Source organism: Atractosteus spatula, chromosome 11 (genome assembly GCF_055471065.1).
Source record: "Atractosteus spatula isolate fAtrSpa1 chromosome 11, fAtrSpa1.hap1, whole genome shotgun sequence".
In the NCBI taxonomy this organism is placed as follows: Eukaryota; Metazoa; Chordata; class Actinopteri; order Semionotiformes; family Lepisosteidae; genus Atractosteus; species Atractosteus spatula.
The window spans coordinates 33617480-33900207 of NC_142716.1; the positions used below are offsets into that span (position 1 = coordinate 33617480).

Consider the following 282728-nt stretch of genomic DNA (forward strand, 5'->3'; position numbering starts at 1 on the left):
ATTAAAGGCCAGTGTTATTGCACCATTCCGGCTAATTATTTGTCCTTCGTAGGAGCAAATCAAAGACGTTATGTAAAAAAAAAAAGTATCCGCACAGTGAGGATTGTGTCTCAATGACAGGAAATTACTGCATGTTCGTGTTTTTTTTTTGCGGGGGGAGGGCGTTATCACACTGCTCTGTCCAGACTCCCTTAAATACACATTAAAAAACGTCTTTTAAAGGCTTTAAGTAATTTTTTATATTTATTTGACTTCCATTATTACTATTTTGAATGTTAACGTTAATACCATATATAGTACTATTATTATTATAAGGTTTAAATGGATTCTCAGCTCCCTAGTCAATCTTAGGAAGGCTTTGCCTTTCATACTGTGTTGATGTCCTTTTAAGTTTTCACGCCATTAATGGTGTAATTAGCAGTGTAATTATTACGGGTACGTGTACTGATAACGCCTCTGCTAAACTCTTTCGGTCTCTCGCCCACCCTGTCTCTCGCAGTGCAGTTTTTACGCTCAAATCGCGGATATCTGCGAACGTGCTGAAATTATCCAACAATTAAATAACTTAACGAAAACTTTTTTTAAAAAATTCACAGACATTTATTTTTTTTACATCAAAATGACCTAGGGGACATTTTTGTACTTTTTGTTTGTTGTTGTTTTTTTTTATACAGATACCACCATTTTTCACAGATTCGCTCAATAAAATAGATCACAACTGATGCACAACACGGAAACAGAATACGAGGTATCACGCTGTACACCAACAATATTATCTATCAACAAAATAATTACAATTTCACCAAACAGAGATTAAGATAATGGGGCATATTAGTGGAAAAGTAAATTCTATTCTTTACAGCTCCCATTGTCTTCTGTAATGTGCTTTTAAAATAATCAAAAACCTGAGTTTTTCGGCCTAGATATTCAGACAGTGCTAAAAACAAACATAAAAAAACATATCAACCACCAAAATTGATTGCTACACAGCCAGTTGGTTGACATTCACGATTTTTTAAACCAGATACCTTACAAAATGTTATTTGTACTTTGTATGCTGAAGGTGTGACGAACAGACTTTCCTGCGTTAAAATGTAAATTCGGCTTTCTGACCCTAAAAATTACGTTCTAACGCGATTGATTTTCTGTACAAATCTGACATAGAATTACGTTTCTCCCTCAGAGTATGATACATATTTACAAGTCATAAATATATTTTGTTTGTTTTTTTTTACTTTTTTTTTAAAAAAGGGGGGAAAAGAAAAATATTTAAGTGATCTGAAGAGCCGCAAAAAGTGTTTAAATCCTACCTTCACATAGGATACAGGACGAAAGACAAGTTTTTGATTGTGTGATATATATTTTTTTTTTTGCTTTTAAAAATGACAGCTGTTAAGGTTTGTGATTTTACTGGAGAAAGCCTGTCCGCCGGCAGACTGGAGAAGGTTTTCGTGAGGCAGGTTTAAGTGGCTTGAGGCGGACGTAAGTGCCGGGGTCAGTACTGCCAGGATCTGCGCCTGGCTGCCCGTCTGAGATGGGTACGGAGAGGCCGGAGTACTCGCCGCGCTGCTGACCCCGATAATGTTGTCTATGGAAAAGGACGGCCTCGCCTGACCGCTGCTGTCCGCCTTCAAGGGCTGCAGACTGGGGACCGTCGGGCTAAGCTGGGGGTAGAAGGGCTTCCTCGTCAACTCGCTACCCAGCAGGGACGGGATGTGCGGTGCCTGGAAAATGGAGGCCGGAGACGGCAGGGCGCACTGCGGGGGCTGGAAGGGGAATGCGCCGCCGTGGTGGTGGTGATAATTCTGCAGCTGGATGCTGTAATTGTACCCGTATGGTCCGTACCCGAATCCGGGCAGGAAGCTATTGGGGTCCCGCAGGATTTCGGTAGACTGGTGCCTCTTGAAGCGCTTTCGCCTCCTCAGGAAGCTGCCGTTGTCGAACATGTCAGCGGACTCCGGGTCCAGGGTCCAGTAGTTGCCCTTCCCTGGGTTGCCCGGCTCCCTGGGGATCTTGACGAAGCAGTCGTTGAGGGAGAGATTGTGCCGGATGGAGTTCTGCCAGGCGGGGAATTTCTCCCGGTAGTAGGGAAACCTGTTGCTGATGAACTCGCAGATCTCGCTGAGCGTCAGCCTCTTTTTGGGGCTCTGCAAGATTGCCATAGTGATGAGGGCGATGTAGGAGTACGGGGGCTTCACCAGGGTGTTCTTGCCCGCTTTCTCACCCCCTCCTCCGCCCCCTCTCGCCGAAGTGCATTCGGAGCCGCTCAGGGCCGGCGAAGGGGCGCCCTCCCCCGCGTTCCGGGACGAGTTGTCGTCCGAGTCGTTGTCCGAGTGGAAATCATCGTGGTACTTTCCGTCTTTGACGACGCTCATGTCCCCAACGACGTCTATATCCACATCCTCAGACAGAACGGAATTGTCGGACATCTCCGTCCCTAAAGTCATCGTTGGAATGTCTCCTCTTCCGAGCGTCCCCCCAGTTCCCTATGTCGACCCCCCCCCCTCCCCTGCCAACGCTGACACCAACACCTCCTCCACCGAAGCTGCGGCACCAGCGAATCCCCGGTCCGCCTTCACGCGCAGCCTCTTTTGCAAAACATCAAATGCGCAAAATGAGTTCAGTTACAATGCGCGCTGCACGACGGGGCCGTGAGAAACTGTGCAGTGGGTGCACACAGCTGCATTCCCCGGCAAGATTCTGGCCAGCCGTTGGAGAAAAAAAAACGCAGACAAAAAGAGAGGAATCCGTCGATGTTGTTATCGGTTAGTTGAACTCTTCTGCTTGGTTTTCTTCCTGTTTTAATTCGGGAGACCTCTTTGCGCACGGTCCAGACCGCGTCCAAGTCCCGTGCGAGCCTCTAACTCTTTCCCCTCCAAGCTCTCAAAAGACATTTATCCGGCTCCCGCAGTCACGTGCCCAGCGCGTCACAGCTGCCAGGCGCGCGGCCTCAGCCAGCCGGAGCACAAGCCAGGACACACAGAGAGACACCCCGCGCATAGACTCGATGCGCATAGACTTATTTATTATTTTCCATTCCATTCATTTTTTCCCGTTTGTCGTTTCTTCAAAAAAAAAACAAAAAAAAACAACGAAATTGATCTAAAACCAATCTGGAAAACAAGTGACGTTTTTTTGCCTGTACTCCAATACGCAAACTGTTTTTGCGCCGGAGTGTTTTGGTTCTTGCACACCGTTTGCGTGACAGTCCAAGTCGCAGCTGTCGCCAGATCAAAAACCAAGATCGGCGGTTATCAATAATCAAACAAAACACACAGGACTGATCCACGTTTTCAGTCCGCTTCACACATACCCGCGCAAAGCGCGTTCAATCACTATAGCGATATTGACGGGTTTCTTTTCGAAAAATAAAGTAACCTTCTAGGTTTGTATGTTTTTGTTGGTCCGACTACACATTTCATTGAAATTGATAACAGTGAACCCGTGGTTTCAATTGAGCGATTGGAGTATCTACAATTCGACATTAAATGTCATACGTATTGTGCTGTAGACAAGCATTTTTTCATTAACTTTTAAATATGTTGGAAACAGTACCCAGCTGGTGAAAACAATCATATTACAGCTTGATGAGCCAAGATTCCTAAACTCCGCGGTGGATTAAATCGACATTCATTCTATATTGTCAGATAAAACTGCTGCTGTAAGGATAGTACGTTTCTGAACTAGATAAGGAGTTCATTAAACATTGAATGTGCTTAGGCGTTTCTGGATTAACTGCAACTAAAATGTAGTTTTTTTCAGACTCTGTTCCCCAACTCTGATTCAATAAATAAAGGACTGTTCTTGGTATTCCGAGACAGTCTAAACTGTTGTTATAACGCCATTGAAATATTTTGGGCAAGGTTATTCTAATTTGATTTCCTATGCTGTTCTATATTCTGTTACGTTCCTCTTGCTATCCTCTCACACAAATTTCAAAAGAATGAATATCAATGCAGTTACTTTCCCTCATAGCGCTTCTGGAGCCCGGTTTGATAATAAAAAATTACGCTTTCTAATTTGCATTCCACTTGGACATTCATCCGAATATGTTAATAAACCCTCAGTGAATCAAAACATCTTTTCAAAGACTTCTGGAAACACGGCTAATCACATGAACTGTAGAGCGCGCAATTTGTATTTTTCTCTCGTTCGCTATTCGGAAAATAATGAATAAAATATTTTCGTTTTTCAGTGACCTGTAGGAGCAAATATAGACGTGCTTGTCGTCATTCTTCCTCAGGTTTAACGACATTTCACATACAGTAAAGAGTCTCTTATACAGTCTTTCTTGCTCCTAATTAGAATCTTCTCAAACACACAATACCAGTTAAAAGCTGTCTTTAAATATGCAGATGTTTATTATATTGTTGTTTTTGCTCTCTGGAGTGGCATTTAGATTCTTCGGGATAAAAGAAAATATTTGAACACTTGACAAGATTCGTGCGCAGTATTTCTGACAGACCTCCCTGAACCTCACACGCGGAAAGCGCCCCTTATTTAAATCGATTACCCTCTTTGCTCGAGTATAAATCAAGGCAACCAAATACTGAACTAAAAACGCTTTAGATTTTCTCTAAAGAACTTTCTCTGCTTAAATGCCGAGATTTCCTGTCACTCGCAGGAGCCGGTTCTCAGGAGCCGCTGTGGGCGCCTGCTGCTTAGAGTTGCGGTGCGGTTCCGTGTATCAAAACCTTCAGGTAACAGAATTAAACCTGTCGTTTACCAGACTCAAAAAAATGCCAGGAACAGAAAAAAAAACAATACACGTATTTTGATTTATGCGTGATATATACACACACGAACATACATAAGACTCATGTCAAAAGTACATTGGAAACGGATTTCAGCATTCATATTAGATGATGTTTGAATAGCACCTTTCCGCAACTTCGTGTTTTTAGTGTGAATTCATAAGCCATCATTATAACAATTTGTTTCTTGTTTAATGGTATGTGCTTATTTTTCGTCTACTATATCCGAGCGATCTAAGGTAGGGCCTTCTGTATCTGCCACTACCTGATTACGCATCCGTTGTTTCTCCTTATCATTCTACTTAGTGTACTGAGTAACTGAGTTAACTCTGAAATTGACACTCTCCTCATTAAAACCTTTCACCAACGTAACGTAAGCCGTTCGGGCAAAAGGGGGTCTGCTAAATGCATCTTATGGAGTAGTACACATACAATAAACACGTAGTTCTTATTGTAAAATAAAATTATTGTGAAATAGACCTGGTGTGTAAACACCCTAACGTGTGCGATGACCTGTGTACCTGTCCTATCTGAAACACAGACCAGAGCACCCTGCTCAGATAGAGCTAGGTCACAGAATGATGGTAACTGCTCCTTCCGTTCAATATCAGCCGATACCAGGCATGACCTCTCCGTCTGTGAACAACACTTATAGCAACATTCTACGTATAAATCCTGATATAAATCTGTACAAAAATATACTGTTTTTGGAATAAGACAATGACTGGTTACTCTTAACATAATTCGTTTTACGTGTGATCTCGCCAGTTAGGAAAGTAAAATCCGTCTTCCTTTTGTAATGTACACCTTCAAAGCTTGTAATACGAGTTTTCAGAATCTATTATCGCCACTGTGAATTATTCCTGAGGCTCAGATAAAGCGATTTGAGTTGAGGAGCCTGTAGAGGCCGCTCCATAAATCGGACGTTGTGCCGGAGCCGTCAGTGCCGGGGGTGGGAGAGGGCGTTATCACTCCCTCTTTGAGGTTGAGAGCCAAGCAATGTGGAAGTGTGGCGTCTTAACAGGTGAGCGTCGCGTCTGGCATATAACACCCAGTGCCCCAATCCAATTTTACTGGGGGCACCCGACTTTCTCCCCCCCCCCCGGCCGGCACTGAAAATCCCGCTTCCCAATCATTACACATCACCTCCCGTCACAGCCATGAAAAAAGTCATTCTCTGGTACTGTACGCGCCATGCGCTTGATCCATATAGACTGTAGTCAAATACACGGAGCTTCCGGGATTTCTATTAATCCCAGAATTCTTTCTCACGGTCTTCGCGTCAAGTAGCCATAATGTCGTTTATCCACATTGCTCTCGCTTTCCACGCTACGCTGCTTCAATAATCTTCATTCCAGAGCCCAAAGGGTTTAAAATATATGTAGCCTAAGGCTTGCATACTTCATAAGCGCCCGTCATTACCTCCTTTTTGTTAAACAGATGCCCTTATAGAAGCCCGAATTCTCCTGATTTCAATAAGATCAATTTTACAGCACCATATACGCGACAAGTGGCCAGTGATCAATGTTTTTTTGGGGGGGTGACGATAAATATCATATTTAATATCAATCTAACAATTTGCGTTAATCCTAGAAGATAATAGTTTTAAAAAAAAGACAGGACTGGCCGAATTTGTGTTTTCAGATCTGGAGTTTATCGGTCCTTTCATCAAGATGATTCCTGATCTGTTTTTAACCTTGTATGACGGCTTCCTTCGAATTTAATTAAAACTATTGACAGTAACAGTGCAGCGGTGTCATGTTTTTCAGTATAAACTGTTAGGGTACCCGCGAGAAAAAAATTGACGTTTTCCACACGAAAATGTTTTAGTATAGCAGAAAGTATGACGATCAGCGGGGTGGTAGGCCTGTACGTACTTTAGAAACAGCGAAATGTAAAACGTAATTTGATAAATATAGGTCATACAAATATAAATAATATGTAAACGCGTTCAAAATATTACAATCTAAACAATAATATTAATAATAATCCTTTGCAAACCCAATCACGCTGTATATAGTCATAAGGAAAAGACAAAACAAATAAAAAGTATATAAAATGAAAGAAGAGCATACAAGATAAACTGGAAGCCAAGCTTAGGAGGACTAAGTAAAAAGGGAAGTTTTAATTTTGGATTTGAAAAGAGTTAAAGAATTTGTCTCTCGAAGAGTGGGAGAAAGGACATTCCGTAACACAGGAGCAGCGAGAGAAAAACACGGCCGCCGGTATTGGGAGATTCAGTCCTGGGTAAGAGCCTGAACTGGACAGAGCCAGCCGGGGAGGGCGAACACGAACGAGCTCAGAGATAAATGAAGGAGCCGGATATCAGGCTGCATTTTGAAGACTACAACACGAGCACTAGATCCAAACGATACTCGGCAAGTTAACAATGATTAGCGCGCACTCTAATGTGTACTACGGTACATTGTAGGAGTCGACAATGTAGTTAAAACTGAGAACCCAAAAGTCAAAACTATGTCTTCATTACAGTCCTCGCGTGAAAATATTTGCTCACTCGGTTAAACCCAGTCAGCTCTGTAAACTAATCATCTAAGCCCTTAAAGCGCTTTCATAATTTATACAAACAAGCCGGTAAACCTCATCTGATTCCTCCAGTCTGCGTAGTCAGTGACAGGGAATCGCTGTTCTGAGTGAGGGACAGCAGCGGCGAGTCCCGACTGAAACCCCCGGACAGCCGTGCGCTTTCTCCGGTCTGCTGTGACCGGTGCTCCGCTACACCCACCATGCGCCCAGAGATGAGGGAAAACCTCACACCCCGCTACACGCCAAGCCCCCCATAACGATAAACAACGATATCCATCACTTCACAGTTCCCGGCATAGCAAACAGACGTCTTCGGTTGTTTTGCGTGATTTTTTAAACGGGTTGCAACGGCGCGACAGAGACGATTTCACGACCTCGTTTCCAGTAAGCTTTACACGGAATAGTCCGCGGGCTGAAATATAGAGTAAGGACATATTATTAAAGTACAGGCTATTACAGGTTAGCATATAGCCTATTAAAAGAGAAAACAAAACACGAATTAACCTTTAAGTAAAACAGAAACGAGAAGGAAGGGGGAGATGTCAGCAGACCGCCCCTGTTGCGGTGACGGCTCAGGCGGTGAAGAGCCCTATTCCAGTTCACAGGAGGTAATAGCGCACCGGGTCGCGGCCAAACCGAATTCACCTGGTAAACAGACCGCGCTCTGGTTTATTTTCGCATTTCTGCCTACGATTTGTGTAAGAAAAAAAAACTTTACATTTTGTTTCACCTATTTTACTTCGTTTTTATTTCAAGATTTAATTTTCAGGAGGTTTAGATCACTATACATTTAGACTGAGTTCTTGAAGAATAACCTGGCGACAGTACTTTAGTCTACTTGAACTTTCCTTTCTTTAAGCTCCTTCTTTAAGTTTCTACTATTCCGGCGAAAAGTCTTTCTGCATTATGTTTTAATAGAAAGTAGTGTTTGTTAAGCGTAATTAACGAAAGGAAAGCGTTATTGTCTCAGAGCTTTTCGGAAATGAACGAAAAGCCCTGTTTGTTGATTGTTGTGTTACTGGGGACTCTGGAATATACTGAGGCGATTTCTGAAGAAAATGAGCTTGTAGCAAATACTCTTCAACTAATTAGAATATAATAAACATTTAAGTTACGTGCCATGTATCGACATAAAATCTTCTCAGCGTAGGCCTTAGAGATATTTAATTTACAATTCGATGTCTTCGATAAAACCAAACACCAGAAACGATATTATCGATGAGCCATTGCTTACCAATTGATTTTTGATTGACGTTACAGAACTCCATTTTAGAATTCCGATTTTATTCTGTATCTATTATAATAAGAAATGTCCTCAACGAGAAGAGGTTATTCGGTCCATTTTATTGTAGACATTATTTTCAGCAACGATGATTCTCTGCTATTCTCAATGAAAGGCAGTAGGAAATACATTCAGTTCATATCGATATCAGAGAGGGGATCATTTGATTATGATATTCTCTTTGTAGAAACACAACATTTCACTGCTAATGTGACAGTACAAATAACCACATTAACTTCTGATCTAAACTGGCCTCATGATCGAGGAATTCGTGTCAATCATCTATGGCATCATAAACATATAATCAGGAAGGAATTTGTTACAAAATGGAGTTAAAAACGAATTATCGAACAAAATCACTACAGCACCTCAACCTTTATGTTGATATGAAAATTCTTATATCTTTTGCAATATAATTTTACCGTTCAAAGAAAGTAAATGTTTTCCTCAAAACCTTGCGAAAAAAAGAGACAGGTGTCAAGAGAGTTAATCCGAGCAAAAATATCCCAGAAAGCAGCATTGCGATGAGTGGTCCAACAGTTCCATCTAGCGTTGGACGACAGAATCACACCCTACTCCTTCCCACTCGGTCCCGTGTTAAGGACTCAACGGATCCCTGGAAGGCACTGAATGTTGGTCACAGATATGCAACTTCCGCCACTGTTTCTGCACAGAGTTACAATTTCCTTATCTACTAAGAAAATCGGGCCTTTTGAATTCTCATCTGTCATATTTTGTGTACAGATATGGGTACAGAGCACCAAAACGTTCTGCTACACACGGAGGTATGATGCCTCCTTCGTGGAAAACCCCTGTCTCGAGTAAAAAAGCCTGAAAGAGATTCACCTTCAAAGGAATTGCCCAACAACGACCTGATCTCTAATGGCTCTAAGGTGAACCAGCGTGGTCTATCTGGCCGATATATTTACACATCTCAATGAGGTGAATTAATAAGGATCAAAGAAGTAATATCTCGACTGCTACAGAAAAACTAGAAGGATTTAAATCAAAATTAATGCATGTGCAGGAAACTGCTGCAAGCTACTATTAGCATCAATGAGCTGGCCACTGCTTGTTAGATCTAATCTCTGCACATCTGGAGACGTTTCAGGGGCTAAGACCCATTCAAATGCTTCTTTCGGTCAGCCAGTATGGAACACGTTGAATGCCATCTCTTTCACCTTTCATTTTTCTTCTTTGGAACCTTCCACTGCCACTAATGGCGCAAGCGGAATTTGCAAAGCTAAGGGTGGACTGTACATCAATAAGAGGTTTGCAGAGATGTTTGTGGACAAAATGTAGTACTGTAGCTTGCAATATCCATTTCTTTCACACCATGCTGTCGGAATCACAATACCTTCCCCCACAATCGTCTTGGGTCACTTGGGCTGTTCAACACTGACTTGTATAAATAATAAAAGAAAAGAGCTCCTGTCCGCATCTGTGGAGAACATCTATTCACTTTCACCCAGCTCAAGTGACTCTGTTCACCATGACAGCCCCAGGTTTGACACCAGTGATAAGATGTTGCTCACTATCATTCTTTGGCATTTTGCTCTGCGTTTTCAGTTTTTCTAGTAGCTCTCACTTTGCCTTTTGCTCATATTGAACTTCCTGGCTTTGTCATTAAATTCTGTTTTTATTAGGACTAGCAAACGTTTTAACTTGTTCAGTTTAATAATACCGAGGTTGATAACGAGAAGCGCAAGATCGACTCTTTGTGGTCATCAATTCCTGAGACAAAACTATGAAACACAGAGACACTTTGGAAAACATTCCAAATGTAGCGTGCAATGCATTTGAAAATGTTTTTACACACTATGTATAAATACTTAAATACTTTATGTATGCTGCATTTGAGAAGTATTAAATAAATAAACACAACAACTGAAGAACAGGATCCTCACCTAAATGTGAAGTATTGTGGGATTCTTTGTCTTTGTCACATGCAATTATTATTATTGTTGTAGTTGTTGTTGTTTTGAGGGTTTGATTTTAGATGGAAATGAACAGGGTAGTGTGCCTCAGAATAAATGTTTAATGATTGCTGGGTGAATATTACAATAAACAACTGCTATGACATCCCAGAATCCACCAATCCAAGGTGCCTGGTTTGTCATCGGTGAGTCGTGTCATCTTGCAGGTGATTGGTGCAACTCGCTCACTCACACCTCCTTTACACAGGGCTGAGGAGCGCACAACACACGAGCATCAGGACATCCTCACACCCAGTGGCATTCCACACCAAACTTGGACTGTCAGGTTTGTTTGCAGCCCACTAGTGATCCTTTTTGTAGGCATTCAAACATTCCCTTAGAATATGGTAAAACTGACCACACAACCTGAGATTAATGGTTTGGTTGCCCATAGAAAGATAAGATTCTTCATTGCACAGCAGGACATAAAGATCGCCTTGTAGACAAAGATCTTAGCCTATCATCTACCAGTCAGAGAGGGATCGGCAGTGAAGCAGAATACTGTTGCCCCACAGGTAGGTATCATAGATTAATGTTGCTTCCAAAGAGGAAGTCCTGTTAAGATCTCCACCACAACATCAGTTAAGAATATAAAAAAGTTACAAATAAGAGGAGGTCATTTGGCCCTTTTAGCTCATTTGGTAGTTAGTAGTTCATTGATCCAAGGATCTCATCCAGCCATTTCTTGACTCCAATACTGCAGCTGAGTAGCTTGTTCCATACACCCACAACCCTTTGGGTAAAGCAGTGTCTCCTGATCTTGGGTTGAAATGCACCTCCACAGAAGGGAGTGCCACTGGGATTTGAACCCATGGCCTCTTGTTAACTTGACAGGTGCTTTAAATGAACTAAGCCACACTACTGCTTCTGCCAGTGCTGCTATTGTTCTCATCAGAAGGTCATATTTCCCACTAAATTCTCAAAGTAACATAACTCGGGGAAGTTCTTTTGTCCCCAACGATTCAGGTATTGTAACGACCACGGACTGGAATCCGTGTCAGATCTTGTAGAAGACCCTATGTGATGCGGTAAGAGCTGGAGAAAACAGGAGGCGTGGTAGAAGGAACACACAGGGGTTTAATAGTGCACAAAATAATAGTGACAATCCGTGAGACAGTGTACGGGGAAGACAAAACGGCATCCAAATCCAAACGGGTCCAAGGGCAGGTCAAAACACAGTCCGAGAGTCCATCAGCAAGGAATCCATCCTGGGACGCGACAAAGTTAAAATCCCCGGGAGGGGGGAACACACGGACAAACGAAACATGGAGGTCCAAGGGTGACGGGGCGAGATCCTCCAGACCCCGGGCTCAGGAAGCGGGAGGTGTCGGGGATGAGGCCTATGCCCTCAGGAGACGGACGTAGGGTTTCCTGGTGCTAGGCGGGCCTCGCAACATCTTACCCTAATGATGAGCCCCGAGGACTGGAGGAGCTGGTCTTAAATAATAACACTAAAAGGGTACACCTGGAGAACTAAATCACACGAACAATAATGGGAGCAGTGGAGCGCCCTCTAGGGAGGGATGTCGGGCGTGACAGGTATCATTAGAGGTAATGTTTGTGCCATGCTACAATTTAGTCCACAAAATACTCCCAGCAATAAAAATCAGGCACATTTCATTTTCTTGGGATTTAACATAAAAGATCCGTAACTTTCCACCACAAAAGGTAAAAGGTCTTTTATTAAACATGAAGGTTTATGCCAAAAAACTAGGATTTTGTCCATAATGCAAAATGCACTTTGTAATACTTTTGTCCACCAAAAACCATTTTAAGGATAAAATGCATTGTGATACAAACACCACACAGATTCATCAAGATCATCAACAGTGACACCAGAGGAAGTGAAGTTAAAGAACAAGGAATCTAAAACCAGATTCTCAGTCACCTGTGATGGCCTGTGGCTCCGAAAGGCTACAGCCAGCCAGGGGAAGATTCATGAGGGGTATGCAAAGATTGAGACCAACGTTATTCAATTGCACCAATGATACACATATTGAGATTGGAGTAATCCTGCACAAATTACCAGTTTAATATCATTGCTTTCCCTCTTACTTTAATTATGCAAATCACAATGGAAAAAAATGCATTCTCCTAGGCCAGGAGGCTGCTTGGGGACAACCATGTCTGCAGGGGTCCTAGGGCTCTCTAATGCACCAGCACATGAGGAACCCGGAGAATCTGTTAGATTGGTTTAATTTAGCCAAGCAATAATGGGGTGGTTAAGATCGTTAAGAAATGATCTGGAATGATAACCTGCAGACACACTGCCCTTCCAGGTCCAGGACTGGACTGGATATCCTTGTCCTTGACAGTCAGAAGCTGCCCATACTAAAAACTATTTTTTCAACAACACCTCATAGATAAGGATGACCAAAAACAGACAGAACTACCTTTCTCTCATAACACTCCTTCTTTAGCCTGAATGCGGAGAAGTGTTTTCTAATCTATAAGGCAGTGGTACCCAGCTCTGGTCCTGGAGCCACAGTCCGGCAAGTTTTAAGTTTAGCCTTAAATCCGTGTATTTCCTTAAATCCTTATATTTTAAACACCTGTGAACATTTTGTTCTATTCATTGACTTGTTGGATCAGTAGTTTAGAGATCATTTGAAATGAAGACATCTACATCGTGTAGCTCTCCGTGCAGACATCGTCATGAGCACATTAACCAAGATGATCCAAACACGTGTGAGAAACACCTGCAATGATAACGACAATACTTTACGTTTCATTAAAAGTATCGTGACTAAAGGGTAGATTAAGCTTACCTCACAGTTCAACTTTTACCGCAAGACACGCGTTTAAAGCTGCTATATTCAAGTTATCTGTTAAAACCTTTACCTGTAGACCAGTCATGTGTAAATGGCAAGGTCGTGTTAGCAGGGATTCTGCAGGGTCCCGCAATGCCATGCTTAAGCAATAAATCTCTCGGGTCTTTTTAGGCACTTTGTATGTTAGCAAAAACTTGCGATACTTAGACTGTTACGTCCGAAAACGTTCATTTCTGTGTCAAGTGAATAGCTTTGTCAAGGCCGTTGTCTTTATAATATCATAAAAAACGTAATTCAGTAACACTAAAACAACTGAGCAATCTCGTTTCCGACATCCCTCATAAAAAAAGAATGAGCTGGGAATGCCAAAACAAGTGTCTTATTTATTGCGTAAAAACGAAAGTATTACGCTTTATTTGCGATTTCCTCGAGTACAGAAAACTCGACGGGAAGCGATGGAAGAACTGTGGATTAGTTTGGAAAATCGAGTCAATACGGTGGTCTGTTTGAGATTGTTCATTCACTAGGAAGTCGGCCTACGTAGCTCCTTATAATTCCCCTAAAGGACTAGTTTTTTCGTCTGTCAAAGAAACTCCGATGATCTACGTACAAAGTCCGTATTTACCAAACGTTTTAAAGCGGAAACATTTCTCTGCGTTTTGGTCTATTCATTTGACTGTCGTCTCTAGTTGAGACTAGGCCCACGCGTTTTTCAGGACTTGTGTTTTCTTACACATGTATTGACATGTTGAAGAACAGGGCCTTGAAGCCAGCTCATTTGCGGAAAGCCTTACGATTTTATTTTTTTAAGACAATTTCATTTGCAGACATATTTATATGCGTCTTGCAGCAAACATTTATTTTCCTGCATCTTCTATTTTGGAGTAAAGAACAATTCCTGCTGGAACTGCGTACACTCCAGCTACGTGTGCATTTTGGTATCGGGTTGATATTATTGGCTTCTTAAGGGTCTTAATAATCGGCTACGGGTCAAATAGCACAAAGGGCTAAAAGCTCAATTGGAAAGAAAAGCATAAGACGCAGGGATACCCAGTACCTAGGATAACCTGAGGACCAGTGTGCAGCTTGTCCAAAACAGGATATAATTATGGCGTTAGGATTCCCTGTTAGAAACCCATGAACACAAGCCAGCAGTGACATTTAATACACTTCATCACACTGAAAAGATGGAGCCACCAGATGGCGCTAACACCTTCCTCATAACGGTTTCGAGCAGCGTGGTCTGAGGTCAGGGCGAAAAGTAGGGCTGGCGTTGAGAGGCAGCCTCGCTCCGAGAACAGCGGGCAGATTCACAATACAACACATCTTACACACCCCCTTGAAATAATCGATTTGTAGAGATGTAAAAGAATCAGGTTAGCACTTCAGTAGACAACAGACAATATTCGAATGACCCAGTCGGGGTTGTGGTGGATTCTTACGGCTGTTTTGTTCCCGCTAAACTCTTACTTCCGGTCATCATGACTGAGATGTGCTGAAACGACCCATCTATAGGGCCACTGCATCAAAGACACAAGCACAAGGAAAAGAAACATTCGTATCCTGACTGTATTACCTTCTTATTAACCGCAACACACACATCGACGGTCTCATAGATACTCGATTCAAATAAACAAGGTCTGACGAACTGGAGCCACAAGTACCAGCTGGGGCCTGAGTTCCAGAAGCACAGTACACGTCTAAACCTGGAGAACATGCCGAGACGTAGTGCGATCTGCACAGTGGATGAGGTACTCACGCAAACAAGCAGTATCTGGCTCATACTGTTCGACAGAACTGTTCACAGTCTTCAGAATGTCCAGAAATGTCCATGTGCTGCCTTGAGTTTCCCCAGCAGAAAACTTGTACTCCTTCCTGATGTCCATCAAGCTCGTTGTATGTGCTGGATGACATATGAGGTTTCTACTTGCGGCGAAACCTCTGCAAACCGCCTAGTTCTTCCATTCCAATTCTCCGGCTCATTAATTCCGGTCCCCCTATTGGCAGTTATTGATCAATTAAGCATGTAGTTTGTTCAATTAAGGGAACTTTGGTCCTTACGGGGACAGTGGGCCTCTATTTTGTTTTTAATAGTAAATTACTTTAAACAATTACTTGCTTGACGGCTGTCAAATCATTCAGGGTCAATGGCAATTCACCTTTTAAATGCTGCCTATAAAATCAGCTGATGACGGTTACAATTGTCCCTGGAGTATAGACCATTTAAAGGCTATAAAACCAGAGGAACAGGGGTTTCTCCATAACTAGGGAGGTGAAGATCGAGACCGGCAGACAGCTTGCTTTTCACTGTAAGACCAGGCAGCAGACTCAAGCAGTCCGCAGCAGCAGAGACGCGGTTGAGGTCTGGGAACCCCTTCCCCACGCGGTGCTGAGAACGGTTACATTCCCGGCCAGACGAGAGCCTGCTGCGCCTCAAATTAACACCAGGATTTCCAAGTTACGTTAAAGCTGGGACCGACTTGGAAATAGAACCGGATACCACGGTGCTTTCGAAAGCTCCGGTGTGATCCGTTCAAAAGGCTGGAAGACGCAAATTAAGCTTTTAAATCAATTTGTAACCTGTTTTTTTTTCTTCCTTTTAGTATTTTCTAATCGTGGGTGCTTTCAGCAAGCGGATCCGAATGAAAATTAAAGTTTTTAAACAAAACATTTTAAACACTCAGAAATCTGTTCGCTCGTTCTGATTTTTCTTAAAAATTGTGCCGGTTCATTTACAGTACGTACACCTGCACCCGCTAGGACTATTTAAATACCCATGGAAAATACCCTGCCCAGCAATGAAAAAGTTATGTTAAAAGCCCAGTCATGTTGTTAAAGCCGATACACTGGTTTCGTTCAAGAATTGTCTGGATGAGATCCGTGGATCAAGTAAATACTTCTAAACTGGCTAGACTCGCCGTGCAGAGCTGTTCTTACGTTCTTTAATCTCTTTCTTTACGGAAATAAAGCAAATTGAATAGCTTTAAGAAATGTCAGTTCCATTGTTTCTGTTATTATTTACAGTCAATTTAATATCAGGTTTGCTTGGATTTTCGTTAACAGGCAACATCAATAAATTCTAAAAATGTTTCATTCCAAAATTCAAAAGTGGACTTCGCAGTGTCGCCTGCGTCAAAAAAAAAAACACAACGCGAGTGTCCGTTAACGTTAATTAACAACGTCCTGTTAAACGGGATTGTATGAATTATTTGAAAGGCTTGTGTTTTGTCACGCTGTCTCCATCGCAGTTAGGACTGGACAGCCCAGTACAGCTCCATAGTGTTGACGCGCTGGGCCACACGGAAACGCCGCCCTCGGATGTTTAGTGACCGGGTCGGACTGTCCAGTCATTGGGGCTTTCAGCGCCCTCGCCGAAACTCTCTCAGACACCCTATATGCCTCAGTCTCAGAATTTCTCGTTTTGTCTCCTTAAAAAATATTTTCAGTCGACTTGCAGTTGACACGATTCTTTTTCGGGGGACGGGGGGGAATCGAAATCGGTAAAAAAAATCATCACTTTTTCTCAAGTGTAAACTATAGTGTAAAATATTTCTACTGGTGGGGATGTTATCGTTAATTGGTATGTCAGACGGCACGGAATGCTTGTCAAAAGGGTAGCAATGGAAATTATGATTAACATGATAACATAATTAATTAACATAAGTATATATAGAAAACATCTTGAAAACGTTTTGGGGAATTCTTCCCCAGATTTAAAGTTTAGAGATGATCGAAAACGTTGCTCCGCATTTTAAAATAACCTTTAAGTCGAAACGTTTTTAATACCCCCACCGGAACGCAATAGAAATTAACAAGAACCACAATGTGAAATGCAAACCGCTCGGAATCACTGACATGAAATGTATTTTTTAGTGTTAGTAAAGGTATAATCAATTATGTCGTTTTTCAATGTCATCTAATGTATTGATAATTGAACAATTTTATTCGAAAAGATCTGGATTAGGACTATAATAAAATGTAAGAACTCTAAACTGAGAAAATAAACAATTGAAGGACGCGAGATATTCGTAACCTATAAAGCCTGATAAATTTACAGGTTTCATTAATGTGTTTGAAGTGTGAAATATGGGAACTTTGTAATTTTATTTTATGAAACACACATTTGCGCACGTAAATTTGCACAGATCTGGTTTATTACCGTAAAGGTCCCTAGCACTGACGGAGAATATAAATAAAACTAGACTTAATTGAATATCTAGTTACAAGAAGTCTTAATTGGCCAATCTGACGCTAGACAGGTAACAAACCACATATATAGTTATATCTTGGCCTTCCAGTGTGTGGACTGTGCGCGAAAGCACCAGGCCTCAATGAAACATACATATTCCAGGAAAAAACCGTTACTGTATGAATACAACAGACGAATTGGCCCAGGAAAAGGAGCCGAGTGGCACAGAAGGTAATGAGGCTATTGTTTAACAGATAAGACAAAACTCCAGATCCTCTGAAAAAAATTAAAAACGGTTAAGCGCCGCTTGATTCCTTCTCTGAAGTGTCACAGGGGTTAGAAAAGAAGGGGGGGGGAAAGCAGAGTGACAAATTGAAGCTCGTTTTCTTGTCATTAGTTTTTCTTGCGTCATAATAAAACTGCAAATGTATATTTTGGCGTTAAAGACAGTCTTAAAAGAATAATGACAACAACTGTTGAAACGATTTTTTTGTTCACATTAACAAGATTACGAAACTCCGATTTGAGACATGTTAACGACATTGCATACCACTGTATTTCCACTTTTGTGAAATTCACCCGAAAATAAACACTTTTCCTCTCGGCTCTCAGAAGTCCAACTTTGCGGAAACAGCAGTCAAAGACCACACGGTTTTAGGGGTACAAAAGAGGTTTGGTCAGCTGGAATATAAACAATAATATTCTTGTACTAGTTAATATAAATATATTAAAAAGAGATGACTCTCTTGGAATGTTTTTGAGTTTGTCCTTTTCTTACGAGCCGCACCAAAGCAGTGTTTGGCTGCGGTTTCGACTGTTACTAGACTGTCTCTTTCACATATACCTCTCCAGACCGGATGCAAAGTTCGCTTGTCTCACGTACGAGTTATTGGCACCGAACTGGCCGAGACTGTTCATGGGGGACCCCGACACGCCGAGCAGCTGCTCCGTGTGCTCGGCGCAGGAGCCGGACCTCACAGGCTGCAGGGAGAGGCGGTTTCCCGGGCCGTACATCTGCGAGGCGCCCGGGGAGAAGCTGGCCTGGCTCATCGCGGGCAGGTGGGGTGGCGACGAAGGCGGGTAGGGGTAAGCGGCCAGGCTCGATGAGATGGCGCCGCTGGCTCTGCTCAGCACACCGCCAGACGGGTTGACGGGCTGGGACTGGAAACAGGAGGAGGCGTCGGGGACGCTCACCGAGCAGCTGGGAGGCATGCCCCCCAGGTCCGCGTTCAGGCCGAGCGCCGGAGCGTTGAGCTCCACGGCCGCGGCGGGCTGCATGAGCGACTGCTGGCTGATGAGGTTGTCAATGCTGAACATCCTGTGCTGGCCCTGCCCAACCCCCGCTGAGCCCTGGTAGTGGTGCAGCACTGCGGGGTGTGGGGAGCCCATCTGCGGGCCGTACCCGGAGCCCATGCCCGGGTACAAGGTGTTGGGGTACGACGGTCTGCCCACGGGGGTGGGGGTGAAGGCGCTGGAGGTCTGCATGTAACCCGGGTAGGTGCTCACATCCGTGCGCTTGAAGCGCTTTCGCCGGCGCAGGAAGCTGCCGTTGTCGAACATGTCCTCAGCCGCCGGGTCCAGGGTCCAGTAGTTGCCCTTCCCGGGTCGCCCCGGCTCCCTGGGGATCTTGACGAAGCAGTCGTTGAGGGTGAGGTTGTGCCGGATGGAGTTCTGCCACTTCTTCGAGTTCTCCCTGTAAAAGGGGAATCGCTCCATGATGAACTTGTAGATGCCCCCCAGGGTGAGCTTCCTCTCCGGGGAGTTGGCGATGGCCATGGCGATCAGGGCGATGTAGCTGTACGGGGGCTTTCCTCGCTGCACCGGCCGCTTCCGGCGCCGGCTGCCCGAGCTGGGCAGCTGCTCGTCAGCGTGGCCCGGAGCGCTGTCCTCCCGGTCCGGTGCCGGGCTGCTCCCCCTGGGCTCGGACTTGATCAGCACGCCGTCCTTGCCCTGGCCGGGCACCGGAGAGTCCAGGTTGATGTTTGGAGAGACGCCCAGGGGACTGGCGGCCTCGGTCGGGGAATGCTGCGACTCGGCCGTCATGTTGCACATTCCCGAAAAGTAAGTAAAGTTTGCAAGATTCATAAACGTCTGTTAGAGCTCCTGCCCTGGCAGTGACTGCACCTGAACTCAGAGGGGATCGAGGATGTACCTGACTGTGCGTGCGGCTCCGCGGGGATTGACTGCTCCTTGTCCAGGTGCGGGCAGTCTTATATGGCACCGCGGGCTGGAGTGACGCCACCCAGCGCTCAGCCCGCACAGACGCGCTCTGCAGGGGGGCCTGCGCTCGCTGCTCACGGCTCTGTAGGGGGCGTCCCCGCAAAACCCGGTCCGGTCGTCCACATTCGGCATTGATTTATTTATTACCCTCTCTCAGCGCCTTTCGAAGATTTCAGCATCTTTACTTTCCAATGTCTTTACTGGGACTGTTTAATCTCAGCCTACAGTGGAAGTCGATCTTTTCTGTCGAACTCCAGCCTCGTCTTAGGCAGGTGCATTTTTTAAACGAGAAATTAAAAAAGGCTCACTCACATTATGAACCTCGGGCTTCGTTCATTTTTACACATAATTACACATCATTTTAACGATTACTATATTGAAATAAGGACGATAGGCAGCAGTCTCATGAAAAAAATCAATTTTTATCCCTGATCAAATAATTACAATTTCTGAAAGCTGTCTATGTGTAGAAATTTATACAAGAACGTTATAAAATATTTTTATATTATTTTTCTAAAGGTGCGGATCCTTAAAATAAAAGTTTAAAGTTTACAGGTAATAATAAAGTCGGTGTTTCAAAAAAAGCTATGCATGAAATACACATAGTTTACTAAAAATATAAATCAAGTTTGTAAGTCATCAGTAGTTTTCTACTTCTCTAGTAGTCATACCTACTCTATAACATTTTTTAATGCAACTATTTATCAAGCAAGCTAAACGGGTAAAATAAACATTTTTATCATCTCTTTCGGCAGTCATATCTGCTGAAATATATTTTTATAGCTGTTATTGAGCAGATATTTGCTGTCAAAGATAATAATCCTGTTTGTGTTATTATAAATATTTTGTTTACACTGGAATCAGCACCAAGAAGATGTCTACCAGGGCACCAAATTCAAGTATTCAAAATCCTCAAAGACGTCCATAAAGCCCAGACAGCAGACTTTCTCTGACTCAGCAGTGAATTACAAACCAAGACACAAGTGGAAACTGAGAACGGGAGGCACCTCTGTACACAAAGGGTTGTAGGAGTGTGGAACAAGGACGATCGACAACTATCTGACGCCGATACCCTGGTTTCTTTCAAGACACAGCTGGGTGAGCTTCTCGGATCACTTCCGAAAACCAAACAAGCTAGATAGGAGGGGACGCCCTCCTCTAGTTAATAAAGCATCATCTGTTATTATCGTTTTATTTCGGATACATAGAACAGTGACTATTCTACTATGATCTGCTATCGACTACTATCTACTATTCAGTGACGCCTCATTTATTAACCTTGAACCTTCTTTAAAACAGGAACTGTAACGCACAAGCGAGCAGAACTTTTTTTCTATTAAGTATTATTCATAACACGAGTGTTTTGTGGGAGGAGCGCTCACTGATCTCTTGTCTAAGTCCAATTCTTGTGGTGCATTTGAGCCTCCTTATTTATATACAGTAATCTATTGTATTGATTTCTGGCGTTGATTCTCGTTCAGCAATCGCCGAAGAGCGTAGTGAAAAAAGCATTTTTTTGACGAGTTAGTCCTTTTTAAATCAGTTCAGGTGGGGAGCTGCGTCAGCATGCGTAGGTTGCAAAGGAACAAGTAAAGGTTTATTCCAGGCTGAAAAGAGAAGAAGGGAAACACAACGTTTCGGCTGTGGAGCCTTCTTCGGGTGTGGACACAGCCGAAACGTTTCGTTTCCTTTCTTTTTATGCTGAAAAGAGCCCGAAGAAGAGCCAGACACACCCGAAGTTTTCTTTCTTCTCTTTTCAGCAAGGAATACACCTTTACTCCTTTTTTAAACGAGTCTGTTAGTGTTTCCCTCTTCGAGCTGACCTCCTAGACCGTATAGCGACAGCTGCTCAAGGATATTTTTGGTATAAAACGGATCGCACGAGTGCTTTCTTCGTTATGGAATATGCTCAGAAAAGCAGAATTGGGAGGTGGTCTGTTACGGCAAGATCACGCCACAGGTGGACAAGTGGGGACAAGGGCTGGGGGTGACAGAGAAATACTTTAAGCACACAGGTCACTGAGCGACAGGATACCAGCTGCCAAATCACGGACAAACCTCTCAAGCAATCAGCCAGAGAGATATTATCTGCCCAGTCGCTGTCCCCATTCTGAATGTCTCCCAAGAGCCCCTCACATATTCACAGTAATTTGAATTAACCGCATTCTAACACACTCTAAAATATTCTGCTCAAATGAAATCAGTTTTATTATCACCAACATTAGCGGTAAGAAAAGTGAATGCTTGTTTTGTAGCCTTCTGACCTCGAACCATTTCCGTTTTCCCAAATAAAAAGACCACTCTCCAAGGTCAAAGATATGAACGGCAAAAAATGCCTCTGTTCTCTTCTGTTTCCCATCTTGTTCCGAGTTTACCAGCTGTTAGTGTGCTCTAGATGTCAAGACCCAAATGTCCAAGCTTCGTCAAGGTTACAACAGCCTATTACAATTCTGCACCGGTACAGGTGAAACCGCGTGATAATTAATTTAGCAAATTCGCGCGCAATCTTGGCTGATCAACACCTCTGGTCCGGACGTTTCATTATAGCATGGTAGAATCTAAATGGGAAATTATTTTTATATCTTTTTCATTCCTTTTCACCTATAAAATGCTTTTTTTTTCTCCGAAGTCAGCAATAAATGTGTATTGCAGATTAACAGCAGTAAAGTTGGTATCTGAGAGTTAACCAAGTAGTGGATCCTGCTGGTCGTCGTCATTTCTTTAAATATTACAGTATTTTATAAAACAAAGTTCAGTCAGATCTGTCTAAACTGTGTACAGCTCTTAAGATTCAAGTACTCAGTTTATTTCCAACGAACCTTCTACCTCTGCTTTTTAATTTAAAAAACGGGTTCTGTAATATATAGACGGGAAATTTGACGGAATTCTTCAGTGTTTTCCACCACATAACCAAACCCCTGTGAATTTCATTGGGACGGTAAGAGTGTTATCCGCAGAGCTCAGCCGCCCTTGTGTGCCCTCAGTCGCTGGAGGACACGGGTCGCCTAGAGAATCCTGTAACCAGTGTGAAAACACCCCTATAATCTGTGAAGACCTTAACCACTGCAACAAGACTGACCTCTAAAACCCTTCCGATGAAGCCAGACTCTCACAATCTTCCCAAGACAGGAAGCTGATCCCCCGAGATAAAAAGAAAAGCGATGTTGCCTTAGGTGACCCCCCCCCCCAAATCTACTTATTTTGTTAGTTAAGTCATTCTGTGCAGCACAGCGGAGCGGGCTGTGTGTGGACATCAACATCATGACCGTCACAGCTCTCTCGGTCCAGCGCAGCGCCCGTTCCACCCCCTTTTTAAAAAAAGCCTCTTCCGCCTCTATTGATCCTCTTGGTGTGTGACGAAAGCGGAAGCTCCTTCCCACAAATGTCCGAACCGGTTCTGTACCGGTTTCACACCTACCGCCTCCTGACAGAAGGTCTTCTCCTCCTGGGATTAATTCAGGGTTTCCTTGGACTCCTGGGGTCGGTTCTGGAAATCCCCGCTCTAGTCTTCATCTGTTCTGTTGTTTTTTTGCTACATGTCCACTTCATTTTCATTTCATCATCTTTTCCTGATACCTCAATCGCACACGCTTCCACAGATGAGACACCTGTTGCTCCTTTTCTGGTTTTTATCTTTGTGTTAATACCAGCAGCACACGATGCTAAAAGACCTTCTTTTTTAAGGCACTGAGCTATTTGCAACTTTAGAATCATATTGGCTTTTTGTTGGCCTGTCCCCTAGTGCCATGTACTTTGATTTTCTCAAATAGGGTGTATTTGTTAAAAATGACATCTTGTAGAATTATTTTAGGACCGGCTTTCACGTTACCTTCTTGAACGTCTTGCACTTGCGGCTCTTGTGGTTTGGTGCAAACGTAATATAATGTCCTCAAAAAGTACAGATGCATTATTTCTGAAATATTTTTCTTACAGCCCTCCACTGTGTCATGCTAAACGTACTCCTGCGACTGTCTGGCGCTCACTCGGCAGCAGGGTTTTGCTGAAGAGGAGGAAGTGTTCCATCAGCTGGGGCGATGGTGCCGAAGATGAGGAAGATGCCCAGCGCGTGCAGGGCCAGCCTCATTCCTCGGATGCCTGTGCCGACAGCCAGGGGAGTTTGCTGTGCAAATCCGCCCTAGAAACAACACGTTTGACTTCAGCTGGAGCGCTGTCACGCCGCCTAAATCAACCAATTGAAAAATAAAAACAAATCATTAAAACAAACGATTTAGCTGTGAAAACTCCTGGGGGACGTGTGTCAAAAAGTAATGTCTTTGCTTTCAAACACTCCCTGAGCTCTGCAACGAAGGGAGGAGGCCTCTCTGAAATTTCTTGTCTCATACTGTGTATTGATCAGTTTCCAAGGGGACACGTCTGCAGGTGGAACATAGTCATCACTGCTCAGTACAGAGAGGGCTGGGGAGGCTGTGTCTCCACCTAATCCGTGTGCTCTACCCTCCTCGCCTCTCCCCTGCACTTCTGCATGAAGTGGACAATTCATTTAAAAACTGCACCGGCCTGGACAACTGCTGCCCGCTCCTCACAGATTTACACAAAATAGCCGGTGTGCAAAATACACTGCGAAGCTCTTCTGACTGTTGTCACCTGTTTCTTCAGAGGTGCACACTACTTTTATTCTCCCAGTTGTGCCTTGTATGTTGCCCGGTTATGGGTTTTTTCTCATGGACAAATGTATTTGTACATCTCACACACACGTGCTACGAGAGCATGCTTACATTAAGATAGCATATGTTGGCATGTTTGAGGGGTCCCGGCTTCTTACATGCAGAACTGTAAAGAGATCTTTTCTTGAACATTATTCTGTGCTGTAGATTCAAACACCAGGACTCCCTCTGAGTCCTACTCAATCCCATCGCATCATCACAATTTCAGATGCCTGCCGACTAATGAGATAACCTCCAACTATTGACAAGTACACACACGCACAATCAGAATGTCATGTAAAACTGCTGCATTTATGCGGAGCAGTTACAGACTGTGGTTTGATTAACATTTTTCTGCAACGTGACTGTGTTGTGTCTTTGGTCATTAAGAAGAGGCTTTTTTTCACACTTTGGCACAGAGACATTTTTAGCATACTGCCCCATGAGGCTTAGGGCGATTCTGAAAGGGACAAAAGATCTTTAAACTATGGTCACCTCTTATAGAGTATTTGCCAGTGGAGTTAACAGAATTGCTGTGTAAGGGTCAATGTGTTAAACTGGAATCTCCTTAGGGGTTCTGCAGACTAGGGAAGGCAGGGAGTTATGCGGATGGGAAGGACGAATGGATCTGGAGAGGAGACAGGATGGATGTAACTAGAGAGCTAGAAGAGACTGGAGAATTGTTTTTGTATCTGCATCTTTCTGATATTGTATACTATTTTCATAATGGTGTTTTCTTGGTCTCTTAATCTTACTGCTCTTAAATGATTGTATGTAAATGTTGTTGAAAATTAATAAAAAAGGGGAAAAAGCAACAATGTGTACAGATTCAAACCACACGATTTTAATATTGTTACTTTTTTTAAAGAGTGTCACATTTATCTGCAATGGACTGGCGTCCTGTCCAGGGTGTATCCTGCCTTGTGTCCTTTGCTTTCTGGGATAGGCTCCGGCTCCCCTGCTACACCGTACTGGATAAAGTGGGTTAGGAAATGGATGCATGGACGGTGTCATGTTTAGTCACATTTATCAAACTGGAAAGTTATTTTTAAATTGTATAAGCGACAGCAGCAGCCCGAAAGAAAAATATTTAGTTTTTCATTTACCCATGGTTGGGGAAAAAACTGGTTGGAATTCTCTCAGAGCTGAAGTCGGACGCGCAGCTCACTGGGCATCAGAGCAGAAGGCTTTGAAAATGGTCACAGTTTTCTAGTCACTAAACTAAACAGAGCGCAGATGGTCTCCCCTCACTGGACAACACGAGTGCTGACATCTGCGGGCTTTCTTAACACTACCCTGACCAAGATGGGCGTTGGAAAGGCTCCTCCACCTTCTCCATGACTTGTATCAATGTTAACATCGATTATGAATGTATCGCTCTTTTTTGCCTGAAGGAAAGAAGACTCCTAATGTTAATACACTAAAAAGGAAATGTTCAACAACTGCCGCGACTAGAAAGATTCCTCTAAAAGGATGTCTTGATACAGATTCAAGAGCTTTTTTTCCCCCTGAGGTAAATCGCTGAGGTAGACGCAGCGAGGCAAGGTAGTGGCTTATGAATATGACACCGCTTGCTCCAGGGAAATTTTCGGGAAACATTTCCTCAGACACAACATAAAAGAAGAATCGGAAATGGGCCTTTCACGGGCTGGCAGGAAAAGACTGGGCAATGATTCAGTGCAGAGTCATACCGCCCCTCCCCACTCGCCCCCCCATACACAAAGCCAGTGGAAGGGGGCTCACAGACGGCTGCCTAACAGCTTCGGACAGCCGTGGGATCCTGCCTGGCTCTATCTGAGGGGAAATCTGCCCCTGGGAGCGATCAGGTCAGGCTTGACAAACAGGCATGGAGGCCAGGAAACAGCGCCTGGGGCAGCAGTGGCCTCGCGCTAATCCCCCTGCCACTCCGCGTACACAGGGCCTCGTCACAGTGCTGCAGCACTCACCCTCCCTCTCACACCCCCCCACAGGACACTCTCCTGTGTCTGCTGGCTTCTCCCTCACCTCACACTGCCGCGTCCCTCTGTCTCACACTGCCCCTGCCTGAGTCTCACTCTCACACTGACACTCCTGTCTCACACTGCCCCTGCCTGAGTCTCACTCTCACTCTGACACTCCTCTGTCTCACACTGCCCCTGCCTGAGTCTCGCTCTCACACTGACACTCCTCTGTCTCACACTGCCCCTTCCTGTGTCTCACTCTCACTCTGACACTCCTCTGTCTCACACTGCCCCTGCCTGAGTCTCACTCTCACACTGACACTCCTCTGTCTCACACTGCCCCTGCCTGAGTCTCACTCTCACTCTGACACTCCTGTCTCACACTGCCCCTGCCAGAGTCTCGCTCTCACACTGACACTCCTCTCACACTGCCCATTCCTGTGTCTCAGTCTCACACTGACACTCCTCTGTCTCACACTGCCCCTGCCAGAGTCTCACTCTCACACTGACACTCCTCTGTCTCACTCTCACACTGACACTCCTCTGTCTCACACTGCCCCTTCCTGTGTCTCACTCTCACACTGACACTCCTCTGTCTCACACTGCCCCTGCCTGAGTCTCACTCTCACACTGACACTCCTCTGTCTCACACTGTCCCTTCCTGAGTCTCACTCTCACTCTGACACTCTCACTCTGACACTCCTGTCTCACTCTCACACTGACCCTTCCTGTGTCTCACTCTCACTCTGACACTCCTCTGTCTCACATTGCCCTTCCCTGAGTCTCACTCTCACTCTGACACTCCTCTGTCTCACACTGCCCCTTCCTGTGTCTCATTCTCACAACACTCCTCTGTCTCACTCTCACACTGACATTCCTCTGTCTAACACTGCCCTTTCCTGAGTCTCACTCTCACTCTGACACTCCTCTGTCTCACACTACCCTTCCCCGTGTCTCACTCTCACACTGACACTCCTCTGTCTCACACTACCCTTCCCTGTGTCTCACTCTCACACTGACACTCCTCTGTCTCACACTGCCCTTCCCTGTGTCTCACTCTCACACTGACACTCCTCTGTCTCACACTGCCCTTCCCTGTGTCTCACTCTCACTCTGATACTCCTCTCTCTCACACTGCACTTCCCTGTGTCTCACTCTGCAGTGTTTCACCCCTCTCTCTCTCTCTCATTCTGACACTCCTCTCTCTCACACTGCTTGTCCCCTGTGTCTCTTTCACTGTTCACCCCTCTGTCTCACTCTGACACTCCTCCCTCTGTGCCTTTCTGTAACACACAGCCTCCTTCTCTTCTCTCTGTACCCTCAGGCTGCTCCCTGAGTCCTGATGGACGACATGAGTCCTTGTTCACATAAAATTACATTTTCATTCAGAGAAACACAGAGGGCACTGTGCAGCCAACCTGGACACGATGTTAAAAGAAATAAGTTCTGGCAAAAAAGCAGTCTTTCCATTTTCTACAGATCTGATGTTTGATCTCCTTCAGAGCTGTAATAATCCTCTTCTGTTGAGAAGTGACACCAACAAAGATGTTACTCACTGAGGCATCACAGGGCGAGAGTCTCAACCTAAAGGAAAGTCTACAAATAGCGGCACAGCCCCTTCTGTATAAAATCCCATGAGATACTTGTTTCCCTTCATCTTGTGGTTGTACAACCGTGTGCAGTGCACAGGGCCCGAGCGTGGACGCGAGGTGAGACCCCCTCTCCCTCCCAAGCCCTCCTGGTCACCCAGGTCAGAGCTGCTGAGTAAACACTCACAAGCCAGTCATTCAGGGCAGTTCCCAGGCCCATGAGAAAGAGAGCAGTGCGCTTTCTTGCAGGGCCTGGGGCGGCTCAAGCTCATCAAGCACGGCCCAGGGCCCGTGAAAGCACAGGGATTAGCTCCTGGCCTCTCTCCTTGCCTTGCACAGAGAGGGGCGCGCAGGGCTGGCACGCCACTCCGCACGGATGAAGGCTGAGGCCGGCCCACACCGCCGCCAGCGGGCAGACAGTTCTCACGCTCACTGCACCAGGTGGGAATCTGGGGGCGAGGAGGGGAGGCCCAGGCAGGAAGAGAGCTTGTGACACAGCCCGCAGACCAGATAACCTTTCCACAGCGCCACAACTGTCACTAACAAGAGCTCAAATGACGAGGCAAGGAAGGCAGAGCAATTTATTAACTTCATGGAGACAGGTATGGGGACACCCCTAAGGGTCTGGGATCTTTGAACAAAACAGTCTGGGAGGATAACTGTCATAACAAAAGGAACCTGTGCTGCTCCAGAGCCTTTCCTTGCTCATGTACAGGGAAACTGTACAGTCCATCCATCCATTTTCTAATCTCTGGATCCAATTCAGGGTCCCGGAGAAGCCAGAGCCTCGCACAAAGCAGGATACACCCACACCAACCTAGAGAGAACATGCAAACTCCACACAGACATCACGCCAGGTCCGGAACTGAAGCCAGGACCCCACCAATGGGAGGAAGCAATGCTAACCACTGCAACACTGTGCTGCTTCAGTGGTAAAGTCTTGTTTCCTAAAATATCTGTGAAACCACAGGCTCTGTCTGACACTGACACATCTGGGAGGGTTGAGGTAATTGTCTGTTTTAAGTGGGAACAAAGGGCTTTAGGCATACAGTCTCCAGGTGGCTTCCCAGCTCTTGCTGGTAGAGCTGTATAAGAAGCTACTGCGAGGCTATTAGGCTCTAATCTCAGGATAGTGCAAATCTCCATGAAGCTCTCTGGCTTTCTGGTCGAGTTACAAAAGAGCAGAGTAAACAGAGCAGGGGGACAACAATGACAGGTCTAATGTCTTAATACTACGATGTCAACACCCTGCTCACTGCCCACTCCCGGCCTGCATTGCTGTAGTAGATGGCTCCCACATTACAGGGAGACCACTGGCACAATTAATCGTAACCGATTATTCAACACTCCCTGCAAGGATTTAAGAACATCAGAAGGTTTTCAAATCAGGGGAGGCCATGTGGCTCAACCAGGTAACTAGTAGCCAATGGAACCCAGGATCTCATCCAGCACTGAATAACACTAACACTGAATATGTGGAAATAATTTGCAAACACACAACATAGTAGCAGGTGTCTGAAATTATACACTATTCTGACTCCATTTTGTGCTTTTAAGTGTAAAGGCAAAAACTACAATCTGAGCAGGTACTACAGCAGCCAGGAAGATGATATCTGTGCACTGGGCCCTTTCCTTTCTGGGTCTTCTGGGTCTTTCTTTTGTGGAGTTTTACAGGACGTGGATGCTTGGGTTTGGAGACCAGGCTGCCCAAATTACTGCAATGTATATCTCCCTTTCAGATGAAATGCAATCATTACCTTTCAGGAAAACTTCATCACTGAAGACTGCATCCACTAGATGCATAGATATGCACATATACATATAGAAGCTATCCATGCCTCCAGTGAGAAAGTGTAAGACAGTTGTCCTGTCAGACCCCACCACATCACCTGGCTCTACCCAACCTGCTCTCTCTAGAGAGTCTGCTCTAGTTCTGTTGTTTGATCCTTGAGAATCAGTCTCTTTTCTGTAGAGCACTTGACTAAATTAGCTTAATCAACAGGCCCCTGGGAATCATCACTCTGGCACACGGTTGGCTGCGAGGACTGTGGCTCCCCCTTCTCCAGAGCCTAGGGCTGCTGGAGGACGCCAGGCCCTGTGCTCTCTCCGGGTCCGTCTGGCTGCCGCGTCAGGACGGAGTGGACAGAGAAGTGCATTGGCACTGCCTGGCCTCCCTCAAACTGCTGCTGCCACCTGGGCCCCATGAAACTCTGCCCCTCGTGCCAGAAGCTGGCATCTCAGCTGGATTCTCCCCATAGAAGGAAATGAAGCAAGAGCCCGCACGGGTGTTTTAACATTCACTGGCTCCTGTCCTCACCAGCGCAGTCTCTCTGCTGTGGAGAGGCAGGGCAGGCTGATCACTAAATCCTTCAGCACCCACCTCTTCTCTGACCTTTCAGTAACACTGCATTTGCTTCTTTCCACTCAAAGAAGCTCCCTTGTCTGCACACAGCCAGGATCCTTACTAAGCTGCACAGACTCCAGATAAGGAAGGCTGTGTCTGACACAGGGACAGTGAAGGTGTGTTGCTACCTGATAGCGAGAGGGAGTTGAAATCACACAGTTCACAATAAGGATCAATGACAGCTGTGTAGAAATCTACCTATTGTGCAGTACATGTGCTGCAGGATCTGTACAGGAAGTGAACAGCCAGTTTTCCAAGGAATGGAAAATGGAAAAGTTCCCAGGAAAATGGTTAGAAGTGCCAAATAATAATAGGTGGTCCCAGAAGGTCATTAAAAAAATCTTACATATTATTATTGAAAGGATCTGTCTGTTTTGGTGAAATGTGACATCATTCCTGCAGCCCGGCCTGAGCAAGGCTGGAAGGGGTGTTTGGAGAAGCAGATTCCTCGGCTCTTACCAGCCGCAGACGAGGCAGTGGGACCTGATCCAGCTGGTGGTGACGGGAATCCACCAGGAACCCCAGACTGCAGTCAGACCAGAGCTCGCTCTGCCTGCATGGCCAGGGATTAGCAGTGTCTCTCGCAGACTCCACACCTCAGACAAAGCAGCACAACTGGTCTACACACAGAGCTGGGTGAGCAAGCAGCTGTCAGAATGCCATTCCACACCACTGCAACCAAACCTCCCCCCAACTACAGCCCCCCCATTACTTGAAAAGGGCTTGAAAACTTCAGTCCAAGATTGCCTAAGAAAAAATCCAGAATTGCGTGGCAACACCATGAAAAGTCTGCTCCAGAGGACAGTAGGCTCCATACCTGTCTATTAACATTGCTTACAGAAGCAACCTGGTTTTCCTTAGAGGTCTCTCGTCCTACTATTGACCAGGCGCAGCCTTGCTGTCCTTCTGAGATCTGAAGAGTGGAGAATTTTACATATGCTCAAGAACCAAACAGCACACATATTCAGATTAGATGGATCTTAATTGTGCTGTCACAAGAAATTATTAGTCCGCCAACAAAATTGCCCACTAAGAATTTTTGCTTTAATAATGTTAGTCAACTAGTCTGCGTATGTGCAAATCTGTAAGAGAAGAGGCGGTTTTTATCACTCAGATGCAGACACTAGGAGCACTTGTGTGCAGTATATCCCTCTTTCTCTCCCACTATCCCTATCGGTCTCTTTCCTTTTAAGTTGTTGGAGCAGTTTTGTCCATTTGTTTTCTGCTTAACACCTGACTTAATTAGCTTCTTCAATATTTCCTGGTGGTTTGCAGAAACAGAGGAAAATAAAGCATGATTTGCTCTAAAACAAATGCCTCTCTTCTATTCCTATTTCTTCTTTTCTCTTCCCTGGGTTATAGTCTGGAGACCACCCAATTATACTAATCAGAAGAGGTACAAAGCAAGGCTGGGCACCAGAACCGGTCAGACTCAGGAAGTTAAAGAGGTGAGTTAAACATGGGTGGAACAATTTACTGAAGCCACACTTTTTAAGGAAGATCTGGGATTTAAGGTATAAGCCAGGTGCTGAATAGCCTCTATTCAGTGTCTCAACACCTCTTCTCATCAACATCGAAACCAGACTCCCATCTTGCACACATGTTAAAATGCACAGATTAACCAGCAAATCCAATCTACAGATCTCTAAACTATCATATTGAAGTTATAAGAGGTTCCAAGGTTAAAATAGCAGAAAACACCACACACTGTGCTTAATGTGCTTCACAGTTTCAAAGAATTAACTATTTTTGACTGTTCAGCTCAGTGGTTCTCAATCCTGGTCCCGAGTAACACCTCTTGAAAAGCTTAATGAAATATCTAATTGTTATGAAGCATCTGCTAATTAAGCAGTTCACTGTTCAACACTGCCCTCATTCAGGTGTGTGAGCTGAAAAACACTGTGAGAGGGGTCTGATCCAAAGACATTCCCCGTTCCCTGTGTCTGTTCATCATGAATTCATCACCTATTAAGACATGTTTACTTGGAAATCAAGGTGAACATTCTGATTGTTCTGTGTGCTGAAGCTGTTGGAAATAAGCACTTTAACTTAAAGGTGTTCTTGTAAGCAAGGACTGAGAGCAGAAAAAAAGCCTAAACCAGCAACAGATCAGCTACTGGCAGAATCCACTAGCTCAGGTTTGTCACCAACAGACTCAGCAATGATCTCAGTCTTGGTGCTTCTCTATTGAATCCCTAATCAACTGGTTTTCCAATAACCCTTAAAGTCTCCCACACCTCCTCCCCTTGCATTTAGCATTCACAAACCACCAGTCATTATTTTGCATTAGAAATGCAGAACCTTTATAAAACGTGCAGCAGAAACTATGGCAGGCGAGTGAAAAGAAAGCTTTCCCAAAACTTAAACAATGCCGTGAACAACGACAGGAAGCTCAAAATGCATTTATGCTCGGCGGCCTGGGCTCTCCGTCATTGCCTTGAGGAGTGTAGATCCTGAAACTCAGCTGCCTGCACAGCAGAAGAGACAGGGCTGGGCACGTGTTGCGCGCTGGACGCCGGACACAAAGACAGCGTCTGACAAGGCCTTTCCAGAGAGACGAGATAAGGCAAGGCCGTAATTAAAGGATCCTGAGAGACACAGAGACAGCCGGAGCTCCTCCTCGTAATTAAACTGGAGGAGCGCATCACTGCCGGCTTCTCCAAGAGATAAGGCTTAGCCTTTAACAGCCTCTGCAGGCGTTCGGAGCTGCAGACTACAACACACACTCACGGCCTCCGCCGCGCTGCGCCGCCTAACCTTTCCCTCCACGAGACCTCATTAAGACGGAAAGGTCATTATGAAAGTCATCCAGCACGCGGTTTCGCTTCATTCGGTGGAACGGTTGTCAGCAGAAAACCCACTGCCCGGTTCGTGCGTCATCTCTGATTTACATGTTTTTCAAATGGGAAAAAAAAAACCCAAAACAAAAATGAGTTGAAATGATGAGCAGGGAAGAGGGATAGGAATTGGTGCTGCATCTGAAAGCTGTTTGCTCAAGTTCTTCTCAATGTGAAAATGGGAATGAGAATGGCGAGGTTTTCTGTGTATTCTATTAAAGACTGGAATGAGACGGTGGTCCGATTTTCTTTATTAAAACAAAGTCAGACAAAACCTATTTAATAATAATCCTCAGACTTACATACTGCTTTTCTGGACACTCCACGGGCAATGGAGACTTGCCTCCACCACCACCACCGAGTAGCCTGGATGATACACGATAATCATGTGTATCTCAGGACTGACGTTTTATGGAAGCAGGTTTTATTTGGTGGGTCAAAAGCAATTCACTTTCACAGTTTTTAAACTAATATACTTAATGTACATCACTCATCAAATAAACACACAGATGTAACCATGCATTTCCCTGTAAATCAGTCATATAACACTCCGTGATGCGTATTCTTACTACCTGGATCCTTTAATTATGTTATTCAAATTTGTTAGTGGGTCCTGTGCATTCATGGCCCCAGAGTGATCCTGAGTGGACGCAACCTACAGGGTCCTGCGTGGATACTGTGGGACCTTCGTTCACATACTGAACTAGACGCAATGGCATGTTTAATAAACAGGACTCTTCAGTAGAAAGATTAGACAGGCCTTGTGATGAAGCAAAGAATACTGACCCGTGCACACCTCACAGACAGTTCCAAAGAATCTAAAGAATGCATTCAAACCGAACCCAACTCAGGAAGGGAGCAGTGGAGAAAGCAGGAAGGATGTTTGCCGAGTTCTCTGCAGGGATTAGCAGGTGGTTTAAGGAGTCGATTATCCCCTGCGCAGTACCCTGTGCGATACTGTGCTGCTCAGTGCAGACTGGCCCCACACACAGCTGTAGGTGCGCCACACCCTCTGCTCTGCTCTGCTCTGCTCTGCTCTCTCTGGCCCTCCTGCGCTGACGTGTGAAAGAGGCTGGACAATAGCCACCAGATCCTAATCCCCTCCCTGAGCCCAGCACCATTGTCCGGGGAAGCAGCCAGATTTCGGAGTCCACTGCCTAGGAAAGCCTGCGCCGAGCAGGTGGGCCTGGCACCTATTGTCTCGGTACAGGTTCCAAATACAAAAACACACAAATAAAAACTTAGAGGGCATTACTGCCGACGTACACTCCCTTTAACCTGCATGTTGACGGTGTACAGCCCGGGTTCCACTTCACACAGGTGCTCAGACAGAAAACGGTGATGGCTAAGAGGATTCCGAGACTTGCTTTATTAACAGGGATGCACTGCAGCTTTATTTCATTTTGGTGGAAACAATTGCTAGGAAAACAACCGGGCGCGCGGGTCAGAGCACAGACTGAAGGCTCACAACAACACAACAGGGCGGCAGAATAAAACTCGGCAACACAATGCTGTGTACTGTACTGAACACCCAAGAAAGGTCTCATTTAAAACCATCAGTCAAGACTGTGTCTCTCCCGATGGTGTTGGTCCATCAGTGTCTCAGAGTCAGGAAACCTTGTGTCTTCTGGTTTCTTTTCAGCTGAAAATCACCATCATTGTCATCATCGTGCACAGCAGCTGAAGTAAGTATCAATGAGAGCTGGGGGTGGTCAAATCCAGCTCTTCCATTCGATTTTTCCTTTCCATGGAACTGGAATTTGAAATTGGTCTAAAAAGAGGAATTGGAATGAAAAAAATTGGAATTTAACCCTAACCCTGTCATTGATGATTTCTAACACCAACAGTGTGATAGCTAGTGAACTTATACATTTAAGACACCAGAAATGTTGCTGAATAAGTATTCATGCTGTTTCTTGAGCTCATAAATTTTCTAATAATATGATTTAAGGACTCCTACTGTAGCCCCTGAAACACATTGGCTTTGCAGCACATACAGTATGAAATGTTCAGTGCTGACCAGACTCATTATTTTATAACAAACTAAGAAAGGTTACAAATGAGAGGTGACCATATGTATGTCTGACAATAATTAATCCAGCTGCTTCTTTAAACTAGGGTACTGACTTTAAAAACATGGCTGGGCAGCCTGTTCCACTCTCCCACAACCCTTTGGGTAAAGAAGCAGCTCCTGTTCTCTGCTTTAAATGCGCCTCTTCATTGTTTTCACTTCTGTCCTCTGGTTTGTGTGTCATGGTTTGCTCCGAAGAAGTCTGCTGGGTTGATTTGGTCAATATCTTTGAGGATTTTGAAAACTTTTAGCGTTTTCTCTCATAGTCTGTTCACACTACAGAAACCCAGTTCCTGCAGCCTGTCAATGCAGCACGTTCCTTTAAAACCTGGGATTATCTGGTTGCTATTCTCTGAGCTGATTTCAATGCAGCTATATCTTTTCAATAACATGAAGACCAATATTATACATAATATTTTAAATGAGGCCTTACTAGCACATCATACAATTGTTCGGGTGGGGAGCTGCGTCAGCATGCGTAGGCTGCAAAGGAACAAGTAATAGGTTTATTCCATGCTGGAAAAAAAGAAGAAAGGAAACACAACGTTTCGGCTGTGGAGCCTTCTTCAGGCGTGAGCACCTTCTTCAGCTCACACCTGAAGAAGGCTCCACGGCCAAAACGTTGTGTTTTCTTTCTTCTTTTTTTCAGCATGGAATAAACCTATTACTTGCTCCATGATACAATTGTAATAGATCTAAATAGTGTCTTGTGTGTCGATTTGACCAATGTCATTTCTTGTTGACGTCTTCCTTAGTGAATACTAATCAGTATTCAATTTACACTTTTTCATTTCCGCCCACTGTTCTGTCGGTTTACTTCGTCTTGTACTGTTCTGCTGTTCTTTTGTTGGCTAGAGCCGTGGTGAATGAAAGGAGCCCCACCTGGTCATATCGCGGTGACGCAAACTTTCAACGGCCCCTACACCGAACAGTGCTGAAATAATGTACATACTTTTTAAATGCCACTCCTGTGTCATCCACGATTTCAGAAACGACCCTCCAAAGCAGAAAATAGATCTTTCTCTCTGGATTAACAACACAATCGGTAGTGGAGTAACGGAAAGCAAGCAACCGGTACAAGCCACAAACTTCAATTTAAAGACCTCGTGTGAAAACTAACTTCCGGTAAAAGTTACTGTTCGGTAGCACTTTCCTCTGCACCGCTCCACACAAAAAAAACCAAAGTACCCAGCTTTATTTATAACTACAAGATAGCTCTGGTACTTATATATTACCACCGACCCTGAACATGCTAACTAACCTGAGCGAAACTTCATTCAGCAGACTCGTCCGCGGAGTCGGAAGCAGTCCTCTCTGGCGAAGACGACCTGACCGCAGTCCAATCCGACTCCATTGGAGGCACCGACTTGAGAGCTTCTTACCGGCGCCTGGGCCGAAGTGTCTGCGCTCGTTTCAGCTCCTGTCCCCCACAGATCGACAGTCGGCTGACAAGTGCTGACTTGGTGTGAACTCAGAATGATTAATTGGTACACAAAGTTAACACCAAACAAAACAATTTTGTTCTGCGCTTTGAGAAGCCACCTTTAAAGGCGCTATATAAAATAAAGTTTATTATTATTATTTTTTTAAATGAACCTAATTTAAACGACTGTTTCTGGATTGATTGTTCATAACAATGATCGTTTCTTGCTCTTTTTCCTTTTAAATATTTTCTGACTTGCACTCATAATTCAGATCATTCTACAGGAAGTAGACCGGGATTAGTTATAATCAGTCTGTGAGACCACAAACCAGTAGTGAGATACAAGAAGTTAATTGCTGCATTTCTTTTGGGCTGTTGTCCTATTTCTACACCCCATTATCTTCCATTACCTCCCTTCTCATTCAAATGGAGTCAATCCAACCCCTATAAACAACCCCCTGTGCAGAACAGATTGCAATGGCCAGGCACAAGGACTCCTTCGTGGGAGCCCCATGATCTCATCCATACACGTTGAGCTCAGATCTTTATTCTGTATGTATGGTCAGCTGCAGGGTCTAGGCACAATCTCAAGAATGCCACTGATTTGGCCCTGGTGTTCAGCCTGTTCAGCAGATCTCCAAGTTCCATCTGCATTAAAAGAGGACTTCCTCTCCCACTGTCACCTTATCATGGCTCCTGGCAGGCAGCTGTGATAGAGTCGAGGTCTGCTGCTCATTCTTCTCTGTGTGTTTCTCAGAACTGTTCTCAGTCACGCCAGTCACCTCTTTCAGGTTTTCAAGATAAGATCCAGAAGTCACAGCACACTTCAACAAAGGTTTGACATAAGTTTTAATTTGTTCCGAACAATGCTATTTTCCAGAGAACACCCAAGATGAGAGACAGTGTGGAAGTGTGCGTCTTCCTGGAATACTCTTTCCATGGATGGGTTATAATCTGAATACATTCATTTACCACGAAGTCTGGAAGCAATCACTGCATATGCATTACAAGCTATACAAAGATGATTCCACACATGGCACAATGGCTTTTTTTCACAATGGTTATTTTCTGAAATGTCACATACAACAGATGTCTGTGCCCCAAAATTCAGAACGAACCCCATATTAGATTGTAGAACCTAATCAGGTTCTACTGTCTGATTAGGCTCCCAGACGTTGCTGTTCTTCCCTTGCATTTGGTAGCTTCCTGCTTCCAACACTGTATCTTGGAACTCAAATAAATCAAATATCTTTTTACTCTCCTTACTTTAAGAAATATCCTGGTTAAGGAGTTGTATTGTCAAGAGATTCATTCAGCCTATTAAAATCTTGCTGCTGTCCACACCTTTAGCGCATTTTTAATAGGTCGTGTGCAAACACAGGAGGGAACTGCACATACGAAACACTTTCTTAAAAAGCATTTTCTACTTGAATTTAGCACCAGCAGCATGCTTAAGGTGAATTCACAGTTCAAGTGTCTAGAAGTTAAAAAGTTTAAAAATGTCTACTAAAAGTGAAGGGGTTTGAACCAGAGGCTAGCTGGATGTCAACTCTGTGCCACAAGTGAATCAAGTGCGTGAAACAGAGACTGAGGCTGACACCTGCTGGTTACTTCTCTAAGGCCCATATTTCAAATGCAACTCGAACACGAACTAAGTCAGTGCCACTCGAATTTCAACTAATTTTTGCTCAAAATCCATTCCCTTTCAGGAGCTCCAGTTGAATACCCGCAGTGCTGTGTAACTTAATGAGCAGAACGAGATGTGGAGATGCAGCCCGGCAGTGACCTTACTGACTGAAGGACTAGCAGCCTGGCTGTGAGGTGGAACCAGCCCACTCCTGCGGCAAGAGGTGAAGCAATGCATCCTGGAAAAGAAGAGCTCATGGTCCAGACGTACACTTACACAGGGGTCCGCCTTCTCGCCCAAACCCCAACTGCGGCCCCTCTCTCTGCAGGCTGTCCTGCAGGTCCGTACAGCCAAGAGCAGGCTGGCTGGGTCTGAACCAAGCCCAGCTGACACATGCACTGTGAGGGAGGCCCGTCGGCCCAGCCCTCTTGTGATTGGCTGTCCCAACAGGAAGTGGCAGGACGGCCCCCCACCAGACACAGCAGCAAGCCTGACACAGAAGGCAGCACAAACTACTGTTTCAGATCACTTAGGTCATTATTTCTCTCTTTTGCAAGTAGATCATAACCAATGTCAAAAATCCCAGAATTACAATCATCAATCTCCCACTGCGGTTCTAAAAGAATGCTTTCAGCGCACTCTCAGATTCCTTTTGAGCTCAGCGATACCTCGTATGCACAGCAATGAGGAACAGTGCTTTCTCAACCAACGGCCTACATGACAAGTATAAAAAACACAAACACGGGGGAGTTAAGAGGGATATACAAGTGTATATTTCAGTTGTCTGCGATTATTTAAAAACATAAAACAGTTCAAGTTAAAAAGAAACTGGTCCTTATCTTTCACGGTTACACAGACACGCTCACAACGGTTTTACTCCTCCAGAACCGCCGGGGTCTCCACAGGACGGGAGGCGGCGGGGTGCCCCGGAGAGACGGGCAGCCGTGTCCGGGGCGGAGAGGGAGCGCTCGGGCGTTGCCATGGCGAGGACGGGGGAGCTGCGCCAGGAGAGGGGCCGGCGGTGCGGTATCACCGGGCTGAGAGGGAGGCACGTGGCCGCCAGCCGGAAGGGCCCGGGGCTGGAGCGAGGCAGTGACCCGAAGGGCAAGCGTGGCTGCTCACACAGCCTGCAGAGATTCCAACGCCAGCACCCTGTGTGCTTCACCTGCGCGTCTAAGGACCGGAGGACCGACGGTTCTCCAGCAGACAGGCTCCATTCAGAAGTTCTCACCTGTGTCCGGCTGGACCTGGACAGGCAGCCAGCCTAAACAGGCTGCAGACGACACGTTTTCACCGTCACGTCACGGAGAGGCTGCAACGACCCCTTCTGCCTGCTAGCACACAGCCTTTTCCTGTGCAATCACCAGCATTCCTAAAGCTCTGCCACGCCATTCCTATTGAAAAGAATCGCACCTGTTGTCCCCATTATTTCTGCTCCTCGGAACTCGGAAAGCCTCTGCTGTGGAGGCAGACACGCTATACTTCTGCTGAAGTGGAAACTCTTCTGAAAGGGGGGGGGGAGCTTGTAATCTGGCCAGCAGTGTGCTGTGTGTTACCCTATCCTCTACACTATATCACACGCGCACTGGTGTTACTTGTAGTGCGAATGCTACAGTACATCACGCCACTCTTACACGCTTATCCTCAGGGCATCGATTTCTCCTGCACCATCTAAGAAAAACCAGAGTGCCGAAGCTTTACACTATCCCTCCCGTATCAAACACTGCGAATTCGCTGGCTCTAGGGCTGGCGTAGCAGGAAGGATACTCCGAGATCAGTAGGGTCCTAGGTTGTGGCGACCTGTCTTTGTGTCTAGAGTGTCCATTCAGCTACCAGACCCCCTCCCGTTTCCAAGAGCTGTCAAGGACTGGAGCAACAATACAGAAATATAACACCAGCAGAGACAGGAACAGCCGGACGGAGGATGCTCACTCGTCGGGCCAAAGCGAACGGTCTCCTTAAACCTGAGAATGCAAAGAACCTGTCTTTCCCCATCAATGCGGATGCAGTGTCCCTGATAAAGGACCACTCCGCGGTCAGGGGCCAGGGAGCTGGCAAGGACAGACCTCTGCCCGCAGTCAGCAGAGTCCTGCCCGGGCACTGCTTTCTCACGCGCCCCCGAGAAGGAGTGTCGGCTCGGTGTTAAGAAACAGCCTGCTGTGGAGGCCGGGGGCGGGTTCAAAAGCGACCCCAGGTCCTGAGCAACATTTCACAGGCGCCTGGGTTACAGGGCAAATGTTTTGGCCAACGAGCCCAGACTGCAACTGGTGTGCATGGTCATCGCTGTTCAAAGTTTTAATCTGACGGTGCGCGTCACCAATGCATAAAGGTTTGCACACACCGCACGATAAATAAGTTAAAGCAGAAAAAGGAAAAAAAATAAATGTCACTGAGCTTCAGGCGTGGCGGCTGTGCCTTCCCTTCAATTCGGACGTCCCTTCGTTTCGCCCGCTGCCGTCACACGCAGCGGGACAGAAGACGAAAATCGGGCGGCGCGACCCGACGGCGCGCGCCTGCTCTGCGACGGGTTTAAAAGCGAAGGGCAGAGGTTTCCTCTCTTCGCCACACCGGCGCTGGCGCCGCCTCTGCTGCGGGCGCAGATCCCCTGCCTGTGGGCCCGACCAGGCAGGACGAGCCCGGCTCCGGCCCTCTGCGCCCCCTCTCCCGCTCGCACACGGCCCGGAGGAGGTCCGCCGTCGAAACATTTAAAAACGGATTTATCCCACGAGGTAAAAAAAAATAGAGACAGTTATATATTTTTAAAAGAAAAAAAAACCAAGAGCGCGTTCCTCTGCCGCCTGCAGGGTGGGGAGCTGCTGGCTCTAGCCCTCCTTGTCCAGGATCTTCTGCACATCAACGAAGACCTGCGCAGAGAAACAGGCAGGCACAGCCGAGGTCACAATCTTTACAAATGCACAATGTGCGGTCAGGGCTGGGGAAAGTTACTCTTACAGAGTAATCTATTACAGCTACAAGCTCCTGGAGTGTGGGATTACTTGATCAAATAAAGGTAACGAGGGAAAGTTCATGCACAAGATAATAACTGACTTCATTTAGCGAGTATACACACACAGATCAATTCGATGGCTCTTCAGAATGATTTTCCCCACACATCTTGCAAATTTTACAAAGTGATCCTGTACACAAATAACTAGTAACTGTAACACAGTTGAAAAGTAACCACCCCCCTAACACTGTACACAATGTATAAACACACATTGCAAAGCCCTAAGCATAGTTCTAAGTGACTGGGCACTGCAGTGTAGGAGCTTACTCACTGAGAGCTAAAAAGCCCAGTCAAGGGAATAGGGATTTGCATTGAGCCATAAAGAACAGTATATTTGTGAATGTAGTTCAAGTAGGGAGCTGCGTCGGCATGCGTAGGCTGCAAAGGAACAAGTAAAGGTTTTTTCCAGGCTGAAAAGAGAAGAAAGGAAACACAACGTTTCGGCTGTGGAGCCTTCTTCGGGAGTGAGAAAGACAGGGAAATCAGCAGAGATTATAGAGCACAGGAGAACAAAAGCCGGGAGAGTGGAGGAGGTGGGAGCAGGGGGGAGGCAGAGAGGCCACTCAGGTGGTGTGAAGTGGAGAGAGATGAAGAGAGGTGTGAAGTTGAAACCCGCATGTGAACAGAGAAGATGACAGGAAAACAAGTCTGATAGAAGGGGGAAGGTGTGAACCACGTTTCAGGATAATTTTGGTTCCGGATGCCTTTCTGCCATAGGAGTTAAGAAACCCTTCTTTAAGAAGTGTGATCATGGCCGTCAGAGGTGAAATGAGAAACTATGGGCTTGGGCTAACGTGTTCTCTGGAGCGGTCTCCGAGCCTCCTTCCTGTTTCCCAGATCTAGATAGCGGGGCATTTTCTGCAAGAGATGCAGTAAATAAGGTTGCTGGAGGTACAAGAGGTCACCTGAGTGATCCAGAGTTCTCCTGAGGGGCCTTGAATGAGTGTGGTGTTAGATATCTATTTGCAGGTGATGCGTGTGTATGTAAATTAATACAACAGCCCGTTCTTAATTCCGCACCCTACTCTATTGAAGGGGTACCGGATATTCCCATGTCAATACACGCTACCTGACTTCAGTCAGGCTGCGAAATAACACAGCGAGTCTGTGGTAGAGCTGGATCTTGAACTATGAGCCTCGTGGCACCTTAATCAGTGGATTGACCGTTCCCTTGTTCTTTAACGGACACCACACAGTGAGAAGAAATGCATCTTCAGAGACTGTAACAGGAGCAGCCCCGCCTGGAGTGTTGCCCCTCCCCCCCCAGCCCCTCTCACCTCCTCCACGGACCCCGAGGCGTCCACTCTGCGCACCTTGCCCAGCGTCTCGTACTGGTCGATGATGGGCTTGGTGGACTGCAGGTAGGTCTGGATCCTGGAACACAGCGACACACGGCATCACCTCGACTGTCCCACATCTCCCACTCACCTCCCTTCCCAGATGTTTCAGCTCCCTGCTCTCCTCCGCTGCAGTTCCACAGTGGCTAACTCTGGGCCGGACCTTCCCACACGATTTGTCATTCTGCCTCAGGTACCCGACTGTGCTCTTACCGGAACTAATTAATAAATTAATACCCGATACAGTCAGATCTTTTAAGGGCACCACGGTGGTACAGTGGTCAGCACTGCTGCCTCGCAGCGCTGGGGCCCTGGCGTCCATTCCTGGAGTGCTGTCTGTGTGGAGTTTGCATGTTCTCCCTGGGTCCATGTGGGGTTCCTCCAGGTGCTCCAGTTAGAGACACTGGTAGGTGAACTGGCTTCTGGGAAAACTGGCCCTGGTGTGACTGCGAGTGCGAGTGGGAGAGTGTGTGTATCACTATGTGTGAGAGTGTGAGTGTGCCCTGTGTGTGACTGGAGTCCAGTCCAGGGATTATCCTGTCTTGTGCCCAGTTCTTCCTGGAACAGGCTCCCGGCCTCCGTGACCCTCTGTTGCGGTTCCAGAAAGTGATGGGAAGTGAATCCCGCTCACAGGAAAACTGGCGTTCTGAAGCGACTGTGCTGCAGTCGCTCCCAACACGCTGGGAAACTTTCAGGATTCGGTGTCTGGGTAGTAATCTCTTCAAGGGAAACCTGGGTGTTGAAAACCCATGAAGCTGCCTCTGAAATAACCTGCAATACAAAACCTGAACATTTTCTGTATTCCTGGGAGCTCTCGTCCCCCGCTACGCCACTCGAGGTACAGGTGCCCTGGTGCCACGGCCCTCGATGGGCAGGGGCTGGGGTTACCTCTTCTCCAGGCTCTCCCGGTTGTCGTCCGTGCGGCCGCTGCTCTTGCCCCGCTCCAGACAGCGCTCGATGCACACCTGCGGAACAGCGCGGGCCCACGCCCACATCGCATCAGCCACTCGCCCGCCGCCGCCCAGCGAGCTCGTGGGGCCTCGACTGAGGCAGTTATAGCTCCTGCTCGGCCGGAGGCACTACCAGTGGTCAGGAAGTTAAAAAGTACGCCACAAAACTGTCCCGGAAAAAATGACTTGTAAAATAATGCTTACGTTGGCCTTTTAAAATAATTCTTTTCATATAATTGGGGTGGTATTGATTCAAAGAAATATACTTAATGAAAACATCACTGGCTTTTAAGGTCTTAAATGTAGTTTCAGATATCCAGTTTCCCATCAAGTGTTGAGAGTTTTAAAACCGCTGCAAATGGTTGATTTAATAGTGGTTCAGCTCCAATCCAGAAAGGACAAGGCCAATCTCCTGAGGCCTGAGTTTGGGAAACAGTGGTTTTAGTGACATTAGTACCGGGATAGCCACGGGTGATACAGTAGCTCGGGCAAGGGGAAAAAAAACAACTGGACCACATTTATACACTGATCCACAGGGAAAAAGCAGTTAAGTGGGGCCCGTTAGTTCAGTGTGAGCGGAGTCAGGGTAAAAGCAGGGAATCCTGGAGTCCTCAGGGCCCAGAGACGGGCTCCTGCCGGCAGCAGGATGAGATCGGGCCTGGTCTCCGCGCGGCGCGGCGGCGGCGCGGTACCTCGTTGCTGCAGTCGAAGAAGAGGACGAACTTGACGTTGGCCTTGCCGTCCATGGCGGCCCTCCAGCCCTGCAGGTTGTCCTCGTTGCGTGGGAACCCGTCGATCAGGAAGCGGAACTTCTCCTTGTCCTTCAGCATGGTCTCCTCCATGGCCTGCGGGGAGCCAGGGCGTCACACGCGACGCCCACGCGAACACGGCTGTGCGCGCGGACACGCTCCCTAGCCCGAACACGCGTTCACACAAGGTTACTCGCACACGCTTGCCGAAATCTTTGGGACCCCGAGTCAGATGAAAAGACTCTCAATGCCAAGTGACGTATGGCTGCCTCGTTAGACTCCCCTCTCCTTTCCTGGCAAAACCAAACTGCCGATTTTAGTCCTGTCCGAAACTAGTGGGACCTGATGCTCAGTCCCACTGACCGTGACCCTCCGCCGTGGGCGATGTCTGCTGGCGGATGGAAACAGGACCGCGCATTTCCCAGCCCTTCTCCACTTCCTGCCACATCTGCTCCAGCTGTTCCTACGGAATGTTGTTCAGTTGTTTTTCCAATACGGAAAATCCCGTCAATACTACATCCCGTCATACGTACATCTGCAGACGAGCTCTTAATTACTCAGCCCATCTGTATCTTGTGGCTGAGCTATTTTCTCGAACAGACCGTCTACAGCTTCTCGTGGCTACCAACCAGGACCGTATTACAAATGGAGATTAAACCTGAAGCAGAAGATGCGTAATGTAATTAGTCAGAGACATAAGATCATAAGAAAGATTACAAGTGAGAGGAGTCCATTTGGTCTATCTAGGCCTCTTGATTATTGATCCAGGGACCTTATCCAATGATAATGATACGAAAGAAAGGTCCAGGTGAATTCCTAGGTCTGGGATCAGAAAAGAGAGATCCCAGTGAATCCCCAGGGTAGGGATCAGGAATGACAGATCCCAGTGAATCCCCAGGAGTGGGAACAGAAAAGAGCAATCCAAGGGAATAGCCAGGATAGGGATCAGGAATGATAGATCCCAGTGAATCCCCAGGAGTGGGATCAGGGATGATAGATCCCAGTAAATCCCCAGGAGTGGGATCAGGGATGATAGATCCAAGGGAATCGCCAGGATAGGGATCAGAAATGATAGATTCCAGTGAATTCCAAGAGTGGGATCAGGAATGATAGATCCCCGTGAATCCCAGAACTTGGTTTAGGAGCCCTACCAACCCGTCGCTTGGAACCTACCTTCCTGAGCAGGTTAATGGTGATCTCCACAGGGACGATCTTGCCCTCCTTGATGTAACTCTCGATCAGCTGTCCGAACTCCGACCCCGGCCTGCCACGCTCTGCCCTCAGCAAGTCCCCGGCTGACAGGTGGGTGTAGCCATACTTCTGCCAAAGAGACACAGGAGGACACCACTGTGACGGCACTGCAGATGGGGGGGACAACCAGGATCAGAGGCAGGTTTCACGGCTGGGGCAATTTGTGAAAAGGGAGCTTTAGGGGTAGTGAGGACGCTTCAGGTTGTCAGAAGAGGGACACCAGAAAATAAAAAGCAAATTTCAGCATTAGAACTGGCTGACAACAATACAGCACAGGCCCAAAGCTTTAAAGGGGAACCGCAACATTACTTATATATTTAGGGGATGGAAAGAATTGATGAGTGCATTTCAAACAACAGTACACGGTAACATATAAAACCTCCGATTTACATCCAAAACAGATGAAGCTCCAGGTGTGTGCAGAGCCATATTGCCATCATTGTCTGCGAATCAGAACAAGGCAAGAAAACATCCAGTGACATGTTGCGGACCTATTAGATTGTGAACAAGCAGGCTTGTGAATACAGCTCTTTCAATCCAATAGGAATATTGCTCTCAACATTGAGACAGTTTTGCCACCAAATACTACTTACTTGATAACTGCATGCAGATCACATTGGAACATTTCTGTGGTGAAATGTCTGCTGCACAACCTGTACTCATTTGCTCGTACTTCACATTACATTAGTCATTACAGTGACTAGTGAACACTATACCGTATTTCATGATTCTGAGTTTTACGCGGAAATTGTAAAATTTTACGATACCGTCAATTAATTTATTTTGTTACTGAGATTTAATAAGCGGTTTGAGAAATTGGGACTGCAGTTCCCCTTTAACAACGCGTTTTAAATGGACAAACCCAACAGGAGAATAGTTAAACGTGTCATATCACATATCACAAGGAGAAACGCGGTGTCTTTCACAAACACTCCACCCTTCCAGCCCCGATATTCCTCCCCTGTTGAACTCCAGCAGGATGAGCTCACTAGAACAGCGCTGGGGTTGTGAGCAGGGATGAAAAGCAGTTATTACCAGGCCCTGGCATGCCAGAAACCTGATTCACACGGAACAGCCCAACGCCACATGCTTGGAGAAACCACAGCAGTCACCAAAGCACACAAAATGGCACTTTTTAGGACTATTTAGAAAAACAGATTTGTCATTTAGGATAGATGTTGAATGAATAAAATCTACAAACTGGTCTTTTTCCGTCTTCAAACTCTGACCTGTGGCATACACCCTGCCCACATTTTAATATTTTTCACGACAGTGTGTGTGGATCTCATTGCTGAAATCTTTTTGCAATGAAAAAGCAAAAGACAGCCAATGGCCACAGAGCTCTGATTAAAAAAAAACTCAACTAAGCCATTACTGTATGGCCAGATAGTTATATACACTCACATCAGATGGATGTGTGTTGCATCAGTGTGTTTTCTCTGGTATGTATGAACATGGGGACAAAATGTTTCTACATTACAAGTAACTCCCAACAAAACACAACGGTGACGATAACCCCATAATGTCAATTATGTTTATATATCAAATGGCATCTTCCTTTGAATCTGAAATTTCAAATATATTTTTGGGGAATAAAATAGTTTTAATTTCTATTCCTGTCCCCACGTCATTCCATTTGAGCTGAGTTTGGAAGAGGAATTAAAAAACAGCAGGAGGGCTGATGGGAAGACCACACAAACACAGGAGCACAAATGTGTGTGTGTGCACGCGCGCGAGACCATATCCGTGCAGCTCCCAGAGAAGACACACCCCAGCCCGCTAATGTGGTCGCGTCCCAATCCCACAAAGTAAACAGGCTCTAAAAATAGCCCGTCCCATCAAAGCCCGCATCTCAGACACTGGTTGTCAGAGACAGGGCCCCAGTGACACACCCTATAACTAGTCCCACACAGCACTGGGATGGGCACAGAGTCTCCAAGTGCGCTGAGCCTGGTGTGCACAAAGACTACACAACCTACGCCTTGTTCTTCATCCCTGGACCTTGCACTGTGCACAGGACTGGAGCATGCGCTTCACTGTAAATAACTGGCATTTATTATTTTTCTCCTATATAGACCAATACATTTCGTCTCCTCCATTTGGATATAGCCAAGTATTTTGTTTTAGGTTTAGTAATTTAGAATGGACCCATAATCTGGCCTCTCTTTCCAGTTTCTACCTGCGGGCCTGTACCATACACCCACCTTGCTCCAAGCTAAACCCCCCATTAACGGGGAGCTGTCCTACGATGTCAGGGGTAGCCGGAGAAGAGGAGACAACACATTTCAGAGTCCATATCATATGCGATCCATGCTCTCCTGACCCCAGAGCCCAATCCCTCTCCCGCGATCGCCATCACCTCATCGCTGTCAGTCGAACAGCAGCAAGGAGTCCCCCTACAGTCCAGCCAGAACTCGGAATTGAACTCAATTCAGAACAACACAGACCTCAACTGGTAAAGGTGTATTTCTACACCTTTTTCTAATTGTTTGTCTGACTGTACCTGGCGAAACCGGTGTCGTGACTGATGGAATTTTCCCAGAACCCCTTTGGGCCCTTGTCTGTTCAGTGTTAGCAGCTAGTGGAGCTGGGATCTTGCCTTTCCTGAGCAGTGCGCGTCCAGGCTCAGGTCCGTCCTCAGTCCACCTGCCCAGCCCCCTGATGCCTGATGGCACGCTCTCACCCACGCCTTCAGGTCTGCACTTTCCCCCTTCGCCCACCGCCTCGGCTCCTCAGGGGGGGGGCTTCTCTCCTTCTCCTGGCCCTCTCTCTCTGGGACGCCCCCCCCCCCCCTCCTCCGGACACTGCCGTCGCACCCACATCCCCAGAACTGCCTCCTGGCTTCCCTCTTCCCACCGCTGCTGTTGTGCGGGGTTGCCCCCTGTCCCAGGAACGCCACTCTGGCTCCGCGCGACCGAAACTTTCAGGACTTCACACAGTCAGGAAGATTTTTCTATCCTATTATTTCAACATGCCACTCTGGCAAACTCTTAATAATTTTGTCAGCACTTCTGTGTACCGATTTCCATCACACCATCTGCTAGTTGAAGTTTCTCTCATTAACTGCATTCATATCGTGAGCTATTCCTTTAATTGGTGTTTACTGTGTTGAGGAGGATTCTGCTGAGTAATTACAGTGTAGGTGCAATCTTGGTATGTTCTGTGCTTCACACACTGGTCTGGAGCACTAATCTCCCCAGACCCACAGACCTGGAAAGACAGGCCGGCTGCTCCACCGCACAGAAACCTGTTAGCATTGTGTGCCAGGCAGGAGCAAGACAATACTGTCCCGCTGGTATCCCTGCACTCACAACAACTTGAGCCTGCTTTTCTTCAAAATGACCTGAAAATGTCAAACGGCGTGTTCCTATCCACGCTCTCCCGGTGATTAAGTGATATATGACGATCGCAGGGAATTTCCTGGTTTATGTGTAGTACGAGGACGTGGCCATCAACACGACACTCGCACAACCTTCACACTTGGCTCAGGGCAATTTCCAGCGGCAGGAAAAGTCAGCTCTCCTTCGGTGAGCTTCCTCACTACTCCGTACGTACTAAAACGGCCCTACAGTAACAACAACGGCCTCGATGAAACGACACCGCTGTAATTAATGTTCTTATCGCAATTAGCAGTGTGCGCGATGTTTCCGTTCTCACAGTGAAAGGCTTGTGCCGCTGTTTTGCGCAGTAACCCTGGCTTCATTCATTCTGGAGACCGGAAGTGCCTGATCGATCCAGTCAGTGGAGGGAACCGAGGTGAGGAAGTCTCGCCCCCCACAAATGCCCACTGCTTAGGATGTCTGCCCGTGTCGCCCCGCGCCTCTTACCTCCACGATCCTGGCGCACTGGGTACCTTTCCCAGCGCCGGGGCCGCCGAGCACGAACACAACCTGCGGTTTCATGACAAGAGGTAGCCGGTACAGAACACTGGGAGCCTTCCGGGAAAAGGAGCTCAGCAGTCGGTACAGCATAAACCGAAAACAACCGGCGAACCCGGGAGGGGCAGCTATTGGCGAAGAAGGAGTGAGATCCCGGGTATGTCCGACTGCTGCGTGACACGGAGGCAAGGCAAAGATGCCACTTCCGCTTTCCACCACGGCGAAGCGCACTGGGGACGACGTGAGGGGAATCCACGCCCCTCTTTGTACATATAAGGTCAAAAGGCGGAGACTCCACAATTCCAGTGGGGGGGCCACCGCTAGGCCACGCCCATACCGCGAGCTGTGAGCTCTGATTGGGTGGTGTGCTCATGTTAGCGAAGGGAGGCGGGACTGGTACAGGGTCTGTCAGAAATAAGGAATGTCAGATGCATGAAACAACCGCGCAGCGCTTTTTAAAAGATACTGGAGCCGTCTAGCTCTTAAATTACTACTTTTCATACAGCCACAGTGGATTCTTGTTTAGAGATTCTTCTTTGTTGTCAGTACAAACATATATTAAATAAACTGTCGTTCTGCTTTTTATAGCTAACTTCTGTAAAATGCCTTGAATTCCGCGTCTTCCGTCTGACGTCATTGTTATGTACAGTACTTGTATTGTTCAGGCGCTTACTAACTGTATCCTAGTGTACTGAGTCTTTTACAATGTCTAGAGTTAAAACGCATTCAGGTTTTTGTTTTTTGTTTGGTGTTGTCTGTCTTGATGTCCTAATGGTACTAATTCTCGACATGGCCTTTATTTTTAAATGAATCGAACACACGAGACTGCCGCGTAACCCTTCAGTCTATTTCGTACAACTAATTTCGACTCAAGTTCAAAATGTCATTGACGCAGCACTGATACAAGCTGGAGGGCGGAGGAAGCCCTAACAGAGCAGTGCGCAAAGATGAGTTATAGGATGTCGGATATAGCCTTATTATCACGCGCCTCTGGAGTGACCCGCCCTGCCAGCTCACCCGATCTCACCCCACGCACACGGGCGCGCGTTTCCCTTACCAATAGTGTGTGTAAGCTGTCTGCGCTGAGAGAAAAGATTATACTTTCCTATCACCCTTCCGGGACGCTCTTGAAAAGTAGGATGTTTATAGCACTGCTTTAAAACCAATAATACTTCGCAGTTTGGAAGTGGAAGACCCCTGATAAAAAACACTTCCACTGGTAAACAGACCCGATGCATTTACGTCTTTAGATAATCAAATAGAAACAAAGCCGGCTATTAAACAATAATTAGGTTGCCCTTTATTATTTCAAGAACACCACTGTTTTCTCTGAGCCTGATAAAATAATTCACGCATCTGTATCTTCTAGTTTTCTTGAGGGTGCCCCAAAAAACACAACATTTTGCGCATCGTCCTGTCAGTGGTTGGATGTTCGCCTCAGATCTGAGAGCTGAGTCAGCCTGGAGTCCGCAGAGGAGCAGGCAGAATTACATTTCCTCGCTGACAAATAAACGTGACTTTGCCAATATCGCCGCCAGCACAGAACTTCACCTGTTTAAAGTGCGGGTGCAGACAGACCTTCTCTCTCGGAGCCTTTTTCCTGCTCTACAAATCCACATCTTCTGTCCTCCTCCTTTAAATCGCCGTCTCTGTTCTTAACTCTCAGTTCTTCAGTTATGATCTCAACACTAGACTGACAAAAATAAACAGCGCTCAACTGTCCTGTTTATAGAAACCTGTTGTTCACTCGTGGGGTCGAAAGTATACCAATGAGGTATCTGTCAACTGCGACTCATCAACCGCGACCAATTTACAGCCAGATCGACCTCTGACAAAGGCACTAGCTCAGGTTTCCGATGCTTTATATTTGTGTACAATTCTGGTTTTATTTTACATTACTTATTATTATGCAGTTATAATTTTACCTGTGACACATCCATCACTAACCGGGTAATACCAGATAACACCAATTCGGACTTCGTACAGACGCAGGAAGCAAAATCCCTAACCCAATTAACACTGTATTTTTAATTCCACGTTCAACACACACTTGCAAAGTGCTTCCATTTTACACTGCTTTAACTATACTTTTTCAGCTTCACTTTTTACCATTTGTACAGTTGTTAAATACGCTTTGTGATGCTCTTCCGTGAAGCTACACTTTCACTTAATATTGTCTTTATTCTTACTCATATCAAGTTTATTCCCGTTTGTGAAATGTCCAAAGGAGAAAGTTAACCTTAGTTTATGAGAAACCAAATGATTTCTGCCTTTAAAAAGGTGTCTTGCAGTGACGCTCAGTAAATACAGGGTGAACCTGGCGGAGACGCAGTAACTGACTCGAGTTACTGTCACCACCGCTGAACGTCCACAAGAGGGCGAAGGGTAACACGATTTTGTGTTTCTTCCAGTAGTTGTAGTCCGTTTGTTAAAAAAACTGTTATCTATTCAAAAGTAGGGATTCCGCTTTATTTAAAAAAACACTTCATTATGCAGTTCAAATAAAATGAGAAACTAACGTGTGAGAACGAGTGGCTTATTTCGAGAAACGTATTTGGACATCCAACTTGCTGTGCATGTTAACGCCTCCTTTAAAGTAAAATACTGCAAAATAACAGACAGTTGGACTGAATGCAGTACCATTCCCGTGCAGAGTGACTTGCAGTTTGCACAACACCATTTTCACCTTGTGTTCGCGCTAATGATGCACAAACAGCGCTTAACACGTCGATTACTTGAGCGTGGGCACCGCTCGCCACGTGAACCGCTGCTCACGTGAACTCCGAGCTCGCTCTTGCCAGACAGGGGCTGCAGCTGCATTTATAATCGCCTACCTATAACATAGAGAGATAATGTTAATACAGTTTCAGCGGCCCCGTAGAGTGTGAGCTCTCCTAATGACTGATTGCATGGCTGTTAGTCGTCATTTACAAATCATTTCTTCATGCCTGCCTCGCTGTTAAACTGTTGTGCACGTATACACTGGAATCCTCTACTGTAACATGAATTGTTAAGGAAACGTCTACCAACGATTGAATAGCATTTGGGTATTTTTTTTTGTTTTAAAGGAGATTTAGTCGGTGTATCTCCCGTAACGGCGATAATAATGAGTTACGTCGTTCCTGTACAGGCACACAACGTAGAAACAATCGTTTCTAACGAAGGTAATTTGTTGGAAATATTGGATCCCGAGATTCTGAAATATGATAGTGAGATCCACATTTGCTTCATTTCTGTAGACTGCTGAACGCTTTTATACTCCAAAATACATACTGCAGTACGGAGAAATCAGAATCAATTCTTACTTAATTTTAAGGCTATTAATTCTGGTTTATTATCATAGGTTCAAGGCGTTGCATCGTGAGAAAATGTATTAAATTAACTGCCACAGTTAACCTGATTAGCGGTTGTCCACTCCGTGTACTGTAGCGTGTATCTTCGTAAAGGGCTTTTGGTAATGTGCTCTCCACGAAGTCTCGCTCTAAGAACCAATCCTGATAGGTTTGAAATATGAAAATCATTACACAAATGGAAATAATGAGTAATATGTCTTTAAATCTGATTCGGTTGATTGATTTATAATTACAGCGTTGGAAAACATCGGGGTGCAAATCGTCAATCAAGGCGGTTGTAGGTGTAGCATTATTTCTAAGTGATGGGCTGAGAGAGTATGGCAGCTCGCTGTGGACACACCGTGCCGTGTACCTCGCTTTCGATTTTTGCGAACCTGCTCCATTCAGCATCATCACCACTGAGACGACACCAGAGAAACACCACCAGTGACCTGAGATTCCGACAGAAAAGCGACCAAGAGAGGGAGAGAGAGCCGACCGTGGTCTTTAAAAACCAGCCCACACGACAACAGCAAAGCGCGCGGGACTGTGTCGTTATTTTATTCCCATGAGCTGCTTTCATTCTCTCCTTCTTTCGGGGAAAAACGTAGCGCAGGGAAGACCCGCAATGCAAGATGCGGGGGATGACATCCCCACTCGCCCGTGCTATTGTTTCTTCCCGACGGCTCTCTAAATTTAGCCCGGCGCGCACCTCAGCATCAGCAGCAGCAGCAGCAGCTCCACTCGCCGGGCCGGCTTTGGCAGGGATGCCCCACGGTCTCTCGCCTCTCTGCTGCGCAACACGGAGCCTCCCCATCCACCCAGGGACCAGCACAGCCCCGCCGACTCCCAGCGCCGTCCGCCATCCGAGCACAGACGTGCTGCCCCGGCTGCCTCCGCCTCCCGGCCGCCCGCACTGGTGACATGACAACGAGGGCAAGAAAGAAAAGGATCAAAGGGCACAGACCTGGGGCCGGACGCGTGGAATTCAAGAGAAGAAAGGCCGTGAGAGACACGCCGCTGTGGATCGAGTCGAGGGCGCTGGTGTACCGGGATAGGCGTTCAAGAGCGCGCTAGAGCGGAGATCACCGGAGAAGGAAACAGACAGGGACTGCCTCAGACACGCTCTTTTGTACTGCACCTCATCCTCAACCACTCTTGTCTTAAAAAAAAACAACAACTTTATTTATTAATTAATTTATTCTCTCATTTATTTATTTATGCCATTGCTCGTGTACCTTTTGCTTCCGTGGCTGACCATGGGTTGTATACAAAGCATCACCTGCAAATCGCGGATTAAGCGGGAGAATATCGTGGTGTACGACGTGTCGGCGACCATAGACCAGTGCCCTACTGTGATCGAGGAGAACTCTCCCATCGTCCTGCGGTACAAGACCCCGTACTTCAAGGCGTCTGCCCGCGTGGTGATGCCCCCGGTCCCCCGCAACGAGACGTGGGTGGTGGGCTGGATTCAGGCTTGCACCCAGATGGAGTTCTACAACACCTACAGCGACATCGGCATGTAAGATTCCCGATCTCTGCCGCGTTTTATTTACACTCGTACTGTTCAAACGCACAAACCATCACGCACGCTCACGAACACCCAGATGATGTGGTAGCACTAGAATCCGAATGGATCGATACATGTGGCACAGTCCCGGAGCGAGTACTTACTAGCCCCTTGTAAATTGATCGGCTTTATTACACCGAGAGCCGTGCGTGGTTCCCCCCTATAATAGCTCTGTAAGATAATCGTTTGTGGCAGTGTCTTCTTGGTCGAGTCAATTCGGGTTCGTGGTACATCTTGTTAGTAAGAGAAGCTCACGGTTAAGTTCAGATGAATTCCTCTAGCAGCAGCAATGAGGAAGCCGAGGATGATGGAGGTTCCTGGTTCCCCTGGTGTCTCCTGCAGCGATGTCGTTCCTTTCCTCTATGCACTTCAGCCTTTGTCTTTATCCGGCAGATTTACAGCAGCCTGATCTCTTCCCTGTGGTCACCACAGGCCAGCACAGCTAACCAGTGTGTGTGTTGGGGGGGGGGGCAGCAGAGTACTCCGGATTTAACTGAACAAATGCTGTGCTCAGGAAAGTGGCAGTAGGGCATGTATCAGAGCTTTTACTCTACAAAGACTTTTGCGAAAGGTTCAAGGTATAACAGTAAAGGGAGAAAACAGAAGGAAGGAAATGAGTCTGGAGAATTAGCTTCCGTGGGGAGGGGGGAGTTTTGGAGTTTCCAGAGTGTGTCCGCTGGTGTCTCAGATCAGCGGGGCACAGCAGGTCACTCAGAAGATACCAGAGGTGCGATCTTGTGTTCGTACTCCATTGAGCACAGATTGGGAACCTCAGCTTCTCCTGATCTTGCTGTGAGGAGGGAATCACACAAGTCCCACACACTCCTCGTGGCACAGGAAGTGTGTGAGCGCAGAAGTGACATGTCTGAAAAAATGGGGCGTAAATCTCTGTGTCACACTGAAAAGATGAAAAAATCGACCACAAATTGTCAGTTTCGGGCTACAACTGTCAAATCTGTACTATAGGTTACAGACCTAACCAGGAAAAATACCTTTACAGAAATAAAGGCTTTATCAGTCGGCTATAACCAAGACGAAAGCTTGTTCCTCCTCAGACTACCTACTGTATATGCTGGTTTTGTCCAGCTATAGGTAGAAGATGGTCTCAATATTAGAAACTCCAAAGAAAACCTTTTTAGCTGCAAGAACAGCTTGAAAAAAATGTTGCACGTACTCCACAAAGATACCATCCCATGATTCTAGTAGAATTGCCTCAAAGAGGATTGTGGGATTGAACTGCATATCCCACTGGCTTCCTACAGGTCTGAGATACTGGCCAGGGAAGGCGATGGAAACCAGTCGCACATCTCCAGCCACTACGAGAGGCCAGTACAATATAGCTGATGTGCCGGTAAACAACAGGGCAGTAGAGGTTCAATGCACTCAGCTTGTTTAAAAAGCACACTATCTACTGCAGAAGTTCAGACATCTATATATCCCATTATTGGAACAAAATCTTATCAGAAATATTAACGTCACTGCGGTGATCCTGAATGGTCTTAGCACTGTTGTCACCAACAACAGCCAACTGAATTAAAAACATACAACAATAATTGTAGGGTACAATGAAGACACTACATGGTCAAATGGGTTACTTTGCAGTATATTTATCAATTTTGAGTCCCTCCCTGTCTTTCTTCAAACATACTGTACTGGTGGTTGTGCCTATTGTACATGTACATAAATGAATCCAATGTACAATGGCATTTGCTCACTGCACGTTTGAATTTCGTACCTTGCTACTTACAGTATGTGGTCCATGATACTGTACCCATGGACTTACATGACTGCAGTTAAATTCTCCTTGTCCGTGTGCCTTGGTGTTGGAGTGACAAGTGTTGGAGATGACAGGCAGTAAACTAACAGGTCTGTAATTCCTGAGGTCTTTATTATCTCCTATCCTGGGCAGACGTGTTCTTTGGAGTTTATCTCCAGGAAGTGTGCCCATTCTTCAAGCGATCGATGGCAGGTTCCACCTCCTGCAGACAAGCACTGGGCAGTTTATTCCTGAGAAGGGCTCGATCTGAATCTTCTCCATCTGTCTCATCCATCCTGACACTGTTCCACTGTCTCCTTTTCCCCGCTTGACTGCTCCATATTCACAGTGGAATGAACTTTGCTTATTTCACTTAATCTTGTGTCCTGATTGGGACACTAGGTGTCCTCTAGTAAGACACCTCTTACTGTCCTGCGTGAGGAATTCAGGATTCAGCCTGGGATTGTTAGAACTTGCTCATTTCTCTTATTTCCTTGGTAGAATTTAGCTGGACTTATTTCCCTAATGTTAAAAAGCAGTCAGCACAGCTCTTGTCCGACAGTGACCAGTTCCTATTTAGCTGAGCATAAGATTGTGTGATATTCTTGGATGGCTACACATTGGAATTTTCATTCTTTGTGTTGGTGTTTAAATATATTCTTACACCACATCCTGTGCTATGTGTGCTCTTGTCCTAGATGCAACATTGACTGTAACACGAAAGATTGTTCAGCCCTCAAAGACGTTTTTGTGTTTCAAAGCAGAGTAGGCAAACATACGTTAATATCTCAGCTCTGTGGATAGCCGTCCCTGATAAACTTATTTCCTGAACTGTTTCTTGCATCCCTACATCTTCGTGAGACTTTTTTCGTAAGCGGTTCTTAATCTGATAGTGGGGGTCAGTGTGCTGTCCAGGTCAGGTGTCCTGCAGCATATTTCTGAGTTGGAGCTGGGGAGCTCTGCAAACATCGACTTTGAACCGGGCGTCATCAGCTGTGCCGCCTCACATGCTGGGCCCTCAGTCCTTCTGTCTTTCTGTGACAGCAGCGTCCATCCCAGGGAGGAGACACATTAAGAGCTGAAGGACCGGGAAAGAGCCAAGCCGGATTCCGTGAGGTTACAGCAAGAAAGGCAGGAAGCAGAAGGACGACAGGACAGGCAAACAGTTGTTGATCCATTGATCAAAGGATACCATTAACAGGGCAGAGGCGGAGCACATCAGGCATGTGGGGGAAATGTGCAAGAGCATATGTGAAGAAGTCTGAGCTCTGTCAAGAAGCAGGTCTGGTGCAGCAGTAAGAGATTTCCATGGCAATATGTCGCATCTGTGTGAACAGCAATGTTCCTCTCTAAACATTCGAAATGGTTCACAAAATGAGTGCCAAAACCGGACTGCGCAGCAAATGCTCATGGTATTAGACGGCAGACTAACCGCATTCCCGTGAAAGAGAAACCTGCCTTCCGTCTGCGGCCTGTTTCTGGAGCCGTCCTGACGGAGCCGAGTGGGAGATGGGTACTTGCTCCGCTGTGGGCTGCCCTCTCACATGGCACGGCCTCTAATTAGGTCCTCTTTCAACTGAGCCTGAGGTCATTTATTCTTCTATTTCATTTCCGAACCACTTAATAGGATTTAGATCTCCAGAGAACTCCTGAGAAACTGATTAAAGTGAGTTAAATCTGGAAAGTAAATTAAAACAGCGCATATTCCTTTTGTGCATATGTCATACTAAACGTACATAATGTGTCCATTATATACGCCACCACCGGCGCCCTCCTTATCCAGCGCTATTCTTCACGTATTTCTTAAGTCTAATGAACCTTATACTTAACGAGGAAATGTCATTTGGGTTATAAACCATTGCATTTTCTGAGCAAGTGGTACAAAATGTTGTTTTCAAGTGAATTAAGTGCTTCAAGAAACCAAGTGTGAAAACCAGTTTCTACAGCTACCTGGATGGCTGTAGAATATCTGTTCTATGTTCTGCCCAGTGTGCGTCAGTGTAAATATTGAAAATATTACTAGAGGTCCTGGGAGAAGTCGTACTCATGCGGCACAGAGCCTGGATGCTACACACTCTTTCAGTGCTGGCAGCCGATGACATGGAGGCGCGGAGAGGGAGAGAGAGGGGGAGGGGTACAGAGAGAGGGAAAGAGAGAGGGAGAGGTCTTCTGCAGCTGCAGCCAGCACATCTCCTTCAGTGACGTTCAGTTAAACCCGACCTGCAGCTGCATTTAAATTTTATTTGCTCAGTGTGGGAAAAAACTGTAAGGCTGCACCAGGAGGAGACAACACTACTTTAAGCACCACAGTAGTATCAATGCAATATCAACAAATGTTACTGTTAGTCCACCAGCTTTGCAGGTGACCTGGCGTTGAATTTCTGGCAACAATGATGACCCTTAATCGCAGGATGAATATCTTTGACATAAACAGCCTGTTAACTTCATTACCCTCAGTCTGCAGCAGGCAGTGTGGCCAGACATCTGCTTGTCTAATGATCAATAGAACAGTGTGCTTATGTCTTTGTCCCTGCCTCTGTTTGCAAGCTATAGTGTCGGCTGCCTTAACCACCACACTGTGGTTCAGATAAATGGTGTTTACAAAATCTTTTTACTGTCAACTGGCTCCAGTGCTCTGACTCTACATCTACAGAGCGAGTCCCTGTGACGACACTTTCTAAGTGACTACTCCCTTGCCAGCAAGAATAGAAGCTCAATGGTAAAAACTAGGTAAGTGGTCTCATATCATCTTTCTGATCAGACAGGCAATTCCAAGGCCAGAGGCACTGCTGCAGCTGCTGTTGTGGTGGGGGAGGGGTGCCTCTGAGATACAGTGATACACACCGGGGGGGGGGGTAACCGGGCACATTTCAGAACATCCATGCGTCGCAGTCCCCATCATGCCTATTTTAGTGTCTTGTCTTGAATCCGAGGAAGCTTTTTTTTATTATTTGCATGCCCACAATTCTGCTAGAAAAACCCTAGTTTGAAATAGGTCAACTTGGAGAAGCAACTGGAGTCGCCTCCCCGTGGAATTAGCCTTCTCTGACTCTCCATGGCAACGTGGTTTGTTAATCAAGGGCATCTGCACCGGACTCCGGACTGCGCACTGCGCTCGCACACGACGGGATGTGACAGCGACAGCACTAATTGGAGACCCGGGAAGTGCTCTTTGGTTGCAATGAGCAATATGTTTAGAATCAATCAAGTCCATTATGCTGAGACATGCAGCAGCAGTTGGGCAGAGGCTGTGTACAGAGGTCGCCAAAGCAGCTCCATGCAGAGGTAGACAGAATAGCCAGAGTGCTGCCATCCCTCACCCCCCCCCGTACTGATACAGTATGTGACCTGACTAGATTGCTGCTTTTCAGGCACGATGTCTTTCTGTTCAGGTATTCTTCTGGGAAGGCAGGTCCCAGCACAATACACTACAGCTGCTGAATATAAATAACCCCTTGTATTTATTTTATTCATTCCGAACAATCAACAGTAATGAATGTATTTTAATAAGCTGCCATTATTGCTTCACTTTGTTTGAATACTCAGCCATTATTATTTTATTCTTGCTCAGGGAGATTACACAGACAGACACAGGTGTGGATGCTGTTCGGCTGATTGACAGGAAGATAAAGACGCACATGTTGTACACCAACGCTCCCTTCCATTAACATGCTCAGCATGGCAGTAGTTAAAGAGTGCTTTTTGTTGAAAATTCATGTTCTTCTGACAGCCTGCTGTTTGCCTCCACAGCTATTTAATCTAAGGATAAATGTGTTGTTCTCGGTGTGTTTCAGTTCTACGGAATAGTCAGAGACTGTATCTCATCCAGTGTCCCCTCACAGACACCCCCTGTGCTTTCAGGTATACTCACACGGAAGGACGCAGTTACAGTATGTGCACAAGAATAACAAAACACACCAAGACACAGATGCTCAGTCTCACACACACACACACACGTGGGGGCACATGCAGTTGAATGTGCACACCCACAGAGGTGCACACATACACAGAACAAACTCTTGCACACCCACACAAACATAAAAACAGTTACAAACGAGAGGGAGCCATTTAGTACATCTATCCTGTTTGGTAGTCAGTATATTACCAAAACATGGCTGGGTAGCTTGTTTCAGACACCCACAGCTCTATGGGTAAAGCAGTGCCACCTGTTATTGGTTTTAAATAGACCTCCACATCGTTTCCACTATGGCTCATGTTTCACTGTTCATTCGAATGAAAAGGCACAAACATACAGTGACACACATGAAAAAAGACAACTATGGAATCAGAACTGCAGATACACATCTGTGTCCCCAAACTGCAGACAATCTGGAAGAGGGATTATTAACAGGAGTAATCTGGGGTGCTGTGCATTTTAGTGCACATTTACTGTGTCAAGTCTGCCGCTGTATGGATTCCCAATACAAGGAAACAGGTGGTGATTAAAAGAAGCTTAAAAAGACACTAGCTGAGAAAAACGGATTGGTGGGTTTGACAAACAGCATGGGTCTGCACCAAACCTGGGAGGTGTGGAGAAGAGACAGAGAAAGTTTGAGGTTGATGTCAAACACATTCAGAAAATGCAAATACAAAGAAAGGACCTGAAAGGAAGGAGATTTAACTAGCATGAGCCGTTGCCCTAAATGAGCTCTGTTTGTGTTTATGTGCCCTCTTTGTTCAGCGCATTGTGAAACAGATTTACATGGTTTTGGGGTTTATTTGTGCCTGAATGCTTATGAAACAATGTTTCACAATACAAAACCCAGAGTCTGGAGGAAGAGACTGTCAATAGCATTGTGGCTTTGCTACACCTTGGTTTTGAAACACTTTTAATAGCAGCTCTTTTTTTTCCTTTACCACTTACAAGACAAACTAAATAACAAGGCAATAAGATCTCACATTGTTCCCTTATTTTTTGGGGGGATAAGACTGCATCCCTATAGCATGCCTAGAATAGGATGGAATTTGTATTAACAGTACTCTAGGTGCATAAATCTTACTCTCTACGCAGGGGACGGACAAACCTATCACAAGCATGAGCTTCTGCAGCTGGGGCCCATCCTCTGCAGTCCTGGGAGAGAGGGCTCTCCCCTGCTGCAGGAGTGGAGTCTCTGTCTTTACACACCTGGCGGGAGCAGCTCATCCGGTCGTACACAGCTCCTGCCCTGTAGGCTTCTAGCCACTTGGAACAGTGTTATTGTGACCCATTAAGCTTTTGCCTTGGGGAAGGAAGTAATAGAGACACAATTCTGATTGCAGACTAGAGGGCTCTTGCTGGCGTTCTCCAGGCCAGATATGGGGTACCTCCTACGGGGTACCTCTAGGGTTGGCCATCCAGACGTCCACCTCCCGGCGCAGCACTCATGTGCCGGGAAGATCTCTCGCGGAGCAGTACGGATGCCCATATCCCCCTGTCTCTCTCTGTCCCCCCACTGCAGGTCAAGCTGGGAGCTGCCCGACCTGCGAGAGGGGCGGGTTAAGGCCATCAGCGACTCGGACGGCGTGAGCTACCCCTGGTACGGCAACACCACGGAGACCGTCACCCTGATCGGGCCTACGAGCAAGGTGTCGCGCTTCACCGTCAGCATGAACGACAACTTCTACCCCAGCGTGACGTGGGCCGTGCCCGTCAGCGACAGCAACCTGCCCCTGCTCACCCGCATCAAGAGGGACCAGAGCTTCACCACCTGGCTGGTGGCCCTGAACACGGGCACCAAGGAGAAGATCCTGCTGCAGACCATCAAGTGGCGCATGCGGGTGGACATTGAGGTGGACCCCAGCCAGCCACTGGGCTCCCGGGCCCGACTGGTGGGCCGGATTCAGCAAGACCAGCCCCGGATTCTGACCCGCATGGAACCCATCCCCTCCAACGCCCTGGTCAAGCCCAATGCCAATGATGCACAGGTTCTGATGTGGCGGCCCAAGAGAGGGCTCCCCCTAGTGGTCATCCCCCCCAAATAACACCGCGAGCAGCGCACAGCGTCACATAGGGGGGGCATCTGCCTTAAACGGGCACGGGACAGGACACAGACAGCAGGCCTGCCTGCAAAGTAAAAAAGATACAGACAGCAACAGGCCCTACCAAGGAGGGGGCAACTTCTGCTTTGGCTGCCCCTGAAACCACACACTAATCCGCGATGATGTGCCTACTCTTCGCCTCGGCTCAGGCAGTCTCGCTGCCAGCTGGGAGGGGAGAAGGAGGGCAGAAAGATTCTCTCGGAGGTGATCGCCGAGGTGCAAACCACATTGGCCTTTTAGCCATGGAGCGCCTCTCTCTAACTGTACACAGGACTGGGAAAAAGCCAAATTGAACACCACTGCATTCAGAAAACAAAAACCGTCACCTGGCTTTTGTCGGCAGATTTGACACTAAACGTGAACTCGTGACAAAGCCAGGACACGTCCACACTCAGTTCCACATATGCAACTTCAGACACGCGCACTGCAGCAGATGTTGATGCTCAGATGTAAGATATTTTATCTTTTAAAGAGTACTGAAAAGAATCAAGCCACCGTCATGTGATTATTCCTGTCTCCCTGCAACAATTTCAGGCCATGATCGAAGCTGTCTCCTGTGCTGGTCTGCTGCAGAGCCCACCGGAGAGAGAGGGTCTTTGCGAGAGGCCGTGCAGTAGATCTGACCAAGAGACACCAAGATACCCTCACTATGGTCTGTATGCAAACCACACTGCAACACTAGGGGTGTCCTATGGCAATTGGAATTAGCCAGTCGGCCAGTATTACACAGGACTGGTTCCTCGTGACTGAATTTTTGAAAATTCCGTTTTGACCAACCAGTATAGGCTGACATGGCGTAGCTGTGGGCTCATGATGAGGTGAATAAATTGTTCTTATTCCGATTCTTGCTTCCACATTAAGCTACCGCAAATGTGAACCTCAGACAACAAAGTAGATGTTTTATGTCATAGAAAAACAAACAATCCAATTCCAGCTGTCAGGAGACTTGTTGTCGACTGCAGACGGCTGTGACACCTGTCACCTTAAAATGCGTTAGAAGGGCATTATTAAGAATACCCAAATCTACACTCCAGTGTATCTCTTCACAAAGGTGCCTATTCCACAGTGATTTTATAAACCAGATGTGTTTTCTAATCAGAGAGGACTCCTGTTACAGGAGGAGAAACTCCAGTGGGGAGCCGTGTCAGTGTGCACTGGCTGCAAAGAGAAACATGACAGTCAATTCCACAAGGAAAAGTAGAAAGAAGGTAACGACATTTCGACAGCTAAGCCGTCTTCAGGTGGCGAGAGAGAGGGAGAACAAATAACAAAGCAGGTGAGGGAGTGCCTCTCTCGCCACTCTCCTTCACACCTGAAGAAGGCTCGCCCGCCGAAACCTTGTTTCTTCTTCCTGCTCCTCGGCACGGTATTAACCTCCGATTGCTCCTGTTCAGAAGAAGACACCCTTGGAAAGGGCCTACTTCTCTTTAAAAACAAGCGTTCGCTGCTGTTAGCTTGCCTTCACAAACATCTGCACACCCTGCTACACAGAACAGGTTTTGAGGAGTTATCAGGAGTGTCGGGCTCAGTTCACACACCAGGGGGAGCAGGCCTTGATGGGAAACGAACAGGGAGCTGCAGGTCCCGAAGGCCCTGTGTGTCTGTTCATTCCTGCCCTCATCTGGGCCAGCCTCACACCGGTTCACTGTCCACCCGCGCCCTCCCTGAGCCTCCCATGCACTGGGATGGTCTGGTCCCGCTTGAGAGAGCCTGGGACAACAGACACGGATCTCCTGGAAAGAACGGCAGTGAGGGTGGTGAGGGTGGCTTGCTACTCAGACCGGGGTTCGGACATGTTCTGCCCTTCCTTTTTCTGTGTGCTCACTGTTTTGGCTAATAGGACGGGTGGGTGGCACTGTGGTCAGCAGTGCTGCCTTGCAGCACTGAGGTCCTGGGTTCAATTCCAGACCCGGGGTACTATCTGTGTGGAGTTTGTATGTTCCCTCCCCCCCAACCACAGTATAAAGACATACTGGTAGGTTAACTGCCTTCTGGAAAACTGGCCCTGGTGTGAGTGCGTGTGTGCCCTGTGATGGGCTGGCATCCCACCCAGGGTGTACCCTGCCTTATGCCCATTGCTAGCTGGCACGGGCTCCCTTGCAACCCTGTACTGGAGGAAGTGGTTAGAAAATGGATGGGTTTTGAGATTGGAGTAATATTTACACTATGCATTCTTCTGAACAGACAAGCTATGGGATCTGAAACCGGTGGCATAGAACACATCTTTATTGAGTATTAAACATAGTACTACTTGAAATCATTTCCCATATACTGGTGTTGTTTTAAATGTGTTAAGCTGCTCTGTGACCTGCCTGTTCACTCAATTCACATGCAAAGGGAAAGGGAAAGTGTTTTATGGAACTCGAACTCCTCGAGTCTGTTTCCAGCCGAGTTCAGTCATAGTCTGGGCTGGCTGTGCAGGGGAGCTGTCCGAGGTGCTGAAGACGCCACAGCCTTTCAACAGAGCCGGACTGGAAATGAGAGAAGAGACTTAACAACGTTTTCGCACTGTGGCACTGGAAGGAAAGAACAGGAAAAAAAGAATGGATGCTTTTTGTTTGTTTTGCATGCCAACACAGTGTTTTTAAAATAAGAGTAAAAAAAAAACATGCTGTCATGGTGTGTTTTTTTCCCCCCCACAAGAACAAGCTGAAAGCTAACAGGAGGCTAAATTTGTAATAGAGGGAAGAGATGCAGCTCAAAACGTACAACACATAATTACCCACAGCATCCTGGAAGCCTAGTGGTAGGTGTGTGTTGTAGGGCCTTGCACTGATCTAAGAGAGTGGAGAAGGGGGAATGTTAGCACACTGTAACCTGGCGTCACTCAGGAGTGAGAACTACATGCTGAAATAACCCTCCAGCCCAACAAACAGGCCACACGGTCTTCACTCAAAACGAACGCAGAGAGCAGATCATCAAACAGACCCTTCTGACACGGACAGGCGGAATTTGATTTGTCTGCTGCATCAGATTCTCAGCCCGTGTGTGCAGCAGACTGACAGCGTCTCTGTGCGCGCGTGGGCGCTGTGCGTCTGTACATTTCAGCTGCACGGAATGAGTGATTATCGACATTATGTTTTCCACAAGACAACTGAAAAAGGCACTCTTGTACAGTGACTAACACTGCGAATGGCCAAACAGCAGCAGGAGTTTGTTTGTATTCATCTGTGGTGTAGAAAGAAACTCTTCGACAAGGCAGGAAAGAGTCGCTCTCCCCAGGAACACTTGCAGGGGATTTTTGAAGTCCTGGGCGGTGACAGCAGTGGCCTCTCCCCCACTCCCAGGATTTTGGCTTCTCTGGGGTGGGATTCTACCCAGCCTGTGCAGCGCCTGACATTCTAGAACTCTGCTCCCAAGTTAATAACTCCAACTCTCTTAAAATTAACTTCCTATCCTGTCACCTGAGGGCACAATAAGAATGGCCTGAATTTCTCCAGCTCTTCCCCCAAAATTCAATAATTCAATTCAGCAGTCTGACCACTTGCTTGTATTGTGTAACTGTCTGATGGGACCCTATGAGTCCAGGTTTAGCACTTGCCTTCCTCCCTGTAGGAATCAGCAGACTCCCCCCGGACACCCTAGCCCTGTTTTTAACTATTATAGCCGGGGGGGAAGGGGAGTCAGCACAGGCGGGGGATAACAGTGATCCTTTAGGGCATAAAAGTAAATGATTAGCTTCTCAGAGGGGACCGTAATGATTGGGAAATACAGGAGCACCAAACACACAGAAAGAAAAACCCGATGCAGGTTTGGTGTAGAAGACGTGTGCAGATTTCTCTAATCTGTTTTTTTCAAGGCAAAATCTGTGATAACACTTTCAGGATCAGGATATTCTTAGGTGGCAGGGTGAGAAGGCTGTGAAACAGACTAGAGGCAGTAATGTCACAGTAAGAGCCTGTCTGTGTGTGGAAGTGTGGAGGTATACTGTATACAGGAGAGTGTATGCTCCCAGATTCCTCTTCCCCTCTCGCACCATGGGAAGATCCTTTCTGCCCAGTGGTCTACTGGCCAGGACTGCAGGAATTCAGCCTCCTGCACATGCAAGTCTGCTACACTACATTTCCAGTGACCCCAATAACCTTTAAAGAGTGCCACTGGAGACTGCTGGAAGCATGACTGCTGAACTGTGTTCTGCTCTGCCCTGCACGCTTTAGTGGTGAGCTGACAGTGAGTACTCCCCCCGAAGGGCCAGGCTTGTCTTGCGATGAACTTCCTAATGAGATTAAACGCCTATTGACAGAAAAGGGGCCTGCCTTGCCCACCCTGAGTTTTTGCTCTGTATTTCCGTTTTTCCCCACTGATCAAACTTCAGGGAGGAGCAGCGTGGGCAGGGGCCGCTGATCAAGTCCCATCCGACTCCACTGCCGAGCGACCAGGGGAGAAAAACAGCAGGGAGACTGTTTGGCACGCTAATGATCCATTTACATCTCTTTCATAAACTTACTCCCCAGTGTCACACCCCCTGCGTGCACCGAGATGGAATTTGAACTAATTCTCTGCTTTCGTGATGTGGGGAATGGCATCGCTCAATGCCCTCAGCAATCCAAGCGCTTGCGTGGGAAGAGCAGGGAGAGACACGCCCTCTGCCCCGCTGCCCGCTCCCCCGGCCTGTGTCTTCAGCCATGGGAAGAAGAGAAAGGGTTAACACCTTCACTTCCTGTGGCATTCACATCACACAGACAGGCAGATGGCACGTGCCGTGCATTTTAACGTAACATCACACAAAACACAGACTAACCCACAAGAAAAAATCCGTTGGCTTATTTTACACCTGGTGGCGTTTGGCAAGAAAAGAACTGTGAGGGGTCTCCTGTACTGTGTTGCAGCCTTGGGGTGGACAGACTGCGCAGCCATACAATACATGTACAGTAAATGCATAAACATCCATCTCTATTCCTGGAATCGCCCTCCCCCCCCAGAGGGAGGAAGACAAAGACACACAAGCTCCACACCAGGCTGCAGACTCACACTCACGCACACCCGCGCAGAGGACACTCGCCCACACACCCCCCGCCGTGCAGTGCGCTCAGCTAATGACAGCCCCCTCTGCAGAGCCACAGCACAGCAGCGCTGCCATCGCCACTGCTTCTAACGAGCTGCTCGTTAACAGATACTAGCAAAGACCCGGCCAGCCCACCTGCGGTCTGCGGGGGGGGGGGGCGTGCGGGGGATTAATCCGTTAATTGATTCAGGCCCCAGGGCTGCCGTGCGAGGTGGCGACTGCCTGTGCACATCTTGTGCGTGTGTGTGGCTGTAGAGCCTACAAATCGCTGTGTGCACAGTAATGCGATGTAAGCTGTCCAGGTCAGCCGTCTGGTTTAAGCCGAGTGTGTGTGCCTGTGGACCATATCTGTCTAGGAACGTGTGTGGGGGGGGTACGGGACAGAATGTGAGCAGTTGGCCTTCTGAATCTGCGCAAGGCAACATTAGCATCCTTGTTTGTGACTTTTGTTTGTGCATAAGTACGCCATAGACAGACACAGCTAGTGCCTATATCAATGTGTACGAGAGCACACAGAATAACTCTTGTCTGCTCCACTCTGTGCCAACCTCAGTTTCTTGAAGGGATACCATAAGACCCCACCCTGCTGAAAATCTTACCTCTTTTATTCTGATGTGCTGGAGAAGGTCCTCTATTTGCCAGGTTCACTTAGAAACACTGACATCAGAAGCTATTAATGTGTAGAAGCTCAGCTGCATAAGCGGGCTTGAAAGTTTTTTTTTGGTTGCATGTCAAATGACACTTTCACACTCTCGTTCAACACCTCAAGAAAATAACATTCTGCATCTCACTTTCCATTTTCTCTCTCTCCCTGTCTCAGTGTGCAGCACAGCTGCAGTACTCAGCGCTGCGAGAGGGGGCGCTGTAAGACCTCTCTAGCAGTTTTAATGCCCCAGCTGCTGTCAAAATGATTGCAGACAGCAAGACACCTCTACACAGACTGGCTGAGAGCCTCCCAGCTATCTTTCTATTCAGCTCAGATTTGCACCAAAATGTGTGATGTAGTTAGACACCTCACAGCTCTTTTTAAGTCAGAAACAGGAGAGTCACACAGTGTTAAACTACTGGCTTAAAGCAGAGTGGGGCAATGTACAGAGTATGCAAGACGACACTGCAGCAGAACTGAGGACTAGCTAATGGCAAGAGATCATGTACATGACATACTGTATGGACACCGATTTCCTGCAAGGGTGATGAGAAATTTGCAATAAATTCTAGGCTAATCCATCAGCAAATTGTCCAAGTGTTTTTCCAAAAGAAAATAACCAAGCAAGATTTGACAGTGTCTGCACCCAGCTCAATATTTTAAGGCTGCCGTTTAGACCCATCGATAAAAGACGTCATTCCTGAAGTTTAACAGCAAGCTGGGAGTGATTCGTTGTTAATTGTACAGAAATCTTTAAGGTTAACTTCCAGCCCTTGGAACACAGTAATCCCCGGCTATACAAGTCTTCATTTATACCAGATGTAGTCATTCTTACCTGCCTTTTCATTCAACAAGCTGATTTTCTCTAACAGACTGGGCTCTCTTAAAGCATCCCTGAAATTCTTTTTTCATCCTTTCAAAAGAAAATTGCTCATCTCATTTTTTATTACAAGCCTTTATTATGAAAAAGTTAAAAGTGCCTATAGTACAGGATAATATCTATTTTTTATGCATTTTCTATAGACTGTAATGATGTAACGGCTGTACTGTACAGTAAATGAGCAGCAGTGTTATTTTATTGTAATTCTACCTGTTGTTTATGCATTGGCCAATGATTTTATCCATGTTACATGAATAACTAACCAGGAATGCTGTTGTTTTACAGGAAGAATTGTTCTGTATTAAGCTTGTGTTTGGGTGCCTAAGGGAACCTTAAGAGTCCTGGAACCAATCCGAGTTTATAACACAGGAATTCAATTTCTGTGATACAAGTTTTCACTTTAGCGGCAGTTTTCAAGGAACGAAGTAAGATCATATAACGTGAGATGACTGTACTGGAATCAGATCGCTTTTTGGTCCTCTGGTCAAGCTAAAAAAGACTAGGTCTTTTGTTCTCTCGGAGAAGGCCATTCCTTTGAAACGGGGAATGCACATTGTTGCTGTTCTCTGAGCTGGGCAGTAATAATTTGATATGGTTTTATAATCTGTAACCTGTGCTACAATCCTCAGTCAAGATGCTGATACAATCTTCCCATTAAGCTATCATTTGAGAAATCCTTAATCATCCGGCTGGGATAATTTTCTCAATTAATCACAGTTAATACAAATGACATGTTAACAGAGCCATGTACACAGCTTTTAAGAATTCATTATGCTCCTGTAGTATTAATACAATTGCCGCAATATTCCAGGGAATGTAAATTACTGAAATGCTTGGATTCACCAACACAATCAGCAGAAGAGCACTGGTCCCTGAGCAATTCGCGTATAAAATCATACAGAATCTGTAATGTATAGGAGGCGTATTGACATTGCTCTGTCATTGGGCCAGATGAAGAAACATTTAATTCAGCATCCATAGAGGGGGAAAAATACGTTTTAGCCTCTCACCCTAAAATACGAAAGTGTCGTGTTTTAATTCAAAAGCCAAAGACTTTTCCTTTTGTATAGGCTGTTATTTTTCAACCTTCTGATTTACACTGGAACAGAACCTATCTGAATGACTTTTTGATATGCATGCTTCTTGTGGACTGAGCATCCTTGACTCTTTCAAACATGGCTTCTCTTTCCACTGCTCTATCATGAGCTGTTTTCCAAAAAACGTGAGCTATATCATTGCAAGGAGCACTAGAGGGGAAAACACTGTAATCAGGCCCAGAAGGTGCTGGCAATGAACTTGATAGGATGTTCCTAATTTAAAAAACTACTACTACTACTACTAGCATTTTACAGGTAATGGACACTCCCCTCCAACACCACCAATGTGTAGCCCCACCTGGATGATGCAACGGCAGCTATAGTGCGCCAGAACGCTCACCACACACCAGCTATCAGTGGGGAGGAGAGCAGAGTGATGAAGCCAGTTCATAGATGGGGTTTACTAGGAGGGAAATTTGGCCAGGACACTGGGGTAGCACCCCTACTCTTATTGAGAAAGGCCCTGGGATTTTTCATGACCACAGAGAGTCAGGACCTGTTTTACATCTCATCTGCCTTTTTACAGTAGTGTCCCCATCACTACACAGGGGCATTAGGACCTACACAGACCGTGGGGTGAGCACCCCCTACTGGCCCCACTAACACCTCTTCCAGCAGCAACCTTCGTTTGTCCCAGGAGGTTGCCCATCCAGTTTCTGACCAGGCTCACATTGCTGAGCTTCAGTGGGCTGCCAGTTGTGCGTTTCAGGATGATATGGCTGCTGCCATGGAGGCACATTGTGAGATACAGTTAGCTCATATGTTGGCTTTGGTGGAACTCAGGAGCACTACAAATTGGGACTGGGGTGCATCTGCTCTTCTGGGAGGTGACCATCAGAGGCGGAAGGTGCTGTATGAAGAGGGTTCACCACTGGGGAGGCCAAGGTAGAGCTGGCTTTAACAGGTGAAGTATTTAGCCTTAATTGTCCTGCAGGACCAGGGCTGGAGACCTGTGCTCTCGAGCACAAATGAAACACAGAGTAAGTTATGCACATGACCACAAGAGAGAATCTGAATTTGACAATATTGAAGAGTGGCAGAGAGACCAGCCTCATGCAGAAGAGCCAAAATGGGCACAACCAAAAAATAAAAACCATCCCCGTTTTTAGCATTGAGCTAACGGGCTTGGAGAAACTGCAGAGGAAACATGTCATCTGTCCGTCAGTGCGTGTTGCAAAGCAACTGATGGAGAATCCGAGCATGTCAAGCTGGAGGTTTATAAGGTCTTTGGTACAAGGTGATCCAGAACATAAGGATTTATAGAGGCAAATCCCATTTTCATAATGGCAGAAACTCAAACCTGAAATAGACCCAGATTGTTAAATTTCTGGGAATGTTATTTCAATGACAGCACAGCAGGTTTTTAAAGAATCTTCACTGGAAGAGGTTGGCTGCTAGACTGCTATACATGACAGAGCAGAAGGGGCTCTCAGGTAACTGGACTAGAGCCAGGTCAGCAGACAGATGGTGCACCCATCAGGGCTGGAGTCTTGGGACTGGTGCCCTGTTATATATATATCCGATCTTGGCTCCTGCAGCCTTGAAATCAACCTGACAGGGGGACACCAGCCTCCTTACTAACCACCGAGAATGCGCAGGACACAGCACATGTTAGCATTTCTGTTGTCATGTTCTGAATTTTGTTCATCGACCTGCCTCGGTCACATTTGTGAGCTCACTCACTTTCTAAGCTAGTGGAACAATAGCCTGGAACAGGCTATTGTTCCACAGCCTGTGAAGGTGACCACACACGGAAAAGTAAAGGATTACTATTAAGGTTTTCCCAAACCGACCTTGTATAAACACCTGTTAAGATCAGCAAGCCATTACTACTTGAAGACTGAAAAACATAACAGTATGCCAATGGAATAAAAACTTCAGCTAGTGTTGCCAAGGAGAAAATATAGCTACATTTAACACTTTTGATTAAATTAGGTTGCTAAATGTTGAAGGGCATTTTCCTTCCTGTAGGAAATGTACTGACCTTAGGTTCAGTACTCCCTACAGAGTCCTTTTGTTGAAGCCGACACCACCACATCTTTGATGAAACCTCTGGAGCAGATCCTCAGATCAAATGGGCAAGATGCACTGTGTGGCCTCCTCTCGTTCGTCTTCCCCCCCATAAGAACAGATACAAAGAGTGGAACAACCACTTCCTGTGAGCAAACCTGGTTTCATTCCCTTTCTGGCCTTGGAGATAGAGGTTCAAAGATCTGAAGGAACGGACTTCGGGAATTAATCCGATCACATTAATAAGAAGGATCTACCTCACAGGCTCTTGCATGAGAAGTCCATTTATGTTTTTTGTCACTATGATTTTAAGAAATCAATGATTCTGTGGCAATCACTGTTTTGGGAAAAGGTTATAGGATGTTTTCAGCAGTTTCCCTCAACACTGTGCATTACACACAATTAATTCCTCTGGCACACCGTCAAGTCCACCGTGATCAGAACTGCTCTCCATCATGCCCTGCGCAGCGATCATTACTCTTGAAGAACAGCAGCACACTGTCGGCTGAAGTGACAAAACGGAGACCCACCTGGCGCAGGGGAAGCCACTGCTTGGGCAGGCTTCAGCACGAGCAGCTGGTGGAGGGAAGCAGCCCTGCTGCTCGGGGTTTAATGGCCCACTGCTGCCCTCTAGTGGCAGATGACTGAACACCATCGAGCAGACCGCCCGTGTTGCTCCGTCCAGACAGCACATGACCGTGCCTTTTCACCTCCTCATCACTGCTCTAAAAGACTCTCGCCCCTTCGAAAACTGAGCTAATGGCAGGAAACAGCAATTGTGCCTCACAGAGACGGGGACAGATTAGCCACAGCAAAACCCCAGCCAGTGAACAGACGGGAAAGAGTTTAACGGGTTTTCAATATTCTGTATTCTTTATAAACAATATTTCTCTCAAATACATTAACAAAATGACAATTACATAAAAGCACGGCCCACATCTCCCAAAATCTCCACTTAAAAGGACATGGCTGTAGTTAATTCCCCGTCTGGCTGACGTTTTACAGACTATTTTCCAGGGTCGAGCCCCTCGTCCTTTGTGCAGTGCAGCCTTTGTAAAGGAATAACAGATATCTGAACCAGCTGTAACTAGGTTTTGTCCCTGTGCTTATGATCACTTTCTCCTGCCAACCAAGCTACATTCCCCAGCCATTTGACACAGGTGGAGATCAGTGCACTATGCTTTCATGTGTCTGATGCACTTTGAAAAGTTTTTATTTTTACTTCATGCAGACTAGAGGTGCCTCCCATCTCACAGAGTGACTGTACTGTATCATTAACTTCACTGGATGAGAGCACCAGGTACACAATTGGGTATTAAGAATACCAACCGCTTGATGCCCAGGTAGAATGAGGGTAGGGGTTTGATCCGTGGCAGGAACTTCTCAACCGTGTTAAAAAAAGTTGCCTAAAAATATAACAATCCATCCGACTGCAGCATTCTTTGCAAGTCCTCTTGTAAGAATCGATTGCTCACAAGAATTACAGCACCTCGGACAGCTGCACCTCTTATAAATGGGATGCACTGCACAGCCGACTTCTGAAAGGCTCTTCAATCCTCGGCCTTAAGCAGCTGTTCACGGAGAACGCCAGCCTGGGCCGCACAGGGAAGAGCCACAGTCCGGCACTCAACCTCACCTGCACCCCTGTGCAACCAGTCACCCCACACCATCCCCCACCTCCAGCGAAACTACAACCGTCGCGACAAAATAAAAGAAATTTGGCCTTTTAAAAAAAAATGTAACATTATTATATCGTTTAAAAAAATCCCCCTCCCCAAAACTAACAAAAAACGCCGTCTTGATTTTGAAATGTAAAAAAAGCTGGCGGACACATCCAGCTGCTCGATGCGCAGCTACAGTGATTCCCGGCGCTGGGACAAGTGGGACGGGCTCGCCAGCAGCTCGGATATCCGGGGGCTCCCCATCCGTGTCCCCATGCGAGTGGCGACATTCCTGTAAAAATCCAGCGTTTCCGCACTCCCAGGTGTCCAGTGAACCTGCAGACCCCAGCAGCCCAGCGAGAGCCGAATGGCGCAGCCTCTTGTAGGATTGACCGGGTGCAGCGGGCAGCGGTTTTCGTGCCGCTGTGCACAGAGGTCCGTGTGCCCTCTGTGAGCGTGCCTTGCCCCCCAGCCTGGGGGGGCACCCCGGGGACCTGCCTCACCTGCGCTATGCCCGGCTAGGGTTGGGGGCTGGCTTCCCCTCGTAGCCGTACAGGAAGGTGGCGGAGATGACCAGGACCGCACCCAGGAAAAACACGCTGGAAGGCAGAGAGAGACACGGAGGGCATGAGCAAAAAAAACCCTTCTGACAATTCCTCTCTCTCCTGCAAAATTGGTGAAATATCCAAGAAAAATGCAATTTACAACCGAAAGAGCTACCTATTAGTAACACCATTTCTGCCAAATTCCACGCCACGGTTTATTTTTTCTTTACTTGTTGTGCTTTAACTGAGGCCAGAGATCTGCTCCAGGTGCAAACGTAGCAGGAAATGTACCTTTACATCCCATTTGACACACAGTGCGCGCAAAGTGGGCTGGCAGGCATACCTTGAGCTTAAGCATCAATAAGACACTAAAACGCCCCCAAATACATGAACAAGATGGGTCATTTCTCCAGGAAACTTTAAACACTATTACAAATTAAGATTATCTGCTCAGTTTTGGATAATATAGAATATACAAACACGCCACTCACCTAGAAAACACTTCAGATGTTCTTGAACCAATCACATTACATTAGACTTTTACATACAATTTACACAACTCGACTAGTTGCTGATATCACTGCTCATATAGCGTTACAAGTGCTGTTAATAATGGATTTTTGGGGGCTGTGTGTGCAGATTTCAAGACTTTGCATGATCCTGTTCTCCTGTCCTCTATCACACCTGCAGGTTAGTTGTGACCTTGAGATCAATACAGGTAAATATATAGTCTCAATAAGTAACAATGCACAACCACACAAACTGCAATGATCATTAACAAATGCATTAAGCATTTTATGTGAGATCTTAATCCAAAGCAAGATTTAGAATACAACAGTGTTCAGTGAACGTGGAATGTGAAGCTGCTGGAGACAGGCAACTGACAAGCACGTTTACAATTCGACGTTGAAGTATCCGTGGTCAAATGACCCAAATTAAAATCACTTCCAGGTTAGTGTCATCAGCTGCTTCCACTAGCACGGGTACAGCTACTGCCTGCAGGGGGCGGTGTAACAGTGCAAGTAGGTTGCTCTAGGAGGGAGGTACCTGGTGGGGTCGAAGTCCTGCAGCCAGAAGTAGGAGATGAGGGTGGAGAGGATGATGGACAGGGAGGTAGCAAAGCCCTTCAGGATGTTGTCCGCGTACTTAATCACAGCAGCGACCACCAGCCCTCCCAGAGCCTGGACACACACAGACCCAATGAGACCAACGGGATTTTTATTACTGAACCTAAATTCGACTGAAATATATCCAGTGTATAACATAACAAGACCACATTGATAACAATTAAGGTTAACACTTAATGTGAATATTCCCACTGTGTTGGATTCTCATATTTAAAAGTCTCATATTCATGTGCACCAAAAAAAAAAGTTCAATGGAAACTGGTATGAACCCTGTGACAAATATCAGCATATTAATTGCATACTGTGAGAAATGCAAATTAAGACCCCTTCATGCACTTATTACTAAAGCCTACATATGTAAAAGATGATTCTATAATACATCACTAATTTACTTGGTTGACAGATTTAAAACATTTTTACACAATTATACATTAAGCATTTTGCTGGATTACTTGTGAAGTGAAGCTGCTTGCTCTTTGTTTATGGAATAGCCATTTAACGAGAGCCACCACTAACCTATAATCTCCTACTAAGATCTGGAGAAATGTATTGGTGTGTAAGTGTTCGTGTGAAGGGCAGCGTGCCTTTGCTCACCTGCAGGGAGACAACGACACAGGTGAGCCTGCTGTAGCCCTGGAACACCCCGGACTGCCTCACGCGCTGCCCATCGAACACCATCATGCCCATCAGCCCGAACATCGTGCCGAACAGGCCTGGAGGAGAAAGTACAGCACAGGGATGAGTCCTCTACACACACACACACATACGAGGAAGCACAGCACAGGGATGAGTCCTCTACACACACACACACACACACACGAGGAAGCACAGCACAGGGATGAGTCCTCCACACACACACACACACACACGAGGAAGCACAGCACAGGGATGAGTCCTCCACACACACACACACACACACACACACACACACACACACGAGGAAGCACAGCACAGGGATGAGTCCTCTACACACGCACACGCACACGCACACGCACACGCACACGCACACGCACACGCACACGCACACGCACACGCACACGCACACGCACACGCACAGCACAGCACAGCACAGCACAGCACAGCACAGCACAGCACAGCACAGCACAGCACAGCACAGCACAGCACAGCACAGGGATGAGTCTTCTACACACAAGGGCTGCAGAATTTCACAGGCTCCTGATCATATCCACTAAAGCAGGACACCACCACAAAGCTCTGGCAAAGCCCTGTTCAATCAACAGACTGATCCCTCTGACACCCCCCCTACAACCCCGCTGCTCAGATCATGTACCAGAAATCACAGAGCTCTACAAAACAAGACAGCTTAAATATAACATAGAGAAGAGCGGAAGCTCCACTCTAGATCAGCAATAAAGCCATTCTGTGAAATCGTACATATTTAAAAAGACAGAGCTCTCCCTTCAGAGCAAAAACTGCAGAAAACCAAGAGCTAGTTGGGCCGGCCCCCTCTCGTTCACAAGCAAACTCCTCCTCCATCCCACTTCAGGCTACAGCAATCATGTGCAACAGGGCAGGATGATCTGAGGAAAAACACTGAACAGACACAGGCTGGGTTTTGGAGGACGAAAGAATAATCTGGAGAAAAATAATTAATATAATATATAAAGCTACTTAACAATGTGCTGTAACATATTAAAGCATATGTTTGAAGTGAGGTCTAACTTTAACCTCATTTGCAGTTCATAAAAACTACATATACTGACCTAAGAGTTAATTCCTTTGAAGGAAGATTTTATTTACACTCAAGTGTACCTGAGGATGTTTATATGTAAAGCTACATTCTGACGACTCTTTTTCGATTTTTTAGTGTACATATCTTGTTTTAAATCACCACTGTATCTATGGTCCTGCTCATGTTTAATATTAAGGAGAACTCTATTCCACTTTAATCAGGTACTGAAGTACATCCTCTCACTAAATCAAGCATCCGGTCCACTTACATGAACCTGAGCATAATCCTAGGAAATCATGCTTACATAAGTCATATACTTCCATAGAAAGATGAAATGATAGCTAAATAATTCCAATGTCTATTAAGGTCCACCTGAATACATAATTCTCACACAGGACATCTGACGAGAATGACGAAGGCAGGACCAGAAGTATCTAAGTTCTTATAAAACTACTGCTTCTTTAGTTTGTGATGCGTCTGGTACATCTACTGTTGTTCCATATTAAAAACATTCACAATGGGTCATGAAACGGCCTGTTTGATTACTGCTGTCTGGGTCAATGGGTGGGGCCAGGTCTACAACAGGCAGGTGGGACAGCAGGCTTGTTACTGGGTCATGAACCGGCCTGTTTGATTACTGCTGTCTGGGTCAATGGGTGGGGCCAGTTCTACAACAGGCAGGTGGGACAGCAGGCTTGTTACTGGGTCATGAACCGGCCTGTTTTGTTACTGCTCTCTGGGTCAATGGGTGGGGCCAGGTCTACAACAGGCAGGTGGGACAGCAGGCTTGTTACTGGGTCATGAACCGGCCTGTTTTGTTACTGCTCTCTGGGTCAATGGGTGGGGCCAGGTCTACAACAGGCAGGTGGGACAGCAGGCTTGTTACTGGGTCATGAACCGGCCTGTTTTGTTACTGCTCTCTGGGTCAATGGGTGGGGCCAGGTCTACAACAGGCAGGTGGGACAGCAGGCTTGTTACTGGGTCATGAACCGGCCTGTTTTGTTACTGCTCTCTGGGTCAATGGGTGGGGCCAGGTCTACAACAGGCAGGTGGGACAGCAGGCTTGTTACTGGGTCATGAACCGGCCTGTTTTGTTACTGCTCTCTGGGTCAATGGGTGGGGCCAACTGTCTCTATAACAGGCAGGTGGGACAGTGGGCAGAACAGAACCCGGCCGTTTCCTTATTTCACAGGGCACCTTGCAGAGGGAACTACGTGCAAGTGTGACACGTTTAACCCAAGGGGAGCAAGTGAGGATCTGAAATTATTTGGAAGGCTAATAAGACTGGTATTCCCTGTCACCTGTGAAATGTCTAACGAACATTGTAAAGTCCTATATTTCACAAAACAAAATTCTGGCTGGCAAATAAAGCTGTGCTCCCTACAAAGTGTTAACGCCACAGCACACAAGCTTTTCTTTACCCCAAAAACACACACACAGACCAAAGCACAGCACTGTATGGTCTCCTCCCTGCCAGAGTAGAAAAGGAGCGAGCAGGCAACAGTGTTTCAGTGTGTTACACAGACGACGCGTGTGCGTTGCACAGACAGAGCGGCTCTGTGCCCGTCTGTGTCAGAGCGAGCTGAACAGCGCCAGTGTGTTCAGGAGCCCTTGCTGTCCCAGGACACCCGACACTGGCTACGCCCCTCGGCCTGTGGTGAAAAGGGTTTTTGTCAGGGCTCTCTGCTGGGAGCTCAGCACAAAGGCTGCACTTGTGCGCCCTTCCCCACAAGACAGCCCTCACCCTCCTGCCCCGAGAGGGGGGAAGGAGCAGAGCTGGGGTGCGGACAGGAAAAGAACAGGAGCCGGGGCAACAAGCAACGGACAAGAGAGAGAGGAAAGAAGGAAGAGAAAAAGGGCAAGGGAGAAAGAGAGAGAGAGCCCAGCAGGAGCAGAGCAGAGAAACTGGGGGACAGGGACGGATACTCCAGGAGACACGCTGGGGGACAGAGCCAGAGAGGTTGAGGCAGATCTGAGGCTGAGAGAGGAGAAGGACAAAAATGGGGGGGGGGGAGAGAGAGAGATGCAGGCAGACAGGGCTCACCCAGCTGGATGTTCCTGATCCAGACGCTCTGCTTAGTCTCCTTTAAGATCTTTTCAAAGTAGACGCCTGCGAACCCGCTGGAGAAGCAGGCGACGAACACCGCCAACACGCCGACCAGCTGGGATCCCGCCGACAGCTCCTTCTGCCCCCCTGCTGCGCTGTCGTCTGAGGGCCACTGCAGGCAGAAGACACAACTCCAGACACTGAGCGAGCACTCCCCTGCGGGTGGAGCAATACATGCCCTCCATAACACACACGACAACACTGCTGCAGAGAAAACCTGTCAGGTAGGACAGTTTTTAACAGGGGCTCACATAAAGGTCTGGACCCTTCCCACAACACCAACTAGCTGAAAACCCGGATACGGGGACTGGGAATAATAGTTACAATTTGAAATGAGTTATCAGCCACCATCAACATTTCCTTGTTTGAAGAAACCCATGGTAACCTCCAGACTAGTAAATACTGCCAGACAGGAGCAAACCTGCCGTAAATCTTAACATTCCAGCACAAAGCAACAATTACACCCGTGACTACCCCAAGGTAAACAGGGAACGACAGAGCACAAGGAGAAAATGGGAAGGATCACTTTCGCCCGCAGGGTGAGGAAATGAATTCCCATCAGCTGCGTGAATCTTCAGCTGTATTTGGGTCCCCTGGCCCTAGGTCGACCTGGATCAGTCTTCCCAGAGCCTCCACGCAGAGCCCTACCTGGACGAGCACGACTCCGGCCATGAGGATGAGGAGCGACAGCCACTGGTACACGCCGAGCCGCTTCCCCAGCATGGAGACGGAGAACAGCGCCGTGGTCAGGATCTTCAGCTGGTACGTCACCTGGCGATGTACAGAGCGTCAGCCCGACACAAGAGCATGGGCAGACGGGCAGACAAAGACCAACACACGCAGACGGCATACAGTGTCCGTGTAAAAGGCTGGAAAACCACGAAGCAATCTGCCACAACCCAGCTCATACCACACTGCCCTGCGCCAAACTGTATTATATACCCCCCCCATCTTTTTCCCCAGCTGTCCACCCCTGTAGGCACTGTTCCCACGCCCCCCCACGGTGCTCACTAGCCAGTGGTTACCTGGTAAGTGGCTGCATCCAGGTTGGAAAGGGCCACGTACAGCAGGTTGTTCTGCAGGGTGTAGATGCCCGAGGGGATGGCCAGCTTCAGCGTCTCCATGGGCTTGTGCACGATCTCGTCTCTCAGCAGCCGGTTCAGGGCGCGCACGCTGTAGCCTGCGGGACACACGCGCGCACACACGCACACACAGGGGCTTGGTGACACTGGCCCGGCCGCGGCGGTGGCGGCGGCGAGGCGGAGAGGCGGCGGCGGGTTCTCTTACTGGTGTCCTTGAAGACCAGCAGCACGCAGGCGGCGATCTTGAGGACCTCGGCGGAGACGACGGCGGAGGAGGCCAGGTAGCGCGGGCCCTCCTCCTGCAGCGTGCGGGAGTACCTCATCGTCAGCACCAGGCTGGTGGTCTGGAAGACCAGCACCCCCAGGGACATGTACTTGAGCCGCGACGACATGGACTCCTCCGGATCAGCCTGCAGGGGCGCAGAGGGGAAAGAGAGGAGGGGTTTGACATGGTGAAGTGCCCCCCGGGGCTGCGTCCAGAGCTCCCCGTCTCGCTCATGGCAGCGGGCCAGTGTCCCTGTCGGCGGTGTGCAGGGCTCAGGCTGGTGACCCCGAACAGCATTCCTCCTGAGGTCACTTAACACGCACAGGCAGACTCCCCTTCTTACATAGAAACACAGAACTGACTACCCCAAAAATGTTAGACGTTTAGGATGTTAGCTATCGCAAATGCGTGCAATTGCTTATCGGCGACAGCCACGAAGGGGTTAAATCAACCGTTCAAATTTTAAAAAAAGGCAAGATATTTACAGAACACAAACGACGCCACACACGCAGGTCTCCAGCTGATTTAAGAAGCGCCGCTCTACTCAGACTGAGATGAAAAACGCAGGCAGTGTGTCACGAAATGCCAAAGCCAGTCAGAAGGAACACGCGTTTGAAGGTGTCAGTACATGACCTGTGCTGCAAACGGAACAAAACGGCAGTCGGGCGGCATCTAAGTTTGCACAGAAACCCCATTTCACTGTTGTAGCTGTAAAGCCAAACGAAACCTCAACCGTGAAGTGGCCAAAGCACTTTCCTTTAAAGGGACTATTTTACCTCATACCTATGTTTCTTCACAAACATATTGATCTGGAATGGGCGCAAAGAGCATCGCTCCTGCGTGTGAGGCGCAAGTCTGAATGTTAATGAAACCTGCCACGTTTTTTTAATTCCATCTGACACAGGAAGACACAGGAAACTGAATATTCAGAAATGACACGGCGATCAGACAGCCGTCTCCGTTCACGCAGGAATCCCTCTTCAATGCACTTTAAATTCACTCTGTGCAGGAGCTGACACAGACGATCAAGCGGCCGTTACCCCTAAACAGACAGCAGTCTGGGGCGGGGAGGAGCGTGTCTGCACTGGTTCATTCCAGCTCTGCTCTTGAGCTCAGCTCATTCAGCTTCATGGAATTAGTTGTTAAACAGCTTCCTCCAGCTCTGCTGGTGCTGCTAGTTTGAAGAGACCCAGAAGACCCGCAGAGCCAGGCTCTTAATTCAGGGCGGCTTAACGTGCCTGTTTCTCACCTGCCAGCTGCTCCATCACACCCTGTGCAACTGGAGACTATCCCTGTGCTGGGGCCACGTGTAACACTTTACTGAACTCATACGGCACGTCCTCTCTGTTTGCACTAATAAAAACTGACACAGGGCTACCTTTCAGATGGCGTCTTCTTTCCCTTGCTTATATATGACCTGCTGGACTCCACTAACAAAACAGAGCACTGGGACCCCCGACTGACCCCACACAGTAACGCTCCCCGATCCCTCTCAGCCAATCAGGCACCGCAGAGAGGAGACTGTCGGATAAAACACAGCACCGCAACCTGATGCCCCCAGGGGGTGAAAAATGCTCATCGAGACCCTGCAAGAGTCTCAAGCACAGGGCATTGTGGAAAATGAATTTTGGAACACTGGCAAATAAAAGTTTGCACAGAACCCCCATTTCACCCTGCTTAATTAAAGGCCAGCTGAGACCGACGATCAAGCTGCAATTACTTCTGAGCAGACGGCACTCTGGGGCACTCTACGCTTAACTAAAAGCCAGCCTCGAATTCATTTTGAATATTAATTCACAACACTAAAACTTACCGGCTATGAAACCAGCACTGTAAAAAAAAACAAAAACGGCTGCAATCTGATACTTCCACGCAGGCCACTGAGGGAACTCTGCAAATCACACAGCAAATGCCACCAAAGAAGCACAGCCTCATACGTCACGGCTCGTATTACCGTACAGTCAACACAGAGACAGCCGGATGGGGTGTGACCACAGAACAATCATTCCTGATATTACTGGGAGAGCTCAGCGTCTCCATGCTGCCCTGCGAGGGAGACGAGTCGGGTGTAAGGGAAAAGAAGATCCGTCGGGTGGCGAGGAACTCCCTGCGCTTAAGAGCTTAAGAGCTCCCCGAGGTTAAGGGGACAACCAGCAACTGCTCGTTTCACCCCGGCGATGAGCTCAATACCCCCCCACTGCTCAGCACTCGTGTGTATGACAGCACAGCCGCCTCCACAGGACAAGCAGGTCCAACGAGTTGAGGGAAAACTGTTTTCGGCCATGTGGAAGCTTTGCCGTTTCCATCTAGTAACCAAAGAACAAGCGCCGGCCAACTCCACGCGTAAAGGAGACAGAAGAAAACTGGTTCAGCCACGGAGAACACTTCAGGGGAGCTGGTCTGTGAAGCACAGGGGCGGCAGAAGCAGGGCAGGAGTCTGCGAGAAGGGGCACAGGAAAACAGAGATCCAAACCCGGGAGACTGAAATGCCTGGGCCTGAAATCTCCACGTGAAGGGAGAGATTTAGACAGGAGTCGGTCATCACTGAGAGCTGAGGGGAGGCGTGACCCCAGTGTGAGGCTAATTGTGTCCTGGAACCCCTGGGGACCTCTGAGGAAGGCCCCCAAGCCGACAGAAGGGGCTAGCGTGAGGCGAGATGGAGAACGATCAGTCAGGAGGGGCCTTCGCAGGCGAAAAGGGTCAGCTCGTCCCCTTCCTGGTTCACCAACAGACGCGGAAAAAGAAACTTTCCACAGGGACCCCAGAACACCACCCGGAAGACCCCCGAAGCCTGTCCAGTGTCACACCCTAATAAACCCACTCCAGCAAATGCAATAATAATAAAGACAGAACTCATTAGAGCAGGACAGCACGGCGTCCTGTGAAAAAAGCCATTATTGGATATATACAGGTCACCTATTTTTGCGTATCGGTACCAGCAAACAACATGACCAACCTCTGTCTCTACGCACCACCTCCCCGACTTGAGCTTGAAGCGAATTCAAAGCGAAAAAGACGTTTCTCCTCTCAATCAGCGAGCGCAGACTGAAAAGCTTCCCGAGGGTAGTTTTTCAGTAGCATTGTCTCTGAACAGTTGCTACTTCCTCGCTCACCATAATAAGCACCTCTTCAGATTCTAGCTCCTTGGACTCCATGGCTACAAGCAGGAAGAAACAGGAGGACAGCGTCTCATCTGCTGCTCCTCTGTCAACTGTGTGCAGGAGGGAGGGAACCAGCCAGCGGAGTGGACAGAAAGAGAGAGGGTGGGGCAGAAAAAGTAGAAACCAGAAATCTGCACGTGAATGAGGAAGTTCAAATGGGATTCGCCAGGGAGAGCAGTAGGGGGAAGAGGAGGAGGAGAGCTGCGTGATTCTGGCTTCGGTTGTCTGTGTAACACGGGTGGATTTCAAGCCTAGCTGAAAGACTCGGAGGACACTGCAACCGTGATCAGCAGAGGAACAATGAGGGGATTATCATTTTCAGGAAGTCTTTGATCCTCACTTCACTTCCTGAAACACCTGGACCATATTAATCCTACTACCACACTGTAGCATATTCCTTCAAATATAGCAACCCTCCAATTTGAAGTGCATCTGTAAATGTGCAAAAAAAAAAAAGTGCAAGATACTTTTTGAAACATACTGCCTTTATAGTGTGTACCTGGTATGTTGCACACTGTACAGAAAGAACAGGAGACTCCTCATTGCACACAAGCAGAAAATGTACTTTTAAATGGAAACTCACAATATCGCAATTTTAAAAAGTGTGCACGATACACACAGGAGTACGGTAAATGGCAGGGCAGATTCTACCTGAAATGCCATTAATGAGGTAAGTGTACAAACATGATCCTGTGCTCAGCTGGAAATGCACTGGCAGGTAATAATTAATAATAATTGAATAGCGCTTTTCTGGACACTCCACTCAAAGCGCTTTACAGGTAATGGGGACTCCCCTCCACCACCACTAGTGTGCAGCCCCACCTGGATGATGCAACGGCAGCCATAGTGTACCAGAACGCTCATCACACATCAGCTATCAGGGATGAGGAGTACAGAGTGATGAAGCCAATTCATAGAGGGGGATTATTAGGAGACCATGGTTGGTAAAGGCCAATGGGAAATTTGGCCAGGATGCTGGGGTTACACCCCTACTCTTTTGGAGAAATGACCACATGCGAAGGACCTTGTGTGAAGGACGGCACCTTTTTACAGTATAGTGTCCCCGTCACTATACTGGGGCATTAGGACCCACAGAGACTGCAGGGAGAGCGCCCCCTGCTGGCCCCACTAACACCTCTTCCAGCAGCAACCTTAGTTTGTCCCAGGAGGTCTCCCATCCAGGTACTGACCAGGCTCACACTGCTGAGCTTCAGTGGGTTGCCAGTTGTGAGTTGCAGGGTGATCCCTTTAACTTCCCTTCAAAGCACAAACCTCTAGGCCCTAGTGATCTTCCACCTATATTGTCACGAGTGTTGATCACCACAAAACAAAACAAAATTACATTACTGCTCTGGACTCAGCACAGGGAAGAGTGAATTGTGTTTTCCTGGTTAGATGTTAATCTCTAATTATAGTCAAAACTGCTCTTGATGTTGCTATTCTGCATATAAACAAGCGCTGAGCAATGGAGTGGGTTTGTGTGGCAGAGAAGCAGAGATGAAGAGACAAGGGGAATTAGCATAGGGCTCGCAGATGCACTGGGGCTAAAATACCACAGAACTGGAAGATTATGAGGACATTACATTTGCATTTTTCTTTTGCTTAATTTACAATTGCCCGCACATTCACGGTAGCCAGTGATGACTGGGACCTGCAGTCCAGAGGATCTGAGCTCCACAGCTCTGTCCTCAGATTCAACAGGGTCAGTCCGTGTTTGTGAAAACGAGCCCAGGCTCGGACGCACCCATATTTATTCCTAGGCTGTCAGGACGTTTCATCACACGGGTAACCCCTGTCTCCAGCCAGTGCGACTTCAAACTGCAGACCCCCGGCTTACTCGTCTCCGCCCGAAACCTCAATCACACTTCAGGATCTAATCCTACAGGCAGCGCGGATCGCGCAGCTCCGACCGCCCTGTACACCGGCGAGCGCTGCAGGACCCCCAAGCGTATCTCGATCGCCGAAACTCAGTCACTTAAAACACCAATGAGAACAGGAATGTGACCCTCGGTAACGACCCTAGGAGCACAGAAACCCGAGCGGCACGGTTAGAAAGCACTCGGCTGTCTGCCTGCCTGCCTGCCCGGTAATTCCGCTAACAGTGTACGGAGCCGCGACGTCCCACCACAGTTGGAGTTAGACCCGGGCAGGGCAAGACAAGGTTTTCTGTCTCGTATGGGCTAGTACACACAGATTATGGGTGAACAGCCGTGTTCTGACTTAACCAATTCTTTACGTCACAACTTCTGAATAAACTCGAATCTCCGAAACTCAATTGGTGACGCGCTCGTACCCACCTAACTCGAGGTGGTCACTTGAGTTCATTTTTCATTTCTCCTCCGAGTTGTCAAGTATTTACTCATTACGTTTTAAAGCAATGGCTGTGGAAAGCAAAGAAAATAAAGTTTTTCTTTCATTACTAAAGCCCTTACGCAGCTACTCTCAGGAAAAACAAAAACTACTTAAAGGCAAGTTGCTGCCAGCGCTCCGCGCCGGTGTGGACGCAATCTCAGTTGTTGAACACAAACACAACACGCCGTTTAGACGCAGCGGGGTCCTGCTTTGTCGTTTTGCAGGTGACAAATGTGAGAAACCGAGCGAATAAGAAGCTCCAGCTTCTTACTCGCAGCGCTCATGACAAGGAGAGCCTCGCTGGCAGTCTGGCCGTCAGTGTGATCGCACTCGCCGGTCGGCATTTAATTCCTTGCGTTTCATAGAGCGCCTTTTTATCCCTGCACGCTACATACCGCAGGGGACCCACCACACAGATCAGGGGGCGAAGCGAGCACTGCCTAGTTAAACGACGGGGGCAGTCGGGAGGGCAGGTCGTTCAAGCACAGGGCGGAATTCAGCCAGGACACTGGGGTTCATAACCCCCATTACTCTTACAAGCGATTGCCCTGAGGGAGCAGCAGGATGGGGTGTCCAATCCCGTAATGACAGCAGTTTCTTCACGGGTCTGGATCTACAGTAACCGAAGCGGCCAAGAGTTGGGGACTACCTCACCATTTAGCGGAAGGCGGTGCACCCCGAAGAAGCAGGCAAAAGGACGATCATGGGGGGTGAACGAGGTGTGGAGAAACCCAAGCAACGCGAGCGAAGCCCAGTCCAGAGACCTCCACAGACGGGACAGCAAAGTTACTCGAATCCGCGCTTTTTACTCCAGGATCCACGTGGGCATCGCTGTACCTTTCCAGAAGATCCCGAAACGTGCATCTCGGGTAGTTTAAACGCTATTGCATTTGATGCACATTATATTATACTCAGATCTATCCCCGTTAACCTTCCTGCTAAGAGTGTAGTTTCCTCCACGCCCCAAGTGGGAGGCTTCTCCCAGAAAGGTCTCTCTTCCAACAGCAGCTCCGATGCAGCTAACGAGCACCTGTGGGCCCCCCTGTCTTTTCAACTGTACAGGGTGTGGAAAGCCGATCACTCCTCCTCCCCGGTATCTGGAAGGAGGACTGACACACATTTCGCTCCCCAAAGTCAAACACGTAACCAGGAACCGGCCTCACGCCGCCCCGCTCCCTGCAGCCGCGGTCTGACGTGCGCAGGGCGGAGGCGTGGCAGCAACGTGTAAAATCCACACAGTCACCCACTGCCCCCCGTGTCCCTCTCCCCCCTCCCGCAGCAGGTTACTACTCAGAAATTAGTCTCTTTTTTTTTAAAGAAATTAACAGCCCTGCGGAGCAGTCTACTTATTCACCTATACGAAGTTTAACGCATCGCCTCCCCGTTTCCTCGTCCCTAAACCGTGAGCACGACCTAGTCGCTACTTAAAAGGGCGGATCGTCCGTGCAATATGGCTCGTTTAGCACCGTTAATGCCGATACAGTGGGGACTGGTTTAAATTAAAGCGCTTAGGAAATGCAACATCCGCAAATAACATTAAAACGGAAGTTGAGCATCTGCATGCAGTGCTGTAACTTCATCGCTGCTCGCAGTCTCAGGGTCTCTCCGCTTAGGTGCGCAAAATGAACAGGCGATCCCCGGACCCGTGGCTGTCGACCTCCCGTCTCGACCGTCATACCTGTGTAAGTCGGCTCCCGGACACCGGCTCTCTCCGCCGGGCTTGCGGTCAGCGCAGCCGACTGCAGTCGCTCTCCTCGCCGACGACTCCCACTCCGAAAGCGGGTCAGGCTGCAAAACGATAACCGGGGGGTCAGGGTCAGGCGCGGCGTTCTGAAAAGTAACTACAGTCCCCTAAAAAGCACCACTGGGCCTCCGTCATAATCTGTTCACTGTTTGTTTAACTGCTGTACTTTAGTCGTACTCACTTCCTTCCCATCTCTTTCCACATCTCGCCTCCTGGTCCTCCTATGTTTTTTTTCTAAACAGTGCAATAGAGAAGCCACGACTGCCATCTAGCGGAGCGGCGGACTACCTCACAGAGGCCATTATTGAGCTTTCTCGTCATCAATGCTAAATACATTTGAAATCGCTTTGTTTTCGAACAATTCGAGCTTTATTGTCCCCTAGGGGAAACTTGTTTTACGGCACAGTCAAACACAACACAATGACAAATAAACATCATCAAAAGGGAAGAGAATACAGTAGTGTTGCAGGAGAAAAAGAAACAAGAGACAAGGTAGTTACTCTGCGTTGTTTAAGAGTGTGATTGCAGTGGGAATTAAAGATTTCCCGAGTCTGTTGGTTTTACACCTGGGGGCACAGAAGCGTCTCCCAGATGGGAGAAGTGTGAATTCGCAATGGAGGGGGTGAGACAAACACTCCATGATGCTTTTGGGTTCCTTGGTCACCCTCTGTTTGTAAAGGATACTTAAGTGATTATTCCTGATAATTTTGCCACTTATATTCCTTCCCATCTCCTGCTTATGCAATCATTTGTGTACAAAATGTACAGCAGAGGGGACAAGACATAGTCCCGTGGTGATCCAATTGAGGTGCGCGAATGTGAGATAAGCACTTCCTCAACTTGATAAGAATGGGTGGGGGAAGGTTTGCCCTCCTCTTTCGCGGCAGGAAAGAGACGCTGCTGTCCTCTCTTGGCTAGGGAGGTGGTATTGAGGGACCAAGTGAGGTCATCTGTAATGTGTACACCAAGAAACTTGATGCTTCTGTCTCCCCAGGGGAGCTGTTGATGTACAGTGGGGTGATCAGCGTGGGCCCTCCTGAAGTCAGTGATTATCTCATTTGTTTTGTTTACATGAAAAGATGGCCTGTTGTTTGTGCACCAGTCCACTAGTTGCTCCACCTCCTCTCTGTGTGGTGCCTCATCGCTGTTGCTAATGGAGCCCACCACTGTCGTGTCATCAGCAAACTGGATGATGCAGTTTGAACTGTGCTGGGCAGTTAGTGCTTGGCCCTTTGTTAGTAAACAGCGGACAAGTCCGGTTCGTCCTTAATGTTTTGCCAGGTGACAAAAAGTGACGGACCTAGTCCGCTGGCATGTTCTCTAGTAAGTTGGGAAAACTGGTTCCTGTGTTTACTTTCCTTGGATATTCTGTCTGTGTGGAGGAGCACTCTTATCTGGCACAAGACAGAGTGGGGAGCGAGGGAGCTGGAGGAGAGGATACTTGCGGACCACAGAAGGAGGATGAAGCGCGACGTTGCCAAATGGGGCTTCTCCACGGTGAGGGAGCGCTGGAGAGGACTGTGGGCCCTGTACAGGGACTAATGGGCAAAAGCAAGCGGTAGGGCCTGGAGGGACTCTTTAATTGCACAAATCTGGCCCCATCATCCACTTGCATGAATTGATAATGGACACTCACCCCTGTTTGGAAAGTTTTATTGCATGTAAAGTTCATACCTGGTTAGAATGTCTACTGATTTTGTGAGAATGTGTTATTTGTGAGATGCTGTTTTTGGAAATGAAGTACATTTTGATAGAAAGAACAAAAAAAAGCTGCGTGGAGTTTGTATGTTCTCCTCACGTTCACATTGGTTTCCTCCCACAGTCCAAAGACCTGCTGGCTTCTGGGAGAACTGGCCCTGGCATGAGTGTGTGCATCTCTGTGTTTGTGCCTGTCTGCCATGTGATAGACTGGCGTCCCGTCCATGGTGCCTTGCGCCCAATGCTTGCCGGGGGATAAGTTCCAGCTCCCCCAAGACTCTGAATTGGATAAAATGGATGGATGAATATTCAACAGTTTAAATCACTTCATCGCCTGGGCCCAATCGACCATCGCACTAATCAGCTGATTTATAGGCTATGCAAGAGAGTCACTCAAGTGGATCAAGGACAATTACAATTGATTGGTTATTCAAACCGATGGCAAATTTAATCAATGTCCAAAATCTGTATACCTTACTTTTCTAAAGGCACCTGTGTATACGGAGATCGGTTTCTTTTGATGCTCAGTGTAAGAAATTAAGAGTTTTCTCATGCTCCCAGTCGAGATTTATTCTCAACTGTCCGGAGCGGAAATATACATTTCTGAAACCATAAAGGCTCAGATATACAGTACACACAAATATGATATCTGCACTTCTTGTTCCACTCCACTGTTGTATATTATTTTGTTGTGTTGTGGTGGTCCATTTGGGTAATCTGTTATATGTATTTTTTACGGAGTTGTACTGTTGTAGACTAACAACCTCAACACACATACAGTATCTGAAGTGTTTCCCACTGAATAATATTCGGGGTTGCACTACAAACTGCCCCTTTGTAAGGAGATTTTGTAAATGTTCTCCTTTTGTAAAGGAGATTTGTGATGAGAGATTACAAAGCTGAACTGTTATCTACACCCCATCCTTAACATTCTGTCGGGTTTGGTGCCAATTTGAGGCACAAACCAGACAGTTCCTGTTTTTAAAAGTAATTTTAGCTCACAGAACTAGCCTGTCAGAAATGACATAAAAAGCATCACATTGGCAACATCAAACTCTCCACCAGTCTGGTATGAAAAAAAAAGGTTTTATTTAGGCATCTGTTTTTTTAAAAAAAGTAAACTTTCTTATAAAGGGTTCCTTCTATTTGAAAGAAAAACTTCATATAACATGAACAAGAATTTAGTAAACAGACAAAGAAGGATATACATAAAAATATCATTTATATACAGTATAAAAAAAGGTTTACTATCAACTTAACTATGAGCTTTTTTTCTGTAACTCAGACTATTATACTGCCTGTAATATTCTTCAAATCTGGGTTATCCCATCTGTTTTTCAGGGAGTAAGGCTACACAACACTGTTGGACAAAACAGGTCAGAGGACAAGGAGATACAGTATGTGGTCAGGCTGTTTGCACTCATATCAAGGACTGAAAATAAAACTGCAGTATCTATTCGGCTCTGCCCTTACTTGACTACCACTGAATCCATTCCTGTCACATTGCACGTGGAGTGTAGGGCTACTGACAGATTAAACCTGCTCTATTAAGCCATTCCTGCTTGGCAGGTTTCTCTTAACCCTGATGTCGCGGAACCATAACAAGACTTTCGTTGATCAGTAATTCACAGTCCAGTGGAGTTCAATGCATTCCTGTATGTGGGAAGTCTGAATTCCATTTTCCTTCAAGACTTAAACAGATGTTTCCTGAAACTGTAACTTCACCGCCCTTGACAAACAAAGCTACCGACTGCGTATTTGACCAGGAACTGATTACTTGGGTAAGCAAGATACAGTTGTAGCTCACTAGCTAAAACAACCGCAGCAGTGGGCACACCCAAACGTGTGCAAGAGAGAGTTAAACCCGAGATTCGCGAAGGTCTGCCCAACGCAGCCAACATCCTCCCCAACCCCACTCTCGCGGTTTTTTACTCAGCTTAGAGAACACCTGGAGGTACGAGCAGAGGAAAACTAACACTTAAAACACCTAAAAAGAAGGGGTAGGAGGGAAAGCAAGTGGAAAAAAAAGAGTGAAGGAAATCAGAAAGGTTGAGAAAGCACAAGATGGGCGACACAAACTTTGCGCCTTTGCCTTCATGCTGAAAGCACACTGGTTCCACACTGGTTAAAGGCCACTTAAGAGAAAACTGAAACCTAGTCATAGAAGCGTGGATCCTAACTGTCCAGGCAGACTTGTTTTACTCTGCTGGTGGCCAGCCTGAGAGCTGTGAGATTAATAAGCCACTAGCCCCTGGATGTGCAGAAGAATCCTCAGACCCATCCTTCTCTCTGTTCAGTGCAACATGTAGCCCTGCCCCCTGAGCGTAGAGATGGCGTATCCTCGTAGCTGTCTCATCACCAGCATCAGGCTGACGACTGTTTCCAGTATTAGCTAACAATATGCTGTACATGCAAGAGGTGGATTTTAATGATTGTCCAAATCACCGTACTAGTCTGTTAAGACGCAGTACCAATTCTAACTCTCCACTCCGGCAACACCGTAGTTTAATCTCATTGAGGCAGTCATCGATTAAGACACAATTATGCAATTTTCTATGCATGTTGAACAATTTGTGTGGTAAAAATGGAAAATCCATTTCCAGTTCTGTTAGAAACAGGGACTAGCCATAAACTTCAAAACACTTTTGACGTTATTTTATAAAATTAGAGAAAAAAAAAATCACAGGGTAATTACAACAAAAGAAAAAGACTGATTGTAAGTGATTTAAACTTTTTTCAAAACCTTGCATTAAAATGGCACCTTATAATAAAACTTTAGAACCATTTACATTTAAAAAAAAAAACAATATACATTAGAATTTGTAGAAAATATAATAATAGCAACAACGGCGCAGGTTTTTCAAACTTTCTCTAGCACCAGACTGCAGGAGTCGAGCTCTTCCACGTGTCGATAGCTAGGTTACCTGCCCGCCTGCGAGACTGACACTCAGATTCTGCTGTCAGAACAGGGTTCTTCACAGTCTTAGTCTCCACAGTGCAATTCCCACCAGCTGCTCTGAACTTCAAACCCGCCAGTGCAGAACTTGTATTGATCTCGATATTTCATGTTTCCGTATTTCTTCACAGGGATCACAGGGCGAAGACAGCTCCCAAAACGTCTGGTACAAACTAGTTTGTTTTTTTTACACTCTTCTACATCACAGTAATATTTCTTAAAAAAAACAAGTAAAAAGCAGTGTCCTGCCTTACGCTTTATACGGATAGAACAATTAGTCTTCTCTTTAGCTCTTTGCTGGACTTGAATTAGAGCCTCTCGGCCTTATTTGCAAAAAGTTTTATAATGATGAGGTGCGATCCACTGACGTACTTATGGATAAGATGATAAGACCCTTAGCATGTTAAATATTTTTCTGCCCGAGGCCTCTTCTCCTCTTTAAAAAACAGAGACATTATGGGTTAACAAGATATCAATACAGAGAAGCTATCTTATTAAGAAGGCAGAGTAACAGCTATATGTTGCTAACATAACATGAGCTATAGAGCAGTAAAAAAGCCTGGGGTGTATAGTCCTTTAAGAGCAAGAACGTATTTTTCTTCTGCGGTTTCGTACAGATGCAAACATCTGGCACATTAAGCAGAACATCCCTATCCATATAATCACACCTAGCTAAAAACTGATACACTGAAAGACATTTCATGAGTCTTGTAACCAGTAGAATGGCATTAAATGTGTACGCCGCAGTATATGTGAATATATGTACATGGATATCTACCGCACAGGCCATAGATATAACATCATTTCAAAGTAGAGCTCAGGGGTTACGTCCGTACATGGTACATTATCAGGTAATAAAAGATTTAAAGAAAAATTTATTTAAAGACACTTTAAAGACACACTGCTGAGCAGAACCTCTAAAAACACAGCATTTTGCTTCTCCGCACATCGTTATGGCCAAGGATCAAGTCTGAAAGTGTCCACCCATATAGAACAGTCCTCCATTGAGAAGTGTAAAGCTGTATTTTTCAGCTCTTGGCTACTTCAGTCATTTTGAAGATGAGTTACTTTCCAGTCATTGCAAACGCTGGTTCTGCTCCAGCTTGGTGCTGTGAGCTCTGAGGTGACTACTGCCATTCATCCGTTCGTAACAGACAAGGGCATCAGAGATGCCTTTTAACACTCTGGTTCATCAGCCTGATGGCAGAAGACACACCCAGCTTCTCTCTTCACTGCTGAACTTACGATCCACAGGTTCGTTGTCGATATCAACAGAATACAGACGTTGTTCATAAAGTACAGACCGTATTACTTCTGTTCTGAAGGTGTTTTAGATGGCTATACAGAGTACCCTTATTATTCAGGCGTCTTGTCTACAAACACTTCCTAAAAGCATAACATTTTATAAATACAAGATAGAGATGGAAGGAAAAAAAATGACATCCTTCAAAAAAAAACACAAACTAAAAATGTGACCCAGCGGGTCCTATCTAAAGAGATGGCTCCTCAGGTCAGTCTAGGATCTATGTTAGGATTCTGACTCTCACACAGAAGGAGGGAACACACACTGTAGAGGAAAGCCTTTAAGGCAAAGAGGGTACTTTTCGAGGCAAATCTTCTTCTTCTTACCTTCAAATTGCTTTTTAAAGCTTAATGGCTAATGTTGTCACTGAATACTGAATACCAATGGATCTGTGTCAGCAGTCTTCTTATAGCCCCTCACCAATCCTAGTTTTCATCCAAAGTAAAAGCCTTGATTTTAAAAACTGATGTTGTTACAGACAAGGTAATGGCACGTATTTCTGCTTTTGCGGAAAAGAAAAATAAATACGCAGCTATATGACCAGAAGGAAGAACTGGACTGAGAGAAAGTGTTGGTTTCAGAAGCAGTGCGTCAGCTGTGATTGACTCCGCTGCCAGCAGGGGGCGCTCTATGCATACACCTGCATGTTGCCACGCTGGGAAGGGGGTGGCGGATGTTGCTGCTGCTGCTGCTGCTGCTGCTGCTGTTGCTGTTCAGGAATGTGCGTGAGGCCAGGCTGGTGCTGCCCCAGGGGCGTGGGGCTGGTGGTGACGTCGGACCAGTCGGAGTTAGAATGAGGAGAGGAGGAGGACCAGGGATCGGGGGACTCGGGCGAGGGGGTGAGGTAGGGGTGCTCGCTGTGTGGGTGGGCGCCGTGGCTGGGCGTGCCATCGGAGGTGGCCGTGGTGTAGCTGTGTTGAGAGGGAGGGGTGGGATATTTATCCACTGGGCTCTGCAGGGTCTGATAAGGTGGCAGAGGCCTCTGGGCATCAGGTGGTGACTGGGTGAGCACAGCAGCTGGGTGAGCCATGTCGGGCAGCTGGTACATCATGTTCTGGACGCAATGCAGGTGCTGCTGCTGCTGCTGGGGCGCCTGGGTCTGCTGCTTGAGAAGCGGCTGCTGGCTGCCCGGGATCATCTGGAAGGTGACGATGGGTGGCAGCTGCTCTCGGCTCATGGTGACGTTCATGGGCGTCATCATGCCGGTGGGCATCATGGATCCGGCGCCCAGGTGGGCCTGGTGCTGGTGCATGCTGGGGTGCGAGCCACTCACCTGGTGGGGGTGCATGAGGCCGAACATCTGGCCGTATCCGGACTTAGAGAGCCCCATCCACTCGTGCTGCTGCCCCTGCCTGCCAATGGCCAGCCCGGCCTGCTGGGATAGCATCTGGCTGACAGGGGGCAGTACAGGCCCGCGGGGTGGATGCATGGTGGCTGCAGAGGAGGGGTGCATGGTGCCGGGGGAGGTCAGGAGGGGAGGGGAGGTCGTGTCGGACACGTAGGCGTGGGGCGACTCCAGGGATTCGACGGGGGACAGCGTGACCGAGCTCTCCGACAGCGGCCCCTTGCCCTCGCCGGGAGACTTCTTCCGCCGCCTGGCCTTGACGTCCTTCATCTCCTTCGCCAGCCCCGCGGCGGAGCCGGCTTTGGCCGCGGGGTTGGCGCGGCGCGTCTTCTTGCCCTGGCCGGCCTGGCGCAGGCCGAGGAAGGAGCCGTTGGAGCTGCAGACCAGGGGGGAGAGCGTGGCCCCGCCCAGGTGCCCCCCCGGGCCCGCGTGCGGGCTGTGGACCAGGTTGTACTCGTCCAGGAGCCGCACGATGTCGTGGTGCATCCGCTCCTGCGCCGTGTCGCGCGGCAGCCGGTCCAGGTGGTCGGTGATGTCGCGGTTGGAGAAGTGGTCCAGCAGCACCTGCGCGGCCTCGAAGCTGCCCTCCCGGGCGGCCAGGAACAGAGGTGTCTCTTCCTGCAGGAGGCCCATGAAATAAATGAGATCACTCTAACCCCCCAGGGGAAGGCAGCTTGAGCCTGGTCTAGTCCTGTACGCAGTCAACAGGAAAGTTCAGACCAGAGCACATCATGGTCTCTGTAGTGTTTTATGCAGACTAGAAACCGTGCGAATCCCTTCCCAGATTAGACACAGTCCCATCACAGGGATCACCCCTCAAGAACACATGTCCCCACTTTTACAGCTGGGTGGACTGGAGCAACTGGGGTAATGCACCTCACTCAATGTCTGTAGCAGGGACTTGAACCCACAGCCCAGCAGTACGAGACCAGAGACTTAATCATTATAACACAGTACAGCCCGATATACAGTACAGTGCATAGTCCTGGTCTTAAAATAGAGCCGTTTCCCATTTAGTGAATCATACTGATTCATTGGGAAGGTTTTTGCTGTCCTTCCTACAGGAGGCAGTGCTCCCAGGACCTGCAGCATTATACAGTAGATACAATGTGCGTATTTTTTAAAGTTTCGGAGTATTTTAACTGCCTTGGCCGCGGGCATAAAAAGGAATGAAAGCGCCTACGCTGGCGCATGCCCTCGGGGAGCATGTTCGGACAAACCCGCACGCAGAAGGAGCTGGACCACGGGCGGCAGGCCGGAGCGGAGCTCACCTTGTTGTCCTGCATGTCTCTGTTGGCGCCGTTCTTCAGCAGCACCAGCGTAGCCTCCACGTTGTTGACCGCCGCGGCCCAGTGCAGCGCCGACTTGCCTGAGGGGACAGAGTGGTTAACCGGGCCAGGCCACGCCCCGCGGGCCCCCTGCCGCCCTCGCGGCCCCGCGCTCTTACCGTGGTCGTCCACGGCGTTGACGTCGGCGTGGCAGTTGATGAGCTCCTCCACCATGCCCTCCACCGCCAGCCGCGCTGCCAGGATCAGCGGCGTCGTGCCGTCGTTCATGCGCGCGTCCAGGTCCGTGGCCCGGTTCCGGATCAGAATCTTTGGGGGGGAGAAGGGAACCATGAGCTCCTGCGGTAAGGGATACGGTCAGTCCAAGTGTGGCTGACAGTAAGGACCTCCTCTCAGCAGAGCTTCCAAACTTGTAAACAGGCAAGATGGGCTGAACAGCCTCTTCGCATTAGTAAGCATTCTTATGTTCTTATGGGAATTCGTGTCCGACGAACAGCGTTTCATCTGACTCGAGACTCTTCTAGAGCCCTTCTCTCCCTGCTAGTTGGGGATTAGTGTGCTTTCGCCCTTGTGTCAGAATGGATATCTAAATCGGTGTGTCTCACTGTGACGTGCTGTGTGACTCTGGCTGTGAGCTTAATGTGTGTGCTGGCACCTCTGTACCTGTGCTGGCACCTCTCTGTGTGTGTGTGTATATATATATGCTGGCACCTCTGTGTGTGCGTGCATGCGTGCGTGTGTGTGCAGGTACTTCTGTGTGTGTGTGCGGGTACTTCTGTGTGTGTGTGCTGGCACCTCTGTGTGTCGGGCAGTCAGCGTGGGGTCACTCGCCATACCTGGAAGACCCCTTGTGCGTCAGCAGCCACAGCGGAGTGCAGAGGCGTGCGGCCCATGTTATCCTGCGCGTTGGCGTCTGCGCTGGCATCCAGCAGCCTCTTTGCTGCATCGGCGCGGGCGTAGCGGGCAGCCAGGTGCAGAGCAGTCTCGCCGGTGCGGTCCGTTTGGGCCAGCAGCGTGGCACCCTGGGCGATGAGGTCGGTGATGACATTGGCCGAGGGGTCGCTGTTGTCCTCATCTTCATCCAGGCTGGCCTCCGTGCCACCCACACGCAGAGACGCCAACATGAGTGGAGTAAAGCCATCTGGGAGGGAGGACAGGGGGAACAGTCACTTCTCAGGCTCACACAGAGTTTCAAGAACGCCAAGACAAACTCTGACAGATCCAAGGATATTATCATTAGACTGGTGAATGGTATATGGTTTAAATGGAACAAATATGCCTACATGTTAGAAATCATGGCTGATTGTTTCTAGATTAAATAGGTTAAACATTCCTAGATGTCCAAGATCGCACAGAAGAACGACAAACACAGGCAATCTCAGTAGCTCTGCTGTAGTGACTGTGTGTGAGCCTCATGTCCAACAGCAGATGAGACCAGACAGTACAGCGTGTAAGTGCAGCTTGATACCTGGCCCGCGCACGTTGACGTCCAAGCAGTCCACCTCCTGCTCAGCCTGTGGTGGGGTCAGCGCTAGTGGTGGGGTCACGCGGATGTCAGCAGCCTCCAGGTGCTGCTGCGTCCACTGTCGGCGATCGACTGGCCCCTCACCGCCCGACAGCAGTGCCTGGTCCTCTGTCTGGATGTGGCAACATGGACAAACAGACAGCTGTTAAGTTTGTGCAAGACAGCATCAGGCATTCAAAGACACAAAGTGTCTGTGAGCTGTACGGACCATCTCTCGCCCCCAGTCTGTGAGCTGTACGGACTGTCTCTCGCCCCCAGTCTGTGAGCTGTACGGACCGTCTCTCGCCCCCAGTCTGTGAGCTGTACGGACCGTCTCTCGCCCCCAGTCTGTGAGCTGTACGAACTATCTCTCGCCCCCAGTCTATGAGCTGTACGGACCATCTCTCGCCCCCAGTCTGTGAGCTGTACGGACTGTCTCTCTCTCCCCCAGTCTGTGAGCTGTACGGACCGTCTCTTGCCCCCAGTCTGTGAGCTGTACGGACTGTCTCTCGCCCCCAGTCTGTGAGCTGTACGGGCCGTCTCTCGCCCCCAGTCTGTGAGCTGTACGGACCATCTCTCACCCCCAGTCTGTGAGCTGTACGGACTGTCTCTCTCTCTCTCCCCCAGTCTGTGAGCTGTACGGACTGTCTCTCGCCCCCAGTCTGTGAGCTGTACGGACCGTCTCTTGCCCCCAGTCTGTGAGCTGTACGGACTGTCTCTGGCCCCCAGTCTCTGAGCTGTACGGACCGTCTCTCGCCCCCAGTCTGTGAGCTGTACAGACCGTCTCTCGCCCCCAGTCTGTGAGCTGTACGGACCGTCTCTCGCCCCCAGTCTGTGAGCTGTACGGACCGTCTCTCGCCCCCAGTCTGTGAGCTGTACGGACCGTCTCTCGCCCCCAGTCTGTGAGCTGTACGGACCGTCTCTCTCTCTCCCCCAGTCTGTGAGCTGTACGGACCGTCTCTCTCTCCCCCAGTCTGTGAGCTGTATGGACCGTCTCTCTCTCTCCCCCAGTCTGTGAGCTGTACGGGCTGTCTCTCTCTCTCCCCCAGTCTGTGAGCTGTACGGACTGTCTCTCTGCACCAGTTTCCATATCTCCTACCCTCTGTTTCTTGGCCTGGGAGCCCTCTTCCAGCCAGTACTCCTTCTGATTGGGACCAATCATGCCACTGCCATCCTGTGGCTTCACCAGGTTCCTGACAGGAGAGAGCAGGCAAATGTAAGTGTCAGGTCCCTTCTACCTCCACATCTCTGTGGGACAATTTACTCACTGGGAATGAGATCTGACAAGAATTCGTTCAGGCTTCAGTGCGAGACGGTGAGGACTTCAGTGTGAGGGCTGCAGTGTGTGAGAGGGTGAGGGCTTCAGTGTGACAGGGGCTGCAGTGTGTGAGAGGGTGAGGGTCGCAGTGTGACAGGGGCAGCAGTGTGTGAGAGGGTGAGGGCTTCAGTGTGACAGGGGCTGCAGTGTGTGAGAGGGTGAGTGCGCAGTGTGTGAGAGGGTGAGGGTCGCAGTGTGACAGGGGCAGCAGTGTGTGAGAGGGTGAGGGCCGCAGTGTGTGAGAGGGTGAGGGCTTCAGTGTGACAGGGGCTGCAGTGTGTGAGAGGGTGAGGGTCACAGTGTGAGAGGGGCTGCAGTGTGTGAGAGGGTGAGGGCTTCAGTGTGACAGGGGCTGCAGTGTGTGAGAGGGTGAGGGTCGCAGTGTGTATGAGGGTGAGGGCTTCAGTGTGACAGGGGCTGCAGTGTGTGAGAGGGTGAGGGCCGCAGTGTGACAGGGGCTGCAGTGTGTGAGAGGGTGAGGGTCGCAGTGTGACAGGGGCTGCAGTGTGTGAGAGGGTGAGGGCTGCAGTGTGTGAGACGGTGAGGACTTCAGTGTGAGGGCTGCAGTGTGTGAGAGGGTGAGGGCTTCAGTGTGACAGGGGCTGCAGTGTGTGAGAGGGTGAGGGCTGCAGTGTGTGAGAGGGTGAGGGTCGCAGTGTGACAGGGGCTGCAGTGTGTGAGAGGGTGAGGGTCGCAGTGTGACAGGGGCTGCAGTGTGTGAGAGGGTGAGGGCTGCAGTGTGTGAGAGGGGCTGCAGTGTGTGAGAGGGGCTGCAGTGTGTGAGAGGGTGAGGGCCGCAGTGTGACAGGGGCTGCAGTGTGTGAGAGGGTGAGGGTCGCAGTGTGACAGGGGCCGCAGTGTGTGAGAGGGTGAGGGCTGCAGTGTGTGAGAGGGTGAGGGTCGCAGTGTGACAGGGGCTGCAGTGTGTGAGAGGGTGAGGGCTGCAGTGTGTGAGAGGGTGAGGGTCGCAGTGTGAAGGGGGCAGCAGTGTGTGAGAGGGTGAGGGCTGCAGTGTGTGAGAGGGTGAGGGTCGCAGTGTGACAGGGGCAGCAGTGTGTGAGAGGGTGAGGGCTGCAGTGTGTGAGAGGGTGAGGGTCGCAGTGTGACAGGGGCTGCAGTGTGTGAGAGGGTGAGGGTCGCAGTGTGACAGGGGCAGCAGTGTGTGAGAGGGTGAGGGCTGCAGTGTGTGAGAGGGTGAGGGTCGCAGCGTGACAGGGGCTGCAGTGTGTGAGAGGGTGAGGGTCGCAGTGTGACAGGGGCAGCAGTGTGTGAGAGGGTGAGGGCCGCAGTGTGTGAGACGGTGAGGGTCGCAGTGTGACAGGGGCTGCAGTGTGTGAGAGGGTGAGGGTCGCAGTGTGACAGGGGCAGCAGTGTGTGAGAGGGTGAGGGCCGCAGTGTGTGAGACGGTGAGGGTCGCAGTGTGACAGGGGCAGCAGTGTGTGAGAGGGTGAGGGTCGCAGTGTGACAGGGGCAGCAGTGTGTGAGAGGGTGAGGGCTGCGGTGTATGAGAGGGTGAGGGTCGCAGTGTGACAGGGGCAGCAGTGTGTGAGAGGGTGAGGGCCGCAGTGTGTGAGACGGTGAGGGTCGCAGTGTGACAGGGGCAGCAGTGTGTGAGAGGGTGAGGGCCGCAGTGTGTGAGAGGGTGACAGTGACTCAGTGCCAGAGACAGCAGGTGTGGTCTGCAGTGCCCGAGCTGCACTGCACCAGCGTGTGACAGAAAGAGAGCAGCAGTACTGTCAGCAGGGCGTCACAATATCCAAGACTCCTACTTCATGTCGAAGTCGTCCTGCCCCACAGGCTCACGCCTCTTGCGGTCCTTCTTGGGCAAGAAGCCGTCGGGAAACCAGAGCGCGCCGTGTTTCCGCTTCCTCTTTGCCACCAGGACACCCAGCACCAGGATCAGCAGGATGATGGCCGCTGCTACACCCAGCAGGTACAGCAGGTGCGACTGCTCCATTTTGCCAGGCTCACCTGGTAAACCAACACACTGGTATGAGCCCTGACCAGCGCAGGGCACACTCACACTTGACCCTGTGGTTACATTTTCTGACGCCCAGATTTCAATACAGATCGTGCTGCGGTGACGGTGAACATCAAGGGTTGTAAAAAACGTTCTGTATGGGGGAACAGTTTTAGATGGTTCTGCCATTGAAAATGGAACAGCTGCAGAGCCAGCAGCACTCCCCTGCATGTAGTCACCCCTACGCTGAGGCAGTGAGAGAAGGCTTTGGAAGAACACCACCTGCTCCTAAGAAAAACCTGCAAAAATGAGGCACTCCTGAGCCGACTGAATAACTGGCACTCAAAGGGAGTGAGATCCCACAGGAGAGGAAACAGCTGATAGAACAGGCTCTGTGGGGAACTGGCCACTCCGCTGGATGCCAATTATACAGTCAAACCTCGTTGTTACGGGTTTTTCTTACTAACAGACATTCTTCTTCCAAAGCCCCCTCTCTCTACCTTACACCAAGCGATCATACAGTTTAGACAATAAACCTCTGCAGCCCATTCAAGTATATAAGATGCCAAGCAATACATATAGGGCTAGCCTCACTCCCAGTACTGAAACAAGCACAGGAGGCCACAAGAGGAAACTAGACGTGGATTAAATAAGACGAAGCATAGGGAACCCTGTTATTTGTTATTTCAAATTCTTCAGCTAGTAAACTAACAATGAGGGCTGTCCTAGTGCCCCCTGCAGGCTGGGTGAGGCAGTGCGTGTGCCCCTGGGGAATGCGGGTACTTACTTCTGACGCTGACCACAGGGTAGGACAGCGGGGCCTTGAGAGACTGCGCAGCGATGTAAGAGGCGGCCAGGCTGGTGTTGGTAAAGCAGTCATCAGAGCTCTGCACACACTGGCGGTTATCGATCTCCATGTGCACTTCCGAGCTGCAAAGAGGCACACCGTTTCCCACGGTCCACTAGGTGGCGGCACCCTCAACCCACTGCCAGCAGAGCCCGAGGCGGCAGCAGGCCTTTTACCGAACGTTATCTTCGAGCGGTCGCTCCAGGGCTTGTTCCACAGCTGAATTTCAAGTGCGCTGAACAAGTACTTCTATAAACAGACCTGAGCTGATTCCTCCAATATATCGGGTCACCCTCTCGCATATACGTGCTATGTTACCATATTAACTCTTCAGCACTGGTTTGGTCGTGGTTACTCAAAACAGCAACACATGAGGACGACAATCTGCATTTTTCGGTGCTTTCTCCCATTACTCCGAGCTCATACGCATCAACACGCAATAATTATTTAAAATGAGCCAAATCTGGACTTGAGGGCCTATTTGAAACATTCCGTCGACGCCGGCGGAACAGGGGCATCGGTGTGGGCCTTACCCAATGATCTCCTTTCCCAGCTCCCGCCGCGCCAGCGAGCGCCTGCCCCTGCGCTGCCCGCTGACCGCCCCCTCCTTGCCGAAGTAGGGGAAGACCATGAGCTGCCCCTTCTCGTCCTTCTTGACGCGCACGTTGGTGCGCAGCAGCGTGCCCAGGGAGCGCAGGAAGCCGCGCAGGTCCCCCAGCAGCTCGCTGGGCTGCAGCAGCACCACGAGCACCAGCGTGCCGTCGGCGATGCGCTCGGGGGTGTCGGCGGCGCAGTCCAGCCCGTCCCAGCCGCACTCCTCCGTGTTGCAGCCCTGGTTGCAGTGCCCGTTGGCGTAGTGGTCCGCGCAGTACTTGTCGTACCTGCGGGGGAGGGAGAGGTGCCCATGAGCAAACGGTGGCAGGGGGTGCCCTGCGGGAATTTCGGGGACGCGGGCGCGGCGCCACTCACTTGCACGTGTTGCCCGCGTTCTGGCACTCGAAGCCGTCGAACAGGCACGTGGCGGTGTTGCAGGCCTCGTCGCAGCGCCCGTTCTGGAAGAGCTCCCAGCAGGGCAGCGCGGCCGTGCAGTTCTCCCAGGGCCGGGGCCAGCGCAGGGAGCAGTCGCCCCCGTCCCACTCGCACTCGTGGGTGTTGCACTGCGGGTCGCAGATCTCGTCCCCGGCCCTGCCCGGGCACTCGGCGAAGGGGCAGGAGGGCGGGGGGCGGGTGGGCGCGGGCGCGGGCACGGGCACCTCGCAGTGGCGCCCCGTGAGGCGCGGAGGGCACTGGCACTGGTAGTAGGGCGGCAGGGGGTCCCCGAGACAGACGCCCCCGTTCTGGCAGGGCCAGCGGGAGCAGCCCAGGGGCGTCTCGCAGTGCGGCCCTGTGAACTCCGGGGGGCACTGGCAGCGCGGGCCGGCCGCCGTCTGGACGCACTCCTTGCGGTTCTGGCAGCGCAGCCGAGAGCAGGGGTTCCTCTCCACGTGGGTGCAGTTGCTCCCCGAAAACCCCTTGCAGTAAGACAGGCAGACAATCAGTACAAGAAACGGGGGTGAGCAGGCAGTCATAGCCCCCGAACACTGAACGGGCACAGAATGTTGGCAGCCAGCCACGGCCCTGCATGTCGCAGCAGGGAAACAGCATGACAGCAGCGACAATGACAGAGGGGAAGAGAGCAGGATAACATGAAATACATGCATGCTGTCAAAAGTGTGGTTGCTGCATGAAAGGCCACTGAGGCTTAGTACTACTTAACCCCCTGACCCCCTAATAGTTTAACCCCCTATCCTAATAGTGCAAAACAGCAAATCTGACTTCAGCAGGCTCAAATACGATGTGAAAGTGAGCATGACCAGAATGGCTGTAACAGACAGCGGTGTGCAAGGCTGAAGCTCTCAGACCGAATGCCTGCGTGATGTGCAGCTGTGATTGCGAACGAGACGAGTGAAACCTGCATGACCTGTAGTCTGTTACACACACACACACACATCTGTCAGTAGGTTAGGCTGATATCTTGGCGTCTCTAACCCCAGTGCCTCCCCAATTGTAACCACCTGCGTACTTGCACTTTGCCATCATGAAGCTGGTCCAAAGAGGGGCAGCGATGCCCCGTACAGTATGTGCATGAAATGAACCTGATCACAACACAAAATCTGATTTCCAGGATGCACCTTGAAAAGTACTGGATTTACCTGAGCAGCATCCTTCGAGCCTCTTTCCATTCGGCAGCATGAGAACGATACAACGTCACGTTAGAGCAGTGCCACTAATCTCAGCACCCACACCCAATGCCAACCCGGCGGCTGTTTCCTGGTGCAAATACCCAAGCAACAGCTGCTCAGGAAGGTCAGACAATGCAAACGTGGCTGTGTGTCAGGAGAGGCGCGGGGGAGAGTGCTCACCGGGCGGCAGTGGCAGCTGTATCCATGTGGGGTCCCGATGGCCATCCTGCAGGTCCCGCCATTCTGGCACGGCTCCAGCTGGCACAGGTCCAGCATGGCTTCACAGCGCCGCCCTGGCGTCGCGCACGAGAGGGGGAGAGGGTCAAAGACAGGCGGGCAGAGAGGAGACCAGCTCACACCTGCTGCCAGGTGTTGTGTAGCGGTGTGTGTTATAACAGTGGAGGTGTACAGCAGTGTGTATTGAGAAGTGAAGTTACACAGCAGTGTGTGTTGAACGGCGGAGTTGTGCAGCAGTGTGTGTTGAACAGCGGAGTTGTGCAGCAGTGTGTTGCACGGTGGATAGTGCAGCAGTGTGTGTTGGCGGAGATGTGCAGCAGTGTGTGTTAAACAGCAGACTGTGCAGCAGTGTGTGTTGAAGAGCAGACTGTGCAGCAGTGTGTGTTGAACAGCGGAGTTGTGCAGCAGTGTGTGGTGAACGGCAGATTGTGCAGCAGTGTGTGTTGGCGGAGATGTGCAGCAGTGTGTGTTGAACAGCGGATTGTGCAGCAGTGTGTGTTGAACAGCGGAGTTGTGCAGCAGTGTGTGTTGAACAGCGGCTTGTGCAGCAGTGTGTGTTGAACAGCAGAGTTGTGCAGCAGTGTGTGCTGAACGGCAGATTGTGCAGCAGTGTGTGTTGGTGGAGTTGTGCAGCAGTGTGTGTTGGCGGAGATGTGCAGCAGTGTGTGTTGAACAGCAGACTGTGCAGCAGTGTGTGTTGAACAGCGGAGTTGTGCAGCAGTGTGTGCTGAACGGCAGATTGTGCAGCAGTGTGTGTTGGTGGAGTTGTGCAGCAGTGTGTGTTGGTGGAGTTGTGCAGCAGTGTGTGTTGGTGGAGATGTGCAGCAGTGTGTGTTGGTGGAGTTGTGCAGCAGTGTGTTGTTCGGCAGATTGTGCAGCAGTGTGTGTTGGTGGAGTTGTGCAGCAGTGTGTGTTGGTGGAGTTGTGCAGCAGTGTGTGTTGGTGAAGGTGTGCAGCAGTGTGTGTTGAACAGCAGTGTCCTCTTGTCCACTCTGTCCCCCAGGAGAGCTCACCAGTGTATCCCAGGCGGCAGCGGCACTGGTAGTCATTGGCGAGCTGCACGCAATCCAGGCTGCCAGTGGGGTCACAGGGGTTGGACAGGCACTCGTTCACATCGCCTTCACAGTGCTCCCCCTCAAAGCCTTTCGGGCATGAGCAGGTGTACCCCCCAATGCCGTCATTACACTGACCCCCGTTTAGGCAGCGAGGCATCCGTGAGCTGGGATCAGGGGCGCAGTCGTCAAAGTTGATCTCGCACTGCAGGCCTGAGAGCACACACACATTAAGCCACAAAGACTTTAACCTGCGACGTGAAGGTGAGCACATGGTCATGTGGTCAAACCGTCCTTCGTAAGATCCTCCTGAAAACAAAATCCAAAACGTGACGTGCATCCTGCGCCTCTTCCCCATCTCCCCCTGACTCCCCCCCCCCCTTCTGTGTGCACCTCCCCCTTGCCCTTGCTCACCGCTGGTGCCCGGTGGGCAGGAGCAGGTGTAGCGGTTCACCAGGTTGATGCAGGTGCCCCCGTTCAGACAGGGCTGAGACTGGCACTCGTCCACGTCGTACTGGCAGTTCACCCCCTGGAAGCCCGGCTGGCACTGCGGGTTCGGGCACAGAGAGAGAGAGAGAGAGAGAGACTCATTCACAGAGCAGAACAGCAGAGGAGCTGAACTCTGTATCTCTGCTGTCACACCAGCCACTGTGCTATAATCTTCGCACTTCACACATGCAGCACTTGATTGCTTAACCAGGTCACGGCAAACCCGAGAGTTTAGAGCAATTTTGGCAACCCACTGGCAACCCACTGAAGCTCAGCAGGTGTGAGCCTGGTCAGTACCTGGATGGGAGACCTCCTGGGAAAAACGAAGGTTGCTGCTGGAAGAGGTGTTAGTGGGGCCAGCAGGGGGCGCTCACCCTGCGGTCTGTGTGGGTCCTAATGCCCAGGTATAGTGACGGGGACACTATACTGTAAACAGATGCCGTCCTTCGCATGAGACGTAAAACCGAGGTCCTGACTCTCTGTGGTCATTAAAAATCCCAGGGCGTTTCTCGAAAAGAGTAGGGGTTTAACCCCGGCGTCCTGGCCAAATTTCCCATTGGCCCTTAGCATGGCCTCCTAATAATCCCCATCTATGAATTGGCTTCATTACTCTGCTCTCCTCCCCACTGATAGCTGATGTGGGGTGAGTGTTCTGGCGCACTATGGCTGCCGTCGCATCATCCAGGTGGGGCTGCACACTGGTGGTGGTGGAGGGGAGTCCCCATTACCTGTAAAGCGCTTTGAGTGGAATGTCCAGAAAAGCACTATATAAGTGTAAGCAATTATTACAATTATTATTATAATTTTGAAAAATTCCTAAGATAACCACGTATTTTCAGAGCCACAATGAGCGTAGGCGCCTGGTTAAGAAACCGAATGAGCAGAATCCAGAGACGGATATTGATTGTATTGATTTTTAGTCCAAAAAATAGTTTACTGTGGTCAACGAATAGCATGTAAACATTTCAACAATGCTGCATTATGCTTCCTCCCCCCCTCTCATCCCACCCCTCCCTCTCACTCACACGTCTTCCTAGGACGCCAGCAGTCACACAAATATCCCCCAGAATAATCATGTATCAGTTCCAAAAACACTGCCAGTTTTGACCGCGGGTAAGCTCCCCTGCAGACGCGTGAAACGGCTCTGCCTGCAGCCGGACACGGCGCAGCGAGCGGAATTTCTCCCCGAGGGGCTACCCCTTCGTCCTCGCTCTGTGACTTCGGAGTGTGTGGCTCACCTGGCAGGAATAGCCCTTGGGGTTGTGGATCTCCACGCAGGTGGCGCCGTTCTGGCAGGGGTTCGAGGTGCACTCCTGCACGTCCACCTCGCAGTAGCTGCCCGTGTAGCCGGCCTGGCACTGGCAGTGGTGGGTGTTGCCCGTGTTCATGCACTTCCCCTGGTTCTTGCACACGCTGCTGACCGCCACACCTACGGACAGGGGGGGCGAGGACGAGGAGGATGAGCGATCCGGGTTTCCCCCGGCCCCATCTGGAACGTCATTCTGCTTCAACAAGACGATCTGTACAGGAGGGCTACTTAAACCCTGGACGGGAGAGATCTAGTTTATTCACTCATCACTTTCCTCAGCGAGACCACGGAGAAGAAATGTAAAGACCAGCAAAGGTACCGGGATACGGTTTATCAATCATAGATGGAGAACTCAAATCACGAGAAGTCACTGTAACATGGCGCAATGCGTGAGTGTGACCTCACGGGGAATATTGCATTAAGTTGCGTCACCCCTACCAAACAACGATACTGCCTCTATAGAGGCAGTACAAAGGAGAGCATCCAGACCTTTTCTTGACCCGAAGGGGATGTCATACTGCGACACACTTATGTGGAGACTCGACTGACATACTTAAAATTCTCCAAGATCAAACCAGCTCAGGGGGACCCTCCCAAGATCAGCAGCAATACAAGGTCCCCGAGATAGAAGCCACCATTAAACTGAGGGGACACTCAAAACATCATGCGGGACAGACGCTCCTTCACGCAGAGGAATATAAAAGATCTGGAACCGACGCCTTCATCCTGCGTCTGAAATTGAATCTGTGGGAACCTCTGTGAAACAACTTGATGCAAAAGAGCAAGATGGGCCACAGGGTGTCTCTCAGCTGTGACCTTTCCTACACTCTTATGTGCAAACTGTTCTGCAGTGGGAGGTCTCCCTTCCACCTCCTGTAACAAGCGGTTCTGACGGGCAGGGACCTCACCTCTGCTCTCGGCCACGTCTTCGCAGGACATCATGGGCACGTCGCAGTAGGACCCAGTCCAGCCCACGGGACACCTGCAGCTCCAGTCGGTGCCCTTCTGCACACAGGTGCCCCCGTGATTGCACTTGGGGTCTTTACACAGGTCCATCAGAGTCTGCGGAAAAGGAGAGGCGATATTAACAGACAATAAAGCACAGGAGCAGCCGGCCCTCTTCAAAACCACAGCCAGAAATAAAAATGACACGTTTGCTGTTCACTCAGCAGTTCCAACAGACATTAGATGCAAATGCTATTTGACTGAATCCCACTGCAGGAGCTTGTTCCAAGATGCCCAAGAGGAGAAGTGCTGGCCTTAATTCCAAAGTGGGCGTGAGGCGTTCAGATCAAAGGCACTGTTGCCATAGTACCTGGAACAGTGTGCTGTACACACACAGGAGGCACGGAAGACCCACAGAGCTCCTTCAACACAGCGTTCTGTTGCTGAACGAGCCGCCTTTCATCAACAAGCTGACGATCAGTCCTTTTCCATTTCACAGAATTAAACATATCACATGTTTAGCTTGCGTGATGACGTGAATGGCTTAAGCTACAACTTTCAAAAAAGCTTAAAAAGACTTTAAATGATTTAAAGAACAATTGAACTGAAAAACACAAAAAGTAATAAATAAACAGTGCACGTTTATTAGAATTTTAGGAAAGGGGCCAACAATTTTAATTATGTGGCTTTCAGAGCACCTTCAACTGCAAACAAGCACTTCAGAAGAAATACAGAGCAACATTAATTCTCAACCTACGCAGCTCCAGTTAACTGTGCTGTTGTCACCCTGCAGTATCCCACCTCAGGCATTCTTTTCCTGCGCATCCAGCTGTCCAGACTAACTCTCAGTAGGCCCCTGTCTGAGCGTTCAGACTGACAAATTCTGAACTCACCCAGAGAATACAAGAGCCCACATGCTGTGCATAAAAGTTATTCTGCTTTCCTGGAAGCAGAGTCAGTATTAAATATTAGGACAAATGCAATACAAGAGTGAATAAACAAGAGGGTTAAGCATGATAGCATATGTCATCGACACAAAAGTCCAGGATAGCCCTTTCCTTTCATTAAAATTTAGAAATGAGGAGATAATGTGACCCTCTAACAGAAACTGGAGTTGGGGTGCCTGTTCGGCCGAGTCCAGTAACTACACGGGCACACAGACTCTGACAGGAGGGGGGTGTGGGAGTGGGCGGCAGGTGTTCACCCCTGACCTGGCAGTTCTTGCCGGTATAGCCCACCGGACAGGAGCATCGATAGGACCCCAGGCCGTCCGTGCAGGTGCCTCCATTCTGACAGGGGTGCGAGTCGCACTCGTTGATCTTGTACTGGCAGAAGGTTCCGGAGAAACCGGGCCGGCATCTGCAGGTGAAGCTGTTGATGCCGTCAATGCAGGTGCCATTGTTGAGACAGGAGCTGCCAGAGAGAGAGGCAGACCAGGTCACACAACACAGAAAGATACAGGAATCTGAAGAGTCACACAGAGACACAGACTGGGTCACAGAGCACTGACAGACACAGGGATCTGAAGAGTCACACAGAGACACAGACTGGGTCACAGAGCACTGACAGACACAGGGATCTGAAGAGTCACACAGAGACACAGACTGGGTCACAGAGCACTGACAGACACAGGGATCTGAAGAGTCACACAGAGACACAGACTGGGTCACAGAGCACTGACAGACACAGGGATCTGAAGAGTCACACAGAGACACAGACTGGGTCACAGAGCACTGACAGACACAGGGATCTGAAGAGTCACAGACACACAGACTGGGTCACAGAGCACTGACAGACACAGGGATCTGAAGAGTCACACACACACAGAGACCTGTTCACACTGCACTGACAGAAACACAGATGTGAAGAGTCACACACACACAGAGAAACCTGGTCACAGAGCACTGACAGAAATGCAAGACATTTAAATATGACCTGGTTCAGGCACGGCTTCAAAGGAAACGCATTTGCACTACAGACGCCAGTCCCCTACCTCAGAGTGCACTCGGGGATGTTGTTGTCGCAGTGGATGCCATTGAACCCGGGCACACACTTGCACACGTAGCTGTTGACGTAGTCTTTGCACGTGGCGCCGTTCCGGCAGGGGTTGCTGGCACACTCGTCCACTTCCGCCTGGCAGCGGTCGCCGTGGAAACCCGGCAGGCAGCTGCAGGAGAAGCTGTTGACCTTGTCGACGCAGGAGCCCCCGTTCTGACAGGGGCCTGGGAAGAAAGGACACACGCATCAGCGCACGGGATCGAGCCAGGAAGCTGGGGGAGCGTGGCTCTCACTCTGGTGTCCGGTGTAGGTGCACCACGACAGCTAAAGCAGTCAAGCAAGGCAGGATGGGAGTGGGCGCTCTGGTCACCTCAGTCACAGAAAAGATAGCCAGGAGGTGCGGGGGCTCTGTGGCTAAGACTCTGCGCCTGTGGCTGGAAGGTTGCTGGTTCAGCCGGCAGAGGAATCCTACTCCGTTGGGCCCCTGAGCAAGGCCCTTAACCCCAACTGCTCCTGGGGTGCCGTATAAATGGCTGACCCTGCGCTCTGACCCCCTGCTTCTCTCCCTGTCTGTGTGTCTCATGGAGAGCAAGCTGGGGTATGCGAAAAGACAAATTCCCAATCCAAGAAATTGTATATGGCCAATAAAGTCATCTTATTTTATCTATCTTATCTCTTAGCCAGGTTCTCTGAAATAGCGGCACGGCCATCACCTGTTAGGCAAGCTGCCCGTCTCATGAGCTGAGGGCGACAGTGACCTTGACCGCACCACCAGAGGCAGCCTTGGACAGAACTGGTTATGCCTCAGCCAGAGAACGCCAAGGAGCTGACTGTGTCTCACTGCACGAGTGCGAGAAGCGCCTCAGAGCGAGGGCTTGACACAGTGCAGAAACTGGGACATGTTTCAGAAGCAGCACATGGAGCCAAGGACCTGCAATGGCAGGGCTCTGTGGGAGGGGGCACTGATTGAGTTTACCCAACAGGAGATTTTGTGTTGTTTGAAGTGTGCTTAAAGAGGAACTTTTACTCTTCTTACAGAGTTTATAGAGTTTCCAGTTTACCAGCGCACTCCTCCGTGACTGGGCTCCTATAAGAATTTGTAAGTCAGGAGCGTACATACTGCCTGTAGGGTACAATCTTTTCATCTGATTGCCTCTTTGTTTTATTCTCGGGCTCTAATGTAATCACACCATAATCAGAACTGCTCATATGTGGTGTTGACCATGAAAGGGCAAAGAGCTGGATACAGACGGGTTTGACCGGCTGTGTGTGGATGGGCACTCACTGGGCGTGCAGTCGTCAATGTTGGTCTCGCAGTTGGGCCCGCTGTAGCCCTGCCGGCACTGGCACTGGTAGCTGCCCAGAGTGTTCTTGCACTGGGCGCCGTTCTGGCAGGGCCTTGAGACGCACTCGTTGACATCCTGCGTGCACTGCTGACCTGCAAACAGCCACAGACGCGCAACAGCACGTGAGCAGACCCCTCGCCGCCATTTCCTGCGTCCACACACACACCTCGTCACAGTTCTTACAGGCCCCTCACAGGCGCAAAGACGTGTCTGTCGGACCACGCCCTCTTCCGTCTCGTCCACACACACACACACCTCGTCACAGTTCTTACAGGCCCCTCACAGGCGCGAAAGACACGTCTGCAGGACCACGCCCTCTTCTGTCTCGTCCACACACACACACGCTTCGTCACAGTTCTTACAGGCCCCTCACAGGCGCAAAGACGTGTCTGTCGGACCACGCCCTCTTCCGTCTCGTCCACACACACACACGCTTCGTCACAGTTCTTACAGGCCCCTCACAGGCGCAAAGACGTGTCTGCAGGACCACGCCCTCTTCCGTCTCGTCCACACACACACACGCTTCGTCACAGTTCTTACAGGCCCCTCACAGGCGCAAAGACGTGTCTGCAGGACCACGCCCTCTTCCGTCTCGTCCACACACACACACACCTCGTCACAGTTCTTACAGGCCCCTCACAGGCGCAAAGACGTGTCTGCAGGACCACGCCCTCTTCCGTCTCGTCCACACACACACACGCTTCGTCACAGTTCTTACAGGCCCCTCACAGGCGCAAAGACGTGTCTGCAGGACCACGCCCTCTTCCGTCTCGTCCACACACACACACGCTTCGTCACAGTTCTTACAGGCCCCTCACAGGCGCAAAGACGTGTCTGTCGGACCACGCCCTCTTCCGTCTCGTCCACACACACACACGCTTCGTCACAGTTCTTACAGGCCCCTCACAGGCGCAAAGACGTGTCTGCAGGACCACGCCCTCTTCCGTCTCGTCCACACACACACACGCTTCGTCACAGTTCTTACAGGCCCCTCACAGGCGCAAAGACGTGTCTGTCGGACCACGCCCTCTTCCGTCTCGTCCACACACACACACGCTTCGTCACAGTTCTTACAGGCCCCTCACAGGCGCAAAGACGTGTCTGCAGGACCACGCCCTCTTCCGTCTCGTCCACACACACACACACACACACACACACACACGCTTCGTCACAGTTCTTACAGGCCCCTCACAGGCGCGAAAGACACATCTGCAGGACCACGCCCTCTTCCGTCTCGTCCACACACACACACACACACACACACACACACACGCTTCGTCACAGTTCTCACAGGCCCCTCACAGGCGTGAAAGACATGTCTGCAGGAGCACGCCCTCTTCCGTCTCGTCCACACACACACAGGCTAAGATGTTCATCATACCCACCTTGCCAGCCGCTGGCACACAGGCAGGTGTAGCTGGTATAGTCGGCAGACTCCTGGCAGATCCCTGCATTTGCGCAGGGCTGCGACGCACAAGGCGCCAAGATCACCTCGCAGTTCCCACCTGGGCAAAGAACAACAACAAGGGTTACACTGCTGCACTCACACCACCTAAGATTCCGAGACGACTACAACTACACAACCGTTAGCTCAGCGCAGTTACAGGATCCGTTTTCAGGGGAGCATAAAGGAATGCAATTGAGACACTTTGAAAAGTGAAGGGTACTGCTGTAGGTCCCGAAGAAAAAGATCACACATCAAGAAAAAGAACCACAATCAGGTTGTAAACTCGACCAGGAATCTCGCAGCACGGCAGTTCCTGACAGTCTAAACTCTGATTTGCTTTTCCCTGCGCGAGCCGAGCCCGGGTAGGACACACAAGGTGCAGAACGGGCCCGGAGCGTGGCGTTACTCTACCTGTGTAGGGCAGGGCGCAGAGGCAGGTGTAGCTGCTCACTCCGTCCACGCAGGTGCCCTGGTTCAGACAGGGGTTGGACGCGCACTCGTTGATGTTGACCTCACAGTTTGACCCTGGGGGGGAGGGGGGGGGGGGGGAGAGGTCAGAGAGTGCTCTGGAGGGTGGGCGGAATGGGGGAGAGAGAAAAGCGACGATACAGAACAGGGAGAGACGAGGGGGGTCTTTCCCGGCCTATCTCTTTTCTCACGACCCGGTTCGGAGCGCGCAAGCTTGATCTCTCACTGCTCGAGTAGGGGGAACACCCTTCCAATGCGGGGTGTGCCCCCATCCGAAACAAGATGTTTTTCAGGCTTTGCGTTTGTCAGAATGAACCAAAATCTGGAGATCAACCGACCTCTGACCCGGACCAACCGCTCCAGACAAACTCAAGAACGGGAATGAATGTAGCTGTAGTGAGTGGTATTGCTAAAGAAGACAGAGAAGAAGGGAGGTGGTCTATTTAAAACAGACTGGGGATGAGGGCTCTACATAGTAAAGGTGGCTCTGTTCTTTTAAGTACAAAAGGAAAGATACGTATGGGGATTTGTGGTAAAGAAGAATTATATATGTCAGCTGTTAACATTCCACACTTGCGCGATTGTCCTGTGTCCCTCGTGCGTTTTGGAAATACTGAATTTTTCCGGTGGTGGCAATAAAGACAATTTGAATTTCAGGGAGGGGAAAAAAAAAAGAGATCAAGGAAGGGGGTAAAGAAACAGGAAGAATCACAGAAAAGGAGTCTTACAGACCTTTGAAGCCACGTCTGCAGGTGCAGGTGTAGCCATTAGTGAGGTCTGTGCAGGTCCCCCCATTCTGACACGGGTTTGACTCGCACTCATCCTGATCCAGCTCACAATTCTTCCCTGTCCAGCCCGGATCACAATGACAACTGTACCTGAGAGACAGAGAGAGAGGGCATCTGCAGCACTGGACAATGATACAGAGGTCATCTGCACCACTGGACAATGACAGAGGGCATCTAAAGCACTGGACTATGAAAGAGAGGACATCTGAAGCACTGGAGAATGAAAGAGAGGTCATCTACAGCACTGGACTATGAGAGAGAGGTCATCTGCAGCACTGGACAATGACAGAGGACATCTACTGTAGAGCACTGGACTATGACAGAGGGCATCTAGAGCACTGGACAATGACAGAGGGCATCTAGAGCACTGGACTATGACAGAGGGCATCTAGAGCACTGGACTATGACAGAGGGCATCTAGAGCACTGGACTATGTAAGAGAGGTCATCTACAGCACTGGACTATGAAAGAGAGGTCATCTACAGCACTGGACAATGACAGACCTAAGGACAGCACAACACAACACACATTAAAGTTAAATCACTGCACAAGCCAGACAACACTACTTTACCCACTGGGACGCACAGACACAAATGCAACACAAACTGGAAAGCCCTGAAAGCCAATACACACTAGCTGAGTGTCTGACCAGGGTAAGAGACAGCAAGGAGAAAACCTGTACCGCATCTGCTTTGCCAACACTGTAATTCACTGCTCATGAATTTGAATATGTTCCGCAGAGAAGCTGTGTGAAACGAGTTTGAAAAGGAGGGAGAGAGAAGCTGCGTGCTAGGTGAAAGGCACTGACCCCTCCAAGTCGTCCCGACACTCTCCGTGCACGCAGGGGGCGCTCAGACACTCGTCCTGCCCGGCGTGGCACAGCAAGCCGTGCGTGCCCTCGGGACATTCGCAGTGGAAGCTGTTATTGCCGTTCACACACGTGCCCCCATTCTGGCACGGGTTCGAGAGGCACTCGTCTATATCAGTTTTGCACTCGGGGCCTGTGGACAGAGGAGGGGCACACATCAGTACTGAGTGTCCAGCACTTTAAGCCAGACTGGATACAGGAGCTACCTGCTTTCAGACACAAGGCGGTTAACGGGGCAAGAGTACTCGGACACACGAGGCAGAACTGCGACCCTTGGTGCTGTGAGATCACCAGGCCCATGCAGCTCTGTTAAATCACTGCATGTCCCCTCCTACAACTACATGAGAATGGGGCTCGGCCAATAACCCTCACGTTCAAGCGGCTTCAGTAAAAATAATACTGCGAGATGTTTTTCAGTACCGCGGAAATCTCATCCTGGCTTTGAAAATCAGTCCTGTAAGAAAAGAATTAAGTTCAAGATAAAAGAGCTCGCCGAAAACAAAGATCTCAAGAGGACTGTTATTTTTAACAGCAGACCGATATTGACCTCAACAGATGAACTTGTGTCAATAATAAAACTGAATGTGCTTGTTCACCTGCATTATTCTTGTTCCAGAACTGCTCTGTCTCTCCTCTTAGGCTCCTAAAAGAGCTTGCATGCCAGAGTGTTGAAATTGATATGGAAGGGCTACGATCACCTGTTAGATTCTCCATTCTACAGCGTGAAAGGGTGCAAAAGGCTGGGCTTTGCCACACTTTCCGTTTTATGGGGACTGCTTTTTTACCCATTGTGGTCTAATCCGGTCTGATCCTGAGCCTCCAGTCCTGCTGCTTTCTACTGCTATGATCCAAGGCGCCAGCAAGGGGGGCAGTGGAGGCCTGGAGGCCAAGGCTGGAAGCAGGGGTGTTTATTGCAACTGTCTGGCTGTATTTTAGGGGGTCCTTCAGTAGAAACGTGGAGGGGGAGAAACACTCTTGGGTGACGGGACGGAAAATGTAATTTTATTTGCAAGAAAAAGCAAGATGTATTTACAGATAAAAATGAAAACTTGCTGAGGGCCCCACAGAGGTACACAGGGGTGAGACAAGTACTGTCTGCTATACCGGAAAGGAGAGACATACCAGTGAACCCAGGAGCGCAGACGCAGTCGTAGGAGTTGATCCCGTCCTGACACACTCCGAACTGGCAGGGGTTACTCGCGCAGTCGTCAATGTTGATCTCACAGTTGATCCCTGAGCAAACACCAGAACAGGTTTTCTTTATTTCTGACGCAGAACGCAAACTCTCTGGGATTCTGGGATTCAGGATCCTCCATGGGACTTGGGAACTGGGAACAGGATGAAAGCCAGGCACTGCAGCCCAGGTAAATATACTGCGCCCCTCGAGACGGTGAAACTCAGAAGCCCCTTCCAGCGGGGGTAAATAACTACTTTGGCACCAGTCTCCACACCTCCAAGTATCGGGGCGATGTCCCCAGAAGGCCTGCTCTTTTCATTTTCTCTGACATCGAATCAAAATGTCGCATCACGGCCTTGATGATGAAAAACACCGACAACTCCACAGCTGAATGTCCCCAGGGTTCAACATGGGATTGTACTTAAAAACACAACCAAATTCTTCTGAATTTATTCATGAAAAAGCGCACTGTTTTGCCAGGCTTAGCTGAAGATGAAGTAGAAAGTTTCGCTGCCTTTTAGAACTAAATAATAAAAATATTTTTAATAAAGTTATGCAGCACAACAGAAAATTTAAGTTTAAGAAAGTTTAAGAGTCACTGAAGGCATTTAGATTTCCTTTTATCTGATCTCTTGTCGCAACACAACTGTCTTTTTTTGCAAAGATGGCTCTGCTGTCAGCCTTGACACTTCCTGCTTCGAGATCTGCGTTCTGATTAGCTGAGTGAATACCCAGGCCTTCGCCTCAGCGAGCCCTGCAGCGGCAGGAAATGCTCGGAAGGCCCCCCTTATCCATCCTGACAGCCCTGAGTGGAGTCCCTGCTCTCCTGGATCAAGAGGAGGCAGCCGAGGTGGCTCGGGCATCTGGTGAGGATGCCTCCCCCCAGGCGCCTCGTGCTGGAGATGTACCGGGCACAGACCGCTGGGCAGAGACTCCAGGACAGACCCGGGACAAGCTTGGCTGTCCTGGGAATACCTGGGAATCCCCCAGGAGGAGCTGGAGACTGTTGAAGACTGGTCTACTCTGTTAACTCAGCAGTAGCAAGCAATTAGAAATTGAGGACGATGATGACGAGTCGAAGTAATTTGGTGAGGCAACTCCTGCAAAAGCCAGAGCTGTCGAGGGCGGGAACGGCAAAGCTGTTCAACCCTAGAGATTTCCACAATTAAGAGAGAAAGAAAGAGGACAGGGGCACAACGGGGCAAATGCGATACGCTGCACTGCACAGAAAGGCCACTGGGTGGCAGCATTCGCATACAGCAAAGTGTGGAGAGCCACCTGGAAGCACTTCCCAGTGGGCTGGAGCACTTCGTATTTGTATTTTACCACCTCAAAAAACGACAGAGAGCGGGGAGGAGGGGGCAGGCGTGAAGAGCCGCGCGACGGCGGAGGACCCCAGAGGCAGCTCACCATCTGTGCCCTGCTGACAGATGCACAGGTACATGTTGACCCGGTCCACGCAGCGGCCGCTGTTCTGGCAGGGGTTGCTCTGGCACTCGTTGATCTGCTCGCTGCAGATGGGCCCGGTGTAGCCCGGGTTGCACACGCAGGTGTAGGTGGCGATGCCGTCCACGCAGTGGCCGTGGTGGCAGGGGTCGGGCTTGCACTCGTCCACGTTCTGCTCGCACAGCAGTCCGGTGAACCCTGCGGAGAGACCGACGGGAGGGTGAGAGAGGGGGCGCGGCTGGGAGGAGGGGAGGACGGGGGGGCAGGTCAGAGCCGGACAGCGGGGCTGAGTGAGGGCCACACCCGGAGGAGCGGAGCAGAGCCAGGGGCCACAGCAAGAGCGAGACGTGGCTCTTCCTGCAGGCCCAGGGGTTTCTTTCCACTCGACGAGCAGCGGTTAACTGCTGTCCTTGTCACCATCACGCGGCTGCTGTGTCGCACAAGGGACAACAGGCTAAGCCCCTAAGAGGTTTAGCACGCTGGTGGATACGTGAACAGTTCAAAAGATCAGACCACCTGTACCACTGTCCTTTAGCAGACGGAGAGATCATAGAGATCCGCAGAGCACAACACGAAGAGTGAGCCGAGGAGAGGAGAAACCCACGCTAAGAAGGAAGAAGAAAGCTCACCTCCAGGGCTGTGGAGACTTGTACAGGTGAGCATGAGTACAGTTCCCTAACAAACTGAAGCAGGAGGCCACCCAGGAGGTTGTACACCATCAGTCAAGCCCTAGCCACCGCTGTACTGACGATACACTGTGCCTGGTGACCACCACAACTACGAAGCCGAGCAGCAGGCAGCCATTCGCGGGGCCAGCACAGCCTTCTCCTCAGACCAAAGCAGAACTGCTAACAGCCGCGGGCACTCCTCTGTGGCACAGTTACGTCCCTCCGAATTCCATCCAGCGACCAACAGGATTCAGGAAAAGAGAACCCAGCCGAGTGCTGAGTGGGTGGCTGTTCTGTGCACCAGCACCTCAATATTGCTACTGCTGCGCTTGCCTTTGCTGTTAACCAAAGGTCCCCTGTCTGCAAGCATGTATACGTACTGTAGTGAGGAGAGGAAACAGAAAAGGTCTGTTTTCTACTGCAGGGGTCTCCAGCCCTGCTCCTGAAGAGATTCAGTCCAGCAGGCTTAGTGGATCACCATTAAATCACCAGGTGTCATTAAGACGTATAGCATCTAAAAAACACTGTCAACCAGACCGGACGGGCCGAATGGCCTCTTCTTATGTGTGGATTTGTCCGTATGCTCTTTGTGAAAAGCACAAAACCTCTAACAAAGAGCTCACATACGAAAGTCGGACCACTGATGTTGTCGCAGCCACTTCCTCATACCCAAAGATCCGAGTTCCAAATATCCGAACGAGGAAGTCTGCAGCCATGAAAAGCCGTTACCTACACTGCCGCAAACTGACATCACAGTCACAAGTGACTTGTGAAAGGGATTGCTTCTCGCCCGGCTGATGGTTTGCGAAACAAGTCTGCGATGGACCAGCGCCCCCTCCAGGGAGGACCCTGCCTCACGCCTGCTGCTGGCTGGGATAGGCTCCGGCAACTTGGGCTGGCTGAAGTGGTTGGAAAATGGATGGATCTGAAGCTTTGCAGTGATCTACGCTGTGTGTGCACAGTTGCTATGTAAAGTCATACATTACCTCTTAAGGGAATTTCCCCCAAATCATCAATGTTAATAATCCCTTACACAAGAAACGTGTCACTGCTGTAGATTGCTGTAGGAGCAGAAAATGCCGGAGTTTAGTCATAAGCTTTGTGAAAAGCTAGATGTTTTTGGCACCTTAACACTATTTTAAGGCTTCCAGTAAAACACCTGGGCAGCTTGTTTTGCTCTGGGCCAGCAGTTCCAATATTCAGCTCAGCCTTTCAACTCAACCAGCAGTCCGCAGGAAAACAGCATCCTTCCAAGAAACCCAGATCATGCTTTTGCAGCGGAACATTTTTTTTAAAAGCCTTTTCCATTAAAATATTTTAAAACTGTCAATATCTTCAAATAGAGGAGTTATTCAAAAGTCGTCCTAATCCTACACATGCTCTCCTTGTTGTATACAGCTATAGGTTTCATACATTGTATCATTAAGAATGATGAATGGTTTTGTACCAAAAAACAATTGCTGCATTAATCAGTTCCACCTCTTTCACTCTGCTGCCTGTAATAGATGCGGCTTGTGATGGCATTCAAATATTGTTCCCTTGGACTAAGCCTAAGTCTTGCATGAAAACGTTGTTCCTTGTGTGCATTACCCGCAAATTCAATCCATATAAAAAGAACATACAGCTCAGTCACAAGAAACATGCCAAAGTCATCCGCATAATAATAATAATGGAGCTAGATCGACTGCACACTCTTTAAAAACTGAACTGGGGTAAAGATAATCACAGTGTGAATATCCCCCCCGAGAGTGAGGGATTACCTGCTGCTGTTATTTTCACCCGTTTTTTCCATGTTTTTAAAAACTGAGCAGATTAAGGTATTTCAACTCAATCGCAGGCAGAATGTTTTACAAAGGAGGAAACTGTAAACAGCCTGAATGGAAAATCTTAATCTTAACTGAAAGTGAGCTCAATGCTCTGCTGCCTGGAAGCTCCATCTAAGCAGCAGATAACACAAAGGTCTCTTTTTTTAAACAATGAGCCAAAAAAATCTGTCTATGTTGCCTTTGTGATACCTTCATGGAGCCAAGTACCTGCTTTATCTACTTTGTTAAGACCTTCATTTTTGTTTGTTTTTAAATAGGCGAAATCTCTCACTTGACCTCAGATCTGTGACTATCCAGTTGGGTTCTAGAAATCACGGTACATACAAGCCTATTCTGATGCTCCTTTGGAGGAATTCAGCCACTATCTACTTCATTGTGCCCACCCAAACCGGAATGGCCAATTCCCCCTGCCCACACACACTGGAATGGCCAATTCCCCCTGCCCACACAAACTGGAATGGTCAATTCCATGTACCTTCACAAACTGGAATGGCCAATTCCCCCTGCCCACACAAACTGGAATGGCCAATTCCGCATGCACACCCAAACTGGAATGGCCAATTCCCCCTGCCCACCCAAACTGGAATGGCCAATTTCATGTACCTTCATAAACTGGAATTCCCAATTCCACATGCACACCCAAACTGGAATGGCCAATTTCATGTACCTTTACAAACTGGAATTGCCAATTCTGCTTGAGGCAGCACCACCTGTAAAAGCACAGGGCTCCTCGGGATCCATTAAGAATCAATTTACTACAAGCTGGGGTTATGTAGAGTTGCAATAAATGATCCATAAATGCACAGGAGTGATCATACTAACTGTAACTTTAAGATGACTGAGTATCTCAAGGTCCTTTAGTTATGAGTTTGTGATCAATCTCAATTAAAAGCAAACTCACAGTTAAAGGGACATCCATGAAACCTTCGACTGCATAATTAAATCTAAAGCCTGACCCCAAGAACGCCCGCCATAGTATCACCAAAAAGCCAAAAGGACAGAGTCAGATTCGCCAGCTGAAACTAAGGCCTGTAATTGTTATGATTTGGAAAACACACCACCAGATTCATTTTGTTACGGTACCCACATCTGTTTTCTTAATTTCCCACAAATTTAAATAGGACACACTGTACTTTTCTTATGAAGTACTTCTTTTTTGGTCTAAATGTGCAATATTATATCCGATTTGGAATCTTCATTGGGGTTGTGTTGTTGTTGGGGTCCCTGTATACTCTATATATGCCTTTAAAAAGGAATATAGAAGACCATGAGCAGCGGTTAAGTAGCGTAAACCTGCCAGGGAGACACGCCATGTACTGAGCTTGAGTTAATAACTGTGAGTGGGTGAGCGTTTGCATGCTGAATGGGTGTCTGTGTTCTGTTAATACACTGTGTGTGTGTGTGTGGTTCGCACGCGCGCGTGTGTGGAAGTGCTGTTGCGTGCGGGTAGTGGCGCCTTTGAATAATCTGTGCCACAGGGGATACTTGGATTATGTTTGAGAAGCTGATGAACGTCAGCATCAGCCGCAGTTGTAGAAATATCTATCCGCTGAAGGGGCAGAGCCATGAGAGGATGCTGTCCGGGAACACAGCAGCCAGTCGGCACAAGGCAGGCACGACAGTGTGACTAACCAGCCCCGCCACAGTCACAGCCCCACACAGACCGGGGAGCACGAGTCCTGTTACAGGCACCAGGCACTCTGCTCCTCTGTGTTATCAAGATCTCTGACGGGGAGCTCGACGGCTACATCTCTTCCTCAAGTCTCTCGCACGGGTCTGTGCACGTGTGACTCTTCCTGTGCGAGAGCGTGTGCCTTGTGTCTCTGTACACCAGCACGTGTCTTAAACGCTAAATCACGTGGGACACCTCTGCCCACATTTCTGCACCAGTATCCAGAAACCTTTACTACTATGACCGTGTAGATTCCAAAGCCTTCAATGGGATAGAGTCTTCATCTCTTAAGGATTCCATATGCATTCTAATGCTTGTATAAAAATAGCCAATTCGTTGACTTCATTTATCCGAGCCAAGAATATTCAGAAGTTGCGCTCCTCACCTGCCATGCCCACTCCCACTCAGGACCAGGGGTCTGCTGTACTAACAGGATCTCATCCTGGATCCAGGCTACTGTCCTGATCTTAACTTGAGTTTGTTGGATCAGGCTCAGAATCTGACCCTGCTCTCAGGCAGGATCACAGCTTGATCAGCGTGGCTTTAAGAAGCACTGAACACTGCGGTGCTACTGACAAATTAGGGTGCTGGCAAAGATTTTGAAGACCATAAACAGGGCAGAAAGGCCCTATCTTTCAGTGTTTCAATATTTATGACAGTGCATGTTTCACTGCACATGTACACAATGACATTAATAATTCTATAACTGGATTATAATGAGGGGGGCAAAATGGTGCACTGGTTAGCAATGCCTGTTCTTGCTGTTGAATCCCACTGACCTTGCTCAGAAAGTACCACCCCCACCCCCCATGCCTTCGGCGTGCCTGATCACTCTTGTTGTTTTAGACCAGCAGCTAGAGGAATGTGAGGCTGGAATAGGAGCTAGGAGACTTTACCATCTAGCTCTGCCCAGTGTCAGTGATTATAGCACCACCTACACAAAGCAGCCATTGAGAATGGGGAACACAAGCATTCAATGCAAGTACTAGAAACTGAATATAAGCATTCAGAATCATCAAAAGTCATCAAACTTACTAAGTCAACCCAGTGCACTTCATCAGAACAGACCAGGGCACACAAACCAGAGGGCACTGGTAGAAGCTACGTTGAAGCTGAAGCTGAGAACAAGATACACTTCTTTACCCAAAGAGTTGTGAGGACATGGACCAACTACCCAACATGGTGTTGAAGCCGATAGCCTGGTTTCTTACAAGAAATGGCTGGATAAGACTCTCAGGCCACAAGACCACACAGGCTAGATGGACTGACTTTCCATCTGAAATCTGTCTTGTGTTCTTGGGAAGACACTGTGTCTGTGCTGCCCAAATAGGAGCTATTGGCCCCTCCTTAGTCCACCCTAAGTAATATACACATGCCAAGGTCTCAGTCTTCCTGTGCATACATCTTATTACACACGTGTGCCAGCACACACAGGCGGTCGTGTGCGTGTGATGGCGAGCGTCATACCTTCAGCACAGTTGCATTCGTAGCCATTGGGCCGGTCGATACACTTGGCTCCGTTATGGCAAGGAGTGCTGGCACATTCATCATTGTCCACCTGGCACATCTCCCCACTGAACCCTGAGAGAGAGAGAGGGGGAAGAAGTGGGTGAGCAGTCTGTTGTGCTGGGGCTGGAGTCTCGGTAAGTCGGGAGATGGTGGAACAGAGAGAGAGGTGGAGGAAGAAGACGACAGGGGCGGACCTGCCGGGCAGTGGCAGATGAAGTGGTTGATCCGGTCCTGGCAGCGCCCGTTGTTCAGGCAGGGGCTGCTGGCGCACTCGTTAATGTCCGTCTCGCAGTGAAGACCCGTATAGCCTGGGGAGACAGACAGACATGGTGATCTCACAGTGAAAGTTTAAAAAAAAACATCATACACCAATGAATTGAAAACTACCTATTAGCATCCATGCCGAGAACTAGGAGACCACACGACAAGAGGCTTCTGCAGCTTTTTTCAAGGTCTATACCACTAAAACCAGGAGAACATTGTGTCACCTCGGTGCTGCTCCCTCACAGCGGACATGTTACTATAGGACCTCAGTACAACTAGCAATCGAGTTTTCCTGCTTCATAAATGATTAGCCAGTGGCTATAAAAGTCCCTGCATTGAATTATCATTGATGCTTATTTGCGGCATGGCTAAATCCAGGATGCACTGGGACAAGGCCTCGGGGTGGAGTGGACACGACGAGCCTGTCCTCCGGACCGCAGGGACCCCCCGCCCTCTCGTCGTACCCGGCATGCAGATGCAGGTGTAGGCCCCGATCTGGTCCAGGCAGGTGGCGTCGTTCTGGCAGGGCGAGGAGTGGCACTCGTTGACGTCGCTCTCGCAGCGTGGGCCCTCGTAGCCGCTGGCGCACTCGCAGGCGAAGGAGCCGTCCGTGTTCACGCAGCGGCCGCCGTGCTCGCAAGGGTTCGGGCCTGGCACGGGGGGGGGGGGGGGGGTAGAGAAAGAGAAAGAGCACAGTCAGCACGGGCGGTTTCGACAACGGGGGCGGGCGCGGCATCACAGGGGGCGGGCGCGAGGGCGCATCCTCACCGATGGAGCACTCGTCGATGTCTTCGTTGCAGGAGTTGCCCTTATAGCCTGGGGGGCACGTGCAGGCAAACTTGCCGTTCAGGGGGTTGGTGTCGCACACGGAGCCCTGGCGGCAGGGGTTGCTGATGCACGCGTCATCCAGGTGGCACAGCAGACCTGCCGACGCAGCGACAGCAACATGAGTCACCTGACAGCCGCCCCTTAGAGGCGAATCTGAACTTGCTCCTTCAGGGTTCCGAGTAAAACAGTTTTACAATTGCCATTAAAACCCGTTGATGGCCATTTGGAATCCTGTGCCTTTTTAAAGACGTTTTCTTTTCATTTTAACCACTACCTTAAATATTAATTCTACCTTGCATACAAACAAATCCACATACTGCTTTTAAAGCAGCACAATGTGGTTTTTACAGCTGTTGTGTATTGTCAAGGCCTTTATCACTCTGTGTATGAATATCTCAAATGCATCTAATTTACTGAAATCTTGAGGTGAACAAAAGCACCCCTTGTGGCCGGAGGAGCACAGGTACACTAGTGTAGCACTCCTGCACAAAGAAGAAACTTATGAGCCTTAGTTCCACTGACTGTACATCCCCTAATGGAAGGACATATACCTCACTTCTCTAGCTTCTGGGTGTTCCACTGCCCAGATCTCGATCTTGGGGGGGGGGCAAGAAGCACAGGCCAGATGTACCCAAATCCATTCTTGAGAAATCACTATCAAGTATGAGCTAATGGCTCGTTCATTTTTTAAAAATCACCGCATTTAAAACGTGACGTCTTCCGAGACCAAGCCCAGGTAGTGAGGATTATTTATGCTTTGTGCTCTGCATCTTCAACATCATGTGAAGTTGGTGCATAACTGTCAGTGGCCCGATGCCGATCGCCAAAAATCTGTGGAACGGGCCAAGCAGTTTCGCAGTTGATCTTGCAGGACATCCCGGCAGATTATTTCCAGTGCAGATGTGCATGCAGCCTATGCCGTAATCCCAGGGATATCTTCGAAACGGTTCGAAATGTTAGAAAAACATGACATACCCCATTCTGGCACCGAATATGTTTTGTCACATCAGGCACTAGTGAAGACTGTGAATTGGGTCTTCAAGGCTGGTGTGCCGCTGTCAAATAAACGCTGATGATGCGCAACACTGCGCTACACCAGGACATTCGGCCCACGATTCCCCTCAGAAACAGGCAAGCACGGGAGTCGCTACTGGAACCCCGCAACGGGAAACGGGAAACGGGAAACGGGAAACGGGAAATGGGAAACGGGACTGGCACCTGTTTTTCCGGGGGGACATTTGCAGTAGAAGGAGGCCACGCGGTCGATGCAGGTGGAGCCCGTGGTGCAGGGGGCGGCGGCGCAGTCGTCGATGTTCTCGCTGCAGTCCTGCCCGCTCCAGCCGTTGACGCACACGCAGTTGTACGAGCCCGGCACGTTGCTGCACGTGCCCCCGTTCTGGCAGGCGTTGGGCTGCAGCCGGCACTCGTCCACGTCCTCCGTGCAGAACTGGCCTGGGGGAGGAGGGGCAGGGAGACCGTGAGGCGGAGAGGCAGGGATAAAAAGACACGACTAGGAGAGAGACGGGGAGAAACGCAAGACCAGCAGGGGCGGAGACAGACGTGGGAGAGAGAGAACCGACTTCGGAAGGGGGAAGAGAACGAGACTCTGGTTACATTTTGTAAGAGGTGGGGAAGGTATGTGCCCCTGGCCTCCGAGAAACTAGCTCTCATGATGGGGTCACAAACAGTCCTGTGGCTCCACCCCAAAAGCCTGAAACTTCAAACCCTTGAAAACAACTGCAGGACGATGCAAATTTGCATGTAGTTAACCATTTTCATTAAAGGATCTGCCTTATCAAAACTGGTGGAACTGTTCTGCCCTTACCTGGTTTAAATAATTGAGTACGTCGTTATATAGATTTAAATGAGCTTTTTATGCTGGTTTGAATAAGGGTTCCTGCTGAAGGCAATGATTTAAAACAGGAGTTTCTTTACCAAAATGATCCCCTCTTTCCCATCCCCCACCTTGTCTGGAGACTTGCGTATGTGCCAGTGATACAGAAAGATTTGGTCAGGCTAGAGGGCACACTGCCAGCACTCCTGAGAGATCCACTGACACAGCACTTTGAATGCAGTCCCAGTCACGTTGCGTATAGCACGCTGTCTGCTTACTACAGCCAACTCTCCCTATCTCCTATTTCTCCTCTTCCTTCTCTGTCCAACTCTCCTTCATTATCTCTCTTCCCCTCTCTGCTTCTTATCTCTCTATCCCCAACAGGTACATGAGCAAGCCTGGCTGTCTACCCCCACCAGACGCACGTTCACCTGGCTGTCTACCCCTCTACCTCCACCAGACAAACGCTCGCCTGGCTATCTACCCCCACCAGACACATGCTTACCTGGCTGTCTACCCCTCTACCTCCACCAGACAAACGCTCGCCTGGCTATCTACCCCCACCAGACACATGCTCACCTGGCTATCTACCCCTCTACCTCCACCAGGCACAAGCTCACCTGGCTGTCTACCCCTCTACCTCCACCAGGCACACACTCACCTGGCTGTCTACCTACACAAGGCACACACACACCTGCCTCTCTACCCTCACCATACACACTTACCTGTCCACTCTGGCGGACACTGGCAGTTGTAGGTGTTGACTCCATCCATGCAAGTGCCTCCATTCTGGCACTGGTGATTGGGACAGTCATCGATGTTGTTCTCACAATTCGTCCCATTGAAGCCTGCAAGCATGGAAACAGAGATAGGGAAAAGGAGAAAGAGGGGGAGATAAAGAATACAAAAAAGAGAGCAAGAGGTGACTATGAAATGCCTGTTCTCAGTCCAACAGTAACAGAAGGCTTCAGTGTTGAAAGGGACATTATGTTTGTTTTCAAATACAACAGCAGACGTGAGGTAGGTGGAAAGGCATTCTCCTTCCCTGTGTTTACGCGTATCACAATGAAAATAAAAATCTGTGTTACCACTGCTCTGTCCTATCCCTTCCATCCAGTATCTGCACCTGCACCCATCAACCACCAGAGACACCCCTTCCTCTGTCACTTAATCCTTCCCACAGAATGTCAGGAACTGGAGAACACTGATTTTTGATCAGGGCATAGGTTGTTCACTCTGTGAAACTGGGACCTAAATTCTGTAAGGGTTACAGGTTGATGAATATCAAATACAGCCTCCTTTCTCTGAACTTAACATAAGAACAGTTACAAACAAGAGGAGACATCTACTAAACCCCTAACCTGTGTTGTAGTTAGTAGCTAATTCATTCGCATCAAGCTGTTTCTTGAAAAAAGCCAGGGTAAAGGCTTCAACAGCCTGGCTGTGTGGCTTGTTCCAGACACCCTCAAGCTCTTGAAGTTTCACTGGGAGGAAATCCCACCGCCTTAACTCAATCAGTTCTTCACCAGAGCCTGAACTGCAGCCAAACAAACTGACCCAACCAGTCTGGATTCCTCTGCACTGACACACACCAGGCCAGGAAGTGGCTTGGGATTCTGCAACTTCTCTATCACACAGTCTGTCTGTTTCTCTCACGACTTCTGCTCCCACCACCTCTTCTGTGCAGCACGCCTCTCTTTTTCTCAATCGCCCTTCTTCCTTTGGCTTTCTGTGCTGTATCTGCACTCGTCCTCACTCTCTCGTTCACCGCCCTGCTACATCCCTCTCGCCTTTGACGGCTCCTTTGTGCATTTTTATTTTTCATTCCGCTGACGTCTCTCTTTAACTTTTCAGAACCATCACACAGCCAAACGACAACGTGCAGAAGAAGCTAACGTTTAAAACCCTTTAAGGCGAGCTACATAATAGCTTGTTACGTGGAGCGGTGGTTCTGTGGCTAAGGATCCGAGCCTGTGGCTGGAAGGCTGCCGGTTCGTATCCCGCGGCCGGCAGAGGAATCCTACTCCGTTGGGCCCCTGAGCAAGACCCTTACCCCCCACTGCTCCAGGGGCGCCGTATAAATGGCTGACCCTGCGCTCTGACTCCAAGCTTCTCTCCCTGTCTGTGTGTCTCATGGAGCGTGAGTTGGGGTATGCGAAAAGACAAATTCCTAATACAAGAAATTGTATACGGCCAATAAAGTGATCTTGTATCTTATCTTAATAAGCAATAGATTTCTCTCACTGCCTTTCCCCCTCAGCATGGCTTTCAATCCCATCTCCTTCTTCCCTGTTCGGCTGGGTCTTGCCAGGGAAAGGCGTCGCCACACAGCAGGAGCTGACTGCCCGACTGACCGATGGGCCGATGACAGCCCCTCACCTGGAAGGCAGTGGCACTCATAGGAGCGGTCCGAGGTCTGCCGGCAGGTTCCCCCGTTGAGGCACGGCGAGGGGTTGCAGGGCTGGTACACGCTCTCGCAGTGGTGGCCGGTGTGGCCCGCCTGGCACTGGCAGCGGTACGACCCGGGCGTGTTGAGGCAGACGCCCTTGTTGCGGCAGGGCATCGAGGCGGCGCACTCGTCGATGTCGTTCCGGCAGGTGGCGCCCGCGTAGCCGGGCGGGCAGGCGCAAGAGAAACGAGACCCGGGGAGCGTGGAGCACGCGCCGCCGTTCTCGCAGGGGCTGGAGGCGCAGGTGTCTACCTGCTCACAGTCCTGACCTGGGGGGTTCGGGGAGAGGGCAGAGAGGTGCAGGCTTGTAATCCCGTACCCTGGACCATGCCTGCTCGTGTGCACCGCGAACAGACACGATCATACATGACGCAAAACGCAACAATGAACTCGGTGCTCAGCTGTGCGGTAGAAACTGATGTCTTACCAGTCCAGCCCACGGGACACAGGCACTGGTATTTGTCCAGTGTCAGCAGGCGGCACTCGCCGTTGTTCTGGCAGGTGTTGTTGGGGTGACATGGTGTCCGGAGGGCCGTCTCGCACTGGCTGCCCGTGTATCCCAGGGGGCAAAGGCAGCTGGTCTCCACCAGCACCCCCTTCAGCGTGGCGCTGCAGTTTCCCCCGTTCTGACAGGAGTCCTGGCGGCAGGGGTTTCTGTGCTGGCAGTACTCCCCCAGGAAGCCGGAGACACAACTGCGGGTACAGGAACGCACAGGCACGCGTCAGACATCGTGGCGGAGGAAGAGCTTCGTTTCCCTGCCCCTGCTGACAGCGGCCGCCACCCCTAGGAAGGGGTGCACAGCCAGATGGAGACGTGAACATTGCGTTACTGTGCGTGTTCTGCTTTTCACTGCCTGTCACGTGCACAGGCCCACCACACTGATAACTGATCCCCCATCGCAGACAAACGAGCAGGCCCCGAAAGCAAAGGACTGCTATGGACTCGCTGCCTGCAGCTTTTCAAATATGCTAACTTGCACTGCAGACTTGAGGAAGTCATTTTTCAGATGTGTTAAAACTGCTGGCTACAGAAGTGTCAATCTAATAAGTTAACTCGTGAAACTGCACACTGCCGTATGAACAGTGCAATAACATGAGTCGAGTTATCTAAAAGATGTCAACATAATGCACTGTGGATCTGAAGTAAGCAGTGCAGTGCAAGCACACAGGTACCTCACGCTGCGAAATGAGCAATATTTCATACAGTACTCATATTATACGAAGGAAAGAAGACAAGAAGTAAGAAATATGACACCTAAAGTTTAGAAAGGTCACCTAACGAGCAAAAAACACCACTGAACTTGCCAGGCTGCTCAACGTTATAATCTACAAGTGTGACAGGAACTACAGGGAAGCTAATCTCTTTCATTCAGATTGCGAAACTAAACTAACTCTTTGGCATGCATCAAACTAGTCAATTATGGACTACAACTGTTTACTTGATCCCAAAACAGAAAAAAACACATTCTCAACACACGCAAGAGCTGGTAATACTTACAAAAGTGTCGACCTTTTGGGGTTTTGTGGGGGGTGATATGTGACATCTCTAGAAACAGCACGAGTAAATGTTTGTTTACTGCAAAGCCTGAGTTACTATTATTCATTTCATATATTCTATGCTACAACAACTTCTAATCAAGTACAATTCTCAATTGAATGTACTGACCATTCTAGAACGGTTGATTTGATGACTGATTCATCAGAGAACATCAAAGGCATTTGTCCTAAGTTCCAGAAGCGCTTGCCTACACAAAGGGTTGCGTGGGTATGGAACAAGCTGCCCAGCCTTGTTCCTGAAGCCGATACCTTGGTTTCTTTCAAAACAGAGCTGTTTCAGATGCCTGGATCGATTAATGACTGATTATCCATAGGGCTAGGTGGGTCAAAGGGCCTCCTTTTGTTCTTGTTGTCAAGCATTCTAACTTATTTTACGGTCTTAAACGTGTCTGTTAGCCCGCCCGCAGGATTGATGGTTTTTAAATCCAGATCACACTTTCACAGCGGCGCGCGCGGGTGCTCACTGTGTCAGCAAAGCACAGCACTGCTCTGGCCGTAGCCAGGATATGACTATGGTGCAGGCTTTCAGATGCCGGTCTTCTAATCTCGAAAGACAGACGACACCAAAAATAAACCGAGCTGAAGCCCGCAGGCAGACAGAGCAGTCAGCTGAGGGAGAATCACCTGCACCTTCAGGAAACACTGAGCCGGACAAGCACTAAAATAAACGCCGGGACCTCGAAAAAGACATCTTTACTGTAGCGTATGAAAGCCTTTTCTTTGGCAACCAGAATATTGTGTGACTTGAGATTTCAGGGCTGCCTTAGTTCTGGGCCTGGGAGACAACAGCAGTTCAGACAACAGACAACAGCAGATCAGCAGCACCAGGAGTAGTGTTCCCTGTATGTACAGTGTATAAGTTTTTCTAAAGAGGAGCATAAGGAGTCAGGAATCTTCTGGCTGGGAGCTCTAAGGAACTGAACTGGAGAGATAGGGAAGATCCTATTGCTAGGTGAGACACCGGACACCTTGCATTCTGAGTTTACGGAATATTGTGGAAAAACGAGGCGAATATTCAATTGTTCCAACCCGACCGATTGCTACTGTACATTCAACTCATATGAATCGTAGGACAAGACTGTCAGGACAGCCAAAGAAAACGTTGGCTATCCATTGGCTATCGCGTCGGACATTTCTGTGAACTTTTCGACCACTGTAAGGTTTTTTGTGTATCGCAAAACTGCATTGGACTTCTCATGGTGGACTACTGTGCAAGAAGGGCAAATAAAGTCCCACAGCCCTGTTTGTAGGACATTACCCTTGCCTCAGCTCTCCCAGCCTGTCTTTTATTAGCCAGTCTAGAGCGCGGGCCGCAGTCTGGAGACCACACGCCCAGGACTGCAGGTGTGGGCGCCGCAGGGGGAGCCTGGGCCGACATCTGACTGGGAAGGGCCTGGAACTCTTGGTGTCAAGGGATCAGAGCTTTTATTGGGTGAAAACCAGCAAGGCCAGAGTTCCCCTCGAACCCTGGCTCACCCTGCATGGCACAGACATCAGGCTGATCTCACTTCCTTCCCTGCCCTTTCACAAACAACAGGAAATGCGACACTGAAGGCAGCCGCATGCCCCTGTCTCTGTTGTCTTCTTTAAAGTGGGGTTGAGCCGGGTGACTCAAAAGTACATTTAACAGTCTGACTGGGGAATGGCACGGTTGAAACAGAGAGAGAGAGAGGGGCCTGTGCAAAGCAGAACTGGCTGTGCCCTCGTGCTCCTCTGTGACCTGGCAAGAGCCTAACCACATCCTGTTCATAGTGAATAGCAGAAACGCACTTTGACTTCGAACAGCTCAACACACACTGCCTTGGTCAAGCGGAGCACACACACGGTCTCAATATAGCTCCATTGTGGGCGTCAGTACAATCAAACATACACACTGCTTCAGCTTGGTCAACTCGTGCACATTGCTTCAATGCACCTCGATACAGTCACACACCAGTTTAACACCTTTAATCACAGACACAATACAGCTCAGCACACACACTACTCCTCAGCACACTCTACCTGTTAATACAGATCGTCACAGACACGCTGCCTTAATCCTCCTCGGCACACTCTATCTTTTAATATAGTTCACCACAGACATGCTGCCTTATTCCTCCTCAGCACACACTAGCTGTTAATACAGCTCGCCACAGACATGCTGCCTTAGTCCTCCTCAGCACACTATATCTGTTAATACAGATCGTCAAAAACACGCTGCCTTAGTCCTCCTCAGCACACTCTACCTGTTAATACAGCTCGCCACAGACACGCTGCCTTAGTCCTCCTCAGCACACTCTACCTGTTAATACATCTCGCCACAGACACGCTGCCTTAGTCCTCCTCAGCACACTCTACCTGTTAATACAGCTCGCCACAGACACGCTGCCTTAGTCCTCCTCAGCACACTCTACCTGTTAATACATCTCGCCACAGACATGCTGCCTTAGTCCTCCTCAGCACACTCTACCTGTAAATACAGCTCGCCACAGACACGCTGCCTTAGTCCTCCTCAGCACACTCTACTTGTTAATACAGCTCGCCACAGACACGCTGCCTTTGTCCTCCTCAGCACAGACACACCACCCTAGTCCAGTTCAGCTCAATCTACCAGTTAAAACAGAACTGCAATCTCAACTTCTCAGACCGCTTATTAAATCTCGGTTACAAAATAAAATAATTGATGTCATCGCAAAATTTGACAAATTCTGAATTGAGCACAAAATTGTGAACTTTGTGAAAGTACTGTAGAGTCGCCATATTGTTGCAAACTCCTGGTCTCATCACGGGCGAGAGAAAGAGTTCACGTGAATTGGAATGTGAAGCAGCCCTTCCTGCTAACTAGTCATTGAAATGACTAATGTAATGTGATGTACGAGCAAATAAATACAGGTTTAGCAGCAGACATTTTACTGCAGAAATGTTCCAACGTGAACTATATGCAGAGTTATCTAGCAAGTTGGCAAAACTGTCTCAAAGACGAGAGCAATATTCCTACTGGATTAAAAATCAATGTGTTCCCAAGTGTGCTTGCTTACACATCTAATAGGGCTGCTTCACATCACCGGACGTTTTGTTGCCTCGTTCTGATTCTCAGAACATGGTGCTGCCCATTCTGGAAATTGAATCTATTTTGTGATGTAAATTGGAGGTTTAAGACGTTACTGTGTGCATTTTACTCTCATTGCGGTTTGACATTCACTCATCAATGCCGATTCTTTCTAACCCCGAAGTACAAAGATAGCATTGCAGCTCCCCTTTAGTACAGCTCTCCACTGACATGCTGGCTTAGTCCAGCTCCACACAGACACACTGCCTAATTCCAGCTCAGCTCACTCTACCTGTTAATACAGATCGTCACAGACACGCTGCCTTAATCCTCCTCAGCACACTCTACCTGTTAATACAGATCATCACAGACACGCTGCCTTAGTCCTCCTCAGGAGATTCTACCTGTTAATACAGATCGTCACAGACACGCTGCCTTAATCCTCCTCAGCACACTCTACCTGTTAATACAGATCATCACAGACACGCTGCCTTAGTCCTCCTCAGGAGATTCTACCTGTTAATACAGATCGTCACAGACACGCTGCCTTAATCCTCCTCAGCACACTCTACCTGTTAATACAGATCATCACAGACACGCTGCCTTAGTCTTCCTCAGGAGATTCTACCTGTTGATACAGATCTTCACAGACACGCTGCCTCAATCCTCCTCAGGAGATTCTACCTGTTGATACAGATCGTCACAGACACGCTGCCTCAATCCTCCTCAGCACACAGACACTACTCTTGTCCAGCTTGACGCACACTGCATCACTGCACCACTCAACATACACTAACTTAAAACAGATTAAAACACACTGCGCTTTAATCCAGGTCAACAATTACACACACACTGCCTCCACATGTCTCCACACATGTACACCACCTCAACACATCTTCACACACAAATGGTCAGGTAACCCTTAGCATCCTAGAAGAACTATTCAGTTTACCCTTTATACTCAGATTCTGTTCCCATTCTAGGGCAGTAAGGCACTGTTCCCATCTCTCTTCCGGCACTTCAGTGAAAGTGAAAAGTCTCTCACCTTTCTACAGAACTGGAAAAGCAGAGCTGCTGCAGTTTCCCTGGGGCTTGTGCATGAGATGGAGAAATAACACCCCTCTCTCTCCCCTGCAGCCAGCAGGCCTGGTGTGTCATGGCTCTGTGCTGGGCCTGCTGTCAGGTGTGCTAAGGCACGCTGTCTGGGGACACGCCGACACGCCCGCCGTTCGCCAGCCACCTGCCGCCCTCCATACCTGTCCCCTGCCCCTCGCCCCAGTCAGCGCCTATTGTCCCGGGATCACAGTATGCCACAGCCCCCTGGGACGTCCAGGTAACCAAAACCGGTCGGGGCTGGAAGAGATGCACATCTCCACACAATGGCTCATTGAGGAGCCTCCCAGGATCAAAGAAGCACACCCGTCACTGCTCCGGTTACACTGTGCTGATCAACACAGAGGGCTCCTGATGCACACTGTCCAACACAGCGGGCTCCTGATGCACACTGTCCAACACAGCGGGCTCCTGATGCACACTGTCCAACACAGCGGGCTCCTGATGTACACTGTCCAACACAGCGGGCTCCTGATGCACACTGTCCAACACAGCGGGCTCCTGATGCACACTGACCAACACAGCGGGCTCCTGATGCACAATGACACACACAGCGGGCTCCTGATGGACACTGTCCAACACAGCGGGCTCCTGATGTACACTGTCCAACACAGCGGGCTCCTGATGCACACTGTCCAACTCAGCGGGCTCCTGATGGACACTGTCCAACTCAGCGGGCTCCTGATGGACACTGTCCAACACAGCAGGCTCCTGATGCACACTGTCCAACTCAGAGGGCTCCTGATGGACACTGTCCAACACAGCGGGCTCCTGATGTACACTGTCCAACACAGCAGGCTCCTGATGCACACTGTCCAACTCAGAGGGCTCCTGATGTACACTGTCCAACACAGCGGGCTCCTGATGCACACTGTCCAACTCAGCGGGCTCCTGATGGACACTGTCCAACTCAGCAGGCTCCTGATGCACACTGTCCAACACAGCAGGCTCCTGATGCACACTGTCCAACTCAGAGGGCTCCTGATGTACACTGTCCAACACAGCGGGCTCCTGATGCACACTGTCCAACTCAGCGGGCTCCTGATGGACACTGTCCAACTCAGCAGGCTCCTGATGCACACTGTCCAACACAGCAGGCTCCTGATGCACACTGTCCAACACAGCGGGCTCCTGATGGACACTGTCCAACACAGCGGGCTCCTGATGCACACTGTCCAACTCAGCGGGCTCCTGATGCACACTGTCCAACACAGCGGGCTCCTGATGAACACTGACACACACAGCGGGCTCCTGATGGACACTGTCCAACACAGCGGGCTCCTGACGCACACTGACACACACAGCGGGCTCCTGATGCACACTGTCCAACACAGCGGGCTCCTGATGCACACTGACACACACAGCGGGCTCCTGATGGACACTGTCCAACACAGCAAGCTCCTGATGCACACTGACACACACAGTGGGCCCCTGATGCACACTGACCAACACAGCGGGCTCCTGATGCACACTGACCAACACAGCGGGCTCCTGATGCACACTGTCCAACACAGCGGGCCCCTGATGCACACTGTCCAACACAGCGAGCTCCTGATGCACACTGACCAACACAGCGAGCTCCTGATGCACAATGACACACACAGCGGGCTCCTGATGCACACTGTCCAACACAGCGGGCCCCTGATGCACACTGACACACACAGCGAGCTCCTGATGCACACTGACACACACAGCGGGCCCCTGATGCACACTGTCCAACACAGCGGGCTCCTGATGGACACTGTCCAACACAGTGGGCTCCTGATGGACACTGTCCAACACAGCGGGCTCCTGATGCACACTGACACACACAGCGGGCTCCTGATGGACACTGTCCAACACAGCGGGCTCCTGATGCACACTGACACACACAGCGGGCTCCTGATGCACACTGTCCAACACAGCGGGCTCCTGATGCACACTGACACACACAGCGGGCTCCTGATGGACACTGTCCAACACAGCGAGCTCCTGATGCACACTGACCAACACAGCGGGCTCCTGATGCACACTGTCCAACACAGCGGGCCCCTGATGCACACTGTCCAACACAGCGAGCTCCTGATGCACACTGACCAACACAGCGAGCTCCTGATGCACAATGACACACACAGCGGGCTCCTGATGCACACTGTCCAACACAGCGGGCCCCTGATGCACACTGACACACACAGCGAGCTCCTGATGCACACTGACACACACAGCGGGCTCCTGATGCACACTGACACACACAGCGGGCCCCTGATGCACACTGTCCAACACAGCGGGCTCCTGATGCACAATGACCCACACAGCGGGCTCCTGATGCACACTGTCCAACACAGCAGGCTCCTGATGCACAATGACACACACAGCGGGCTCCTGATGCACACTGTCCAACACAGCGGGCCCCTGATGCACACTGTCCAACACAGCGGGCTCCTGATGCACAATGACCCACACAGCGGGCTCCTGATGCACACTGACCAACACAGCAGGCTCCTGATGCACACTGACACACACAGCGGGCTCCTGATGCACACTTCTATCTACAGATTTTTACTAGACATGTTATGTTTTGGTTAAATACTGCATGATTATTACGACAGTCTGCCTAAAACTAAGAATGAAACAAAATGTGGAATATAAGCATCCCAGCACACTCTTGATATTCTAGTGAATAGCAAGTCTTTTTTGGATGTAGTGCTTCTCTGCAATATTGCAGTGGATTCTGCCCATGCAGGCTTGCAGGCAGCACTAGGCTGTGATGAAGGGCTGGCTATCCCCCGTTTTTAGCACAGCTGTAGAAAGTGTTTTTGGGCGCCCGTTTTATGACGCAGCGTTTGAAGCCCCAGTGTCGCGCTACGCTGCACCACAGCTCCGATGAGCAACAAGCCGTGCCAGTACAGCCATGACCACGCATCCCAGTGCCCGGCAAACAAAAACCACATGTGGAGCAGTCCAGGCTGTGTCCGATTATCCACGCCTCCAGCGCGGCACTGACAGGGAGGTGTCACCGCTGCTGGACTGTGCTGGGAACCGTACCTCTGCTTTGAAGGCTCCTATATATCATCCGCACTCTTTACTGCAGCTCTTTGAAGCTGCAGACCCTGTGACGACCTGCGTTGCTGTTGTTTTGGTGAGAATGACTGGGGCGTATCCAAAGACCGAAATCTAGAGGGTGTCCCAGAGCTGTGTTGCATTCTCCCAGGCCTTGTGTAACTCCCAACAGGGGGTACTAGGGATAGGGGGCTTTTTAAAGGGGTTTAAAAAGCCTATAGGGATAGGGATAGGATAGGGATAGGGGTTTCGTGTTTTAAACAGTCCTTGAGAACAAGGTCTCTGCATACCGGTGGACCAAACCTGCTCAGGCGACTTTCAATAAACAAACAAGCCCCCCGCTCTCCTCCACAGCAGGACTACACTATAACAACCCCTTCACTGTCAACAAGCTGCCGAAGCTGGCGAGAGGCACAGCCAGACACACAGGGCACTAGGCCAAATCTCACTGCTCTGTGCCCCAGACAGGAGCTGGGACACGGGGCAATGCAGAACAGCCAATCAAGCCAGCAAGACTTAGGGGGGTGAGAGGAAACTAAGGCACTCGACAAACACCCAGCAGATCTGGGGAAACGTGCAGACTCCGCACAGACCGACGTTTGAGACCAAAATCAAACCCTGGGTCTCATCTCTAACCCCCTCACCGCCATGTTAATCACGCAATATGAATCATCCCTTGAACCGAATAATTCATCCTTTAACCCATTTAGAAAGCTGCTGTGAATTCCAGCAGGGGTCGTAGAGACAGTTCAGTTTTTACGGCACTATTGCGCATCAACAACAAACCGGCCAGCGAGCACGCCTTCAGACTGTGCCCTCCGAGACACAGGGCACTGTGGAAAGGCGCTATATAATCACTGCCGGATCCGGTTTTGCAGCTTGCCACCGACACGAATCGCCGAGTGTGCTGAGGCTGTGGGGGGGGGAGTGGCGAGTGGCGGCAGCTGGATCATATTAACCCCCCAGTTCCCTCCCCCAGTTCACCACAGAGTCAGCGCCCACTCCTCCCGACCCGAGCGGGAAGGGGAGGGGTTTCCTTCTCGCGGTTTCTCCCGTCACACCCTCCCCGGGGCTCTCCTGTCCTGCCCGGCTCTCCCACCCCAGCGCTCTCTCAGGGAGGGGGGCTGCTGAGAGAATTATTTTTAGAAACACATCCACTCCACTCCCATCGCCCTCCTGCCGTGAAGGGTCTTTTCTTCGTTATTGTCAGGAAAAGGGGGAGACGAGAGGGGAGGGGCTGACGATTCTCGGAGCACGTTACGACATCGCCTTTTAATCTCCTGCGCAACCCGAGCGCGCAGACGACGACCAGCAGAGACGTTCTCACATCCTGGGTCTTATGGTCACCCGCCAGCGATGGCCCTTCTGTTTATTAATGCTCTTCCAAGTTTATTTCCAGTAACGAACGCGGCGCTCTTACTATTTATTTTGTATTTCCACAGCATGTAAACAAACCGGGCCCACAGAGCTCGTCTCCAGCAGCCTCTCCCTTGACGTCTGCGCCGCGGAAAGCTGAAGGGAACTCACGCCTGGGGCACCCCCGCGCGCACCCCAGCTCTCACGACACCCCCACAGGCACAGGCTCAGCAGGAGGGACAGACAAGGGGCTGGACAAAGCCGACGGTCTGACTTTCCCAGCTTTTAGAGGTCAGGATTTTCCAGGCAGGCAGTCAGGGGCCTTGTGTCAGAAAGGGTTTTGAAACCGAGAAGAAACAGCCAGTGTAAAGAGCAAGCGAGGGGGTGTCTGCAGCCAGCGGTCTTGCCAGATCACTCCGGTTTCTCTCGGCGAGGTGTGGTTCCTTAAATTCCTGCCGCATGTTTTTTTCTCCTTCTTTTAGACGACAGTCACGTCAGGCGGCGCGGGGAGCCCCGCGGCCCTGCGCCTGACCTTCCGCAGGCCCCCGCCGTGCCGGCGCAGGTCTGGCACAGATGCCCACTTCTCAGCGGCGTGCCAGAGGTTTAGCAGCTGATCGGCACATTCCTCGGGCCTGCGCCACGCACCGGCACTTCCCTTGGGCCCTGCGAGTGTGTCCGAGCCGCCCGCGCGCGCTCCTGCCCGGCACACCGGCGCTCCAAAACCTCACAGACCTCCGGCAGACACACGCCGGGGGGGGGCGCCCCGATCCCTGCACAGTCTGGACCTCTCCCCGCAAGCCAGCGGCCCCTTATTTCAGCCTTGGGGTCACAACCACGGGGACAAGAAGACCTACTTCATTTCAGCTCCCGCAAATCAGGCATCTTCCAAACTCTCCAAAACCTGCTTTCGTCCTGAGCCTCTAAACTCTCTGCTTGGAGCAGGAACGAGCAGTAAACAAGCAAACCGTCCACAGCTGGGCTTTCCATTCTCCAGCACCTCTGTGTCACAGTGTAAAAGGCAAACTTGCATTAACAGGCCATTTGTCAACAAACAGCAATGAGCTGCTCTCCTGCCTACACCCCATGGAAGGCCAGCACTTTCTTCAAAGGAGCGAACCAGCTGTTCTTTATTAACCTGATCCTGATTAGATACCCTTCTAAAAGCGCCCATTCACTGCGACTTATCAGACTGGCATTATTAAAGGCCAAATCCATCAGGTGCAAAATGAGGGAATGTCTGACACTCTAGTTTTCATTTTGCTAATCTTTACCAGGCTTTTTATACACAATAGCAAAACAATGTCTTCAGTCTTGTGGTTCACATTTCATAGTACATTGTGCAGCAGTGAAAGATTTTCTCCAAATAGCTCTTCGGCTGTCATTGTGGACCATTTGTGCGACACCCTTTTCTAAAGTTTAAATGCCACATGGCTGCTTTTTAATTGAAAAACCACATGCAGCAGCAAACTGTGGCTGCTGCATCTTGGAAACAACAGCTGAGACGTGACGAGATGACCAGGCCGTAGACCTGCTTCGAACACCTTTGATCTTCTGGCTCCTGCTTCACAAGTGGACCTGAAAAGGGGCCTTCTGTGCAGATCTGCAAAGGCACGCTAAAGATGTTCAAGTCCACATTTAGTTTAAAATGAAAACATTAAAAAAAAAATGCTGCCTATAATAACATCAATGCAAGCCATACAGTTCTAATTATACTCAGGGTGGGTGTTTTTAACACCTTGCTCTTAAAAAGCCACCCGTTTCGCAGCAGTCAGTCCCCTGATTTTCAAACCGTGCCATCAAAGATCATATCCGGAAATGCAGCTTTGCAAAACGGACTGAAACAGGTATTGGAAGGCTGTGCTTAAAGATGCAGTTTGCAAAACATGTCTCCATACCACTGCATCAACAGCGCAATTAAATACAACCAACTTGCACACGGATTGAGAATTCAGCTTCCCCCCCACCCCCCGATTAGGAGATTGCTGCAATCGTGACACCATCCAGCACGTTTCAGTGAGGAGCCAGTCTGGTAATATCCACAGGAGTCGTTCGATTACGAGACTTTACCTCTGACTGATTACCTGTCTTTGTTGTACTGCATTCAATGCCCCTGACAGGATACTCGCCCCCTTTGTAAAGGAGAAGGGTCGGATATTTTTCTCCTTAAGAAGCTGAATGAAAGGAAGGCCCAGTTGTGCGTCAATTTCTTTCGGACTCCTACAGTGGCTGCTTAGCAACCCTGCTCAGGGCTCCATGCATGTCAGTTAAAACCCCAGTAAGCGGTCAAGTAATGAAAAATACGTATTAAAAGCCAGTTCGGTAGTAGACATTATTTAATTAAATTACATTATCAGAAGCCCTACTGGTAACATCGGGAAACCACTACAGGGCTAGGTGTAATGTGTTAGCAGCTTTGAACATCACCTTATGTTTGCAGCTGACTAGAAGTTGACAGCATGGATGGGGCAGTCAGTGCCTGTTGAAATCATGTCCAGGGCTATAAGCACTGAACTAAGTGTACCCCACCATTCCCTTACCCATGACGTTACCATAGGGTGGGACACCCCTTATACCATGAAACCAGGATTCCTGCTGCACCCCCAGACTATGTGTGCTGATTGGGGTACCTGGCTCTCAGTGTCTAGGCTGACACACCTCTCCAGCTTGGAATGGTTTTTTATTCCTTGGCTGCACAGACCACCACTGCCACCTCAGTCCTGAAGCCTGTCCTCCATCACTTCCAGGGGTCTCTTACCAAGGCCCAGAGTCTTGTACAAAACACGTGTTGCTTTCTGCTTGTCCTGAGCTAACCTTCTCTCGAGAAAAACCACAAAAGGCACGGAAAACACTCCAGGAAAGATTGGATGCCCTGTCTGCTGGTTACTGGGATGCTGATGAAATCTCATCCTGCCTGTGTGCTGGACCCTGCGTGTCTGTGGCCCTGGGTGACCTTGAAATGAAAATGTAAACGGGAAGGAGGCTTTCTTCAGATATGACTGCTGTACAAGAACCCCTGGCGGATCAGAATGGTTCCAACACATAAGCCTATTCACGGCGAGCTTAGCAATAGCTGGCGTGTTTGCTTTATGAGTAAATGTTGCTAATCTGGCCTTGAAAATAAGCAGTATCCCTGCTACAAGAGCACTTTCTAAAGGGAACTGGAGTGGCCTTCAAGCCATTCTTCCGACACCTCTCTGATCCGACCTTAAGCACGAAAGTACAAAAGCAAGCGTTAGCCCGGCATCGGCTGCACATAATATGACCTCTGGCTCAGATACTGCAAAACGTCAAGACATCCTGTGTATCATGTACTGTGGAAAAGAAAAACTTGCTTTGCAACCCTGACAAACCTTTTTTCTGTGTTCCTCACTCGGAATTGTTTTAGAAACTAATATCAGAATTTCTGAGGGAAACTATCTCTGTGGTCAATCCACAAACCTCGACTCTACTGTGCCAGTTTTCTGTTTATTTGTCTACTGCTTGTACTGAGCTAATCTAAAAAAATAGGTTAATACTGTGATATTATAATAATCGCGATATTATTTTGGCATGGTTACCATGCATTGCAAATGAAGCGTGTAGTGTGTTAGGTGATGGGCTGGGTTCAGGTTTGGTAGCTGGATGTTTGTGGGCTCGTAGCCCAGGTGAGATACTACTGTTGTGCCCTTGAGCAAGGGACTTCACCAGCACTGCTCCAGTGAAATATTCACCTGCGTGTGTGAAAATGTAAGTGGCGGCAGATAAAAGCAGCAGCCCAGTGAGTCACGAACCTTGAAACGCAAAGCTGAAGGAGTACGCCACCCCCCCCAGGCTGCGATCCGACTCCCACCCGCGGGCCCCGAGAACCAAACGTGCGGCACAAAGGTCAGCCAGCAGGAGCGAGGGCGTGGCAGGGCGGACAGGAGCAGACCATCACGCTGGCTTCTGAATTTCGGCAGTCTGGCCCGCGCGGCCCCTCTTTGCCTGGCACATTCCTCAGCAGCAGGTTTTTGAACACAGTCCAGGGCGAGACATGTGGCTTTGATTACAGTCCCTCTCAAACCCATGAATAATTCCAATAACAGTAATATGAACTAATAGAAGGCAGAGCTCCTGCCTTTACTTGCTGGCCAGCTGTGGGGGAGGAACGAGAGCACAGCCTAACTGGGAAGAATAAAGCCCCTCAGTCACGGCACTGAGACAACACTCTGACAGCAGGGCCCTGCACGGCTCTTCAGTCAACAGCTGACCTCAAGGTTGCTTGAAGCCAATTCAAACACTATCTAACGAACCGGAATGCTGAACACCTCCCCCAGATGCGGTAATGCCCAAAAGGAGAGCATTACAGTCCATTACAGGCCCTATCCACCAACAGGCTGATCTTCAGGGCTTCGTTCTTTTCCCATTATTTCAATGAGACTCCCACACAGAAGTACACTAGACGGTCCAGTTAACCTGTCCTGTCCTTAAGCAGTGCTGTCTGTCATTCCCAAAGCTGTGTTTATTCTTGAGGAGATGAAGGATATCTTGAAACCCACTGACAGTGACAGCGACGAGCGCATCCAGGGGTGAATAGGACCGAGACTTCCCCGGCGGTGTTTAATCCCGCCGGCTGCAGAACGGATCTCGAGAGGGAGAAGAAGAGATGTTTGTCAAAGGTGGGGAGGCAGTCTGCAGACAGACACGGGCCGCCCAGTGGTCTCCCTGCCTGGAGCGCAGTCACGCCAGACGTGGGCTTACGCTCGGTCACCACGGCAACGCGAGGAGGGGTGTCCACGCCTCTGGCAGGCCAGGCCTCACGCACATACACAGGCCAGGGACACGGCTCAACAGACGTGCCCACAAGGGACCACCTCTTGTTGCCGAAATGTCAGGATGAGGAATGGTAAGCCAGTGTGAACAAAGGCCCTGCTTCATTTCCACAGCTTAATGCGGTTCAGACAGAGCAGTTCAGAAAAAAAGCAGTGTTGCATACCGGCTAGAACCGACCACGTGCAAATACCGTTTCTATTACGGGCTCGCTATTGCACGTAAGAACCCCAGCAGCAAAACTGGAACCGAATCCCTGTGATCTTCCCTGACGCTACAAATATCGCACTAACTAGCAAGAATGCCGAGCACCCGTATCGATATCTCCAAAAACCTACGTGTGCTAAAACTGAATCTTTGCCATTTTACCAGATAACCTATTTTCTTACCAAAACTGACATTTCTTAATGGTGATTTTGTTTTGCTCCACAGCCACCTGGCGCCATGACAGTTAAGCAGGGGTCGTGGTTGAGAAAGAGGGGTCAGCGCCGGGCGCAAAAGACGCCCCGAGCGGCCCGGGCCCCCGTCCTTCTGACAGCCCCCACCGAGGCAGGCGCTTCCTTCCATCGGTCACAGCGCCGACCCCGCCCCGCGGAACAAGGCCTGTGATCTCCGAAGAGACGAAGACGACGGCTCAGCGCGGCTCCGAGTGTGAGCTGCTGGCCTCCCTCCCGCCAGGGGGGGCCTCGAGCGGGTGACCCGTGCACGGGTGTCGGGGGACACTGCCGCCGCCGCCCCCCCCCCCACCCCCCATCTCAATCTGGCTTGTGGGTGAGGGCGCCAAGACGAGCTCATGAAGAACGGATGAATCCAAACTAGGTGGCAGAGAAAGAAATGTCATCATCGGGGATTCCGTGTTTAGAAGCAAAAACCCAGAATTGCACAGAGTGGTTTCAGATGAGGGCTGACCTTGCCGATCGGGCCCGGAACGGGAGATCCGCTACAGTTCAGCTCAGTCTGCACAGCAGCTAACTCCCCGACACACAGGAAAGAGGCCTCCGTCTTCAAAATGCCAGATGAACGGCTCTTGATGTGCCCCCACTAAGCTGTCATTTCTAAGCTTTCTCTGTTGTCGGTGCTGCAGAGCTAATAACGCTAATGACAGGGATGAGAGGGCAGGACGGGGCAGGACTGGGGGGGCAGGGGAGGGGATGATGACAAATAAGACCCGACAAGCTAATTCCTCTGCTCCCCTGCTCTGCCGCCTCTGCGGCGATGAGCGAGCGATTTTTCCGAACGAGACGCGGGTCGGGTTACAGACTTGTGACTTCTGCAGGAACGTCCTTTTTCGTTACCTGCCCCAGGAAAAAAAAAACAATCTGCCAATTCAAACAAAAGGCAGATTCTCTCCTCCCCCCCCCGCTCCGTCAGCAGCGCAGCCGAGGGCGGCCCTTTACAAGCATAAGCAACAGTTTTGCTGGCGACGGGCTTTCCTGTGTGGCCGGGGATCGTGCAAGGTAGACTCCAGAGGAGCACACAGCTATTGCACAACAGCCCCCTCGGTTTCGCTTCTTCTCCCCGGTCAGGGGCACTTGCCTTCTGTGGCTCTGGCACGCTCCAAACACACAGTGTCACATCTAGAGAGACGTGCCATAATCTGCCAGGACCTTCCCGCAGGACTCTCACAGGACACTGCTTTCCCAATCTCCCCTTCACCGCCCCGCTGGCACGACAGGGCTGGCTCCAGCAGACCCGGAGCAAACGAACGTCAGGCTGGCATGCTTTAATCTTTCCGCGAACACAAATCAGCAGGAGAGAGGCGAGGCGAGGCAGGGCGTGAGTGCCCTTGTTTTAAAAGCACTCGGACTCGCTCGGTGCTCTGCAGCGTGACAGCCGCTGCCACACACCTTGCCCGCCGTGCGCTGGCTCCCCGCCGCACCCCGGCAGCGCTGAGCGCAGCCAGGCGGCCACACCGGTCCGACAGCCTTCCCTACACACCTCCTGCTGCGCCTGTCTCCTCCATATCGCACCCTGTCACTCCGGCAGCTCTGCTGAGTTTCCTCCCCCCTCCCCCAGTATGACTGACAGCTGGGAAGAGTGGGAGGTCCCCATGACTACCTCATTCCCTCTCACCCTACCCCTCACTGAGAGGGAGTGAGAGGGAGTGAGGGGGCAGGGTGAGAGGGAGTGAGGGGGCAGGGTGAGAGGGGACAGGGTGAGAGGGAGTGAAAGGGAGAGAGGGGACAGGGTGAGAGGGAGTGAGAGGGAGTGAGGGGGCAGGGTGAGAGGGGACAGGGTGAGAGGGAGTGAGAGGGAGTGAAAGGGAGTGAGGGGACAGGGTGAGAGGGAGAGAGGGGACAGGGTGAGAGGGAGAGAGGGGACAGGGTGAGAGGGAGTGAGGGGGCAGGGTGAGAGGGAGTGAGGTGGTAGAGGGGCAGAATGAGAAGGAGTGAGAGGGGCAGGGTGAGAAGGAGTGAGGTGGTAGAGGGGGCAGGGTGAGAAGGAGTGAGAGGGGCAGGGTGAGAAGGAGTGAGGTGGTAGAGGGGGCAGGGTGAGAGGGAGTGAGGTGGCAGAGGGGACAGGGTGAGAGGGAGTGAGAGGGGCAGGATGAGAAGGAGTGAGGTGGTAGAGGGGGGCAGTCTGTCTACGGGGTCTCTCCCAGTGCCAGCGAAAGAAGAAGGAAATGCTGACGCAGTGCAATGAAATCACCTCAACAGCTGATCTTTAATGCAGCCCCACCTTGTTTTGCAATAGACTTTCCCTTCACTGCTGTTTCCCGATTCTCATCACATAAACAAGCTGCCAGCTTTCAAACACACAGCCCCCATCCTCTGTGTCTTTCTGTGCATACTATGCTCAAAAACATATGTATTGGCTGCTTTACAGAAATATGGAGACCTGCTGTTTCCATACTGTGGTACTCTAATCGTGCACTGCATGACTTTTGCAAAGCACCTTGCACACCCTTTAACAAGACCAGAAGAGATCCTCACAGGCACCCACCTGACATGCAAACATGTATTCTGTGCACTTATGTCTCTTTATATCACAATTCAAAAAGCATTTGGCTTTTTGCCCAGACAGACTTACCTGCAGTAACCGGTGCCATTTCTGAATGTGATGCAGGTCCCATTATTGACACAGGGCTCCTTCGTGTCCCGACACTGCAGGGCTGAAACAACAGGGCAATGTCAGACTACAGAAATGAAGCCACATGTATGAAGCACATATATATATACACCGTATATCTGAATAAACGCATAACATGCACAGTCATTTACACACATGCCCGAATGTTTTAAGGCGTAGCGCTTATGAGTGTTACTTCTAAGAACACACGAGAGACGGCGCTAGGCCAGTGTGTGCGCAGTTTGGCTTTGTGCATCATAGTGCGGAACACAAACATCACAACAGCACGAGCAGAGAGGAGCATCACAGGAACCAAGAGGGCCAAACCTTGAAGGAAGAGTTTAAGGAGTTGCAGAAAGGGCTACATACAGGGTGTTGAATGAGCTCGAGCTCAGGGAGCTGGAATTACTCACGCAAAACACGCCCTGCAGTGGCATCACGCTCAGGGTAGCAGCAGGCTCACTCCCCGCTAGAAATACAACCCTCTCACTCGCAATGCACAGAACTGTATATAAACCGCGATCCACTTCTTCAAGTCAAATAAAAAAAAAAACAATTATCTCTACAGCTGCCACCATCTACACCCTATGTGTACCCCCTGTACACCCTACGTGTACTGTGATTGGGGTGGGATCTGATGTCACAACATCTAGGACTCAAACCTTCAGACACCTTCACATTTACGGATGATGAACAATTAGGCTCCAGAATACGCTACAGCAAACGAACAGCACAGGATCTCAACGCTCATGAGGTGGTTAGCTTCTAAGCAAGAATGAACTAAAGCTTGACGTGTTTTAAGCGGCTAAGAGGGGGATATGACGGCTCTCTTCTGGCGACCTGAGGCAGCTGGGAGATTTCAGGCCCGTCCGGTGAGCAAGACAGCGCAGTACAGTCAACCGAGCGTCTCGCTGCAGCGCGCAGAGCACAGCGCTCGCTGAGCTCGGCGCAGCAAGAAGAGGAAGAAGAAAGGAGAAAAAAAGACCAGAAAAAAAAAGAAGAAGAAGAAACGGAAAGACCAGGACTGAAAGAAAAAACACCGCCACCAGAAGTGAAAAACGAGTCCACTGCGGCGCGAATGTCACGCGCCTCGAGGCGCTTCAGGACAGGGAAAGAGTGTCGAGTGTGTGTGGGGGGCGCGGGTCAGGATCCGCGGGGGACCCCGGTCACGAAAAGCTGGAAACCGAGTGGAGCACAAAGGGGAATTATCCCGCAGCCGAGATGTTTTTGACGCCCTCGTTGGCGTCTGTCCTGAATCACTGCGCCGATTTCCGTTACTACAACACCATCCCAGCAGGCAGCCTGTGCTGCGTCCGGCCGTCGGAGCCAGGGAAATCACGAGGAGGAAAACGGAGCCATTCCCTCACTTTCTAAATGCATACAAAATTACATTTCACTTTGGGTCCTTTTTTCTGTGTCTATAGAAACCAGCGCCCCCCCCCAGAAAAACCACAGGACCCCTCAAATCGCATTCTGGCACGAAGACAGGAGGGCACCTCAGCATTGCCAATCAGAACACGCGGCGCCGTCGGCAACGACAGACGTCTACAGATGAAAATCTGTTGTTTTTTTTTTTCTTTGAAAGGACGAGCATGTTTCTGCCTCACAAAAATTAAAAATTAAAAAAAAAAACAACATCCCACCCATTTGCTCATCCTATTCATTGGCTTTGAACTAATGCTTTGCACTTTCATATTCACTGGTATACCTGCACCTGTCGGTCCATCCATTTTCTGCAAGCACCGTATCCTTAGCTGGGAGTGGTGAGCATCGAGCCAATATAGCAGCCATGCCCTCCGCCCGCAGAAACCTCAATACACACAAGAAGCAAGAAAGGGATCCAATGCAGCCAAAAGTGGACATGATCCATCCATCCATCTTCTAACTACTTTATCCAGTACAGGGTCACAGGGGAGCCGGAGCCTATCCCAGCAAGCAATGGGCGTAAGGACAGGGCCCAGTGATGGGAGAATAGGAGCTACTGAAGCCAGGACAGGAGCCAGTGATGGGAGAATAGGAGCTACTGAAGCCAGGACAGGAGCCAGTGATGGGAGAATAGGAGCTACTGAAGCCAGGACAGGAGCCAGTGATGGGAGAATAGGAGCTACTGAAGCCAGGACAGGAGCCAGTGATGGGAGAATAGGAGCTAGTGGAGCCAGGAGGGGACAGGAGCCAGTGATGGCAGAATAGGAGCTACTGAAGCCAGGACAGGAGCCAGTGATGGCAGAATAGGAGCTACTGAAGCCAGGACAGGAGCCAGTGATGGCAGAATAGGAGCTACTGAAGCCAGGACAGGAGCCAGTGATGGGAGAATAGGAGCTACTGAAGCCAGGAGGGGACAGGAGCCAGTGATGGCAGAATAGGAGCTACTGAAGTCAGGAGGGGACAGGAGCCAGTGATGGCAGAATAGGAGCTACTGAAGCCAGGACAGGAGCCAGTGATGGCAGAATAGAAGCTACTGAAGCCAGGACAGGAGCCAGTGATGGCAGAATAGGAGCTACTGAAGCCAGGAGAGGACAGGAGCCAGTGATGGGAGAATAGGAGCTACTGAAGCCAGGAGGGGACAGGAGCCAGTGATGGCAGAATAGGAGCTACTGAAGTCAGGAGAAGACAGGAGCCAGTGATGGCATGAAAGGGAATGAGGAGGTTCATAACAAAGTACCAAAATCTCTTCAGCTACACTAAGGCCAGCCAATCAGATCCCTTTAGTCACCCCAGATGCCAGTGGGCAGGGGAATTACCCACTGCCCTGAGCTCCAGTCTGACGCTGACCTGCGCAGGGTGCCAGAAACAGTTTCTGTTCACTCCAACGTGTCACGCTCAGCATCCGAAAACTCCCTTTCATGATCTGCTCTCTGCTTCTTACAGGAATCGCACAAAAAGAGCAAGAGGGCAGCTCACACAACACCTGATGTCAGTGAATAAAATATCCGATGCGTCATCCACCACCGAGGTGAGAAGACACGGATGAGACTGACTTTTTGACAGCATGGGTTTTGGATTTGAGTGGGTGGAAACATGGCAGCATAACAGTGGCTGTATTACAGCTTCACTGTATCATCCATTACAGTACTACAGCATCGCATGTCACAGGGGACAAAGAGCTGTGCACACTCTGCCTGCCTGCGCCCTGACGCTCATTCCTGTGGACGTCTGAAGGAAAAACTGCGCAGGGCGGGGGGAGAGAAATTAACAGTCCTCGCAGATCTGGGAAGCCGCACAATAAAGCGAAAAACCACTCTTTTTTGTTTTCACTTCCCCCCGAAACGCACGCATCTGTCGGGATCGGCTCCGGGCGCGTGTAGCCAGTGCGGGGTGGGGGAAGGAGGAGGATTTCCGGGAAGAGCGAACGGGGCTGAGGAGAAGCCGGCAGGCCACGTGCCTGCCCGCCAGCGCCGTCACTGCAGCCGTGATGCTCGCGTGACACGCGGGACCGGCGCAGGAAGAGAGCGGCCCGGCTTCCTGCCTCGCTCGCCCGCCAGTCCCATCCCCAGTGAGAGAGGCAGGGAGACGGGGCCAGAGCCCAGGGCAGAGCCCCAGAGAGAGGAGTCAAGACTAGAGGACATGCCCAGAAAAACAGAAAAGCTGGAAAGCCTAAGACACCAGGGCTGTGCGTTTGAAGCCGGCTGCTCCCCTCTCACCTCCCCTTCCCCTGCACAGTCTCCCCCTCTCCTGGAATTAAGGGAGAGGCTCAACGCTTCTCCTTTTCTGCCCTGTCAAGGCCAGGGTGCGAACTGGCGCACCCCGATCACCAGCTCCAGCTCATGCTCCAGGTCCGTCCACGCCCCCCAGGGGCAGAGAGCCCGGGGCCCTCTGGGTCCCTTTGTGCCCTACAGAGTGCAGGACACCTGCAGCCTGGCCCTGCGGAGCACTGCTCTGCTAACACCAGCAGTCAGGCAGCAGGAGAGCAAGAGGACGTCTGACCCGGTGAGTCTCGGTCTCAGAATCACATGCTGTTTGGGGCAGCAGATTGAAATGAACAGAAAAGACTCAGCTGCGGTTCACCCTCCTGCATCACTTCCTGCCTGGTGACCGAATCTGGGTGCAATGGTTGTGTGGGTTTAACCCCTCACATCCTGACAAAGAACCTGCAGGGTTTCTAATTGCTAAACCCTCTGCTAAACCCTGGCACTCCCACTTTCAGCAGGGCTGCAGTTGCCAGACCAGTTGCTAATTAAACATAGCAAATGCCCAAAAGGCAGAATTAGCAAATAAATAAGTCAGGGGGGATTAATAATGCATGGATCTCAAACAACATTGTTTCAACAGGTATTGGTGCAACAGAGCAGCACTGAGCCTTTTAAACCAGTTAGTCGAAGCTTTTCACATCGCCCATTGAAGAGAAAAGGCCCAGTCAAACCAGCTTTGCACTTAGTCAATTTTCTGTCTGCTTGGTTATTAAAGAGCAGACGCTGCCACACAGAAATAGGAGGCACCAGCTCCCAAGACTAGATTCTCTTGCTTTGCAGCACTAAATACAATCCAGCATGTGCAGATATGGGCCCCTGCCCTCCCCACACTTCAGATCTGGTGTCGAGTGTGATCCCGTTCTGAATTACAGATGCAACAAAATCCGTTTCAACGAACAGACAACTGCCACTGTACACTACAAATTACCCCGAAAGTCCACCACGTGCGTCGCTAACAGGGGCTCCTTTTTAAATCAGCTGTTGAGCACTTTAAAGATTTTGGTCACAAAATGAGGAGAAACATGAGTATATGGCTAGTTCTTTGTATATCAGAGGACGTCGGGGTGGCTGGAGACGTAGGGACACTTCAGCCCAGAGGAATACTTCTGACTGAACAGTGAAGCACGAACCAGAGAGCACAAGGGGAAACCAGGGAAGTGCAAGAGCAGGGAGCACTTTTTTTTTACCCAAAGGGCTGTAGGAGCATGGAACAAGCGACACCTGCTATGTTGTTCAAACCGATACCCGGGATTCTTTCAAGAAACAGCCGGATGAGAACAATGAACTAGTGACTGCCGAACGGGCCCAATGGCTTCCTCTCCTTTAGAAACTTGCTTGAGTGGCGACTACACTAGGAGGCACGCGAAAATGACTGACGCTCCTCTCAGGCAGCGGGCTTCCCAGCACCCTCCGCCCTGACCCAGGGGGGGAAAGGCCACGACGGTGTGTCACTCGACACTCGCTTCGGTATCAAGTGCATTCACCTCAGCCATTGTCTTGAGCGCAGAGCTGTTGACACTGGTGTCGAGGCAATTACCTGCACCGGGTTCGCAGAACAGGTCCAACTGGCTCCTTACCTCACTGCACCGCACTGCCAGATCTCTACAGATAAAACCAAGATACTTCGTAGCTTTTATTGTCCCCACAACGATGGCAGAAGGGATTCTGAGTTATTTAAGAAGCTACTGTACCTGCGGGTTTTCTGGTCTTTCTGAGTTTGCTCTACCCCTCCCCCGACCCTGGGCAGTGGGTCTGGGGGTGAGAGCGTGTTTCTGCGGCCACCAGGCCCCTCCAGCAGAAGGGCAGCTCTGCCAAGGAGCACCTCCGCCTACTTTCAGTCACTGCACAGTCCAACAGAAGCTAGCAGTGAGCTGTAGAGAACCCCTACAGAAAAGGGGCACAAGGCAGGACGGATATATGCTGGATCGCAGGGGGCACACCCAGGTTCACACACAAACCAAAACCACGAGCACAGGAGCCCCGAGCACCTGCGGACAACCCACACGGCCGTCGTAAGAACATGCAAACTCCCCACAGACAGCGGAACCCAAGAGCTGTGAAGAGCTGCCCCGCTGTGCTTGTCCCGTAGAGCCCCCGTCCTGCAGGTCCTATGGATTACCCTTAAATCACTCTCTAAGACGCAACTTTGTTTTGACCATTTGCTCCAAGCGGTTTGGAGATCATTTGCAACGAAAACACCAGCATGCCATCCCGCTCTGTGAACGACAGTGAACTGTTACTGAAACGCACCCAACCCACGGCAGTACCACATGGCAAGCAGATGTGTTTGTGTTTAATTACCACCAGCCACTACAGACTCTCAGAAATAAAACACACATTGTTTTCCTATTTTCAGACTGAAGGCTGCTATTAAGAGACTCCAGAGCGAGGGAAGAGTGCTCAGGCAAGGCACAGCAGGGGGTGGACACTACCCACCCCCCACAGCCCCTCTCTGGGGGCGGGCAGGGTCAACCTGACCAAAAGGCTGCACTTCAGAACAGACCCAGACAGGCCTTCTGAAAGGCAAATAAAACACAGCAGTCTTCTGAGCTCCATAAAACCCCCCTCTAAGCCACTAATGTGTAACAGGCCCCAGAAGAGAGTAATCTGAGCCCCAGCGCAGAACCTTGAAGATCTCATCCAGTGACTCACACCCGCCCTCCCCCGAGCTCCCAGGTGGGTGGGAGAGGCAGGGGTCCTGCAGCCAGAGCATGACGGCACAGTCCAGATGTGTTCTGCGGGGAGCAGGAATACAGCACCACAGCCCTGGCCCTGCCTGGCCGCCACTGACGGGCCAGCATCGCACGGCGGGATCACCGGGGCGATACGCAGCACGGCTGCTTCTACGCCAGCGTGACCGACCCGATTTAGATCTGCCAGACTCCACCAGCTCATACAGACAATTGGTTTCTTCTTCACTCGGGCAAGAGGGGGTGAGGAGTGAGGCAGGGGATTCCACACCCAGGCTCGGGCGCTCACACAGCGGGCCGGTTCGGTTCCATCCAAGTGCCCAGTCAATGAACTGAATTCTTCACAGACCTAATAACGGGATGGAACTCTTTGTTTTGACTTCCTAAACATGCTGGAAGTTGCCTTTTAATGACTGTGTTTCAGAAGTAACCGAAAATCTCCAACCTTTAAGCAGGAAAACAAAACCTGCAAAGGTTCCAACCAATCTTGTCAGGTTTCGATTAACGGAAGAGCTCTGTGAAATGAAAACCAGGAGGTGTGTGAATCCCCAGGTGCAGGAGTGGGGATCCCTGGAGTGAGAGAAGAAGAAGTGAAACTCCTCACGAACACATTCATGAACTCGCAAGCCTCGTGCTTTTACAACCGAGAACAGGGGGCCGGTCTTTACGCAGAGGGTTGTGGGAGAGTGGAACAAGCTACTAAGCCAGGCTGTTGAAGCCAATAACCTGGCTCACAAGAAACAGCTGGATGAGATCCCTGGAATGGCTGACCACACACATGGGCTGGATGGAACGAATTGCTGCTTCTCATTAATTATCTTTCTTACGCTCTTATGACTCTTACACCCTGGGAAGCGAGTCACACTACACAGCTGATCTGACGAGCGCACACACAAGCTTTCTCTCAGAACTCCCCAAAATATTTATCTGGACGACAACATTTCTCTTCTTGGACGGTGCTGCTCTGTCCTGGTCCTGGGAGACCTCATTTTCTTCCGATTTCTGCCCCAGCCAAGTTAACTGCAGGCACACCGGGTTCAGTTTTCTATATTAAGTGAGTTTTTAAAAAAGTTTCATGAGGTCTAGAAGTGGCATCGACACTGCCATTTCCCAGGTTTTAGTCAGAAATAAGGGACAAAAAATCACAGCAAGCTGAGGAGAAACTGCATAAAGGTCAATATGTTGATCTTACTATATACTGTATAGACATTTTAGGACATTTTTGAACCCGAAGACTGAGAAACCATCCTGAACAAACAAGCAGATTGATTACATTCAGCAATTAGCACCAGTGATTAAGGCCCAGTTTGAATGGAAACCAGCAGAAAACCATTACTGAGAGCCACTGTTCAGGGAGGTATTAGAAAATACTTGATTTTCTTCACTGATGTAGAATCAGAGAAGATTATACCATTATCTTCTCAGATCACCTACAGAATCACTGACTGCTCTATCACTCTCTGCACCTCAAAGCAGCTGTATACCGGATCGGGCCTGACTGCACTGCTTCTACAATACTTAACTCCTGCAATCAAAATAAACGTGTAACTAGTCCACAGGAGGCTGGAGCACTCTGGGACCCCTTCCCTTAGTCTGGACTCTTCGCTGGTGTGAAAAAGCTATAAAGCACGTGCCCAGGAGACCTCATTCCTGAGGCCACCCTGCACCTGGATAAAAGTTACAGCCCCATCTCTGCTCCCAGTGTCCCGGGACGAGGACCCCCTCGGGGCTGCTGTCCAGCGACAGAGGGGCTGGTTTTTTTGCGGCTGCAGTCGGAGGAGAGCGCACTCATGCCTCGTCCAGGAATGCAGCCATCGGAGAAAGCCTCAGTCAAAAGAGCTCCCCCAGGGCATCCAGAGAGGGCTGCAGTAATTCCTGCCCCCGTCCTGACACGCGCTGCCGGACAGCGCTCTCGGCGGCAGGCCCGCCTGCTTCCTCTGCCCTGATTAGCACTGGCTCCCAGATCCAGCCAGGAAGCACTTCACACCCTCGACGGGAAACAATCCGACTGCAGGGACGTGCTGCCCTGAAGGAAATTGTTTCCTGTCCAGAAATCCAGATAAGAGTGATCCTCATCGGGAACCATCAGTGCTTTTCAGGAACCGGGGAGAGGGTTACACTACAGCACTGGAGTACTCTAGATCAGTAACTGAAGGGGGGTGGGGTGTACTCTAGATCAGTAACTGAAGGGGGGTGGGGTGTACTCAAGATCAGTGACTGAAGGGGGGTGGGGGTGTACTCTAGATCAGTAACTGAAGGGGAGGTGGGGTGTACTCTAGATCAGTAACTGAAGGGGGGTGGGGTGTACTCTAGATCAGTAACTGAAGGGGAGGTGGGGTGTACTCTAGATCAGTAACTGAAGGGGGGTGGGGTGTACTCTAGATCAGTGACTGAAGGGGGTGGGGGTGTACTGTAGATCAGTGACTGAAGGGGGTGGGGGTGTACTCTAGATCAGTAACTGCAGGGGGGTAGGGGTGTACTCTAGATCAGTGACTGAAGGGGAGGGGTGTATTCTAGATCAGTGACTGAAGGGGGTGGGGGTGTACTCTAGATCAGTAACTGAAGGGAAGGGGGGGTGTACTCTAGATCAGTAACTGAAGGGAAGGGGGGTGTACTCTAGATCAGTAACTGAAGGGGGTGGGGGTGTACTCTAGATCAGTAACTGAAGGGGAGGTGGGGTGTACTCTAGATCAGTAACTGAAGGGAAGGGGGGGTGTACTCTAGATCAGTAACTGCAGGGGGGTAGGGGTGTACTCTAGATCAGTGACTGAAGGGGAGGGGTGTATTCTAGATCAGTGACTGGAGGGGAGGGTGTACTCTAGATCAGTAACTGAAGGGGAGGGGGTGTACTCTAGATCAGTAACTGAAGGGGGGTGTGGGTGTACTCTAGATCAGTAACTGAAGGGGGTGGGGGTGTACTCTAGATCAGTAACTGAAGGGGGTGGGGGTGTACTCTAGATCAGTAACTGAAGGGGAGGGGTGTATTCTAGATCAGTAACTGAAGGGGAGGTGGGGTGTACTCTAGATCGGTAACTGAAGGGAAGGGGGGTGTACTCTAGATCAGTAACTGAAGGGAAGGGGGGTGTACTCTAGATCAGTAACTGAAGGGAAGGGGGGGTGTACTCTAGATCAGTAACTAAAGGGAAGGGGGGTGTACTCTAGATCAGTAACTGAAGGGGAGGGGGTGTATTCTAGATCAGTGACTGAAGGGGAGGAGGGTGTACTCTAGATCAGTAACTCGGGGGGTGGGGGGTGCACATGGTAGTCCACAGTAACTCAAAGGGAGGGTATGTACAGGAGCCCTTCATAACCATGAGGGCGCACTACAGTCATCCTTTATTTCAAACAACAGAGCACTCTGTCACTCCACGAACAGATGTGTCTCTATGAGCTACTGAGAGCCACATTAGGACCCTGCACAAGAAAAATGTGTTCAAGATTTTCAGCATGTTGTGCAGAAATCACTGCAGCTGTGAACAAAAACAACTTCATATGGATGTACAAACAGATTGCAGAGGACTGCTTTGGCAAAGACATTACGTCCACATTCATAATATTCAAAATGAGAAAAAAAGGCATGGTCAATGAACATTAGGGGCTATCTGGGATAGAAGTGGCAGCCATTTGTTATATCTACAGCCCTGTCTCTGTAAATCACATCAGCCAAGGAGCATTCCTATAACCCTTTTCACATACATAGATAAACACACATTTAGGTAAATACTTCTGTATTATCCCCATTCTCTATACAGCTACAGGGGGGGTCTCTTGGGCCTCTGTAAGTAATGTAAGAGGGAGGCAACACCTGTTTCAGAAGCTAACGCTTATCTGCAAGGCAAGCCTATGGGCAGAGCAATAATGGCACCTCCACACCGCTGCCTCCGAGAGGCATTTCTCATCATCCAACACCAGTTACTTCTAGCAGTCACACCATGGATAACCTCCCCCGTATCACAACATTTTCAAAACGTCCGTTTGATTTTCAAGACTTATTTGGCATTTTTAAGCAACAGAATCCCAGAGCGGAACCCAGGAATGAGGGCCAAGGCGCCCGCTACCCAGCGCCACTCTGAAACACAAGGGGCAGCAGAAACCGCTCGCGCGCCGACGCTCTCAGTCATGGCTCTGGAATGTCCACCGAGAACCCACTGACACGGCCCGCCGCGTCTGCAGGCGTGATGAAACACTCTCGCCAGCCGAATTCTTCAAGGGGAAAAACAAAAACGGCCCTTTGCTCGCCGGCACGCTGTTTATTGCACATCACCAGATGAGGAAACTGCCCCGCAGGGGCTCTGTGGCTGAGGATCTGCGCCTCTGGCTGGGAGGTTGCCGGTTCAAATCCCGCGGCTGGCAGAGGAATCCTACTCCGTATAGATGGCTGACCCTGCGCTCTGACCCCAAGCTTCTCTCCCTGTCTGTGTGTCTCATGGAGAGCAAGCTGGGGTCTGTGCAAAGACAAATTCCTAATGCAAGAAATTGTATACGGCCAATAAAGTGATCTGATCTCTTATCTCTCTGGCCATACACAAGACGTGCTGCCCCCAGTGGCCAGGGCAGGTACAGCGTGCTTTTTCAACCAGAGACAGCCCCACTCCACCACAGAACCGGACAAATCAGCCAGGCCACCTGCACTTTTATCTACTTGCATGTGGGTAAAAGGTAAGTACGCCCCGTTTAAAAACCGACTTTCCGTGTCAGATTGTTTAAACTTCATTTCTCTAAGCCGAGTCAATGGCTTTCCAGGTGTCTTTCTGTGGCATGGCATGGTGTTGGTGCCCTGAGGGTCGCCTCGGAGAGCCAGCGGCTGTCTCGCTGCCGCCTAGGGGGAAGACTAACACTCTTCGGCAGTCACGCTCACAGCCTGAGAATGACCTTCACGCCGTGTTTTCCCTGTCTGTTATCACAGCCATGGGCCCTACGGCAAACTGTGCCTCAGACTGCAGTCTGCCATGCCTCTCTGCCCACGATAACCTGGAGGTCAGCAGCCTTGTTCGGCGCAAAGAAAAACCTTTCCTCTGTTGAGTAACTTTCTCTTTTCCCCTACTTGGCTTCAGACGGAGCCAGTTTCCACTGCTAAACTCCCCGTCCAGCGGGAAGCGGGAGCTGCTGCCGCAGAGCTCCGCGCTCCGGGCTTTCCTGCGTCGACACGGGGCTCCGACGGTCCCGGCCGCGCTCGTGGGCCCCACGGACCCTTTCCCGGGCTTCGGGCGCCCTGCCAGGAATTCGGAAAATCTTAATTCTCTGTTAATCGGTCTGTCGGAGAGCGAGGGTCGGTGCCTGCCGTAACCCCCCCCCCCCTCCCTCTCTCCCCGACTGCTGACTCTCCGTTAAACTTTCCCAGATGTCTGCAGACCGAGCCGCAGAGCAGGAGGAGGGAGGGGGGCATCGGACTGCAGTTCTGCACCTTTCCTTCTCGGAACCCGGGGACGTGATCTCTCCCGGTCGGGCCCACCTGGCGCACAAATCGCTCACCGTCAGGCTACCTCTCTGCCCTGTGGAGATCTACACCCAGCTTCTGTCTCCCAGCGCAGAAAAGCGCAACGGAGAGGTGGCGAACTCTCCAGGTTGCCAACTTTAAAGAGACCCTACATCCTGCGTCCTGAACACCTTGCAATGCAAATGCTGCACAGGAGTATTCGAACATGGGCCCCGTGCGTCAGCCGAAACCCAGCTTCTGAAGGTGTCTCTCACTGCTGCCTGACAGGAAATAGCAGGAAGGAAGCATATAAGCGTCGCACACACCTGAACACACAAAAAGCTTCCCCAGGGGCCTGCACAGCCGGGGACGACCCAAGCTTGCGTCCCCCCAAACGTTTCCTTAACACTCCGCTTCGAGAGATCTTTTCTGTTTCCTTATTATGGAAGGAAGCCGTGCAGACGACCCGAAAAAAAAAGGCAAGGCTACATATTGGAGGGGGGGGGAGACAGTGGCCTTGAGCAGTACAGATACTGTACAAATTACTCCCGCCATAAAGGTGCAAATGTCTGGTGTCCTTCCCTCTCATCAGTGCAAGCCACACACGAGCCTGAACCTCAGGAACCGTGAACGGCAGCACACCGTTACGCACAAGGGAGTCTGATTCCCTTCGGATCCGACTCCTCGAGTTTCCCACGCAGTCCACTGCCCTGTCACTAACAGGAATGGCTGTGACACGGTGCTAAGTACAGCATTAATAAAAGGCCAAAGCACTGGGATTACTGCCTCTCTGGAGGACAATCCTGCTCTGTAACAGCAGTTCAGCGGTGCATGTGTGCTCGGGTTACACACACTCCAAACCTCCCTGCAGCTGACACACGATGTTAAGGCTCAGAAATGTCTGGCATTCTCCGGAGGTATTTTAATTTATCGCCATCAATGCCGCTATAAAGGCCAGCTTCACTTCACTAATATCATTGTCTGACGGGTGGCTGGCTTGTAAGGGGTAAGAAAACTGCATCTGTGTTCAAGCCTCGCTCTTTCAGGCCCAATCTAGCCAAATCCATCAGAGCGCTGCGGACTTCGCGGGTTTCTCCAGCGCACGGAGACGCGACGCCAGACTCCAGCGCTACCGCCGTGCGCAGCAGCCCGCACTGGGAAGAGCTGTTAGAGAGACGCAGGATGAAAGGAAACCAGCCTCGTGTTGCAAAGCAGGTTGAAAAATTTCAGGTTTTACAAGCCACCCATTCTAGCATGAAAAAAAAAACCGTAGTACTAGAAAAAGCAAATTTATTTTAATATTATTAACACCGAATGTCGGCGCATGCAAATTTACTCAAAATAAGGTTACAAACATAAAATATCCGGCACCACATTCACAAGCCCGGAGCTGATTAAACCAGAACGAGCTCAAACGGCAATTTCCAGCCCTTTCTACCTGCGCGCCTGTCTCCGCCCCCCGCCCCGGCTCCTGCCCGGGCAGCGCCCCCCGGGCCGCTGGAGAGAACTCGACGGGCCTTGGCATCACCTGAACTGAAAACCGGCCCTTGTAGCCCCTTCTCCCAGGCGGCACCCAGCTGTGCGCCGACGACGCGGACCCTGAGGTGCCACTGCGGAATTCTCGGTATCCGCTCAGAAAGCGCCCTCAGGCACCTACAGATCCACGCAATCGGGGGATAAACAAAGCAAAGAGCACACAGACAAATCACGGAGTCGCGGTACCCGCTGAAAGACAGGTCTCGGCGCAGGACCAGAACTGACAAGGTGCAGGCGCCCTTATCCAGAGTCTAGAAAGTCAGCCACGGCGAAGTGCGCGGCACCGCAGTGGGCACACGGACAGGCAGGGCGACAGGGCAGCCCGCCGAGCCGCTGGCGGCGGGGCTGCGTCCCTTGAGCAGGGAATTAGTTTCGAGGGTCAGGCTGGTTTACCCAAGAGCCGGCTTCTCACGGCTTCTCCTCGGCCCGAGGGTCGCCTGCGGTAGGGAACAGATTTCAAGAACCGCTGCTAGAGATGTTTTTGTTTTCTTCTTCTTAAAAAGCCCTACATAGAAGAACTAAGCAGGGTTTTGAAACGGCGTTAGTTCAGTGGCGGGGGTGTGATTTGGGCTGGCCAGCTTTGTCTAGGAGACGGCAAGCCGGACCGATGACAGAAACTCCCGAAGGAGGCAGGAATGGGGTCCAGACTCGGCGCGGGACTGCCCGCCGGAAAAGCAACTTCAAACGCCAAGCCACACATCACACGACAGCAAAAGCAAGCGAACGAAATAAGTGCCGAGGGGCGAAAGTGTCCTTCCTGCAGCCGGACACTACAGCCCTCTTCCCACCAATGATGTTCTGCGCGGACGCTGTGGTCGACGACTGCGCCGAAAATGAAAAATTGCAATCTGTTCACACTATCTAATAATAATACAAACACACAGCCCCGAGTCCGGGGGAGGTAGCCACACCAGACAGGCGCAAACCACGGCACAGTACAGCACGCCAAGGCGGCGTCTGCGCTCCTCCTCCGGTCCCTAGCCGTCTGTAGCCCGGCGGTCATCTCACGGAGAGCAAGCTTTTGAGCTGAGCTTCGTCGTCGGGGAACACCAGGCAGGGGTCAATGGCTCTCCGGCCGCTCACACACCCGAGCAAACTAAACTCCCCCACCACCACCCCCCGGCCCGGCCCGGCCCCGCCCCGCGCTTGGAGAGCGGCTCCACATGTCCGAGGCACCGGGGATGTCCAGGTACCGCACGCTTAACGCAGCGCCGAGTCATCCCCCCCAACAATATACTCCGGAAAATGCATGACCGTGTGTGCGTGTGTGAGGGTGTTTTTCTGCAGCTGCCTCGTCTCTAGTGAAACCCGAGGCTTCAGACTTTGTCTCCTCTCAGTCCGCGGGGGGCAGGTGGAAACTGACGCTTTCGGAGCGGTGAAGCTGTCACGGCTCCGCCAGTCCAGCAAAACAAACAAACAAACAAACAAACAAACAAACAACAGGGCATCGGCCCCTACCAGCAGCAGCACAATCTGAGCGCTCACACCGTTTTTAGCGCTGAGCTGTGCTCGACTCTTGTGATGCCAAACTTGGGGAATGCGGCCGCTGTCGTGCCCGACGGCCTCTAACAGAGAGGTCTCAGCCGTGTTTGTGACTTGTGCCCTTAATTAAGAGCTCCTCTGCGGGCTAAATCAGTTACGGTTCTCGGATCTGGTATATGCGATTTACCAGTGTGTTGAAAACCAGTCTAATCGCTGTGTGCTCCTGTACCGAACACATTTCATACACCTGACGACGGATAGATGGACCAGCGAAAACCTTGTAAAATGATACCAAACTACTAACTCTGCGGGTATTCAAAAGTTGCATGCGTTCATTAAAATAATCTGGGTTAAAAAGCCCCTTCTGGAGACCAAAAAAAAGGTGCGTGGATGTGATCTGTACACTTCTACTCAAAATGAAGCGCTTCTCGCATTCTTTAAATATCCGCAGAAATTCGTCCAGCCGCCTCATTTTCAAAGACTCCGGGGTTCCTGCCTTTAAAATTACAGCTTTAAGCTGTGGTTTCCAATAATAACTCGTACCATCGCTGGGCCCCGGCAAGGTTTCGTGAAATTGCACAGCATCCATTTTAGATTCAGACACAAAATCGCCAAACATCTGCACAGCGGTTGGAGCGCAGCCCTTCCAAAAATAAGTTACCATCGCGATGGCAAACTCATGCGTTTTAGTTTCGCCGTGGAAAGCCCGTCACACCACGGGTTACCAACCGTGCTAACTCGTGGAGGAGAAAGCTTCGCCCAATCCAGGGCGATTTACTACATTTTTCTGTTTGCTTTTGTACAATTATTCTTTTTTTTTTTTAATCAAGACGGGAGCGTGCGAAACCATGCTTCCTTCGGGCAGTGACACATTACACTAACTGGTCTCACTACACTGTCAAATTTGCTTTCAGTTCAGACGCCCCCCCCCCAAAAAAAAGGAACCGAGATCAAAAAGTTTTCTGCCAAGATCACAAGTATTTTTGTTTTTTGGGGAGATCGAGCCCGCTACAGCCGCGAAGCGGGTCCGAGAGCCCAGCGCCGTGCCCCGATGCCCGTCCCCGCACAGAGAGCGGCGCGGTCCTGTACTCACCGCCCGACAGGCTCAGCCAGCCCAGAATCAGCACGATCTCCCCCAAGATGAGCCCGGGTTTCCCCATCGCCTCTGTAACATCCACATAGAGATACCCGCACCGGGGAGAAACACTCCTGGCGAACGGCGTTTCTGGGACGCGCCAAGTCGGAAGGCTGGCGTGATCGAATGGGGTTTTTTTTTTGTTTTAAAAAAATCAGGTTTCTCTCTCTCTATTTCTTTTTTTTTCCGGCCGCTGTAAAAAGAAACTGTTTACTGAAGTGTTTCAAAACTCCTCTCTCTCTCTCTCTCTCCCTCCCCTCTCTGCCTCTCTCAGACGCAGAGATCGTGTCCTTCCGCCGGAATCGCGTTGATGTACTTGAAGGACACCCGTCTTCACACGCCCAGCCTCTAAATATATATTTTAAATCATCTATGTGCTCTGTTGACTGTTGAGAAACGGGAGAGTGACAAGTCCAAAGTGATTTAATGAGCTTCTTTTAAACCAACTTCACCCTCGCCCTAACCCTTTGCTACCTCTCTCTCTCTCTCTCCGGCGGAGGAATTTCCATTCTCTAACTTTTCAGTGCTGTATGACTCAGATTAACCCGTTCACTGATTTCGCTTATTTTTTTGGGTCGTTTTTGCGTCGTTTTTCGCAGTTGTGTTTGCGCCGAGCAGGGGAGAAGCGGCGAAAATTGAAAAGTTTCGCCGTCGTGGGTGCTCGCGGCGTGTTCGGCGCCTGGAGCCGGGGCTGTCTGCGGAGCGCGCGGCGGCCGGGGCAGCGGCGAACGCGGTTCTGCAGAATTTGTGTCTTTTGGGATAAAACCGAAGAGTGTCTTATTATAATCTGCGTGTTACATAGAGAAATATATAGATCACCCTCCTCCACGTGTTCGTGACAGCGTTAATAATAAGCAGATTGATGCGATGGCACCGGTGAAGTGTGCCGTCTCTGCAGGGAGAGCATATCCAGGGAGCATGCAGTTGACAGTTCGCAGGAGATCAGACGGGCGATGGTGTATGAATAGCAGACTTGTATGAATAGCGCTGCAGAAAATAAGAAAAAAAGGAAAAATGTCCTTAACACGTCACAGCCCGAAGAACTCTTTCTAAACATAAAGTGCAGTTTAAAAAAATCACACGCACACCAGTTCAATCCATAATTAATAGTTTTGCAAATTGATCATATTTGAAAAACATTTAGTCTTCACCTTTCTATACATTTTCCGCCCCTTTTTTTTGGGGGGGGGGGGTGGATTTTCTGTCTCTGTTCCGCATTGTTTCTCAGAGATAATTTTAGGTTCGGTTAATATTTAACCATCCTGTCAGTGTTAACTGTGATATACTGTTAATGTGTTCAATATTTCACGAAAAAAACGTTATCATGTCATATAAATTATATTCGTGGTAGTTCTGTCTTGATTTATTTTACATTAAATTAAAGTGCAAATTTTTCTTTTAGGCTGTAAAGTAATAAAAAGGAGTTCAACTTCATGCTCCTATAATCGATGCTGTCAGTCTTTCTTACTCCCTCGACTGGTATCTTTACTGGTATAAAGATATATTTATATTTAGGAGAAAACAAGGGAAAATTCTCGAGTATATATAATTATTATGATGAAATGAATACCGGTAATGTCTTTTTCCAGAAATAACCACGGCATTTTCGGCTCGCACGTGCGGGGTCGTGCCAGCGCCCCCTGTGGCCCAGGGACAGCACTGTCACCACTGGAAGAAAAGACTGCTGATTTAACTACTGTACCAGGCAAAAACCCATTTCAAACAAACAAGGAAAGCTACGTTTTTTTTGTCGAGGAAAAATGAAATAAATGCTCTTGAAACGTAGTCAAGAAATCTATCAGGATCTGTCTGGGACATCAGGATGCACGAACGTTTTCAATTCAACAGTGAAGAAATGCCCAGTTCATTCCCGGCTGCTGTCCAAGCGGAGAAGGCGCGTGTGTATTCCCGCGCTGGCATCTCTGGAACGCTAGCCCGGCGGTGACATTCCAGGCGTTTGCGAAAACGAGAAGAAATGATGTGAAAAATGTCTGATTACACACGTCAACACGTGATGCATTTGAAAATTAAACGAGTAGTTCATTCCCTGTAAGCCAGCACAGTCGGCATGATCTATTCCTTGTACTATTAAGAGAGGAGTCACATTCCTATTAAAAAAAAAAACAGATGATAATAATTCTGATTGGTACTACCACCTCTGTGCAAAGGAAACAGAAGTATCCCCATAGCAGCCTACCGTAATCCAACTCTTCAAACTGTGGTGGTGGTGGTGGTTGAGGGCCGTCGAGTCGGTGTCGACTCATGGCGACCCTATGGATAGCTCCCCCGTCACTATCCATAGAGTTTTCATGGCAAGACATGGAAGTAGTTTGCCAGGCCTTTCTTCTGCGCTGATAGTGTGAGTGTTCTTGCCATTGTCACGGAAACACGATCCTCCGCCGCCAACACCACCCCATACTGCTGCTGCCCAGTATGGGTTTCAAACTGTGGTCAACCTTGGTATATTCAGTGGACCAGTAGGTGGATCTTGGAATCCTGGAAAGTAGGTGGAATGTCAAAACTTCCAAAGTTCGGGCCTTTTTGCCTGACACTTTTAGAAAGAGTCAAGGGGTTACCCCCAGTGTGTATATTTCTCCATACAACCTGATCGGTACTCAGCTCCACATTATCACCACTGCAGAGGATATAAAGTCGATAAAGCTGTGCATAATCCCTCTTCTAACCTGTATTTCGGTCTCAACCTCTGCCATAACGTCAGCCTGATCATTCTTACCTATCCCTTCCTATTTATCACCCCCCATCCTCAGATCTGTAGAATACAGAACCAGGAATCTCAGTCCATCTTAAACATACAACACGCCCTCATCACATCCGTACAGCACTGAATGGAAAAATGACAGACGCCCGTCACTTTCCGATCAATACGTCAGGAGTCAGATCCGTCGCAGCAGACAGCAAAAACAGGACCAAGCTAGTGTTTGAGCAACTGTGAGTGGAAGTTGTAGGGGGTGCTGGGAAGTGTGTTTAAGCTTGAGAACAGGAAATGTTTCTTTACACAAAGGGTGGTGGGTGTCTGGAACAAACAACCCAGCCATGTTGTTGTTGTAGCAGATGACCCTGGTTCCTTTCACGTAACTGGATGAGACCCTGGGATCAGCTCACTATTAAGTCCCTGCCGGGCCAGTTGGGCTGAATGGCCTCCTCTTTGTTTGTAGCCGTTCTTCTGCTCTTGGTATGTCGTTGCCAGGCTGAAGCACAGAGCCCGGTGGAAGGAAGAGGTGAGGTCAGCCGCCATCTTGGCTTGTCCTCACTGTAACGTGCGCTGGCCGCTGCCAGGAATTTCCCAGAGACGAAGGGAAGAAAATGTGCTTCATGTGTTGGAAAAGTGCAGCTAGAGAGAATGACTAAAAGGAGCTGTGCGCCTGCACAGATCACACCTGGAAGGCTTCAGGACAGAGCAAAGTCTGCTGCTCCAGTGTTTCTGGAGAGGAAATGAAAAGCTGCTGAGTTGCCAGGGCACACTGCAGACAGCCAAGGGTTAATCTCCAACACTAAACCTGGCTAATTCTGTTTAAATACTTTATGAAAGGAAAATTACAGAATGGTTGCAAAACCAACTCACTCAAGATTGCACTCAGATCATGCCTCAGCTGTATTGTACAGAGTTTTTTTTTTAATCTGAGAGTGTACTTCTGCTTATGACCCTGAATCTGGTATTACTAAATCCTCATGAATCAGGGTGGCAGTGACATTGCCCAAGAGTGTACTTTTTCATTTTGCAGCACTTAAGAGTGGGATTATTGTGCCAGACAGACCATGGTAGGCATAGAACAGTTTGTAAAGACTGTGGTTGATTCTTTAAACCGACATTAAAATATTTTGGGCAGCATGGTGGTGCCGTGGTCAGCATGGCTGCCTTGCAGCACTGGGGCCCTGGGTTTGAATCTGGAGCTGGGCTGCTATCTGTGTGGAGTTTGTATGTTCTCCCCATGTTTGTGTGGGTGTCCTCTGAGTTCTCCATTTTCCTCCTACAGCCCAAAGACATACTGGTAGGTCATTTGACTTCTGAGAAAATCGACCCATGCTTGAGTGTGTGTGTTTCTGTGTGTGCCCTGCGATGGACTGGCGTCCCCCCCAAGCAGGACCCTGCCTGGTACCCGTTGCTTGCTGGTATAGTCTCCAGCTGTCTCGCAAACCCTGAACTGGTGAAGCAGTTAGAGAATTAGATGGATGAAAAGGTTTGCAGAATGAATCAGCTTCCATCACTAACATCACACACCACCGGCAGATACACAAAATACAACAGGTTGAGCAAAGCAGTCCTGTTTGCCAAAGGAAAGCATCACTGCAGAAGACAAACTGGTTGCTCAGCTAAAGGAAAGAAGAAGGATGTTGTGGTAGAGCCTCACTGAAAATGTGAGAATGTGGGTGGGGCACACAACATCCTGAAGGCATGGACACCAGCCCCCAAGAAACACCCTTGCTTTGCCCTGACTCCACTGACATGCGCACTTGTTGAAAACAATAGGGCATCACACAGGCAAAGCAAGGTTTGAATCAAGCGAACAATGGGAGAACAAGATGAGGGGATTCAGCTCTTTCGGGGTGTATTTCACTACATCTGAATTATCAAAAGAAGCAAGAACTCTTAAAGAGGAGGTATGATCAATCTGTAACACATTCAAGGTACTTAACATAATCTTCAACATACATCATGCACACTGCAGCACTTCTCAGGCAGGGGGCCCAAACCCCAATTAGGTAGTGACGCTCAGCTGGATTTAAGACCAGCAGGTGTGTTTGTGGCCCTCCAGGACCAGGGTCAGAACCCCCCTGCTCTAAATTTTACTGACACCTTCACCAACAAGTCACAAGGGCTTCTGTTCTTCCTGACTCCAGAGGAGCAGCATCAAGCATGGCAGTTGACTCTGCCTGTTAAACAGGGTTTGTTCTTCAGTGGAAAGATGTGTATTGGCCACACAGCGCATTTCAGCTCAGGCAAGTCGCCCGGGGACACTCTACATAGTTTATCAGGTGTATTCCTCATTGAAAACAGACCTACAGAATGCCATCTAATTACAAACATACTACAAATGGTGCTATCAAAACCAGCGGGTATTCTGATCAGCAGACAAGAATTTTTTTTAGGTGGGTAGCTGCGTCAGCATGCGTAGGCTGCAAAGGAACAAGTAATAGGTTAATTCCATGATGATAAGAGAAGAGAGAAAACACAACATTTCGGCTGTGAAGCCTTCTTCAGGTGTGGCCGGGGGGTTTAGAATTGTTTTATACTCGCATGGTTTATGTGACCCTTTTAATCAGGGAAGCCCAGCTCTGCAGCGGCTGCTGTCCAGCGGGGTTTATAGGCTTCTTTAAATCTCCAGCTACTTAAGAACAAGGAAAGGCTTCAATGTGTCCAATTAAGCAAATAACAAGTTCACTAACAATGTAATTAAGGGCTTTGTGTGGAAGGAACACCAGAAACCTTTTGCCCCCTCCCTCTTTCTGAAGGAATGTTGTACAAAGACCTCAGTCGATACAATCTCCACTAGAAAAGATGACCTGGGATCTGATGCAGATATTCAAAGTCCTGAAAAGTATCAACAAGGGCCCTGCCTATCATTTTACTTCCTCTTTCACCAGTGGCATCTAGGCTACAGACAATTGCATACCGTACTGTGACAGAATACCTTAAATTGAATCAGGTAGTATAATGAGGTTAGTAAGAGGTTAGAACGATGTAACACTGCTCTGTTTTGGTCAGTGGCCTCCAGTATCCCATGATGCCTGGTTAAGTGAGGCACAGAGGTTCTGTCTTCAATGTTAAATTGGAAATGGGATTATTGACCTCTGAGTGTTGCCTCGCTCTTCTGAAGACATTCACGGCATAGATGTGTCTGTAGAGAATCTCTGCCTCCTTCACCGTCTTCATAAACACACATGCATTGTCAGATTCTCTCCCACTGTCCACAGGGCGGCTGCGCACACGGGAATGGAGACAGGAAACACTTCTTTACTCAGAGGATTGTGGGAGGCTGGAACAACCACGCAGGCGTGTTGTTAGAGCTGATAATGCACAGAAGAACTTCAGAGTTTCCACAAAATCGTGGACGTTCTGAAAGAAGAAACAGCGTATCGGATGCTGAGCTTGCTCTCACGCCTCACACCTGACTCACACCTAAAGAAGGCTCAAACCTCGTGTTATTTCTTTCCACTCTTCCTCATGGAATTAACCCCTACTTGTTCCCTAATCCCAGGGCATTTCTCGAAAGGAGTAGCGGTGTTACCCCAGTGTCCTGGCCTTTACCAATCATGGCTCCCCAATAATCCCCATCTATCAACTGGTTTTACCACTCTGTTTTCCTCCCTAGTGAGAGCTGATGTGTGGTGGAGGGGGTTCCCATTGTCCCCATTACCTGTACAGCACTTTGAGTGGAGTGTCAAGAAAATTGCTGTAAAAGTGTGAGGATTATTATTATGTCCTGGACTGCACTGGATCCTACAGGTGGAGCAGTGGCACTGTGGCTAAGGATCTGCGCCTGTGGCTGGAAGGTTTGCAAGTTCAAATCCCACGGCTGGCAGAGGAATCCTACTGCCTGGGCCCCCTGAGCAAGGCCCTTAACCCCAACTGCTCCAGAGGTGTTGTATAAATGGCTGACCCTGCGCTCTGACCCCAAGCTTCTCTCCCTGTCCGTGTATCTCATGGAGAGCAAGTTAGGGTATGCGAAAAGACAAATTCCTAATGCAAGAAATTGTATATGTCCAATAAAGTGATCTTATACGGTATCTTCCTGTTCTGCGAAAGGCTTCTGCAGTGCAGCTCCCTCATCTCTTTCACACATCAGATTTCTGGGCAGGACATTGCTGAGTGTCACATTCCCACCAAAACACAAATTCCTTCCATAACTTAATGAAATTTGACCCTAAAAACCTTTATCGGCCCCTAGCACATAAAAAACAGATTCACAAGGCCATTTTTATCTAGGATCATCTTTATGTGACTCTTTAAATGAGCTCAAAAGATTATGAATGTGTAGACAAAAGGTCCAGCTTGTACAGGTCCTGCTTAAACGCTGACATGATTTAAAATTGTATCTGTATGAGAATGTTAGTGTTACAGGCTGAATTGCCACCAAACAAAAAGAGATGCCATTGTGATGACTCCTGCTCCATATTTCAAGGGTGATCTGACGTTTCTGTCATTTTGCAGGGCACTGTAAAAATACACCGTGAGAACATGTGTGTACGTTCTGACATGTATTTGTTTCTTCCATTAGGTAGCCAATCCACCTTTAATTAGCACCTTCCTTAAACATGCTTTATTTCTTTGTGGTGATATTTTTGTCTTTCCAGCCTTGTTGGCCTCCCCGGAGTTTCACAGTGCCGTGATTGTATAGTTACTGTTTGTGTGGTTTCTGTCTCAGCCCTGCCTGTCCTGGGGGTGTGATCATACTGTAACACAGGCATAGCTCTGCCTCCTGGCCAGCTCATCAGTAGGGAAAGAGGCTCAGTGTCTTTTCACACCATTGTGCATGGCTTCCTCTAGAACTGATAGCTGGTGTCACTTTCCACCACTGATGAAACACTGCCTTCCCAGGCACGGCTATTTTGTCATTATCACACACAGCTGTTACAAAACAAACACTACCAAGCCAGACTCCACTGCTGCAGTGATATTGTATTATTGCTGTTAGGTCTTTTGTTGTTCTTTTTTTAAGAATGGATTGTTATTGGAATGTGAGGCAGTAAGGTTACAGAAAACAAGGCAGTGTTGCACTGCAGTAACAGTAGGATAAGATCACTTTATTGGCCATATACAATTTCTTGTATTGGGAATTTGTCTTTTCACATACCCCAGCTTGCTCTCCATGAGACACACAGACAGGGAGAGAAGCTTGGGGTCAGAGCGCCCCTGGAGCCGTTGGGGTTAAGGGCCTTGCTCAGGGGCCCAACGGAGTAGGATTTCTCTGCCGGCCGTGGGATACGAACCTTCCAGCCACAGGCGCAGATCCTTAGCCACAGAACGACCGCACCAGATGCAGTATTTTCAATCAGATACTGCTGATCTCAATTTACATGTCACCTTTCAATGAGCCTAAACATACACATTAAAACAATTTCTCTACAACAGAGAACACTTCAGAATGTATAAAAAAGAACAACAATGGAGATGAAAGAACATTTAGAAAAATTACATCACATAGGTACACAAATGGTAAAGTTCAAGGTCAAGTTCACATTTATTTGTCATTCCAGTCACATCCAAGTATACAGTGGAACGAAATATCGTTCCTCCTGGTCCACAGTGCAAATACAGGCAGGACAGACAGGATACACATAGTGCAAAGTGCAGATAGTGCAAATTACACAATATACACAACACACTGGGGGGATTTAAACCCTGTTTCTGGAACTGGGGTGGGTGCAAGTAGATTCCAGGGTGTTGATGAGCCTGACAGCCTGTGGGAAGAAGCTGTTACAGAGCCTGGTTAAAATTGTCTATAGCTCAACTCTATAGAGTACCAGCTCTGAACTCAGCCTAGTCCGTTATCTCATCACTACCCCTGACATTTAGGAGAAAGCCCATGAAACAAGGTGGCTTTTGCAGAGAAAGGGTCGGAGCATTACACATGCAAGTAGGAAGGGAATTCCAGAGAGTAGGAGCAATGGAACTAAAAGAATGAGGTCCATTGTTACGATCATTACAATGCAATGCAGTATAGAAGAGCATAGTGCAATATAAGTGCAGAACTACTTCGGTGTGGTGTGGCACAATGAAAGAGTAATGCAGTATTATCTCAGTGGGGTTCAGTGTTATTGAACTGTGATATTATTGGAGTTCAGTATTATTGAACTGGCCTACTGCGATAATTCCAGTGTACTACTTGAACTTATAATGGTGAACCAAATTAGCTGCCATGTTTCATCATTAGGCATTAGGCACCATGCATACCGAGTCTCCGTCTCTTCCACAGTATGTAGTAAAGCCCTTGCATGTACCTCTGGGGTGTCAGAGCTCACAGCGTGGCCTTCCTGTCCCTCATTCTGAAGCCCAGGTTTGGCGTGACAAGCTGAACCCGCTCTTCCACATTCCTAGAGGGTACAGTCTACAGAGTTTGTAATGAGCACCCCAGAGCATTTTCCTTCTGTTCTGTTTGGACAGGACAGGGCTGGAGCAGTTAGCGGTTTCTGCCTCACCCTCTGCCTAACAGTTTGCTTTGCCTTTCATGCCCTTTTGTCTTTGAGAAAGAGTAGACTTTTCACTTTGCTCAAGGAAGTCAGAAACCTCCACTGCCCTAATTACAGACCCCAATCTGAGAATCTGCCCCTTACAGTATCAGTATCATACAGACTGGAGCTGAGGAGTCCACTGTTGGTGTGGCTCTGAACTGTGTGACTCTGGTAAGGACATCCCCAGAGCTAGCAGACCCTGGCCTCCTGGGCATGAATAGAGCTATGATAAGGCTGGTGTGGCTGCATGACTTCCAGGTCTGAAGATCTGGAAGTAATTGGGTTGTTAAGCCAATAACAAGCTGACTGACAGTGCCGGATTTCCCATTAGGCACTTTAGACACAGTGCCTAGGGCCTAAAAATTTTTTTAAGGGTCACGGGGGAGGAAAACACTAGTGACTTACGAAAAATTAGCTGAAACAACGTTTGCGATCGGCTCTAGGTGCTCCAAATCAATAATCATACGCTTTTTAGTGGCTGTTCTAGACACTAGAAGTATGGAAGTGATGGTCGCTCAACTCGCTCCATCAATCACATGGTTTAGCATGAGAATAGTTTAAAGTGCATCATGTCAATCGACGTAATTCAACTGGCGTTTACCCCTCTTTTTGCACAGTTTGGAGTGCAATAACCTAGGGCTTTCGAACATCAAAATCCATCCCTGCTGACTGACTTGGAATGAAAACCGCAGGCACACTGGCCCTCCGGGACTAGGACTGTCCTCCCCTGGCAGAACCCTTTGTTTTTTGGACTCTTTACTCTTTCAGAGGTCTCAAACAGTTCCTGGAAGGCCAAGTGTCTTCTAGTTTGTGTTCCAACCATGTTCTCACAGAGCTGGTCTGATTATTTAAGTAGCTGTATACTTGTAATATCTCTAACCAGGCTCTGAGGCGATTTATAGGAAACTGTAACTGAAAGTGAAAGTCTTGTTTATTCAACTCTAAAAGGCCTCAAGAAACATGCTATACATGTCTGATTCTGAAAATAATTAGGTCAATTACTTAATTGACTTCCCAGGTTGGAACAGAAACCAGAAGACACCAGGCCCACTGAAAATGAGTGTGAGACACCTTTGCTCTTCTAAAGACGTTTTCACTTAGACTTCCATTCTTGTGATCTCAGATGGTTTGGTGGTATTGAAGTGGAATTTCCTGTTTGCATTCAGGGTCTATTTCTAAGTTAATACTGGAAGACCTTATTGATCCAACGCTGTTTCTGAGGCACAAAAACAATTTCTTCTTCTGAAATGCGGTTAAACCTCCTAAAAGCACTTCTGCACATTTATACTGAGCTCTTTAGCGGTGCGGAAGCTACATTGCAGACGTTCACGTGTCGCTGCTGGGGGTGGGTGACGTCAAAGCCCAGCGATTTCTGCTTGTGACGGAGAGCGCCGGAAAGAGGAACTCGGAGAGTTTGTTTAAATTCTTGTGTCGTTTTGCAGTAATATAGAAAGATGGTGAGGAAGTTGAAGTTTCACGAGCAAAAGCTCTTGAAGAAAGTCGATTTTATCAATTGGGAAGTGGACAACAACTTACACGAGGTGAAGGTGTTGCGTAGATTCCACATCGAGAGGAGAGAAGACTATACCATGTAAGGTTTCTCTGCTGATTCAAGTTAAACACGCTGGGCTGTGGGCTTTACTGCACACCAGAACAGACATAAATCGCGCTAGCTCTTAGTCGCTTCTGCGGTTTCGAGAAATAGAAAAACATCTGCCCTTTTTTTAGCCACAGATAACTTCTAGCATAAGTTGTTTCTGTATGCATGTTTTTTGAAACGGTATTACTTGCTAATGGAACCCTTTATGCGTTTTACATGTTTGTTGTGAGACTCATGCTTAAGAGGCTCGTAGAAACGCTGAAACTACTGAGGCTTCCCATGAAATACATTTTAAATTGCAAGTCTCATGTTCAGAGGTGGGCGCCGCCATGACACTTTTCTCTTGCTGCGGGGTGCTACGTCAGTTGTCTTTTTCTTCGTCACGCGCGCACTTTTACATTTAATCAAGTTTGAGAACCAAATAAAGTAGATGAAAGTGAAGTTGACACCGGCATGGCCGTGCGCGTTTAGGATTCGTAGCCTTTTCTCCTGCTGTTTGTGTCGATGGGTAGGGGACTTCGAATCCCAGCATGCTCCGCGGTCCGTTGCGCTGCAGGCTGGCTGTATCCGAGCGCGTGCGTGGTTTTCCTCACTGCGGTGCGTATCGTGGATCAGTACCAGAAAGAGCTCTGAAATAATGTATACCTCTTTAACCGAAACTAAAATTAAAAATTAAAAGTTCAACAGCCTAGGGTTTACGGCTGGAATTGTCAGTGTTTCACCTCTTCATTCCTGTTCAAAAGAATTAAATTGGGCTTCATTGCTTTTCAGTCGCATCAGGTCTGATTTTAACCAGTACACGGACTCTGGCCAGCAGGGTGGAAAGGAGCGGAGGGCTGTAGGTTTAAATCCCAGGCTGCTGTTATACCCTTGAGTCGGGTACCTCACTCAGAATACTGCCCCGCTGTGTGCCTGGGTCTCTCCAGGTCATCGTTATCAATGAGAAGCATTTCTCATTAGAGCCATTTGCTTAAATAAAGCATTAAACAAACCGCTGCTGTGATCGCTCATAATCTCCATACTGTTATACTTCATTTCTCTGTGCCCCCCTTCACTACCCACTACCTCTCTCGCTGTCATTATTTTCCTGCCGGTATCAAATCAAATCCAAGTTTATTTATCAAATGCACAACAATACAGCGTGCAGCAGTAGTTGCTAGCAATGAAATGTCTCTTCTGCGAGCTCACAAAAACACAAAAATCACAAAATTGAGGTTATGAAAATAAGGTTACATAATAGATGTAGTAGAAATTAAATAAAACTCAATATGAGTAGAGCTGCTATGTGTCCATGGTGTATGCAATATATACAAGTAGTGCGGTTATGCTGAATACAGTGAAAACTGTGTGTCCATGCAGCCATTACAGGTGATTTGCTGAAGGAGCTGCAGGTTGGCTGTTTAGCAGTCTTATACGGTACCCCTGTTCCTCTCTCCCGTTTGCTGTTGGTCTCTCCGTTCACCCCTTCTCCCCCCTCTCTGCCCGCCTCTCCCGACAGGTACAACAAGCTCAGCCGTGAGATCCGGCAGCTGGCCCAGAAGATCCGGGACTTGAACGAGAAGGACGGCTTCCGCGCACAGAACACCGCGCGGCTGCTGGAGAAGCTGTGAGTCGCGGGGCAGGGCTGTGTGCGCGTGTCGGACACGGAGGGAGGGAGAGGCGTTCGGCAGCGTGGGCTGACCCGGTCGGCCAGGCAGTCGGTCCGTCGGTACAGTGTTGGGAAAGGAACGGACGGGAACAAAGTCATGGATTTATCTCATAAAGATGGCAACTGTGGTTTACGGAAATGCATTGTGGGATGCACAGAGGATTAAAACCACTGTTTCTCATATAGTGTAATCTGTGTGATGTTACAGGACTTTCAGGACTTTTAATACAGCTGAAGGGCTGATATGCAGTCCCATTTTTACATTAATAAAGCAGGTCCAGCTTCTTATGACATCTATTCTATTTCAAAACTTCAGCATTTGTCTGAGCGTTTAGCGATGATTAGTGATTTAGTTTTCATAGGCAAAAGACTTCGTGCCACTCATTCGTTCACACTGTTTAAATTAGAAACTGTGCTGTTTTTTGGGGGAATGCACATCCACAACACACCGTTCAGTTTCACGAATTAAATGGAAATGAGTTCCATAAGTGTAGCATCCTTATATATTGTGGTATCTCAATTTCTCTGCTCTAGCTACAGTACAAAAGTATGTACTGATCTTGAAACACCTCGGTCTTTTTTGGATTGTGCTCAAGCTTTGTTCTTAATCACAGGCTTCATTATTTCAACTTTCTTTTTTAGGCTTTTTTTTAATTTCTTGTTGAACTTAAAACATTTAATAGGTGTAAAGCCTGTGCTAATCAGTGAGGTCCAGGACTGCCCTCATTCAGGTGTGTAAGGTGAATTATATGAAATATAGCCAATTGGACTGAAGTAAAAGGAAGATCACTGACTCACTGTGGGAGGTGTCTGATACAGGGTCATTCTCTCCTGTCTCTGTTCGTCGCTTTGATCACTTACTAATAGTCGTTTAGTCAGAAATAGGGGAGCAAGTGAGTCTGCGAGTCGAGGAGAGACTTGATTAAATTCTGTGTGCTGATGTTTTTGGAAATAATGTGCTTGAACTGAGGCCTCTCTGAAACCGAGAGGCGAGTGCCGAAACAAGCAGATCAGTTACAGGCATCAGTTAGCGCTGCTGATTAAGGGCCCAGTTGGAATGAAAACCAGCAGACTCAGGGGTACTTCAGGAGCAGGACTGAGAGCCCCTGCCCTGAGCCCTCAGCAGTGTGCGCTTCTGCTGGTGTCTTTCCTCGTGCTTCTTCGGTGCAGCCCTGCTGCTCTCCGAACACTTTTTAATGTGCACAGTGGTGATTTTAAAGCAGTGGTGCTGGTCACGGCCTCCCTCCCCTCACAGTGGCCAAGGCAGTGCAGGTGTGATGATTCACAATTACCCAGGTAGGGATCTGCATGCTATAATATACTCTCTCCTGCATATTTGACACTTTCTGTCAGTTTGTCATTGTATGATACAGTGTGCAGAGAGTGGAAGGTATTCAGTGATATGAATGAACTGTGGACTTTGTGCACTAAGTAAGAAGTTAATACCATTACAACTACATTTACTTTTTATAATTGGCAAGAATTGCTGCTTTGGCATTACAGAGCCTGTGTTGCCAGTTGCTCATTGCAGCAGTGCAGACACAATGTCGCAAACATGGGGCGATATTTTTTTTTGCATTGCTCAGTTTGGAGGGTGCTCTGGGGGAAGTTAACTTTCTCTCCTAACGGTATGAGGCTGGGTATTAATACAGGTGTAAATCTAGTGGCACTTGCAAAAATGTGGAGTTAAAAACACTTAGACCGCAGTTAAAGTAAAGGAAGATTCTGTGATTGTTGTCTGTGTAAACATTGAAGCTACCTTCCTGCCTCATTATCTCCCTGAAGTCCAGGGCATGCTGGCTGGACTCGCCACACTGAAGAGAGCTGCATTGAGAGTGAGTGCAGACCTGCCTGCCTGAGTGCCTTCAGAGGGAATAGTATTGTTTACGTGCTGATAAGAGCGGTGTAGAGTAACATGTTTCAGAGGTGGAGGGGGGTGTGGGAGATAAGCCATTGGTTCTCACCCAACCTGCTTTACCGCAGTAAGATAGATAAATGCAGCTAGCAGCTGCTGGATTTACAATCACAGGTTAACAGTGGGAACGGGGACGGGAGTTGTCAGTTCTGCGATAATGCTGTGATTTACAGATGTGATTTTTTTGGGGGGGGAGAGAGAGCACATTGTCTATTCTTTCTCACCATTGACTGAGACTCTCTGCCTCTGGCTGAGAGTGCAGCCTCAGGTGGCCACTCCAGGGGAGTGATTATGGAGAGGGTGATTGCAGTGTTGTAAAGCCATCAGTGTTCTGGTGAGAAACTGCTAATGTACCAAAATAAAAGGAAGATCCTAATCTTGGAGAACAAACCAGGAAATGTGAATGATCTGTACACAGTCCTTAAAATCCCGTTAGACGCTGGTCGAGTGGATCCTCAACCTGGGCCTCGAGGGGGTGATGCTGTTGTGATGGAGGGCGACTCTGGTCGCTGCGTCACCCGCTCGAGGTGTCCTGTGCTCCTCTTCAGGGCTGCGCAGGGCTGCGAGCTCCTGGGCTGGCTGGCCGGCTGACCGTGTCGGTGCAATCTCTTTGCTCTGCTGATCAAAAGCTCTCTGCAGAAACACTGGCAGAAGCCTGAATTCACGCGTGAACTGGAGCGTTTTGATGGCTTTCCCTCTCGCTTTCTCTGCTTGTTTTTGTTCTGCCTCTGTGCTTTGACCCTTCGAAGTAAGGAGTATCGCGGGGTATTGGCAAAGCCTCTGGGATTGTGGGACAATGCAGTGGAGCTGTGGATTGCAAGAACTGAGCTCTGCGGTGTTAATGGTAGACGGTCTCGCTGCAGGGCCCTTACAGCAGCTCTTCCTTGGGCTGGGCCTTGTGTTCTCAGCGTGGGGAGGCTGAAACACGGGCCGAGATGGACAGATGGTTTTCCGTTTGCTCTGGGAGAGGGACGGAAGGATGCAGTATTTTTCAGAGAGGCAGACGCAGACCCTTGCCTTACCAGCCTGTTTGCGGCTCAGTGCGTATCATATGGCCCTTTAAGGAGAAACGGGATAGGGGTCTTCTTTTCCACAGGAAGTGGGTATATATTTAGGGCAGATTTTCCTGCATTGCTGACCTATTTACACTTCCTGTTGCCATTAAATCGGGCTAATGCACGTGGCACAGCAGAGCTTGAGCAGGGGCAGCTCTAGTACAGGGGGTGTGGGATGTGTGGTGTGCGTGGGAGTTGTGTGTCCAAAGAGTTTCTAAAGGTTGGCCACACCTGTAAATTATTGATGACTTAAGCGTGTCATCTGTTTGAGTATCCAGTAGGTTAAACACTACTTAAATTTTGGACCCAAGGGATCTGAGAATTAGCAAATGACATGCTTAACTGATCCTATCTTTAGAAATTGATTTAATGGTCACCTGTAAGGAGATAACCTGACCAACTCTGATGCTCCGTCCTGGACATGTTTATACTGTAGAAGAAGCCTAGTGTTCTTACTTTGTTTAGAAAGAGAACACGTTCTTCTATAAACAAGTAGACAGTTACTGATTTCATGAAGTCATTAAGAGTGCAGCCAAACTCTATAGTCCTCCAGGGCAGTGTGCTGTGCACCATAGACACCAGCTCTGTGGTTGCTGTGTGAGCTCAAGCACCCTCAGTATTTATGATCCTATTAATGTTAAAGCAGGGTGAATGTGTTTTTGCTTTGCTCTTGTGTGGGAGATTGCCATAGGATTGTGCATTCATAGTGCTAAATAACTCATGTCTTGGACTGCACTGTCCGCTTATCTGACTGTTACAATTCAGTTGATTGGCCATTTAACTACCAGTGATAATGACATCATAATCACACATAACTGGCATTTGATCTGACAGTGTCATCCGCTGTCAGCGGACATGAGCAGTATGTTTCGGAAATAGCTTCATAATTCTAAAAACCAGCCTTATAAAAAAAATACCGACAAACCCCAATATTTGCACTTAATTTGACTTTTGGTTTTGAAACCCTGAACAGTCTGACCATCACCACAAAGCTTCTAGGAAAATAACAAACACGCAAAATGTGTGGGTAATTACTAAGTTCTGCTAAGAAAAACAGTGCATTGGGGTGCTCCCATCTTCATGGAGGTGTGTTTTACAGGATGTGGAGAGCACTAACTTCTTTGGCATTGGCAGGAGCCCAATGAGAAAGAATGTTCCCAGGAGGAAGTATGAAACCTTCATTGATGATAAGAAGTTCTTTATGGTTTTATACCATTAGTGAAGGTAGTGGAAATGGAAGAGGGGCAGAGAAACACTTTGTTAGTGAATTACGGTAAAGACAAGTGCCACCAGTAATTTCAATGTGTACTATAGTTATCTGACATTTGTCAGATTGTTCCTTAGTGGTCCAGAACCTTCATGTGCTTGTATCCCAGTGTGTATTTTACAACAGCAACAGTAGTCCTTTGAGTCCAGAGTTGCCTTCCTGTTTCTTGATCTGTCTGTGTGGTGGAAGGACGGAGTACAGAATATAAGTTAGTTAGAAGCCGAGTGCGGGTCAGAAATGGAGCTCTTGGGAGTGATGATGTCAACTCCCTTTCACCACCACCCATATGCATCATCTGGATGATGTGATGGCAGCTAAAGTATGCCAGTACTCTCACCACACATCAGCTATCAGTGGGGAGGACAGCAAAGTGATGAAGCCAATTCATAGCCAGGGATTATTAGGAGGCCATGGTTGGTAAAGGCTGGGGTTTGACTTGGCCAGGACACCAGGATAACACCCCTAATCATTTTGATGTTTGACATCCTGGGATTTTGACGACCACACAGAGTCAGGAGCTCGGTTTTACGTCTCATCCGAAGGACAGCACCTTTTTACAGCATAGTGTCCCCCGTAACTACAGTGGAGCATTAGGGCCCACACAAACTGCAGCCCTCCTGCAAGGGGTAGGGTTACCAGGGGTTTGGCAGGTCCAGGTTGGGGTGGAATGTGCTGTCCTGAGCTGGTGAAGGGATGGAGTGTGACCACAGCAGGGCTATTTATACAGCCCTGTGGGAATCGTATACAGCCTTGACCCACTCTGGCGTAGCAGTGAATCGCTGGCACCCAGCCTGCTGGCCAGTGTGGCACACCCCCAGCTCTCCCACAGACACGCCACAGACCTCATTCTCCGGCACGTAGCATCTGCTGTGCCCCATGCGGTTCAGATGGAAGTTCCTAGAAATTGCCACTTCTGTCCGAAACAGCTGCCTGGAGCCCCGAGAGGCTTAACCCCCAAAGTCTACTTTAATCCAGCAGCTTGTCCATTTGAGTTCTGGCATACAGATGTTTAAAGGTATTGTGAGTGTGCATCGCCGGGGTTGATGTGAAAGTCTACAGCGCTTTGTCCCTCAGGCCTGCAATGCCATGTGGCTTCGTGCAGCAGTGGATACCAGTAACTGTCCCCCCTCCCCGGCTACTTTGCCCCAGAGGGGTATCTTGTCTTGAGTTGCTGGCGGCATGCCAGGGAGATGGTATCACCTTGTGCGTGACCGCTCTGGGTGTGCTCCCTGGTGCCCAGACACTGGGCTCTTTGTTTGGTTTGAGAGAAGGGGGGAAGTGGGTGACCCCATCCTTCTCCAGCCCAGGACCTGACCCCATCCCCCCTTCCATCCGGGCGCACAATGGCGCTCTGTGCTCCCCTCCCCGAGAGCGGGGCAGAGGGAAGGCTGTAATGTGAGAGGGGGAGAGGACGGTGGTGATACCCGCTTGTGCTGCTGGGAGGCAGATACTGTCCCCTAACCTCCCTCCCGCTGATGCTAGCCTGTCATCCTGTTCAGGTGTGTGACTAGAAACTGCCTTCTCTCATTGTGCCTGGACTGCTGTCCTGGTCTGGGCTGGACTCTTTCCTGAGCCCCTGTCCCGCTTTAAACCTGACATCCTCCACTTCCGCCCTGAAGCGTGTCCAGTAATCGTCTCAGTGTGGAATAAACGCTGTCATGGCCCAGTGAGGTGCACCCGGTTCTCTGCCGGTGTCTGTGTTTAAAGATAATCCTGGTGGGGTAACCATGTAACCTCAGTGGAATGACCGCCATATTGTCTGGTGGAGGTTGTGTGTTTGTGTTTGTATCCGTGTGTACCGGCATGGCAGTGTGTGACGGTGAGGTCACTGTGTTCCCACAGTGCGCTGTGCAGCCGGAGGGTAACATGAGCCCTGCTGGCTTGTTGCCAGGGAAACCCACACCACAGTGCGTTGCCCATGCCGGATGGCAGAGGTTAATTGTGTCATAAATTCTCGACCTGCTAGAGGCCGGGCATGCGGGATATTCACACCTTGCAGCATGATACCCAGTCAGCAGCACAGCGAGATATACATAGATATGAGGATACACAGCCTTCTGGCTAAATACGTCTCCATCTCTTTCTGATATGTGTGCCTGCGTTTGTATATACACGCAGCCTACTGGGGATGCACAACCTCTGAGGCACTCAGAGCAGATAGTGGTGCAAATGCAAATTCAGCAGTCCAGTGCATTCAAACATACAAAGTCAGAAGCCCTTACAAACGCCCAGAAAAGCGTTTCTCATATTGGTTCACATAGTTCTGCCCATGGATGTGCACATGCTCTTGCGCCCTCCCACTGGAAGGGATTCTGTGGGAATGAGTGGGAGTTTCAAGGACCCCGGGCTTGGGGGCCTCACACTCAGACACAAGGACACTGGAGACGCGGAGCAGAGCCTGACGACCAGTCCTGACTTTTGGGGAAAGGCAGTTCCCATGTACCTATGTTTACACTTCTGGGGCTATAATTCATGCCGGTTTCAGCAGCTTCCTCTTACTGGAGGTTTTTTACTGAGTGTTTTTACTGCACTCCATCTGCTCCCTCTCTCAGGCTGTCAGCTGGACTGCTCTGCAGGCTGTTGCTCTTCCTGGCTGAGGTGGGGGGAGAGGTAGCTCGGGGGAAGAGAGAGGAATCCTGAGCTGGGCTGGGCCGGGCCGGGCCAGGCCAAGTCCTTTACCGTCTGGCTCGTCTTCACGCTGGCTTTTTCGACAAGCCCAGCCAGAATCAAGCTGCCCAGTACTGGCCTGGGCCGAGCAGGGCCAGGGATGGGGGTTAAATCATCTGTGGGCCGGAGAAAACTTGGAAGGAGGAGCAGGATTCTGGTTCTTTTCTCGAGTTGATGAAAGCAGGACGTGGGGTTGTTGTAAGTGGAAATCGGAAAACATAAGTAGAAAATGACGTACATTTTTTTTTATTTTTAAACTGACACGCAAAACACTGCTTCATTGAACAGGAAGAACACCTGCGGGTAATTATTTACTGCAGGCGTCCGAAGAAGACCTGTTGATCTGTGTGGCCCAGACACTCCTGGTAATCAGCTCTTACAAGTGCAAGATGGTGGAAATTTGAATTTGCTTGCGTTGATATTGAACTCTTTCTGCTGGATGCTCTAACCTTTTTTTTTTTTCCCTGTTTCACTTAAGCTATGCTGTGCTAGTAATTCTTCTCCCTCACTTTCATTTCAGTAGTTATTGTGTGACAACCTGTGATGTGACAGTAGCTTTCTCTCCCTCTCTCTGTCCTCAGGTACAGCTTGGGTCTGATCCACACCAAGCAGAGCCTCGCAGTCACTGAGAAAGTCACAGCATCTTCCTTCTGCAGGTAACCTCCTCCTCGGTCACTCACAGTGTGCAAAGGCATGCTTCCAGATGCACCCGAGCCCTACAACACACACACACGTCACACGCTGCCCGTCCTCATAAACAGCACACTTGAATTGCCCACACCAGTGCAACACAATCATACAAATGCAGCACACTCAAGTAGTACACGCACAGCCTGAGTTGTGAGTGAGTTGACATAGCACTCACTTATACGTCAGACCTATGCACTTTGCTTTTGAATTGCACGTGCACTGATACAGCACGCTGAGGCAGCATGCATGCTTGCACTGCGCACGCACAGATTCTCTCAGAAATAAAGCACTCAACCATTCACGCCACATGCATGCTCACAGTGACACTCTACGGACACTCTTCCAGAAACAACACTTGGGCACAGAGCGTACACACAACAGGTGTGCTCTCCCCTCAGTGTCCACTCACACAACATGCGTGCTGGCACTGCTTGCACACTCCGACTACCGCACAGATGCAGCACACTCTTGCGCTGCGCATGAGCACGTGTACAGCGTGCAGACAGAGGCATCGCTCATGCCCACAGCTCATACTGCATCCAGACAGGATCATGAAAGAACTGCATACTCTCCGCAGCATCTCCTCATGACAAATATCGTGGTGTTTGACTCCCAGCATCTGTACAGGATTGGAGAGTCTCTCATAAAACTGGGTGACGTTTTCGGATGGTAAAGGATCTTGAAAAGTCTTTTTGTGCAGTGCAGGTTTTAATTGCAGATTTAGGGTAATGTCTATTCAAGCCTTACAAATGAGCTTAAAAGTTTTTTTTCCCCAAGTTAAGTCGCATCCCGTTAAACTATAGTTACTGCTTGGTCAGCAATCTCATGTTTTAATTAGGAAATGGAGTATTTACTGCTGCTGATATTCATCTGTGGAAATGTTGTGCAACGTGTAGCAAAAAAATAACCGAAGCACAAAACCACACTGCAGACTGATTCCAGGGTTACAGGAGGAATGAAACACGAGTCAAACCGGTTTGGGGACGAGCGATCAGTGTCGGTGAAACTTCAGTACTCTTGTAAAATCGTCAGAGGGAAACAGCCTTGTTTTGTAATTTATGGATTTTTGTGGCTTTTATGATCAAAAGAAGCTGGTTTACAATATGTTTAAAGGCATGAACATCACAAATTTAAAACCCTACGTATATGGCATTGTGTAATGGTGGGTTGCATTGTGTGCCAGTCCGTTGCGCCTGCCTGCTGTTGTGTTGTTAGTGTGGTTTAAACTCTGCAGCTGTGTGGAGAGCTGCTGCTGTACCGGTTAGGCCCACACTGGGAGTGTCTGAGCTCCCCCTGGCCACAAGCTGGGGAATTGCACTCAGGTTGGTGTTCATTTCCCAGTCTTTGTCTAATTACAACTCCAGAGTTTTACTTTTCACAAGGTAATAAAAACATTTGAAAAAAAACCGTACAAGTGTGGGGCACCATAAACGATTCCCATAGTGGCCGTATGTTCCGGAGCAGATGTTTTAAATAGAACTGGAGATATTTTAAAATAGAGGATGGATAATAAGTTTTACAGTTGCTTCCAAAACGACCTCTGTAACTGCTCTGTGTTTTTGCCCCTGATCCCCTTGGTGCGAAGCCTGTGAATTCCAGCCGCATGAGGTGAATGGTAAAGAAGGCATCGCAAGACTTTATGAGCGCCCTGTGAATAAAGAGCTGCGTGGTGAAAGTATAGCACTGCAGAGGTCTTATGCTTCTTGGCCAAAATGTCAGGAACCCCCCTTCAGTAATATTGGGCTCTGTGAACAGAAGGCTTTGGCATGTTCCACAGGAGTTGAGGAATATTTGCAGTCCAGTCGTATTCTTGTCACCCCTGCTTTCAGTAGGCTTGAGTCTGCAGGGAGTCTGACTGCTGCTACTGAGAGATGCTTTTTTTGCCTGGGTTCCTTTGGGGTTCTGTGCAAGCGCAACCCTACTGGATTTGGTGTTCTAACTGAGTTTTTTTTCTCTCTTACCTTTCCTCCCTTTCACCCCTGAACTCTTTCCCACGTTCCTCTCTGTCTGCGCTGGTCCCTGCAGGAGGCGGCTGCCCAGTATCCTCGTCAAGCTGAGAATGGCGCAGAACCTGAAGACGGCCATCACTTTCATCGAGCAGGGGCGTATCCTTAACTGCGGTCACGGGCGACGGAGAATGCTTATATAGTTTCCTCCTGGAAAACTGTTGCATCACAGTGCATGCTAAACACAGCCCCAGCTGACCTGCTGCTCACTCTCGTTAACCCTAATTAAGTCAAGGGAACTCAAGTCAGATTTTATGGCTTTTTTTGTAGCTGTAGCTATCACCTGTGCTGGTGCTCTAATATCCTACTGCTAGTGCCACTCTGTCTTCTGATCACTCTGCTGTGTGTGCACAGTGCCCAGGTCTGCTGGTAGTGAGGGCTTGTGTTGGCTGAGCAGTGTGTTTTCCGTGATCAGAAAGCACGGGGTAGAGTAGGAAGATGCTAGGATGATGGAAGCACCGCCTGCTCCATCTCGGTGCCCCCATGAAACTTCTGCCCCCCCTCCTTGAACATCCTGGCAATGATGCTTTGAAAACCCCAGGATCGTTAATCGCCTGTGCCCTGTCAAGAGTGCACTGCGGTGGATACAAGCAGTGGACTTTCTGGGTGTGAATCTGTCTGGCCCAGGGCTTGAAACCATGCTCTGTGGCAGGGGTTCCCATCCCTGGTCCTGGAGGAACACGGCCTCATCTGGGCTTTCCTCCAACCAAGGCCTTAGTCGCAGGTGCGTGGATTTCAGTTTTCAGTCTGGCGCATGTTCGTAAGTTTGCTTGATCTGCTTGCTTGCTTGTTTAGACTTGGTTCATTGGCGAGTCCAGATTGTCAGACATGCTTGAATGCTTGAACATGCTTGAATTGAAGAGTCCATTTCACAGACCTGTATGCCGGCTCTCTTCCACTTGCTTGTCATGATTTCCGACGGGTCGCTCAGCTGACAATGTAATGTATGACCCAGTACGAGACACGTGGGAAGGAAAGAGAGGATGTTGGGTACCGTTGCTGGGGTTGACTGGATAGGAAAAACAGCCCTGCTGTGTTATCTGGAGCTCTACACTCTCTTCTATCTCTCCAGGCCAAGCCCGCGTCAGCTGGTGCTGTAAAGTCCGCCTGATTCCTGATCGGGGAAAATATTTTAATCCAATCAGCGTTGTTTTCACATGACTGTCACGCAGGGCCCGGTTGCCATGGTTATGGTCAGTGGAGCTGCGTGGGGGGCTCTTTCTTTCACTTTGTCTTCTCTCTGACTCTCAAGTTCAGAAGGAGCTTTACTGGCATTGCAATGACTGCCAAAAGCACTTACAGTAAGAGGGTGGTACATTGGCCAGCACAGTTAAACATTCACTCGGGACCTTCTAGAGAATGGTTTAACAGAAGTGAGCATTTCTTGTTTACTTTTGGAGATTTGTCTAGTGCTAAAAATTAAATTTACACCGTAGAAGGTAGTGCAAATCTACTCATGTCTTAGTTTGTCTTTCTCATATAGCTTATCTCTGTCTGCCTCACTCCTTCCAGCCCAATCTCATCTTCGAGATTTCTTTCTCTGGTTCGGTTTCTCACTCCCTCTCACAAACTTTCTCTCCGTGTCTCTCTCACGGTCACCAAACAACTCACTGTTTCACCGATGGATCTCAGAGCAGCTGCGTTAACTCATCCTCCTTCCTGAGGTGCCCCACTTCCTCTCTCTCCTCCCTGCCTCTCTGTCAGCGATATTTATAGAGATAATAAAAACAATCTTCACGCTGGAAAAAGAACTGTTGGTCCAGTTCTGCACTCACACTTAAAGTGCATTAAGAGCCCAAGAGAAGTTACAAATGAGAGGCTATTTGGCTATCTATCCCATTGTGTAGTTAGTAACTTTTTTTTTCAAAAAAGCAGCTGTTTCTTGAAGAAAAGTCACAGTTTTGGCTTCAACAACATGGCGGGTAGCTTGTTTCACACTCCCACGACCCTTTGGGTGAAGAAAGGGCTCCAGTTCTTGTTTTTTTTGTTAATGAACTTCCTTGTAGTTTCCATTTGTCCTCTGGTGCACTGTTGATTGTGAATAGGTCTGCTAGGATGACTTTCTCAGTGCCTGTGAGGATGTTGAATATAGAAGGGTCTTGACATTTGCAAGGAATCAGTACCAAGAACCATTGCCAATAGCCTAATTCGTATAAAATCAAGTCCACCCCTATAATGTTGTGTAATCTACAGTGTTTATAGTATGTAAGGTTAAAAGGCATAAGTAACCCTATCTTATATGATGCATTAGCATAAACTACTAATGCATTGACTTTAGGTTAATTTAAATAACATTGATGAACTAAAAGAAACAACACTCACAAACATAGTCATTAGGTAAAATAAACATTAATTCCTCCACTGTGTCCAACAGGTGCCTGCACTTTCTCATTCTGTCTCTGTGATTAGCACGTACCACTGTAATGAAAAAACCCCGTGGTACAGAACAGGAAGTGTTCATTACAATATAAAAACAAGACCAAGTTGAGGTGCAGATGCTGGGTAGTGGGTACTTGGCCAGGCGGAGAGGAGAGGCTTGCTCTGAGCTAGTTTTGTCTCGTGGTTATAGTCTGTTGCGCTTAACAATGTTTAGCCCAGTTTCGTCCCACTCTGCTCTACTTCTATGCACGTCAGGCCAGACCGAATCCCAAATGAGTAAATTTGCAAATGTTTAAATTCACAGACGTTGAGACTCATTGGACTCTACTTTGCGTGGAACTAAAGAGATTCAGTTCCTTCAGCCTCGGTGGAGGACATTCCTTTAAACCTGCGGTTGTATTTTAAAATGAACCTTGTCTTCAAAAGCATCTTGCAATGCTTCAACAAAGTAGTATAGGGTTTAAAAAAACCCCACAACTACAAAAACCACCCACAACTACTTAATCGTGCCCCATGTAAATACTGTGCACTGTTTACAGGGAGTTTCACTTTTCACTCTGCGTTTACGTAGCTGATTATTTGTGTAAAAATTCCTTGAAAGTTTGACGCATTTATGCTGTTTCCATTTCAAGATGGGTAAGGAAAAAAATGTGTGAAATGCTACATTAATCAAAAATGTTTCCAGTTTGGTTACGCTCGACTGCTGTTTATAATTCTGTCTCGTTCACTGAGATGGGTTTGTGTAGTATGCTTACCACTGTTCTAAAACAAGGATTAGAAATCAGTGATGGCAAAATAGTTTTTTAACATTGTAAAACAAAACCTTTTCTGTACGATATGTAATGAAAATGATTTTCAGTAAGCGATAAGTAAAATCAGCAGGTGTTCTGAACTCTGTCTAATACAGAGTGGTGCAGGCTATCTTCCAGTCCCTATCCCTACAATAATCCATTGTTTCTACTGGGAAACTTTCCCAGCATTGAGTTGCATTCTTACTGTTCTCCCCCCTTATCCCTGTTTTTATGGGTATTCCCCACTGTAAGTGGTTTCACTATGTGTTGTTCTTTTGTGGTCCCTTACTCCAGTGAGTACTGTAAAGCACCCCTTAAAACCCAGCGTACTGTAACGCTTGGAAGGTTGATCCAGTGTGGGCTTCATGCCCCTCAGGATGGTGCACAGTGGGAAAGGTGAGCAGGCTCATCTCCGGAATTGGGAAGGAAAAACCTAGGGAGCCTCTGTCTCTTCAGTTCTAGTCGGTGAAGGCTGAGCAGAGACGGTTGGCTGTTCTTTTAAAGGAAGTGCTGCTTGGTGCCGTCCCTTTTGAGAGGGGCACAGTGCAGGCACACCGATAGAAATCCAAGTGTAGGTTTTGGACCAGGGCTGGAAAACGCTTCCACAGGGGGAAGTCGTCCTGTGTGGAATACGCTGGCAGGAGAGGCTAATGGCTTTCCAGCGTCCGCCCCTCTCTCTCTGGGGGAAGGGGGGGGGCATGTGTGGGCGTGAGGGCTGCGGAGAGGAGTAGAGGGGGTCTGTGACTGTGAGAAACAGGAAGTGTCCTGCGGAGAACTGTGGGAACAGCACAGGGAGGGAGAGGGGGAGAGAGAGAGCGCCAGCAAAAGAGAAGAGCAACTTGGGCCCTCACATACTGCGCGGCTTTTTGGGAATTTCTAAATGCTAATTGCGGGACCTGTATCTTGAATTTCAGCAGTAGGTCAAGTCAGGGTTTATGCAGCACCTTTTCCTGCAGTGCGCTATTACAAGCATTCATTTATTTCTCCTAGCAGTGTCGTAGGTGCGCAGCTGAAGCGCAGAGGTACCAGCATAATTACCTTTCAGATCAGTGGCTGAAGGTGAAGACGTCATGGGTAACAGACTGAATCCAAGGTGTTTTCAGTTTGCATTTCAAGCGTTATCGCAAAGTTTCTGTGAAATGACATGGTTTCAGTAGATTAAAGAATTGAGCATTGCTGACAAGAAAAGCTGCAGTGATCAGAGATAAGCATGTACAGAAACTGTTGGTGAATAATCTGCTGCATTAACCTCTCCAGTGTGCCGAAAGGTCACGGGGATTTGCGATACAGCACTGTGGGCCTGCCGAGCTGAGGTCTCTCTAGTTGCCGTGAAATTTGTCACCCTCATCACCTCAGCAGTTCTGACTTTCCTGCCTTCTGTTGACACTGTGGCCAATCTTGCTTTTAGTACCCTAAACCACACCCTGCCTGTGCGTGTCGGGCTCCAGATGGGTTTGAGCAGCGCTACCACTGGTGCATGCGACAGTACAGATGCAGACAGTACAAGGCGGTGCGGTGGCTCTGTGGCTGGGAGGTTGCCGGTTTGAATCCCGCGGCCGGCAGAGGAATCCTACTCCATGGGGCCCCTGAACAAGGCTCTTAACCCACACTGCTCCAGGGGTGCCGTGTAAATGGCTGACCCTCTGCTCTGACCCCAAGCTTCTCTCCCTGTCTGTGTGTCTCATGGAGAGCGAGCTGGGGTCTGTGCAAAGACAAATTCCTAATGCAAGAAATTGTATACGGCCAATAGAGTTATCTTATCTTATAATAGTGATGGCTGTGATCACCGTGTGGCGTGCCGTGGTGTCGCAGTCTTGTGTATGTGTGCTGTCTCTCCTGTAGTCCTTGACAGACCGATCCAGATGTGCGCGTGGGGCCTGAGATTGTGACTGACCCTGCTTTCCTCGTCACCAGGTAAGCCTGCTGTTGGCACACCAGATTGCGCCCTTTCTTCTTTCCTCTCTCTGCTCAGAGGGCCTCAGGGGCGCCGGCTGAGCCCCTGTGCTTCGGATGGCCCGGCCATCTGGGGTTGCAGAGAATCGAGCACGGTGTTTGCTACAGGAAAAGAAAGCAGCAAAACCACAGTCGAGGAATGTTTTTGTGCCGGTCTTGAGCTGGCTTGTGGGAGGACAGGGGCAGAGCCACGGACAGTGGGAAGGTTGTGTCGCACACAGACACACCGGACTGAAGCTGTGGGCTGGAAGCAGCGCTCTGCGCCCGCACACTCTCTCGCACACTAACATCCAGCAAAGCTCTGCAGCCATTTGAGCACCAGCCAGTGGGAAACACTCTGCACTGTTCTTAATTATTGAACAGCTGTAATAACAGCATTAAACCCCAAATCATTTTAACAGTTAAGTCTCTGACTTACTGTTCTAGCTAAATAGTGTAATGCCTGTCCTTGTTTTTTATGACCTGTATATGTTTTGGCAATATGGTCCAGTTGATGTTCATACCCGTGTGTAAACAGTAGAACCGTAGTCCCAGACCGTTAGAGATGTGAGGATTGTTTTCAGGTTTTAGCTCGGGTCTCGTATACATCTATAGACAAAGGCCAAGTGAAATAATTATTCAGTACAGCTCCTCTGTTAACTCGGAGGTTCCCTGATGAGGTCTGAGGACCCCTGGGGTGTTGTGGATAAATGGGTTCTGGTTACTTTCTTGGCAGGACACGTGACACTGTTGCTGAAGGGGCTACTTTAAAAGTGAAGGAAAGAAGAAGCGAAAAGAGATCTCACTGATAAGTGATGTGAAATTGTCTTAATTGCAGTCCTTTATGCAAAGTGAAAGAGAGGAGTTAGGAGTGAGCCCGGATGGCTCTGGGTGTTCCAGCAGTGCCCTTCTCTCGCACCTGGGCTGTGGAAGGCCTCCCCGTGGCTCCGCACAGTCTCTCCTTTCAGAGCACGATCCCCCATATTTATACTTTCCCCCAGTGTTTTTATACCCATCCTTATAGCGGACAGAGCAGCTCTCTCTACCTCCCCCTGCTGGCGGAGACGGCGCACAGCTGATCTCTACTGGCAGGCTGCGGTCACAGTCTGTAGACCATCACTCTTTTGCCCCAAGATTGAGGCCCTCTCCCTTTCCTGAAAGTGTAATGGTCCCTTGAGTATTTATGATCCTGACATTACTGCAGTCCCAAAGAAAACCAGAATAACTTACAATAATTAAAGGGTTTATATTGTCAATGTCAATGTGATCAGGTAGGACTGGCTCTCCGCTAAGCTTGATCTGAGGAAGAGCCTCCAGGAGGAAATCTTACAGGAACCTATACCTGCAGTGCACCAGAAGAAGTTTCCAATGTCAGCATTAATTATATAATAATACTTTGATTTTAAACGGGAGGAATCCTTGTGCTGTCAGGCGTTGATGTTTTTTAAAAAAAGCTTTTTCACAGTTAATCCTAACTTCTGATTTCTGCATTGGTTTTCATAAGATTTGAATAGCAAAACAGCAGGCCGTTTTAGTCAATTTCTGTGGTTTTCATATATTAACACTTTCCAAGAAAGAAATGTGGTTTTGTTCAACATAATGAAATCTGTCAACACAATTTTGGCTGTTAAATGAGTAATATGGCACAGTATCTGTGAGAGAAGCGTGTGTTCTGGTGACCTAAAAACAGCCACAGTGCTTTCAGTTGAAGCCAGAAGACCGATGAGATGGCTTATTGAAATTAGGATGTTGTCTGTCTTTGCTTTATATTCCTTTGGTCTTCTGGTCTTTGAGAAGATCCTGTGGTACAGTCAACTGAAAGAAGGGTTTACAATTCTGACCTTGTCTTAACGTTGAGCGACCAACGCAAGTCATAAACCACAGAGATTCTTCTGCTCAGATAAAGTGCTTGACCGCTGTTAGCCAGTGCGAGAGTCGGACCATTTTCTTTCATGTGGCTACCCAGGTAGAAGAGGAAGTGGGGCTCGCTGGCATGGGGGAATTGCGTAAGAACGGGTTACTCGGTTGTATTGCAGTCTTACAGGAAACAAATTGCACAGTTTTCCGGCCAATTTCAGATCCGTTTGCATGAGGACTTGGCAGGAAGATTGAGAGGTTTTTGACAGTGCGTTAAAATGTTCCTGTGCGTTTTCTGCCCCCGGTGCAACAAAACAACTTTGTATAGACGGGCAATCTTTTATCGGTACTGCAGCCGAGAACATCCAGCTGTTTTGTACTTTAATGGCGTTCGTGATCAGATGTAAGAAAATCAGATTCATAAATCCTTAGTAATGAAACGTTGGATAACTTTTTGAATTGGCTTCAGATAGTTCTTGCTAAAAATCAAGATTTCCCAGATCGCAGCCATGATGTAAAGCCCAGTGTTCAGGGACTGTATTGACACACTGGGGATGGGAAATGTGCCAAGAATAACACTCAGGTGACCTATTCCCCTCCTCAGCAAGTCAGCACGGTGTCCTCCATAACCCGCCTGTTGTCCGAGCCAAGAGGCGGCTGCAACCAAAAGAGAACTGGAAAGAGTCGGGTGCTTTTGTGAAGCAAAAAAAAAGCACATAACAAAGGCTGTGTGGCAAATTAACATTTCATTTATGTTTCCCTTAGAGCACAGAAGTCTTGTGTTGGAGGAGTATATTAGAATTACAGGCCACTGTATCTACAGCGCCTTCCTGGGTTTATACTGTATTACCCCATTTGATGATGATAGTGTTTGTTTGTCATCTCTAATCAATAGCTCCTCTACAAGAAATGTCCTTCAGCTGGGTATTTACTTCCTTACCTTATGTGTATGAAATAGCTTTTAAAATTGCTTTGGATCCAAGTTGGTCTAAAATGGGGAACTCCAGACCTGGTGCTGGAGAGCCCCAGTCCAGCAGGGATTGTGGGTCACCATTGACTCACCAGTCTCTAATTTAATGGAACACTTCCGTTGTGCTCAGTTAAACAGGGTATTCTTCAAGCGATTTAGAGACTGAATTACTTGACAATTGAGTACTGAAATCTAAGTGATCTTCAGTCCTTGAGGACCTTAGGTCTCTTATTTGAACAGCTTTTAAAGATTTGCCAACCTTTAAAAACGTGCGCCCTGTAAGAGTAACCGGATTGGGCCTTCACGAGCGATGATGGAGGCCTCTGGTATATCGGAGGGTGAATGAGATGTGCAGACGGCTAGCCATTATGTGTCCAACAGGTGGCACAGCCTTTTGTGGTGGGCCTTCTTGGATGGGCTCGGCTGGCCCAGGTTTGACATGATGAGTAGAACTGGGCTTTCAGTGAAGTTCTGTGCCAGCGCGGGGACACCACTGAGTAAACCTGCTCTGCACTGAACTGCACTCTCGCAGTGTTGTTCCCTGTCTCAGTGGTTTTGTCTGTCTCTCCCCCTTGAGCGTGTAGCTGCATCTGTGTCTGCGTCTCTTCCTCGGAGTGTGTGTGTGACTGAGTTCGTAGGTGTGACTCGGTGCCTGTGTTCCTGTACAGAGAGGTGAAGAGGTCAGCCTGAGCCCTGCGGTCTGAGCCCCCCCACCTCCCACACTTCCTGTGTCGTCTGCCCACAGGGCACAGGCTGTCACGCACTTCAGAAACCAGCCCGGCGCTTCTCTCCCGGGCTGGGCAGTGCACCTTGAGTTCGTGTAACTTTCCGATAACCGACGGCCAAGTCTTGCCACGTGCAGAAAATTTTATTTTCGGAGCCTTTTGTTCTCTTGCTCTTTGGTATAATTCTGTGCTGCATGATAATTTCATTTTCAGCCGTCATTTCCACAAAATAAAAAAAAGTGAGACTTGGGTTGCTTTCAAGTGGGTGGTTTGTTACATGTGTTCGTCTTTTTACACGAAAAGTGCCATGTAGATGCAGAACTTTTTCTCAGATTCCTTTGCAATGTTTTCTCCTAAAGCTGTGTGTGATTATAAACAGCACTGTCCGTTTATCCTTGGAGGTTAGTACGGTGTTCTAAAACGTCTAAAACTGTGCCAATGTGAGTGTATGTCCAGACAGAGTAATTTTCACAGCTGTTTTTCCAGCTTGAATCTTGTTTTGTGTAAGTCCTGGAGGTCCTTGGAGCAGTTTATTTTAGCAAGCTGCGTGAACGTCAGTTGTTGTAAATAGCACCGTCATGTACCCCTCTTCAGAGTCCTGGTAACGTGGAGCTGTGCTGTTTTCTTTAACTGTGGTTTCTTCTCAGTAGAACAATAAAGCCACAAAGAAGAAAACAAAGGAATTGCACTGGCCTTTCAATTTGTCATTATAGGACTCAGTTCAAAGAGTTCTTAAATTACTAGCATTTATGCGAAGGGAGCAGTATTTTTAGAAGAAGCTAAACATTTCTTAGCCAACTGACGTGTTCCATGCTGGCCGGAGTGAGGGCTCCACCTGCTGGCTGACATGTGCAGTGCCAGATGAGACATGGCAGGACGAACAGCTCAGCATTACTGTCAGATCAGGACTTCCCACGTGTCTTCTGTTTTATCTTTCAGCCACATTCCTGCTAAATCCTTCATTAAGGTTTTTATTTCCTTAGACCCATTATCGGGGTGTGAGAAGTTGAAGATTTAAATTTCAAATTTATTGTCATGACCCAGAGCCACATCGACAGTAGTTACTTAAATGTTGTAATGAGAAATAAGCTGAAGCTTTTTCTGAAGTCTTTGTGTCTGAGCAGTGGAGTGGAGCTGGATTTATCTGGGGAAACTGTGACCCCCAGCCTGCCAGGTGCCAGCTCCTGTGCAGTGATGTCAGTGAGGGACAAGCTAAGCTCATAAAACACATCGGTGCTGGACTGATCATCAGATGCATGATCACGTGCAAAAGTAGTTCGTTAACAGATTTCCGTTTTAAAGGTTTCTTATCTTAAAGTAAAAACTGAGACCAAAATTTAGTTGTCTGAGCTCGTCAAGAGCTAAAAAGGTAGAGCTGAGATCCAGGTGACTGCAGCAAGAGTCACAAGTCCTTCTGGTCTGGGCGGTTCTGTGGCTTTGCCTTACACATGCATGCAGATGAGGAGAGAGCAGGGCTCAGAGTCTGTGATGTGCTTATGACCAGAGCCTCACAGCTCCGTTCGCAGCAGGAAGCGGCCAAAAACGATATTGGAGACTACTGCCGGAGGATGAAATGCAAAATTCATGATCTGCTGTGTGAGGCGTGTAACTTGTCGGTGTCGGTGTCCAGATAAAGTCAAATGGACTAGGCTGTTAGGCGAGCCTCATGAAAGCTTTGATACGGTGTGGGTACATCGTCCCAATGCCTGGCTTTGAAGAATGAAAGGTCAGACTCCTAAACCAAATACTGTCCTATCATCAGAAATATGTCAATAAATGTGGATGTCTGGAGGTTATGCTGCACCAATACCGTGGCCGCTGGCCGGAGTGTCACTTGTACAGAACGCAGAGGCGAAGAGCTGTGCGAACTTGTGAAAATCAGCCAGTGTATACTGGGCAGATACACTGGCATTGTTGAGAATTGGGAATACTGGAGATCTGTGACCGGAAGCATATGGATTACCTGTATTCTGCTAGCGGGCATGGAAAATTGTACTCCCCGTATACTTTAGTGTTGCCATGTTGTGTTTGGATCTTGTATCCAAGTGTGTTCACTTAGTTTTTGGGGGTCATTCATATCAAGCTGTACAAGGGCATGAATTGTTAAATCTCATTGTCATTAGTTCTTTGGCAGTTCCACATGCAAGGTGGTCGTATTAATGCACAATAAGCCTTTAGAAAGCTCACCTGAGGTAAGGTTTTGTGCACATTCAGTTTTTTACATTGAAATTGAATTTCCGTGTACATATAGATACCAATGTTAAGTTAAGGTGGAAAAAATTAAAAAAAAAATGCCTGACACATTGTGGCGTGATGGGTTTCTCACAGTCTCTGGGGCAAAGGCGTGTTGTTTAAAGTACTGCATACGTGTTCACTAACATGACTGGCCCGTGTACTTTAGGAGCGTGGAGGACTTTGTGACGTGGGTGGACTCCTCCAAGATCAGACAGCACGTCATGAACTACAATGAAGAGGTGGGTCTGACACAGACACTGGCAGGGTTCAACAGACACTGGAAGGCTGAAGAGGCAGAACAGGGCGTCTGCTTTCATCTTGAATGTCAAGAGCCTATTGATTTGTCAGGCATTTGTTAAAGAATCCCAGTGAATCACATGAAATACCACATGACTGTCTGTTTTGTTCCAGACATTGACAACCTTTGTGTAGAGAAATGCTTCCCAGTACTAGTACTAAATGCTTTGGGTTGGTGATGTCAGTACCAGCTTGTATGAAGCCCACTGTAACAGCCTCTACTGAAAATAAGGACATTCACTTCCTTTATCGTATGTATGACATTCCTTAGAGACTGGGACTTATCCTGGTTGCTCTCTTTTGACCTCTTCCCAGGATAGCATGTGGTGTGCTAATCAAATCTGAATGCAGTATACTATTCATTACACTAAACGAAGTGAATACATTTTATTTCTCTTCTGCTAATTGAGGAAGTTTATGAGCTGTGATAGTCTGATCGCTCATGCAGATTAGGATAAGCGGCAGCGATCCCGAGCACACCTACCTTTCCCTTTACACTGCACTGACACATTGACCTCTGGATGAACCACCTGCTACCTCACTGCAGTTTGTAGTGCGTCTCTGTTTCAGTAATCAGTGTTTTCTGTGCGTTAGTGAGTTCTCAATGCATGTGTCCTTTCCCTTGGGTTCAGCAAGAGGAACATGTTTGATCTTAATGTCTTGAGATTTCCAAAGACCGAAAGATGCCGAGAGATTGTCCAGGATATACAGGTGTTAAATCAAGGGATTGCCACTAGATGTCCTCAGTCTCCTTACCACTGCAGTGTTAACAATGTACTTCTCTCTTCCTGTTCGTCTCTTTCTTTCAGAGAGATGATTTTGACCTGGTGGTGTAGTGGAGACAAGCAGGTCCTGACCACTCCCAAGATCTACATTGCATTGCCCTGGGATGAGTAGGACTGAAAGGCAAGAGTCCAACCTAGTGGTGCTTCACCAACACCAACCAGCAGAGGGCGGGAGAGATCTGCTCGCTTTATGTTGTGATGCCAGGATTTCTTGGCGATGACGGAGACCCACTGTCTTTCCTGGTTTTCATTCTAGCTCAGAGCTCATAGTTAGTCAGACCATTTATTAAATGAAGTTGCTGAATTAGACCTCAGTGATGTGTTAGTCCTGACACACACGGGGTTCACTCACTTAGGGGTTTAATTCTAGAGCTCATCAGGAATGAACATCAGAAGACTGTGGGACTCCAGGACCAAGGTGAAGTTCCCCTGGTATGTACATACTGAACATAACTTAGTTCCAAAGACACCATCAAAGCTTTCCAAGCTTTTCCCCCAACGCGATGGCTGTTGACTGTAATGCAGTATGTCATATACTTGTTAAGCAATGGTACTGTTGCATTGCAGGAGGTGCTGTTCTGTGACACTGAATTTGGTCCTTTTCTTTTTGTGCATGTTGTGGTTTTATGCAGCAGACTGTTCCCTTGTAAAGTACCTGGCTTGGTGGCAGTTTTATTAAGTTTGCATCTGCATTTGAGTTGAGGAATTCCTGTACTAATTCTAACCCAGAAGTAACTTCATTCATAGATTCTCTGGCTGAAAAACTTGCAGCCCCAATGCCTTTTTTTAAAAAACTTGTTACAACATGAAACATCATGGTCACCAAGAGAAATGCACACCTGTATTTCTGTAGTACACATTCCTGCCCTGACTCTTTCCCTGGACCTCTGTACGGCTTGCTGACCTGGCCATGATCATGATCAGTGAACTCAGTAAGGAGCTTCTGACAAAGTGTATATTGCAAGTAATTAAGTAGATCAGCATCCCAATAATATAAATGTTCATTAACTGTCCTTTTCAATAAACTTATATGAGCTTTTTAATTGTAATTCACTATGCATTTCACATTCTACCATGTGAGAGCAGGAGTAAGAGAGGATTGCACCACTATCCAACAGCCAGTAGTTTGCTCTGGGGAGAGGGGCGATTTTTCTCCCAGCCAGGAGAGGTGCTTGCTCAGGGCCTGGTCCTGCCCTGGCGCCCCCTGGTTCCGGCCCGGCGCCTGGGAGCTTGACAAGCAGCTGGCAGCCCTGAGCTGGAGGGGGAGTGAAAGAACGCCGCGGGTCTGATCACCCGCCGGAGCAAGAGAAGCACTTCGATCGGCCGCCTCAAGGGGATTGCTGCTGGCGGCAGGCTCGGGCCTGCGGAGGGACGAGCTGTTGAGGGGGCTTGGCCAGTGATCCGGGAGAGAGGAGCTACAGCCACCCGACCTCTTCATTACTGTACCTCTTCTTCTGCAAGTGTCTGGCCCAGTACCGTTCTTTACTCCATCCATTCTGTGAGTGCTTTATCCAGTGCAGGGTCATGGGGGACAAGCCACAGGCACGAGGCAGGGTATATCCTGGATGGTGTGCCAGTCCAGTGCCAGGGCAGCCACCCGGACAAGCGCACACACTCCTGGAAGCTAGTTAACCCACCTGTATGTCTTTGGACTGTGGGAGGAAACTCGTGTGAACATGGTGAGAATGTACGAACTCCACCCATATAGCAACCCATTCTGGAATTGAACCCGACTCCAGCACTGCACCACTGGGCAACCTGCAGGGTTCACACATCTGTACTTTAGCAAGTATGGAAGTACTCACGTAGCCTATGTGGCAGGAAACCCAGGAGTCCCCCGGTCAGCTCTGAATAAAAGAGGGATGCTGACAGGTGTTGGGGTAACATTGCACCTGTGGTGCCCCGCTCCCTGCCTGGAAATGGTTTGTTCAGTGATTTAACAATGACATTAATCAATAAAATGGAAACGTTTTCATCCGATGAAATAGTTTGAGTCAGACTTGCCAGCTTTCGTGCTGTGTGTGGATACGCGGGTGATGAGGTTTTTAACTTGGTAGGAAAGACATCCATCGTAGTACAACACCACTGGACCCCCAACGGTATGGTCTCCATTGAAATGTATCAGCGGACAGGGCACGCAGACACCTGGTGTGATGGCAACGGCAAACTAAATACAATAGGTCAAAGCACATCCATCCAGGGGTCGGATGAGACTAGACTCTGCATGATAACGATCACACGCTCTTCAAGAGAACTTTGAGAGCCAGTTTGCTTCCTGGAGCCTGGTTTCAATGTCACTTCATCTACATCTGTAGCCGGTTGTCAGTCTAACAAACCTGGAAAAAGAGGGGCTGAGAAAAGCCGATGGAGAGAGGAGAGTTCTTACTTCGTGTGGGTTTGTGCAACATCCAAACAAAGAGGTATAAAAAAAAGGTTGAAAAAAGGCAATCTGCATGTCTGTCACATACTCATTTTGACTGCTCTGAATGTTTTTTTGTAGCTTTCAGTGAAAGGAAAAGTTAGACTCCCATTTGCAAGCTAAGATTTTTGGTTGTTTTTTTAGCATTTTTCTGTCCAGCAGCGGAATTATTGCCTAGCATTTTGTGTTTTTTTATTCCAAGTCATTTAGACTTAGTCCAATTATTTAACAGTATAATTGGGTCCAAGCTAATTTATCGGCAGCAGTATCTTTAATATTGTGAGTAACCAGGTATAAAAAGACCTTAGGAAAACTCCTACATTGTTCAGAAAAGAATTGGGCACTTTGGTCGCTTTGGAGTGGTGCAGGGGTTAGCATTGTTGCCTCACATCACAGAGACCCTCGGTTGAATTCCTAGGGTGCTATCTGTGTGGAGTTTCTATGTTCTTGTGTTTGTGTGTGTTTTTGCCAGGTCCTCTGATTTCCACCGACAGTCCAAAGACATATTGTTATGTTAACTGGCTTCTGGGAAAATTGGCCTTAAGTGCGAATGCGTATGTCTGTCTGCCCTGCAAGGGATTGGCATCCCATCCAGAGCGTATCCCACCTTGTGCCCACTGCTTGCTGGGATAGGCTCTGGCTCCCATGTGAGCCTGAATTAGCTGAAGTGGTTAGAAAATGGAGAGCCTTGCTGACAGTGAAAAGAGAAGACTACAGGGTTTGAAGCAGCAATTCAGGAGCAAATGTCTAGTGTCCCACGATCCTTCACCAGCAGGTGGCAGTGCCTGTGTGCATGGCTGAGCTGCTGAAAGACACAGCAAGACATCACCAGGTGAAAATCTCTTTATTCCCCCTCAGCAACTCAGCACAGTGTAGGTCTGGCCCTGGTGAGGGAGACCCCTTTTACAAAGAAGGACACCGATTCAGCCTGGCATTGCAGGAGGCTTCATTCAAACTGAGCACAGCATAGGCTGCAGTTCTCACAGGCAACACTGGTCATCAATCATTATTAATTCCAGTTTATGATTTTGTTAGCAATTTCATGTCTTTTCAAAATGCTTTTTTCAAAAAAATAAGGTTGGTGCATGCTGTGATTCAACTGGCAACAGATGATGACCTTAAATAGTTAATGAATACCATGTAAATTCCCAGCCTTGTGAGAATTACGGTACCTGCGTGGTCTACTAGGTAATTCTTATATAATTGTATTTCCCCTACCCAGACACTGAAGAAGGACGGATTTATCCCAGTCTGCCTGGGCAGCTGAATAGACCTATAAAGTCACACAGCCAAGTTGTATTTTCTATGAAGCAGGTTTTTTTCCTGGTTTAAAAACCAGATTCAATGTAAAAAAGACCAGAGAAAAGGGTGAAGCCACTGCTGTCAGACTGCAGCCCCTGTGTGAAGGGAAACAAGGACAGACTCTTGCTCCATAACGGCCTCACGCTGAGTGCCCATCGTCTGTGCTGTTTATGGTCATCTGCAGGAGGAACAGGCAGCGGAAAAAGAATTAAGACAGATTGAGAACAACCCCATCCTCCAATCCTCATGCGATGGGGGGATTAGGTACAGAGAAACACAGGACAGCCCGACAGTTACCCGGAGATGGGGTGCACTGCTTCCGGTTCTATGGATTAAAGGTGTTCTGCTCCATGACCGTCGGTGAGCTACTGCATGAACGCTGTACAGTTACGTTCCGACGAGCATGGGCATCTGGGACATGAGGCGCAGGTCTGCACGGGCATTAGGAACCTCCTCCCCCCCAGACACATACGCCCAACCAAGACACACTCGACACACAACCAGACAGAGGAACGGACGTTTGACGGTTAATAAAAATCGAACAGGAACCGCAATAATAATTACATACAGATTTCTACATAGAGAGCGCGTTCAGAGTCTCTTGTGAACGGGGGGGGTCTGCCGCTTGCGATGTGTTCTGCGGTGGTGAGTGCAGCGCCCTCCTCCCGCGGGCTCACAGCCACCAGAAGCGCACGTAGACGATCAGCATGATGAAGAAGACGGCGCCGGCGGCCAGCTTGGCGTAGGTAGAGCGCGTATTCAGGTACTTGGCGTCGCTGCGGTACTTCTTGGACAGGCTGGAGAGGTTGCTGGCCTTGGAGTCCAGGGCTGGAGGGGAGAAGGGGTCCGATTAAGACGCAAACCTGCTTGTGCCTGGATTGCACAGAGCAATGGTGTTCCCCAGGAGCAGGCGTGGCCAGTGGAACAGTGTCTGCATACCAAATGAACTCGAAAACATTGTCGTTGTGGCCAAAGCAAGCCTCTGTGATGCGACTGCTTTGCTTGCACACAGCAGAGGCCTTGTTTCCAAAGAGTCGCAGCACAGGACGGACGTTCACTGAGATTTTAACTTCTGCTTCTAAATTCTACATCGGAATCGTCATGCAAACGAAGGAATAGCGGTGATGTGCCGATGTTTTTTGTCCCTGGAAACAGTCTGGGCACTGTTGTAATTCACCCCAAGTCATTGAGCACCTCCCACTGCTTCTCAAGCAGGCCAGGTGGCGAGGCCGAACTGGGTTCACGCTCGCGGTACTGAGCAGACTTCTGTTCTACTGAGCAGTCAGTGTCAGATGAACCCAAACTATTTGTGTGTTTGGATATATTCTACAGAATATATGTTTAGATATGTAAATATTCCCTAGCTTTAGAAAATATGTATAACCACTGATCTGATGAAACCCACCCTTGCTACATTCTCACAGCTGTAATTCTCACAAGTATCCGTGTGGTAGTGTGTGTGTGGTAGTGTGTGCATCAGTGTGGATCACTGTGTGTATATCAGTGGAAGTGTGCATCATTGTGGATCACTGTGTGTATATCAGTGGAAGTGTGCGTGTGGTAGTGTGTGTGTATCAGTGGAAGTGTCCGTGTGGCAGTCTGTGCGTATCAGTGTGGATCACTGTGTGTGTATCAGTGGAAGCGTGCATCAGTGTGGATCACTGTGTGTGTATCAGTGGAAGCGTGCATCAGTGTGGATCACTGTGTGTGTATCAGTGGAAGCGTGCATCAGTGTGGATCACTGTGTGTATATCAGTGGAAGCGTGCATCAGTGTGGATCACTGTGTGTGTATCAGTGGAAGCGTGCATCAGTGTGGATCACTGTGTGTATATCAGTGGAAGCGTGCATCAGTGTGGATCACTGTGTGTGTATCAGTGGAAGCGTGCATCACTGTGTGTGTATCAGTGGAAGCGTGCATCAGTGTGGATCACTGTGTGTGTATCAGTGGAAGCGTGCATCAGTGTGGATCACTGTGTGTGTATCAGTGGAAGCGTGCATCAGTGTGGATCACTGTGTGTGTATCAGTGGAAGCGTGCATCAGTGTGGATCACTGTGTGTGTATCAGTGGAAGCGTGCATCAGTGTGGATCACTGTGTGTGTATCAGTGGAAGTGTCCGTGTGGCAGTGTGTGCATCAGTGTGGATCAGTGTGTGTGGCAGTGTGTGCATCAGTGTGGATCAGTGTGTGTGGCAGTGTGTGCATCAGTGTGGATCACTGTGGATCAGTGTGGATCAGTGTGTGTGGCAGTGTGTGCATCAGTGTGGATCAGTGTGTGTGGCAGTGTGTGCATCAGTGTGTCTCAGTGTGGATCAGTGTGTGTGGCAGTGTGTGTGGCAGTGTGTGTCTCAGTGTGGATCAGTGTGTGTGGCAGTGTGTGTCTCAGTGTGGATCAGTGTGTGCATCAGTGTGGATCAGTGTGTGTGGCAGTGTGTGCGCATCAGTGTGGATCAGTGTGTGTGGCAGTGTGTGCCTCAGTGTGGATCAGTGTGGATCAGTGTGTGTGGCAGTGTGTGCGCATCAGTGTGGATCAGTGTGTGTGGCAGTGTGTGCCTCAGTGTGGATCAGTGTGTGTGGCAGTGTGTGTCTGTGTGGATCAGTGTGTGTGGCAGTGTGTGTCTCAGTGTGGATCAGTGTGTGTGGCAGTGTGTGTCTCAGTGTGGATCAGTGTGTGTGGCAGTGTGTGCATCAGTGTGGATCAGTGTGTGTGGCAGTGTGTGTCTCAGTGTGGATCAGTGTGTGTGGCAGTGTGTGCATCAGTGTGGATCAGTGTGTGTGGGGCAGTGTGTGTCTCAGTGTGGATCAGTGTGTGTGGCAGTGTGGATCAGTGTGTGTGGCAGTGTGTGCATCAGTGTGGATCAGTGTGTGTGGCAGTGTGTGCGCATCAGTGTGGATCAGTGTGTGTGGCAGTGTGTGCCTCAGTGTGGATCAGTGTGTGTGGCAGTGTGTGCATCAGTGTGGATCAGTGTGTGTGGCAGTGTGTGTCTCAGTGTGGATCTGTGTGTGGCAGTGTGTGCATCAGTGTGGATCAGTGTGTGTGGCAGTGTGTGCATCAGTGTGGATCAGTGTGTGTGGCAGTGTGTGTCTCAGTGTGGATCAGTGTGTGTGGCAGTGTGTGTCTCAGTGTGGATCAGTGTGTGTGGCAGTGTGTGCATCAGTGTGGATCAGTGTGTGTGGCAGTGTGTGCGCATCAGTGTGGATCAGTGTGTGTGGCAGTGTGTGCATCAGTGTGGATCAGTGTGTGTGGCAGTGTGTGCATCAGTGTGGATCAGTGTGTGTGGCAGTGTGTGCATCAGTGTGGATCAGTGTGTGTGGCAGTGTGTGTCTCAGTGTGGATCAGTGTGTGTGGCAGTGTGTGTCTCAGTGTGGATCAGTGTGTGTGGCAGTGTGTGCATCAGTGTGGATCAGTGTGTGTGGCAGTGTGTGCATCAGTGTGGATCAGTGTGTGTGGCAGTGTGTGCGCATCAGTGTGGATCAGTGTGTGTGGCAGTGTGTGTCTCAGTGTGGATCAGTGTGTGTGGCAGTGTGTGTCTCAGTGTGGATCAGTGTTTGTGGCAGTGTGTGCATCAGTGTGGATCAGTGTGTGTGGCAGTGTGTGCATCAGTGTGGATCAGTGTGTGTGGCAGTGTGTGTCTCAGTGTGGATCAGTGTGTGTGGCAGTGTGTGCATCAGTGTGGATCAGTGTGTGTGGCAGTGTGTGCATCAGTGTGGATCAGTGTGTGTGGCAGTGTGTGCATCAGTGTGGATCAGTGTGTGTGGCAGTGTGTGCATCAGTGTGGATCACTGTGTGTGGCAGTGTGTGCATCAGTGTGGATCAGTGTGTGCGTCTCAGTGTGGACTGTACCTGAGAGAGCCTCGCCCCTCTGCAGCACCTCCTCAATATTGGCCACCATGATCCTCTGCACATCCTGTAGCTCCGTGTTGATGTTGCCCAGGTTCCTGCGTGCACGGCTGTCAATGTACGACTTCTTCGTCTTCTGGATATATGTGTCTGGGGGTGAGACACACACATCTCTTTTGCTGTCTGTATACAACACGCCAGTCTTTCTAACACCACACACTCAGTTCTCACAATATGCAAGGACCACATGAGTCTCCTAGTGCAAAACAGCCTGGTCTTTTCAGGGTCCACGGACTGCAGACTCCTATATACAAGTTGGGCATCGATTAGAAATATTCAGTTTCAGGTGAGGTGTTTCTTTTATCTTTTATTATCAGTCCCCACATATAAGCCAGTTCATGCCTGTTCCTTGTTTTGAATAAATACACTGACACAAACATGCATCTCTCATGAAATTTGCTTTGTTCTTCATCAGTGGAAGTTATACGGCAAGATTGTCACCGGAAGAAGGCTCCACAGCTTTTCCTTTCAGCATGGAATAAACCTTTACCTGTTCCTAAGAAGCATGCAGCCCCTTCACCTGGTGTCAGGACACGTACAATGGATTTCAGCTGTAGGAGCTAGAAGCTGTCGGGAGTATCTCCATTCCTGCAGTACAGCATACAGCCTGCCTCAAGCTCTGCTGCTGCCAGTGTTAAGAAAGTAAGAACCAGCCCATCAGGGCTTTCTGAAGCGCACCTGCGGCTGTGTCCTTATCATACTCCCTCATCATAGACAGTGGGGCTTTTTTCAGAAGTTTGATCACGAAGTTTTAAAGCTGAAAACCCACACACTAGTTGTAAAGCGAACTGTCACATACGCTATTTCTATTCAGGATGCTCCTTTAGAAATGAAATCAAAGATGGTTTAAGTGATTCTGATTCACCTCTTTTCCAAAAGCCTGCCGTGAACACGGTGTGGCCAGACCTGTTTATGAACACCTCCCCATGACAGCGGCGGTCTCTCTGTGCCCCTGCCCAGCTGTGTGCCCTGGTTAGAGCCAGAACGTCCACCCGTCTCCCTGACTTACCGAACTCGATGAAGAAGTACGGCCGGGACACGGTGGGCACCTTCTTGCCATGCTGCTCATCAAACTCAGCCTGCAGGTCCTCCAGATAGGCGAACGCCAGCTTCTTGGGGAACCCAGCCTCACACAGCACCAGGTAACACACGCCCTTCTCAATCACATAGCTGCCAAACACAGATACACAGACAATTCAATTACTCCATAGTACACCTTTCTGTTGTTCTCACTGGAAGCCCATGGACCCAGTCTCTAGTGTGCAGAGGGTACTGTGTTGCACAGTGCTGTACAGTGTAGCACAGTGCTGTACTGTTTTACACAGTATTATTGTATTGCACAGTGCTGTACTGTTTTACACAGTATTACAGTGTTGCACAGTGCTGTACAGTTTTACACAGTATTATTGTGTTGCACAGTGCAGTACAGGTTTACGCAGTATTATAGTGTTGTACAGTGCTGTACAGGTTTACACAGTCTTACGGTGTTGCACAGTGTGATATACTCACTGGAAGGCCATGGACCCAGCCTCCAGTGTGCATCGAGTGGGGCTCTGTTCATTCAGTTTGCGGAACAGCTGCTTGGCCTGGCTTTGGTACTGCTGGAGGTCACGGCCTGACTGTAGACACAATGTAGACATTATTGTACTGGATTACAACAGACAAGTACGATACAGCACACATATGATAAATCATCCTTCATTACACTGGACTACAACTCACAAAGTGTATTATACAACACACTCTGGCACATTATATTCTGTAATATATGCATTATTATACTAGATTGTAACATGCTTAATATGCAATATTACAGTAGCATAGCAGAGCCATTGACAAGGTGTGGAACAGGAATTTCCAGATATCATTATTTTAAAAATATTTAAATTGACACCTGTCATTTGTCAGATGTAGACTTATGAATTTACATGCACCTGCCTGTCAAGTTGGCTGCCCAGTACTGCAAGAAACAGGACAAATTCATGCGGTTAGACAATGAATGGGATTCAGTCCTTTACTAAATCCTCATATCTTGATCCATACAATTGCACTGTGCAAATAAATGGAAGCCTTGGGTTGTGTACTGGAGTTTTTAAGAAGATGATTTTCCTCCTTTTGAGTTCTTGTGAAATTAAAAATTGAAAGAAAGTCAAAGCCAGATAATTGTTTTGTGCAGTTGGCATATTATTAACAAGTGTCACTTTCTTTTAATTGATGCCTGTGAAACTGCACAGTTTTCAAAAGGGAATATTTTAATGAACACCTTGTCAATGGCCACACGCCTGGCATTATTATCGTGCACATATACAATTCACACCATACTACAACACACAATCTCTACACATTATACCAGACTAGACTACAACACACAATTTCTACACGTTATAATAGAATACAACACAATTTACTGTGGAATATGAGTATGTCACTGGTCTGCAGCTACGACACTAGGAGGCAAGGTTAATGTGACTAGGACACCATGTGTGTCCGATATTTCTAACACCTCATCTGTCATTGAAAAGGGAAACCATGACACAAACCTTTTCACTTCCCTTCACGAGAGCAGGAGAGAGAAGCAAGAACAAGCAGTAAGAGCACAGTACTAACAGACACAGAGACAGGACCAGGGAGGGAGAGAGTGACCAGGGGTAGAAGTGACTGAAGGGAGAGAGAGTGACCAGGGGTAGAAGGAGAGGGGTAACTGTAGTGAGAGGACAGAGTGGCCAGGGGCAGAAGGAGAGGGGTGACTGGGGGAGAGGACAGAGTGACCAGGGGTAGAAGGAGAGGGGTGACTGGGGGAGAGGACAGAGTGACCAGGGGTAGAAGGAGAGGGGTGACTGGGGGAGAGGACAGAGTGACCAGGGGTGAAAGGGGAGGGGTGACTGTAGTGAGAGGACAGAGTGACTAGGGGCAGAAGGAGAGGGGTGACTGGGGGAGAGGACAGAGTGACCAGGGGTAGAAGGGGAGGGGTGACTGCAGTGAGAGGACAGAGTGACCAGGGGCAGAAGGAGAGGGGTGACTGGGGGAGAGGACAGAGTGGCCAGGGGCAGAAGGAGAGGGGTGACTGGGGGAGAGGACAGAGTGACCAGGGGCAGAAGGAGAGGGGTGACTGGGGGAGAGGACAGAGTGACCAGGGGCAGAAGGAGAGGGGTGACTGGGGGAGAGGACAGAGTGACCAGGGGCAGAAGGAGAGGGGTGACTGGGGGAGAGGACAGAGTGGCCAGGGGCAGAAGGAGAGGGGTGACTGGGGGAGAGGACAGAGTGGCCAGGGGCAGAAGGAGAGGGGTGACTGTAGTGAGAGGACAGAGTGACCAGGGGCAGAAGGAGAGGGGTGACTGGGGGAGAGGACAGAGTGGCCAGGGGCAGAAGGAGAGGGGTGACTGGGGGAGAGGACAGAGTGGCCAGGGGCAGAAGGAGAGGGGTGACTGGGGGAGAGGACAGAGTGGCCAGGGGCAGAAGGAGAGGGGTGACTGTAGTGAGAGGACAGAGTGACCAGGGGCAGAAGGAGAGGGGTGACTGGGGGAGAGGACAGAGTGGCCAGGGGCAGAAGGAGAGGGGTGACTGGGGGAGAGGACAGAGTGGCCAGGGGCAGAAGGAGAGGGGTGACTGTAGTGAGAGGACAGAGTGACCAGGGGCAGAAGGAGAGGGGTGACTGGGGGAGAGGACAGAGTGACCAGGGGTAGATGGGGAGGGGTGACTGGGGGAGAGGACAGAGTGACCAGGGGCAGAAGGAGAGGGGTGACTGGGAGAGAGGACAGAGTGACCAGGGGTAGAAGGAGAGGGGTGACTGGGGGAGAGGACAGAGTGACCAGGGGTAGAAGGAGAGGGGTGACTGGGGGAGAGGACAGAGTGACCAGGGGTAGAAGGAGAGGGGTGATTGTAGTGAGAGGACAGAGTGACCAGGGGTAGAAGGAGAGGGGTGATTGTAGTGAGAGGACAGAGTGACCAGGGGCAGAAGGAGAGGGGTGACTGTAGTGAGAGGACAGAGTGACCAGGGGTAGAAGGAGAGGGGTGACTGGGGGAGAGGACAGAGTGACCAGGGGTAGAAGGAGAGGGGTGACTGGGTAAGAGGTTTTCAGGGTAGAGGAATGATGCAGTGCAGAGAGAAAGGGGAGAGAGAGCAAAGGCATGAGAAAGGACATTAATCACGTTGGGGGAGGGGAGTATATTCAGGGCAGCTGGTCACTGTAGCTGTTCTCCTGGCATCAGAGGCTGCTGGCATTACCTTGTCATTGATTTAAAACCACCCTTTTATCCCTCTGTACTCCTGAAACCATACAGCGCTTGGCTGCTCCCGTGAGCCTGCAGCACTAACCACAGCGTGCACACCTGGTCACACATGCCCTACTTTTGCTGTGCTCTGAAAGCTATCTTTACACTGAGCAAAAACACATCAGGGGAAATGAAAACCAAAAAGGAAAAAAAAAATCAAAGATCAGAGAAATTTACGGGGCTCTGATTCCTCGGGATTCAAGGCGGGAGGGTGGTGTGTGCACGACTGACAGACTGGCACAGGACCTCAGTCCCAGCGCCTCTGCCCTACAGGCCCTGCCTGAGCACAGCCCTGTGCTCGCTCTCCGATGCCTCGCCCTCCACTGTCACACGGAGGAACGCTGGTCAGACTCTGCCCACTGCACCGAGTAAGGCAGAGGAGGCCGAGGAAGCGACTGCTATGCAGAGCTCCCTAGGATGGGCATCTGAAGGGCACAGAGGGCACAGGGCTCTGGGGTGAGGGTCAGTGAGGTTTTCTAAATAACCCGAATCACCAGTACCAGTGCCGGGGGCTGTCACTCTTATTTGCCAAGGCACAGACTACCTAGGGTACCCCCAATTCAAGACACAGCCAGCGAGCCCTTAAGCGCAAGTGAAGACCAAGACCTGTCTTCGAGGAAGACAGGTTGGGCATATTCCCAGACAGCTCAATTTCCTCTTCAAATGACGGCTGCCAACCCGTGCCCGGGCAAGACAAGAGCCCTCGAGCAGCGCTGCCCTGTACAGCACAGACACCAGCACCGTCCCATTATCACCATTATCACGCTGACGTTTCCGAACTGACGATATGTCACAATTAACTCCGTTAACATTTTAAACACAGAGATAACTCCGAATGGCCCGATAAAAAAAGAAACAGAGCATTGGCGAGTTAAAGGCAACCATCGGTATTTAAAGGTGCCACACCAACTGGCAGTACGGAATCTTTCAGATATTGCTGTGGTGGCGTACTAGTATGTAATTATGACAGAATAAATTACAAGTTTTCTCCACCTGCTCGTCTTCTTGCATGGACGCGGCCAGCGGAAGGCCGTCCGCCACTCGGGCAATCATCGTCAGCAGAACCATCTTCGACTAAGCTGGTTTCGCGCGAGCGGCAGCAATCCGAACCGAGCCGGCCGAGGCTGTGGGCTGAGATCACTCCTACTGACAACACTGACGAGCTGAGCTGGCCGGAAGCCGCGGCGGCGCGTCGCTCAGTGCCGTCCTCCCCGTTCCAACACTGCAGGACCTGAAACAAAGCGTTCCGCGTGTGAGAGGGTTCCGCTCCGATTCGGCGGTGAGGGGAAACAGAGGTACACACCGTGAACTCAGGCGACTACCAGAGGTGAGTTTTCAAATAAAAGTTAATTTACTGTCCGTTAATCATGGAATTAATATCACGTCTTGTCTTGCTAGAACGTCATCATTTGTGCGTGAAAAACGCGGAAAGACTATATATTTAACTTAATCAAGGTGGAAGCATATTTGCAACGATACTAATTATATCTAAAACTTTTTTCAAACTGACATTTTTGCACAGAGGAAGCTGTAATCTAAACTTCTGACAAGAATTACAGTGAAGTATAATAATAACGTTTGTGAAATAACACTAACAAAATTAATCTATTTTCAGTTATTTGGCGTTTACCCATGTTTTTGGTTTGCTTCTGGTATTTAACAGCGTTAACTATTACTCTAATCAGCACGCTCTCTCGTTTTCAATAATACAGTCCTCTATTATTATACAGTATGTCTCTCTGTTAGCAGTCAGACCCAGTGAAGAGCCGAGTGCTATGTATGTATAATGTCAAAATGAACTGCAAAAGTGCAGAAGAAATAATACAAACTACAAGTACAAATAATAGCATCTTTAAAAAATCATAATACATTTTCTTTGTATGTCTTTCAAAAATCATGCTTCCTAACTATTGACAACATTATTGCTTTAAGGGGAGTTAACCTATGAAGTATTTTTAATTACTTTCAGTTTAGAGGCAACTTAAAAAATCGGTCTGTCCCAAAGTGGCCTGTCATTACATGATGGAAGGTGATCGCTATCACAGGTATCTTTACAGGATGAGGCATGGTGCTGTTGTCATCTGCTGTCTTTGTAGCCATTACACAGTATCTCAACTGCTCATTTTTATTGTTTAATTTTCTGTGTAACGGTGAATAGGAGATCGGTTTCGGTTATTGCCACCAAGTGCTTAATATGTGGAAGACTGGAAAATTTCTGTATGCAAAGAGTGCTGTTCTGAACTACTATGATGTATCTGGCAGGTATTTTCTGATATCTAATTCACTTGCCCTGGGCAGAGATCACAACCCTATTGATTAAGAGCATGGGGATTCCACCACGTCAGTCTTATGATCCATTCAGACCACATAGTGAAGATTAAAGGGACATACAAAGTTTTGTTCATGAGCTAAACTGAAGAAGACAAGTGAATGTGAACAGTATGCTGTCTTGGGTTATCAGTCGAGCCTTATAGAGCAGCCCAAGGCTTATTATAACATGTTCCATTTCTTTTGCACCAAAGAAAGCGAGAGACCAAACAGGTCTAGAATTAAAAGTGAACAGTTTTATTCAATGATCTGCACTTTGTCCTTAGAAGGGGAAACAGTCTTACACTGTTAAAATCAAGACAGCAATCAGAACAGAAAAATAAAGATATTTTTAAAAAAAGATTAACATAGAAAACATGAAACACTGCCTTTAAAAGACCCATTAATGACATTTGCACCAGGGACTGATTCCATCTGAAGAGATCCACAACCAGCCTAACCGCACATGAAGTGTCTGGTTACACATTTGTCTGTGAATGTACAGAGTCTTTATAAAAATAGTTAATATTGCTTCAGTGGATTGAAACACAAGTCTCTGTAAAATCTGCAATAAAACCTAAGATATATACAGTAACAAGTGCTGAAGGACAACTACATGTGAAACCTTGCCACAGAAACTTTTCTGTGACAGAAGTGTAGGTCAGGTACTTTTCAGTCTCAGTCTTCTCCTCAGGATTCTTTCCTGGCAAAGCTGTTTTTTCCATATTCAGGTGAAACCCAGAAGGAATGGGTAGGTTTATTTAAGTCTGTGGTGACATGTTGTTACCATAACTCATACAAATGAAGGTTTGCAAGTTACATGATCTTCCACATGCCCTAATTGTGGAAAAACAGATCAGGGGAGCCTGAAAAGAGCCTAGGCAAACCCTGGCTGGTGAAGACTCGCCCAGCCTCGAAAACAAGTGGCCGGTCCTGGCCTTCGCTTAGGAAAGCCAATTCAGTCGCCTGATGCCGTAGTCCAGACTCGAACCTGCGACTTCTGGACTGACGGGAAAACCAGAGGTGGATTATATGTAAACCTTCTCTGACCATGCAATTGGCCAGTGAGACGTTTGTACTACCTACAGTACTGCACATGTGCTTGACAAGTTGATAAGCACCTCTCTGTACACAAGCCCTGTGTTCCAGTGCTCTCACTGGTGAACTATAACCTTCATCCAGAGCGGCAAATCTGACAAGCGATGTAGAAATGGTCTTTGGAACAAACTGCTAGCGTACAGGTATCAATCTAACCCAGCCCTGATCTAGTCCCTAACCTAATACAATATAGCTGCTGTGTGCAGCGTGTGGAAGGCATGGAAAGATTGTGAAGGATTATCAACCTGCGACTCAGTGCATTGACAGACTGAGAGTTTATAAACCTTACAGAGAAGAGAGGTCAGTTACACCTTCAGAGTATAAATGCATTACTAAATTACCATGTATCCAAACATACAGACAGATAATCAGACAGGTCTACACCTGCTAATTGGCTCCATTTTGAAATATAGTGTAAATAGTAACTGCAGCAGACTGCAGCAGTATCAAGGTTGTGTTTCCAGAGAACGTGTGTAAGGGATGGCAGGTGGGCCCCCTCCTCAGTTCTCCCCCAGGACCTCCTGCAGTCGGCGGGCGATGGCCAGGGCGCGCTCGCGGGGGCACTCCTGCAGGGGCAGCCGGGGGGGCCCCAGGGGCAGCCCGGACACCACGCACATCAGCTGCTTGTTCATCGCCGTGTCGAACCCTGGAGAAGGCACACACTCGCCGGGTCAACCCGCGAGTGAAACTCAGGAACACACACACGGCGCGCTCACTGCACACACACTGCACACACACTGCACACACACTGCACACTCAGTGTCCTCACTGCACACACACTGTGCACTCACATTGTGCTCACTGCACACACACTGTGCACTCACATTGTGCTCACTGCACAGACTGCACTCACATTGTGCTCACTGCACAGACTGCACTCACATTGTGCTCACTGCACACTCACTGCACACTCTCTGCACGCTCACAGTGCTCACTGCACGCTCACTGCACACTCACCCTGCTTCACCGCATAGGAGATGACTTCCTGGGTCTGGAACTGAAGGAAGAGAAAGAGAGAGGTCAGAGCTCCCTGCTGTGGCCATTTTACTGTTTCCACGCCAGTCTAGCCCTCTTTCACAGACACACGGGCAAGAGTAGAGATGTCAGAGATGCCAAACTATTGGGGGCAGAAACAGCAGCATAAACAGGGGAGAGCAAAGTGGCATCATCATCACTGCATTGTTGATATTGGAACCAGACTCTTCCACCCTGCCTAGCACAGTCCTGAGGGCGAATCTTCAATACAGCAGCGGCTACAGACACCCTGAGGCCTCAGCGCCTCCGACCGCAGTGGAAGCAGGTGCAAGACCTAGAAGGAAGGTGGGAGAGGTACCTGGATACTTCTGGCCAGGACGTAGTCGCCCTTCTCAAAGGCTTCCAGCAGCTTGTTCACTACGCAGCCCATGTAGTTATAAGTGCTGCTCAGAGAGAGAAAGAAGTCAGGCAGACTGACAGCAGGCACCAGTTTAGACGCAAATCCTACTCAGAGCACAGGGGGCTGACTGTTCAGGAGGTGCAGAAGTAAATGACATCAGTGGTGCAACAGGACCAGCAGTGTGAAAGTCTGGGTACATGAGCACAGTGTGTTACGACTGAGTGGTACTGTCCTGCCAGTCTCAGTCACACTGCTCCTACACAAACAGGCATTCCAGACGGACGCTGCCACAGCATCTGCTGAGCAAAGCAGCAGAGCATTTTTATAGCAGTATATTTTGGAATCACCATGGCACTCAGCATCACAACCCCCATCCTTTAAGTCTGAAAAAAGTGAAAAGTCATGTTGTTTTAAACAAGAGTAAAGCACTGGAGGGCACACAGAGGCTGGGAGAGGAGAGCAAACTTCAAGCAGGAACAACTAAATAAACACACACAAGTACAGGCTCTGCCTTGTGATCACCTGAGGGTCGGCAGTCGCTCTGCCACCGTAGAGCAACTGAGTCTCCTAAGAGAAAGCAGAGGCTTTCAGGGCAGCAGATAGCTGTATGCTGGGCTCTCTAACCCAGTCAGAGACTGGTCCTGACAAACTGGTTCTGCAAGTGAAAATGGGGGGGATTGGGATGAAGACAGGGCTTCTGTTATACAGCATTTAACTTCCCTTCACACCTATATCAAAATACAATTACTGTATTATGAATGAGAGGTGTTCTGTGTTCCATAATAAGGCTGCAGGTGTTCACTGAGTTCAGTACTTTAAGATACTGGTGCAGCTCCACAGTATTGCCCTTGCTGACTGCAGTTTCCACAACGACTCAAGATCACAGGCACACCTTTCCTGGGACTCTGATTGACTGCGGCTGTGGCACTTTTTCTTTCACAACTACAGGGTATGTGTTTTAAAGCTCAGGCAAGCTTGCGCAAAAACAGGCAGGAGGGGTGATTATATCAGTTAAAGCAGGAAAATGGAAGCCACCGTATACAGAGGCAGAGGGGACGGGGCATCCAGACGGGCACCAGGGGCTGATCTGTACCACACAGACTCACCTGCCCACAGCGCCATGCGCTCCCATCACCAATCCGGCCAGCAGTTGCTGCAGAACAGAAGCAGCTCTGTTAGTCCCTGCCCGCACGTACTGACACAGCTGCTGGTGCAATAACCAGCTTGCCGCCTGCCTGCACGGTCATATTAACCGAGCCCTGCGTGCATCTGCTGAGTGCAAGTTTGCTCTGCTGCTGTTTGTGCAGAGTGATGGACAGAGAGAGTGCAGCGTGTTCCATGCGAGGGGAGAGATCTGGGGAAAAGGATGAGAGGCGTGAGAGAGGAGTCGGTGAGCAGCGCGAGGGACACACCCCACCTCATCCATCCCATACAGCATGGGCCAGTGGGGAGGGCTGTGGTGGACGCACTGCCCGAAATCCATGAGGTCACTGCCGCTGAATTTTAAGCCCTGGAAGGACGGAATGATGTCCTCAATCCCCTGCAGGATGTCCATCGCCTTGACTAAAGCCAAGAGAGAGCGGAGAAGGAGAGAGGGAGGCAGAGGTGGGCTGTTTAATCACCTGCAGCACTACAGAAAGCGACAGTGCATCAGTATGTGGTCAGTGCTGTAATTGCTGCCTTGCTGATTGGCGCCGTACTCACGGCTCACCCCGGTCAGGCCGGGGAGGTGGTAGTAGTAGAACGGTAGGCAGGGGGCTGCTTTTGCCACATGCTGGAGGAACTTCCTCAGCGCATCTGAGAGGGATACAGAAAGATCGGACGGCGATCAGCCACACGAGCTCTTAACAACACGGGCTGAAACACTCATGCGTGTCGTGAGAGACAGAAGGGGTGAAGGAGTGACAGAATGATACCTTTATCTGCAGGCTTGAAGAAGCAGGGTGAGATCACTGCAATCCCATCAGCCCCCACATCAGCCGCATGTCGGGCCTGTACAGAGAACACAGCCTGATTACTGCTCTACGGTACACTGTAACGCGCTGTACCACTATCCTCAACTGCATTTTACTGGACCACAGTGTATTCAGCAATACTCTTTACCATACTTTACTAAAATGCACTATAGCTCATGACTGAAAACTGAAGTGCGCGCTATGGTCATATACTTTGCTGTCGTACAGCTTATGGAAGAAAAGGGCATCACAGTCTTGAGTTCTAACAATTACAGACATGGGTATAACCAAACACAGAGATATGAATCTAGAACAGGACAGCTTCTGGCTGATTTTCAAACAGCAGTTTTATCTACATATCTTGTAATTGAAGCAGTCCACACATCAGAGCTACTGGAGGGTGCTCCACTGAGGTGTGCGCCAGTGAGCTGGCCTGGGTGTGCTGTGCTGTTCTGCTCTGCTGCCCAGTGTTGTGCACAGCAGGGATCAGAGGACTCACCAGCTCCTGCGACTCCTTCAGACTCAGACACCCCACGTGGACAATCACCTGGTCCAGCCTGCAGGCGGAGCAGACGGATCAGTACGCAGACATGTGCTTGCTCACGCACACACTACCAGAATCAGAATGAGAATCGCTTTTATTCGCCAGGACATGTCAGGTACAGGAATTTGCCAGTGCAGCACGACAGTGTCTCAGAGTGTGTGCCGAGGGCTTTCTGCTGGATCACAAACAAAGCGGGCTTATCTTCCCCGTGGGAAGACTAAATAATATTCTCAATGTTCTGCGTCTTTCTTGAAGACAACAGGGGGATGACACTGCAGACCAGAGCGGGAAAAACAGTTTGCTGCTGTCTCACAGTAAAGCTGATGACTGTTAAAACACTCGCATTTACACATCTAGAAGGAAGTGAATCGCTAAAAGCAGAACCCTTGAGACCCAGTGTTTTGCAAAAGTGGCGTGGGCTTTGACAGTGGGTGGACTGTCTCCAGCAGGGCTGCCACAAGACCCCAGTAAAAACTACACTCGGCATTCGCTGGGGTGCCTGTGTCCTTCTTCCTGTGTGGTCAAAAAACACAGAGCGGACCATTACAAACTGGGCCAGTTTATAACCCAAATAACTGGACTTAAATGCCAAAAAAAGACCTCTGCCTTCAAAACCAAGTTCAGCAAAGAACAAAAATGCAGGAGTGTAGATCCTTAGTATCCAGGCTTTCTGCACACTGCAAAATGATAACATTTACCAGTGCTTTGCTGTTTTCAAACTCAGTTTTAACTTTCTAAAGAATGTCTTGGATTTCTATAGGAAACTCTGCACTCCAGTGATTTAGTTACTAATTGGCAGCTCTGCAGCAGGCAGGACTCTGGAAAGGACACCTGCAGAGGGAGAGCCCAGTTCTAGGACACACGGGGGTATCGGACGAGCCAGGCTGCACTGTTCAGTTACTGCCGGGTGACTCTCTTACAACACACCAGGTGGCACTGCTGTCTGCGTCTCGGGCGCAGGTCCTGGCCTATCCCCCTGGGGCAGTACTCACTTGCCCTTGCCCTGCTGGCACCACTCCTCTGCCAGCCTCTTCCTCTCCTCCACACTGAGGGACATGCTCTCCCCGGTTGTGCCATTCACTGCAGATTCACAAAGACAGGGAAAGACACAGACCAGTCACGGCTCGTCAGAGCGTAGTGTTGTTAGTTTAGAGCACCGATTTCCAGCCGAGCTAATTGGTGACTTTACTGAGCTCCTTGCTCATTCAGACTTTTTTCCTATTTAAGTTGTTTCTTCGATCTGTCCGAGTGTCAGACATACCCAACTTAAAGAGTCCCGTTTTCCAACAGCCTCAGCACACAGAACTTTACACCGCCTCTCCTCAAATTTCTGCCCCTTATTTCTGACTAAACAGCTCTAACTAGACTAGCTGACCAGTGGATGAGCAGAGACAGGGGAGATCGACTGTATCAGACACGCCCACACTGCATCACAGTGAGTGTTTCTGCCTTCTCCAGAGGTCCACTCAGTTACATTTCAGGCAGCACTACTGAAAGAGGGCAGTTCTGAAACTTGAGCCTGTAAATAAGAGCCCAGTTGAGCAAAAATATGAAGAGACTGTGTTCCTCTGGGACCAGGACTGGAAAGCTCTGGTTAAGAAGCTCCAGGGGAAAGTTTGTGCTTTAGGTAACAGAAACCAAACCTGTGGCAGTAATGTTTTGTTTGAATTTAAACTGCGGGGAAGAGATCCAGACACATTAGACAAGAAAGGGAAGTAGAATAGGACGGAAGCAGAGAGCGCAAAGGAGCTCAGGCCACTCTCCTGCACACGTTCCTCCTGCTCTGTGTTTCCCTGTGTGCCCGTCTGACAAACAGGAAGGAAACGGGCAGGACGCGATGGGCCGCGGCACAGACGCCCAGAGCAGTGAAGAGCTCTTACCGAACACGGCCCTGACCCCCTGCTTCTTCACCAGGTAGTCAACGTACTGCTCGATCACAGACGGGTTGATCTCCCTGGGGGGACACAGAAGGGCTCTGGTCAGTCCCGAGAGAGCAGGCAGACGAGACCGTCTGGAAGCCAGCTTGAGCAGCGCGGGGGAGACTGGGGCCGGACGTGGACGAGAGGAGCTCAGAGGGAGGGGGTGTGACCCCGAGATCGGAGCGAAAGAGGGTCCTGCTGTGGGGAGGTGTGTCGGGTGTGTAGCGTGAGAGGACCTGCCCAGGTGTGTGATGGTGTCAATGTGGGGCTTTCAGAGACTGGAGGTATGGGGGGAGGTTGGTGATGGTGGGGTGGGGGGGCCGGCAGACCTTACCCCTGGTCGTTCAGGGGGGTAAAAGTGGCAGCTATGAGGCCGCTGATCATCTTGCGCTGGGGGGCAGCCATCTCTTAGGTCAGGAAGGCAGTGGGGCAGAAGGCACCTGTAGGGAGAGAGACTGAGAAATGAGAGGTGGAAAACGACACAGACCCCTCATAGGGCAGCTCGCCAAGAGTGACCTAGCCATCCCAGTTTGTCCCTCTGAAGCTCCTCCTTGTTGCAATTCAGGCTGGGCGTTAACACATGACCTAGGGGAAGTCCACAGTGTGCTTTTTGGAAGTTTATTGTGTAAATGGTAATTCTTTAAAAATATGATGAGCATGTACAGTATTTTGTAATTCAGTACTCGGAAAACCTCCCCCCCAGCGAGACCTGGGTTGGTAGGCAGCCGATCTGGTGGAGGTGGAACAGAAGGAGACAATCCTGTTTTTGGGGAGGGTATTGGAATTCAGCACTAGACACCTAATGCAACGGGAAGTCATTCTTTTCCGTTCTCTAAAGAGCACGTCCCTAATCACTCTCAAAACACCTGTGTGTGTTTTAGTCCACCTGGATTAATCAACACATCTCTGAAAGTTATCATAATTAACAGGACAGTATACCTAATTTCCAATAAACCCATTAATCGTATGAGCAGTGTACCTACTTCATCCACGAAGCTGTGGCTAAGCTCACAACAACATGAAACCTGCAGGAAAGACCAGCTCTGCCTATCTCTTGGTAACTAAAGGGTACGACAAATCGAATCCCGCGCAAAATTCAAGACATCCATCCAACTTAAGTTTGCTTTGCAGAAACTTTCATGGAATTAAAATACAGCCCCATTCCAAAGCTACAGAAGGACAGCCATACCATCAGAACATAAGGGACTACTGTACGTTAAGGTCAGGTGCGGTCAAGATGGGTTGTGTGGCTCACAAACAGGGAGGTCACTCATTATAGCCAGTTCTCCCAATGGCAGACGCAGCTTTGACATTTAAGCAAGCAGAAAAATACAAAAACTATCCTTCTATGACGTCTTTCCCTCTAGAAAGAGCCGTTATCAGCAGTAACACACTGGGAAAATCATTCAACACTGAATGACGAACAATGAGTGGAAATAAAAATATCACGCCAACAATTTTAAAGCGTCTTATTTTGTAATACACTGGTATTTAGTTCGCTCAAGCGTTTTTTAAAATATCATGATACCAGATATAATGAGGTATTTCTATTAATATAACGAAATAATTTACATAGCGGAACTCTTCATTACAAATGCGAACATTTACTGTAAGTCATGCCAGTGAGGTGTTTTTGAAATACTAGAACCCGCCACCAGGGGACAGAAAGAGGTCAGGCGAATAACGTCACCTCCACGCACCGCACCGACACTGAATTTCTGAACATTTTTTTTTTTATCCTCACGCACAACGTCTCACCACAAGGCCGGTCCAAAGTCCTGAACGGTGGATCCAGTAAAAGCCAGTGGTAGCAACAGAGTTTTGTCTTTTCCAGACGTTCTTCCCGCCATCAGCGTGATTCCGATTGGTGTTTCAGATTGTCCGAGTACTGCATCCCGTGCAAACCGCTGTCACTGTCTCCCCGACCCTCTTCCGTCCTTCTCGTAGAATTCCGCAACTGCCTCAGTCCGACTGCAACCGGAACACAATTGCTGTCTCCCCCCAGCTGTATGTCTCGGGCAGTGTGCTCGGCTCTTTCCGTCAGTCACTCGTACTATTCCGTAAATGCCTGTGGCGTATGTGTCGCGGCTCATGTGATGTCACTTATTGTTTTCCCCAAATGCTTTGTGACAGTGACAAGAGTAAGAACAAAAGAAAGAAGTACACCACAAAGACAGTTCAAGGAAAATAGAAACAATGAAACAGACAGGCAGAAAGAAAACAGGAGAGTACCAGGGTATTATATACAGGATTATAACAAGTTAAATTTGATCATTTTTAAATTTTATACTGTAACACGAACATTTGAGCTAATGTGATAGTGAATTATATTATCTGCAGGCTTTTCTGGTATTTAACATTAGATAGATACTTTATTGATCCCGTGAGGGAAATTGCAGTGCAACAGCAGCTTAACACAGACAACACAGCCACAGTGTAACGAATGAAACCCTTCAACATTATTGAAGGGTTCATAATGGTCATGTTACGTGTGGCTGATACTTTCATATTCTTACTTCGGCATTTAAATCTGTGGATAAAACATTTCACCAGTAACCAATTAACAAACAAAGTGTTCCATAGCCAATTAACAAAGTATATCGCCATATTTGTGGTTGTTTAAAGGACATACTCCAAACCAGCAGAGCACAATGGCGGGGTAGCTTGTTCCAAGCACCCACGACGCACAGCCTCCTGCTCTCAGCTTCCCATGCCCTTCCCGTCAGTGTCCACGCGTGTGCACCGGTTCCTGTTTCACTGCTGGTGTTGTCGACGTGCACCACGCTGACGGCTGTCGGTGCCTTTGAGGACTGTGAGTAACCAGCGCCAGGGCTCTGACTCAGAGCCTCTTGTGGTCTTCTCCTCTCAAGACGAAGAAGATTCAGTTCTTCATACCCAGAGGCCCCCGGTCCAGCAGGTCTCATCCATGACATCACCAATTTCTAAAGGCCGTTTGATCAGTTTACCAGGTGATGTGTTAAGGCGCATCGCTCAGACCTGGAATTTTAATGTGGGAGTCCGTCACATTTCTCACACAATCACAGGGACAATTCACACACCAGTTACCCCCCATCAGTCTCGTCTTGGGAAGGTGGGAGCAAACCCCAGGGGACACAGAAAAACACCCCACGCAGAAGAGCATGCAAACTCCCCACAGAAGTCACCATGGTTCTGGTTCTGATCCGAAACCAGGGCCCAAGAGCTTAGGCCTTTTTACTCTCCTCCTCCTCTGGAAAACCTCTCAGCAATCACGAGTACACTGCGGGGCCTGGCATGTAATTCACACCTCGGGATCATAATGAGACACGGATTACTAGGGTTGGGTACCGCCTGGAAAACGCACCGCGATATACCGCAAACTGTTCTGCGTGTTTATATATGGAGACTGTCTGATAATTTCATTTCATGATCAGTAAAGCATACCGAGTTGAACACAAAATAAAGTAATGAAAATCATGTTGTTTTGTTGTTTTATTGGAACCAAAGAACTAGAAATAACACTGAACAGTGTAACAGAACAATTTAACAACCTGCAGATTGTTGTCAATCGTTAAATGATTACATCTTTTTTCACAAGGTATTGGAGGTTAATTTTGCTTAGCAAGATAATGTCAAATTCAAAATATGACAGGTGCTTGTAAGTTGTAACATTATTTCTTTACAATGAGTAGAGTTGACATTCACAACCTTGTGAAACATGTTTAGCATGTCCGATCGCCCTTGGCTATTTCATCTCAAACTTCAAAGAATCCTCAATACTTGCTTAAAATATTGTTGAGACAAGACATTCTATATTGACTTGAACAGCTTAAGACAATCTAAAAAAAAAATCAAAGCACGTCTAATGGCAGTAATGGAATTAAAAACATGATCAAGACTAGTCTTCCTTCCAGACTAGAGTTACAGTAGAATCAGAAAAACTAGAAACAACAGCACATGTTCAATTGGGAATGCCCGTATCGATTAAAGTCAAGGTCGTTCTGAAACAGATAATCAGCTGTGATTATTTCCGCGTGATTTCCGAAATCACCTCATATTTCTAAACTTCCTAGCTAATGATATGTGGGAAATACCATTAGGATGACTGTTTTTTGACTCGCCCTTTTAAAGTTAACGCCATTTTTAACGCAGTCTTTCGGTTCTCTGAATCAAATTTGATTCTGTGAATTAAAACCGGAAAAATAAAACCGCTGACGGAAACTGCCGGAAATTACCGAGCGTACCGGTACGGTCTCCAAGACGTACCACGGTACAGTACCGCGTGATTAAAGAACCGCTGTAGGTCTTGTGGCGGTGATCAAACAGGTTGATCGATTAGCCGTGCATAATTAATCATCCACCCATCCAGCCGCTTATTCCCACTGAAAGAGCTGTTCAAGAACGTTTATTAGATTCTGCACCATCCCACACTCTGTACTGGTCTACCTAGATCTTACGCTATTTCCCAGCTCTGCTGCCTCTGGCTCCTTACCGTGCAGTGGCACTCCAGATAGCGTGAACCCTGCCCCAGACTGTGGATAGCCTTGACCGGGAGACAAGCACTCTTAATCGAGCAAGCAGCGCACAGATACGGTATCTGTCTGGCTGGAGAGCTATGGAAAAAACAGCTTCTGCCCCTTGTCGAAGAAAACTCTTCGCTCAGGTTAGGTGTGTGGTCAAGCAGAGTCCTTTATTCATGCGCGTGGGGAGGATACCATCATGCAGATCTGAGAGCAGTCTCTCCAACGAGATGGTAAATGCAATGAGTTCGATACAGCAAATTCACGCAGGAAAGCTCATTCTAAGTTTCCATATCGGGAGTTGTTATTTCTCTCTACAAAACATTTCTTTGTAATTGACCACGTTCTTCCTAAGAAGCAATTTTACCTTGTCTTTAGAAGTAAGTAAACAGAAGGTGTGAAATGTGTGGTTGGAGCATTAATGTCAGAAGGTCAAATAATATGCTTGAATTATCCTTTTATACTGTTGCTAAGAAAAAGACATATGAGCAAAGGCAGATAGTCACTATATTATATACTTAACGAAAGATAAATGCTAAAATTCTTCCTCACCCTAGGCCAGTGCAAGAGCGACAAGGTGCCCCCAGTCTTGAGGTCCCGTGTCCTGGTCTGGTAATGCCAAGGGGAGACGGGATGAGGACGGGATGCCCTGAATCGACTGGCATGATTACATCGGAAGCACTGCACTGAGCTGCTGAAGCCACTACAGAGGGGCATTCCCCCATCTCTTGCCAGGAGTGACCGGATTGAAACCTGGGAGGAACCTTTAGAGAGCAACCTTGGAAAACCCGCATGCTCGTGGGTGAAACATGCAAACTCCACGCAGACAGCACTTGCCATCACACCACCGAGCAACCCCGGGGGTATTTCAGACTCCAGACCCAATCACCGTGAGCCTCGAGCTCTCCTGCCCGATTTCATCCCACTGACTACTGTGAAGAGCTCCGCCTGCTCTGTGACTAAGCCAGACATCTGGACAGGGGGGTGTCCGACCAGCTCAAGCTTTCAGGTCGCCTACGCTGACTGGAGACCGCGGGCGCTGGGCCCTTTGTGCACGTGCTGTGACAAGAGAGGCTCAGCCCCCCCCCCCCCTCCTCGCGCGAGCAAACCGGAGAGAGTGGGGATCTGGTCCCGCCTGCGAAAGCGCGGACAGGAACGACAAGCAGACCGTCAGGCAGAGAAACAGCAGCCTCCTCGGTTACACTGTGGGCTGTCTTTACCCCTCTGTTCTTTACCCCTCTGCTCCTACTGTATTCAGTATCCCCATCTACTGCCTCCTCGCAATATGTATTTTCATTGTGTTTGTCTTGTGTATTTTTTTATTGTTGGTGTAGTTCATAAAGCACTTTGAGACGCCACCTTTAAAGTCTCTATATAAAGTTTTATTATTATTATTATAGTCAGTATATTACACACATCCTCACAAACACTTCAAAGTGTTGACAACAAACTAAAAAAAGATTTTAGAGATTAGATTACATACGAATTCTAAAGAGCACTTATATTCATTTTCTCACATAAAAAATAAAAATAAAATAAATATCAACGAATAACTGACAAGAAGCATAATCGTCATAAGCCATAATATCAGAAGGACAGTAATTGCAAATCGGTGTTTTTAGAAGTAGCAGTATTTCAAACTCCTGCGTTCCTGCGTATAACGTAGTGTGATCTGACCTGACAGTACCTTTCGATGAGCGCAGCTCCAAGTCGCCAGCGGGGGTTCGGGAGTGTCTGTCCTGGCTCTGTGAGACGAGTGGGTCCAGTCTATCCCTAGGGGTGCCAGTTGTATTCTGCTGATACTGCGAGTAGTTGATCGTGACTCTCCCCGCAGTCATGTGCGGGAGCGCTCAGCTCACATGACCCAGGCGCCTGCCGGGAAGTGTAGTTCTCAGCCGGTACTTCGTACTACTAGGGCTTTGAGCGCTTGTGCGTGTTTGTGAGGTTTTTCTTTTTTGTTATAATGTGGCAGAGAGCATTGAAATGACCGGTTACGATACTCATGTTGTTGTGTTTAGTGATGGGAAGACATGCGATCTTAAATCAGTATGTGGATAGATTGGTACTCTAATTCTGGGAAGGTTGTACTTCTCAAATGTAGCACGTAGAATTGCGTTTAGTATGTAGCAGTCATGTTCTTAGTGTTGATATATAGCTAAGCTATCCGCCCATGAATTAATCAATCAATTAAGGATGACAGCAGTAATTAACGGATGGGAAGAGTCGAGGTTCTGTAATGACAGCGGTGGATCCATCGTCAGGAGCGTGCTGGCTAAAGACGAGACGCCCATTCTCACCTTACAAGCCTTCTGCTTCCCCGACCCGTCTCTCCCTTCTCCATCGGATGCTCTTGGCGAGCAATGGCGATGGGGACGTCTGCAGGAAAGCACAGAGCTGCACAGGCAGAGCTTGAAAATCCTGATGCAAGTCTTGAAAATCCTGAAAGACATTAAGAGAGACAGCCCTGCAGGCCAGCAGGCACAGGTAAAGAGGATGCACTTTACACAGAGAGCATCACAGCGATGGTGATGCAGATTTGCTGGGATTCTTCAAAGAACAGCCCTGTCTTCTCAGAGACGGAGAGAGATCTTCCCCCGACATTCGCTATCAAATGAACAAATTAAATGGCTGAATGGTTCCCTCTCATTTATGACCCTCCTCACGTTCTTGTGAAACATATTCTTATGTAAATACACGCCCAAGGTAGAACCGAGCACCTCTGCTTACAACTCCACACTAAACGCCTTTCGTATTCTCTCTTGCCAGATCAACAAAGGCGCACCAGTAGAGTGAGAGATCACAAGCCTGACGGACGGCAGCGGGAGCCAATAACAGCCAAAGGCGCTCAATGACGTCAACCCAGCGTGTTGAACTGTAGCCAATGAGACGGCGAGGGGGGCAGCACCCGGATGCGGATGTTATTGACGTTGCTGTCGGAAAATTGACTCCTGCAGCATCAGCGGCGAAGATGGCTGTTGGTCGGAGAAGGGGCTGAGCCGAGCTGGGGTCGTCGCGCTGAAACCGGGTCATAGGGTCACAGCGCTGGGACAACAGTCGACCGAAGCTAGGTCGGAGGGATTTGTACACCTCACAGGACCGGTCAGCCTCACGACCCGGGTCCACTTCCAGCCGAGAGAGTGGAGCTGTGGCGCTGGGAGGGCACCCTAACAGCTGCTGAGAGGGACAGCGCACCTACACTGCCATTCCGGAGGGGAATATGGTATCGAAAGCCGCAACGGGGACAGAGCAACGGGGTCGTCTAAGAAAAAGACACTGAAATCGACCTCAGAGGAAACTCGGAGCTCGGAGGCTGTATATTCCGTCAGTCCGAAACGAGAGCGTAGATCCGGGACAGAAGGTGTTTTGTCCCGGATACGGAGAGAAGGAGGGAGGGGGAGTGTGTGTGTGTGTTTGCGTGGTTTATTGTCATTAACATCGTTCTCTTCGTTCTTGCTGGATGGTTTCATTGTAGCCGCGGAGTGTATTGCGAGAGGAATCCTAACGGTTTTCAGCAGGTGTGGAGAATTAGGCGGTTATCGGGGTTATCGTCATACTGTTACTTGGCCGGGGGGTAAATGACACAGAGCGTGTTCTGTTCCAGGTGTGCCAGACCCACACAGGGGTTGATGTCGGTCAGTCCCTTTTAACACAGGTGCTTTGGGCCTGGACTCCACGTCGCCTCCGTGGTTTTGATAAACGCCTCTCATCGTTTTTACAAGATCAGGGAAAGCAAACATTATTTGAAAATAGAACAAAATGGAGTGATTAGTGGCTTCTGCAGGGACTAGTCGCAGCCTAGTGTGCGTGTGAATTCCAGCTGGGACCCCCGCTTACGCCGTACAGACACATTCCACTCAGGGGCGGGGGCTGTAGAGACCCACACTGCTGAAAGTTAAGGGAGATCAAATAAGCAGTCCGATTAAGGAAAAAAAAATCTTAACAGGCGCGCCAGAAGTCTGGTTGTATGTGTTTAAGGTCTTGGTGGAAGGGAGCAGGGACAGGGGAACAGTGTGTCCGTCAGTGTGATCGGCAGTGCGCGTGCGTCGTGGTGTTGAGTGTGTCAGCTTGTTCGTGTGGGATGGTTCGTCCTTCGAGCGGGCTCTGACAGAAACAGGCAGACAGGCGTGTTACCATGGAGACCACGCCGGGAACCTGCCCAGTGAGGATCACCCTGGTGCTGCTGCTGCTGCTCCTGGGTGCCACCTGCAGGCTGGGGGGTGCCATGACCAGAGAGGAGAGGCAAAGACTGAGGTGAGGGTTCGGGAGGCAGGACCCCAGGCACCAGAGAATGAACGAAAGCGCGTGGAGTCGCCAGCCGGGGTGGGTAGAGGGTTGGTCCAGCAGGGGGGTGGCTGACAGTGACGAGTTAGGCAGTGGGATACTGTGTTCCTGGGGGGGGGGGTGAGTTGGTGTTGGGACTGCATGGTTGTGTTGGTTGTGGACTGTGTTGTTAGTTTTTGAGTAAGTCTCAGATTTGGTGAGTAAGGGGACAGCGGGGAGTGGGCCTCTGTGGTGTAGACTTTGTCTTGTAGCCGCCTGGTGTTCTGAATTTCTTTTGTTTCTCAACAAAACATCCATACAAGCGGATATCCTGCTGTCGGTCCCAGATCAGCCACAACTGTGATTCTCAGCATGTATCTGGAAAAAGGCCGATGTGGTGCTTGTGGGACCGAAGGTGGCAGTGTTTTTTGTCTCCTTAAAGGGGAACTGCAATGCTCTTTTCATATTTTGGGGTTAGAAATGATTAGCACTGATGAGTGCATGTCAAACCACAGTAAAGGTACAATATACACAGTAACTTTTAAAACCCCCAATTTATATCACAAAATAGATTACATTTCCAGGCGTGCACAGCTCCATGTTCGGCGATTTCAAATGAGGCAACAGCACTTCAAGTGGCGTGAGGCAGCCTTATTTGTTGTGAACAAGCAGGCTTGTGAATACAGCTCTTTAAATCCAATAGGAATATTGCCCTCAACCTTGAGACAGGTTTGCCGATAAATGGAACTTACTTGATAACTCTGCATGCAGATCATCTCGGAAACGTTCTGCGGTAAAATATCTGCTGCACAACCTGTACTTTTTGCTCATACATCATGCATACATTGTTTCTGTAACGTCAATGAATTTATTTTGTTACCAAGATTTACTAATCGGTCTGAGAAATTGGCACTGCAATTCTCCTTTAAGAAGCCAATGGCCGGCTAAAGTCTCTTGATTTTCACACATCTCAAAATGTTCTTGTCGTGTGTTGTCCCAGCAAGGGCTTTAATGACGGTGGGTATGGATGTAAATACGAATGGTCATGCAAAGTGCCGAATTTAGGGTGGTAAAAGAACATGGAAAAGGCCATATTAAAATACATGTCTATTCATCCCCTGTCTGGTCTCGCTCTCTCTCCTCCTCAGGAACCAGGTGATTGAGATGTTTGACCACGCCTACCAGAACTACATGGTGAGTGACACACACACACACACACACACACACACACACACACACACAGAGCCACTGAGAACAGCTGTCTGCAGAGCTCACTGTGGCTAAGGATCTGCGCCTGTGGCTGGAAGGTTGCCGGTTCAAATCCCGCAGCTGGCAGAGGAATCCTACTCCGTTGGGCCCCTGAAAAAGGCCCTTAACCCCAACTGCTCCAGGGGCGCCGTATAAATGGCTGACCCTGTCTGTGTGTCTCATGGAGAGCAAGTGGGGGTATGTGAAAAGACATATTCCTAATGCAAGAAATTGTATATGGCCAATAAAGTGATCTTATCTGCATGGACGCTCCCACGTTTGAAACATTCAGCCTCTGCAGCGCCGCACCCCACAGTCTCTCTCTCTTCCTGTGTTTCAGGATCACGCATACCCCGCCGACGAGTTAATGCCCCTGACTTGTCGGGGAAGAGTTAGGGGCCTGGAGCCCAGCAGGGGGGATGTGGACGACGCTTTGGGCAAGTAAGTTGTGGACAGACTGACGGGCTCGCAGAGTGACTCATGGGACACACTGAGGGACTTACACAAACACACATTGTCTCTCTCTGTCGCAGGTTCTCTCTCACCCTTATCGACACTCTGGACACTCTGGTGGTGAGTAACCTGGGTGGGGGTAAGAGAAAATGATAAATCTAATTATCTGCTATTATCACTGAAGAGCTGAAATTTACAGGTTTTGTATATTACATGTAAAACTATAACTGGGTAGCATTAAAAATGCCACTGCAGGTCACTGAGTGTGTTTGGAGTTGACCTCTTCAGTTTTAATTCAGAACAGCTTTTTTAACGATTCCTTTAATGCAGACCTGCAGTTATATTACTCATAAGCACTACCTAATGACCACAATGGTGATGTCATTGCTGTGGTAACCCTCTGTCTGTCACTGGGGTGTTGACCTGTCTCACGGTCTCAGAGCTGTGGTAACCCCCCTGTCTGTCACTGGGATGATAACCTGTCTCACTGTCTCAGAGCTGTGGTAACCCCCCTGTCTGTCGCTGGGGTGTTGACCTGTCTCACTGTCTCAGAGCTGTGGTAACCCCCCTGTCTGTCACTGGGGTGATGACCTGTCTCACTGTCTCAGAGCTGTGGTAACCCCCCTGTCTGTCACTGGGGTGTTGACCTGTCTCACTGTCTCAGAGCTGTGGTAACCCCCCTATCTGTCACTGGGGTGATAGCCTGTCTCACTGTCCTGCAGCTCCTGAACAAGCCGGCGGAGTTCGAGGAGGCTGTAAGGAAGGTGCTGCGTGACGTCAGGCTGGACAATGACATAGTGGTGTCTGTTTTCGAGACCAACATCCGAGTTCTGGGGTGAGGGGCTGGAAGATGGAGCGGCTGAGGGTGCATGAGTGTACAGTGGATCCTGAGAAGCGCGTTTCTTCACAAGACAGGGATTGTCAGTCAGTGCAATCGGTCAGGGCTTCCATGCCAAGTAACTCGCTTTTTCTTAGAAAAGGATATTGATCATGTTAATATAATAACTCTTCATATAAATGCAGTGCATCTCCCCAGTCATTACATGAAGTTCAGAAGACTGCAGTCGCTGCAGGAGACGGTGCGCCTCCGTGCCCAGCTCCCCCGAGAGGAGCTGGCCTGCAGCCGCTCTTGGGCTGCGCAGATGGAGCGGTAGGCGTGACGGTCTCTGTGTGTACCTGTGCTAGGGGCCTGCTGGGGGGCCACTCGATGGCAGTGATGCTGAAGGAGCAGGGGACTCATATGAGTTGGTACCGTGACGAGTTGCTGGCCATGGCCAAGGACCTGGGTTTGCGCCTGCTGCCTGCCTTCAACACGTCCAGTGGCCTGCCCTACCCAAGGGTGAGTGTCCCCGAAGGTAGTGCCACACATCCATAGTACTCTACCACAGCAGCGCTGGTTTACTCCCATAATACTGTGTCATATCAACAACACTCTACCCCACTGTAAACAGTACCCCCAGAAACACCCCACATCATGCTGGATTGCGATAATCGCACACTGCTTCAGGAAGCACTCCGCCCTGCGGCTGGGCTGTGCGTGCGGCTCTTTGGCCAGGCTGCCTGAGTTTGCAAGCGGCCAGCTCTGCCGGTGACCAAGCCAGGACGCCTCTCTCCGGTCCCTCCGCAGGTGAACCTGCGCCATGGCGTGCGAAGTCCCGAGGCGAGGACCGGCACTGAGACAGACACCTGCACGGCCTGCGCTGGCACCATCATCCTGGAGTTCGCCGCCCTGAGCCGCTTCACCGGAGACCCTGTGTTTGAGGTGGGGGGGCAGGGAGATGGTATTCTACACAGAATAGCCTGTGTGTGAGGTGGGGGGGCAGGGAGGGGGTATTCTACACAGAATAACCTGTGTGCGAGGTGGGGGGGCAGGGAGTGGGTATTCTACATGTAATACCCTGTGTGTGAGGTGGGGGGGGCAGGGAGGGGGTATTCTACACAGAATAACCTGTGTGTGAAGTGTGGGGGGGGGTCAGGGAGGGAGTATTCTACACAAAATAGCCTGTGTGTGAGGTGGGAGGTGGTGTTCTACATAGAATAGCCAGTGTGTGGGGCAAGATAGAGGCAGAGACGGATGTTACAGTGACCTGAGGGACGGAAAGCTCAGCTCCACTGCAGAAGCTACACTTGTGGGGAGAGAGGGGACAGAAGGGGGGAGCAGATGCTGTCACTGTGTGTAATGTAGCCATTGTACCTGCGTTATTCCTTACTCGGGCCCTGCAGGCTGTCGGTGCTGTCGATGTGGGGGTCATTAACGGTTGATTGCTTCCCCAGGAGCACGCCCGCAGGGCTCTGGACTTCCTGTGGGAGAAGCGGCAGAGGAATAGCAACCTGGTGGGCACGACCATTAACATCCATTCCGGGGAGTGGGTCCGAAGGGGTGAGAGAGGGCAGACGGGGGGGAGGGGGGAGCAGAACTGGGAGACTGTGACTCTGTCATGACAAGTGTTGCTGGCTGAACAGTGCTCTTGTGCTGAGTGGGAGACGGAAGGTGATTTTCAGACACCTCTGATGCAAATTGCAATTTTCTGGCTAGTAGTGCTTAGATACTGACTAGATGAGATCTTTAATACAGGAAAAGCTTGATGGTTCCTTACTGTACTGAATCACTAGTAACGAGTAAGAATCTGTTATCCAGATTCTGAATAGCATATTAAATAATCCATTAATTTTCTTACAGGTTATCACAGTTCGTAGATGACTATTTCTTTACTGTCTGCATTCTTGGCTTGGGTTATTGTTATATAGCCATTACTGAGAAATTTTAATCCGTTTTGGTGCAAACATCCTGTTTAAAACATGTTTAAAAGAAATGAAAAGGAATGAAATGTGAAGAAGGACACTGAATGATCCGACAAATCTTTTACACACTGTGTGCAATGTGGATTTTCACTGTGGATGGAAATTGCAGTCCATTATGTGTACGCTACTGTTCAACCACTAAACACTGTATGTCTCTTACATGCATGTGTTGCATATTATGCAGTTGTGCATAGCCAACCATATAGGTCCGTGGGACTCTTACAGGGTTTTAATTTTACCATAAAATTAACTTAATTAATGCATAAAAAAACTTCACCGTTACTTCAACTAGACTGTGTTAGACTGTGCAGACAGCTCATCAGTGTAGTTTTGTGCAGTAATATTTATCAGACGATAAATTATGCAACGTGTTTGTGTCTGCATAAAACAAACAACGAGTGAAAATAATACATATTTCTTTAAAATAATCTTAAAATGTTCTATGAATTGTTGCTACCATTCATGTTACAGTTACTTTCTTCTGGTAATTAATGGAATAAAAACACTACCTTGCAAGGTCACATGGAGTGATTGGTGTCAGGAATGGCTGACAGGTCTTCCGTTTTGGTAATTTCCTGAGTACAGCAATAGAACCCTAAAGGTAATGATGCACTGACTATTTTAGATATTTATGATATGACAGTTTTAAGGAAATGATCATTAAAATATAGACGGTAGATTAAAGTGAAATGAAATGTTCAAGGAAGAGGTGCAATGTGTCTAAATTGAACAGGATCTCTTATTATTGTTCAACGTTCTGCATGGATGACAATGTTCCGCTCATTAGATTCATCTGTGAGCCTAGTTGCTAGTGGAGGGTGGCAGGGAGCTGGTAATAAATGTAATTAATTTACTCAGAGAGCTGTGCAAAGCCTGGCCACCCACAGATCAATGCAGGTGGAGGAGGTATCCAGGACTGAAGTGAGGAAATTGCATCAGCTTTAACACTCGACGTATGTCTGCATGAGCACTGATGCGCTTTCATACACCATTAGGAACAATGTCAACAATCTGTTATCACAGGTACTTCGTATACTTCCCAGATTTTTAAAATGCAAATAAAGAAAACCCTTTGGTTCTGAACCCTGTTCTCCTTTGGTTAAACAACATTGTTTAGCTGAGAGAAGCAAGCGCACAGTAATTCAGTTACATAACCTGCTCTTGAGCCCAAGTTATCCCAGCCTGCGGGCTATAACCAAGATAATGGCCTACCAGCTGAAAATCATGAGTGTAAATATTAACAGCATTTTGTAAATCAGTGCCACGTATCAGTCTACTTGGCACTTAAGTAACAGAGTGTTTGAAAATCCCACCCAGTATTGTTATTTGCTCTGCCAATGGGTTGACTCCCTCTTTCTGTGTTGTGACCCTCAGACAGTGGCGTGGGAGCAGGGATTGACTCCTATTACGAATACCTGCTGAAGGCCTACATCCTGCTGGGAGACGACCGCTTCCTGGAGAGATTCAACACTGTGAGTGTGACCCCGTCCCAGGCTGCCTCTTTCTCACCGCCACGTTTAAAGCTCAGAGCTCTCCTTATCCCTGTGCTGGTTAAGCAGCTAGAGCTCTCCGATTCTGGATGGACCCGTATCAGACAACGAGAACAAGGAACAGCAATAATAAACAGGAATATCTTACTTCCCTCTCCCTCCTTCGGTAACTGCTCCTGCCTGCTCTGCTTGTCCCCTCTCATGGGGGAAGGAAGGTTTCTCAGAGGTGGCAGCCCCGTCAGAGGTCCGTTGTCTGGGGCAAGAAGGCTAACCTCACCTGTGTGTGAAGAACAAGTGGGCAGCTCTGATTTCTCAGGCCTGGCTTCCCAGCTGTGGTCATTGTGTCTCTCCCTGCTCCCCTCACTCACTCGCCATGGCTCCCTGTCTCCCTCCCAGCACTACGCCTCGATAATGAAGTACATCAGCCAGCCGCCCCTCCTGTTGGACGTTCACATCCACAAGCCCCTGCTGACTGCCCGCACCTGGATGGACTCCCTGCTGGCCTTCTTCCCAGGGCTGCAGGTACTGGTCACTGCTCGCACTGGCAGTGCTTAAATATCACTGTTTAACGATCCACAGTTCATTCACTACATGACTCTCCTCATACACTAGCTAATAATATACTATACTAATCACGTTTTACTCGCGCTCTCCTTGGTTCTCATGAGCACCTCGCTGCGCACTATATCCCTCATCCTCTTGAATCACCGCTCGTTCACACTCTCTTCCGTCTGGCTCAGGTGCTAAAAGGGGATATTCGACCAGCTATAGAGACACATGAGATGCTGTACCAGGTCACCAAGAAGCACAACTTCCTGCCCGAGGTACCGTGACCATCTGCGATGTCAGTCTGTCACTGCAGGGTCGAGCCTGTCTGCTTGTGTGCAGCAGCAGCATCTGTGCTACATGCTGGTGCGCTGAAACTTGCCCTCTCTTCCTCTCAGGCGTTCACCACGGATTTCAGGGTCCACTGGGCTCAGCACCCGCTACGCCCAGAGTTTGCAGAGAGCACCTACTTCCTGTACAAGGTGAGACCACTTAGCAGTCCCCTTCTGTCTTTCCTGTGTGTGTGTCTCTCTCTGCACCCCGCTCCTTCGCCCAGCCTGTCCTGTGCGAATCGTGTCTTTCGGTTCTCACTACCCCTCTTCCCCACCATTGCTGTGTCTGCTGCTCGCCTTCTTACCCTTCCTCTGCAACCTGGGATTCAGCCTGCGTCTCCCTGTCTCTCACCGTCGCCTTGCCCGTCTCTCTGTCAGGCGACAGGAGACCCCTATTACTTGGAGGTGGGCCGGACCGTGCTGGAGAACCTGAACCGGTTTGCTCGGGTCCCCTGTGGTTTTGCAGCCATGAAGGACGTCCGGACTGGGAGCCATGAGGACCGGTGAGAGAGGGGAGGCCGTTCGGCCCGGCTGGCTCGTTGTTTGGGAGCAGAGTCAAATATCTCTCCTTGTTTCTTGAAAGAAGGATTGAGTAACGATTTCGGCAGCGTGTTTGGTAGCTTGTTCTAGATTCTCACCATCCTTTCTGTAAGGAGTTCATGGTTTTAGATGGATGCCACTGGTTCTGAACAAGTCCGGTTGGTCTCTGCGAGGATTTTGAATTTTTGAATCGGGTCTCTTTGTATTTGTTTCCGTTCAGGACTAGAAGGATTCAGGTCCGAGTAGAATATTCCTTTAAGCCCAGGAATGTATCTGCTTGCTTGTCTCTGGACTGATTTCAGTGCAGTCGTATCTTTTATCTTGGCATCCAAAATTGTACACAATAACGAGTTCTTACTTGGTAATTGTTTTGACACAAAATACCTTGATTTAAATTGTAAACTTTCAGGTATGTATTATAACATTTTGATTGCCTTTCCTTCTCTCCCCATCCCTCTCTCTCTTGTAGTATGGATTCATTCTTCCTGGCAGAGATGTTCAAGTACCTGTTCCTTCTGTTTGCTGACCCGGAGGACCTGCCCTTTGATGTGGAGGATTACATCTTCACCACAGAGGCGCATCTGCTGCCCCTGTCCCTGTCTACTGCCAACACTACTTACACACTGGCTGTGTCTAATCACACGGTACTGTCTATCAGGCTGTATGTTCATATCCACAACCAACACTATTTACACTGGCTGTGTCTAATCACACGGTACCGTCTATCAGGCTGTATGTTAATGTTTAATCAATATTACATCCATGTAGGCTGCTTTTAAAAACATGCTTTTGACATGTGCCCGAATGCTGTTATTGTCTAGAGCAGGGCTGTCTAGTCTAGGTCCTGGAAGGTCAGTGTTTCTGCAGGTTTTCATTCCATTTAAGCTCTTAAAGAGATCTTGGATCTTTATTGGCTCAATTGAACCAATTTTCTCAGTTGCTCAAGTGTTAATGATTGAAAGAGACATTCCACTATCCCAGTACCAGGACTGGACAATCCTAGTTTGCAGCTGGCTTTTGCAGACTTTTTAAATGAACTTTTAAATTAAAGTGAAGATAGAGAGTTGAACTTGCAACCTTAGGGTTGCTAACATGACACATACAAAACCACAGGCTGTTTGCACAGTACGAGTTCTTTCTCTGACCCACATTTTGTCTTCTTGTGCCTCTTCACTGCCAGTGGCATTTATACAAAAGCTCGCATGAAAGAGACAGCTGGTTTTTCTCTAAAATACCTCTTTTTCATTTTCATGTGTTAAATGAATTTCTCTCACCAAGAAGCCAAACTTAACTCTCCCGTCATCTGTCTCCCTCAGTTAGGGGAGAGTTCACTCTCGGACACGGACGACTCAAATTTCGACTGGTCCTGCCCCAACACACAGCTGCTGTTCCCTGATCCCTCCTTCCCGCAGTCCATCCGCGAGCCGGTCAGGAGCGCCGTGGACAAGAGCTGCCCCCGCCCGCCCCCCCCAAGGTGAGAAACGGACGGGGGAGTTGGGGGCAGGCTGTGGAGGTGGGAAGATGAGGGATGAGAAGAGAGGTAGGAGGTGGATTGGAAGTGATTAGTTATTAAGTCGGGGAGGAGGGGGAAGAGTGTCAGTGAGCGAGACAGAGAGCGTCGGAGCCTGGGAGGAATCCAGCATAAGTCTTGACCGCTCAGTGAACCCGGTGAGAGAATGTGCACTGTCGAAATTCCGACTCCTAAGAGGAAAACACTTTCCTGCTGTTCACTCTCGATTTTCCCCCGTTTTTCCCTTTCCGCCCCTCTCCCAGTGACGGGGGCTCTGCGGGGCGCCCTCCCCTGCGAGCACGGGACTTCATGGCCAATAACCCCGAGCACCTGGAGCTGCTGAAGAGGATGGGAGTCAGTCTGATCCACCTGAAGGATGGGAGAGTACAGCTGGTGCAGCATGCCACTCAGGTAATCTTAACACACCTGCGCGCCACCCATGGTGACTCTCCCGGTATGCCACGCCACCTGGGCACCGTGGTGACTCTCCCGGTATGCCACGCCACCTGGGCACCGTGGTGACTCTCCGGGTTCGCCACGCCACCTGGGCACCGTGGTGACTCTCCCGGTACGCCACGCCACATGGGCACCGTGGTGACTCTCCGGGTTCGCCACGCCACCTGGGCACCGTGGTGACTCTCCGGGTTCGCCACGCCACCTGGGCACCGTGGTGACTCTCCGGGTTCGCCACGCCACCTGGGCACCGTGGTGACTCTCCCGGTACGCCACGCCACATGGGCACCATGGAGATTTTCCTCCCCACCTGGGCACTGTGGCAATGCACCTTCCACAAAACGTGGGTCAGGGTGAGCCCTTTACCTGTGTGTGTGGGCAAACCCTAGGGTCTGCAGAGAACTAAAGAGACACTCAAGGTGTTCCTTGTTCTGTGCAGTAGGTGACTTTCTCTGTCTTGCCCCGCCAGGCCTTCAGTGCAGTCGATGCAGAAGACGGGCTGCGGTTCATGCAGGAGATGATTGAACTGTCCAGCCAGCAGCAGAAGGAGCAGCTGCCCCCCCGTGCCGTGCAGATAGTCTCCCACCCATTCTTCGGGAGAGTGGTACTGACCGCTGGGCCTGCGCAGTTTGGAACGGACCTATCCAAAAGCCACAGGGGGGTGAGTGCTGCGCGCTAGTCTCAGTTCTGCCTCCTTTTCTGCCCCAGTCCTTCATCTCCTCCTTTCTTCATCTTTCTCCAGGGAGCTGGAAAATTGAGATTAACTGGAAAAAAAGACCCTTTCAAAAGTGCTAAACTTTCTTCCCTCATCTCCTGTCCCTCTCTCTCAGGTGCAGGGGTACGTTGCCCTGTCGGAGCCCTACAGCGGCTGCTCGGAGCTCAGCAACGCCGCAGTGGTGGCCGGGCGCATCGCTCTGCTGCAGCGGGGGCAGTGCATGTTTGCGGAGAAGGCTCGCAACATCCAGAAAGCTGGGGCTATTGGAGGCATTGTCATTGGTGAGCCAAGGGGACAGGCTGGGTCACTACAGTTGCACTAATGATGATAAGAATAAGAGAATAAGACACTCCACTCAAAGCGCTTTTCAGGTAATAGGGATAATGGGATCCCCCCTCCACCACCACCAATGTGTAGGAGAACAGAGTAATGAAACCAGCTGATAGATGAGGATTATTAGGAGGCCATGATTGGTAAAGGCCAGAGGGAAATTTGGCCAGGAAACCGGGGTGACACCCCTACTCTTTTAGAGAAACCCTGGGATTTTTAATATCCACTGAGAATCAAGGCCTCAGTTTTACATATCATCCAAAGGATGGTGCCTTTTTTACAGTATAGTGTCCCAATCATTATCCTGGGGCATAAGGACCCACACAGACTGCAGGGTGAGCGCCCCCTACTGGTCCCGCTAACACCTCTTTCAGCAACAACCTTAGCTTTCCCAGGAGGTCTCCCATCCAGCTACTGACCAGCCTCACACCTGCTGAGCTTCAGTGGGGCTGCCAGTTGTGAGTTGCAGGGTGGTATAGTTGCTGGCTATACAAAGAAAGAGCTACATTTGTAGTGACACCAAAAAAAGCTGTGGAACACAAAGACACGACAGACATGCGTAGAGATGTAAAATGTAGAAAGCATACTACTCCCCCCTTCACAGGGTTTATATAGCTGGGTAAAGTACCTCACTGAAGGTACAGCAGCAGTGTCTGCAGTGCGGGCTCGAACCCACCACCTGTCAACCCTGCGTCCACAAGACACCCCACTCTACTCAGTAGTACATTGAATAAAGTTAAAAAAAGAACTTTTACAAATTTATTTGGATAGCTACCATAAATATAACATAGGTACTGTTTTTACTTGACACGTGTGAAATAAATGGGAGGTGATGGGGACAGAGACTGTTACTATTCTGTATTACTATTGGCTGATGCTCTGTTGTAATTTCTCTGATATCTATTGGTTGAGTCTTGACTCTTGTGTTCTTATTGGTTGATGGTTTTCTTTGTGTGTACCTATTGGCTAACGGTCCGTCCCCTGGGCGGGGTCCTGTGTCTGTGCTTGCCTATTGGCAGATGACAATGAAGGCAGCAGCAGTGACACCGCTCCCCTGTTCCAGATGGCGGGGGATGGGCGGAGCACCGATGACATTACCATCCCCCTCCTCTTCCTCTTCCACAAGGAAGGCAACATCGTGCTGGAGGCCCTGAGAGAGTACAGGGAGGTGGAGGTGCTACTGAGCGACAGAGCAAGAGACAGAGGTGAGCGAGAGGCGGGCGAGGCATACTCAGTGATGGAGTGAAGTTTCTGAATCATCTTGGTGACAGGGAAGGAGAAAAGGGGAGAGTGCGAGGATCTGGGGTGAGATGTTAGCCTGCCCTGCTCTTGCTCCCACTCTCTCTCCTCTCCACTGGGTAACTATGTGCTTCCTCTCTCCTGTGCTCTCCTGTGGGATTTCAGCGGCCATATTTAAAGGGAAAGCCCTCCCCAGCTACATCTTGGAGAGCAGTAAGTACTTCCCTCTTCCCTCCTCTCTGTGCTGGACAGTAGCCTAGTCCAGCCCAACGTCAGCTGCGTCAGTCTCCTCTAAATTAACTTGCTACAATCTGGCCCATCCAGGTCCAGTACAGGCAAGTCCTGGTTCTGGTTGTGGTTCTCCTGGTTGTTGGTAGTGCCGACTGGCACTGGACTGTTCTGGAGATTCAGGGCTCCTGCAGTTCTATTGTGGTCTTGTGCACTTGGACCGATATTCCAATAACTGCACCACTCTGCACCACCATAACTCTTCAGCACTCGGGAAAACCAATGTACAGCCATTCCTCGATTTACCAGTGTTTTCTGTGTGGAAGCACGGATTTTAACCCGTTTCTCTCAGTTAAAAAGAGATTTTTGCTACAAGAAGGTGTCCTTTGCATGCTCCGTTTACAATGCAGTAGTAACATAAATGAGTATTGTAAAACCCCCGGACTTGATGTTTATTTAAAAAGGGACACAATGTTAGGAAATGGTATATTACTTTTAGTTTCTCTCTGCTATTAAAAAAAAAAACTTTTCACCTGCTCTGTGAACAGTGGAGCCAGAGTGATTTAGATAATGGTCCTATTATGCTATTTTTTAAATAAATATCACATTCATTCTATTCCAAAGGCTAGTTGTAATTAGGAATCAAAAACCACTTCAGGTCAGTTTAATTGTTAGAAAAGAAAACAACCAATTCACCTGGAAATCAGCAATTCAGGACCTACAGTCCTCTGAGCAATCATTCCTGACCTTGCTGAGGTGGCGCTTCTCCAACACATTGCTTCTATCAACCATAATTTGTCTGAAACAAATTAAACGGTATCAGCTGTATTGGCGAGCATCTTCTGGCGGACGTGTAGTGTAAATTATCACACACGCAACCTTGGACCACATCCAGAGCTGTGAATCCAGCAATCCCAGGGCCACCTCAAAAGCGGTGTCCTAGCCCTGATCTAAAGAGAGGACATTTGTGTAAGAACTTATGTTTTTTTTATAGTTATGCGATACACCCCTCGCATCTTGACCAAATGCTTTTATCCAAAGCGTCTTACTGCCGCATCTGCCAATGGAAGAATTTAAATGGGATGCAAACCCACCTGAAAAACGAGAAAATAACTGTGTGTGTTTTAAATAAGTTTGCGCGTTTTGTTATTTGCATATTTTTCTCTTGGTCTCATTTTTAGTTTTTTTAATGGTGTTTGGTTTCTTGAAGTATGTGCACACTATCCTGCGCAGCGTGTGGGTGGCAGAGCGAGAATGGTGCACTGTTTGTGTCGGGCGTGGTCAGTCTACTTCGGTGTGCGGTACCAGTGAGAGTCAGTGAGCATCGAAGTGCTTCTCTGTTTGTGTCAGGGTGGCTGGCTTAAACCAGCATCACTTTGACCCCATCAGCCTGTATTAGTGAGCGTCTGGCGGCATCTGGTCTCGGTCAGGGAGTATGTGTCCATCTTTTTCCATCAGTTCTGTGTCAGTGTGAATCAGTCTGTGTCGGTCTGCTTTCCAGTCTGGGTCAGGTCAGTATGTGACCATGTGTTTGTATGTGAGTGCGGCACCAAGATATTGAAACCAGAGCAGTGTTTATCTGAGCCTGTGGACTACGTTCTCCTTCTGCCTCTTTTGGAGAGAAATGAACAGCTTACTTGAGTTAAACAGGGGCTGCTCTGAGAATTTGACATTTTTCTAATGGGTGATTTTGCTGAATTAACTGAAGGCCTTTGAACCTTAAACACCTCTTGCAAAGTTTCCCAGTTCCCTTTATATTCCCAGTTTTCCTTAACCATTTGCCTATTTTTTTCATTCTCTCTCTCTCTGTACTGCCTCTTCCTATCAGTATGATGTGCTTTTATATCTAATGTCGGTCTGTGTGACAGGTGGGGAATCTGAGCGAACAGAGGAGGAGGACTGCTCTGCTGAGGACAGGGAGGCCGTGGCGCCGCCTCATTCCACAGACACTGACCAATCAAGTGCAGGCACAGTCGAAGAGCACCAATCAACAGGGCACGAGGGGGACCAGAGGCAGGAAGCTGAGGGTCAGGGCAGCGAAGAGGCGGACCCTGTCGTGGCTGAGGACTCCAGCAGCCAGTCTATAGACTCTTTGCTTGCTGACTGGAAGGAGGATCTTGAAGCCTTTCAGCAGATGGAGAAGGATGAGCTCTGACAGCGGCCCTCTCCCCACATGGTATGACCCTGACTAGGCGTTTGCTGCATGTCTCCACTGCACTCCCCAGCTGAGGAGAAGAGGGCAGTGAGCTGGAGTAAATGGGGAACATCAAGAGTTTAAGGAGGAACAGAATCAATGAAACACACCACAATTCTAGCACCTCCTTCCTGCTCTTTCCACGATGTCCAGGAATATTATTTTTTCTTATTTCAGGTGGATTTCAATTTAGGCCCTGGGATTGGGATTAATTGCAAATCCTAGTTTATTTAATTAATCGTATTGACTTGAACGGTGCACGATTCTTGGTATCCAGGGCTCCCCGGTCCTCAGTCCTGAGACTGCAGCTGTAGACAGTCTACCTCTGGAAACGCAGGCAGGTGGATAGGACTCCCCCTAGTGGAGCACATAAACCACTACAACCTTGACTGCTGAAAAGTGGAAGGACCAATTGCTTTGGGATAAACTCGGCTGATCTCACAGAACCCGCTTTCCTGTTCTTGTGAACTCCCCTCACTGATTTTTTTTTGCCGCAGAATGAGCAGTCACCCCAGCCTCTCCCCAGAACACACTCTGATCAATGCGGGGTGAGAAAGGGGACGAAGGGTCAGTCAGAGGCCCCAGGTCCGTGGCAAACCCCAAGTCAAAATTCAAACCACACTAGCCTAAAACCAGCATTCGCAGTGCAATCGGGGCAATGAAGGAGAGTTTTGATGGATCTTTAAAGTATTGACTGAATACGATGAACTAAGATGCGCCCTCTCTTGTGTACACACGTTGTGCAACAGTAGTCAAGCCAGCGGCAGAGCTGAGGGTTAGGGACAGTGCTACGTTTTCTGGCAACATAAACATCTTTCCAAAAGAAAGGAATAAAAAAGCCCTGACTCAATCGGTTTAGGTCAGGGAGAATGTAACCGGGTTCTGTGCAGGAGCCTGACTGGACCTATGCTCTGCACGGTGGCGACGGTGCCATCCTTGGCTCTCTGAAGGTTCTGCTATTCCACTGCTGGCCAGCAGGGGGCACTGCTGCCCGCTGCTCAGGATGACTGGAGTTCCACCAGTGACGGACTGGAGAAGCCATGCTAGAATTAAAACAACAATATCAATATGATTATTAATTAAATAAAAATAATTCCCGAACCCTAATGAAGTCTTTCTTCCTCCCCTGCACCTCCGCACACCACAGAAAATTAGAGGGAGTGAGAGAGACGGCCAACGCCAGGGAGTTCAGGGTGAGGACAAGGGAGGAGGAAGTCGAATGGCCTCTTGCCCTCCCTCTCACTCCCTCCTTCTCCCTCGGCTGAAGGAATCTCAGAAATGCGGCCTTTCTGACGTGGGCCGAGACTCGAGTTGCTTTTCCAGAGAAGGGGATACACGGTGTCGTTATCTGGAAGGGCACCCACGCGCTCTCGCACGCACGCAGTGGCACGAACACGGGGGCACGGGGGACCGCCGCCCCCTGGGGCCAGGAGAGCTCCTGCTCAAACCCAGGAAGAGGCGCGTCTTCCCGCGGCGCTGACGCGCATCTCCCTTGGGGTTGGGGGGAGTGCCAGGGCCATCTTTGGCCCTCGGAGCCAGGACGGGTGTGGGAAGAGGCGGGAAAACCCAAACCTTCCCAGGAGGAGAGCAAGAGCGGGCAGGGGAGTGAGAAACAGGGAGGAGGGAGGAGGGAGGAGGAGAAGAGGCAGAGAGAGGGCTAAGGCGGAGCGGCCCTCTTGCTCGCTTGCGTGTTTATTAGCTGAGAAAAGAATACCCGGCCATCTCTCAGCGACCTCAACCGCCTGACGGGGAAGCCTGTTCCACACACCCACACCACTTTGCGTAAAGAAGCATTTCCTATTCAGCATCCTAAATGCACTCCCTGTCCGTTTGCGGCTGTGGTCCTGCGTCCTTGTATCGCTGCAGGTGCCAGAGCTAGATTATAAGCAGAGAGAGCAGGGGCAAGTCCCATGCCTTCAGCCACGGTAGGTGACAGCCCACAGATCAGAGCCAAGCAGTAACTGAGATGCCTTGTATGTAGTTTACTTTCACCATTCCTGTGTCATCAGTGTTTACTGGCCAGACTCTCAGTCCACAACAGCTTCCCTGCCCATTGTCTAATCAGGCATAACCAATCGGTTCCACGGAGCAACCGAGAGAAGACTGAAGCAGTACAGAGAAACTGAAAGGCAGAGAGGGCAAATTGAGATTTTTACACCGCCAGCTCAGGAGGCTGCCGGTGGAGAATCCGCGCTCGGACTATGTAGCTGGACAGCCTTGCAGATGTAGCTGTGCACATCTGATAACACCGCCCTCATCACAGCACCGCTCCGTGGAGGCTTTGCGGGTGCTGTATGATCTTTGCAATGTTGATTCAACACATTTGCATCACACTGTCCCGAATAGTGCAGCTCCATTCCGTCACACTGTACAAACTGTGCGATAAGAACGCCTGCTAAAATACTGAAAGCGTTGTTCGTGGTTTTTGGTAAATCTCGTTTACAGACTTGCGTATTTTACTGTCGAATAGTGGGGAATTATGTTTAAATGCGGAGTAATTTGTAAGTGAGTGAGTAGTGCTGGTACTCACGCCCGGACAAGCCCGATTCCCCTCCGTCCGTTTAGCACGTCAGACCACACTCGGATAACTCTCTCACGCCCCCACACACATTGTTTCACTCGCACGCTCGCCAGGCGCTGTGCTCGACTGCTCTGGCCTGGCTGTTGTCCACGCAGGGAGCGAGAGTCTCGGCGTGGCCGTGCTCGATTGCTGGGGTCTGGCCGCGGTGGATCGGGACGGAGCCGCAGTCCAGAGCTCGAGATCCCGCCCGTCTGTCCGCCGGAGGCTCGCGAGCGGCGGGGAAGCCCGGACGAGCGGAACCGGCGGTACGGCGAGGTCAGCCCCGCTGCGGCGACTGTGCCCCGGCTCACGCTGTTGCCAGTGCCGCTATTATTTGTCGGAAATCTGCTTTCCTTTTGTTGCAGTTCCTATTGTTATTTCCTGCCGGATTGATATCATCAGTTCGGGGCTTGTTGGATTGCGGTCCACTCTTCACGGCTCTAGTTTGGTCCGAAGAAACGCTCGTGGAATAAGTTTGGGTGAGATTTCGGTTTTTTTTTTCTTAAGAGGGGGTGGAGAGGCAATGTAGCTCTCGAGTCCCAGTTGTGAAAAATGGGCATCGGGAGCCCAGTTGAGCGGAGAAATGTAGCTTATTATTATGTGTTTTGTTTGTTCGGACCTGACCCGTCTTGTTGTGATATCTTCCCCACCCCTTTCATTTTCTTGCGTGGCCGTGGAAGAAGGGGCGGGCGGGGGGGTACAACCTGGACACACTGTGGTGTAAGTGATTGGGTGAGCATTTAAGCACACCCAGACAGTGTGAAAAATGGAGCCCGGTGACACGGGTCCCCGAATCCCAGCCTCTCATTGGCAGCGCCGCGCACGTAAACACAGCCAAACGCGCTGCCGGCCAGGGGTCTGTCCCGAGTGCTTTCTGCGGCTCCCACAGCTGTGGCTCTCGCCCGCCAGAGATTTGGGTAAATATGACGTTTATTAATTGGAACTGGGGGCGTGTGGGGTGCTGGAGTATTTTTCTCACCCCGTCTTGTCTGCTCCGTGTGTGAAACCGGTTCCGCAATAGTGGTGGTCCATTAACGCCGTGGTGTGCATGGGCACGGGTTCGAGAGCTGTCCGCCCTAACCCGCTCGCTCCGATGGGTCCCTCGCTGTCTTCGGGATGCGGGGTCCAGATGTGGCCGGCCAGCTGCCGCGGCGGGGCCTCCGGCACGGGGTTGCACAGAGAGATCATCACAGGGCCATTGTCTGTGGGCGAAAATGCACACATCTGTATGCCTCTAACAAACGAGAGCGGGTGCGCTTGTGTGTGGCGTGATTGTAACGTGTTTTGTTTTTTTTGCCGGAATGTGACTGGTCCGACGCTCTTCCCCCCCCGAGCCCCGCGGTACTGAAACAGCTGTGGTGAAGCCCGAGGTGTGTACCTCGGTATTCAGAGGTGTGAGAGCGAGCCGAAGCAGGGGAGGTTCACGCTGGTGTGCGTTGGGCAGAGATACAGTCCAGGATCTGTGACTGTACTGCGTAAACAACTCTTCCAGACATCTCCAAATCACCATTGTGTCTCGCCTGTCAGCTCCCTGCTTCGCCTTTCACAGCCGGGGCTGTTGGCAGAAGAAGGACTGCGCTCGCTGGTCGTCTGACAGGCTGCGTATTTTTCGTTTATAATTACAGAAATATGAAGCGTGTCTCCGGCAGGGAGCAGAGCCTAAGCCGTCTCGTAATGCCGTTTTGGTTAAGTCGATAACATCTGCTAAACAGGATTCCGTTTCCAAGTGAACTCTGATGTTGCAACTAAAAAGCCAGCAGTGATCCTAAAATTATCCAGCTCAGTCCCGGAGACGCGCATGTCTTTCAAAATAAACTCGGTCGCCTCTGCTTCGGAGGAAGGAGTTACGAGTGTATTTGAATTCGCACTCTCCATTAAAATACATCCGTTAATGCGCTCGAGTGGCTCCGTCATAGGCATTCCAGCGTGCTGACCAGAGCTCATCATACAACCATTCCCTTTAAAACAATCCCAGTTTCAGGTTAATAAAAAGCCCACGTCAAAAAGTGAGTTTGCACTGCTCTTGCCGACGGGAGGATTTCGGATGTGCTGAGGCAGGTTAGGACACAGCCTAGGGTTGTTTGAGAGAGCCCTGACTCCTGGGGGAGGGGATAGTTTGAGTCTGAGGGATACCCACTAAGACAGCTCTGACCACTGCCTACTGACCGGCCTGGACAGTGTTGACCCCAGAGCTTGGTTTGAGTCTGAGGGGATACAGCGTGGTAGTAAAGTACTGGTGACCAAGAGGTTCCCAGTTCAAGCTCCAGCCCACCCAGTGCTCAGCTTATCTATACCTGCCTGTGCTCTGTCCTTCTTATGAGATGTGAAGCACAGGCAGTGAGTGAGCCAGCAGCAGCAGTTACAGATGCACAGGTAGGGTCTGATAGATGGGGAGCCCAGAGGAAAATAAACAGGAGTGAGGAGGACAGGCAGTGAAGGGCTTAATCTCTTCAGTCTTGGTAGGCGGGGGCCAGAAGCATTCTGCACCAGGACGAGACGCACACTGGCTCATTCACAGAGGTGCCCTGGGTAGCAGCCGAGTCGCTTTCCGCCTTCGAACAGATCCTAGAGGTCTGGCGGGAAGGATCCGCACGTGACATGCCTGTTGCACTGGGTCACACTGCCCTGCTGGCACAGGGGCTTGTGAGTTACCCTGCAGGAAGCCCAGCGTGGCGGGGAAATACATTTTTGCCAGTTGAGGCTGTTCTGAGGTCTGTGTAAAAGTTTGGAGGCATAAAAATGCCTCTAGGATTACAAATGTTTCTTCTTCAACTGAAAGAAGTGCCCGGTGATGAATTTCTTGTTGGATTGCACGTTTCCATCACATCTAGATAGCAGATAATTAACTCCAACTCCCTGTGCTGGAGCTGCACTGTGGATTGGTAGCTAAATGAGAAGATAGACTGGCATGCTTTGATATAATGACTTAGATCTTCAGCTGTACCTACTCTTTGAGGAGCTATAAATAGGTTCACGCTGTGTGCACCCAGAAATCTCCATCCTCGTCTGCTTCCTTTTCCCCTGGCTTCTCTCCTTCTTCCCTGAATCCTCCCTCTTTCCTCTCCTCTCTCCTCTCTCTGGTGTTTGTTGTCTGTTGCAACCTGCAGTACGGCCCTTTGCATCTGTTTCTTGTTACAGCAGCGAAAAAAGACAGAGCGGATCTGAGTGTAGTTACTGTCTGAGATTGAATTGACTATTTATAGCTGCCCTCTCTCCCTCCATCCTCATCTCTCCCTTTCCCCTCTCCCCCTCTGTGTTGTGCTGGGTTTTTGGATGCTGCTGGGTTAGGTGAAATATGGCCTAATTTGGAGGTGATGCAATGTGGGAGTGACATCATTCACTGAAGAAGGTTGCCATGGTTATTGGACTTTAAGGAGGGAGGGAGGGGCCTGGGTTGAGGGGGGGTCTGTGTGTGTATTGGGGGTAATGTGGGCTGGTAGTTGTACGTGTTCTGGGATGCCTGAGTGTGTGTGTCAGTGCATGTGTAATAGACATTGATTATGCATGTATGCTTGTTACATTGGCTGATGGCACGCGGGTAGAGGCGATAGCCAATACTATTAATGCCTCCCGGCCGATGTCACTCTCGCACTGCCTCACCTCTGAGGTAGGCTGTGTTTCATCTAACCCAAAAGCCCAGCTCGGAGCAGAGGGAGAAAGAGCAGGGCAGGTGCGAGGAAAGTTTGAAGCAGGAAATGTTGCCATCTAGCAAAGCTGCTGCCATCGATTCTCCATATTCTGAAAAGACCACTCTTGAGTTGCACTGTTTGCCTGTTTGTGCCGTAGGGGCGTTTGTGTTTTTCGATTGTTGGCAACTTATTCAGAAGCCGAGTAGCGCAGCTGGAGCTGCTAGGGTGTCTGCTGCTGGCAGATCTGCTGATTGCTCTCCGGCAGCTGTAGAGAAAAACAGGTGTGCTGCTTCCTGAATCCCAGAGATAGAGAAGATGGATGTCCGGATCAGTTTGGGATCAAACACTATGTATGTGCATAAAAAAAACAAAAGCAGCCCCCACCTTAAAAAAAAAAAGGGTGCTAAACGGGCGATCTGCAGCCGATGTGGATATTTCTGGAAGAATCCCAACAGCAGGACGGAATCTGTCAGAATGGCTACAAAATCCTGTTGCTGAGAAAGTAAATACCTTGGAGAAGGAGCTGAGGGAGCACCACAGGATGGCGGCGCCGGTGAATCCCACGTTCAGGGAGGCGCGCTCCATTAATCATCAGTACAGCCGCACCGCAGCCGGGCGCAGGCTGTCAAAGGAAGTCAAACACGGCCGCCTGCTCTGGGAGCCCTGGGAGCCCCGTTGTCTAACAAGGCAGCTCTGCCTGAGGACCTGCAAGCTCAAGGCACCAGTCCCAGCTGCAGTGCATGCCCGAGCCACTGTCTGGGAACACGACCAGGGAGATCCACGCCAGAGAGCCTGAGCTGAGGCGGCTGACTTGAGCCAGAGAGCAGGCAGGCTCCTAGCAAACACCAGCTCATGTTGCCCATGACATTGGAGTAAACGACATGCTTTCCATCCGTCTTTAACCTCTTCACCTTGTTCAGGGTTGTGGGGGAGCCAGAGCCTATCCCAGCAAGCAACGGGCTCAAGGCAGGGTACACCCTGGATGGGACACCAGTCCATCACAGGGCACACGTGGACACGGACACGCCCTCACACCAGGGTCGGTTCTCCCAGAAGCCAGTTAACCTACCGGCAGGTCTTTGGACTGTGGGAGGAAACAGCAGCACCCGGAGGAAACCTATGTGAACGTGAGGAGAGCATGCAAACTCCACGCAGACAGCATCCGGGTCTGGAACTGAACCCAGGGCCCCAGCCCTGTGAGGCAGCAGTGCTCCCTCACACTTTCCACCCGATGGCAAGTTCAAAGCCCTTGGAAACAAGCTGAGGTGTCGGACCGGACCAGCGGCTGTCCCAGGAGTCCCGTCTGCACCGCGCGCCGGTGGACAGGGGGAAATGTTCATCCGTCACCGCAGCGCTGGGCTGAAGAAGGCGTTGCACATTCTCACACACTGGACGCTCCTCTGTGGCTGTCCCCCTCCTGTCCACACGCATGGGCCTGAGTGAGGCGGTCACTGTCAGTTTGGCACGAGGATTTACAGAGAAATTCCAAAACAAAGAAAGTTTGCGAGGGGAAATACACCAGGAGCAAAGTAATAACAATTCCTTACACTCGTAAAGCCATTTTCTGGACCCACCACTCCACCACAACCGGTGTGCAGACCCACCTGGATGATGTGATGGCAGCCATAGTGCACCAGTATGCTCACCACACATCAGCTATTAGCAAGGAGGAGAACAGAGTGATGAAGCAAATTCATGGATAGGGATTATTAGGAGGTCGTGATTAGTAAAGGCCCGGGGGAAATTTGCCCAGGGCCTACTCCTTTAGAGAAACACCCTGGGATTTTTAAAAGACCACAGAGAGTCAGGGACCTCACTAACACCACTTCCAGCAGCAACCTTAGCTTTCCCAGGAGGTCTCCCATCTAGATACTGGCCAGGCTCACCCCTGCTGAGCTTCAGTGGGTTGTCAGTTGTGAGCTGCAGGGCGATATGGCTGCTGGCCAAAGAGACGTCAAGGGCAAATCAAAGCAGCAGAGGACCAGGTAACTTATACCTCAATGCCAGGAGTATTAGAAACAAAGTACAAGACATGGAAGCTACTGCATGGGTGATTGTGTAGTTGGCATTGTAGGAATGGGGCAAACAGCGATGGTCAACAAATGTAACGTTAGTGGACAGCGACCCAGAGAGACAAGAAGATGGAAGATGAGGAAGTGTGACATTATACATCCAAAGTCATATTCTGGCACAGGAACCTAACGTAGAGGAATCAAGTGTCTCCGACTGGGAAAAGCACAATCGGGAGATACAGTGCTAGGAGTTGCTACTGCCTGACAAATTCAGATGATGCTTATAATGAAACTGGAGCTGTGTGACCGTGCAGGGGTTAGATGAAGTGGTTATCATGGGAGATGGGAGTTTTTCCCACGTAGACAGGGGAAAAGCCATGAGGGACATCAGCTGATGGCGTGGAAATTTCATCCCAGCACCGGCCTGAGGGGGGAATATCTGCTATCTGATCTAGTCCTTTGCTTAGAAATGAGAGAGTTTAAGAGCAGGAGAGCAGGTCAGGATGGATACGGAGCCACTGGATGGTAACAGCTTGACAAAGCGCAGAGCCGCTTCATTCCAGGAACAAACTAATAAGAAGCAGTGTGCCAGATGGTTTAATAAACCATTTAGGAAATAAACAGTATAAGGACAACGAGTGCACTGTATCAGATCATTTAAAAAGAACAAGATCCAGTTGAAGAAAAGAAATAGCCTATTTGGATATGTGTCTTTTGGATATTTTTGGATACCTGTGCAATTTATTATATTAGCTTGAATATTGAATTTAGAGTGTTACTGCTTTGCACTGGTAAAAGAATGGTAAAGTGTTTCAGTGCTATTAATGGGAAAGCTATGGACAGTGAATGAGAGATGCCAAGTGTTTTAAATGAATGTCTTACTCAGAATTTCAATGACGGAGCAGGCAAACGTGCCTCAGGCTGAGGAAAGATTTCTGTTTTAATTTTAGCATTGAAGAGGCAGAAGTGTTGCTGGTAGGAGAAGCACTTGAGATGAATCTCCAGGGTCTGAAAGTATTCTGCCGATTGTTCACAAGGAAACGGGGGGATGTCATCCGGCAAAACTCTCCCAGCAGTCTCTCGAGATGGGTGATACCCGCAGAGGGGGGGAAATGATCATCTCCTCTGTCACGCCCCTCCGTATGAAATTCAGTCCAGTGAGCTGCTTCACGCTCAGCCCTGAAACAAGGGTGTGGAGGGGGACGTTGGAGAGCAGGTATCAAGGCTTTACACCATGAGATGGTGGGGGTCTGGAGTGAATTCTCCAGCTACACGTTCTGCTGTGAATTGGAGAACATCTGGATGAGACTGTGGGCAGAGACTGTATGAGGAAGACGCATATGTACCTCTGGTCTGTGACCTCTAATCTTCTGAATATTTTCTTACCGAGAGAAACTCCACACCTGTTTCTGATAGTGGTGAATGTGACAGGGCTCGGCTTCGCTCTCTCCGAAACTGATATTTTAGATGAGCAAAAATTAGCATGATAAAACACCATCCTTTTAATGTAAATGGGTTCTTTTTTAATATGTTAATTTAAAACCTGTTAACTCTCCCGCGCGTCTGAGTGCTGTCCAATTTGCAATTTGTTTTTCACCTGCTGGGAACTAATAGCGTCGCCACAATGGTTTGAGACGGCTGCAATCTGAAGTGTTGGGTTTTGACGTCTCTCTTTTGTACAGCTCTAGATAGCGTGGCAGGAAAGACTGCGAAGAAGCATCTCTCTCCTGATGCACTGAAGTGATGAGGCTGCAGCAGTTTGAGGATTAGCACAATTTAATGTGGATGGAAAATCAATTAAAAGTAATAAATGGAAATGAAGAAGTCCCCTACCTGCCTTGCCTGGGCAGATAATGCACTCCGCAGCTGTTAGAGTCAGCTTCAAGAAAACGAGCTCCAGGAAGTGCTTGGGTGCTTGGGGATGGGCACTCCGAGTGCCCACGGAGCCCTGGAGGGCCCGGCGGGCTATGGACCGGTCCGAGCCACAGTGCACACCTCCTGGGCACCATCGGAGCCGGCGGGTATATCCTTGAACGCGCCAGATCTACAGTGTAGCTGTTGGGAGACACGCAACTGTGCCAGGCGGCAGTGCCCCCTGGCATCTGGGGCCCAGAGGGCATCGCTCTGCAGACAGCAGAGACTGTAGGGGGGGGAGAGGGGCATGCCCACGCCCTCTTCCCTAACTGGTCCAGGAGACACAGCAATCAGGTTTATCTGAGTACGATACAATGCTTACTTGCGTGTTTTCCCTTAGATAAGTGGCATAACATTGACATAAAAGAATGACATCACGGTTCTTGAAGACAGGAAGATGGTAGCAGCTATCATTTTAACCGTTATCATTTATTTAGATCGCAGCGGTGTGCAACCTTCAAGCAGTGGCAGTAGTTTGAGTTCAGTGCAAAACCAGAGGGGTGAAAGTGGAGATTGAAGGATTTCAGAGGTGACCTTATGGCTGTGGGGTAGAATCTTTCTTTGAACCTAGAGGCCCGGGCTTTGGACAGTGCGAGACGGAAGAGAAATTGTTCATTCCTGGAGCCCAAGAGTGAAGACGGAGAGCCAGGTCATCTGTAGCTGAGCTTGGGCCTTGGTTTGATTTGCTGCTTTTCCGTTTGTCAGCTCTTGCGTTGGCCAGGGATAGAAATGGGAGGCAGTGCTGACTGTCCAGAGCTGGTTTTTGGCAGGCCTCTGGATTTGCAGGAAACGGGCAGAACTTGGTGTTTGATACACTGCAGTTCCTACCTGTTTGCACGTAATTGGTGACCTATTAAGAATCGTTTAGGCAGCTGCAGGGGGAACAATATCTTATTAAATCAGCTGAGGACAGAGAGACTAAACAGAATTACAAGATGTCTCAGTAGCTGTGTGCCTCCAGCAGGCTGGCTTTTTTCAAACGAAGGACTGAGCGCAGGAAGCATTTAACGAGAGATCTGACAGAACAGCCGAGGGGAGGAGGGATGGCTTCGTCACGGCAACAAGGGCGCGGGGAGATGGGAGACTCTGGAGCGCCCCCTAGAGCATGTGTGAGAAGGCCGGCCAGACGCTCCGGACTGAAGGGGCAGGGGGCGGGGAGTCTGGCTGCTGGGCTCAGTGTGCATCTGGAGTTGTGTGGTGTGTCGAGATTGCATTGTGTCGAGCAGGAAGGAGGTCATAGCAAGGAAAATGGCTTTTGACATCTTCACCGTCTGAAAGTGCCCGCGCTGTTTGTCCCTGCGCTGGTTTGATTTCGGCAGAGTTTAGCTGTCAGTTGAGCTGGCTATCGGTGCTGTACCTACTGAGCACTGCTGTTTGAGCTCTCTCTCTCGGTGCTTTACTTACTGAGCACTGCTGTTTGAGCTCTCTCTCGGTGCTGTACCTACTGAGCACTGCTGTTTGAGCTCTCTCTCGGTGCTGTACTTACTGAGCACTGTTGTTTGAGCTCTCTCTCGGTGCTGTACTTACTGAGCACTGCCGTTTGAGCTCTCTCTCGGTGCTTTACTTACTGAGCACTGCCGTTTGAGCTCTCTCTCGGTGCTGTACTTACTGAGCACTGCCGTTTGAGCTCTCTCTCGGTGCTGTACTTACTGAGCACTGCCGTTTGAGCTCTCTCTCGGTGCTTTACTTACTGAGCACTGCCGTTTGAGCTCTCTCTCGGTGCTTTACTTACTGAGCACTGCCGTTTGAGCTCTCTCTCGGTGCTGTACTTACTGAGCACTGCTGTTTGAGCTCTCTCTCTCGGTGCTGTACTTACTGAGCACTGCTGTTTGAGCTCTCTCTCTCGGTGCTGTACCTACTGAGCACTGCCGTTTGAGCTCTCTCTCGGTGCTGTACCTACTGAGCACTGCTGTTTGAGCTCTCTCTCTCGGTGCTGTGCCTACTGAGCACTGCCGTTTGAGCTCGCTCTCGGTGCTGTACCTACTGAGCACTGCTGTTTGAGCTCTCTCTCAGTGCTGTACTTACTGAGCACTGCCGTTTGAGCTCGCTCTCTGTGGACATTTTCTGGATGACCTCATTTAGCTGATCAGTAACTGTGTCAGGCCGCAGCTGTGATTAAACCATTGTCTGAGTACTGACAGCCACAGAGACTGTCGCTCCATGTCACCGAGCACAATGCAAAATTTGTTGCTCTAACTGAAAAAGCCAGTATAGGTTGTAAATATTGCAGAACAATATTTTAGGGTTTAAAACGAATTCAGCCTTCTCCAAACGTTCCTGCACGTTGCCATGTGTAAACGGTTGCGGTCTTCACTGGGTTGATACCATCGTGACACAACACAACACCAGGCACAAAAGAGAGCAGGCACAAACCCAGCAGTGCTGGTCGTCACGAGTCCATGTGCGAGCCATGTTGATGTGATAGTGTTTCAGGAGAGACGGGCAGCAAAGCCTGTGTGCAGGAAAGCCGATTAATTGCTCTTGAGCTCTGTAGTCTCAGGTGGAGCTCCCTCTGTTCCGCGCGGTTTAGAAATGCTACTTCGTGATGAGCTCTGCTGACCACCGCATCCTCCGACCAGCAGGGTCTGCAAGCCCAGCCCCTGGTACCTGGGGTGGGGGGATTGTGAGCGGTGACTGAGCATCCAGCAGCGCACAAGGGTCCCCCCTGTAGGCCACCAGTTCAGGAATACCCTTCTCGCCTGGCTTCTGCCTCGGTGCAGTTTGCTCCCCTCTGGACCGCTGGTGTTCTGCGTGTGCCCCAAGGTGCCGAGATGCCCGGGGTTATCTGCCCGCTGCGCTTCCCTGTCTGGGGTGCATTGGAAATCGTTCACCGTGCCTGTCTCTTCATGGCAGGAGGGATTTGCCCTGGAAGGCAGGGTGCTGCTGAGGGTGTGTGCACGCGCGAGAAGCAGCAGGGGTATTTGGGAGTCCGGCAGCTGGGCGAACCGGGTGCTTTGTCTTTGCGAGGGTGCCTGTCCGAGGTGTGAGCTGTCAGAGCCTGTCTCCGTCATTTTTTTTTTCCCCCGGTTTCCTCCTTGCAGGCTGTCGATGGGGTCCGCTCTCCCACGCCCTGGTGACGGCTCCCCTGCGCGGCCGGTTCCGCTGGGTCCGCGGGCGCCGCGTGCGTGTGCCAACTGCGTCTTGGAAGCGATCTGCCTGCGTGCCTCTGCCCGGCTCTTTCCTTGTAGGGGGGGGTGTCCTCAGACGCCCTCCAGTGTCAATCATCTTGTCTTTGCCTGCCTCTCCGGCCCTTTTCCTCTCTTTCCTGGAGCTGGCAGGCTGTCCAGCGCTCCGGCCCGGATGTGTGGCGCCTGGAGTGCTCTGGTTCTCTTCAGGCTGGTGTTAGTCTCCGAATGGATTGCTGCTGTCCTTGCCAGGCTTTCCCAGAAAGGCTGGATCCCAGTCATCCAGTAGATCTTGTCCAGCGGTATAGCTGCAGCGTGCCGTAGTAGATAGTCCCCAGCTTGAGAGATCACTGATCGAGCGTTTGTGTTCCGTGTACAGCCGTGCAGGGCTCAGATTCTGGAAGTGTAAGTGTGCAGGCGTGCCCGCTCATCACTGTGAAAGTGCACCCTGCCTGGCGTGCTTGCCTGATGACTTCACCTCGTGTCCTTCGTCCTGCACTAGAGCGCGATACGACTGTCATGCTGACTGGTGTCTCCCGGTATCGATGTAGTCTAGTTCAGGAAGTCGAGCACTACAATTGTGGCGACACCCGTGCTGATCGTACAGCTGAGCTCGCCACTGGTTACAAAAGACATCAAAAGGCTTCGGCTGTAGAAGTTGTAGACAGAACTATTAATAACATGGAACATAAGAGGCTTGACACCAGATGGGCCAGCTGGCATCTTGCACTGTAGCTCGTTTGGCTGCTCATGTCAAACTGATCTAAGGATCTCATCCCAGTTTTTATTGAAAGAAAGCAGGGTATGGCCTTTACTCCGCGTGTGAAGTAGTGCCTCCTGACCTCGGTTTCAAATGAACTTCCCTGTAGTTTCCACCGGTGACATCTGGTTTGTGTTTCACTGTTGATGCTGAAGAAATCCACAGGGTTGACTGTTTGTCAATGTTTTTGTGACTTTGAGGATTCTGGATATTTAAATTGGGTCCCCTCGTTGTCTCCTATCTGTTCTGTCAAAACCCCAAATCTGAAACAAGTTATTCACCAGTTTATCAAGTGTAAAGGCCTTAATGTTTAATGGTCAGTAATCTCTTATGGATATGTTGGAACACTTACTCATTCTAGCAACCGATGATTAAAATACTGTAGTGAATTAAGATGCGAGAACCAGAATTTATGTTCAGCTGTATAAATCCCTGTGGATGGGGTTAAGTTTTTCTGTAAAATCCATTCTTCAAATCCAAAACCCTTTTCTAGGAAAGAGCAATCTTGTTACTCACAGATCAGTGGTGTAAAGTCATTCAATTTACATGCTGGTCACTCTTAATAGGTTTTATCCAGTTCGTTTTCAGCGGCAGCTGGTCTCTCGTAGCAACCTGCAAATGGCGCAGGTCCTGCAGAAAATTCTGCACAGGCAGCGTGTTGCATTGCGCAGCAAAGAGTTTCTGCACTTGCACATGCAGATGTCTGCGCAGCTGAAGAGTGCTGCGCTCTTTAAAACTCATTCTGCCCCGCAGCTAAATGGACTGCCTAGTAAGTTCATCATAAAACCTGTTAATTAGATATCCAGGTGGTGGTACGCGTGTCAAGTGTGTTCTAAATTGTCGTCGGCCTGATTGTAACTTCATTCAATCAAAGTGCAAGAGAGTGCTTTCTATACCGTTTGGCACGTCTGATGACGCTTAGTCCCGAAAAATCAACAGTTAATTTTTTTTCCATTTGCTACTATGGAGCAAAAGCTATTTTTGTCGTGTCCTGGCTTCCCCATTTGATATGAATCTGTGGCTGACTGACAAGGGAACTGTCTGTCTACTGATTTCCCAGTGTGAACTGAGTCACGCGGCAGGCACTTTAAATCTCTAGAAAGGCATGTTACACCGAAGTAAATAACTGCACTATATATAGACTTCTTCTTAACAAAGCAGCCAATGCCGGCGTCCAGACGTTTAGAAGTTTGTATTTTATGTGCATTTTAAGTCTCCATGCATCTGCTGCCTCCTGCTTTCATCTGTAATTGATATCGATTGAGTTCTGCTCTGAGCAGCGTTGAAGAACATGGAATTTAGATCCCCGTCTTGAATGCTAAGATGAGAGAGGCCACTGTGTCCGCACCGGATTGCAAACACAGGCTTCCCTTTTCCGCTCAAAAATTGCTGGGTTTTATTGGTCTCCATAATTTTCAGTTTATGACGGGTTTATATGATACTTTCTATAGCTGGGTGCAATGTAACACTTTGAAGTTTTTATCATTGGCAAACGGTACTTCTGACATTTGAGTGTTTCAATTCCAGCTACAGTTATTTCTGTATGTGCTGTGGCGTGGATAGGCTACGGGTGTTTTCCATTTGATTTCTTGGCATTAAGGGACGATCTGGCGCATCTCCAGGAGTCTTGCTTTGGTGGACAACATCCTGTCTCGCACATCTTGACCCTTGACGTCCAGCTCGCCCGAGTCGAGCTCCTCGGGCAGCAGATCCGGCTGGTCCGCGGGGTGGCCCCTCCGGGCCCACGCTGCAGGAGGAACGCGCTGGAGGGGGGGGGTTGCCGCAGCGAGAGAGCGGCATTCCCACCCCCTCTTCCTGTCTGCGCGAGCGAGTGGGTGAGCGGCCCGTGGGAGAGGTGGAGGAAGTGAGTCAGGGGTGAGCAGGAGCTTGTGTTCTAGAATAAACAATCCCCCCGCCTCCATACCAAACCCCCCCCCCCCCCGCCCGCCTCCATAGCCAGCAGGTCTTAATATGGCTCTTGTGTTGTCGCACCTGGATTAAAAATCAGGGAGCAGTCAGGCCCTCGCTCTCTGGAATTGTCACGGATTCCTTTACCCACACTGGGGATTGAGGGCATGGCACCCCCATCCCCTGACGGAGAGTGTGACCCCACTGTGAGCAGCCCCCGACTGCACCCCACCGCCACACCGGAACACCAATCCCCCCCCCGGGGTTTCAGATTCAAGGACCGCAGTGCGTGGCCGGGGCCTGTGTGTTGGCGTCTGTCTGTGGTGTCCGCACAAGCACGGTGACCCCGCCGGTGTCTGGCCGGCCCTCTCCAGGGCTGCAGGAAGCCATCTGTCTGGTCGGGCCTGTCCCCTCGCCCCCTGTACCCTCCACGGGCACCGCAGGACCCGACAGCACCACAGCCCTAGAATCGGCACTGCCTGCGGCCCTGTGAAAATCCCCAGTCCGGCAGCGACGTCCGGCCAACACGATGCGTTTGCTCTAAAACGAGAGAAGGGCTCGTGGCGTGACATGCGGGAGGGGGTGCTCTGTCTCGTGGCTGCTATTCAGTCTAGTCCCCGTTCTTGATTCAAACCAAGTGTGACTTCTGCCTGTAGCAGCTTCGCCGCCAGCGCCGAGAGAAACAAAATCATTAGAGAGGAGCGCAGTGTCTCCTGCGTGCTGGAAACAGAGACGCGGGTGGACCTGCTTTGAGGCTGTACAGGCGCAGCTTGTGAGAAAGAACAGTGTCGCCCGTCTCCTAAACAAGAAGGCTTAAACTGCGCAGACGGGGGGAGGTGTGCGTCGTGGAAGGTTCTGGCCGTTGTCGAGAAATCGTTCCTCAGTTCTGCTTGAACAGCGCGTTCTCTCTTACTCGTGCCTGTGATCCTCTTGTTCATGCTGGAACAGCGTGGCCAGGCTGTGTTTCTGGAGACGCCAAGTAAGACGTGACTCAGCAGACTTTTTAACAAAAGCAACCCGAGCCTGATTCCTTTCAGTCGTGCCTTGACAGCCTGCTGCAGAGTCGCTTACAATAGGGCAGTATTTTCCCAATGGACATGAAGGGCAGAGAACAAAGCTCAGTAACTTCCTCAGAGAACCCTGTCTGAGCTGGTGGCACAGCTCGAGGATGTGAACCAGGAACCTTCACCTTGCACGCCCTCTGCACACACTCGCCCCACCACAGCCCTCTGCTGATGGTTGACGCAGAGGCACGGCTCCCTGCCCTTGACAGACTGGAACCCAGAGATCCTCCACGCTCAGCAAAAATCAGCCCCAACACCAGAGCGCAGAGCTGCAGAAAGTCAAGCTGACCTCCCCGGGGCTGATACTGTTACACCGCAGGACGCCGAGACTGCTTACTCACTCTGCAACAGCCCAGCCAGGGGATCGTCTTCTCTGGGATCGCACTCGTGCTCTGTCTTATTCCCAGGACGTCTCTCCGGCGCTGTCCCCCTGTGCTCGATGGCTGTGAAAGTAGCGTTGCCTCGGGGAGATCATGCCAAGCAGGCAGGGCTCTGCAGTGCAGATGGGCCTTTGCCTGTTGAACCTGTTAATTCTGAAAAAGAGATTTGGGGTTTGATAGTGGCGCGTGCTGGTTCCGGAGCTCTGTTTCCAATCATCCTTAAATCTCTGTTTATGTCTGTGTTTTTTCCTGAATTTTTTCTGTGGTCGTCACAGAGGCCCATCATTTAATCTACGAGCTGTAAGGAGAAATTAGACAGAATGCAGGTGTTCTAAAGGTGAGCTCAAGGTTATCTGTGTGAGCCCTGCATGATCACATTCACCTTTCGTCCGAGCTAGAAGTACCGGGTTTACTAGGTTAAAAAGTCACCCCTTTGCGCCGGTTTCGCGGGCAGCCCGCCTCCCTCAGGCGCACGAAGTAGCCTGTGCCCTGAGCAGAGGGCCGCTGGAGCCGCAGCAGGAGCGGAGACTGTTCGGATATCCGCTCGCTCAGCAGCTCTGCAGAGCAGCCGGGTCGCATGAAGTCATCCACTAAATACAGCCTGCGCGCGGGCTGGCGGTCACACCCGTGTACTGCTCCCGTCCTGCTAATTCAGGGAGCTGGCGTGACCTGGTGCCTGGTGCTCTCGCTGCTGGACAGTGCCAGCCCTGGGTTAAACACCGGCACGCAGAGAGGGGATCAGAGCGCACGGCCTACACTCGGGGCCGTCGCTGTGCCTGCAGGTTCGGCCCCAGATCCATTTTCTGGGCTCAGATCTTCGGAGCTCTTTGTGCGCCGTCATGACAGATGGGGCGAGCAGCTTGTACTGCGCTTTGTTTCCTGCGAGATGAACTCCCTGCCCGTGTTTGTGGCTAGCTCTTTGCAGGCGGAGCTCCTCATTTTGAACCGTTGTGCTTTGAAAAGTCTTGCTGTTAGGAATGGAGATTTTCCCCCTTCTGGCTTGTTCAAGTGGTATTTGCACAGGAGGGCCGATGGCTGTTATAGGTTGTTATTGGCTGTCTGGTAGGGACAGTGTCGCAGACATGGTATTGCAGGTTACAAACTGTGCTGTTAGTGTAGCAGCTCAGGACTCAATCCTCTTCTCAGTGTGGCCTCCTGTGGCATCTGTGTTGCCACCTTGCTTTAGAAACGTGGCCATTCGGAAGCTGGTTGGAACTGCTGTCGGAGAGAGAACAGGTGTAAGATCGGCTCTTAGATGCACAACGTGGGGGGGGGGGGCGTCTCTGACTGCCGCTAGCAGAGCTCAAGGATGGAGACGCAGCGCGATTCTCTCTTGGGAGAGAAAAGCCGTTTCTCAGCATCATAGACTGCCCCGCCCCCCCCTCCCCTCCTCCAGCACTCGCTCTAGGCGCTTTTGAAGTGGAAAGTGCCCTGCCTACAGCTCCTGCCTGGCTGCCGTACCACAGGCAGGACAAAGAGCCAGGTGTGGATGAAGCAGAGCAGACGGCGATCCCCTCTCTCTCTATCAATTTAATTCAATTGAGTTCAATTCAAGATGCTTTCTTGGCATGACCAATGAGTAAAATCAGTATTGCCAAAGCAAAACAAATACAATTAACAAAAAATAAAAATATACAGACATTTACAATAAAGACACAATCATAAGATATTTACATATGAACACATGGAGCGTTATTGGGAGACAGGCTCACTGTTCCTCGGGCTGTGACAGGAGGATCGGGAGTTGTTGTGATTCTGGCAGGTGTGGGAATTCTGGGAATAGATTTATAAATTTGGGGAAGAATGTTTCTCTAATCCCTGAGTATTTGTCACTGTGCAGTAGTAAGTGCACCCCTGTCTCTGCTTCTCCCCGCTGGCAGTGGGAGCACAGCCTGTCCTCTCTGGGCAGCCGGGTCTGCCTGTATTGCCCAGTTTCTATGGCCAGGCTGTGGTAACTGAGCCATGGTCTCTCTCTGGGGATCGGGGCAGGATTAACGCAGAGTCCATGCCGTCTTCCCTAAACCGTGCGTGTCCTCCCTCTCTCCGCAGGTGTCCGTGTCCGTGCGATGCGCGGGGGCGGGGAGTGTTAGCGAGGCGATGGGCTGCACCTCCGCCAAGCAGGTGTCGGCCGTGCCCAGCGAGGAGGAGGGCCGGGGCAAGGCCTACAGCAATGGGGACCTCTTCACTGGTGAGCCCCTGACACGTTACTGATGCACCACCGTGCCGAGACACTGACATCCAGAGATATCGACATGCTGACAGCCTTGCTTTGCTGCATTGTGATGCACCAGTGTAACAGCACAAGTGTTCTAGTAGGAACACCCTGGTATGTACACACGGGCACACTGAGGGCTGAGTTCACTGCACTGTTTCTCACTGTTCCAAAGGAGAACAAACCTTTGATGTTTCAACATGGCCTGTTAGTAAGAGCAATGCAGAGGGAGGGGAGAGAGAACAGGTGTCTGATACACTGCTGTGCATCAGAGAGGGAGAGAGAGAGAGCAACAGAGTGTGCAAATAACAGCCTCAGTTAAAATGATATGGCCGATCCTGCAAACCGGGTGAGATTAGGGATTAAGGATTAGAGATGATCAGGGATGCTCTAAATTGTGCTGCCTGGGATTGAAAGGGTGACATGCTGCCAGAAGACAGATGACAGGAGGCCACACTGTCACTTCTGATCACACAGTGTTTTGATCATTAGCAGCATAGAAGAAAAGAGTCAGCTACTGTTCCTATTCTTATTATTCCTTTACGCATGGCACTTGACAGCTGAGCATTCAATAGCAAAGTGCAGTGCGGCAGTGAAACAATAAGCACAGGGTAACCTGTGATCTGAGGCTCTGCGGGCTCTTGCAGACCTGTCCCTGCTGTTGAATCACATGTCCTGAGCCTGGAAATCTCCCTTGTAAAGTGTTACCATGGACAGTCCGCAGAGTGTTTTTCGGGTTTGCCATGGGTCTTATTTACTTTTCCACGGCTCTCCAAGATTTACTGTATGCCTCTGTGTTTTACCCGGCATACACCATGATTTCAGTGTGTCTTGACGAGGATGGGGCTTCATTAAAATTGAAAAGGGTTGTATAATCCCATGTTAAAAAAAAATAATTTTGTTTTTAATGTCCTACTTGTAAACGTTCTCGCGGGGCGCTGCAGACGTCAGCAGGTGAAACTGAAACGTCCTCAGGGCTTAGGCAGGGCCAGTGTCTGCTCTCTCTATCAAGGGGTAGGGTTTCGGGAAAGCAGACTGTGAGTGTGGAATGCAGCAGCCCAAATGTATTCGTTAATCAAGAAAAACAGGAGGAGAAAGAAAGCACTGTCTAGAAAGATTAAAAAGAACAGGCTCCTGCTAAAACAGACGTAACGTGCATTGCAGGCACAGGTGAAAAAATCAAAATCACAGAAGCCAGCGTTACAACATCAAAAGAACAGTGAAGGGTAAACAGTGTCTCAGAGATAATGATATGCCATCATTAAGTGATGACTGGAAAATCTAATCTAATCTAATCTATTTAACAAGGAGGAATTCAACAATCCTAGTTTAAGATAACAAATCCCCAGGGCCTGATGTTTTTTTAAGAGGTACTTGAAAAATGCAAAAGAGAAGTAGGTACAGACTTTTGTAGATGGATAGCCTCCAAACTGCAGGACACAGCTTAAACTCAGTGCGATGTGAAATGTAAATGGCCAGATACAGTAGATCTGCTGTCACCCCTGTTCTGAGGGTGTTGTGCTTTCAGCTGTCTGTATTTCTCAGGGTGGAGGATAACATTGGTCTCTGTGCCACCAATGTCTCCATCCCTTAATACGAGTGTGGTTTCGAATAAGAGGGGCTCCCTGTGACTGTTTTGCTTGCTTGATTGTTACCAGCTCTTTCCCAAGACAGAATCCAGCCATCCATCAGACAGGATGCCAGTGAATGTTTCCCTGCTACTGCGAGTGCGGTTTCCTTTCCAGCTTTGTCCTCCAGTTAGTCCAGCTTGACTTCGTGTCATCCTGCGCTCATCTTCAGCTGTTTGTACTGTTGGGGAAGACCTTATTGTACTGGCTTTAGACCCTGTTATCGACGTGCCTTCTGAAGCGCACTTCCTCTCTCCTGATCTTTCCCCCCCCCCCCATTGATCCGTGAGACCACTTTATCCCACTGTATCATCAGCGTCTTCCGTCAGACTTTCTGTGTCCTTCACTGTGTCTCTCTGGTCCACTTCCCTCCGGAGCTTTGGTGCGACATGGATGCTATCCTTGGAAATTCTCAGAGAAGGAAGAAATACCAGTACATAACCAGTATATAGATCCATCCGTGAGGCAGGAGAGAGAGGGAGCTGTTGACCTTAATACCGCGGATTAGCCCAGACAGGCTTCACACACTGCACAGCGCCTCTCCCTGTCTGTCTTTGTCAGTTTAGCTCAGTTCACAGTGGTTTTACCGGCAGGATGAAGCAAGCGCAGTGTTTTTCCACAGCCCTGTAGAATCACACATCAGTAAGAGCAGGTAGCCTTCTCTGCTCTCAGGAGCAGGAAGCCAGAGAGCTGCTAGCTGTCCCTTGGCTGCACAATCACAGGAAACCCTGACCTTGTTGACAAATGGAGGAAGAGAGAGGGAGGGGTGTGATTTCCTAGAGAAAATTGACTGCATTGACCTACCCTCTCTCGGTCTGGCTGACGGGTTTATATATTTGTTCACACAACAAATACTTTTATGATCATGGTATTTTATTAACTATAGTCTGAACACTGCACTGTTGCACACTGCACCACCACCACACCAGCACTGCACTCACTGTTCTGAACCAGTACCATCACTGTGGTATCACTGCACTTTTCCACACCATCGCCACGGCGTCACCGGACGGTTTCACTCCGTCGCCACGGCGTCACCGCACTGTTTCACTCCGTCGCCACGGCGTCACCGCCACTGTGCCGCTCCGTCACCACACCAGCACCATCACCACGGCGTCACTGCACTGTGCCGCTCCATCACCACGGCGTCACTGCACTGTGCCGCTCCATCACCACACCAGTACCATCACCATGGCGTCACCATCGCCACGGCATCACTGCACTGTGCCACTCCATCGCCACACCAGTACCATCGCCACAGCGTCACCATCACCACGGCGTCACTGCACTGTGCCGCTCCATCACCATGGCGTCACCATCACCACGGCGTCACTGCACTGTGCCGCTCTATCACCACGGCGTCACTGCACTGTGCCGCTCTATCACCACGGCGTCACCGCCACTGTGCTGCTCCATCACCACACCAGTACCATCACCACAGCGTCACCGCCACTGTTCCACTCCATCCCCAGTGTGAGAAGAACACAAGTTTCAGGTATCTGTAAACCCTGTGAAGGAGCCGTTCTGAAAAAGAGCAAGCCGCAGCCCTGGAGCCCCAGCTGCGTGGCTGTGCAGGCCTGCCCCAGAGTGCGGAGCGTGCCAGCGTGCCGTCTGCTCAGCCCAGGCATGTTTACATTCCTCAGGCAGCTTTTCCAACCCCTCCTCCACTGCTCCTCATCCGCTCCGAACAGCACGGAGCAGGGCTGAGCGAGAGAAGAGAAGAGAAGTGTGGCATATCATGCTTATTTTATATTAGATCATTTTGTAGTGAGCTCTGGCATACTAACAGTCCTGTCTGCTTAAACTTTTCTCTCCTCACTCCTTGTCCCTCTCATTTCATGCTCCCTCTCTTCCTTCCTCTCCCTCTCCTTAAAACTTTCTCCTCTCCCTCCCTCAGAGAGCTGTAATTACAACATCTAAATATAGAGCTGAGATCCCAGCTCCACTGTCAGGCGTCTGTCAGGGCATCTGCTCAGCTGAGAGTGTGTGTGTGTGAGGGAGTGTGCGTCTGCGGACATGTTCCTGCACGTTTGTGTGCGTGTGCACCACCGAGTGGCAGTGTGGGCATGTAGGGTGGGGCAGTATGGGAGCAGGCCAGAGTAAACATTCGGGGTGGGGTGTCGGATAGAGTGGCAGATAGGCCCGAGATGGCCAGAGTGTAAGGAGGAGTGCATGTTTGTCTGGTCAAAGGAGCCTGACGGAGTCTGTGGGGGCCCTCCTTCTGTAAATAACACTGACGCCCCTAGCACTCCCCTCACCTTCCCCTTTATAGCGCAGATCAGCTGACTGGTCGCTGGGAAGCACAACCCCAGAGTGCCAAAGCAAGGCGTCATCAGGGCGTTACCTGACATGCTCCTGTAAACCAGCTAACTCACCTGACTTCCTCTTCCTCCTGCTCGTGTGCTCCAGCAGACACGCCCCCTGTTTCAGGGGGTTCAGAATGACAGCATGGGGGGTTGCTGGTTAGGGGATGAGAGCGAGTTTAGGGGTGAGAGCAAGAGGGGGTTTAGGGGTTTTGGGGGTGAGAGCAAGGGGGGTCGTCGGTGGTTTGGGGGTGAGAGCGAGGGGGGGTGTCGGTGATTGGGGGTTGAGAGCGAGGGGGGGTGTCGGTGGATTGGGGGGTGAGGGTGAGAGCGAGGGGGGTCGTCAGTGATTGGGGGTTGAGAGCGAGGGGGGGTGTCGGTGGTAGGGGGGTGAGAGCGAGGGGGGTGTCGGTGGATGGATTGGGGGGTGAGGGTGAGAGCGAGGGGGGGTGTCGGTGGATTGGGGGGTGAGAGCGGGGGGGGGGGGGGAGAGCGTGGTTTGGGATTGAGGAAGGAGGATCTGGGAGGATCTGGGAGGATGGAGCCCAGACGGTTAGTAATAAGGTGAGTAATTAGGAGGGTGAGTGGGGTTTGTTGTCATGAGAAAAGACTGTAAGACCGCACTAATGGAATGTGCCCCCCTAAGAAAGAATGGGGCACCCCAGCTCTGAGGGGTTTGCCTGCAGCACCAATCCCCTAACTGCTCCACCCTTTGGTTGGGTTGTTTCAAACACTTGTAGCTGAGGAGGATGTCTCTCTTTAAGCTGAAATGCAGTATTTCTCCTTTTCCAAGCAACTTTGTTTCCTCGTCGAGCCCAGATGGATTTTGAAAGTTTGGATCTGCCTCCTCAGGAGTGTACCTGGTTTCGGACTGAGGATGCACAGTGCTCTGGGGCCCAGTTGCACAGATTTACCCGTCTAGAGCATCACTGTGCCTGTTTCTGTCTCCGCAGATGAGTACAAGATGAAGGGCGTGGAGGAGGTGAAGTACATGCGGGCAGGAGAGGAGGACAGAGTCAGCGCCCGGAACCAGGAGAACCTGGTCAGTCAGCACTGACCTGCATGCTGGCCACACACTGACCCACACACACATCGCTGCACTGACAGCTCACACACACACTGACCTGCACACACATCGCTGCACTGACAGCTCACACACACACACTGACCCACACACACATCGCTGCACTGACAGCTCACACACACACACTGACCCGCACACACATCGCTGCACTGACAGCTCACACACACACTGACCCGCACACACATCGCTGCACTGACAGCTCACACGCACACTGACCCGCACACACATCGCTGCACTGACAGCTCACACGCACACTGACCCACACACACTCACACTCACACATACACACACATCGCTGACAGCTCACACACACACACCGATGCACTGACAGCTCACAAACACACTGACCCACACACACACATCACTGCACTGACAGCTCACACACACTGACCCGCACACACATCGCTGCACTGACAGCTCACACGCACACTGACCCACACACACTCACACATACACACACATCGCTGACAGCTCACACACACACCGATGCACTGACAGCTCACAAACACACTGACCCACACACACACATCGCTGCACTGACAGCTCACGCACACACTGGCACGCACGCACGCACACACACTGAAGCTGTGTTCCTGTCTCCGTGGGAACTTCCCTCTGACTCTCACTGTCTCTGCCATGCTGAAATGGGACTCCACACAGAGCGTGTAGACACCAGACAAACCCCGGTTACACACCTTCAGGTTTAGAAGATGGCGTTCAGTGTAAAGGGGAGCGTGCCGCTGTGTCTGCGAAGGTTGCGTGTGTGTCGGTGCACACAGCTCTGCGCGAGCAGGTACAGACAGGCAGCTCCTGCTGCTGCTGCTGCCTGGGGAATGCGGAGAGAATTTAACCCTTCGTCCTCAGCCAGCGCTGACACGCATGGGGCCAGGACTGGAGCAGCCTGAGCCACCTCTCTCTACTGACTGCCGGCCCTGTGCCAGGAGCTGGTCAGCCCACTGTGACCCCACACGAGCACAGACGCACAGTACCGACTGACATGCATGTTGCGTCACGTCTTCGTGTCCGCCTGTTGTGGGGCTACACAAAGGAATTGACACACAGACGCACAGTGTTGGGGACGAATCTCACAACCAAAAGCACCCAGACGGCATATTCGCAATCGGCAGTCTTCATTTGGGAAACTAGTTCAGAAATGTGTCATTTTGCACGCAGAGTCAACGGTAAATCTAATCAAATGCTGGAAATCACACCCCTTTTTAGAACATCCTCTGGCATGCACCTACACTTCAGCGTGCACAGCAGGGTCATTCAGTGTGTGAAGTGTCTCTAGGAGGCACGAGAGTAGTGCGTACAGTGTACAGTATATGTTTGTGTTCAGTGCAGACGTGTACAGTTTTTGTGTACAATGTGTGCACAGTGTGCGTCTGCGCACCGTGTTTTTGTGCAGTGTGTGATGTGTGTAACGGTGTGTGTTCAAGGAGAAGAGCGCGGCGTCGTTCAGGGGCAAGCAGCACAAGGAAACAGCAGGAGCCAACGTTGCCAGAACCAAGTGAGTGTCATGCAGTCTCCAACCGTATTCGAACCCATGTACCATGACTAGAAGTTGATTTAGCACGGGTGTCCAGGTGTACGTCAGGTTGTGTGTGTGTGTAAGGACTGTACTGATGTGTGTGGGCACAACGGTGTGTGTGTATAAGGACTATACTGATGTGTGTGTGTGTGTAAAGGCTGTACTGAGGTGTGAGAGCACACCGGTGTGTGTGAGGGCTGTACTGATGTGTGTGTGTGTGTGTGTGTAAAGGCTGTACTGAGGTGTGTGAGCACACTGGTGTGTGTATGTGAGAGGTGTACTGATTGTGTGTGTGTGTGTAAGCATGCTCGTTTTCATCTGTGTTTATAACGGTCAAGCTGAAAACTTCTTTCTTGCTTCCCTCTCCTCGTACTGCCTGCTTCCCTGTCCCTGTCTCAGTATCCACACGTCTGAGAGCCAGCAGGAGTTCTTCAGGATGCTGGATGAGAAGATCGAGAAGGTAGGAGAGGGAGGGGTGGCGTGGCGCAGTGGAAGAGAGGAGACCGGGGTAGGAAGTGCTAGTCTGGATCTCCGCTGAGGCCGCAGCATGGCTGACACTGCCTTTCTCCTCCAGGGCCGGGACTACTGCTCTGAGGAAGAGGAGGATGTGACATAGCACAGCGGCCCCCCAGGCCCCCCCAGTTCCCCCCCTCCCAGCATGTGCGAGTGCGAGGAAGAGTGTGCGAGCGGACGAGAGTGAGTGTGAGTATGGCTACTGTACATACCGACTTTCCAAGGGCCTGGAACGGCCCCCCCGAACCCCCCCCATCCGAACCACGCCCCCCCAGCCCCAGAGGAGGAAGAGCAGCACACGGGCGGACGGACAGAGTGACTGTACTGCAGCGTCCCGCTCCGCTCCCCAGAGGGGCTTGGACTCCTCGGACTCGTGTTCCCACGCTCCAGAAGGGCAGAGGGAGAGGATGGGGAGAGCAGCACAGAGGAGGACGGCGGCCGCCAGCCCCCCCCCCTCCCCCAGCAGAGGCACAGAGACGCCCCGCAGGCTGAGCTAGCCTTCTTCAAGGCCCATTCCCACAGGAGAGCACAGGAGAGAGGGAGCCCTCTCTCCCCCTCCCCGTCCACACACGGAGAGCCACAGGAGAAGAGGAGCGGAGGAGGCCGGGGGGTGTGCTGGTGGACAGGATGTGACCCCCAGACAGACAGAGAGAGGGGGGCAGGAGAGGAGAGTGAAGGAGAAAGAGACAAGGTGGGGCGGTCACTCTAGGTCTCTGGACTCCTGCCTTCAGAGAAACTCGTTTTATTTTGGAATTCTTTTCGAATGTTTATTATTATTATTATTATTTCTTGTTCTTTTCAGCTTCTCTTGCAGAACTGCCTCCCCCTGCAGATCAAAGGTTGAAAGGTCAGGGCTCCTGTGCCCTTGCGGTGTGTCTCAACTCCAACCCTGACCACCTGAGAACCCCCCCCCCCCCCTCCTCCACACGCACACGCGGGCACACACACATGGGCACAAACACGCGCACACACTCAACAGGGCTCTCTACAGGACTCCACTCCCAACAGGACAGCACTGAATCGGCTGACCCCTGCATGCTCCAGGGACAGGTTTAGAACCCGGTTCGCACCCCTCACACCCCCTCCCCCTGGGTGAAGGACACACAGCCCCCCTCGCCCCCCTCTGACGCCCTGGAGGATGATGGGAGTGGGGGGTCTACTCCAAGTGTGGCAGTGGGATTTGAGACACAGCTCTGGTCTTGCTTTTGTCTTCATGGTGACTGGATTCTTTTTTTTTTTCTCTGTTAAATATTTTTTTTCTATTAAAATAAAAAAAAACACAGGAGCTGTTTGTACCTTGGAGTCCTTGGTCTGGTTACTGACGTCTGCATACAACTAAGAGCTTGTCCCTCTGCCCGTGTCTGTGTCCCCATGTTAGTGTCTTTCTGCCCGTATCCCTCTGTTACTGTCCCTCTGCCCGTCTCTCTGTGTCCACGTTTGTGTCTCTCTGCCTGTGTCCCCATGTTAGCGTCTCCCTGCCTGTGTCTGTCCGTGTCCCCCTATCCTGTTTCCGTCTGTGTCCCCATGTTAGTGTCCCTCTGCCCTGTCTCTGTCCGTTTCTCTGTTCCCGACACTGTATTCCTGACCAGAAGGACTCATAATAGGGAGGGACTCTTTCACACCCCCCTCTGCGGACAGGATCTTTATGTAGCACCTGCACACCCAGGGGCCCCCAGCCAGCAGGGTGGGAACAGCCCAGCACACAGAGCAGGGGGTCTGTCGGCAGTCGCTGCTGGTGCAGAGGTACTTCCTGCCTCCTGCCTCTGCTCAGCTTGCTCCAGTCCTGGAGCCACACATGAGGCAGTGCAGAGCCTAGGTCTACTCATGGCATGAAAAAATACAGACAAAACCCCTGGACACCGTCATTTTACACCTCTAATAGCAGGTGTATACTGTCTGCATAAGTACCACTTTCTGCTTTTTACATGTAATTTCAAGGACGTTTGGGTTAGGATTAGCGCTTGTGTTTATGCGGATGTTATCAGATTATTTTAAACAGGGTGCGATGGCTTGTATGATTAATGTATTTTAAAAAAAGAGCACGAAAAACTCAACTCAAATGGGGCCGTGGTACCTGGGCTCACAGGTCCAATCCCATCTCGCACCGCCTACAGCACATCAGTAATCAAAACCTTCAACCCTGCAGCTTTTATAGTCCTCGTCAAACAGTGAACATAACCTCCAGTAATTAAATCACCATGTACTCCACTTCCTTTAACAGGATTGATGGCCTCTTTTGCCCAGTTTTTCCATGAGTATGGCAGCAGCCATAAAAAAGATGCTGTTTACGGCTTTAAAGCTTCTGGGTGCATCTGTTTCATGAGAGAAATGGGGAAACGGGAGCTAGACGTGTTCAAGGGAAATGTTTTTCCATGCTCCAGTCAGCCGACGTGACGCAAGCGCTTGCACGCTTGAGATGAATTGGGCCTGGAGTGTTATTGCTTCAGGCCCTGACTGCGCAGCTGCTGTGTCTTGGAGACAGGCAGCCTGGCGTTCTGCTGTAAGAATGGGAAGCCTGGGTGTCTGTCCTGGGACGTGCTGTTCTCACCCGTCCCTGCTCTGGATCTCCATTCCAGGACCCCACTGGGCACCACCGAGGTCCTCCCAGTAGCTTGTGTCAAATGTGCATCTTATTATAAAGACAGGGTTTCGTCAATACAGATGTCAGCGATCGTGTTAACATATTCTTATTCTAAAGACAGCGTTTTAAACACAATTACAGATACCACACGGTGACAGTCGGCTTTCTGTCCAGTAGCTGAAGTACAGGGCTTATTGTCAGGAATTTCCCAGTTCAAGTCCAGGCTGTGACTCCCCGTGTGTTAAAACTGAGCCACCTTGTGATCCAGCTTGGATGAGTTGGAAAACCCAGGTATCTTCATGATAGCTCAGCAATAGTTGCTGAGCCCACAGTTCTCTGGGCGGTGAGTCACACAGGGTAAGTGCTTAATGCATACCGCTAGTACAGTTAATTGCCACCAGAACTACTTGCCTTTAAAAGTCAAGTGCATCAAAAAGACACAGACTAACATTAACTCTGGCTTCAGCGCTCCCCTTCTTGACATTGAAGTAAGCATTACCTGCTTATTTTAATTCCCCGACAGAGGCGTTGCAGCGTAACGGACAATTGCAGTTTAAATAGCACCCATCCGACTGCTACCACATAATTATTCCTTCTGATCGTTTCTTTAGTAATCGCGCGCGTTTTGTTTGCCAGGCTTAACAATAGGTGTCTCCAGGCTTAGCTGTTTTTTTTCCCTCCCTCTACGTATCGACTGCACCCTCCCGGTAATTAGAATAAAGCGATAGCTGCATGGAATTTGAGCTTGTTTCGTCATCTGCTAACCTTCAGTTAAGAAACGCTAATTGCACCTTTCCAGGCAGACGAGAAGATGAACGATTCCTCGCTTGTTACTCAGAGGACCCCCAGAGCAGTCCTGCCTCTGCGTTTGCAGCACCCTGCCCAGGGGGCGGATTCCAGCGCCTCCCTACCTGGGAGAACAGGTGGGGACCTGAGAAATCGGAGCAGAGAGGTAAGGTGTAAGGTGGCTGGAGCAGCCATTCAGCCAGGATCTTGGGGTTCAGACTGCACCCGCAAGCTGATCTCAAGCAGCCCGAACCTGTTTGACACCTCCCCCCCTCCCCCTCCTTCTCACTGGCCAGGGGCCACTGGTCCAGACTGTGGAGTCTGGCTTCCCACCACTGCTCCTCGGGGGTCTGCTGACATCAGGCCCCCAGGAGGCTTGGACACTGGGGTGAAATTCGCGTGGGGGGGGAGGCGTGTGGCACCTCAATCACCAGGACACTTAAGAGACAGGACTGGAATGTTAAATTGCCCTTAAAACTGAAAGAATGGTGTACGATTTGCTCTTGTATGTCTCCTCTTCAATGTGTTGAAGTGCTGATAGAAATGAGCTATCAGAGCAAAAACCTCCAGTTATCTTTCCACACCCGAAATCTGTTACAATAGCGCTGAGCTCAGGCCAGAACACGCCATCCCTATCGCCCAACAATCTTATTCATTAATCATTGTTAATGTGCTATTTATTTAAATTATCGGCAGCCTCACCCCTTAAAATTATCCTGATCATTCTCAGCCATTCATCCTTGAAAGTTACGGGCTAGGATGTTCTGCTAAATTAACTCCTTTAAGATCCAGGGTGCAAATAATAATGTCTGCAAACGTTACATCCTCTATAAGCAATTGTATCCTTCTCAACTCTATAATTTGACACAGTATTTTTACTTAATGTAAATAACGGTTTCAGATAAGATCCAGAGGCTAATAAGTATGTCTGCAACAGCAGACTCTTGCTGTCCCAATCCCTGTACTGCACTGTCTTTTAAAGCTTGATCTCAGGTGCCGCTCTTTGACCCGACTGACTCCCAGCATAAACGTTTTCAGGCTCCTACTGAGAAGTAACTGAAGAAAACAGCTCAAACATTCCTCATACTCAATATCAACACCCTGGGGCAGGACCACAGGAGTTTACTGGGACTTTACCATCCTTCACGCTGCCATCTGCAGAGCAGTCGGCCACTGCTCTCCAGCCAAAGCCTCCATTACTTAACGGCACAACGTCTTTGACTAACTGAGAACATGCAGCACTTTTTTCCCTCAAGCCTCAAGGGTTTCCAGCTACTATATTGTAAACTAAACGCCTCATTTAAAGCATCAGCCTAAAACGAAACCTTGCCAAAATCATGCTAAATAGGCCTAGTTAAGCAAATCAACAGATCAACAATGTTAATTTAGGGCTTGGGCTGGAACTCAAACCTCAGGGCCCTGCGGCCCTGAATGCCAGCAACTGTGAAGGGTGTTAAGACCAAAAGAAGCGCTCTGCTGCCCCCTGGTGGGCAGTAGGGGAACGGCGCACTGGCTAGTCTGAGGCCTGGGCCTGTGGAAAACGTGCACTAGTGAGCTCATACTCCAGAGGTGAGCAGAATGCAGGCGGGGAGCTGCCAAGCCCCAGCTCATAAAGAAACAAACTTTCCTGGCTGTTACTCTAAAACTACATCATCTGTCTGTGGTGGGGTGCTCACAAATGGAGAAAATGACACTGCCTTTTAAAAAAATATTTATGATTCGTGAGTTCCTCAATTTGTACAGCGCTTCTGAGCAGATCCAGTGAAGAAGCAGTACAGTACAGTGGGGATCTGAATGTCAAGGGGACGTGGTGTAGGTTAAACAGGGTGCCAGTGTGTTGGTGCCCAGTTGCCCAAAAGTTGCCTAGCTTCTCCACCGTTTTCCTCCCTCCAGATCAGTGATCAGTCTCTGTCCGGATTCTCACAGCCTTCTTCACTGCAGAGAGCAGGCTCCACACAACTGATTGGTCTGCAGTGTCCAGAAGCTTTGTGCCCTTGGTATCGCTCCCCTCAATGGTACCCGGCCACTGGAGTGTCAGGACCTCCTATGTGCGGTGGTGACCTGGAAATGACCTCAGGTGGCTTGTAGCATTGGCCATGAGCCCTGTGTGCCACGCCATTAACCCCGTGACCTCAGCGCAGGCGCCTCTTGCGGTGCTGCCGGTGATCCTGGTCCACGATGTCCTCAGGGGGGCTGGGGGTCAGCAGGCCAGCGATCAGCCGGTGGTAGACCAGGCTGGAGTCGGGGGCCACAGCACAGAGCAGAATGGATGCTGGGGAGGTCCCCCCAGGGCCTGGGGAGCCCAGCAGCGTCTGGATCCTGGGAGACAGGAGAGAAACAGAGGCACAGGAAGGGGAAGAGGGAGCCTGTGAGTCTCGGGGCCAGGAGACACCCCTGCAACTGCAGCGCTGCCGGTTCAGAAACGGCCTGGGCTTCCCAAGACGCAGGGAGTCTTCCTCCAGGCACTCCGCGAGGAAGCAGGTGAGCAGATCACGGGCCCGCCTGGCGAAGGGCTGTCCCAGAGCAGAGCTTCCGTCTCTGTGTCTGCGTCCGCAGGCTTCCCGGAGTCTCTTTTATATATATATATGTGCTCACGCCTTCCAGCTAACAATCACCCCCCTGTGCAATGAGATAAGAGGAACCCATTCACGAACACGTGACAGCCGCGCGGTCAGATTCCCCTGCAGACGCGATGGCATCGCAGGCTAGATCCAGTTCCAGCTCCCAGTGGTGTAGAAGCCGCGACCGCTGTGCAGGGTGGTCAGGCCTGCGTGATTGAAACCTGCAGGCGTGGCTGAGCTGGCAAGCTCAAAGATGTGGAACTTGTGTACATGAGCAGACTAGAGGGCAGGTACAGTAGTGTTCTTTGTTGGTTATATAACGGGGACACTGAGTCTCTGAAAACAGGACTTAGGAGGTGCTGTGCCATCTGTGCACTGCTGATGGAGATATAGCCCAGCAGAGAGAACCAACTGTGCCTTTCACAGAATGATTTTACTTAGAGGTGATGCTTTTTGCTTCAGTGCATTAAGTCAATTAGCGGCACCGTTACTTTGTTACTTACTGTACAACTGATTGGCTTTTCATCTGAAACAGGGCGACAGCGACACTGTTTCTCCAGTCACTGCCCTGGCTGGGTCGGCCTCCCACCGCGTTTCAGAACACTGCCCGTCCTTTTCTCACTGCGTCCCTCGTGACTCACTCTCATCTCTTAGGGGGCCTGGCAGCAATTTAAGGAATACGTGGCAACGGAGCTGAAAGTTTTCCCGCCGTTTTCTCAATCCGGCGGCTAAAATCAAAGCCCTTCCTCTGTACCACTGACTTTGCTCCAGGATCCCAGTTTCAGGAGGTGAAAGTGATTTTGTTTCCAATGACAGCGTCACCCTGGTTTAAATGCACACTAGGGCGGCAGTGTGTGGTTTGAGCCTCTGAGCAGCCAATGAGACCTACCAGGCCTGAGCCAAACAGGTCCATTGTCCATTTTTTCCACTCCTCCTCCCTCCTGAGGCCAGTCCAGATGCTGAGCCAAGTCTCGCTAGCTGTGACTGGTGAGGCAAGAAGCCCCCCCCCGACTCTCCTGCCAAACCTCGACCCCTGCCCTCCGCCCCCTGCCCTCTGACCTCTGACTTGGCACTTTCTTACCAGCTGTGACTGATGGACCTCTGGGCCGGAACCGGTACGACAAGCTGCGTGGGCTGGCCTTCTCTCTCCCGCCCCTCCAGGAGCACCAGCTGAAGCTCAGAGCTCCCCCTGCAGGACACATCCTGCCACTGCCGCACTGCACAGGGGACAAGAGACAGGCGCCCACACGCAGAGCAGTTTCAGGTCCCTGTCGCACCACGAGCACAGCCACACGCTCAAGCTTAGACACACAGACACAATCCAGCACAGACAGGGTACACAGACACCAACACACACCCACCTTCTGTGAGGTCCACGTAGGCCAGAAAGGCAGCATACACCTGGGCTGAGTCCCCCAGCTCGAGGCTCATCAGCTCCTGGTACTGAGACAGGGTCACCGTCAGAGCACAGCACACTTCACACAGGCGTGGGTGTGGAGCAGGAGAAATTTGCCAGCAGCCACATCACACTGCAACTCACAGCTGGCAGCCCACTGAAGCTCAGTCAGTACCTGGATGGGAGACCTCCTGGAAAAACCTAAGGTTGCTCCTGGAGGAGGTGTTAGTGTGGCCAGCAGAGGGTCGCTCACCCTGCGATCTATGTGGGTCCTAATGCCCCAGTATAGTGACAGGGACACTATACTGTAAAAAGGCGCCGTTTTTTGGGTGAGATGTAAAACCGAGGTCCTGACTCTCTGTGGTCATTAAAAATCCCAGGGCGTTTCTCGAAAAGAGTAGGGGTGTAACCCCGGCATTCTGGCTAAAATTCCCATTAGCCCTTACCAATCATGGCCTCCTAATTAATCTCCCTCTATGAACTGGCTTCATCACTCTGCTCTCCTCCCCACTGATAGTTGGTGTGCGGTGAGAGTACTGGTGCACTATGGCTGCCATTGCATCATCCAGGTGGGTGAGTGGAGTGTCCAGAAAAGTGCTACGTAAGTGTAATGAATTATTATTATTATTATTATTATTATTAATCCAGCCAGTGGTGGTGGAGGGGATCCCCATTACCTGTAAAGTGTTTTGAGTGGAGTGTCCAGAAAAGCACTATATAAGTGTAAGCAATTATTATTATTACAAACAGTGCCACGGGATCTTCACTGACCACGCAATTCAGTTTAGTATATTATCTGCAGGATGGCTCCACCTATAGCCGTTTCCCCACAAGGGTGCTTTGGCTTGCATTGTGGCCCACAGGGAAGAGCACCCCCTACTGGTCCACCAACACCAGCAGCCGTTTCCTCCTTGGAGGTCTTGCACCCCAGTACAGACCAGACCAGACCAGACCAGACCAGACCCAGCCTGCCTAGCTTCTGAGCTCTGAGCAGATCAGGCTAGAAGATTCGCACTACTACAGGGTGGACACTACTCGCTCCTACAGCAGCAGACAGCGGCTATTTGGGTGTATAAATACCTAGAAAGCTCTTGAAAAGAACGGTTCTACACCCCTCACCAAGTGAATCATTTCTTCTCTTCCCTTTTCCGTGTGTAATTATACTGCAGGACTACTGCAGAGCAACTGTAAAGCGAGTGTTATAAATTCGGCTTTCGGCTGAATTGGTACCTTGGGGTGCTGCAGTATCCAGTTTGCGGGCAGGCCTCGCTGTCTCTCATCTCCCCTGGGGCTCTCCTCAGACTCGGGGTCAACCGCAGCACACCCCTCTTCCGAGGCCCCCGTCACCTCCACGTCCATCTCTCTCGCTGACCACCGATCAGAGATGCATCGCTGTGACAGAGCAACCGACGGCTCTTTCTCACAATTTTCCGTATCTAAAACCACATGCTCCTTACTAACACCCCGCGCCCGACTACATCTCCGTCCGACAAGAAACTCCAGGCACAGACTTTAGGTTCCGCCTTAAACATTCCTTTAATACTCGAGCCTGCATCGTTTAAAGCAAACGATTCGTGTGGTAATATTTAATCCCATTTTCAATTTAATCCGCTACCACAATAAATAAATAAATCACAGAAAATAAAGTCTGGACGAGTAACCAAAAAACTTACAAAGTGTGCCCGTTTGCCTGTCAGTCACTAGAAACTAGGTCTGGGGTTTAGGGCAGACAGAGAATGAATAAAATGATAGTGCAATTCGAAACAAGTTGTGACAATTATGATTCCATTTTGACAACTAATAATAAAATACAAGCCTAATGTATACAACATTTGGAAAATTTTCGCTTTACAATATACGTTCCCAATCTGCTCGCAGTGCTTTTTGGTTGTTGTAGTCATGTCAGCGCTATGTGTAGTTAGTGAGGTTTGAGAGTTCCAGATCTCTCCACTAGAGGGAGACAAAGCCCAGCTTGAAATAGTACCATTGTCCATATAGTTGTCTGCTTTCGTAGCTTCTCGACAGCCGGTCTTCTGGTGTGCTGCCTCCGGATTAATTCGACACGACATACTGTACTCACACCCAGACTGCGCCACAAAACACCACACTCTGCTCTGCCAAGTATACACACACTGCTACATTATTAGACCACGCCGAGCTATGCCGATTATAACATTGCCGGTTAAATATGTAATCAAACGAATGAATGACTGGACAATCTCTATTACAGTGTTTAGAGCCACCTGGGTGCTATGCAGCTGTGAAGTGAGGTCACCGGTCGTGTCCTCACGCTTTGAACTGCTCATCCAAAGAGAGGGGGGACGATGGAAGCAGCGAGAGAGGGTGGGAGAGACTGACGAATCGGTTTGATTTTTCACTCTTTACCCACAGTCCAAGTGTGTTTTTCCTCTGCGGGGGGACGGTTGTTTGAGCCCCAGTGTGTGAGGCGCTGTCGGCGAGCGCCCTCAGAGACTCAGGTCAAGCCGAGCTGTGGGGATTAATTTTCCGCGAGTGTCCAAGGCGCTTGGCACAGCAGCCGCGCCTCGCTGCACGACGGCTCGGTGGGTGTGTACAGATCGCAGCGGTGCTCCCGAGTTGTTTTTCGGCAAGAAGACAGGACTGTGCCGCTTACAGTAGCTGCTACACTGAGCTGATCTCTAAGAACTCTACTGCAGGAAGGCTGTCCTGTGTTCGTGAGTTGGGGGTTAAAATGAGTCCCTCCGTGTCTTGGTGGAACCTCAGTCCCGACAGCACAAGTACTGTAATATTAGGACACTCTCCGCGTTATACAGTGCCCATATCAAATTGATCGAAATTGATTTCCGGTGGAAGAGTCAATAGAATTCCCACGTGTAACAGATTTAACAGGCTGGGAGTATCGACTAATCCCTTTCTAATCTCCCCCTTAGCTGAGACTGTTGCCCATCACGGTTCCTCGGGAATCTGTCTCGCAGACTTCCATCTCTATGGCCCCCTGTTCACCTTCTCCTTCACCGTCCTCACAAAGCTATTTCTGCTGTCTGCTCTATCCTCAAACCCCCACACTCTCGCAGTCTTCCTCATCCCCCCACACCTGGAGAGGCAACACAGCTGAAACGTTTTCTCACGACCTCAGCTTGTTCGCAGGCTGTATTCACCGACAGTTGTCACAACACGACATCCAAAACGCTTCACTAATACAGCAATTTTATCAGCAGTCTAAGAAGTAGATGAAGACTTACATTAGTGGAGTACTAAAATAAATGGTAATACAGTGGAATGCTGGAAGAATTGGCCGTGAAGTTAAAATCCTCACCCACTGCATTTTATGGGATTTTTTTAATAGACGGAGAAGTTGTTAACGAGACACAAGGCAAAGCCATCGGTTGCGCTCATACATGAAAAATGCGATTGTAGTCACTGCTGCAGCAATCTGGCAATGTCTGGCACCCAGCCTCCCACTGGCACCTGGGACCGGTGCCATTAAAACCGTGCCCGTCTTGAGACCCTGCGCCCAGCCACACACATCACTCAAACACACGGTGGCTCCAGAGCATTCAATCCAGAGCTTTGGTGAGACAGGACAGTGCGACCTACACAGACTACAGCTGTCTGAGACGATAGAGCTGGACCAGACCTAAAACGACAAGCACCTATAGGCTCTGTTTAACGCAGTAGCAACAAGGTTCGGACTTGTGTCGCGCTTTTGAACCGTTTGTGCTAGTGCGCATTTCTACACGTTTTGTGTAATTGTAATACGTTAAACAAATCTGGCGTCGACATCGATTTATAAAAGTTTCAGGAATACTGTGTCAGCTGGGACCGGTTTACAGGAGCCAAACAGCCATGACGACACAGCAGGACACGCCAAAACAACTGGGATCGTTGGACTAGGCAAAACAACCACCCTTCTTCTCACTGAATACAGTGAAGCGGGATAGTGCGAGATTAGGGGGATAATATTGGAATGACGTTTAAACCTGTAACACCAGACCAGAAAGATAAAAGAAAAAAGTTGAAAGAAGACGACTACAGCCTGTAGCACATTCAGAAGAGGAGGTTTCCATGGGAACGCGCGTTCACGCGCTGACCCAGTAAGCGCTCCGCACACCGAGCCGGACCCAGTGTGGGGCTACAGCTGGGGCAGAGGGCCGACGGCGGGGCGCTGCTCTTGTGAAGACATTGTTTGAAAGAGCCAGCTGGGGGTCCTACCGCATACCCGAGTTCAGAGAGAGCGAGGGGGTGGGGAGAGGGGGGGGAAGAGACGCCAGCCCCAGAGCAGAGAGCTGTGGAAAAGTCCTTCTCATTCAGCCAGTCTCTCTCTCTCTCCGAGCGAGCAGCGGAGCAGGGCGAGGCAGCTACGCCGAAGCCCAGGTCGTCGCTGACAGCGGTGCTCTCCGGGGAATCATGCCGAGCGTCAGGCTCCTGTCCCTCGCGGTGTTCGCCGCCCTCCTCGCCGCTCTTCTCTCGGGAGCGGGCTCGGAGCTGATGACCCTGGTTCAGGGCGCAGCCCGGCCCGAGTCCGCGCTGCTTAAGCCCAAAGTGCTGATCGCCATCCTGGCCAGGAACGCCGCGCACAGCCTGCCCTTCCACCTGGGCTGTATTGAACGCCTGGACTACCCCAAGGAGCGCATCGCCATCTGGTAAGAGCCCGTTCACCTGCCTCGGTACACTCTCTCCTTCTTCGGTCAGGTAGGTTACGAGTGTTTCGGGGAAGCGTGCAATGAGAAAAGCGCTGTTCGTGTAAAGTGGCGAAACGCGTTTAAGCAGGGTTTTAAAGCCTCGCCTATATACCGTGATAAAATAATTAAAGCGGTAGTTTCAAAAGCAGATTTCTAACGTCTGAGCCTTCCGGTTGGTGCGTTTACTGTGTGTATGTACAGTACGTCTGCGTACCGTGCTGGTACAGCAGAGACTTTGAAAAGGTTCGTGGTGACTTTAAAACTTTAATCCCCTTCTGCCCGAGTCGGTCATGCCTGACTCGGCAGCGAATTCCGGCACCCCATCCGCCTGGGCTATAACCCGTTCTGACAGCTCCGCCGAGGGTGCGCTTTTTGAAGTGGTGCATGTTCAAATCTGGGAGAAGGAGAGGGATCATTACTGCGTTTCTGGAGGGAGAGAGAGAGAGAGGAAGGGGCGGGAGAAGACACGCAGCGCTGACTCGTCAGCCCGGTCTTTCATGTGGGTTTGCAAGCTGCCGGGCCTGCGCGCACCTTGACGGGGGATTTGGGTTAAGCGAGCTGCGTGTCGCCTGTGGGAGCAGAGGCCTTATCCACCTGTTATTTAGACTTTGCCGATTAGAACCTGATTGATGCGCCGGATAACTGAGGGCTCGGCGGTGCCAGATCTCCCCCACAGACTCCGCCATCCGTGAGCACCTATCGTGCGCTCCAGTAAAGCCATGATTCGAAAGCTTCGACGAAAAATGTGATTGCAGTCGAAATCTTCAGGGCAAACAGGAGCAATTGACTAGGGTTAGGAAAGTCTGTTTCAATTTAAACTTTGAAAAAAGAATAAGGTGAATCATTTTGCATCAAGGCTTTTTAAATGCAGACCCCAGTCCGGATCTTTGGCGTGGGGATTCTGACGGCTTGTCCCAGGGTAACCGAGTTTGCCTTGAGTAATGAGATGAAGCCGCAGGATGTCCGATTGACACCATGCTGCTGGAGACTGAGCCCCAGTTACACAAGCGCAAGGCATGTGGCACATTTTCATTTTCAAGATCATTTCAGACCTCCCGATTTTGATGTGGTCTGCACTAAGACTAGCCTGAGTGGGGTACTTCTCCGTAGAAACAGGGCTATCCTCTCCCACTGAATCCCACTGGGACGGATCCACACTCCCTCGATGTGGCTTGCGAGTGGGGAAAACAAGGGGATCAAAGCGGTGACCCCCAGACCGGCTCATTCTCCAGCAGCTGTGAGTCCAGGAGGAGCTTCCCTGCCGCCCCTCGTCGTGAGGCAGACACTGGTGACTGGAAATGCGTGCTCAGAGGTGCCACTTCCTCATGAGGTCCTGAATTCTGTCAGCTCAGAGAACAGCCATGGGAGATGAGCAGAGCAGGGTCGTGATGAGGTTCCTGTGCTTGGGAAAATAAGTTTGATGTATTCTGTGAATGTGGAATAAAAGCCTATCTACAGTGTCTCCTATCTCTAGCTCATTGCATGAATCATTTGCAGAGCAGCAGCACTTTGCATGTAGGCACTGTTCAGAGGCTGTGTTCTGCAGAACCATATTCACAGAGTATTCCTGGTTTAGGGCTTTTGTTTCAAAGAAACACTATAGCCAACAATAGCAATTATGAGCTTATATGTACCGTATATGGACATACGTTTTACAACTGCATTCATTATCAGCCAAGTGAATTATCAGTAATGGCTGTACTGATGTCTGGTAGAGTTCTCACTGAACCGTTCTGTGAGCAGATTCAAGGCACTTATAATGGAGGAGGTTGGAGATCATGATGGAATTCAGATAATGTCAAATAAAATAACGCAAGACACAAGAAAAGAACAAGGTCTTGTTCCTCTGTGAGCCTGCATCGAAGAGCCTAGCAGGGGCCTGGGGGGTTTGCGGTTCTGACGCAGATGGATTCAGGACTGGACCCACAATGCTCTCTAAACACTGGATTTTGGGTGACAAGATCCCCGAAAGTCAACTCCCAGTCCCTGACCGCTAATGCTCCCCCTCATATTGCATGTCCCCCTCCTCTGAGCGGGCAGCATGTCCGCCATAACGCTGACCGTCATGTCACGTCCAGAGGCCAGGGAGAGGAAGAGCGAGCTCCCTCATCACCATCTGCATCTCAGCCCAGCGCAAGGTTGGAAGCACGGTTCTTCCTTGATGTGAGCTTGCAGAGGCAGGCGTGGAGAAGGGAAATGAAGTGAAGTCAGCACAGATATTTACCCTCAGCACAGTGTGTGGAGGAGCCTGCGCCTTGTAGAGCCGGGGGCGATTCACACTGCCGCGCAATGGCAGCCCGGTTTCCCTGCCCTGCTGGGGTGGAGGGCCGGACCAGGCTGCGGGGGCTCAGCGCTCAGGAATGCTGTCGAGGTTGCGCCCCGGGAGACCAAGGGCAAACTCGCGTGTCTGAGCCGAGAGTGTCAGAGCCGAGCACCAGACTCGCACTCTGCTGCTAAAGAATTTGGAGAATTGGAGGCGTGAGGAGGGGGGGTAGTGTACAGAACTGGCCTGGGGCAAATTCTGACAGGATTGCAGGTGCACCCCTACATTCCACACGCGTAACCATCCATAACCCATAACCCATAACCCATAACCATCCACACGCTGGCTGTCCGGCCCACTTATCAAGAGTGACATTCGCTCAGTTAAAGCAAGCTGTTCTGTGACACAGGGAGTCAGTGCATCCTGACAGGCATGTATTCAGGTGCACAGCTGAAGAGATACCTTGCAGAATGCTTGGTAGTGATGCAGGACTGTGGTGTGCCACAATAATTAATTAAAAGAGTTATAACTTGGAAGGCTCTGTGGGAGTAGATTGTTCTGTAGCAAGAACAAGCCTGCAGTTTGAAGCACACATGGTGGTCAGACTTACCATGGTTTTACTCTGATTCACCTTGCTTGCACAAAGCTCTCCTATGCCAGGCCTCCTTTCTGCACTACAGTGTGTTAATCCAATAACATACCATAGTAAAAGTCCGTGAGAGCAGTAACACACAGCCTGTCTTCAGTGGTATTGTATTGTGGAAACAAAGCCTTTTAATGAGCAGAGCAGAAGACAAAAGCAATGGATGGACCGCTGGTAGTGACAAGAGTGAAAGTGTGGTCTTGGCAGAGTAAATTCCGTGTGAGTACTGTGCTGTAGAACTGCAGCCGTCTGGGTAGCAGTGCAGTGCTGTTGGTCTTGGCAGGGTGTACAGCAGGTCTGGCCTGGGCGCTACAGAGTTTCACCATCAAGCGATTCTCTAGTAATCAGGATCACTCAGGAGGGAGGGGGTGGGCTACAGTGGCTCGAGCCCCCGCCCCTGTGCCCTCATGGGCCCAAGTGCCCTTTATTGCTTGTAGAAAAAAGTCCAACCAATTTCAGTTTTTTTTCCCGTCACTTGACGATTCTGCTTCTGGATTTAGTACGGCTCTCTGGTTAGGAAAAAAATGCTGGACCTAATTGATCTCATCCGGGCACAAGCGCCCCGCCTCCTGTTCGTTGTAAAAAGCAGAGAGAAAAGCAGCGATAAGCAGCGTAGGCTACTACGCCTGTGGAGGGCGTGTTAAACGTTTATTTTTGAATGGTGAGAAGATACACAGATTTTTCAGAAGGACTGTACAAAAGCAACACACCAAGGGTTTCCTATTGAGCATTTTGTGTTTCAGAAAGACTATTTTCTTTCACCTGTATTAAGTGTGCAAACCGACAAACTCGCCACGTTATTG

General features: G+C 49.4%; 13 protein-coding genes across 29 annotated transcripts in view; 5 read left to right on the forward strand and 8 right to left on the reverse strand.

Moving 5' to 3' along the window:
• Positions 1–576: 576 nt before the first annotated feature.
• foxd2 (forkhead box D2) lies at positions 577–2503 on the reverse strand. Its single transcript, XM_088927535.1, has one exon. It carries the CDS (start codon positions 2445–2447, stop codon positions 1377–1379), a length of 1071 nt encoding a protein of 356 aa, XP_088783661.1. The 5' UTR covers positions 2448–2503; the 3' UTR covers positions 577–1376.
• A 15847-nt stretch (positions 2504–18350) lies between these two features.
• foxe3 (forkhead box E3) lies at positions 18351–19601 on the reverse strand. Its single transcript, XM_088927995.1, has one exon. It carries the CDS (start codon positions 19599–19601, stop codon positions 18351–18353), a length of 1251 nt encoding a protein of 416 aa, XP_088784121.1.
• A 19440-nt stretch (positions 19602–39041) lies between these two features.
• Positions 39042–49734, reverse strand: cmpk1 (cytidine/uridine monophosphate kinase 1). The gene is made up of 6 exons (XM_088926758.1): positions 49413–49734; positions 45508–45654; positions 44278–44430; positions 43524–43600; positions 42576–42672; positions 39042–41155 (listed from the first exon to the last, which is right to left on the reverse strand). Exons 1-6 carry the CDS (start codon positions 49554–49556, stop codon positions 41114–41116), a joined length of 660 nt encoding a protein of 219 aa, XP_088782884.1. The 5' UTR covers positions 49557–49734; the 3' UTR covers positions 39042–41113.
• A 2570-nt stretch (positions 49735–52304) lies between these two features.
• Positions 52305–64403, forward strand: LOC148823882 (protein FAM78B). The gene is made up of 2 exons (XM_088926764.1): positions 52305–54317; positions 61560–64403. The coding sequence occupies exons 1-2, from the start codon at positions 54016–54018 to the stop codon at positions 62080–62082; spliced, it is 825 nt and encodes a 274-aa protein (XP_088782890.1). The 5' UTR covers positions 52305–54015; the 3' UTR covers positions 62083–64403.
• An 8219-nt stretch (positions 64404–72622) lies between these two features.
• slc35a3a (solute carrier family 35 member A3a) lies at positions 72623–87739 on the reverse strand. Of its 5 annotated transcripts, XM_088926763.1 has the most exons (10): positions 87696–87739; positions 87449–87558; positions 83371–83414; positions 80198–80402; positions 79936–80090; positions 79559–79681; positions 78848–79022; positions 75705–75823; positions 75031–75164; positions 72623–74037 (listed from the first exon to the last, which is right to left on the reverse strand). In XM_088926763.1, exons 1-10 carry the CDS (start codon positions 87716–87718, stop codon positions 73947–73949), a joined length of 1179 nt encoding a protein of 392 aa, XP_088782889.1. In that variant the 5' UTR covers positions 87719–87739; the 3' UTR covers positions 72623–73946. The 5 variants fall into 5 exon arrangements, with proteins under 5 accessions (XP_088782889.1, XP_088782886.1, XP_088782885.1 ...); XM_088926760.1 differs by lacking the exons at positions 83371–83414; positions 87696–87739 and having other exon boundaries at positions 87449–87682; XM_088926759.1 differs by lacking the exons at positions 83371–83414; positions 87449–87558; positions 87696–87739 and adding an exon at positions 86425–86693.
• A 2543-nt stretch (positions 87740–90282) lies between these two features.
• notch2 (notch receptor 2) lies at positions 90283–162625 on the reverse strand. 2 transcript variants are annotated; one of them, XM_088927609.1, is made up of 34 exons: positions 162430–162625; positions 146485–146566; positions 129001–129266; positions 128504–128842; positions 126850–126972; positions 125509–125742; positions 124231–124386; positions 123927–124112; positions 123393–123506; positions 123157–123270; positions 117488–117721; positions 116023–116133; positions 114841–115033; positions 113977–114122; positions 113188–113301; positions 112715–112834; positions 111269–111421; positions 109979–110207; positions 109197–109398; positions 107949–108102; positions 106970–107160; positions 105657–105789; positions 105204–105455; positions 104134–104246; positions 102701–103242; positions 102265–102612; positions 101672–101814; positions 100694–100895; positions 98706–98799; positions 97571–97739; positions 96939–97243; positions 96264–96411; positions 96088–96185; positions 90283–95434 (listed from the first exon to the last, which is right to left on the reverse strand). In XM_088927609.1, exons 1-34 carry the CDS (start codon positions 162494–162496, stop codon positions 94100–94102), a joined length of 7410 nt encoding a protein of 2469 aa, XP_088783735.1. In that variant the 5' UTR covers positions 162497–162625; the 3' UTR covers positions 90283–94099. The 2 variants fall into 2 exon arrangements, with proteins under 2 accessions (XP_088783735.1, XP_088783734.1); XM_088927608.1 differs by having other exon boundaries at positions 91855–95434; positions 96088–96411.
• Positions 162626–173009: 10384 nt separating this feature from the next.
• imp3 (IMP U3 small nucleolar ribonucleoprotein 3) lies at positions 173010–197531 on the forward strand. The gene is made up of 7 exons (XM_088928075.1): positions 173010–173254; positions 174762–174869; positions 182397–182471; positions 184531–184610; positions 189544–189595; positions 195567–195639; positions 196507–197531. The coding sequence occupies exons 1-7, from the start codon at positions 173118–173120 to the stop codon at positions 196531–196533; spliced, it is 552 nt and encodes a 183-aa protein (XP_088784201.1). The 5' UTR covers positions 173010–173117; the 3' UTR covers positions 196534–197531.
• Positions 197532–199730: 2199 nt separating this feature from the next.
• Positions 199731–209561, reverse strand: LOC148823886 (vesicle-trafficking protein SEC22b-B). The gene is made up of 5 exons (XM_088927504.1): positions 209368–209561; positions 205612–205721; positions 205112–205272; positions 204046–204192; positions 199731–201031 (listed from the first exon to the last, which is right to left on the reverse strand). Exons 1-5 carry the CDS (start codon positions 209440–209442, stop codon positions 200877–200879), a joined length of 648 nt encoding a protein of 215 aa, XP_088783630.1. The 5' UTR covers positions 209443–209561; the 3' UTR covers positions 199731–200876.
• A 1357-nt stretch (positions 209562–210918) lies between these two features.
• On the reverse strand, positions 210919–223881 carry npl (N-acetylneuraminate pyruvate lyase (dihydrodipicolinate synthase)). 4 transcript variants are annotated; one of them, XM_088927087.1, is made up of 12 exons: positions 223759–223881; positions 217907–218012; positions 217534–217607; positions 216646–216733; positions 215609–215666; positions 215071–215146; positions 214859–214951; positions 214572–214717; positions 214261–214307; positions 213113–213197; positions 212737–212776; positions 210919–212425 (listed from the first exon to the last, which is right to left on the reverse strand). In XM_088927087.1, exons 2-12 carry the CDS (start codon positions 217975–217977, stop codon positions 212280–212282), a joined length of 924 nt encoding a protein of 307 aa, XP_088783213.1. In that variant the 5' UTR covers positions 217978–218012; positions 223759–223881; the 3' UTR covers positions 210919–212279. The 4 variants fall into 4 exon arrangements, with proteins under 4 accessions (XP_088783213.1, XP_088783211.1, XP_088783212.1 ...); XM_088927085.1 differs by lacking the exon at positions 223759–223881 and adding an exon at positions 219331–219595; XM_088927086.1 differs by lacking the exon at positions 223759–223881 and adding an exon at positions 219321–219582.
• A 1133-nt stretch (positions 223882–225014) lies between these two features.
• On the forward strand, positions 225015–241512 carry edem3 (ER degradation enhancer, mannosidase alpha-like 3). The gene is made up of 20 exons (XM_088928039.1): positions 225015–226322; positions 227480–227525; positions 227920–228020; positions 228113–228152; positions 228755–228867; positions 229218–229371; positions 229660–229794; positions 230307–230412; positions 232209–232306; positions 232721–232846; positions 233065–233148; positions 233269–233352; positions 233581–233705; positions 234212–234386; positions 235059–235216; positions 235516–235663; positions 236175–236366; positions 236536–236701; positions 237770–237955; positions 240086–241512. The coding sequence occupies exons 1-20, from the start codon at positions 226204–226206 to the stop codon at positions 240370–240372; spliced, it is 2643 nt and encodes an 880-aa protein (XP_088784165.1). The 5' UTR covers positions 225015–226203; the 3' UTR covers positions 240373–241512.
• A 1547-nt stretch (positions 241513–243059) lies between these two features.
• LOC148823889 (uncharacterized protein C1orf21 homolog) lies at positions 243060–268329 on the forward strand. 8 transcript variants are annotated; one of them, XM_088927263.1, is made up of 7 exons: positions 243060–243247; positions 243337–243450; positions 259813–259951; positions 264860–264948; positions 266430–266500; positions 266921–266981; positions 267096–268329. In XM_088927263.1, the coding sequence occupies exons 3-7, from the start codon at positions 259861–259863 to the stop codon at positions 267135–267137; spliced, it is 354 nt and encodes a 117-aa protein (XP_088783389.1). In that variant the 5' UTR covers positions 243060–243247; positions 243337–243450; positions 259813–259860; the 3' UTR covers positions 267138–268329. The 8 variants fall into 8 exon arrangements, 6 of the variants coding, with proteins under 6 accessions (XP_088783389.1, XP_088783390.1, XP_088783388.1 ...); XM_088927264.1 differs by having other exon boundaries at positions 243086–243237; XR_016093737.1 differs by having other exon boundaries at positions 243118–243450; positions 267096–267725; positions 267837–268329.
• A 3770-nt stretch (positions 268330–272099) lies between these two features.
• tsen15 (TSEN15 tRNA splicing endonuclease subunit) lies at positions 272100–275859 on the reverse strand. 2 transcript variants are annotated; one of them, XM_088927666.1, is made up of 4 exons: positions 275589–275859; positions 274324–274399; positions 274044–274179; positions 272100–272720 (listed from the first exon to the last, which is right to left on the reverse strand). In XM_088927666.1, the coding sequence occupies exons 1-4, from the start codon at positions 275715–275717 to the stop codon at positions 272534–272536; spliced, it is 528 nt and encodes a 175-aa protein (XP_088783792.1). In that variant the 5' UTR covers positions 275718–275859; the 3' UTR covers positions 272100–272533. The 2 variants fall into 2 exon arrangements, with proteins under 2 accessions (XP_088783792.1, XP_088783791.1); XM_088927665.1 differs by having other exon boundaries at positions 274324–274405.
• A 2551-nt stretch (positions 275860–278410) lies between these two features.
• The window catches only part of colgalt2b (collagen beta(1-O)galactosyltransferase 2b), a 31202-nt gene continuing 26884 nt past the window's right edge, over positions 278411–282728 (forward strand). Inside the window, exon 1 of the mRNA XM_088927279.1 lies at positions 278411–278980. Within this exon, the coding sequence (XP_088783405.1) occupies positions 278745–278980 (236 nt within the window). The 5' untranslated portion in view covers positions 278411–278744. The remainder of the gene's footprint in view (positions 278981–282728) is intronic.

What these genes read in the sequence shown, in the direction of transcription:
- slc35a3a (XM_088926763.1), bottom strand. Translation starts at nt 87,718, where the DNA reads ATGTGGAAAGAGATGGGAAGGAA. An exon ending in CCGGGAGCCGACTTACACAG is followed by an intron (nt 83,415 to 87,448) that starts GTATGACGGTCG and finishes TCCTGCTTGTAG; the next exon opens with CCATGGAGTCCAAGGAGCTA. An exon ending in GCTGGTCTTCAAGGACACCA is followed by an intron (nt 80,091 to 80,197) that starts GTAAGAGAACCC and finishes TGTGTCCCGCAG; the next exon opens with GCTACAGCGTGCGCGCCCTG.
- imp3 (XM_088928075.1), top strand. Translation starts at nt 173,118, where the DNA reads ATGGTGAGGAAGTTGAAGTTTCACGAGCAAAAGCTCTTGAAGAAAGTC. An exon ending in GCGCGGCTGCTGGAGAAGCT is followed by an intron (nt 174,870 to 182,396) that starts GTGAGTCGCGGG and finishes CTCTGTCCTCAG; the next exon opens with GTACAGCTTGGGTCTGATCC. An exon ending in CCTGCTTTCCTCGTCACCAG is followed by an intron (nt 189,596 to 195,566) that starts GTAAGCCTGCTG and finishes CGTGTACTTTAG; the next exon opens with GAGCGTGGAGGACTTTGTGA.
- tsen15 (XM_088927665.1), bottom strand. Translation starts at nt 275,717, where the DNA reads ATGGACGTGGAGGTGACGGGGGCCTCGGAAGAGGGGTGTGCTGCGGTT. An exon ending in GGATACTGCAGCACCCCAAG is followed by an intron (nt 274,406 to 275,588) that starts GTACCAATTCAG and finishes ACCCTGTCTCAG; the next exon opens with TACCAGGAGCTGATGAGCCT. An exon ending in CTACGTGGACCTCACAGAAG is followed by an intron (nt 274,180 to 274,323) that starts GTGGGTGTGTGT and finishes TCCCCTGTGCAG; the next exon opens with TGCGGCAGTGGCAGGATGTG.
- edem3 (XM_088928039.1), top strand. Translation starts at nt 226,204, where the DNA reads ATGGAGACCACGCCGGGAACCTGCCCAGTGAGGATCACCCTGGTGCTG. An exon ending in GTGGACGACGCTTTGGGCAA is followed by an intron (nt 228,021 to 228,112) that starts GTAAGTTGTGGA and finishes TCTCTGTCGCAG; the next exon opens with GTTCTCTCTCACCCTTATCG. An exon ending in TATTGGAGGCATTGTCATTG is followed by an intron (nt 236,702 to 237,769) that starts GTGAGCCAAGGG and finishes GCCTATTGGCAG; the next exon opens with ATGACAATGAAGGCAGCAGC.
- foxe3 (XM_088927995.1), bottom strand. Translation starts at nt 19,601, where the DNA reads ATGAATCTTGCAAACTTTACTTACTTTTCGGGAATGTGCAACATGACG.
- npl (XM_088927087.1), bottom strand. Translation starts at nt 217,977, where the DNA reads ATGGCTGCCCCCCAGCGCAAGATGATCAGCGGCCTCATAGCTGCCACT. An exon ending in CGGCCTGACCGGGGTGAGCC is followed by an intron (nt 214,718 to 214,858) that starts GTGAGTACGGCG and finishes TCTTGGCTTTAG; the next exon opens with TCAAGGCGATGGACATCCTG. An exon ending in TCCTGGCCAGAAGTATCCAG is followed by an intron (nt 212,777 to 213,112) that starts GTACCTCTCCCA and finishes CTCTTCCTTCAG; the next exon opens with TTCCAGACCCAGGAAGTCAT.
- notch2 (XM_088927608.1), bottom strand. Translation starts at nt 162,496, where the DNA reads ATGGGGAAACCCGGGCTCATCTTGGGGGAGATCGTGCTGATTCTGGGC. An exon ending in GTGTCCGCCAGAGTGGACAG is followed by an intron (nt 125,743 to 126,849) that starts GTAAGTGTGTAT and finishes CTCCTCCCCCAG; the next exon opens with GCCAGTTCTGCACGGAGGAC. An exon ending in CCAAGGGCTATTCCTGCCAG is followed by an intron (nt 105,790 to 106,969) that starts GTGAGCCACACA and finishes CCGAACCCGCAG; the next exon opens with TGCCAGCCGGGCTTCCAGGG.
- foxd2 (XM_088927535.1), bottom strand. Translation starts at nt 2,447, where the DNA reads ATGACTTTAGGGACGGAGATGTCCGACAATTCCGTTCTGTCTGAGGAT.
- cmpk1 (XM_088926758.1), bottom strand. Translation starts at nt 49,556, where the DNA reads ATGCTGTACCGACTGCTGAGCTCCTTTTCCCGGAAGGCTCCCAGTGTT. An exon ending in AGTGCGCCAGGATCGTGGAG is followed by an intron (nt 45,655 to 49,412) that starts GTAAGAGGCGCG and finishes TCTCTTTGGCAG; the next exon opens with AAGTATGGCTACACCCACCT. An exon ending in CGGGAGAGCCTGGAGAAGAG is followed by an intron (nt 42,673 to 43,523) that starts GTAACCCCAGCC and finishes GCTGTGTTCCAG; the next exon opens with GATCCAGACCTACCTGCAGT.
- LOC148823882 (XM_088926764.1), top strand. Translation starts at nt 54,016, where the DNA reads ATGCCATTGCTCGTGTACCTTTTGCTTCCGTGGCTGACCATGGGTTGT. An exon ending in ACCTACAGCGACATCGGCAT is followed by an intron (nt 54,318 to 61,559) that starts GTAAGATTCCCG and finishes CCCCCACTGCAG; the next exon opens with GTCAAGCTGGGAGCTGCCCG.
- LOC148823886 (XM_088927504.1), bottom strand. Translation starts at nt 209,442, where the DNA reads ATGGTTCTGCTGACGATGATTGCCCGAGTGGCGGACGGCCTTCCGCTG. An exon ending in CCATGCAAGAAGACGAGCAG is followed by an intron (nt 205,722 to 209,367) that starts GTGGAGAAAACT and finishes TTGTGTCTACAG; the next exon opens with TCAGGCCGTGACCTCCAGCA. An exon ending in GTACTTCTTCATCGAGTTCG is followed by an intron (nt 204,193 to 205,111) that starts GTAAGTCAGGGA and finishes TCTCACCCCCAG; the next exon opens with ACACATATATCCAGAAGACG.
- LOC148823889 (XM_088927263.1), top strand. Translation starts at nt 259,861, where the DNA reads ATGGGCTGCACCTCCGCCAAGCAGGTGTCGGCCGTGCCCAGCGAGGAG. An exon ending in CAATGGGGACCTCTTCACTG is followed by an intron (nt 259,952 to 264,859) that starts GTGAGCCCCTGA and finishes CTGTCTCCGCAG; the next exon opens with ATGAGTACAAGATGAAGGGC. An exon ending in TGGATGAGAAGATCGAGAAG is followed by an intron (nt 266,982 to 267,095) that starts GTAGGAGAGGGA and finishes TTTCTCCTCCAG; the next exon opens with GGCCGGGACTACTGCTCTGA.